Consider the following 244,535-nt stretch of genomic DNA (forward strand, 5'->3'; position numbering starts at 1 on the left):
TTTATTGTCATTTTCAACCAATTGGTGAAGGAATTTATTCACATATTTAATATATCAATTTATTTGCGTAATGTTAGATTGGCGGATGAGCATGTTAAGTGGTTGACTTTCGATCTCGCCACCGAATTTTTAGGATTCGAGCGCCGGCATCATCATCAATTATTTTCCCCATCATCAATTTCATCTAATTATCCATAGATAAAGAACTCATCATCATCGTCGCGATTAACTCAAAGTGAAGGAAAAGCTAGGTAAAATAACAAAACTACCAATGCAATAATTATGTATTAATTAAATTTTTAGAATGAATAGTCCAAAACTGTTTCCATAGCAGTAGGAGGATGGAAATATCTTGTATACAATTTGCAGATGACATGGCCCTGTTGGAAGAAAATGAAAGAACCATAAATGCCATGCTAGCTGAAATGAATACTCACTGTGAACATTTCGGGAGGAGAATAAATGTGAATAAGACGAAAGCCATGGTGATCGGAAGATAACCGAGAAAGGCAAAATTGAGTATCAGAGGTCAGAGAATGGAACAAGTAGATTGAAATATATTGGATGCATCATAAGCATTGATATGAAAAGCAGTCAAGAAATAAAAGTAAGAATAGCAATGATCAAGGAAGCCTTCAATAGAAAGAAAAATATTTTCTGTGGATCTATGGACAATGAACCGAGGAAGAGACTAATGAAATGCTTTGTATGGAGTGTAGCCCTATATGGTGCGAAAACATGGACACTGAGAACAAGTGAGAAAAAGCGACTGGAAGCTTTGGAAATGTGGTTATGCAGAGGAATGGAACGGGTGAAATGGGCAGAAAAAAAGTGAGAAATGAAGCAGTGCTAGAAAGAGTTAGGGAAAAGAGATCAATCATGAAGAGAAAAAGAAATTGAAATTAGTTGGGCCACAATATGAGAAGAAACTGTATCCTAAGGGATGCTATTGAAGGGATGGTCAATGGAAAGAAGATTCGGGGAAGAAGGAGATTCGAAATGATTGACGACATCAAAATAAATGAGTCCTACGATGCTACAAAGTGAAGAGCTGAGGATCGAGCAGCATGGAAGCTGCAAGGAAAGACCTGCACCTAGGCAGAAAACAATGAATGAATGAATATGTGTGTGTGTGTGTGTGTGTGTGTGTGTGTGCGAGTGGACTTCCCCTTCACCAATCTTTAATGATTTGGCACTCTCACCTGGAGTATTGGTTGTGCTCTTCACTGCATATCTAAAATAGCTGTAGGAATCCAACAGAAAGTAGGTTCTGCAGGCGAGTTAATAATGTCAAGTATCCATATCTCATTCAGTTTGCAAGTTGTCGAGGAGATAATGGCATATGGTGTTTCCGTGTTATGTGAGACAAGGCCACTCAAATACAAACAGAAATCGTCACATTTCCATGCGCTACGAATGAATGAGTGAACAACGGTAGTTGCTGAATGCAGTAATCTAGCTAGGTAAGATGTCTCTGTGTAAGAGATGAATATGAATTTAAAATGTCAGTGTTATGCATTTGGTTTAATTTGCATGTCAGGCCCTCGAGGCTAGGGGGGCTGAAGCATAGGACGCTATTCGAAGTTTTTTTTTAAATTAAAGTCAACAAAAAATAAGCAACAGAGGACACTTGGAATTTTTAACTTCGCAAAGTAGTAATAATACTATGCCTTAACGATGTTATTGGGACACTGACATAACTGCAATATTCCTAAATATGTTGAGCTATTTTTTAATCAGAAATGCAAACTATATGTGTTTTAAAATATAAACTATGTTATGAGTTTTTCTTTGTTTCCTCATTTCAAAATTTGTTGGATGTAAATACCACAAACCATGAAATAAGATGGAAATATCGATGTTTTGAGGGGGAGGGCGAAAAACCACAATGCTGCCTAGGGCGCCGAAATATTTAGCTACGGGGCTGTGTATTGTATTCTATCATATAGCATGTCCAGATATTATTCACCCCATAAATGTTGTCTATAAAATACTTTCTATGCAAGTGGAGTGGAGGTCGTTAGTATTAACATGAAGAACATCTAAAAACAAATATTCCGTGTACTTGGCAACACTTGAGGCAAAACAGTAGAACAGTGAAAATGGTGACGGTGCAGTAAAAGGCAATGTGTGTGTTGTGGGACTGCTACCATTCCAGCGGTGAGGGGCATGAAGAAGAAGAAGAAGAAGAAGAAGAAGAAGAAGTGTGTTGTGGTACAGCGCCTTGAATAACGTAGTGTGGAAAACGGCACAGTTCTGCGCACTCTGGCTGGTTCCACTCGAAAATGATCCGCTAGAGGCGCTGGTGTTGAACCCGGTGCTTGGTATTCGTCTGCTTATAATGGAAGTAAATGAAGTTTTCGCTGCAACGTCTGATTCTTTTACATGAAGCATTTCTATGAATGTGATAATTGCTATGATATTTGGTACAGTGGTCGCGAAGATATTAACAAACATTCTAGACAGTCGACCACGTCCTGTTATCGTCATACTTTCGTTAATAATACGGGAGAAAAAATACGCGTGGAATGCTCTTGGCAACTAAATTTTTGTGTATGAATTAGGTTCATTATTATCATCATCATAATTTCTTTTAAAGATATACACACTGAAGCATTTATATTTAGGATATTTACTGTCTCTTTTTTTCGCTTTAAACTAATCTCGGCGATGATGATAATGATGATTCCATGACACGACAAGGGGAACCCCACAAAACTTTCTTAGTGCGATCGACATGAGTGTAAGGAAACTTTCAAACCAATGGGACAAGCGACACGGGATGTTCACACTGTCACACTAGTGACACACACTTTCAGACTGTAAAATAGCATTCATTGCACATGAGGGTCCAAACAGCAAACGACACGTTCATATGGCGTATTCGAGTGCTACTTGTTACTTCGGTCGGAAAGCTCCTTAAAGGAAGAGTGCTCAGACCGAAGCGACGCGCTACAGGGGGAGTTCCCAACTAAGTGACAAGCGACATGGTGCCTTCAGTCTATTGGCAAGCGTTTGCTGCTAATTGTGCGAACAACAGATAGGCGACACGAAAAACCGCACATTACGACAACAGATCTAGGCAACACGATAAGTCACACGTGCCGCTTTGTCGCTTGTGCGTCGCTCAAACTGGGCCATTTCCTCAATAGCTTGCAATTTGGTGCCGTGGTTTGTTGTTCGCGCATGCACGATGCAATGAATGTGTTGCTTTAGGGAGTTTGTGGCACCAAAGCGACAAGCGGCACGCGACACTTGTCGCTTGAGGATTTCAGCAACCGAACGCTGGCCTGTGCTTCCCGTCATGCCCCTACGATGTGAAATGTTGCTCTTGATTGGCTCGTTTCCAAGCAACATGTGTCGCTTCGGTGTGAAAGTTGCCTTGGACCGAAGGACCCGTGTCGCTTTGGTGTGAAATCCTCGTATCGTTTGTCGCTTGTCGCTTTGGTGTAAAATCTCCTTGAGGAAACGGTGCAGTCAGAGCTTGTGTCCCTACGGTTCGAAAGGCTGCATTGATTACGGACTGCTCGCTTCCAAGCGACACTTGTGGTTTGTCGCCTCGGTATAAAATATCTCTCAGGATACTATTTATATTCTAATAACATAGAAAAATAAAACTCTAGTACACAATCCAACACCTGACGTCCGGAATCACTTTGCGATGTTTCTTCTTGTGTTACGCATGCTATTTATTTATTAATTTTATTTTACTTTTCTTTCCAAATTAATGTCATTTCGTGACTGCAAATCACTCCACAAATATAACTGTTTCCATCAATTCACGTACCGCCTTTCAAGACAAACAAATCTACATAATATATTCCAAAAACTAACAAAGCCGCATTACTTTCATAAGAAAATTAGCACCGACATTGATCGCACTGCCATCTATGATTGTCATCCGTCTGGGGAACCAGTTTCTTGGGTCGTTTTCGACACTACGTTATTCAAGGCGCTGTAATTGTGGTTGTGGGAAGCAAAATCTTCTGTCACTGTTCAGCGTTACATTTCTTTATGTGGGGTTACGTGAAGGACATCGTCTACAGAAAGAAAGTTACGGACATGGAGGAATTAAAGTCCAGGATCGAGGATGCTTTGGCATCAGTCACCGTGGACTTGATCCGCAACACGTGGAGTAAATTCATCAATAATGAGAAATATATTCACTAAAGATTATTTGAGTCAATGAATGTAATTCCATATCTGTTGTTTCCGAGAAACTTTTTACAGGTACATTCCTCCTATTTTCGTTTATGGTCGTTACTCCAGTGGGCTTATTACGGTTAAATACTTCTGATTTCACTTTATAGGGAACATAATACTGAGAATGGGAGAGAGTATGTTCTACGTCATCTTCTTATCGTCATCATTTGACTGCAATAAACATTTTGTAAAAATGTGTACACTAAATTTTAACAGAACCTTTGCTAACCTGGTGTGTGCGAGCAGTCTTAATTGAGAACAATGCCTAAATCGTCCTAACTGCGAACACACAAAAGTGAGAAATAATTCCATGTCCTAATTGCGAACACATGGAACTGAAAAGCCTGTTTTGAAAAACGAATAATGGTTGTGACTCAGATAGAAAGCTAGCTTGCTTTTTAAAGCCATCCAAGGTCATTTCACCCTTTCAGTCTGTCGACGCAATCACACTTTGATTCGTGTCTTAATGTCTCTAAAACCCTTGGTGCCATAAGAGATGTGGAACTGCTTCAACAGGAGGCACCGGACAAATAATGTGGTGGGGGGATGGAACTACAAAGAGCTACATAGGTGACATCCAAGAGTGGAAGACTTGATATAAAGCTTAAAGGATAAGTCAGAAAAGTTTAATTACATGATTCTGGCCTCCCCCATGGCGCAGTGGTAGCGTCATTGCCTTGTAATCAAGGGGTCCCGGGTTCGATACCCGGTGGAGGCACAAGTGGTTCGGATCCCACTTTAAACTGTAGGTCCAGTCCCGATTAGCCTTACTGTGCATAAAGTGGACTTAAAACACCAACTCAAACCAATTACATGATTCTTGGGATACGCGGCAACAGAACGCAACAGTATGAATACAGATTATGCAGTTGTATAATATGTAACCCTCTCCACTCACCTGTACTAATCCGTTTTAGGTCCAAATTCTATATGCATTTACCGTTCAAAATATTGGAGGATTTGTATTGTAGAAAACCAATATTTATATTGTGAAATTAAAGCAGTTAATATATTCCTGTTTTGTGAAAAAAACAAACTAGATGTGATGTGTACAAATGGATTTCATTTTTGGAATCATCATGCTACAATTATTCAGAGACAACAGTCATCTGAGAGTCATTCAAATCCATGCAGGCCGGTGCAGGGGCGGCGCCAGAAAATTTTGACCGGGTGGGCAGGACCCATATATTGATAAATTAGGGTGGGCAGATAGAAAGTATATGCGTTTCATAAACGCTAAACACAGGGGAGCACTTTACCTTTTTATCAACATTCATCTCTGGCCAGGTTTTGTGCGCAATTCGAGTTTGCCCATGCCAAAATTCGACATTTTCATTTGTGCAAGTTTCAACTGCTCTTCTTTATTATTAGATGTTCAAGAATGGAGACAGTGGTACAGTGAAGATTGATTTTGTTTTCTCCATAATTCAAATGAATGATGTTCAATATCCAGTTATAATATTGTGAGTTTGTAACTGGAAAGAGTGCTGCTTACTCGATAAGGGTTAATGAATGATCCTTTTATTTGGCTCATGGGGTTTGACAAATTGATAACTGCATAAGAATCTTTGCATTTATGTCTTATTGTGAAAGTTTTAAAACACACAAGGAACGCACAATTTTATATCATTCTGCACTAAACCTTCCAAGCATAAAAACGAGAATTTTCACGCAAGATATCACTGAAAAATAATAAAAATAAAGGATATTGCGCAAAATGAGTATTGAAAAATCTATGCAATTAAGGAAGCGATCGCTTCCTGAAGTAAGCCAATGCAGGGAAAACAGGTCGATAGGGTTCGATAGAAATATACATAGCACTTTCGAAAACAAATACTTTTAAATACTATATTGTGGAAAGTATCTTAGAGCAAAACAGAGAGAGAGAAAAGCTCTCTCTCTCTCTCTCTCTCTCTAGAGGAAGAGAGGAAGAGAGGAATATGCTTCTTCTTTTTTCTGGGAAGAGAGAGGATTTTCAACCATTCCGCCACCCATTTCCTCTTCTAGGGGTGGGGTGGGAAGGGGTGGAAGAAGAAAGAGAGCTCACTCCGTCAGCAAGCTTTCTTCCTCTCGACTCCTTTCTCTTTACTTTTCTTTCTTCCAAAGAGAGAGAAATGGCTCTTCTTCCTCCCGAGAGAGAACAGAGGACCGGGACATACTCACTTCTCTTTCACCTTTCGGGGGGGGGGGGGGGTTATGCGAGAGGAGAGGAGGAGACTGTAAAGATGAGAGGCTATTCCTCTTCTTTCCTCTCCCCCCCCCCTTCTCTCTCTCTCTCTTTATTCAGAACTACAGCGCCTTGAATAACAAGGTGAGGAAAACGACCCAAGAAACTGGTTCCCCATACGGATGAGAAACGTAGATGGCAGTGCGATCAATGTCGGTGCTAATTTTCTTATGAAAGTAATGCGGCTTTGTTAGTTTTTGGAATATATTATGTAGATTTGTTTGTCTTGAAAGGCGGTACGTGAATTGATGGAAACAGTTATATTTGTGGAGTGATTTGCAGTCACGAAATGACATTAATTTGGAAAGAAAAGTAAAATAAAATTAATAAGTAAATAGCATGCGTAACACAAGAAGAAACATCGCAAAGTGATTCCGGACGTCAGGTGTTGGATTGTGTACTAGAGTTTTATTTTTCTATGTTATTAGAATATAAATAGTATCCTGAGAGATATTTTATACCGAGGCGACAAACCACAAGTGTGGCTTGGAATCGAGCAGTCCGTAATCAATGCAGCCTTTCGAACCGTAGGGACAAAAGCTCTGACTGCACCGTTTCCTCAAGGAGATTTTACACCAAAGCGACACGCAACAAACGATACGAGGATTTCACACCAAAGCGACACGGGTCCTTCGGTCCAAGGTAACTTTCACACCGAAGCGACACATGTTGCTTGGAAACGAGCCAATCAAGAGCAACATTTCACATCGTAGGGGCATGACGGGAAGCACAGGCCAGCATTCGGTTGGTGAAATCCTCAAGCGACAAGTGTCGCGTCCCCCTTGTCGCTTTGGTGCGCAATCTCCCTAAAGCAAGACGCTCATTGCATCGTGCATGCGCGAACAACAAACCACGGCAACATGTTGCAAACTATTGAGGAAATGGCCCAGTTTGAGCGACGCACAAGCGACAAAGCGACACGTGTGACTTATCGTGTCGCCTAGATCTGTTGTTGTAATGTGCTGTTTGTCGTGTCGCCTATCTGTTGTTCGCACAATTAGCAGCGAACGCTTGCTAATAGACTGAAGGCACTATGTCACTTGTCACCCTGTAGCGCGTCGCTTCGGTCTGAGTACCCTTCCTTTAAGGAGCTTTCCGGCCGAAGTAACAAGTAGCACGTGAATACGCCATATGAACATGTCGTTTTCTGTTTGGATACTCATGTGCAATGAATGCTATTTTACAGTCTGGAAGTGTGTGTCACTAGTGTGACAGTGTGAACATCCCGTGTCGCTTGTCCCATTGGTTTGAAAGTTTCCTTACACTTATGTCGATGGCACTAAGAAAGTTTTGTGGGGTTCCCCTTGTCGTTTCATGGAATCATCATTATCATCATCGCCGCGATTAGTTTAAAGCGGAAGAAAAGAGACAGTAAATATCCAAAATACATATGCTTCAGTGTGTATATCTTTAAAAGAAATTATGATGATGATAATAATCATGAACTTAATGCATACAAAAAAATTTAGTTGCCAAGAGCATTCCACGCGTATTTTTTCTCCCGTATTATTAACAAAAGTATGACGAAAACAGGACGTGGTCGACTGTCTAGAATGTTTGTTAATATCTTCGCGAGCACTGTACCAAATATCATAGCAATTATCACATTCATAGAAATGCTTCATGTAAAAGAATCAGACGTTGCAGCGAAAACTCCATTTACTTCCATTATAAGCAGACGAATACCAAGCACCGGGTTCAACACCAGCGCCTCTAGCGGATCATTTTCGAGTAGAACCAGCCAGAGCGCGCAGAACTGTGCCGTTTTCCACACTACGTTATTCAAGGCGCTGTATTCAGAAAGAAGGAAATAAAGATAGAAAGGAAGAAGACCCGAAGAGAAAGGAGCCCGGAATGAAACAGAAGGGAGAAGAAGAAATCTCTCCCTTCCCTAGAAAGAAAGAGAGAGAGAGAGAGAAACAAAGAAAGGAAAAGAGGAGCATCTCTTTCTTCTCTGAAGAGAAAGCAGTTCCTTGGGGGGAAAAGAAAAAAAACAATTTTCTTTTTTATTCTCTCGCTCTCTCTCTCTCTCTCTCTCTCTCTCCGTGTTCTCTCTCCCGGGGAGGGAGAAGGGAACCCACCCCTTACACCCACCCTTCCTCCCCCTTTTTCTTCATCAAATTTGCAATTCTTCTCTTGTTCGTAGCGCTTTAAAACTCTTGGAAAAAGTTTCATTCACTTATTTACATTTATCACCACAGGCGTCAATTTTAGGGGGCACTGGCCTCGCCGATGGTATGGTATGGTATGGTATTGTCGTCGCCTTGTAATCAAAGGGTCCCGGGTTCGATACCCGGTGGAGGCTCATAGTGGCTCGGATCCCACTTTAAACTGTAGGTTCAGTCCCGATTAGCCTTACTGTGCATAAAGTGGACTTAAAACACCAATTCAATAAATCATTTAGGGGGCACTTTCTGCCCTCCAAATTTCTCAAGAAGTATATACATTATAAAAAAATATTGTTGTCAATCTTGCCCCCTCCCAAATGTTTGTATGAACTTGGCTCCCTCTGATTGTTATCATACTCTCGAAATATGTAAATACCCATTACCCATAACGCTAGGATAAGAAAGCCTTGTCATGGATCTGTTTCATACCATAATATGTTTTTAGTTACCTGTTAGGTAGTTTTAAGATATTTGTTCCATTCTGAATGATTTTGTACTTCCCACCTCGTAAAACATGCACTTTGGTTATAGCCAGATATTGCACTACTTCTAGCCACAAAAGTTTAAACTGGATCATGTTTCAAGTTTTAATTGAGAGATACACATGACAAGTATTATTCATCGCCATACTATCGACAACATTCATAAGAAAAATGTGTATGGCGTCAAGACAAGAATATACTTTTCTTATTGAAGCATTCATATTTTCCTAATCACTTACATCTTGAATTTGTTCAAGTGGGCAATCGGGTGGGCAGGCGAATTTTTGGGTAGGCGGTTGCCCACCCTCGCCCACCCCTTGCGCCGTCCCTGGGCCGGTGTTATATATACTTCCACAATGAGTTTAATCATTTCGAATTTCCTGTTTCAACTGTGATCCACAAGACACTGACCAGTCTCAAGTGTGGGACCGAATCCCTTTAAAAAAATCGTTAAAAAGGCACAGGAAGTGTGAAGTGTTATGGGTCTCAAGGCATAAAAATGAGTTCGCAATTAGGACACAGCCCTTCGATGTTATTCCTGTTCAGACAGCAAATGTTCGCAATTAGGACGCATCCCTTCGAGGTTATTCCTGTTCAGGCAGCAACTGTTCGCAATTAGGACACAGCTCTTCGAGGTTATTCCTGTTCAGGCAGCAAGTGTTCGCAATTAGGACTGTTCGGAATTAGAACGACACCATGCGAGGGATTCTTCTGTTATCAAAGCCTATATAGAAGATTGACATAACATGACTTTATAATCGATCCCCAATCGAAAGTCTTAACAATATTCTCGTTTCACTTTCCCGCAAAATTTGGCGGCGGACTGCAAAGGCTCTTATCGTTATACGCGATAATTGAGGTGTGTTGTACTTATTGAACTGTATGTACAACTGGAACTCTCGATGCAACGCTTATCAATAGAGCTCGGATTTGTATGCAGTTACATATTCTATTCATTTCTAGATACATACGTTGAACACGAAAATGTCAACGAATTATATAACTAACATGATTTTGCATAAATGTTATGTTACATATTGTTACATATTTGTCAGGATATTACATATTTGCTAATTTACTTTACATAAAACAACATATTTCGGTATTTTTTTTACTATCTTGATCCTATTTCCTATGTTTTCGATCTTTGAAACATGATGAAAATTTGTAGCTCATGTGATGTCATATTTTCTAATCAATGAGATGCTTAGTGCTCACGGTCACCTAAAATTGACCGCCAAGCAGAGGCGTCACGTGCGGTTCACATACGGGTGTTCACAATAATGTTTTTGTACTGAATGCAGATTTAGTCCTCTGCCTTGTAACTTCATCTTCAATTGAAAAAGTGAGAATAACAGAATTTTTCATAATTTCAGAATAAAATTATGATAATCGCCCATTTCAGTACATTTATTACATAACGTAACAAAAGAGACATTTCGGTTATTTCCTAATCAATAAGTGATTCTGGAAATATTTTCAATGCTGATCACAGAAATGACATCCATTTTTTTCCCATTACGTCAGGATTTTTCACATTTCACAATTCTCATCTTCGCCATTCCATTACAACGCAATAAAATAAATTTATACAAGGGAAATTTCGGTCGTTTTGCAAACCAATAGCTGATTAAGGAAGTAATTTAAATGCTGATCACGCAGAAGGCATCCATTTTTTACCATCACGTCAGAATTTTAATAAAATGGTTAATTCAATTTTTTCCTCAATAGATGGCTCTGTTTTGATGCTGGTAAAATATTGATTTTCTACAAATCAAATCCTCCAATTTTGAACCAATAATGCATGTAAAATTGTTTGCATTTACTCCAGCTCCCACCTTCATATGACACATTAGCATAAAAATTATAATGGCTTTGATTTCGTAGTTTTATTTTCGAAATCCCTCATAAAAATTTCCTTCACAAAGTGTCCAATACGAATACTCAATGTTATAATATGGTGGGTTGATTTAACTCAGTGACGTGCAGAAAAATCCTGACGTAATGGATAGAAATTGATGTCATTTCCGTGATCAGTATTCAAAATAGTTACAGAAACACCCATTGATTTGAAAACATCCAAACTTTTTTTCTCAAAATGCCCACCAGTGTATTTCAAGAAAATAGCTCGAAGACAAAAGTGCTAGTAAGTGCCAGATCACATTTAATTCTTCCGCCTCAAATTTGTGAACTCCTAGGGCCTGAGCGTACTGCACCCAGGTCTAAATATAACACTGCGGTCAACATTTACTATTGTGTTCATTTGTAATCGATGGTATGTAATAATTCTCTTACACGCGACGCCAAGGGTCCCGGGTTCGAATCCCGGTCGGGCTTGGTTGTTTGTGAATGTCCATTCATCAATTTCATCATTTCATCACTCATCCCCATCTACGCAAATTAGCCAAGAGGCACAAAACGCGAAGTAAAATAAACTAAATCAAATCAAATCAATTCTCTTACACAAAATTTCATTGATAAGGTGTATATTATAATTTCCATCAAATCGATTTTTATTAGGCCTGCTTTTAACAGATACCCATACCCTTATGCCGATTTCCACGGAACCGGAACCGATGCTTGAAAATTCTAAGGATTAAAAGTTGTTCAAATTATTTATTAATATTAGTGAATGAGTATTTCAATCCAATTAGAGACGCCAGTCCCCGTGGCGGAGAGGTTAGCACATCACCCTATGACGTCAGGGGTACCGGATTCGAATCCCGGCCTGGGTATGGATGATTGTGAGTGTCCATTGATCAATTTCATCACATCATCACTCATCCAAGTAAAATAAACCAAATCAATCAAACCAATTAGAAATTTGCGAGAGAGTTTTGCTCTAAAATATTGAAAAATTACATCAGAATATAAAAATGCCTATTATGCAATCACATAATACAGTTCCTCGGTTCGAATCCCAAAAACTGTATTCATCATCTACGTCAGTGACGTTCGGTGACGTCGGCACTTGGGGTAGCAAGTGATTATGGCTTTAAAGCATCGCGTATTACCTCCAGACACCCAAATGCATAGATAAATGCAATACAGACGAGAGAATTTAACAATTTCATGGAAGTGATAACTTAGCACGAAACCTAATTTTTATTTATCTGTATCGACGTGTGCAAATATCTGAATCCTCTATGAAGTTTCACTTCGAAAATTAAGCAGGATTTGCTTATAACGTTATAATAGATTAGTCCTCATTTTGCAATTAAACATGTAGAACAAGAGAGGATAAAAATAAATACAAACTGGAAAAGGCTGTTATGGTGGTCATAAATCCCCTTTCGGACTTAATTTTCTTGAAGAAATAAGTAATTTGAATTATTTTGACCACTTTTCTACATTCAAAATACTTTTTCAGCAGCCTGACCTCTGTTAGAAACTTTTTTGTTTGGGCGTTTGCACGCAAGCACACACACACACAGACAGAGAATTTTAAGAATGCGCTCTTTGAAAACAAAGCACGTGGAAGAAAGGTCTTGAGTTCAAATTCCGAGTATGAATGTTTATGACTTTCCTCGTCACTACCATGAGTTCGTTCCATTTTTATTGTCGCATCGCAATTAAAGTTAAGAAACCAGACGTGAAATGGCAAAAATGTAAATTAGCACAGCGAGAAAACAGATAAGAGGTTTTGTGTACGTAATGTGACCGTAGAGTTTTTCACTGTGCATTGTCTGATAATGTATAATACACCAACCACCAAAATTATCAAAATGTATTGATCAATTCTCATACTTGCGGGAAAGAGACTAGTGTATTTAAAGATAATATTACTAAAACAAGAAAGAGAGTGTTTTAATGTATTTACATGATTTCCTTTTTTATTGGAGAAAAAGGAGCTGTTTCCAGTAATTCGTCCGCATACAAAATACTCACATTCCCATTTCATAAACGAAGGACTTGGGTGTAAAACATGGTGAGTGACATATTTTGTGTTTACCAATTTCAGAAGGCTTCACTGAGTCCTATGCAAATTGTATGACATTGCAATTTCACTCGAAAATTGAAGGATGGCACATTTTACTTTGTTACTCAAAAATTACCAAATGTCACTTACCATGTTTCACACCCGAACCCTTCAAATACTAATAAGACTTGAAGCCATATGCTATTGTACATAAATATAATGCGGAAAATTTGTGATGTAAATAGAATTACTCCCTCGAGCTTATCGTGTGAAATGAAGGGGAATCGGGGGAAACCAATATAGGTGATAGACTGGGGTACCTGAACGCATGGGATTTCAACCATTGCACTGGACAGAGGGTTCGAGACGAGGAGGTAGGGGAAGTAAACAGAAACCTTCCCTTTCCGCGGCCCTGCAGTACCTTCTTCCAGCCTGCCTGGCGATCCTACTTAGGGGTGAGAAGCACGTGAAAGCGTGAGATCATTGATCTATTACTGATAGACTCACTACTCCTCAGTGCACGTCACTGATTCCTTGCAATTAACTTAAACAAGCAGAAAAGCGGCGTAAATTAAGAAAATGCAATTACAAGTGTTTTCTCAAATCCTTCCCTACTGGAAATTTGTCAAATACCGCACTACTGCTTGAAACGTATCGTTTGCGATACCTAAGATTTTCCCATTTCACTTCAAAATGTTATATCATAACATTTTCTCCTTAATACTGGCAACACTGTATCAGCATAAGGTGCAAGAACCCGGTTCGTCCCAAGGCAATAAAATTCCAATTCCAACATTTCTGCTTGTTTTTACACACTGAACACGAGTAACTTCTGTTCTAGATAAATTTAAAGATAGCTAAATATTAACATTTCCTTTGACTGTTTTATAAATCTTTTCCTCAAAGCTGCATAAACACACATTTACCAGTTCTCACTGTTTCGCTCCACGTGTCTCGTCCGTTTTTCCTGGTGATGCCACCTTAACTATTTATACCGCAGATGTGTACATAAGTAAAAACAAAGGCAGCAAATATTAAAACCTTGTCGTTGATTACTTCTCAGAATACACAGTAGCAGATAAGAACAGCACTTACAATTGTACCCATTAGCAGGAGATTCCCCCTCCTCTTTCCCATTATTTTCTGTACATGAACTACAAAATTACGACAGACTGCCTCAGGTTGCACAAATCCTGTTGATACAAGAGTCAAACATATAATCTAATCGTTTACGTCTCTGATTGGCTAGCTTATTCCTATAATACAATGTTGATTTGAACCAAGCCAGAGAAAAGGTTCTTCCTGGTTTCGTGCACAAATATATATATTCTACGGAGAATAAAAGAAAGAAATAAGCGAATAAGTTTACTGGTATCTGCTTAGACACTTGGTCGAACTTAAGAGCTCAGGTATGTACAGTCCTTGTGACGGGTTCTTTCAATTAAGTCTCAATGGGGAAGTATATTCAGCAGTTTAAAGATTGACTGAACATGACCAGTGGTGGCAGAGTCGATTTAGGTACTGGCAACTCGGGCACCGCCAGAGTTGCCAGATAAAAATAACACTGGTCAACAATGAAAATGCTTCGGAGATAAAAGTAACCAATACTTACTAATTTGAGGGTGCTAATAACGAATATATTAGTTTTTGAAGATTGGTTCGAGTTTCGAAGAAATACATTATCGCCTGATGTGCTCCGGCGTGCAAAATAAGGGTTCGTGACAACAGCGGCTGTTTGCGTATTTCAATAAACATCCATTGTTTGACGGTTAGCTTTATCACTATCCTTATCGCTAGTGGTGCCCACGAGACGGGACAAGCGTTTCAAAATTCGAGACGAGACGAGACGGCTCGTGAAAAGTCTCGTCTCGTCTCGAAATTCTCAGAAAAAATACAAACAAAATAATTAATCAGTTGCGAATATTTATTTATTCGGAGTAAAGGATATTCTTTGGAAACCCAAATCAGCGTCTATTACATAAAAAAGGCTATCTTATTTAGTTTTTATACTCTTCCAAAATCCAGTATTACATCCATTTTTCAATGTATTCAAGCTTAGTAATTTTAATCTGTAATAGTACTCCAGATAGAAGTACTTTGCTAAAATACCGATTCAGATATCTATCTGTATAAAAATATTGTGAGAGAGAAGTATTCTCGACAATTTCTTTGAATGGAAAATTTATGAAAAATATTGTAAACCTTACGAAAATTACGAAAATTGCGGGCTTTGTTTGCTTTTCCATAGTAACGAAATTTATTATTTGTTTATCCTTAAAACATCTTAAACATATTTAACGCCTTTAAAGTAAAAACTACTGCTATAACGCACATGACATTTCCCAGTCGAGGGAGAATCCCCTCCCTTCAAAATAATCGGCGAAACGAGAATTCCGCTTTCGCCGAAATTTTTACTTGGATGGGAAACATGATATAATGCGTCACTGGGTAATTGTGCGAAACGGGATTCGGCAAAAAGGGAAGACATGGAAACTAAAATTGGAGCAAGAAAACACCTGAATTCTGTGAGGAAATGTAATCAATTTGTGGCATAACTTCCCTGGGTGATCGTTATCCTCTCCTGCTTGTCGCGGCGCTTCGGCACGAAAAATTGCATTTATTACTGTTGGTTCGTTCGCAAGCGACACTTCTCGCTTTTCGCCTGTCCTGTGTTGTTTGTCCCATAGGTCAGACCGAAGTAATAAGTGACCAGACCACATAAGTAACAACCTATGTCAATTTCCGAACCTAAATAGCACGATCAGCTGCACGTGTCGCTGGGAAAATATATTTTTTATCACTGCCCATATCAACATCTCATTTCTAATTAATTTCTTGTGTCGGTTAAGCATTCTCTTATTTCTCCATATTTCTGGATGTTCCAAGATTTCTTCGATTCTTTAGCAAGATCTTTCGAGTTATTTTTGTAAGATTCCCCCTCGCAAAACGTAATTCGCCACACGATACCCGTAACGAATTTGCCCAGTTGAAAAATCCTGAAATTTCCTCAACAACTGATACCCCAAGGGCTTCCTTCCATTCATCATTGCGCCAAACGATGTGGAGGTAGCCACTGCCATTATTTAGTGTAGGTCCTCTTCCAGCCTTATTGGGGACAATCGTCATAAAATTCTCGCCAGCACAAACAGTTCATTCATTGCGATCCCTCTTCTCAAAATCAACAGCTCCATCCTCGGTACTGGTTGCAAACTCTAAAGATTTCTCACCAAAAACTGGTAATAGGCCAATATATTTTAGTTACATACTCTACGTTGACGTAAAGAATCTATATTGCCTGAAGTCAAAGAAGTAAAAAGCGACATGCAAGAGGCAAGAAGCGACGCCTGCCACTTGGAAACGAACCCTCAGTAATAAATATAACCTTCAGAACCGAAGCGACATGACGAGCGGGACTTGACCGTTTTCTAATGTAGTGCATTGTGTCGCCTCTATCCGATGGTAGCGCGTGCGTGGGGAAAGCCTGCTTAGAGACTAAAGGAGCTTGTGTCGCTTGTCACTTCGGTGCGAAAACCTTGTGTCGCTTGGAGATTCCACCAATCGAACGCAGGCTTGCACGGCGTCTCATGCCACCAAGGTGTGCAATACTGCTGTTGATGGGCTAATTCCCAAGCAGCATGTGTCGTGTCGCGTGTCGCTTCGGTTTGAACTCTCTCTTACATGAAACCTTGCAACTGAAGCGACGCAACAAACTGTTCGGGGTCGATTGTCGCTTGCGTGTTGAACGGATTAGACCGTTTTCTGAATACCGTGCGTCATGTTGCCTCGGACTGTGAATGCTTGCTAATAAACTGAAGTTGCCTGTGTCACGTGTGAACTACCATGTCGCTTGTCACTTCGTTCTGAACGCTCCCTCAAGGGAGCTTACAGACCAAAGCGACACGCGACAGGCGACAGTCGACAGGCGAGAAGTGACAAGCAACCGCTTGGAATCGAACACTCAGTAAATGTGACCTCCCGAACCGAAGTAACACGACAAGGTGTTCGTGTTCTTTATCGCTGAAACTTAATATCGTGCATAGTGTAGCCTCGGTCTGTTAGTTGGTATGCATACTATGGGGTGAATATTTGCCTATATAAGGAAGGGGCCCGTGTTGATCGTAACTTCGGTGCAAACTCCCCATGCGGCTTGTCGCCTGTCGCTTGTTGCTTCGGTCTGAAAGCTCCCTTAGTGTACGATGGATAAAAGAGTTGATTGAAGGCAGAAAAACAACAAAGTAGATTTCATTCTCTACCTATTGGTAAATAACAAACATTATATTAAATACTAGCTGATTGCCCGTCGTTGCTCGGGTATTTATTTATCCCAATCTTCTATTAAACAGGAAAACATTCAATTCTAACTATAGTGTAAAATGAACTTGGAGTTGAACGGCATTGGGAGTGTCACTATTCATCTTAGCGACCCCGAAAACTATTGATTCCACACTAATATCGGTCGTTTTACATTTCACCCCCTTCCCACCCCCTTCCCTAGGTGTGCCAGAGGTGTCTTGGAGTTGAACGGCATTAGGAGTGTCACTTTCATCTTAGCGACCCCGAAAACTATTGATTCCACACTAATATCGGTAGTTTTTTTTAATATTTACATGTCACCCCATTCCTACTCCACCCTTAGGGGTGCCAGGGGTGTCTTGGAGTTGAACGGCATTGGGAGTGTCCCTATTCATCTTATCGACCTCGGAAACTATGGATTCTACACTAATATCGGTCGTTTTCGATGATTATTTTTAAATATCACCCCTTTCTCACCCCCGACCCTAAGGGTGCCAGGGGTGTCTTACTCCCACAGTATTTCTTTCCATAGTGTAGTTCATATGTGTACTAAGTTTGGTCACCGTTAATGTCACCAATTAGCTTAGCAACTCCAAATACTATGGATTCGACACTAATCTTGGTAATTTTTGACATTTTAATTTTCACCCCCTCTCAACCCCCATCCCGATAGGTGATGAATTTGGAGTTGAACGGCATTAGGAGTATCGCTATTCATCTTAGAGACCCCGAAAACTATGGATAACACACTAATATAGGTCGTTTTTGCTTATTTTTATATGTCACCCCCTCCCCACCCCCACCTCCAGGGCTGTCTTACCCCCACAGTATTTCTTTCGAGATTTCAAGTGATACGCGTACCACGTTTGGTTGAAATCGCTCCAGGCGTGGAGAGTTATGCCGGAACAAACATACACACACACACACACACACACACACACACACACACACACACACACATACATACATTTTATATATTAGATTAATGTCCTTATGGTTAACGAACCTTATTTATTCTCACTATACAGTGAACAAAATATTTTAAGGTTTTACCCACTTTCGGGAATAATATTTTGTGATGTCTTCCAGTTTCAACTTTTGTTGGCATAATATCTTGCTTTACTTTTACGAGACGAGACGGGACGAGACAAGACGAGACACGAGACGAGACAAACTTATATTTTCGAGACGAGACGGGACGAGACAGACCAAAGTCTCGTCTCGTCTCGTGGGCAACACTACTTATCGCTAGCACGTGATCGCTGACCAAGAATCATCAACCACATCACTCTTCAGTTTGTATTGAAGATTTTGCCAGGGGAAACATGTTGTTACGTGTTCCAATTTGAACTCCTGGAAATGGTCGTGGCGAAATTTTGTGTGTGTTTGTGGTGTAATTTTTTATCGTTTTATGACTGTACTGACCAGAAACTTGTCGCGTAAGTGTGTTGTGGTGGTGAGATATTAGATGAGTGTGTGGTGTTATTTCTTTTTATCGTTATATGACTGTACTGTCCAGAAACATGTCGAGTAAATGTGTTAACAGTGCAGACAATTTTTGTTGTGTTTGCGGCGAAATACCAATCATAAAGAAAGCCTACCACTTGTACTTTGGTTGTAAAGGTGGAGATATGGACAAGAAGTGGGCACCACACATTTGTTGTAATACGTGTTCGACAAACTTGCGGGACTGGCTACATGGAAAAAGACCATGCATCCCGTTTGCAGTTCCAATGATATGGAGAGAACCGACAGATCATACTTCAAACTGCTATTTTTGCATGGTTCCTCCAATTAAAGGCCTATCCAAAAAGAAAAAGTGGACTATCACTTATCCCAATATTCATTCAGCTATTCGTCCTGTGCCACATGCTGAAGAACTACCTGTTCCACAACCTCCCGCATCGTACTCCAGTGATTCATCCAACGAAGATCAAGAGGCAGTCAAACTTGACGCAGGAATGCCAAATCCTGTTGCAGATTCCTCGTCATCCATCGATCCTGACTTCTCAGCCAACATATCATCATGTAATCGCCATCTGATCAGTCAACATGAATTAAATGACCTTGTGAGGGACCTGGGGTTGTCAAAAAGTGGCGCAGAACTACTGGCATCCAGACTCAAGCAGTGGAGAGCTCTTGCTGACGATGTTAAATTATCCGTGTTTCGGACACGTCAGAAACCCCCTGGAAGAGTATTTTTCAGTGGAAGGTGACATAGTGTGTTGTAAAAATGTGACTGGACTTATGAGTAAACTTAACATAGAACATAATCCCGATGAATGGCAACTGTTCATAGATGCATCAAAACTAAGTCTGAAAGCTGTGTTAGTGAACAATGGAAATGTGTTGCCATCAATCCCAATCGGTTATGCAGTGCACTTGAAGGAGACATATGCCAACATGCAAAAACTGCTGAAAGCCATAAATTATAACGAATACAATTGGAATGTTTGTGGCGGCTTCAAAGTTTTAGCCATACTTCTTGGCCTGCAGCTCGGCTACACAAAATACTGCTGTTTTACATGCGAGTGGGATAGCCGTGATAAGGCTTCCCACTACTCAAGGAAAGACTGGCCACTCTTTGGAGTCAGGAACAAAGAACGTTCAACATGTTCCTTTGATAGCTCCCAGCAGGGTTTTACTTTCTCCTTTACATATTAAACTAGGTTAAATCAAGAACTTCGTTAAAGGTATGAACCAAACCAGTGATGCATTCAAGTATATTCTGCGTAAATTTCCACGAATTAATGAAACTAAAATCAGGGAGGGAATATTTATTGTCCCTCAGACTCGAGAACTCCTCAATGATCCTAAATTTGACGCACTGTTAGAAGATAAGGAGAAGATTGCATGGGACTCTTTCCGAAACGTGGTGACAATTTTTTTGGTAAACGTGCAGGCTAAGAATTATAAGGAACTAGTGGAGCACCTAATATCTTCCTACCAAGCAATGGGGTGTCATATGTCACTAAAAATACATACGTTACACTCCCACATAAACTTCTTCCCAGGAAATTGCGGATCAGTCAGCGATTAACATGGGAATATTTTCACCAAGTTATATCTACAATGGAGAAACTATATCAGGGCAACTGGAGCAAGTCTATGCTTGCTGATTATTGCTCGACAATCGCCAGAGATGTTTCAGAACCACAATACAAGCGACAGGCAAAGAGGGGCCATGTGTAATATCCATGTAAGTAATGTTTTTATAACTTCCATTTTGTACACGTGTTAATTTCCTATTAACACCACATAACACATATTTCTTTCGATTACATTTAAACTCGAACCAATTCAGCATTTTTATTATTATTTCCGTATTCAGCACCCTCAATTCCATAAGTAAATGTACTTTTCATTTCCGAAGCATGAAAAAAGTTAAAATTTGTTGTCCAGTGCTGGGTTAGGTCATTTAAAAAATTGGACAGTTAAAATAATAACAATAACAATTACTGTTTTAGGAAAAAATATGCATTTTTGTATGGCCTTTATGCGTATCCTAAATGCAACTACCCCCAGGAAATATGTGAGTACCTCTGCTTTACCACATATTTATATTTTTCTCTGGTGCCCTGACATCAAGATTGCTCGCTGCCAGATATGTAGGTCTGGGGGCCTCATGCTTATTGGAAAATAAATATATTAATGCAAGGAAATGAAGTGCAAATTGAAGTTGTATAAGTTTGGCAATTATTCTTTTGAAAACCACTTCATGCACATGCAAGCCAGGGACGTCATTTAGAGGATACCGGGGCACTGGCCCCAGAAACGTCCACGTAGCGACTAATTTTTTTTTTTAGAAAACTTGTCAGTAGATCGCAATCCGTTTCTTCAATATGTGTGTGTGTGTGTGTATGTGTGTGTACTTAAATTTGGTCTCCTAAACACATTAGTTTAGTTACGTCCCTTATGTAAGTTAATCAGGATTTAATTTTAAAATAAGATTAGAAGCATATTTATAACCATGAGAGTAACCAAAAAGACACTGCAAGGGCAAAGTAAGAGTAATTCCCAAATAATTCGTCTGAAATAACTTTAATCTTATGTTCCTTTTCGACACTTCTGTTTCCCATTCACTAAAATTTACTCCACCTTCTACACTGAAAAAATCGAAAGTGGCTTGGCAAAGAAAAATACGCTCATGTTGTTCGTGACACATCATTTACTTCCATCAGTTTGTCTGGCTGAATGGAGCAAAGAAGTAGGTATAGATTTCCGTGAGAATGGAATCCCTGTGCAAAAGTGCCCTCCCCCACTATTTGGTTCAAATGTTCTTATTCTGCCAGTTTCACACTCGCTTATAGAATTCGCGCGCAAACAGCAACCCTCAGACCCTGAAAACACAATACTGATATTAGTACACCGGAAAACCCAGACGGATTGGATCTTATTCTTATTGTTCCTTTTTCTTATCGCAAGAGCTTCCAAGACTTGACTCAACGTGGAAGATAACAACATGAACATACTTATCTACGTAATTCACTTTTATTTTGATCGATGCATCTCTTATCGTGGACTTGAAAACTTTCAGTATTAGCTGTTAATTTGAAATACATTTCTATTCTTCTCAGAAATGAAATTAAATCTTTAAAAATAACTTGCATTATTCTCCATTTACTGTAAGAACGAAGTTAATGCACAAAAACAAAAACAAAAACAAAAACACGTGACTTCTGAGGAATAGTCCCTTTTGTAAATTCTGGTTTTGTTTTCAATGGTTTATTTTCCATGTTGCTGCGTTTACCAATGGTAAACCAACTTTTCTCACAGTGGTACCAGATGTGCGATTGAATCGGAACAAGATATTATCTTTCTCTTTCACAATGGCTGGCAACAGTGTGCTACACATTGCTTTAAATCCCTCGCTTTCTGTGCATTGTTCGCTTCATTCAATAGTAGCTAAGTGCTCTGTATGACGATTGTTTAACTTTAAACGTGCATTTATTTGCATATGTTTTACTGCTGAGATTTCCTTGTGAACAGTGTTGAATGCAGCCACTTTCCTCTAAGAGGACATCAAACTTCACGGAGCGGGTTATCATAGGCATCAAATTATAATGCTAATAAAACAATACTAATATTTTAAAATTGTCCCTTACTTCTAGCATTATCACATACTTCTAACAGTTGGGCTGAAAAGTTCGTAGGCTGACTCATAGATGGCGTTACTAGAATTAAATCCATGTGATTTTTACTTAGTACTAACCTTCAAAAGATACGTGTATACATTTCACAGCTGCCGGATAATTAGTTCGTGAGATATAGCATTGTGAGTGAAGCAGCTTTTGTTATTGTGAAAAAATGGATAAAAAATAATTTCGTGTGTTAATAAAGCATTGCTTTTCGGCGAAAAAAATACTGTTGAAGCCAAGGCTTGGCTTGATAAACATTATTCGGACTCTGCACCAGGAAAATGAACCGTTGAGAAGTGGTTTGCTAAATTTAAATGAGGCGAAATGAGCATCGAAGACGAAGCACGCAGTGGACGCCCCAAAGAGGCTGTTACCGACGAAAACATCAAAAAAGTCCACAAAATAATTTTAAATGATCGTAAAGTGAAGTTGATCGAGATAGCTGAGATTATTACATAGCGTTGTTGGAGCGTTTAAAGGATGAAATCACGAAAAAACGGCCCCATTTGAAGAAGAAAAAAGTGCTGTTTCATCAAGACAATGCACCGTGTCACAAATCAATGAAAACGATGGCAAAATTATATGAATTAGACTACGAATTGCTTCCCCATCCACCATATTCTCCAGATCTGGCCCCCAGTGACTTTTTCCTGTTTGCAGACCTTAAAAGAATGCTCGCTGGAAAGAAATTTAGCACTGATGAAGAGGTAATCGCCGAAACTGAGGCCTATTTTGAGGCTAAAGAGAAATCGTACTGTAAAAATGGCATCGAAAAATTGTATGACCGCTATAATCGTTGTATCGCCCTCAAAGGCAACTATATTGAATAATGAAATCGAATTTTGTCAAAAAAATATTTTTTACTATGTTAGCCTACGAACTTTTCAGCTCAACTGTTATAACACAAAGAGATATGGCTACTGAATGTTGTGTCAGTGTAGCAACTGTGAAGAGAATAATTCAGTGGCACAAACTGACTGGCACCCGAGAAAAATGCAAAATTGTGGCAAGAAAATCAAAACTGCGCCAACTGATGACCGTTTTCTCCCCAGAAAAGCAAATTAAGCCCCAGGTGCGCGTCAAGTATCTGAGCGCTCAGCGAGCATCGTGATCGCTCAGCTACTTGACAGCCAAGCGCTGCTCACTTGATCGCTGAGCGAACTTGAACCTTGCTCGCCACAGATTTGAGCCACAGAATATAGCGTTTTTGTGTCTCGATCTCGTGAGGCAAAGGGAAGAAGAGGAAATCTGTATGAGTGGCGGGCGACCAAAGAGGAAATATTTATGATAAACTGAAGGGCTTGCGATATAGTGCAATTAGAGAGGAAGTTCAAGTAACAGAAGGTGATGTAATATTCCAGTTTTTGTAATTGTATTAAAATTTAAGTGTTGCTTGTTTCAAATAATAAATACTAAATATAAACCGTAGTTTTGGAAAGTTGTGCAAGGGTGTGAAAATGAAAATTTCGACAGTTTTGTTCACATCAACTATTCTATTTCCATAATTAACAGCTTTTCAAACACCGAAGTCTTGTCCACTCGACGCAGCCACATTCATCACAGATTATTCAAAGGCACTGATATTTTGATCAATGAGCAAACTGCGTCAAGTAAATGATGTGTCTGCTCAACGAGCGAAAATCTTGTTCAGCGAGCGTCGCTCAGATACTTGACGGGCCACAGGTTAACCGCTCTGGACGTGACTCGCAAACTGGGGGAAAGGGGAGTAAATCTGCACATGTTTATGTTCATCTGAGATTTCTAGAGGCTGGAAGGAAAGCCTGCAAACATCCAAAGAAACGCTTCTAACAAAAGAATTGCGCAGGAGCCCTCTAATGTGGCAAGATCGTATCGGGATTCGGACTATAGAAATCTGGAAAAAGGGTTCAATATGTGCGAACAAAGAATGAGCCAACAACTTCTGCACATTTGCAACTGACCGCAAAACACCCCGTGAAGAAGATCTTTTCAAGGTGTTTGATCCACGAAGGACTGAGAACCTTAGTATAAGTCAATGTCAAGATTAGAAGCAACCAGCACACAAGGGTGGATTAAAGGTAGGGCGGAGGTGTGACCGCCCCCTCTGAAGCCCTTTAGGGGGCGTCATACAAGAGTGGAATAAAGGGGAACGGAGAGGGCGTACCACTCCAGAGGGGCGACAGACCCTTAAGGGCATTATTTTGTTTCTTCAATAATATGCACGGTTGAAATGTAATAAGGCAAATATTGTGGTATTTTACGAAGAACTACCGTTATGGAGGAACGTAAGCTTAATGGCGAGTGACTAAAATCGGGCGACTAGAGACAGGGGGCGAACAAAGATAGGAATGACGTAACGTAAGATAGGGCGACGAATGATAAGGGCGTGACAAGACACGGGGGGGGGACGAAAGATAGACGACGAGATACAGGGGCAAACAAAGGTAAAGATGACAATGGAAGGGGGAGGTAGACGACAAAAAAGAAAGGGGATGACCATATTTACTCTTCCTGAGTGAAATGTTATTTGTCTCAGGAGGGGTAATTGAAGGGGGAGGATAATCACATTTTTAAAATTAGCAATGCGGTTAAAGATTAATTGATTCTGTAGTAGTAGAAAATAAATTCTGACAAAGGATAAAATTTCATACTCGAACAGTTCCAACAATGCAAGAACAAGCTCGATTGTTGCGGAATAACGAAAGGGGGATGCGCCCAACATAGCTTAAACGTGTTGAAAAGAGTTGAATAAATTGATAATTTGAAGAAAAATAAATTCGGATAAAGGATAAAAAACCTTACTAGAACGGTTCCAACAATTCCAAAGGAGAAGTCTAAAATGCATTTGTATCTAATATATACATTCTATACCTATAACTCTCGAACGCCTGGAGCGATTTCAACCAAACTTCGTACACGTATCACTTGCAATCTGAAAAGAAATACTGTGGGGGTAAGACATCCCTGGCACCCCTAGGGGTGAGGGTGGGAAGGGCGTGACATGTAAAAATAATCGAAAACAACCGATATTAGTGTGAAATCCATAGTTTTCGGGGTCGCTAAAATGAATAGTGACACTCCCAATGCCCTTCAACTCCAAGTTCATCACCTATCGGGATGGGGGTGAGAGGGGGTGAAAAATAAAATGTAAAAAATCACCAGATTAGTGTCGAATCCATAGTTTTCGGGGTCGCTAAGCTAATTGGTGACATTCACGATGACCAAACTTGGTACACACATGACTTACAATCTGGAAAGAAATACTGGCACCCCTAGGGGTGGTGGTGGAAAGGGGGTGACATGTAAAACAAGCAATATTAGTGTGGAATCCATAGTTTTCGGGGTCGCTAAGATGAATAGTGACACTCCCAATGTCGTTCAACTCCAAGACACCCCTGGTACCCCTAGGAGTGGGAGTGGGAAGGGGGTGACATGTAAAACGACCGATATTAGAATGGAATCCATAGTTTTCGGGGTCGCTAAGATGAATAGTGACACTCGCAATGCCGTTCAACTCCAAGTTCATGTTACACTATAGTTAGAATTCACTTTTTTCCTGTCTAATAGAAGACTGGGATAAATAAATAACCGAGCAATGCCAGGTAATCAGCTAGTACATATATATATATATATATATATATATATATATATATATATATATACGAACAACAACAGGGTATTTTAATGCTCTCAACAAGACATAACCCAGCCTCCCTGATGGCATAATCTTAATATTATATATGGTGGAGGCAAATAGTGGTCCGTGCACCACTTCAAACTGCAAGTCTAATTCAGATTAGCCTATCTGTGCAAAACGTGGACTTAAAACAAATTTCAATGCATACTTCAACAAGATACAGCCTGAACAGGAAAGCATGGAGTTATAGGTCAATCTTTATGAAATGAAAACTTTTGTATTGACTATTCTTTTTAATACTTGCAAGAGCCACATTATTATCATATGCAACAATAGCAAAAAGAATAAACTCACTTGCAATTTACTTCAAAATTTTTGGAGGTTTCTTTTGTTACAGTAAATTTCCCTTTAAGCTACGGAATATTTCGAGGGAGGAGAGCACATAAAAGTTGTGTGAGGCCAGTGTCCCTCTGCACCCTAGTACAATAATAACAGTGATTAGTGCTCTTGTCTTCAGTGCATGTGATCTTGGGATCGATCTCTGGCGTAATGTGCACACTTTCGGTGAAAAAAGAAAACTAGAAGAAGGGTGGTTCAGGTCAAGTCAAGAATGGCTGTAGTCAGAAATCCAACCAAAGGGATCAGGGTGGATGCCGCCTTCTTTGGTCAGTCTGCCAACATTACTCCCCCCCCACCCCCTACCCACAGCAAAGAAGATAAACAACCAAGTAAATACTCGTTTATGATCTGTGACCTCCAACTACTCAGGCAACCCTTGGAATCTGATGACCTCGGCCTTAGAGAACTTAAGATTCGACCCCCTCCCCCACCCCTGCCTCTCACTAGTTGAAGCTGTAGCCTTACATGAACTCAATCTACAGATCATCAAATCATTATTTGCCTCAGTCTCCAGAGACATAAATCTAAGAAGTTTATTTAGGCATTGGCTTTGTCCTCTCGCGACTTCAGAATCCAAGATTTATTTTGACTAAAGCCTCTCTCTGACAAGCCTCAGCATACAACCTCCAATTAGACTTTGGCCTCTGACCTCAGATACCTCAAACCTCCAGTATAGTTGGGATTTGATTTTCCAACAACCCCATCCTTCTAAATTGACTATAGCTTCCAATGTCTTAAGCTACCATAGGTCCCTGCATCCAAATACTTCAGTTACTAAGACTGCATCACCCTCTGAACTCCAAGTTATGCCTGGCCTCACAGGCATCATTCTTCAAACTCCAGTTCTGTATTGACCTCTTCAGCCTCCAAATGCCTCATAAGCTTTAGCTTCTGACATTAGTTTCCACATGTCTCTCAGGCTGACCCAGAAAGCACAGCAAGTTTGCTTTATGCTTGAAACTAGCATTTCATGTAAAGTGAACAAGCTTGCTGCAAGTATCGTGCGTACTGAAAGTCGTGATCAACATGTTACAAGAAGGAAGTAAACTGTACAAAAAAGAATCTAATATATGCCTGTTAAAGTACATACCTTTATTAGTCTTCAACATAATCACATCTAAATCGACATATTTTTGCCAACGTTCTGGAAGTTTGAAAATTCCTCTGTTGTAGAACTCCGTTCGGGCACATCTGAGTATTCTCCTAACGGCAAGTTCCACTTCCTTGTTGGTGTCATATCTGTTTTCCCGCATGTGTTCTTTCAGAAAAGAAAACAAGTGAAAGTCAGAAGGAGCCAGATCTGGACTGTAGGGAGGATGTCGAAGGAGTTCCCACCCAAATCTGGCAACTTCATCCATCGTTAGCTGTGCTGTGTGCGGCTTGGCATTGTCGTGTTGGAGGATAACACTATCCCTGCCAGGACGTTTTTCACGAATAGCACTGTGCCCTACTCCAACAATGTGTGAAAGTTCCCTAACCAAAACACGCCTGTTCCCCTGGATGATTTCCTGGACGCGAGCCATGTTCCTGTTGTTCGAGGCAGTTCTCGGGCGGCCTGTGCGAGGGAGATTACTGATGTCTGTGTTTCCACCTCTAAAATGTTTTATCCATCGCCTGATGCTACTGGCAGCCATACACTGATCACCATACACTTCCTGCAATCAGCGGTGGATATCTGATGCCGATGCACCTTCCTTCAACAGAAATTCAATTACTGCACGCTGGCGAAACGACGTGTCAAACGGAGCCATTACTCGGTACTCGCTAATGCGCATACGTACTGCGCTGATCACCCCACTTTCAAGTGTATGTTGTCACAATAGATGGTTCTAACTGTCTTATACAGCGCATCGCTCTACATGAACATTTACGTCTGAAAGAAAAAGTTGATCACGACTTTCAGTATGCACCAAGTATATAATGATAAGTTTGCATCAGGCTTGATTCAAGCCACCTACAGTCCAGCAGAATTAACTTGAGAGAAATGGCCGCTCTGTGAGTGATGGAACTGCGGTTGAATTGGCTAGAGCAGGGGACTTCCCGCTGTAACGGGAAAACAGAAACTCTAGAGTAGAGTTTGTAGAGTTTCCGTTGGCCCGTTACAGCAGGAAGTCCCCCGCTCTAGCCAATTCGAGCGCAGTTCAATCACTCACAGAGCAGCCATTTCTCTCAAGTTAATTCTGCTGGACTGTAGTTACTACGTGTCAAAATTACAGCAAGCTTTACATGACACCAAACATGCACAAAAGCTTGTCAAAGTCAAATGTCAGCTAGATTCAAGCTTGCCAGATCCAACTAGCTTTGACAAGCTGCAAGCAAGCTACTGCAAATTTGCTACAAGCTTTTATGCTATCTATGGAAGGTAAAGCTGATGCCTGTGCACATTAAGTTGTACAGTGGGATCCATGAGTATTAGGATGCAAATTGTTCATCACCTCATCATCATGTTCGTGCACTTAATTTGACCCAATAAGAGCTTCAAGAATTAGGTCAATTTGCTGAGCAATACTAGTGGATCCTACTGTACCTCATACTGAAGTAGCTGGTCATTTTCTTAATTCCTAATGAAAACTTGAAATTCTGCACCACATTGCCATCTTAGATAATCAGCTGAGTTGATTCATTTGTCAGCGGCAGCTGGCAAGTCCAAATTTGGTGAAGGGCTAGTAGCAAAAAATGGGGTAATAGAAAAATTAGATCAATAGTTATCAATGAGATTTCTAATAAGTATGTGAAATTATTGATCTAATTGTCTGAGATCTATTACCCCATTTACTTCCTACTAGCCCTTCAACAAATTCAGACCCACCAGCTGTCACTGTCATTTGCACCCAATTATCAAAAGTTCAGTTTCTTTATAGACATGTCAGGTAAATCCATTTCTAAGGTGCTACTTTTCTCATTTCACTGAATATTTGAAATATTAGATTAATCAATCAATTATCTTATAAAATATATACTGGCACATACGTGAAGGCTACAAATGTTGGGTTAATATATACATTGCTGCAGCAAGAATGGCACTTTTGCATCGACATCTCAAATACACATGTCATTTGTTTTATATTCTTACATTTTGTTCAATACATTTTGTTGAGACACTAATTTTTCCGAAATAAAATATTGTAAGAAATGGTTTACTGCCTTCACTTAGAACAATCATATGAAAGATAAAGGAAAACTTAATGAAACTGTTTATTTATGAATGCATATCTTGCCCCTTTTCACACTCAGGGATGGATCAGCCAAATGAGATGCTGGAACTTAACGATTTTGTAAAACGGTTTGGATGGACAGACTATGTGATTTTTATTGGGATGTTGTCTATTTCTTCCATTATTGGAATTTTCTACGGCTTCTTCGGAGGAAGACCGAAAACTACAAGTGAACTCCTGATGTCCAACAGAGAGATGCAGACTTTTCCAATGGGGATGTCACTTATTGCAAGGTGAGTTTAAATTCAGTCCTGAACTCAGGCACTATTTGCTTGAACATGTGCATGTCATGTTATTTTGTTATTTTGCATCACTTTTCCACCACTTTTGGCTAATTGCAATGATGAGAATGAATGACGAATAGATGAAACTGATGAAGCAAGGGTGCCCGCAAAGAGGAGCTGTGGGAGGGGGGATTCTTGAGATATGGGGAAAACTTCATATAATTCAAATAGTGAAACTGTAGTGTGCAAACATGGATGAGGTGTGTCATGAAAGACAGCAGATTAACCCTTATCCAGGCAACCAGTGCCTATCAGATACTGTTGATTATATTTTTTGTCACATACTTCAAACGATACTTCTTGCGAACGTGATATTTTTGACATTGTTTCTCTCTTTTTCCTCATTTCACAATATTTGACTTTGTTTGATAAAGTAGGTCAGGCGTAAAAAAATATTTTGCATTTCACTTACGTAAATGGGCAAGCAGTGTTTGTCAGATACAGTGTACAAACAAAAGTTGTAATATTACTTGAATATGTATTAACAAATGTTTAATCAAAAATAAAGTATTTAATAAGACATCACTTAAAAATATTATTACCGATATAATATAAAAAATGAAAAATATATGAGCAAATAAAACAATTTCCTCACACTACTTTCCGGCCTAACATGTTTCATATATGCTGCAAAAATTACAACAACATGCAATTATGATGATGATGATGATGAATACAAGAATTATGGACATAACAATGATGATTAGGTTAAATATCATGTTACTCGGTTGTTTCCACATCAATGAAACATAAAAATCTTGCATTACAAGGGCAAGATCCATTTAAAACAATGCAGTGTCTGACAGACACTGCTTGCCCGGACGCGTTACAAGAATAGCTTGCCCGGATAAGGGTTAAGTGTGATATGTCCCATCGTGAAAAAGTACAAAAAGACAAAGAACTGTTCATCATCAAATTGATAAATGTTTATGGAAAGGAAGCAAGTCAAATCCAGTTCCTAGCGGAGTCAAGTCTGAAAGTGGCAACAACAGCATGGTATTTTCAATTCAATCTCAATTTTCATGATTTGTAATAATAATAATAATAAAATGTAATTCATTTTTGTGGAATAAAAGATGTGATTGTGTAATAAATATTTGTTTACTTGTATTTAATAAAAGGTAAATTTTTATTTGAATGTTTTTTTATGACTCAAGGGCAAGATATGTCCCCCAGTGCTCGAAGTGGAAATTCTTAGTTGGGGGAAAGATATGGGGATGCTTTTATGGATCAACATGGAGAAAATGCAATGGATGGGGGGATGCCTATACAAATTAGCATAGTAAGGGATGCTTTATGAGAATTTTCTTAACTAGTGGTAATAGAACCACTCCACACTTCCCCCACTTTGAGCACTGTTGCGGGGGGCAGAGAAAAAATCCTGGGTTTCATGACACACCCCATCTAAATTTTCACACTACAATTTCACTATTCAAATTATATTCAATTTTCTCAAATATCTCAGGGGGAGAAATCCTGGGTAGTCTTGTGATGAAGGGACACTAACAAAGAAGCGCATATAATCAAGAGACACGGAAAGAGTTACTCTTAGAACTTGCATATACATTATTTTAATAATCATAAAGATGCTGCATGACAATTACACCGTAACGACACACTCCTTCCTTTTTATGACTTTTCATGAATGTATGTGTTAGGGAGATTTCAGACTGAAGCGACAGGCGACATGTGACATGGGACAAGCAACATGGAGATTTCACACTGAAGCAGCAAGTGACAAGCAACACTGGCCCCTTCAGTCTAAAGGAAAACTTTCACTGCACACCCGAGAAACAGACCGAGATGACACAATATTGACTGTCTGAACATGCAAATGACAAGCGACATGTGTACTTGTTATGAAATATGACAAATAAGAAACTTCAAATGGAATTTTATTTTCAGTTTTATGTCTGCAATAACTCTTCTTGGAACGCCATCAGAGATATACAATTATGGAACACAGTATATGGTTATTATAATTTCATATATACTTTTGACACCAGTTACAATCTATGCATTTCTGCCAGTAATCTACAATCTGAAACTTACTTCAGCTTATGAGGTATGTAATTTTATAGCGTATTCTGAACAACTGAATTAATTTTGTTACCTGTGCCATAAATTTACAGAATAGGGTAAACGATCCTATTATTGGCACACATCCAATTATTGGCACTTTTTTATTCATGAGGCGACATTAAAATTTTGGAAGAAGTACCTGCAAGAAGTTGTATACAATGAAAAATGCATGATTCAGATAATGTGTCTTGACAGTTTTCCAGTTGATGATGACATTGATGATTTAATTGCTGCAGTCAGTTTTTGAACACTCAATAACTGTTCAAATTAAACAAATTTTGTGTTCTACAGTAGAAAGTTTGTAATTAATTAGGATTATTATTATTATTGTTACTGCTATAATGCTTATTTTTATTTATAACTGAAAATGTAAATATTGTTTAGCTTTGAGGACAGTTAAAGGATTCATATATATACTTAATTTTGTGATAATAATTGGACTTCATGATGCCAATAATTGGGGGAAAATGTGCCAATACCTGTTACTTACTTATGTTAATATTTCGATTCCCCACTATATGAAAAATATATTTCCCAAATGATAAACAAGGTGTGATTTTTTTGTATCATATTCAACAAGAATAAAGAAAGAAAATTGCATTTTTCGTAAACTGTGTGCTTAAAGTGGCAATAACTGGGTCGATTAATGGACAAAATTATTGAATTTATTATAGATTGTAATGGAATATATGTCTCATTAAAGAGGCAATAGTCTAAAATCAGTGGCGTATGCTGAGACCAAGATCAGGGCTATCTCCAAATATAGTAGTGTTTGAATTTTAAATGAAAATGTGTCCGGCAAAAAAGAGGGGGGGGGGGCTCTTCCTCATTAATTTTGGATTTTTTTGTTTACATCGATATCTTGCCATTAAAAACAACAATAGTAAGCAATGGACATAAACTATTTCATGCTTATTTATAAAGAGGAGCGGTCTATAACATGCAATATGTAGGACCTTCATGCGAGCATGAAATAATAATTAACTTTTTACCTTACTTGAAGGTAAACTCCATTCTTCTCTCCTTTTCCGTGAATTTTTTTGTCACTTTATCGAAGAATGTGTCCTCACATGAATTTCTGATGTTGATTAGAACCCCTTTCTCAATAGACATTATAGCTAAATTGCTAAGCCACGCTTGTCCCTGTGTTGCTCATTGTGGCCCCTAAATGCACATTCTTGCTTCCCCAGAAATGCTATTACATCAATTAATCTTCTTATAATAATTCTGTTTTCCTTCACTTTTTCATTATGCAAATTGTCAGCAATCTTCTCTTGCAAATTCAAGGAATGATCAATTCTTTGAGAACCGAATGTCTGTAAGTTACTGAACGGACGTATATGACTAAGTGATTTTTGGTGTTTATCGCAAGCAGTTACCAAATAGTTTAAATTACTAAATCCTGTTGTATTCTAAGGACTTTTGTCGGTAAAAAAAAGCAAACATGCCCAGCAATACGACTTATTAAGTGCACTCGACCCAGTCAACCAAAGATATTTTTGGTAGCTGGTCTCGTGAAAACGCCTAATATATACCTTGTTTTTGTCTTTCTGCACAACTGTAAGGTCCGGAAGAGGTGGAAGAGGCCTACCTGTCTCTATTATTTGTATCCTATCCTCGTAAGGAAGACGTGAGAATGGCGTCTTGGAGACAAGTTCGGTGATTAAATCCATTTTCACACGCTCACGGAACAAAAACACAGCACAACAAAAGGATTCCCATCCATGAACACGATACGCGGGCGACACAAAGAACTCGGATCTCGGACACAAGTTTGACCATATATCCCTTCCTTTTGCGGAAACCACCACCGACCCGCGTGGTTGAAAACACGTGCGTGAATGGTTGCTATGACAACATGGATTGTTTATGTTGCCAAACGTATTTCATTGGGATGACTCGGGCCAAAAACCCCACCGCGAGGGCGAAGGTTTTGACATTTTGACAGCGGGGGGAGGTGGGAGGGGGTTTGCTTGAAACAGAAGTAAACAGGATGGCAACATGGCTGACGTCATCAGAATGTCCCATATAGCTGCGACCGGCTGCGACCACAGTCGAATTTCATGGAGAAGCAGAGTGCCACCTTCAGGGGAAAATCACTAAATTTGGGGGATTTATAATGCTTGTATGTGACGAAATTCATGGAACTGGAAGAGAGACAGGCAATACTCGAAGGGATGAAGAGGGGGGGAGGTGATGTAATTTTCATGAGGCATCCCCCTAGCTTGAATAATTTGCATTGGCACCCCCGCCTATATATTTTTTTCCAGCGATTTAGCGAATTTCGTATTTCCATTGTTGGCAACACTACAAACATTGCCAGGATGCAGAGAAGTCTTCACTCTCCAGCGCTCGGGGTTGGAAGCCAGCACCAGGGACCACCCTGCCAGCACAAATACGTCATGGGTTGAAAGGACCGCCTGCTGGTTCAAAGACTTTATCCTCAGACGAAGAAGCCTGGCGATAAATAAAGACGACCTTACACTAGCGCTTTCCCCCGTGGTCGTTACGTGAGAGTGAAGCATCGGTTAAATTTGCTAGTCTATTATTTCCTGTATTTTAATATGGGCTTCGGCGATAGCCTAGGTAGCCTAGAATATACGTGCCTGTCTAAAATCTAAAATCTTATATTTACATAATTTTGGGAGAAAATTAATATGAATGAAAAACTTTAGCATGGAGCATAGGCACCGACTCCATGGGGCTTGAGGGGGCTCAAGCCCCCCCAATGTTAATGATGTGGGGACAGAGCCTCCCAAATAATTTGCTAAGAGGATCTAATGTATTACTTTGCTTCTCTAGTAAAGTTTACTCTGAATTGTGCCATATGAATTTAACTTTTAATACACATTTGAAATGTTCTAGACCATCAAGGCTGAGACCGCTACACCATCAACTTTGGGGGCGGGCTATGACCAGAGACAGCAAAACACATGAGGGAGGTTATCTAAGTGTCCCCCTCCGATTTCCATGAAACGTGGCAGGTGTATCGAGGAGCCCAAAGGAAGAAATACGTGTTTTTTTTTGTTTGTTTTGGCTAAGAAAAGGGTTTAGGGAGCAAATCCCCCTCAAATGTCAAGATAAGGACAAATTGAAGTGGGGATCTGAGCCCTGTGTACCCCTCCGATTCCCATGAAACTTGGAAGGTGTATAGAGGGCCCAAAGGAAGAAATACGTGTTTTCTTTGTTTCAGCTAACCACGCTCCGTTACCCTGCTCTGGTCCGTCTATTGTTATGCCCATGCCTATCCGGGAACAACGGTGTCGATGAATTCAGCATCTCTCTACAATTGTTCTTTGTTTGGTACCCACAATCCTACAGTTCTGTGCTGTGTGTGTTCCAATTATATGTGATTGTTCTTCCTATGCCAGATTTACGTGGTTTCGGGGTCAGATCCCCACTTAAATTTCTCCTCATCTTGACATTTGAGGTTTTTCCCCCCCTAAAATCGTTTTTGAGCTGAAACAAAAAAACATGTATTTCTTCCTTTGGGCCCCCCTATACACCTGTCAAGTTTCATGGAAGTCGGGGGGGACACAGGGGTCAGATCCCCACTTCAATTTGTCCTCATCTTGACATTTGAGGGGGGGTTGCCTCCTCAAACAGTTTTTTTTTTTTTAAATGAAACAAAAAAAACACGTATTTCTTCCTTTGGCGCCCTCTATACACCTGCCAAGTTTCATGGAAATTGGAGGGGGACACTTAGATAACCTCCCTTGTAAGTATATAATTATGAGTATTGTCAACAATTAACATTTTTATTAAAGAGTTTCAAAAGACAATGTGCATGAACTATGGGAGTGGATGGGACGTTCAGGCTACAAATGGCTCTCACATGACATTCAGAACGAGATCGTTCATATATTAGGGAGATCTGTTTTGCACTCCATGGTAGCAGATATTAAAAGTCGGGAATGTGAACAATTGACATTCTGCATTCTAATTGTGAATAAAAATTTTGATATTTTTGAGGAATTCATGGTCTTTTATGAGATTCCGAACACTGAGGCCAAAACTTAAAAAAGGGAGGGAGTGAGTCATTCATTAATTTATTTCAGTGATCAGAGCCCCTCCAATAATTTTGACAAGTCGGCGCCCCTGGCATGGAGTTCAGAATAAAGAAAAATGTGGACTTTATATAGGATAATGTCTAATAAAAGTGTCTGTTAGTAGTTAAGACAATACATCAGTAGTTATGTATGTGTATAGTACAAGCCAATTTTTGTGTATTTAATATTATAATTGTGAATGATTCCTTTATGTGCCAGATTGTTTATTAAATCTTATCAATTAAGATAACAACTGATTATGTTAGTTGTTTCAAATTTGGTATCAGTTATTTGCATTCTTTGCTCTTTGTCAGACAAATTAGATAAAATTGTTAGATTTTTCTGCCTTTATAATCATAAATATATAATTGTTGGGATTCCATGGGTTCCATGATATGGCTGCATTTTAGTATATATTTGTGTATGCATGTTTGAGTATTTTCACCTGTATTAATGTCAATATTTTAGTCTGATTATTGGTACAGTTATTTCATTAAAATCAATATCTTAAATAGAGCAATAGATTTGTAAGTTCTACACTAAAATAATCATAATTTTGGTCATGAAATTTGTAATTAAATAAATAATATCAAAGTATGTGTAATTGATTGTGCCTTTAATTTCTTTACAGTATCTCAATTTTCGATTTAACAATGCTGTAAGGCAGATAGGATGTATCTTGTTTGTTCTGCATATGGTGAGTGTTTAATATTGTTAACATGCATTTACAAATAAAATGTAACAGTTAACGGGAAGAAATACTACAGCTAAAAATCTCCCTCCCTCATTTTCTCTCCACACTGGGGATAAAGGTGGCTGGAGCATGGTGCCGATCACATCATCTCCACAAATTGCCAAGATTGTAAATATGTGGGCCCTAACTCTACATCTCCCAATACACTTTCATCTCATGTTGCAATGTTCTGGAGCGGAGGAGGGGTAGCTTCACTATCGCCTGTTGTTAACTAAGTAAAATGTAATATTAAAATGACTTGACTGACTACTGTAAAAAAATGTATGTTACCTATTGTTGTGATGAATATTAACTTGTCATTTATTCATTCAATTTTTTCCAAAATTATATGAATTACCTTCATGTGAAAGATTCTGTCTATAATATAAATCCCAACATAAGAGTGATATTTATTTTATTTCATTTTTAGGTCTTATATATGTCTGTGGTAGTATACACACCAGCACTTGCCTTAAGCCAAGGTAATGGATGACTCTTTGTATTTACTTGTTCTTTAAATGTTATGTGGAATACAAATATATAAAAATGTTTCATTACTGGCTATACCTGGAAAACATATCCCAAATATTACCCAACTCCCAAGAGCACTATACAATGGGTACACAACCTGCTTCAGGAGGAAAAGGCAAGGAGAACACCAAGAGACTGCCAATTAGGTCGGGGATCACGTCAAGGCACGAGAGCACAACAGCTGCCAGTCGAGGAGAATCCACTACAAGATCGTCAGAAGCCGTGGGGACCAAGCCAGGGCCTGACCAGACATGAGACTCCTCAGGCCAGCCAGTGAGACCAGCGACCAGCTGACCATTCCAGCGACCAGGCTTGATCCAGAGAAAATGGTGCTAATCCATTCACCATAAGCTTCTCTCCTTTATATTGGTCTAATTGATCGTGAACTAAATAAACACAATTAATTTGTAATTGTGTTACTTTAATTTACTGCTCTACCTCTGACTCATTGCCTGCTGGTCAATGGGTCCTACCCTCCAATACAAAGGGTGAAATCTGGTACAACTAAGGTTTAACGACCCCATTTAAGTCTCCAGGGACCCACCCTGATTAGCATGGTGGAGGCGCCGGGCAGGTTCCTGGAGAGTTTTCAATGTATTGAAGATGTACACCACACAGAAAGCACTAGTGAAAAGAAAACTTGTAAGAATTGAAAGAATTGCAGTTAGGGCTGAGCAAATACCATTTTGAATTGATACTGATGCCAATGTTGATAATGTTACTGATTCCCACAAATAGTGATTACCTCAAAATTGTAACAATTCGAAACAGTGCAGAGTATTTATAAATTTTAATCTAAATATTTGTAATTTCACATTTTTTTAGGTGGGTATGATGGATATATCTGTCACGCCCACTAGTTACCCACAGTGGGTATATCTGTCCTCGACATTCTCTGGCTCATATCTTCTGCGTATAGTGAGCTATTGGCCTGCTTCATTCACGATGGAGTTAATTCGCATATCTGACATGAGATGTCACTCTTCAGAATCTTCAGAGTATTTAACTTGGCAAAATAAAAGACCATGACTAAAAAATAACTCATCAAGGTGTTCCATGCCACCCAATTTAATCTTATTCATGTGAATTCCCCCACCACTTAAAAACATTTTAAATCTTGTTGTTGTTACTAAGTTTATGATAGTACAGCACTAATTGTTTAACAATGTTAGGTCTAAGCAGATTCAACCTTATATAGGTGTGTTTCATGTACATTACAAACTGTTGCATTGTGGCTTCGAGCAGCCATGATTAAGGTCCGTTCTTGTAAGCACGTGGAATTCAAACAGGTGTGCAAGATATACTAACACAGACATTCATGATTTAAAACAAATGTGGAATTGGTGCAGATGTGACAAAAACTACACGGTGGATATTTCCTTGCAAACGACAAATAAAATTGGCCACAAACATGGTGGCTGTGCACATCCTGGCATCACATGAAACTCACCTACAGTTCATCATGAATTTGTGTCCAGGAAAGATAAATCAATTTTCTGTACAACTGATGTAAATTGTATCTAGTTAGTACCTGGTGAGTGGAACTTTATCTATTGTAACTATGAAATTAAAATCTGATTATGGCTAGCATTTACAGTAGAGGACAAAATTTTTAAGTTAATAGAGTGTAGTGGAAATAATCAAAGGGGCTATATTTGCTAACAGTAAAAATTGTGTCAACTATTGTTTCTTTTTTATGCTCATTTATCTACTGCAATACATTGAAAAACGTTCAACTTTGATATAGGAATAAGAAGAAATTTCATAGAAATCTAGAAGATAGTACTCTTAATTTTTGGTAGGAATCCTAAAAAATAGATAATATTTAGAAAAAACTCATGGTGATATTTTGAACATAACATAATGTTATCAGTATATACAAGACACAATGACAGAGATACAACATTATCTAATAAGATGTTGATAAATAAACTTGAAAATATTGATAAATTCTTAATACTCATTGTACCTAGGTATACTCTTCACTTCATTCCTTGTTAAATAGTTCTTCAAATGTAATGTTTCTAAACTTTTACATAATATATTGTAATGCAATCCAATGTAATGTACATTAAACTATACAACTTTACAAAGCTAAAATACATACTTAATAATAGTTTTTCCTTACTAACTATAATAACAACATTTAATCTAATATGTATTCTCCCTTTAGTTACAGGTCTAAATACTTACATGATTGTAAGTGTTATTTTTCTAGTCTGCATATTTTATACCTCAGTGGTAAGTAGCATTTATTTCATTACATAAAATACTTTTTAAGAAATAAATAAATGTTTAATGTTTGTGAACTCATTTGAACATTCATGAATTCATCGTTTCATTGCTATATTGTGATAAAAATGACATAGATATTTAAAAATTAACACACAGTAATCAGGTTAATGAACTTGGATAAGCTATTTTCATTTTTTAAATTAAATTAAACTTTCCATTCAAGAGGGAGGGCTTAATACAATTTTGAACAAATATGTTTATACTATTCTTGTATTATGTTTTATATTTGTATGTTTATACTATTCTTGTATTATGTTTTACATTTGTACCAATGAGGATATTGCATTATTGTAATGCTTAATGATGAATAAACATATTGATATTGATATTGTGATGTGCTTCTTTCACTCGAAAAGATTGAAATGTCTTAACATTGTCCTTCTACAGATATGTTGGTTATTTCTGTATTTTCGTCTTGAAGTCTCTCTTCTCCCACCCCCCCCTCCCAACCAGCACTTGCACTTGTAATCATATGATTACTGATAAATCTGTAGAGAAGCATACAGTGCACTTGTGGTGGTTTTTACCCCACATATGTGAATAAACAAAATATTCAGGCAGAAATTTGACCAAGGTATAAAATATTGAAACATAATAAATGATGAATAAATCAAGGAAATAATTTTGTCCTTTGAACAAATTGTGGTGTAATTTTTCTTGCCTTTGAATATATATAAACTCCACACCCCCTATTTGCCTTAATGGCATGGTGTTAAGCACAGATGAGCCCTTTACTTTTTTATGTTTAATCCATTCAGAAGTTCTGAGCTAATTACGAGTAAAAAAGGATTACATAGCTTGCTTGGCAATTTAACAAAAATTGGTTTACTATATATTGATTATGGAAGGGTTGAGATGAAATTTTAACTACTGCTGATATAGTACCAATATAAAATTCACTAATACCAATAACTGGTGTTGTACTCATGCAATATTAAATGGTAAACATTACTTCAACGCTTTACTTAGTTGATTCATCACCAGTGACTTCAATAGATTTTGCTCTCTTGTAACAAATATTGATCAAGTATATAGTTTTCTTTCTACAAAGCCAAATGAAATTGTGATTTAAAACTACTATTTTTGCAGGGTGGAATAAGAGCTGTGATTTGGACTGACACATTTCAGATGATAATTATGTTTGCTGCCCTGATGGTTGTTGTTGTCAAAAGTTCCATTGACATTGGAGGACCTTCCCTTGTGTGGAATCGAAGTATGGCAACAGGAAGAATAGAATTCTTCAAGTAAGATTTGATTGTAATCTACAAATTCACAAATAAGATCAAGCTATTGTGCTTACTCACATATCATAGGTGTCAAAACAACATAGTAGTAGTAAATGTTTGGAAAAACGGAGGTAAGCTTGAGTACATCAACACATTATATTACAATGTTATGAAATTTCTACATAGATTATATTCATGAAAATTTCATATATGAAAGTCAATGAATAAACAAAGGATGAACCAATGTGACCGAACCGATAAAAAAACAAAGATTTTGAGACCTCTACAAATTCATGTCAATATGAAAATTATTTTAAAAATCATCCAAATTTAAAATTTTGCACTGTTATCACTAGGGAAAGGCCTTCAATGGTTTTGAATCTTACTTTTAAAAAGGTAGAAAGATTGCTGGGATATAAAGAAAATGTGTTTCATGAAATAATTGGTTAACCAAAGGCAATTTATGATGGATGCATTAAACGGTTTAAAATTACTCACGTGAAATTTTGAAATATCATTTTGGCAATGTGTAGACCATTTTGAGCATTTGAAATAGTTTTCTAGAATGCAATGCATCTTTTACAATTGAAATTTTATTTATTGTTGAATATTTCTTCTTATTAATGTTTGTTCAAACACAAACAAATATTTGCAGAAAACAAAGTAGCAATTGCTGCTAGCCTTGTTTCTCTTTCAAGTTTTTTGAGGTGAAAATATTTCTTTTGCTGACTCAACTAAATCTATGAAACAATGCTTGCTTTCAATATGCTCCTATTGTTTCATTGGAAATAGAAGTCCTTACTAGCAGATAAAAGCAATAATTTTAATTTGAGAATCCTCACCAAGTATTTATTGTTCATTTTAATTTAGATGTATTGTAAAAAACTCACTGTAATTTGTGTTTTCAATAACAGATATATATATTTTTTTAAATTGGTTTTAAATTGCATATATTTACCAGTTCTGCAATTGGTGTTTCTTATAGGGGTTTCATTCATGAGCTATAGGAAATTTAAAAATTTTGCACTATCATCCAATAATCCACTAAAACTGGCTCATTACCTGTTGAGGAACTTATAATAGAGAAACGTTTTAAAAATATATATTCGTCATTTATTTAAAATTTTGGGTCATTCTTTTACTTTTTTTAAGACATAAATGCATATTTGTTTGGCATTTTTCAAAGCAATATTTAGGTCATTAAATGCCTTGCTCTAGTTATAACAATACTTCATTTGCTATTGTAGTGATTAAGATTTATATATTTGAGGAATTGAAAATCACTCGAGAAAAAGTTTAATAATGATAAATTATATTCTCCCATAGCATGAACATGGACCCTACTATACGGCACACATTTTGGTCAGTAACAATTGGTGGATTCTTTCTTTGGTCCAGCATGTATTCAGCCAATCAAGCTCAGATTCAAAGATACTTAACTGTTCCCTCCATCAAACATGCCAGAAAGTAAGTATGTACTAACAATATTTATTAATTTCTGTTTGAAAAATCTTAATATAGTAGATGTTTCAAAACACCTATTGATCTACTGAAAACAGTAAACAGAATTTTCAGCACAGAATTTCTTAATAGCATAGCTACCCTATTGTAAATTCTGTGTACTGTTTTCAGTAGATCAATGGGTGTTTTGAAACATCTACTGTTTTCAGTAGATGAACTGGAATGCTACTGTCTTCTACTGTTTTTAGTAGGCTACTGTTTTCAGTAGCTGAATTGTACTGTTAATGTTTTCTACTGTTTTTGGTAGCCCAACTGTTTCTACTGTTTTCAGTAGATGAACTGTACTGCTAATGTTTTCTACTGTTTTTGGTAGTCCAACTGGTTCCTCTATCTTAATTAAGTAGTTGAACTGTATTCTTAACTTTTTCAGTAATATAATTGTACAACTAACATATTTTATTGTGTTCAGTATATTGCTGTCTGAAAACAGTACTCTTGTCAGTAATGAACATTTTCTTATCTATAGAACTGAAAATGCAATGGAAAAATCATATAAACAACTAAAATAATTGTATGGTAAACATGTGGAACTTGCTACTTAGGAATGTGTTCACACAACAAAGAAATCAAATAAAGTGAACACGTTTCTAAGTGCGTAGCTTCATTGTGGTTACCGCACTTGTAGAAAATTGAAAAACATACTCTGTTATACATAAGTTGACATACTGTTCTTCCTATATTCATGCGAAAACAGCAAAAAATTAGTTTAAATGAAGACCTGACCCTCAATGCTTGAAAAATCAAAACAAGCAAACACTGTTGACTACGTTGATCAAAAAATGGATCCTGTAATCAGGGGTGCCGACTTGTCAAAATTATTAGGGGGGGGGACTCTGATCACTGAAATAACTTAATGAATGACTTACTCCCTTCCTTTTTTAAGTTTTGGTCTCAGTGTTCGGAATCTTGAAAAAGCCCATGAATTCCTCAAAAATATTAAAATTGTCATTTACAGTTCGAATGCAAAATGTCAATTGTTCATGGATGGATATGTCACAAGTTTCGTCAACCATAATAGCAAAATATTCCCAACATTTAATATCTGCTACCACAGAGCGCAAAGCAGATCTCCCTATTATATCAATGATCTCATTCTGAATGTCATGTGAGAGCCATTTGTAGCCCGAACGTCCCATCCACTCTCCTAGTTCATGCACATCTTCTTTTAAAACTCTTTTTAGTAAAAATGTTAACAATACTTATAATTATATACTTAGTATATAGTAATGTCATATGTTTTGCTGCCTCTGGTCATAGCCCCCCTCCCCCCCCCGAAAGTTGATGGTTTAGCAGTCTCAGCCCCCAAAGTTGATGGTCCAGAACATTTCAAATGTGTATTTAAAGTTAAGTTTATGTGGCACAATTCAGAGTAAACTTTACAAGAGAAGCAAAATAATACATTAGATCTTCTTTAGCAAAATTATTTGGGGGGCTCTGCCCCACATCATTAACATTGGGGGCTCGAGGCCCCCCCCCCCCCCCCAAGCCCCAAGCCCCACGCCCCACCTATGCCTGCAATTGTATTACACAGATATAATAATAACCATGGAAATTTCATGCTGAAAAAGAAATCAACTGATATGATCATGTATTCAAACTGCTAGCTGATTTAAGGTTGAGTTATTTCTTAAGGAAGAATTGTAGTAACTTATTCATTAAGATATAACTGACTTCAGTAGTGTTCATTAGAAAAACAGTAGAAATTCAGTTCGTGTACTGTTTTTCCAATTCACTTCAAAATCACTGAAAATATGGTGTCAAGAATTAATTTGTCTATTCTTGGAGTCAATAAATGATTTTATAATATATTGTGCATTATTATTCACATTGTTTTTTCAGTACAGTAGCCCTACTGCACAGTACAGTAGTCCTACTGTAGAGTACAGTAGATCTACAATAGGATTTTGGTACAGTACACAGTAGAATACATTTGAAAACAGTAGAATTTGTCTCAGGCCCGTAGCTAGAGGGGGGCAGGGGGGGCAGTTGCCCCCCCCCCCCTGAGAGCCTGCTCTGCCCCCCCTGTGAAAAATACAGAACACATTCCTACCTGGAATTCTTACTACTCTTTACAATTATATCCTGTATTACTCTAGCAACATAATAAAGACATTTATTGATTTTGTGATTTATGAAGGTGTGTGGGATTCCGTATAATGTATCAGTATTGGGGAAAAAACTTACCTTTCAGATTCAGATTTCGGGAAATGATCTCGCAATTTTAAGTATCTAGAACAGTTGTGACATTTTGAGTAGTCTTGTATTAAAGGTGTCTAATGTATTTGGATGTTTTTCTTGGATGTGTTGCTATGAAGTTTGAACTGCATAATTTTTTGTTTCCTCAGTCTGTCTACCTTTTGGTAATAGCGATTCATGTGATAGAGAGAGAGGGGAGTGGACATTTAATTTTTTTTACTCAGTGTTGCTTTTCTGTGCACATCTAGCTAATCGTGACAATGAGTGATGACGTGAAATTGATGAAGAGACACAGGGGGCAGAGTCATTGTCCCCACCAATCTGGGATGGATGTCCAATCTAGGGGGGGGGGGGGGGCAAACATTGAAGTAAAGAAACATGACTAGCAGAATCTAAAGATAGCAGGACAAATGGATACTCAAGACGAAATTAGTTTTCAAGTGTTTCTTGGAATTTTTGTCCAGACGGTTAAGGGCACTTGCAGGAGGTACAGAGGGGCAATTGCCCCCACGATTTCAAATTTTATACAAATAAAAGTACATTTCGTAAAATTTTCTTGCTCGCTTCGCTCGCAAAATTCAAGCACACGCATTTGAGAGACAATTTGGCCGATGAATTGATCACATAATGTATTTAAATAATATATATATATATTAAAGAAACTATGAATAATTACGTGCACAATTTAGCGTTAACATGTTGCACATTCATTTTCTTATTTTACATCGCTCCATGTTGCATATGTGTAAAATATATGTTCTATATGAAAGTTATACGTGTCATATGTACAAAAAGAATAACGTTCGTCATGCATATTCTGTCTTTCAAAAATACAGTTTGTGTGCTTGTTTTCCATTATTAGCTAATATGAAATTGAACATTGTGTCTGTAGCATGGTGTCTGTTCAAGTACCTCAGGCACAACCTAATTTTTGGAAAAATAATTATGTCAACTCTTCTGCTATGGAGTGGATTCTCCTAATTTTATTCATATATCTTTCGCCATTCTGTGACTGGCGGAAATCAGTATCAGCATTAAAAAAAACTGATGTTTGGGGATTGCACGCTTCTGCTCAAAAAGTGGTGGCGATAAGCGGCCCAGAGACCTTGTGCCGCCGAAATGGGGTAAAGCAAAGGAGGTCCCTTATATTGTTCGTTTTCGTACCATAGTCATTAAGGAAGGTATTTTTCATAATGTAAAGAGGATACAACATTTCCCCCTATAAAACTTGGTATGAAATATTAATGCTGACACTGTAATCCAAGAGTCTTTCCTTTGAAGCAAATAGAATCCGTGGTGGAGTAACGGACCCTTGTTTTAATGTTTTAGCAAGTAGGCCTACAAAAAATGTATTACAAATTTTTACACAAATCATCAAAGTTTAGATAATATGTAACCATTATTATTTAATTAATTCGATTTTTCTTGCATAACACAACACAATGGTGTTGTTGGATTCTCGTTACATTCCATTGTGCGTAAAAATCTTTCATACTGGAAACTAGAGGGAAACATTATGAAGAACGATTTATAAAAGACTTCCATAATCAGTTCTGCAGAGAAGCTCTAAGCTGTTGGTACATATTAATGTCTATTAACATTATTGACCTGTAAATATAAAGTAGATGCAGTCCCGATTAGCCTATTTAAGTCAAACTTTATTTTTGTATTCTTTGGTAGTCCGATAGGTCATTATCGAAATATTGTTATTTGATGTTGCTCGAACTTTTTTTTGTTCGTTGGAGTTTCAAGATATCACTCCTTTCCTGTTACTTATCACTTTTGGAGGAGGTAGGTAAGTGCCCCTCTGTACTTTGTTATATCTGCCAATGCAACACTATATATTACAAATTTGCCCCCTCTAGGATTGACTTCGCCCCCCTACTAAGAATTTCTGGCTACGGGCCTGATTTGTCTACTGAAAATGGTAGAAATTTCCAGTCGGGTAATACCATACTCAACTGTAGTATTTCTGAAAATATCATAAAAATGGAACAATAAAATTTGCTGATTTATATATTCAAATATTAAAAAAGAAATAGTTTTAACAGTAGAATTTTCTCGCAAATGCATGCAACTAAAGAGTTTCTTACATGAGGACTATATTTGATATATGGCCCTCGACCTTCTCCCCAATAAAGGTTATGCCAGACCATAATTACATATTTCATAGATGTAGCGTCATTCATAGTAAATTCATGTGAAAAATCATTAAATTATTTATTATAGAGACCTGATAATTAATCATATAACTAGAGGAACATAACTCTAAAAATGCGGTTTTCAGTTTTGTTTCATGTATCTCCTCTGAATAGATCTATTTGTAGTCAAATCGATACATTTCTACTTCTAATCCTTAGCAGTAAGGTGGAGTCATGTATCTCCAATTTACTGATTTTTTTAGTGAGACACATTCCTGAAAATACATTATTTCCTTTCTCTTGTAAATTTAATAAATTGTAATTACATCCATCTGGTTCTCACATAACAAATTTCAATTAAGACTTGAACAGGTTTGTCACAGAAACAAGAATTTAAAATTGAAGTAGTGTTTAGGGAGAGAAGTACCCTTGATTCTTTGCTTGTTCCTCCCTGGAAAATACTTTTGCAAGAATGTATTGTATTTATAATGTTAATTATAAGAAAATGATACTGTATTGTTTACAAAAATGTTAGAAATGATGTAACATTGACAAAGACATGGATTATTGTAATCCCTAAAGATGAATCAATCAATATAATGGAATGAAGAATTGGGAGGGAAATTCGAGTAACTCCTTTTGAGGTGTTGGGATGATGATAATACCCCAATATAACATCCTCCCTCCCTTCTTGTTAAACTTCTGCGAACAGAAGACAATTCCAACAGCTTGAATGTAACTAAAATTGTATAGCAAGAATTATTCAAATATTACTCATTTAAATATCACACTGAAAATAAAATTCCATCTAAATCTGAATACTTTCTTTCAGTGCACTTTGGATCAACTGTGCGGGGCTGTCGCTTCTGATGGTCTTGTGTGGATATGTTGGTCTTGTGATTTATGCAAAATATTACGACTGTGATCCTCAGACAACAAAGGTAAACGAAAAACAACAAAACACAATAAGTGTTTGTTTCTGTTCCTTGGGTTGTATACATTTATTAGCTCAATGTTTCAGCCTCATCTTTCCCTGGAGCTACTTATGCAATAGTAATATGAACAATATAACTTTTAAAAAGTCTCCCACATAAACCATCAGCTAGCACTCTCTACTTGGTATGAGCACTCATGGGTATCCAAAAAAATTGTACTAAATGTGAAATTTGCAATAATTTTGTGACAATATTGTGTGGCAAAAGTTGATGTGATGCTTAAGTGATCACTATTTTAGTATTGTGACTATCACACACGCAATCATAGTGGTAAATCATTAGTACTCTCATGGTAAAGTTGCAATGGGAATACTTATATGTTATTATTCATAAATATTCTGAAAAACTTTAAATTGTTATAGTGTTTACTGATTTATATCACTACCAGTTTGAATCGATAAAATAGCAGCAAAGCTATTGCTGTCACTTCAAAGTATTTATCTACAATCAATGATTACACAAAAATCTCTTGTTGTATCTGATTGTATAATTCAATGACAATTACCTTCTATTTCATATTTAGGTCCTATCCAGTGGTATAATGGTAACACTGCTATCTTGTAATCAACCTATTGCACAGTGGTTCATATTCCACTTTAAAATATAAGTCCAATCCTCATTAGCATATATTAGAATGAAGTGGACTTCAAACAGACAAAAGTTTTTCATATTTGCAAATCTAGACATTAAAGATAGCATTGTGTGTAAACATATATCCAGAGGCGTCTCGTGAATGCATGCGGTGCATGCTGTGCATGCGTCAATTGTGGGGAAAAGGACAGCTTGCTCTACGATGACATTAATGAACATTTCTACATTCTAATTTCTTCATATAGGAGAAGTATTTTTACACGAGAGCACTCAACTAAGCTTATAATACATTTCTTGGATCTGAAGTGAAAGAAAGCAATAATTATTTTCCCACAATTGATGCATGCGTCACTTCAGATCCAAGAAATGTAATATAAGCTTAGTTCAGTGCTCTCGTGTAAAATAAATACTTCTCCTATATGAAGAAATTAGAATGTAGAAATGCTTATGAATGTCGTCGCAGAACAAGCTGTCCTTTTTCCACAATTGACACATGCACCGCATGCTTTCACGAGATGCCTCTGCATATATCATTTTTAGATAGTTCTCCATGGCTAGCATTCATAAAGAAAATCTTTATATACTAGATTTATAATGTAAACAGCTAAGACTCATAACTTTTCAATAGTAACAGCATAACTCAAATATCAAACATTTTTCTCAACAAAACCACAGATAACATTTTATCACTTTCATTCATAGTGTACTCAATATCCTTTGGTAATATATATTTTTTTTAAAGTTAGAGCCATGTGTTGATAAAAAAATGTACATCTGTGAGGAGACAGAAAGTGATAGGAACTCTCAAGAGGTGGCACACTTATCATTTCACTCCAGGGAAGGGAACAAAAGCTTTATTCTTTTTTATGTTCTACATGCAATGCCCTACATAATTGAATTGCAGTTGTATTTTATAGCACCGAAACACTGGCTTTCTAGATAAGAAATTTATAAATGCATTTTCAACAAAAGAATTGCCAAATTGTATTTTTGTTTTCTGTATAATAACATTGGAAAAATTGCTACATTCAGTGATATGCCCAGGAACATAAGCATAAATTGGCCTTACTATTCAGTGCTATATTACCATTTGTGGAATCTAAAGCTCCATCTTTTTTGTCTAAGTCCACTTTATGCACAGATAGGCTAATCGAAACTGGAGCTACAGTTTCAAGCAGGATCCAAACCACTGTGCTATGTGCCCGATGAACCTCGGTGTCTTGTCCCTGGAGAAATTCCCTCTCTCCAACCTCAGCTTCACTGACTGAAAATCTGCAAAACTGCTGCAGACAGAGTTCACTCCCACATGATCTCTCTTCCAGAGAGCCTTAATGCCAATTTAACGTTTCTAGTGCTTCTGCAAACAACGGCAGACTAGCATGGTCTTCTGACTGAAGACTTTACTATACCACTTCACTAGAAGAAAATGTCCACGGAGGTTTGCAAAACTCAACAGACAGAGCACTAACTTCAGCATTCATAACTGTATAGGCAGGAGAGAGTTAACACCTTAAGCTTATGGAAAAGGTTTTTTTTTTTTTTTTGCCCAAGCTCTGATTCTCAGGGCTCATGCATTGCATGTGTCTAGCAACTTTCATTACTTAAGAAGGTGAATGATAGATTCGGTTTCTTGGTGGAACATTTATATTTTAATTCAGATGCGCAATAACAATATTGTAAAATTTGGTAGGGCATCTGACTGCTAGGCACCAAGTTTCGATTTGCAGGGTGGGTGATCTAAAGTCAGATTTTTTCCTACCTTCCCCCTCATAAAGTGGCCCTGGGGCTCCCCCAGCCTCAATCAATTAGGGCACCTTTCCGTCAAAATCTCCGCACCAACTGCTGCAACTGCTCCACGCAAAAATCCACGAGCACTTACTTCCCTTTGTGTACTGGACTCAGTCTATTATATCAAAAAGGGATGTCTCGATTCCTTTTGCGATCAACATTACATTCAGGCTGCCTTTACCATCGTGCCTGGAGGGATTTCAACCAACTTGGTACACGTATCACTTGGTACACGTATCTTGAGCCTTATTGATGTGGGTACACGTTTTGTCTCCGCATATGCTTTACGGACTGCCAGCACCACAGAAATTATAAATACGCTTGAGAGAGGATATTTTGCTCACTATCCAAACGTTACGTTTACCCTGAGCGACAGAGGAGCTCAGTTTACCTCTAAGCAGTGGAAAGAATTTACCAAAAGCCGTGGTATCCATCATGTTTGCACAACAGCTTACAATCCAAAGGGGAACATGGTAGAACGAGCAAATCAAGAGATAGTAAGATTACTTCGTTTATTTTGTTATCGAGAACATCAGACTTGGTCGCGATACATATCAAAAGTTGTTTGGTTAATTAATTATTCTATTTCCGAAACTACTGGATATTCGCCTGCTGAACTATTCTTCAATCATCCTATACCCAGAGAGATCCTAACACATTTCAATTGGCCCGAACGGGAAGAAGCCCAACCTGATTGGAAGTCCAAATTGTTCTTAGCCCAAGTCAGGGAGAAAAAGAAGCTGTCGAAGGATTTAAAACAGAAGGGAAACGCCAAGACAGTGACAGTTGGAGACTTCGTGATGGTTAAAAACCATTCCTTAAGCTCCTCACTAGATAGGACCATTCAAAAGTTATTTATGTTGTGGATTGGACCTTATATAGTGGACAAAGTGGAAAATAATGTTGTGACATTGCTCATTCCAAGGACTAAAGAATTATATGATAAGGTTAACTTGGATAACCTAAAACTAGTGCGTTTTTCGGAGGATAAAAAGAAAGACTTTGTACTTTAAAACTAAGTTCCTCCAGGTAGATAACTTCCTTCCTGAAACTTAGTTTTCGAAAGGAAGGGGCAGATGATATGATCCATATTTTTATGTGACGTCATCAGTAGAAAATATGTCACTAATGTATTTATTTTTGTAAAAGAAAGAGTAATTTCTTTGTTATTATAGTTATTATATGTAATAACGCACCTGGTTTGTAATGTATACCTTTTGTTTAATGTTTATTGTATTTTATGCTTTGTTATAAGTAGTTTAATGTATCTTCATGTTTGCAAGAGTGCACTATACGAATTTGTATTTCTAAAGATGTATAGATGTCAGTTTTGTTGATAGTATCCTTTTGTAGATAGTGAATGATTCATCTGTACTTTAATCTGTGTTCTCGAAAATAGTATAAAAGCGAGGATATCGCGTAAGAATCATCACACTTTCGCCACGGATCGTCGAAGCTTTTAAACTTAAAAAGAACTCCTCGGTGTTGTGCATACATCCTGGTATGGTAGTTCGGGGCGCAAGCTAGGCCTATGTGAACATAGGTACGCCGATAGCCATGCATTGATGATATGCACAATACTGCAACCATTCTACGTCAAATAATAAAGTTAGCCTAAAGATTAATTTGGAAATAAAAGGCTAAAGAGCAAATATTGGCTCGGTTATCATTGCATATCTCTTGGTGTGGTAGTTCGGGGCGCAAGCTAGGTCTATGTTATCATAGGCTTGCCGATAGCCACGCATTGAGTTTTATGCGTTTTAATTGAGTCAATTCATCGACAAAGCGAAATCCTCGCCTTCGTCTCAAGTATAGTTGCTTTATAATTGCAATAAATAAAGAATAAAACTTCTCAGTTTATACATACGGCAGTAATGTGGTTTTATTTCTCTGTGCTGTGAATATTGTCTTTGCCTAACACTATCCCTGTACCTGAGAGGAGTCTGTGTACTTCACCGAGTCTCATCGTTCACCGCCGAGTATTATTAAGTTAATATTAATAGTATAATAATACGACGCGTACATACATAAGTTAGCTTAGAACGTGTCAAGTGGCAGCTCAACGTGTTGGCTCGATTTTGTAGTGTACAAGGGCAAGACAATTGTTTAAAGTTGAGATTCATTGTGCAAGAGCACTGAACTTTCATATTTATAGAAAAGCACAGAACTACTTCGTTCGAAATGGAAAGAAAACATTTGCGTAGCGCAAATAAAAATCTTGCTTCAAATTCAGAGCTTAATGTTCCCGATTGTTGTCGGAACATTGATAAAGATAAAACCACCTTTGTGTGCAAGAAATGTACAAAGCTTCTACATTATGAATGTTGTGGCTTAGATGTTCGATCTGAAAGCCACGAAGCTACCGATTTCGTTTGTAAAGACTGTGAATCATTGTCTACAACTATTACATCTGATCCATTAAATATGTTTGAAGCTTTAAAAACCATGATTGAAGGAATTAGCAAGCAGCAAGTTGAAAGTATGGAAACATTACAGGCTGATATTAGCAAACAGTCTGAAGCACTGAAAGCTGATATCTGTAAACAGTCTGAAGCACTGAAAGTTGATATCTGCAAACAGTCAGAAACCTTACAGGCTGATATTAAACAACAAGCTGATTCCATTACCAGCTTGAAAGCTGATATCTGTAGACAATCTGACATATTAAAGGAAGATATCCTCAGACAATGTGCGTTGCTAAAGGATGATATCGGTAAGCAGCACGATGAATCTATAAAAGTATTAAGAGCTGAAATAGGCGAGATGGCCTGTGAGATTCAACAACTGAAGTCTGAGAATGAGGAAACTAGGGCGCGATTCTCTGAAGAAATCCGGCAGGCTAGAGAGATAGACTTTGATGACTTCCGGCGTAGCTTGGCAGCCGATGTAAATAAAGCCACGGAAAGTGTTCGCATCGATGTAGAGGATATAAATTCGAGATTCACTGCGGAGTGCAATAAGATTATTGAAAAACAGCTGACAATGGAACAGATATTGACCGAGGCCGAGACTGACAAATTACGATTCCGATCTGAGGTTCAAGAAGATATTGGTCAGATTTCCGTTGTTGTATCTCAGAGAAGCAAGGATGTTGAGGAAATAAAGACTCAAGTGGAACAGCTTACGAATCAGTTAGAGACCATGCACGTCACCCGGCAAACAGAAACAGAAACTGGATCTCGAACAGCTGGTCATCCGTCTGCAGTTGCTGAGAGTGCAGCGTTGCCAACCATGAACATTGAACTAAATGAAGCGATGGACAGAGCCGGTGGAGAGAGAACTAGGGAAGACAAACAAGTTTGTCGCCCACGAGTTACTGCTGGTTCAAGAGCTAATGAAGTGGCGTCTGCTGTTCCACCTACCTTTAGTCTTTCGGGCGATGACCGAGGTTACAGAGAGCGTGAATCTCGCAGGGCACGGTATGGTCATTATGAAGAAGGGGCAAAGAGGAAACTTCTAGAAAGGAAGAAAGATCGCAGTTCCTCCTCTTCCAGCACCAGCTCTGACTCTCAGTATCAAGCAAAAATCAGGAAGCGAACACGAAGGCATGGAAATTCAAGGAGCGGGCCAGATGAGTCGCCGCCAACAACTCAGCGATCAGCAATGACTGGAACTCCAAGGATGGCAGACCTTAATTCCTTGTCGAAGTTCAAGGGAGACCTGGAAGCCCAAAATGCTGAGCAATACTTAAAAGAACTTAATATCAATTTTGATTTAATGCAGATTCCATACGAATACCGATTGGAAATTATTCCTCGGCTTTTCAAGGGCCAGGCTGAGCATTGGTTTCGAGCAAACCAGTTAGAGTTCAAGTCCTATTCTGATTTCTGCCGTCGTTTTCGCAAACAATATGCTTCAGAAGAGGCCAAAGAGAGGCAGCTGACAGCAGTGAGGTCTCGCCGATACTTAAAGCAGTCCGGTATGAGCATGGAGGAATATGCCTGGTCTATTTACTCAGCCTACCGCAATCTGTCTACCCGTTACATAGAACCTGAGATTGTGAATTTAATCATCTCCCAGCTTCCATATAGAGCTCGCAGTCTGAGTCTAGCTAATTCTCCTCAAACTGTACGCCAGCTAGCCGACTTTCTGAAAAGGTTCGAGGTGCTTGAGGAACAAGACAGTTGGAAACCTTCGTGGAATAGAGAAGGTGCTGGCCAGGGAAATGTTCCTAGACAAAATAGAATTGGAAACCAAAACCCCCAGGTCAGACAAGTTACGCAGAACCATAGAAATGGTTATTCCAATTACAACAGGCGGCGTAATCCTCCTAGAAGGGAAGGCAGGAACAACTACGCACGTGGACCGCGTCGTTCCAGATCTGATCCAGAAGATCATTCCCGTGACTCTTCACGTAACGTCTCTGAACCCAGTAACTTCAGAGCGACGGCGCCTCCGTTTGAACCTTCTGCTTCACGTTTGACGAACGAGCAACGTCAAAGTGTCGACATAACAAGAGACTTTTGTTGGGCACCCTCGACTAGTGCTAATCCGAGTGGTATGCAGTCGGATTTAGCCAGTCGCCCAACGTGAATTCTTCGTTCCCGATCACGGTTGGGCTAAAATCTTGGACTTCTCTGGGAACAGATGACAGCGTTATAAATAGTGAAGACAATCATCTTTTTGTTGTGCTGACTCTCAATGAAGGAGAACAAAGTTTAGATAGAGCACTACAACAGGCAGTTAGAAAGGAAAATTTACCCAGGGCTCCGTTAATTAAAGCAACTGTAACAGGCGTCGATTTTATCTGTGTTCTGGACACTGGCAGCGAATGTAATCTCATGAGCTACGCCATTTGGAAGAAGATTAAAGAGAAGCTGCCGTCATTGCAGTTACAACCATGTCCAGATGTTAGGCTGACTGATTTCACTGGGAGAAACAAAACTAGAGTTGTGGGATGTAGACAAGTATATCTAGAGATTGCTGGAAGAAATTTATTGGAGGACATGTTTGTCTTGAAAGGTCTCGAAGCTGACTTTATTTTGGGCTACCCATTCCTCAGGAAATATGAAGCAGGAATTGACCTACAGCGCGAGAAGTTATCCCTCACCGTAGACGGAGTTCCGGTAGAGCAGGACCTCGTGAATAATGGATCTTCGACAGGGACGTATGTAAGAAAAGTCCGTGAAGATTCCCATGTCGATGAGTGGACGGCTAGTCCTGACGACATTCTGCAGAAGGTCAATGCGAATGAGATTTTATGCGAATGGGGTAGAAAACAATTGAAAGAAGTCTTATTGAAGCATAGAGATGTATTTTCCGAGAGACCAGGTACTATTAAAAACTTCCAGTGTGAGATTGAACTCACCACCACAGAACCTGTGTATCGATCTCCATATCCCATACCTATAGCAAAAAGGAAACTCCTGGAGGAAGAATTAGAAAAGTGGAGACAATGGGGTGTTATAATGCCTTGTAATTCCCCTTACTTGAACCCTTTAATTGTAGTCGACAAGCCTGACGGTACAGTACGCCCATGCATTGACTTCAGAAATTTGAATAAAATTGTACGTGTTCCACGGAATTCAGTAGAGCCCATTTCGGATGCCTTACAAAAATTTAAAGGTGCTCGTTATTTTACAAATCTGGATCTGGCTTCTGGGTATTTGCAGATCCCTGTAAAAACTGACTGCCAACCATGTACTGCCTTCTCCTATAAAGGACGTCAGTGGATGTTTGCTCGAATGCCTTTTGGTATCTCTAGTGCTGTGTCAATTTTCATAGCTGCCATGCATGCTGTATTTGGTCCTGAAACCGAAGAGTATCTAACTCAATATATGGATGACTTGCTGATTTTCGACAAAGAACTCTCCAAGCATCTCGAACATCTGGACGAAGTGTTGCAGCGACTCCAAGAAGTGGGGATGACTGTAAAGCTGCGAAAGTGTGAATTTGTAAAAAAGGAAATCATCTACTTGGGTCACGTTGTTTCTGGAGATGCGATCAAAATCCAACCAGACAAAAATTCAGCCGTTAAGCTATTTCCTAAACCTAAAACTAGAAAGGATGTTCGGAAATTTCTTGGCCTCGCCAACTGGAGGCGGAAGTTCATTGAAAATTTTGCAGCAAAATCTGAACCGCTCACCAAGCTGTTAGGTAAAAATCAACGTTGGATTTGGGGAGACGAGGAAGAACAAAGTTTCCAGCTACTGAAGAATGAACTTGTAAGAGATGCTGAATTATCACAGCCTGATTTTGAACAGGAATTTTGTATCCAATGCGATGCTTCTGGGAAAGGATTGAGTAGTATTCTTTTCCAAATGGATGGTGAAGAGAGAAAGGTCATTCAGTATGCAAGCCGAAAACTGAAGGAGAACGAACGCCATTACTCCATCCATGAGTTAGAATGTTTGGCCATAATCTTTGGAGTTGAGAAGTATGCAGTTTATTTGAAAGGTAGGCCCTTCACTATCTACAGTGATCATAAAGGGTTGGTATGGTTACAAGACGCCCGTAACTGGAACAGTCGTTTGACTCGCTGGTCTCTAAAACTCCAACAGTACCAGTATAAAATAGTATACGTCTCTCGTCGCCAAAACGATCTGGCAGATATTTTATCTCGGTATCCTGCTGATGATATACCCCAGATTCATCCTGAAAATAGCCAGCAGACATTCAGAATAAACTACCTGTGGGCCGAAAGAGGAGAAATAGATGACATCGACAAGTGGAGAGAGGCACAATCTGAAGATGAATTCTGCAAAAATTTACTCCAATCTCTAAATTCTCAGGAACCTAACCTCAGATTGCATCGTTCTTATCGCATTCAGGAAGGGATTTTATTTAAGAAAGGATCGGATAATCAGTCCCTTTGGAAACTGTGTGTTCCGGTGGTAATGAAGCAACCTCTCTTGAAAGTAATTCATGATGAAGCTGGACATTTTGGAGTATCCAAGACATTGAAGCGACTTGCGGTACGATACTTCTGGAAAGGCATGAAGGATGACGTGATACAGTACATCCGAGATTGTGAAATTTGTGCCCAGAGTAAACCAGACAAATTGGGGATACTCAAGGAGACCCTTCATATCAGTCCCAAGCAACCTCATGAGATGCTTTCTCTGGACTTGATTGGGAAGCTTCCTCGGTCTAATGGATACCAGTACATCTTGAGCCTTATTGATGTGGGTACACGTTTTGTCTCCGCATATGCTTTACGGACTGCCAGCACCACAGAAATTATAAATACGCTTGAGAGAGGATATTTTGCTCACTATCCAAACGTTACGTTTACCCTGAGCGACAGAGGAGCTCAGTTTACCTCTAAGCAGTGGAAAGAATTTACCAAAAGCCGTGGTATCCATCATGTTTGCACAACAGCTTACAATCCAAAGGGGAACATGGTAGAACGAGCAAATCAAGAGATAGTAAGATTACTTCGTTTATTTTGTTATCGAGAACATCAGACTTGGTCGCGATACATATCAAAAGTTGTTTGGTTAATTAATTATTCTATTTCCGAAACTACTGGATATTCGCCTGCTGAACTATTCTTCAATCATCCTATACCCAGAGAGATCCTAACACATTTCAATTGGCCCGAACGGGAAGAAGCCCAACCTGATTGGAAGTCCAAATTGTTCTTAGCCCAAGTCAGGGAGAAAAAGAAGCTGTCGAAGGATTTAAAACAGAAGGGAAACGCCAAGACAGTGACAGTTGGAGACTTCGTGATGGTTAAAAACCATTCCTTAAGCTCCTCACTAGATAGGACCATTCAAAAGTTATTTATGTTGTGGATTGGACCTTATATAGTGGACAAAGTGGAAAATAATGTTGTGACATTGCTCATTCCAAGGACTAAAGAATTATATGATAAGGTTAACTTGGATAACCTAAAACTAGTGCGTTTTTCGGAGGATAAAAAGAAAGACTTTGTACTTTAAAACTAAGTTCCTCCAGGTAGATAACTTCCTTCCTGAAACTTAGTTTTCGAAAGGAAGGGGCAGATGATATGATCCATATTTTTATGTGACGTCATCAGTAGAAAATATGTCACTAATGTATTTATTTTTGTAAAAGAAAGAGTAATTTCTTTGTTATTATAGTTATTATATGTAATAACGCACCTGGTTTGTAATGTATACCTTTTGTTTAATGTTTATTGTATTTTATGCTTTGTTATAAGTAGTTTAATGTATCTTCATGTTTGCAAGAGTGCACTATACGAATTTGTATTTCTAAAGATGTATAGATGTCAGTTTTGTTGATAGTATCCTTTTGTAGATAGTGAATGATTCATCTGTACTTTAATCTGTGTTCTCGAAAATAGTATAAAAGCGAGGATATCGCGTAAGAATCATCACACTTTCGCCACGGATCGTCGAAGCTTTTAAACTTAAAAAGAACTCCTCGGTGTTGTGCATACATCCTGGTATGGTAGTTCGGGGCGCAAGCTAGGCCTATGTGAACATAGGTACGCCGATAGCCATGCATTGATGATATGCACAATACTGCAACCATTCTACGTCAAATAATAAAGTTAGCCTAAAGATTAATTTGGAAATAAAAGGCTAAAGAGCAAATATTGGCTCGGTTATCATTGCATATCTCTTGGTGTGGTAGTTCGGGGCGCAAGCTAGGTCTATGTTATCATAGGCTTGCCGATAGCCACGCATTGAGTTTTATGCGTTTTAATTGAGTCAATTCATCGACAAAGCGAAATCCTCGCCTTCGTCTCAAGTATAGTTGCTTTATAATTGCAATAAATAAAGAATAAAACTTCTCAGTTTATACATACGGCAGTAATGTGGTTTTATTTCTCTGTGCTGTGAATATTGTCTTTGCCTAACACTATCCCTGTACCTGAGAGGAGTCTGTGTACTTCACCGAGTCTCATCGTTCACCGCCGAGTATTATTAAGTTAATATTAATAGTATAATAATACGACGCGTACATACATAAGTTAGCTTAGAACGTGTCATTTCTGTCAGTTTTAACTGATCATGATGATACAATGAAATTGATGAATGGACACTCACAAGAAAGAACAACCATGCACATGCTGGGATTCGAACCCGGAACCCATGGTATCATATAGCATGCTGTGTTAACCACTTCACCATGGAGGTTGGTATGTAGATGAAGATGAATGGTGATAAGATGAGACGGATGAAAGGACAATCACAAACATATAGGGACAGCACACATGAACCCCACAAAGGATTATAGCTTATATTTATTTTTTGATGAAAACACGAAATGTGAAATAACACATTGTAATGTTAATTTTTCATGCTTCTGAAAGATGTGAGGTGCATTTTCCTACCGTGTTTTGTCACGAAATAATGCAAAATGAACTGCAAAATGCGAAATAGACCCTTAAACACGAAATTTAGAGTTTATTTACCAACGCAACATTTTCTGAAATCAGAATTATCCTGTGAGTTTTGGAATTCATGCAACATTAATTAATTCTGCTGTAAATATTTGTGAAGCAAAAATGGACCCCTTTGTACAGTAATAAACTTAATAGTATTCTGGTTATGACAAAAATGTGCTATTAGAAGGGATATGTTTATTTTGTGTAGTAAGTGCAGTTTTTAAATAAAATTTGGGTTATATTCACATTTTTAAAACCACAATGTCATTTTATATACTGCTTTTTCACTGCTATAACAGCAAAATTTTATTTTATTAACCGGTTTTGAACCAAAAATTCACTCGTTTTTTGTACCAAAATTTTGCTTTCTTATTTACCAAAAAATATGTGCCTCTAATTATACTGGCTGAGTGTACAGACACCAGAGCATTGCTAGCCTGCAAAATGCAGTCCAGGGTGCAATACATGAAAGGGAGGTTGTTGACATTTTGGTGTCTTCACAGAGGTATATTATGATAAAGTTCAAGTCTATATTATTGAAGAGCAACCAGATACCTAAAGCAATACTTTGAATTTCAAATAAAAAAAAAAGTTTGTACTCTTACATCGTGGGATTTAAGATTTCTTCACATCAGTGAAGCACTTTTGAGGTAAACTTTCAATCACTATGAAACAATTATATTTATTGGGAAATGTCAGATTACATGTAAGATAATCTGAGTATTTTAAGATATGTGTTTAAGTAGGTACTCAAAGTATTAGGTCTACAAAATTCAAGATGGGAAATCATTGAGAAATAATGGCTTAAATTAGTGCCTCAGTGATATCTTTTCAATTGCATGTTTTGCAAGAAGTGTACATGTGCAAACTTTTAAGAATGGGGAAACAGTTTTATCTTTCTGAGAGTACGCAATTGAGATACTGTTACCAAACATCTTGATTAGTTTTTAAGAGTGCACTCAACATGACAATAGATGTTAACAAAACCTAGTTAAAAGGATATGTTTTGTTATTATTTTAATTTACTATTTTTAAACTACTAGTTTCCTTTAAATATCTGTCAAGAACTTGTTTATGTGTAACAGAAAGCTCAATAACAATTTGAAACCTTTTGTGACAATTTTTGTTTGTTTCAAAATACCAACTGAATAGATAATCAAGTTACATAATGCATTCTTCAATTGACAAGATATTTAGATGAAATAAGTTTGACCTCTAATATAGCCTTAAAAGTTTATGACATGCATAATGCCACACATTATAATAATGAGCATGTTCATTTACTTCTTCTCCATAGCTAATCAAAGCACCTGATCAACTGTTTCCCCGTTTTGTAATGGACACAATGGGAGATTATCCAGGTTTTCCAGGATTATTTGTGGCAGGCGTCTTCAGTGGAGCCCTCAGGTATGTTACAGATAACTATTACTATCATAGCCTGGTAAATAAAGGGGGAAATTGGCCATTGTAAGAAAAAATTGCATGAAAGCTGATTTTTTACGTAGGATGTTAGACCATGAGAAGAGGTGTATTCTCATAAAAGTTCCTGCCTCTTCCCTCATTGCTTGTCCCTCCCGATCCCCTTCCCCTCAAAGACCAAAATGGTACCCAATTGCTTTCAATCTAATATGTAATGAATCATGGTAGGACCTCGGAATTTTTAAAAAACAATACTCATACTCTCAGTAAAAACTTTTACTCTGTAAATGTTTTCCATATCTAAAACAAATTTTTGCTAATGTCATGAATAATTGGAAACAATGTAAAATTGGAAAATAATTTTTGATAACTGTACCCCATATTTTTAAATATTGAAAATAATTGTCAAATACTTGAAATATGTTCGATTACCCCAGTGGTAATATTGTCACTTTTTAATCAAGGGATCCCAGGTTCGATACATTGAACAGTGGCTCAGATCTCACATTAAACTGTAGGTTCAGACCCGATTAGCCTGTCTGTGCATAAAATAGACTTAGAAAACAATTTCAAAAACTTAAATGTTTCAATAAAATAAGTTACTGATTATTAACTTGTATAAATTACATATACATATCTCTGTGAGAATTTTTTCAAATATGCACCTGAATAAAGAAGCTCTTGGGTTTCCCAGTCTCTAATGAAAAGGGGCAATCAGGTAAAAGTGGCAGGAACATGGTACTGACCACTTCATCTCTACAGTGGCTCACATCCTTTACCTATATCTTTTACATAGAATTATCCATTTGTTCTACTTTAACATCTTAGAACACTTAAAAATATAATTAGCAGTACAGTAAGTGAACTTGTATAAGAAAGACTACATTCCTCAGAGGTAAAATATAGAACTTAATTTAGAATGTCTTCAAATTCAGTAAGACCACTTAGAAATCTACAGTTAATACAATGAAAGAAATTCTTCACAGCTTTCTTTGTGGTAAATTAATGTACACTGTGTCAAGAAGCACAATACAAATGAGAATAAAGGAATAGCAAACAAATTGCTTGCTGTTAATTTCATTCTACTGTGATAGTAACTTTTTTTTTTTGTTATGTTTTCTTTTACCACTTCAGTTCAGTCTCCACTGGATTAAACGCATTAGCTGCTATAACACTGAAAGACTTTGTTTACGGCTGCTGTAAAAAATCTCTCTCTGACACCAGGCAGGCGATATTATCCAAATGGATTGCAGTGGGATATGGGGTGCTGAGTTTTGCCTTAGTCTTTGTTGTGGAACAACTTGGAGCAGTGTTGCAGGTAAGAATAGTAAATTATAGAAATTTCTTAAACTTCAATAAAGGTACGGTAAGGTATAGTTCTCTGTGCATATTGCACAGTACCATGAAGGCACATTAAGGGATGTGGAGGTAAGGCCCCACATTCTTGATCTTGGTTATCTTGGAGGTGATGTTGAGATGATCAGCACCATGCTCCAGTTGCCTTCACCCTAGGAATGCCTCCAGGTATAAATTTATTTATTTGAACTCCACAGCCCCTTTGTGCAGAGACAAGGCCACATTCATAAAATAACAATAACGTCTTTCCTGATAAACAGTATTGTACCAATTTTACAAAAAATAGCAAATTAGTAATGAGAAACCTGAATGATTTATTCAACTTCTTTCTCGTTTTTGTTTTTTTTGGCCTCCCCAATGGTGCAGTCTTCACCTTGTATTCAAGGGGTTCTGGGTTCGATACCCGGTGGAGGTACATAGTAGTTTGGATACCACTTTAAACTGTAGGTACAGTCCTGATTAGCCTTACTGAGCATAAAGTGGACTTAAAACACCAAATCAATCAATCAATTTTATTATTATTATTATTTTTTTTAGAAAAGCTGCATATTCTCAAATATATTTTACTAAAATTGGAAACATGAATTATGGATATACATTCATAAAAACACTATGAAATTTACAGAATTATGCAGCACGTTTTAGGCTATATATAGAAATTCATGAAACTGAATTTAATTTAATAGAGCAACAATCCTTTGAGGACCAAGGGCTGACAAAGTCACTTTTCATTAAGTATCCCATATCTTATTTTTTGTTCAAGGTGACCTCTCTTTGAGCCAGATAAAATTTTAAAAATTGAAAACACAACAGGATTTTAAGGTGAATTTTCCAAAGATTTGAAGCTAAAAATAATAACAATTTTTGTAAGAAAAAGTTTAATTTGTATTAACATTTTACATTAGACATTCATTAATAGTTATTATAGTTCCTTATACAGCTTAATAAGTATGTGAATATTTTATGAACCCCTTCTCTGGAGATGGGGAGTAAGTCCTTGACTATCAGGAAACAAGGTTGTTTGTGTACAAAAAAAACAAAAAAACATCAAGGAGAGCAGGGAAAAAATGTTTCTGGAAAATGTGCAATGTCCCCGATTTGGAAAACTGGTTGGATAAAATGGGGTACTCATATAAAACAATGTAAATTTGAGGTCAAATGCACAAATTTTGTTACAAAATCTAATTTGAAAGCACAAAAGTCAAATTAACCGTGAAAAATACAATAAAATTATAAGGCAGGAAGTATCTTTTGTCATTTTTATTTAAACATTGACAGAAGCAAACAATCCCTTATACTCAATTTGAACACTCAATAAACAACAAACAAACAAACAACCCTGTTTTGGACTAACATCAAAACATTAGCAGACAGTGACGGACACTAGAAAATATGGTGTCCCTTTACACAGCTGTAAGATAACCTATCATGCAGTATGTCAAAATTTTACTTAACCTCTTAACATACAGATTTTTTAAAAAAATTGTTTCGATTTTAATGAAATTTTTTTATTACTCGGTTGAAATAATCAATTAAGAACATGATAAATGGTTATAATAATGTTGATTGTTGACAACTCAACAATGAGATACATGCGTCTGAAAAACCTCTAAAATAAAATCCCAAGTATACTCGTGCTATCAATGAGTAAAATATTACAAATAAAACTTGTTAAAAAATCAAGATAGGTTATTTTAATAATCAAAATAAACACAAAATAGCACTGAAACACTAATTAGTGAACTTTAAAACAATTGTTTATATTATAGGGACTTTGTCATTAGTCCTAAAACGTGTATAAGTGTACCCACTAAACATGAAATACATTGTTTATATGTTATTGGCTGTGTGATAAGCCCTGAAACATGGATCAATGCACAAAGCTACACTGCATTCCTGACACATGTATCTGGATTCCCTTCTAGCCTTCTTCCCTCTAGCATCACGCACACTGCTGCACATTCTGCACATTCTTGTAGGATTTTGCTTCTTCTCTGTTGGAGGAATCACTGAAGGAAAATGGCGACCAACAAGTCGCATTGGTGTTGCAGTTGCTGAGGGGCGACCTAATGCTTTCGGCGAAAATTCTTCTCTTTGATGATGAGCAACCACTTTCTCAATGACAGCGACACGAAAGTCAAGGGCACCCTTCCGTCCTCCATGTTTTCTGTAGAGTACGAAGGCATTCCACACAGCTAGTTCTAAGAGGTGGAAAAATATTTTCTTATAATATTTTTTACCTCGATTTTGTGGCAATGGATTGTTTGCAATGTACTGATCTACCCTATCAACACCTCCCATTGTATCATTATATGCAAACACGACCACAGGCTTCACAACATCTTTGTTCCTTTGTCTGCGTGTTTCCATTTCCGCACTGTGGAAACTGAATAACATTGAGACATCTCTTTTGTCTTTCCACTTCAGTGCAAGAAGTTTACCTCGTCGGAAAGCTACAGTCTCTCCTTTCTTCAGTTTTATCCTTTGAAACGATGGAGGCATATTCTTTCTAGTGGGAAGCACAGTGCCATACACATCTGTTCTATTAGATATCAAAATGTCGGCAAGCTGGGGAGAACTGTAGTAGTTGTCTACAGTTAGGCAGTATCCCACATTCAGCAGGGGTTTCATGAGTGTCATGACAACTTGTGATGACATGGGTAAATCTTTATAGTCCTCATGAAATTTAGTGCCAGCGCCTGTGTATATTATTAGGGACCAGACATATCCAGTTGCCGATTCACACAGCATGATGACTTGATGCCAAATCTGGCTCGTTTCATAGGTATATATTGGACCCATCCCAACCATCCTTTGTATAACATCACACTTTCATCAATTGTCACATCTCGTTCTGGAGTACAAGCAGATTTAAATTTGGTAGATAAGTGATCCAAAATTGGCCATATTTTATTCAGTTTTGGTTGAGGATGACTCTCAGCACCATATGTACTATAATCAGAGAAATGCAGATTTTTCTTCAAATTCACAAATCTATGAAACGGCAAAATTTGTCGAAAAATTGGTGTAGCTAAAATTGGATTCTTAGTCCAGTACATTTGATAGGTAGGTTTCTTTACAATACTCTGTAACAGTATGAGTGAAATAAAAATATCTGTTAGTTTCAGTCACCAAAATTCCTACAAAATCATCATCAATAAAGTGACAAAAGTAGTGCATAACATCCTCAATATGTGGCTCGAAATTCACTTCGGGTTTACCTGTGAAAGTAAAGCATGGTCGGACAGTTGGGAGTTGTCCAGAAGTATCAATTTCACACCACTGTCTGGCACTTGCAAAGTCAGTTTCCGATGAATCTGACACATCACTTTCTTCTGAACTTTCTTCAGAGCTATCTGAACCATTAAACTCAAATCAAGCTCTTCTTCACTCTCCATTTTCACAAAAGAAGAAGAATACCGCCAAGAAACACAGAAGAAAACAAAGGCACCCTAACTGACTTTTTCACACCTACGCCGTAGATGAAAATAAACGTCAAAAGAAGGAGATTAGTGACATCTACCAGAAAGACAAAAAAAATAAAACTTCAACAGCACTATTAGTGACATCTACCGGAAAAACAAGTAAACAACAACTTCAACAGCACTATCTAGCGGAAACATGCAGAAACATAGAAAAACGAGTATAATCGTCCTTTTAAAATGTGTACGGATAAAAAGAAGTTACCCCAAAAATACTCGGGATATTATATTTTCATGGAAATTAAAAACCCGAGTATACTTGGGCTTTTATGTTAAAAGGTTAAAATTGGAAGAATCAATGTTGTGCTTACCCAAATTTAATGTTAAAAGGTGGCTTGATAAGATCCAACATGGTATAGAGGCAAAACTGAAAACCTTTTATTCACGAAAACTTGAAAACTTCATAGAAAAAAGGTCAGGCTGTCATGTCCCCGACTTGATTCAAATAGTAGACCAGCCAAAAAATAAAATTGTGACTTTTACCTGCATGGAATGTTAATGATTGATATTCCTGATAAATAAATCAATCATATGTCAAGACAGAAATACTGGGGAATGCCACAAACAAATTTTGACCTTGGAGATAGCTTCATTCAGTGAGAAACCATTTGTCCCCATTTGACCTGCCATTCCAGTTTTGGACAACTCTCCCCTAACTGTTCTCAAACCAAACCATGGCAACCATTTTTTCCCCTTACTATTATGCACACCAATTGAACTCTGCCAAGCAAAACGAGTTGACTTTTACACTAATATATTGAATTACTTCTTGTTAAATCTGAAAAGTTTCCTAGTGGAGATCGAACCTTCAATGAGGTAGCCATGTTTTTTTTTCCCATTGTCAGTTATCTTGCTGACTACCAGATAAAGCATGGGTTAAATTAACAGTTGAGGAGCTAACCACACTTGAAAAACTCAAAATTGCTTCTTTGCCAATTATCATCAATCGTCGTTTCCTACCTCTGGCTGGGTCGGCATAGAAGTCAAGCCTCTCCATTCTTTTCTGGTCTTCCCCACTCATCTCTTGCCATGGTGTTCGAATCTTGTCCTCTTCTTCTAACACTCTCCGCTATCTGCTCTTTCCACCAATATCCTGGTCTTTCTTTTGGCCTTATTCCTGCTCCTTGTGAATTGTAAGCTCTTACTGGCAGTCCTTCTGCATCCATCCTCTTCATGTGTCAGAACCATCTCATACATGCCTGATCTATTGTCCTGGAGCTTCACCACCACCACCACTGTCTGTCAGATCTCCTCATTTCTTATTCTATCCCTTCTAGTCTTTCGCAATATATTTCTTAAAAAATTCATCTCCACTGCCTGCATTTTTCTTTTGTCTCTCTCTCTGTCATTGTCCAAGTTCTCTGCTCCATACATAATTATTGGCGCATAGTATGTGTTGTACGTATATAACCACCTTGCATTTCATCTTCATAACATCCCTGTTCTTTATTAATTTTCAAATGCTTTGATACAGTCCACCACTCATTTGTCCTCTTCTGTTTACCTTCTCATTTATTCTTCCATTTTTCTCAATTATGCTTCCTACATATTTGAAACTCTCTAACTCTTCTCCTCAACTCTTCCATGTCCACCTTTATCCTTGGTACATTTCTGGTGCCGTTTCTGTACTTCATCTTCCCTGTTACCCATATTACTAAGTCGCCAGTGAACAACAGGGCCTTCATCTCTTCCTCTCCTATCTTCTTCCCCACCTCTTTGTTGATTACATCTATTGTAATTATTAAGAGCAATGGGGAAAGAGCACTTCCCTGTTTTAGTCTATTACTTATACTGAACTACTCCGTTCTTCCCAATGATGTCCTCACAGAGCTTTAGTTGGCCTTGTATGTGCTCTGCACTTTATACACTATCTCTTCTTTGACTCCTTTCTATCTTAGAGCCTTCCAAATATTTGTTCTGTCCATGCTATCATTTGCCTTTTCTAGAATGCCATAATCAAATCATTTCCATACTCTTAGTACCCTTCCTGCATATGTCTTATGGTGAATATAAGATCTACTGTTGATCTACCTCTTCTAAATCCATACTGTTCCTCTCTCATGTTCAGCTCTGTCACTTCCCTTATTCTTTTCCCTAATATTTTCTCATACATCTTTGCTGAGTGGTACATTAGTGTTTTTCCTCTGTAGTTTTTACATTCCTTTCTGTCACCCTTTTTGAATATGGGTACTGTTAGTCCCTTTGTCCAATATCTTGGCACTTCTCTCTCTTGCCACACTGTTTTCAACAATCTGTATAACCACTGCACACCAATCACTCCTGCTCCTAGTATCATTTGCACTGGCACTTCATCTATCCCAGGTGCTCTACCTCTCTTCATTCTCTTCAGTACTTCCTCCACTTCTTTCCATGTGAGATTAATTTTTTCTCCCTGTTTTCTTTTTTCTTCACTTCTTCATGTTCATTTCCTATTTTCAGGTTCAGCAATTTAAAATTATTTCCACATTCTTCTTACTTCTTCATCCTCTTCTACAATGTTTTCCCTTTCATCCCTTAGTTTACAGCTGCCTCCTCTTTCTCTTCTCCTTTCTCTCACTAATCCATATAATACTTTGTTTCCATCTACATCTTCTTCTAGCACTTTGGCCCATTCTTCCACTCACTTTCATATTACCTCCTTTACTACTGCTCTTGCCTCTTTCTTCTTTTCCAAGTACAGTAGAGCGTCGATTATCCGAACGTCGGTTAACCGAACGACCGCTTAACCGAACTGTGTACTCGCTCGCACCTGTTACTCTCCCACCCTACCGTCCATCATCCCCCTCACTCCCAAACCAAGTTTCCCACAGTAGTCGCCGCACTGAGCCACCGCTGGCGGAACATTGCTTCTAATGGGGCCTTCATAAGGCGCTGCTGACCGGCCAAGCCGCCAGTCTCTGTGTTTCAACAATCAGCACACTTCTGTGGGTGTATGTATTGTTCATGCAAAATGCATATGTAATATGTACATATTTTTGTTTAATAAACTGTACCACATACTATATATTCCTACTAAAGTTGCCTTTGTACGTTACTTTGTAATACTTAAAGTGATGCCTGTTTTTATGAATAAAATTACTGTACAGTACTTCTTTTTGGCAAATAAACATGTACAGTTCGATTATCCGAACAAACCAGTTTTCCGAACACCCATTCCTTTTCGTGACTTTCCTGATTTAAATTTAAACCATTTTCTAAATGCACCATTTTTGTTCTTCACTGCCTTTCTAGTTCTTTCATTTCACCATGGCGTTTCTTTCTACTTTCTTTTCTTGCTTGTCCTTCCACATATCTTTTCGGCTGCTTCTACTAATTCTGTTTTAAATTTTAACAATTCTGTCTGGGTTCATCTCTTAGCACTTTAGTTTGCAATATTTCTCTTTTGTCGTCTTATCCTTCAATTTCCACACTCTTATCCTTCTCTCTTGTTCATCCCTTCTATGTTTTACTTTTCATCTCTTCACATCTCCTACTAGTAGCCTGTGGTCACTGTCTAAGTTCTCACTGGGTATTACTTTAATGATGTTCATTTTCATCTTTACTTCCATGTTTAACAATATATAATCTATTTCAGACTTTTGTTCATTATTCCAACTGAATCTTATAATTTTATGGTTGTCATATTTCTTCTTAAACCAGCTATTACCTACTAACAGCTCATTTCTCTTACAAAAGTCCAGCAGCCTCCTTCCCTCCTCATTCCTCTGTTCCCATCCATCTGCTCCAAGTATTTCCATATACCCTTTCCTGTCTGTTCCCACTTGTGCATTAAAATCACCCATCACAATTTGCCATTCTTTCTCCTTCCTTGTACATCCTGTTTGTGGGCATACACTTGAATTATTTCTATTACTTTTCCTCTTACATTCATTTTTAGTTTTATTATTTCGTAATTTACCCTTTCTACTTCCTCAGTTATTCCACATCTGACTACAAATCCACCCCACTTCTCCTGCTCTCTTCGGTACCTGCCCAGTACAGTTTATAGTCTTTCCTCAATTTCATTTCTCCTCTTTCTTTCCATTTCATTTTGCTCATTCCAAAGATGTCGATCCTCTTTTCTCAATTAGATCTACAATTTCTTCAATCCTTCCTGTCAGTGTTCCAATATTAAATGTCCCTATTTGTAGCCCGCTTTGTTTCAAATTTCCAGTCTGGCTTGTTTCTTTCTTTTCTCGATTTTTTTATGTTTTTGGCTGTTGGCTAATCAGGACTGTCACAGCCTACACCTGGGTGGTGGGGCTGCCACCTGTGGCTTCTCAGATACACCCTTATTATTCTGTTGGGGTTCCAACTCCCTTAGCCTTTCTGGATCCCTCTAGGCCCATAAGGGCAACCACTTTTATGGCGGTGTTTATTCGCCATGACACACGGCTGTCAATGGGTATTGGTAGTAATTGCTGAGTATGTTCATGCCACTGAACACTCTCCCATACCCTGACAGCCTTACTGCCTTGGTCCGGGACTGCTTATTTGGGTTTCCCATTTTTGCAGTTCCCCCTCATATCTCAAGGGGGTTTCACTGTCCGCTACCTGTGGCCCATCCAGTAGCTGAGACTCACACATATTTGCCAATACACACTTTAACTGCACATTAAAAAACTGACCCTTGCGTAGTCATATTCTTCTCAACATGCCTAGGTATGCATATACAAAACATATTTCATATATTAAAATAAATAGAACACTTTGTCCCATATACTATAATTGTAAAAAAGTCAAAGTAAGTGTGTATTTAATTCTTCTTCTAGATTACTTTGAGCATTCATGGTCTTGTTGGTGGATGTGTTATTGGTTTATTCACCTTGGGAATGTTTTTCCCTTGGGCCAATTCACTTGTAAGTATGATAAATCTCTTTAATAATACTTATCATAAATATTTGCATTTAGGAAATTGGGAAAATGACTTGTTTTTATCTGAAATGTATGCATTTGATCTCATATTTTACGAATGATTATGCACTGAAGTTCTCCACTAAATGTTGATAATTTTATACTGGATTAGGAAATAATTAATTTGTAATACATTTTTATTCTTTTGTGTGTTTTATCTTATTTTTGTGACTTCATTGATATTTCAAAGAATAATTTAATTCCCTTTTGTTGTACACATTGCTGACTTGATTTTAAAATATTGTTATATGCTTACAGGGTGCATTTTGTGGCTCAGTCTTAAGCCTCATTTTCGTCTTCTGGATTGGAATTGGAGCTCAAGCTGCTTTTGCCTCAGGCCAGTTAATAAACCCTCGACTACCAGTTTCTACAGCAGGGTGTCTTTATAATGCAACAATCACACCAAATGCGCCCATGCCTCGGTAGGTAGAAAAAAATATTATTTACTAAATATCGGCTGTGATCTAATGAAATTTAAACTACTATGGACATTGATAATCACAAGACTGGTTCAGAGGGGTCTCTCAGACCCCTGTTTGGATTTTGAATTGTGAACTAGCTGTCAATTAACAATTTCTGATGCATTTCATGGTTATAGAAAACTGCTGTTTTAAAGAAATGTAACATAATTTATGGAAAGAGGAAGAAAATCAGTCAATAATTGCAACAATGGCTCCTTTATTTTTTTTTTGAAATTCCAAAAACATAAAGATTTGTTGGCCTTCTTAATTATAATAACAATAATAACCCTTGGTGTAACCGCTGCTGAGAACCAATGCCTGCCTACTGACTGCCAACCTCACTCTCACGAAAGGTAGATTATCTGACCAGTTATGGGGTGATGTGGTCAGCACGATGAACCCCCAGTCGCTGTTGTAGGTTTTTGTGAACTGGTTATGGTACTGATTCATAGCTCCCCAATATCCTAATGTTGGTGGGTTGTCAATGACTGGGGCAGTTCATTGTGTCCCGTAACTGGTTGTAGCTCCCTTTGCTGAGGCATGTGGCCCTCAAGCGCTGTTGTGCCATGGGTTATTATATATTATTAATGAATCACATTCTATTCTTCTTAAGATTTTAAACAACCTTTCTCTTTTTAAAATTAAGGTTAGGAATTACAACCTCTGACAATAAAGTTCGGTGAATGATCCTGAATATCGAAATTAGATGAATTCTTAATGAAACCTACCTTACTGTTCTTCGAAGTAGTCTCCTCCCATGGCTATGCAAAATTGAGAATGGCTGTACATGTCCTTGAAAGTTTTAGAAAAGTCTACTTTCGGGATGGTGTTCAAGACCCTTGTCATGTTCCGTTGGATGTCCGGAATATCCTCAAATCTCTGACCTTTCAAAGCGATTTTGAGGCGTGGGAAGATAAAGAAATCTGGAGGATTCAGATCCAAATTTCTTGCAATGCATTGCTACAGAGGATGAGAGCTGGTGTGTGAGGTACGACCCTGAAACGTAACGCCAAAGCATGGAATGGCGTTCTCCTGCATCACCCCGTCGGAAGAAGGCCAAGGCGGAAAAATTGTTGTTCCCTCCGGCAGGAATTCCTTGTGGATCATGCCATCACTGTCAAAGAAAGTGATAAGCATCGTCTTGATGCGTGATTTTTACGACTTGACCTTTTTCCGACGGGGTGATGCAGGAGAATGCCATTCCATGCTTTGGCGTTTCGTTTCAGGGTCGTACCTCACACACCAGCTCTTATCCTCTGTAGCAATGCATTGCAAGAAATTTGGATCTGAATCCTCCAGATTTCCTTCTCTTCCCATGCCTCTAAATCGCTTTGAATGGTCAGAGATTTGAGGATATTCCAGACATCCAACGGAACGTGACGAGGGTCTTGAACACCATCCCGAAAGAAAACTTTTCTAAAAGTTTCCAGGACATGTGCAGCTGTTCTCAATGGTGCATAGCCATGGGAGGGGACTACTTCGAAGGACAGTAAGGTAGGTTTCATTAAGAATTCCTCTACTTTCGATATTCAGGATCATTCACCGAACTTTATTGTCAGAGGTTGTATATCAAAGTTTGTTATTTATGATTTTCTCTGATTTGGATACATTACCTTGCCAGGGAAGATGCATTTCCACTTTACAAGTTGTCCTACATGTGGTATACACCAGTGGGCTTTATCCTTACCATTGTGATTGCGATGTCGATCAGTCTGCTCTCCGGAGTGCAAGATCCACAAAAATTAGATCCTCAACTCCTGTCGCCCGCTGCAAGATGGTTCTTCAAGAGGCTGCCTTCTCGTATTCGAAAAGTTTTACGTTGCAATTTTGATAGCAAACCTGTAAGTGTTCTGATTCTTTAACTGTGATTTCTTCTGCATACTATTTCAAATTAATCAAGTTTGGCAGTGGAAATTTATAAGACTAGGATGAACTAATTAGTCAATAGCAATACACAGCTAATATTAGCATACCAATAATGCCACAAATAATTTTATTAGGGATGGACAACATGAATTTTTTGTCAACGATATAGTACCAATACAAAATTTATCAATACTGATAATATGTTGATCTGATATAAAATTCATCCCAGAATGTAGGACATATCATTCCCAGTAAATTGTATATATACATATACAGGGTGAACAGAAACTATAGGGACAAACTTCACGAGGTGATTCCTGACAGGAAAAGGAACAAAAAAGTTCATATCAACATGTGTCCGGAAATGCATATTTGCCAAGGTAGATGGCACTGAAGAATGACATCATCCTGTCGTAACACCACTCACAGTGTGCTTTTTTGTGTTGTAGATTGTGTGATTAGAGCTACGTCAAAGCACCATGGTCAATTATTCATACTAGGAACAAGCCGAGATGGTTTTCGTATACGGTCAAGTAGATGGAAAAGGTCGAGAGGCTTCACGGATTTATCGAGCCATGTACCAGGACAGACAGCACCACTGGGGCCTTTCATGCAGGCGAACGTTGAGGGCAGCCACAGCATGTGCGTACACCAGATCTAGAGGAACATGTGCTACACGATATTTAGAACAACCCCAGTACAAGCTCCAGGCAAGTGGCCCACCAGTATGGTGTAAGCCAAGCGACGGTATTGTGTATCCTGCATGAAAACCGCTACTATCCCTATCACCTGCAAAGTGTGCAGGGATTATCACCAGCGGATTTTCCTCCAAGGGAACTGTTTTGTCACTGGTTTTTGCAAACAGGCCACCACCATATTGGGATTTCTCTCGTCAGTCCTCTTCACCGATGAAGCGACCTTTGGTAGAGATGGCATCGTCAACCTACACAATCGTCATCTGTGGGCTACAGCCAATCCTCGAGGAATGGTTGAATCGTCTCATCAGCAATGGTTCAGCATCAATGTTTGGGCAGGGATTATTGGCGACCACCTACTTGGACCATTTGTTCTTCCACAACGCCTTAACGGACAGATGTATCTGGAATTCCTGCAGAACACTCTGCCTCTTTTGCTTCACAATGTGCGTTTGGCAATACGACATGTAATGTGGCTGATGCATGATGGAGCACCAGCCCACTTTCGCATTATTCTTTGTCATCACCTCAACAACATCTACCCCAGAAGATGGATCGGATGAGTAGGCCTTGTGGCATGGCCCGCTTGATCACCGGACTTAAACCCCCTTGATTTTTCCTTTTGGGTCATCTGAAAAGTGTTGTGTATGCTGAACCAGTTCCTGATGTGCAGACCCTAGAAGAGCGTGTCCATGTAGCATGTGACGCTATTCAGGTATAGGCTGGAACATTCGAATGAGTGAGGCAATCCATGATACGGCATGTGGACACTTGCATTGCATCGCATGGAGGCGACTTTGAACACCTGTTGTAACATGGATGAAAGTCATGCCATGTAATGTGTACCGGTACTAATTGCTTTATTGCAGGCTCACCGTCCATTTCTGGACATATGTTGATATAAACTTTCTTGTTCCATCACCTGTCAGGAATCACCTCCTGAAGTTTGTCCCTATAGTTTCTGTTCACCCTGTATATACAATGCCTTTCACGGCCGAGGTGGCCATGGAGCAGAGATTAGTACACCGGGAATTAAGAGCGCATCTGCCGGCATTTAGACAGCTATTTAGACAGACACAGCTGTACGCTGACCATGTCACTGGATGCGTCAGTGCTTCAGTATCCAGATAGCTGGTGTCCAGTTTGCATGTTTTTGTGAAGTGTTAAGGTGTAACAAAGTGTTTTATATTGTTTTGTTTTCGTTTGCATATTACTTGTGTTTTTCTGCAGTCTAATAATGCCACATTGTCCATACAATTTAAAACCATTAACTTGCATGTATGACTCTTACGTCATTACGGATTCTTGTAGGGAAGTTAGAATATGTTTTGCAGCAGAATTCCCACATGTTCCTGCTTCACATAGAGACAGTGTTCGGATACTTGTGAATAAATTTAGGGATACCAGGTGTATTCTTGATAAGAAGCGAAGGGTAAAACGGTGTGTGCTTATTGAGGAGAAACTAGATGACGTTGGAGCACGATTGGAACATACTCTTCAAAATCCCTCTGGCGCCTTGCACAAGAAACAAACATTTTCATGACATCTGCATGTTGAGCTACCAAACTTTTAAACCTGAAGCCATACATTAGAATAAATTTCAAGGACATCTCTTGTAACAAGGTACATGCTCATTTTAATTGAAATTATCAATGTAATTGTATGAGCTTATTTCATTACATAGCTAGGGGTTCCAGTTACTGCGATGTTGCATCCAGGCTGGATGTTTCCCGGTGTGCTAGCCGCTACTTCACCTCGGCCGTGAAAGGCACTATATATGTGTGAACACACACACACATATATATACATATATTGCACTAGGAAATGTTAGAAATAATGTAGAATTGACATTTTACAAGTTCAAATGTAATGAGAGTTTTAATGAATTCTAAAGTAAAAAAGTAAAGTAAAGTGTTCCCCTGTGCTTAGCACCACGCCATGAAGGCATATAGGGGGTGTGGGGGTAACGCCCCACACTTTCTTGATCCGGTCGTGAGTGGGGGTGATGTGATCAGCATCATGCCCCTGACCACCTTTACCCCGCAGAGTTTCCCCCAGGTAGCCATGTTATTTGACGGAGGGTGTGCGCCGGGGCCGCTTCCATTGTTAGAAAAGTTCCCGGATTTGAACCGGCTGGGGATCGAACCCGGGACCTTTAGCATGGTTGTCAGACGCGTTACCGACTGAGCCACCGCGGCCAACGTTTTAATGAATTCTTGAATACATAATTCAATAACTGATAAATAACATTGCTTTGTGCTTTTTCTGATGGTATACAATGGTAGACCAAACAAGTACCTTTCTATAGGTGAACAGTGCTTTAGTCCAGAGGTTCCCAAACATTTTCGTTTCACGGTGCCCTTAGTGTTTCAAGATTTTTCCACGGCACCCAAGTCAGCATGTAGACCTATCTAACACTAGCAATGCTCAATTAGGGTGATTAGTTTGCTTGCCTTAAGTTAAAAAATAAACACCTATTTTATGTGTAAAAGTTACTATAAATAAGCACATGTTTGGAACAATCATATCATTTCAGTGAAAATATTGCAACATTTCACGACACCCATGTAAAGCCAGCCACGGTCACCCTAAGGCACCATCCCAAGTAACCAAATGTGGTTGGCCCAACGTTGGGCCAACTGTACTGAAAATGGTTTGCCAACGGTTGGCCCAATGCAAAAACATACCGTTGGCCGCCGGTAATTTTGGCCGTGGTTCCAACATTGGGCTAACGTGTGGTTTTTACGTTGGGCCAACGTATGGTTTTACTACGTTGGGCCAATGTATGGTTTTATGTTCGCCCAACATACTGAAAACTAAAGAATGGATAGGTTGTTTTCTGTGTACATAATTTATTGTGAGGCCAAATATAAACAATAGTTCAATTATTTATGAAAATAAAAAAATACACAGCAATTTCTCAGTCACACGGTATCATTGTTTTCAAGTGGTAGCACAAAAACCTTCTACAGTTTCCTTAGTTTTCCACCTTTCATGGAATTTAGTCTGCTTTCATGGAATTTAGTCTGCACATAACATTGCTTAACCACCTTCACAAGAATACCTGTACAAATGTTCTTGTTCTGCTATGGCTAAAGAGACAAACAATAAGCAATTCCCAACACATCTTTCATGCATGGCGGCTGACAAAGGAATGGTGAGTGACTGCAAGTTTAAAATAGCTTCTACTTTCATTAAAAATATATTATATTTCCAGTATGTGCTGCGACTGAAATATTCAAAAAGAAACACTGTTCCATGTCACTTATTTTACACTCTAGAATTTTCAGCATTCTCATGAAAGTTGTCTTAGCGTTAAAAAGTTGTTTATAAAACTGATTTTCACTCATGTTTCCATGGTTGGGCAAACGTTGGCCCAACATAAGACCAACGTCAATTTGCCAACCAACGTAAGCCAACCTTTCCCACGTAAAAACTGACATTCGCCCAACGATGGTGGTTACTTGGGATGGTGCACACTTTGGAAACCACTCCTTTAGTCCAAACATTTTCAGGGGGTAATATGCTGAGTTTTGTGAAGTGTTGAATGGAATTTTTCATGAAATATGTGTATGAAATCATTTTTCTAAAAAAATAAGAAAGCCATTGATGGTAGAATACTGATGATGAATACTCAAATTTGGCATAAATATGAAACATGTAATTTAACGTTTGCATTTAAATGTAAGGCCGCAGTAGTATTTTATAAGCTAGAGTACAGCATATTGTTGTATTTTATTTTCATGTTGATAATTACTTTGTGAATTGTCAGTTTGTATACTGTTAATAACTTTAATACCACTGCTAATAATAATAAAAATGAAAAAACTTGGTAGAAACTTAAAATACTCCAAAACTGAAGACTGTACTACTTACATGCAGCAATAAAGTCTTCTTAAGGAGCTTCTTTCTACCTGTCTACTCCAAAATACTCCAAATTGACCTATTGGTACACCAATCTTGTCACTAGAATGTTGTGCACAAACACTTGCAGCATGGTGGTTTTTCAGTAATATGTATTTTCATGTATATCTCAAGCATACACTGTTCAACTCGTGGGCTTTCTCATAAAGCCAAAAGTATATGACCAAATGAGCTCGCTGAAGTAATGGTAAAATTTTATAAATAATTAAGAATAAACAAAATGAAAGTACAAGTTTCACATTATAGGAGAAGGTACATTGTAAAGAGCAAGGTGCATGGTATATGGTATATACCACCATATACCCTTGGCTACAACCTGGGTGGGAATAGAACTAATATTTAAAAATAAATTAATGAAAGAAATGTATACGTGTGTGTGAATGGAAGCACAAGCATTTATGAACAAACCACAATATTTTGAGTATTTCTTATGATGACCACACTAACAATAACAAACCAACTTGAACCTTAATCCACAAAAAAAGCACTGGCAATATATATGATTTCAAGCATACTAAACTAAGAAGTCTGTTTTTCTCATTTCCCTGCGATTTTTTAACCAAATAAAACAATGTTTTTCTTCTTTTATTTCTTAATGAAAATTGTGTGATGAAAAAAATAAATGATATCTGGTAACAGGGCCTTCCCGATGGCACAGTGGCAGCATTGTCACCTTGTAACCAAGGGGTCCCAGGTTCGATACTCGATGGAGGCACATAGTGGTTAGGATCCTACTTTAAACTGTAGGTCCAGTCATGATTAGCCTTACTGTGCAAAAAGTGGACCTAAAACACCAACTCAATCAATCAATCAATCAATTTATATCTGGTAACTCTAGTAATAATGTTACAGGAAATGTTTACTGCATTTCTTGTGTATCGAAAGATGCAATTCTACATGAAGCATGTAGCATCACATTATAGCGTAAATACCTATATTCTTATTTCTTTTGTTATGTGGTCAAGATGCTGATGCAGCAGCTGACAGAATACAGCAATCATATGATACAAGTTACCTCAGTAGAACTATAACTATACACATTTTTGAGAGAATAATAAAATTGCTGAAATTTGTTTGCATTTATAGTTAACAATAAATTACATTTTATTTACTTTTTACAGGGTGTTAATGATGCAACACAAACCAAACTGAAACTTCTTGATCCAGAAGACTTAACAATTTCTGCAGTAATCAATAAAGAACAGGAAATAAAAAAATAAAACCATATGACTTTGTTCAAATTCTGTTTGTGTGTGTTGAAAGAAGACTTGCATATATGTAGGCCCGATATTTGTTTTCGATGACAAGTATCCACTCATCAAGGGTACTTAGTATATACTCCTCACATCCACATCTAGTTTGCTGTGAATAAGTGTTAATCTCAAAAGAGGATATAGGAGATATCATTTTATCTGCTCGAGGAGGAAGTCACGGATAAGGGAACCTTTTAGGTACAATAATATCCACTGATATAGTAGTGTGCTACCCCGAGACCCATGTAAGCTTTGCGTTAGGCCACAGGCCCATGAAAAGTAATTATTACACACTAGTAAGCAGTATATTGGTCCCACACGCAGGGATCAGGGCCCAGAGAACCATTTTCAAGCATGGTTCTCCCAGATTTAGCAGCATACAGAAAATAAGTTTGCTGCCTACAAACAACAAAGATGACACATGGACAAAAATCAGGTGCCCACCCCTCTCCCGAGTAAGGACAGTGTCCAATACCCATGGAACTGGAATAGTGGGGCATCAAGGCAGGAGAAGTCACTCAAAGCTTGTTTCATCCTCCAGGGATACTACAAGTAAATTCTTCGCCCTGAATTTGCGATTAAAATTATCCGATATGCCATCTGGTGAGATTTTCAGAACCACTCCATGTAGGACACTTCGCTGTGTTGAAGCCATTCAAAGCATGGGGAACACGCGAAAAAGTAACGTCTACTATTCAGTTTTTTGCCCTAAAACGTTTTGTGGGTCAGGACAAGTGAAAAGCTTACATGTGTCTTCCATCCCGTGGAATCAACAAAATTAAATTTGTAAATAAAGGGAAAACAGAACAGATTGGCAAGATTGGCATAACTGAAATGCAGCAAGGAAATTACGAAAAATGAACGAGTCTGTTCACTTTATTTTCCGAAAGATGATTTTATTACCATGAAAGTAAGTTTTAAATTGTTCTTTATGAATACAACATTTTTTTCTTTGAAAACGATGTAGTATGTATGTAATTTGGAACAGGTGCAAGTTGATTAAGTGCGAAGATGAAAATAGTTAGAGAATTAAATAATGTCTGTAATCATAAAGGTAAGTCAGAAAAAGGAAATAGACATGTTAATGTTGCTGTTCCATGCAGTAAGTTAATTTTCAGTGAAGACTGAAGATAGCCTCAATGAAATTGTTGTTGTTATTATTATTATTATTATCCTGTGTTGTTATTAAACCAGCCTGCCTCTTTGGAAAAAGAATTGCAAAGGCATGTTTACATCTTTCTCCTGCCAAGCTTTGCAATACAGGTGAATTGCTTTATTTTCTAATCATTTCTGAGAGCTCCAGTTACAACCAAGGTGCAGATGAAACAGCACTGCTTTGAAGAACCAGTGTGTATACATTAGTTTCGTCTGCATTTTCAGTGTTATTTTTGACTATCATAATTAAATGCTTCGCTCTCAGCACAGTTTCATCTTCATTATAGTTCCTGGAGTTCACATAGCATTTGCAATATTTAAAAATATCGCGTAATTTAAACGTTTCTTCCATCCCAGCAATGACAACACGCTGCTATTACGTACTACTGCTGAATGTAAACAAACATTTATCCTACATAGAGCAGCCATATTGGAGGCGACACTGGCTCTTAAGTGGTAATTTTAATCGCGAATTGGAATGAAAATTCTTTGACACCTGATTCGCCCGCCACCTACACTGTACTCTTCCCACATTAAATACATAAACACTTCCACTTCACGTAGGCTATTTTGCACCAGTCACTTTATACGGGGTCCAGCCCCTTACTAGAAATAAAATAGCATAACTGTAATGTCGTGTCGTAACCAAAATATTCTGACCGGCTAAAAGCTGAGGCTGTAAAGAGACACTCAGCACACATAAGGACAACATACAGAATTATACTGGCCATAGGGCCAGTCACCAGAATCTTAGTCTGCAAAATGCAGTCCAGTGTGTACTATGTGGAAGTGAGGTTGACAATTGGGTGTACTATGTGGAAGGTCACCCCTTACACCCCTTGAATCTCTGAAGATGAGAGTGACGTTAGCTCTCGAAAGCTCAGAAGCCTATCCAGAAATCACCTGGTTGATATTCCCGAGAAAACCTCTTCAAAATTCTTCTGTTTGGAAGACATTCATATATGGGCCACATTGTGACTGTGATTCAGTGTAAAGTGACCATAGCCCTATAAATAATAATAGTGTGTAATATTGTCAATCCAGGGTGCAGATTGCTGAAGACATGTGGGGAACAAACCATATAAACTATTTAATTTGAATCCATCTCCTGAATATGTGTGCGATTCTTATCAACATTTTGTGCTTACAAAGTACGAGGTTTGGCTAGAAAAAAAAACGGATTGATGTTGCTATTGGCAAACAACGAATGCGCGAAGGTTGAGCAATGCATGATTCTATACTACCATACCCTGCCTACAGAATGACTAATTGCCCTGGGTGCAGGCCTCTCAGTTTCGCTGTGGCATTTGGACAAAGCGGAAAGTGCATCTGTGCTCCGTCGGAAAAATGCTGAGTATTAAAATGGAACAGCGTGTCAATATGAAGTTCCTTTACAAACTGGGGAAATCCCCAACAGAAGCGTACGACATGTTAAAATCTGTGTACGGGGATGAGTGTTTATCACGCACACAAGTGTTTGAGTGGTTTAAACGGTTTAAAGAAGGACAGGAAATGATCCAAGACAACCCACGTTCAGGACGACCATGCACGTCGAAAATGGAAACAAACATTGGAACAGAAGGAAGCTCGAGTGAACATTTGTACGGACACTTTGAAGAACATTGAAACAGACCCTACATTTTTAGAGAGAGTGAAAACCTGTGATGAATCGTGGTTTTTCACGTACGACCCTGCCACAAAGCGCCAATCAATGCATTGGAAGACCCCCGAGTTCGCCACGTCACAAGAAAGCTCGCATGAGCAAGTCCAAATTCAAAGCCATGATGATTGTCTTTTTCGACATTCGAGGCATTGTGTACATTCATTGGGTACCCGAGGGTCAAACTGTAAACCAACATCATTACATTAATGTGCTGAAAACCCTTCGTGAGCGAGTAAGAAGACGACGACCTGATTTGTGGCAACGGAAGTCATGGATTCTGCACCAAGACAATGCTCCTGTCCATACGGCCCTGTCAGTGAAGACATTTTTGGCTAAATATGGCATCCCAGTGTTAGAACATCTGCTGTATTCACCGGACCTTGCTTCCTGTGACTTCTTTTTATTCCCCAGAGTGAAGTTCGCCCTAAAAGGAACCAGATTTGAGACAGTAGAAGCTGTGCAAAGAAAAGCGACGGATGTAATGAACATGATCTCCGAAAATGACTGGCAACACTGCTTCCAGCAAAGGAAAATTCGTATGGAGCGGTGTACAGATCGTGCAGGGGAGTACTTTGAAGGAGAGAAAGTTCCTGTTGTACAAAATGCCGAATAAAATATTTCATAGCATCAGTCCGGTTTTTTTCTAGCCAAACCTCGTATATCACAAATGAATGTGTCTTTCCTGGAGAATTTGTTCGAACATCCATTATTCTACTGGTGCAAATTTGCATTGGTAACACTAAGAAAATGTACAAGGCATTTGCCTCATTGTATAAATATTTCACTAGGCCAATCATTGGTCCCATCTCCATATCAATAAAATGTTTGGGACAATAATGAAAACAAATGAGCTGGAAGAAATCAATGAGTACAGAAATATATATTCATAAAAATGCTAACTGATTAATTCCAATAAGTATGTGTACACTGCACCCAGGGTTCGATCTTGCTAGAGAGATTGATTGATTTGCCTTATTTTACTTCGCTTTTTGTGCTACTTTTGGCTAATTTGTGAAGATGAGGATGAGTGATGATATGATGAAATTGGTGAATGGACACTCACAAACATCCATGCCCAGGCCAGGATTTGAATCCGGGACAACTAGTGTCATAGCATGGTATGCTAACCAATAAGAAACGGGGGCCGGCTGGCTAGAGAGAAGTAAGGGTTAGAAGAGTATAGATCGACCACAAGGAAAAAAACCTTGGGACGAAAAGTCCCCACGCAGCTTTCCCTTCTTCCCTCCACCTCGGGCCATAAGGAAGCATGGTCCACTCTCCCCCTTCCTACTCGCAGGGGTACGGTGCACAGGAGTCGCTGGTCTGCGCAGGTTGTTTTGTTCGTGGTTCCACTATAGCACATTTGTTCTTGAAATGGGAAAACCAACAAATTTTCACATATAAAACTATGAATAATTATGATTAACAGTATGATAAACTTTATCATGTTTGAACTAGCATTTTTTAGTGTATAGTGTGTATAAATTGCATCCTGTTTTGAGAAAGTTTCATTCTAATAAAATACTTCTCTTGGAGTTTCGCTAAGGACAGAAACGTGAGTATCGAGACATACATGTAAATTCCTAGGTCCCCACCCACCATGATAATCATTATTATCAGAACAGAACAAACAGGTTGAAGCACTGCTTAACATTACTTTCTCCAGTATTGTTTGGACTGGCTGGCCACTAATCAGTGAAACATGTGCATGCATCATCTAAATGCGAAGACTCAACTGAGAGTTATAGGATAGTAACAAGTCAAATCACAAATGTGTAATTAGTGCACAAAAGAAGACCTTGGATACCAGTAGCTTTTGCGAGGTATGTATTGCTAATGAAGAAAAAAATATTGAAGATTAGGCACACACAGGAGATGTACAGGGGTTGGACAAAAATATGGAAACACCACGACATCGGAACGGGTGATATCAATGCAAGTTTTCCACTTAAAATCGGACGTGGTGAGACATTCTTTTGTTTTGTGCTTTGAGATAGGACCCTCATGGACTGGTAGGAGTTGACAGTTGCGCTGTAAATAGCATGCAGTGCAGTCGACACTGAATCATGTCTGAGCTGACAGTGTTTCAAAAAGGGCAAATTGTTGGTGGCCCCTTGCAGCCGCCTCTGTTACCAAAGTAGCCATGTCATTTGGTATATCGAGAGGGACTCTATCCAATATCATGATGACATAATAGTGTGTGCGGAAAGACATCATCAGATACACACCTGCGTGGATGAAAATGTACACTGAGTGACAGAGCCAGAAGGACACTGAGGAGGATTGTGACCATGTTTTGCCTGAAGAATGGTGCAAAATCCCATTATCCACCATCCAGGACTTGTATTTGTCCATTCATCGGAGACTGCAGGCTGTTTGGAAGCTAAAGGCAGTCCAGCACCTTATCAGCTACAGCATTCCTGCTTTTCTTCGCAGGTGTTTCCATATTCTTGTCCAACCCCTGTACAGTGGGATCCATGAGTATTACCGTGAAAATTGTCCATCACCATGTTCGTGCACTTTATTTGACCCAATAAGTTTTTCAAGAATTGAAATAAAACCCAAAACAAGCTGTTGACAACTTCTGCACCAGCATGCTTAAAAATCCATTGCTTAAAACCATATAGGATGTAAGAGAAACATTAATGAAAAAGTGATGGACAATTTGAAAAGTAATACTCATGAATCCTACTGTACTACGTACAAATTTTCAGTAAAAAATGCAGGCTCGACCAGGACTCGAATCTTCAATAATTAACATCTCTACACTGGGAGGAATCAGGCAACGTCGAAGTCTATTGTGTTTCAAAGGCAACAGATACCATTGTGGTAGCACCACGCAGGTAAAACAACGACGACAGAAAATCAGGTGAGTCCAGGCCGGTTTGGTAGCACAGAGCAACGCCATGGTATACAAGAGACCCGGGTTCGAGTACTGGTCAAGCCTGCATTTTTCGCTGAACATTTCTACGGAGAAACTTAACTTGACTGTGAAATAGTAAACGGTTTTTAGAATTTTAAAGGTTTTTACGTTATTAAATTTATACAGAAGGACAAGTAAGTTTGTATAATAGGTTTTAACTTAACTTAAGCACGTAAATTGACAGTGTGTAGTCGATCTTCCTATACTTTTTAACCCCGCTCACATTTCACCTAACCTTTGACCCTGTTGACTATGGAATAAATATTTTGATGAAGCAATGACTTTATGAATTGCTTATAACACCGAGACCTGAAGAAGAGCGAAGTTATCTCTCGAAACGTCGTAATTGAAGAAAACATATCACACTCGCAAAAACATAAGTAAAATTGAATTTATATTGTTAATCTTGTGAGTAATTCGCACATAGTAAATAAGAACGTCTAGAATATGAATCAGTAATCTAGAATCCCACTCAAATAGACTTAAGTCATAGACTAGAACGTATCCATTCAAAGTTCCTTAGATACCTGAAATTCAAAATTGTGGAGAATATTCAATATTCGATTCATACAATAATCTAGTTTCAGAGAACAACTTCAGCAAACTAGCACTCCGGAGACAAGTAAATGACCTGCTCTTTTTGTATAAAGTAATAATAAACAGTATAATAGATGATTCCAACTTGTTATCAGCTGTATCATTCGATGTCCCAGTTTCCAAAAGGCGTCCCAAGCACAAAATCTTTCATTCCCAGAGAGCGAAAACGTCATTTCTTTCTACCTCTCCGGTCTGTAGAGCGTGTAACTTTTTCAACACAATTACAAGTGTAAATAACACAATCGATTTTTTTGCAACGAGTTTATACAATTTTAAAAATACTATTCCTGGAACACTGAAGTGAATCTATTGTAGTAATATTATGTAATTAGAGCACTATAATTGGGCTCGGCCTGTTGGGCCCTATTAATAAAATAAATACCTTCTACCTTCTAATTTAATTATGTGTAATACTTGAATTTTTATCCAAATGACAAGTCTAGATGGTTGACTCACATGATAGAAAAAGGTTACAGCATTTCATTTAATTCCAAAAATTAAGATTCAGGAGCACTTGGAATGCCCCACCTGCAATTGTACAGGACATCTCCTGCCTGGCACCTGTTTGTTTTGTCTACTGCCCTGCTGCAGGTTGCGACACCAGAGGTTTGTTGTTAAAAAAACAACACAATACGAAACACTTTAAAAGTTTGTCCAAGATATCAACTCCATCTCGGAGTCATCATAAGGGCTGGTCGAGAGAGAGCACAGAAATCACTGTCGAGGTTCCAATTAAGTTGCTTGCCGTGTCTTCCAGAATATGTCATTGTGATCTGACAGTATTGGTAATCTCTGATCGAGAGACAGCGAAGAAGACAAGGTCGAGGTTCCAATGATGCTACTTGCTGTGTCTGCTATTTGATTTGATTTATTTTACTTCGCTTTTTGTGCCACTTTTGGCTAATTTGCGAAGATGGGAATGAGTGATTATATGAAATTGATGGACATTCACAAACATCAATGTCCAGGCTGGGATTCGAACCCGGGACCCCTGGCATCATAGTGCGATGTGCTAACCACTCCTCCAAGGGAGCCAGCTGTGTCTGCTGTTCTGGCAATGCCATCTTCTGGCAGACACAACATTTTTCATTTAAAGAAAAAGGAAAACAGACAAGAGGAAGGGATTATCTACGAAGTGAAATGTAAAGAATGTCCGAGTGTGTACATAGGAGAAACAAAAAAGAGACTGAAAGATAGGTTGAAACAACATAGGGATGATGTACAACTTAAGAGAGAGAGAAATGCAATATTTAAACACACGAGAGAAACAGGACATGACATAGAGTGGGATGAGGCTAAGCAGATAGGAAGGGAGAAGAGAATGCTAGTGAGAAAATGGAAGGAGACCAATGAAAGAGAGAAGAAAGGTGAAGAAGACACAATGAACTGGAATGGGGGACTGAAGTTAAACAAAGAATGGAAGAAGGTGTTAGAAAGAGTGGAAAGGACAAGAGAGAAAGAGGAGAAGAAAAAAGAAGAATGAAGGAAAGAGAGCGTGAGATAAAGAGTCCAACCACATTCTAGATGGAAGAAAATATGTTTAGCCTTTTAGGTGAAAGTACAGTTGACAAGGGAAAGTCACCTGCTAGAATGTTCCAGAACAACTTTCTAATAGTCTGGAAGGGAGTAATGTTTGTGTATATATATCGTCCTGTTTTTCTATCTTGTTACATTTGTACTTGGTGCAGAGTCTGAAGAGGACCTTGCTAGAAGGTTGAAACGTTACATTTAGTTTATGTTTTTATAATAAAATAAATTACTGCCTTGGTCAGCATATTGAATTTTTCATATCATGGAAACAAGGCTTAATGGTGTTATAATTGAACGTATTAAGCGGGAAAACGAATAATGCACTTTCTTGTTATTCACCCTACCTTACATTTGAAGCAATGAACTTATGCTGACCATCTAATGACCAACGGAAGATGCAATGAAAATATGTAAGCGTTTTTCTTCATAATATTTAGACTTGATCAAAAAATCAATATAAAGAGGCTAGTTGTAAGACTTGATAAAAACATACAGTCAACTCTCGATTTAACGACCTTTCACAGTTCCCGGGAAAAGGGTCGTTATTTCGAAGGGGTCGTTATTGGAATTTGCCCCAGTTTTCTGCTTAAACGGAGCTCAAACGGACACAAAGATGCCTAGGAGATGGTAACACCATTTATCCTGGTAGTTATACAACCTGTTATGCACAGGACGCGTGTTGTGAGAAGAAAAATAGAACATGAAAACGTTTTCACAAAAAATAATTTAAAATAATGTTACTTTCTTTCAATTGTGCACAGTCGTTGCTTTTCCAGGAAATTCTTACAATTATAGTTCATGAGAAACCCGTTTGCACCGAGACCTATGGAAAGGAAAACAATCTTTCGTTTATTGCAAGCGAAACTCGAAGAAACTTGACACCAGTCACACTGGCGCCAGCAAAAGTCTGGAGATAATCGGGCAGAATGAATGTTGGATTTTATAGGGGTTTACTAGAGCATTGTCTGTTACAAGATTAACTGGTAAGATTAGATCTCTCTGGAGAAACAACACAACCTTTCTAGGCACCAGACAAAAAAAAAAAAAAAAAAGCAGGGATGTAATTTTCGTTCTGGTTCAGCTGTGTAAAGTACATCGCAAAAAAAAAACACGTTTTCTTTGCTTCAATCTACTTCATTCACCCTCCCCCCCCCTCCCCATTCAAGAGAGCAGTCCAACCTCCTTCCTTGACTTGCATTGTAATCCAGTGTGAAAAAGGAAACTCGCAACTTGCGATCTGTCTTCACCCAGTGTGTATTCTAGGACACGTCATTAAACAGCGTCCCAGTCGAAAGTCGTTTAGGTTTGGAATTGAATTTCACTTTAAACTGTATATTTAGTCCCGATTAGCCCATCAGCATAAAATGAACTGAAAACAAGCTTTATGAATCTGTGCATTTTTACATATCAGAATGGTAGATCGTTATTTACTCTCACGTTAATCGATGATTTAATGTTGGATTTAGGAGTATTCTCGATGTCAAACACCCACTCCTCCAAAAGTTTTCCCCTTGAATGTCTTTTTAATGGATCTCAGCGACCATTCAGCACTTTTTTTTTTTTCACATGAATGGTTCTGAAAAAAAGCGGATGCGAATTAAATTTACAGTTTTGCTTATCAGAAGGCGCAGAACATGAAGTTATTTTAACTCTTGTTTTCCTTTCTGGAGATCGAATTTCGTTATCGTCAAATCAAAACAGCTTTGCGAGATTCAAAACAATAACTTTTTCCTTCGTGCTGGATGAGTCATTGCTGTTACCGGCAAGCAAGAGCTTTGCAGCCGCTAGACAAAACACTGGCGCCAGCTGCATCGTAAAAACAAGAAGACCGGCTGGAAGTTCAAGCAACAGGTGGCGGAAGGGAAAAATCCCAGCATTTTAAAGATAATGCAACTGTCGAAGACTGAACTTTTAACAGCAGTGTAAAGAAGAAAGAAATGACCCTTGCTTTACGTTTTACCATGCAACAGACAATAATGCGGGTAATATTTCCTATGCAGACAACAGCATACAGAAAAAGACCTGAATTCTGCAATTATCAACATTGCCGTGTACACCAGTGGCGGAGAATAAGCTGGGAAAAAGGGAGGGGAATTTTTTTTTTTTTTTTTTTTTTTCAAAAATATATCCAGAACTGGTTGTCCCATTTTAGACGTCAAAGGAAAGGAAGAGGGGTGGGTCCACTTCCACCCTCGCCTGTAATCAGCCCATGTGCACACACGAGCAAGAAAATCGCCCCTCCCCCCCTTTGCTGACAGGAAAAAAAGGGAGAAGTCAGTCAGCCAACGGAACACTTTTTTGGCAGATATTACGACACAATTAGGAAAACGTATGAAGTGGGAAACGGGAGTTATGATGCACGTAAGATCGAAGTAAACTTTTGTGGAAACCTGGAAGACAACGCATTAAGCAGGTTGACGATCTTTAGTTTGCCTATGTGGCTTTGATCATCTCTAACAGTTTCGCTTTTTTATGAAGTGTTGCAGTTAACAAAGAACACGTTTTGAATGAAAGCGTTTACTGGAAGTTGTCGGTTACAAGGCCGAGAGTTGCTCACTCACGGGAACCTACTGAAATCTAGGTCAGAGCTGGACAGATGGGCCAGACTTCCAGGCGCCACGCATCTGTATTTTGGAACATTCCTGCGATCTTATCTCTGAAGGTGGTGTATTTATCGATGAAAGAGCTTGACCTGCCATACACATTGGCAAAGACTGCAAGTCCAGCAGCCATTTCGGGCTGCTTCCCCCCCCCCCCCCCCTCACCTACGAGATTTCAGCAGCTCTTAGGACAAGGAAACAAGTCAAGGTCAATTTAAAATAACATCCAAGCACATTTGATCTTCTCTTCTTGCGTATCAAAGAGAAAGCGTGGCAAAACAAGCCTGGCATGTTGGGTATCGGCCATCGGGTGCAGGGTAACATTGGTGCGCTTGAGGGAGGGGAGGGTAGAGGTCAAGTGCTATTGGTTTTCACTCAAGCATGGTGTGGTGGTGTCTATTTTTAGTTCAGACCCAATTGTGAGCGGTAGAGCGCTCGTGAAGGGAATGAATGGGGAAAAAAACAATGCATTTTTTGGCCGATTTCCTTCAATTTTTCAACTTTTTTCCAAATTTTTCAACTTTTTTCTAAATTTTTCACGGTTCCCGGGAAAAGGGTCGTTACTTCGAGGGGGTCGTTATACCCGGGGTCGTAGAATCCAGAGTTGACTGTATGTGTTTCAAATACCATACACATATCTTCTTTCTAATAAAATATATAAGAGCACAGGGTAAAAGAGATTCAATAAAAATATTTAAGAGTTTAGTGTTACATACAAATTTATGCTCGCAAGTAAATCCATTCACACTGCACACATTTAGTCATAGCTATTAACAATCACTGTTTTTGTTCATTATTCACTTGGTTCTAGTTGTTTGGTTCTTTTACATATAAGCAATTGTACAAATGCTCAAGGCACAGGTGTCGGTTGCTTAGTAACTCACTCCTGTGGCCCCAAAAGCTAATTTACTACACACGGCACTGTATTAAAAATATACACAGCAAATGCGTTGAATGTGTCAGGATGGATCTATATTACATGCTTCACCTTCATTGTAAAAAATAAGAAGTACAATAAAATAAAAATTGTATCGAATATATCTCTCCCAGAATTCAAAAGCGATTTCATTGATTACAAATAAAAATCACACAGTGACTTGCGTAAATGTAGAGACGCATGTTCTCTTTACAGAAGATAAAATGAAACGAATGAGGATGCCAGCAAAGTTCATGCAAATATTTCCACAGACTGGGGAACAAGACTGCATCCTTGTAAAAACACATACGTGAGCAGCAAAGGTTGGCAAATGTATACTTTTACCACTTGATGCATATCGTTCCATTTCTACGATAATCGCAAATAAAAGACAAGTGATCACATGTTAATTTGAGGCACGTAATGTAAACCTTCGATCACTTCATATTACTTACAAAGGTGCTTTAATTGCATTGTGTTTCTGTTCACAGGCTGCTTTGTAAGTTTTAGGTATAGCCTTTATTCATTCACGGACATGTTCTGGAAGTTGATTGCCAATCTTGATTTCCTCTTCTTCTCGATGACTGGCTGACCAGCTACCTGCGCTTCCGATGACGTCGACGCTGCCGGACTCTTGGCTTGGTCCTTCTTCACAGATTTATTTGACTCCTGCACACGAGAGCTCGACACTATGGCACTCGCTACAGATGCTTGCGGCGTTCCTGCACCGGCACCGCCAGCTCCACCATCAGTTCCTGAGGATTCTTTCTGCGGAGTCTTGCGTTGCACTTGCAGAGGAACAAATTGTAATCCCTGATGCTCTTGAGGCGAATTATGCAAATTCTGCTTGTGGCTTTGTGAATGCCAAATTTTCATTGGCTGGGAATCGCGTGGTCTTCCTTGGTTCGGTGATTGGTTATGATGTTTATATGAAGATTGGCGAGAAGCATTGTCATAGCTACTGTAGCTTTCTTGTGCACATGCTCTTCTCCAATCCATGATGTTATCAGCTGTGAAAAAAGAAAGGAGACATGCATTTTATTCCCAATATAAGAGAGAACTGCAATCTCAGTGCACTCTGCCAGATTCATATGAAGTAAAATTGTGACTCAGCTGGTACTACTTGCTGATGTTGATGGCTGAACACTAACAATTACACGTTGTGTTCAGAATATTTATATAAATACAGGGTGTCTGAAAAATCATGCAACAGAGACTTTGAATGTATGTACCTATGTACAAAAAGAGATAGACATAAACCTTTGTCAATTTGAATTTCCTTTAACATTAAACAAGAAAACAATTGTCTACATTAATGTTCAGCATGGGAATACAGCCACTAAGATGTAAAAAAAAGTTTTTGTATTAAGTACATAAAAATCATAGATAAACGACAGCTAGCTTGTAAAAAATGTTTAATATGTATGGATGGCCTCAGAGTATTTATTGAACTGATAATTGAAAAAAACCTGGATATTTCCTTGAAATAACAATGTGTACTGACAACATTGGTCATGCCAAAATGGAAAAATGGCTTCGTTATTCAATCAATGCTTAGATGAAAGAAAAGAGTGGAAATGTATTATAAGATACTTATGAGGTGTAGGTTAGTTAGTATTTTGTACAATATGTAAACACAGCAAAGATATACATTATTATTGTCAGGACAGGGACAGAGTGAAAGGGGAGACAAGGGAAAGAAAAAGATTGAATGAGTGAAGCAACGAAGGTAGTAATTTTATAGATGTGAATTTCCTTTTTCACTAGTTCTTTCCTCAAACCTTGAATTTTTGCTACTTCATTTCATCAGGATCAAATATTAGTTACTTCATAATGGACTCAATAAAGATATTTTGAAATTAACATAAGATTAAAAGAATTACAGACACACCGAGTACTTATGGATCCCGCAAAGCTCTTTTTAATTTTTCTATTACTTTCAGTGGCCTCTGCCATCATTCTCGTTGGAACTTGTTGCACTATTGCTTGGCATGTTTCTGTTGTTTTTTGTTCCTCAATTGACGCCACGTGCGCCATCGCCTGCCGTTCACCAGTGTTAACCCCTTCCGTGCGGTGACGTTGAAGGGAAGTGCATCCAAAAAGAAATCATCTATATATAGATGCAACCGCAAATTAGTTTAATGGTAAATAATGTAAAAAAAAATAACTATAAAAATACTTTCTGCAAAATGAAGCTAAGGAAAACAATCTATATATAGACTCTGCTACAAATAAACATTCCATATTAGATAAGGTAAAGTTGCCTCTGCATACATACAGCACCATAACATGAGGACACAATTAGGGGATTTGGGGGTAGGGCCCCACACATTCTCGATCTCAGCAAATTTGGAGGTGATGTGATCAGCTGCATGCTCCAGCTGTCTTTCCCTACCAGGGTTGCTCCCAGGTACCCATTTATTTGAAGCTGCGTGAGCCTCAGAGCTGCTTTATGCAGGGACCTAACAACGCCCACCCCAGGAATCGAACCTGGGTCTCCCATGTGGCAGTTAGACACCCTACCAACTAGACCACTGTGGCCCTAATTCCATATTGCAAGAAAATACTTTTCAGGAACTGGCAAAGCATGAACAATGGATTGTTGATTGTCAATAGCCTGCACAGACTATAAAAATCATAAAAAACTGATGTCTATAAAAATACACAAACCATTAATTTGAAACAGCCTCTACAATACAGACACCCTGCAATAAAGGGTTATTTTTAGAGTGTATATATAGCTGCGCTGCAGTTAATGGGCTTATTGATGTTCAGTTTAGATTCAGTTATGTTCAGTGAACGGTGGTATGCGTTTCCTTGATTTTAGTAGCTATGATTGTGCGTACTGACACCATGCATGGATTCCCTTACTGCAGCAATTAACACTGATGAAGGGCAGATGGCACGGATGCAGGCAGATAGGTGACAGCAGTGCACCTAGTGGCAATCGAGGAACAAAGAACAGAAATGCACCAAGCAGCAACACAAGAAATTGCAATGAGGATGGTGGCGGTGATCACCGAAGTTAATAAAACAAACCAAAAAACAGCTTTGTGGAAATCGTGAGTACTAAGTTTCTCTGTAGTTATTTAGTACTAGTATGTCGCTCATTTCCCACAAAAAAAAAAAAAAAAGAATAAGATTAAAGTTTTCTCACCCTTCTTCTGCTGTTGATACCCTGGTTGTTGGCCATGATACCGGTTCTGGTAACCTTGATTACCCCCAGAACGCCATGGCTGCTGGTGCTGGTACCACTGCTGAGGTGGTGTGGGGAGAGTGTTGGCGGCCATAGAAGACCCTGAAAGCTGGATAGGTTTTTCTTTAATTTCACTCAGTGCAACTTTAGCTGCATTCTCCGCTGCCTATAAGAAAGCCACATAGAATTCCAAAATTTTTTTCTTAGAAAACAAAGAGAAAACACTTGTCAACAAACCTTAAATTTATTGTTGCTCAAACTTAGAAAGTAACATGCAGCGTACATGGGTCCCAGGTTGGTATCCCAGCCTGGGCATGAATGTTCTTTGTGAACGTCCCTTCATGAATTTCATCGCATCATCACTCATCCTCATCTTATCTTATCTTCGTAATTAGTTAACCCTTTTGAGGCAGATGACGAAATATTCATCATGCATGGAAATTCCCCAAGGATGGGGCTCATTTTAAGAAAAATGTAACATGTTGGAAAATGTTTTTTTAAAAAAGTTGTAAGAACACGATAAATGCCAATGAGGGCTCGTTTTATTCAGAATTCCCAAGGTTTACGTTCAGTAAGAAAGAATGAATGGAAGTAACAAAAGCATAAGGCAAAGAATACTGACGTCAGCATCCACACAGTGGTGCCAGAAACAAGTGATAGAACATGGGCTTTACGAGCAGATCCTTTCACCAGTGTTTACTGCAGGGTGGATGGTGGGTGGATGCGGATCGGGAGGGAATGGAGAAATGCTTATTGGATGGCTAGGTTGAGTCTGGGGGGGGGGGGGGGTATGGTGGCGTGCATGCCTGATATGTAGGCCCTTTCCCATCGCCTGCGGGTGGAGGTGTCAGTGTGCTGGGGTAATAGATGTATGTTGAAGGTGGTGTTGTGGCTGTTGGTGTGAGTGGCGACAGTGAAGGCGGAGTTTTGGGTAGAGGCTCTGTGGTTATTGATGCGGAGGTATTAGAGGTTTCACCCAGGTAGAAGTAACCACAGATTTGACAGATGAGGGTGTATATGACATTGGAGCAGTGGCAGGTGCCCTTGGGGTGAAGGGTGAATTCACCAGCTGCGGTATGGATCAGTAAACACTGGTGAAAGGATCTGCTCGTAAAACCCATGTTCTATCACCTGTTTCTGGCACCACTGTGCGAACGTCAGTATTCTGTGCCTCTACGCTTTTGTTTACTTCCATTCTTTCTACCTACATGTGACAATGAGGCTATAGCTCATAGACTTTTCTTCTATCGTGGTAAGTGTTTACTGTCTCCTACACCATTTATGTTAATCTGCCCTTCTGGCACTTTCTCATTCTATCCCCTTGCATTTGGACAAGGCAGATTAAGCATATAATGAGGCCAGTCATAATTACATGTTGGTGATTGAAGCACATGCCCCAGATGCTGAAGTGAAAGTGCTCGGAACAGGCATAAATGGAGAAAAAAGTTGGAAACTGGTAAATGACTCGGTACCCTACTAAATTCAACTTTAGTGGATAAGACCTTTCTCCTTTGTAAACCAGACTTGTGGGAGGTTCGTGAGCTTTTGTGTCTACACACTGCACATCATCTTGGTAGTTCAAAAATCGAAGGGTTTTGTTCCATTCCACTTTCTCTCAATTAACCCTTTTGCCCACACCAGCTATATTTCTACTGGACACCAATCAACCAACAAATCAGAGGAATACACTAAGGATGGCCAAATCTGGAATTCAGATATCAGAAATTCTGATATTCAGATATCTGAATGTGCACATTACATTATCTTGATAGTTTTACATAGTTCATATGTTTTATCTACTCTCCACATATTCCTTTAAATGCCATGTCCTTATTTCTATCGAATAGATTCTCAACAATAGTGTGGTTGGAAAGCAAGAAAAAATGGAAGAATATTTCAGTTCCGGCGGAGAACATGCCCTTAGGGGGGCAGATACTACATTAATTCCCGAACCTAAAACACCCCAGACCCCAAGTCTTTAAGTCGTTTGTCTATAATGGCATCTTCAAAATGGCAGTCATGACGAAGATTCTATTCCTGAAACCTGTTAGTTCATTGCAGTAATTTATCATTCATGACATCTTATTTTCACCTAATTTGCAGTTTATAACTGTATTATGATAAGAAATTAAAATGACCCACTTTATCAAATAATATTAGATATGGCGGCCAATATGGACGCGAAAAGTCTAAAAGTAACCCTTTAAGCTATTTGATCATGTTTGGGATCAAACCTTATGACTTGGAGGTGCCAGAACTCAACAGTAGCATCCAAAAAGAGTGTCAGACTGTCAGGATGTTAGCGTTTAGTTGTGGCACCTCCAAGTCATAAGGTTTGATCCCAAACACGATCAAATACCTGAAAGGGTTATTTCTAGACTTTTGGCAGCCATATTGGCCGCCATATCTAGTATTATTTGATAAAGTGGGTCATTTTAATTTCTTATTATCATAATACAGTTATAAACTGCAAATTAGGTGAAAATAAGATGTCATGAATGATAAATTACTGCAATGAACCAACAGGTTTCAGGAATAAACAGATTTTCCGCACATTTTTTAAATGTTTCTCTTTTTTTCCGGGAGACTAAAACAGATCTCTGCATTGCTCAGTTCAACTTAATTGCATAAATTTTTCAGTTTAAAAAAAAAAGAAGGAAGTATAATATTTCAGTGTAGTGTAAAATATAACATTCTCAGTTTTGTCCCCTAGTGACCTGCTACCTGGGATATGGGGGGAAAAAATGCTGAAGGAACAGATCACAAATCTTATATCTTGTTGCACCTTCCACACCACTTCACTTCCTCTCTCAGTGTGCTGGAGAGACAGGACAGATCCTTGTGGTTTGGTGTGTGCAAAGGAGCAAGCTTAGGATTTTACAATAAGCATGCAAAAAAGAAAGTTTATGTGGATTTATCATGTGTGCTTTATTTTTCAATGCAGACCATTTGAACAAGGATATTCCAGAACCTTTATGTGGTAATTATTTCTTAATTTCAGAAACAATTCTTACCAGAATAACTTACTGAACTTGAAAAAGTAAATGTAGCCATTTGTGTACTACATGCATTATCAGATATCTGGATTATCGAAATATTCACATTTTTGTTGCCATACCTAGAATGCAACTATCATCTCTGTCAAGGACAAGCATCGAAGGACCAGCTGGTCATATATTTGCATTACAGAGCATATCATCATATTCATGCGCATGTACCCAGTTTCAGTTTGCGCTTGGCTTCGGGTTTCTGTCTTCAACATTTACCAATTGGATGTTTGCTTGCTCGAAAAAGTCTTGGTATCAAATAGATGCAGGTGATGCCATTCATCCATAGAAGTGCAATGCTGTGCAATAAATCTTCCTAATCTCAAACCTCCTACTATTACAGCAGCCCACATGTTCAATTGCATAATTCCCAAGTCATTCTCCAACAGGATATTTAGACGGGCTTTTCTTACAACTTTACACCTAAATATTTTGCCGATAGGATAGGTTTGCCATCACACTGGGAACAAACTATCATACCTTATGCTGCTTGACTTGTATTAAAGTTATGATCAATTTCCATCACTTTTCTAGTTCTCCCAGGATTGACAGAACAATGGACGCTTGGATTGTCTGTAAAGTTACTTTACGATAAAATCGAGTAAAGACAAACTTGTAAACCAAATTAACAGAAATGTAGGGATGGGACAGATTAATCGGTACTCTATAATTATCGACCGATATAGGCATATCAGTTCATCACAAAATTATACCATTTAGTTATTAATTTTATGAATAATCCCCATGTCATACTTTCTAAAAAAAGGAAATGTCTAAATATGCAACTTCTTTTGCACTGCATTCACCTCAAAACACACATTTATTAAGGAGGTCAATGAACCATTCGGGTGTTCAAGGAACATCTGGAATGTTATACTGGATAGGTAGAGTATCAGTTATCAGTATAGGAAAATTATGTATCGGTATTTGCCAAAAATTTCATATCGTCCCATCCATACAAAAATGTGAAACCTGTGCTTAAGAAGCAGAGAGGGGGCCCCAATTAACAGCAATACACATAAACCCATGTGTAAGTTTCACGTTGTCACGACATTTACAATTTTTCTAATCAAAACTAAACAAATTATTATTTTATAAGTTCATTTAAAACCATGGCATTCAAACTATACAAATGTTTCAAGTTGCAACTGAAAACCCACCTTGTCTTTGGATTTTTCTGGCTCCCCATAGAAAGCTCTTCTGTCTGGTAAAACAACTTGTGCCTTCACCATTTGGTCTTCATTCAGGTGAATGTAATTATATCGAGGCATGCCAAAACCTATAAATAAATACAAATTTAGCTATTTGTAGAAAATAATACAAAATATATGAGAAACATGATTTACATTTCTAATTGGGACAACAAAAGCTATCTAGTATTTGTATATCAAACAAAATGGGACCCTTATTTAAAGTGGGATCAGAATAGTTATGTACTTCCACCATGATCAAATCTGGGACCCATTGTGTATAAAAAGAGTGTAAACAACTTATGAAGTATCATAAACAAAATTTGAAACTATTTATAAACACACACTTTACAATTTAGAGTAGGGAACAGTCATTTTGTATCAGGTTGTCCATCAAGTACATCTTATAATATCTGATGAACTGATTTCAAATATGAAAATATTCCTGCTATAAGTCTGCATGTGTCATGACCATCAAAGCACGTATGCCCATTGTAATGAACCTGAGTGTTTAAGGTTTTATATTTGTAAAATGTTAAGATTTTTAAAGGTTTGTTATTTAAAAAAATGTTCAGAATATCACAGACAACTATGGTTAGACTAGTAAAGTTGTTGTTGACATCAGTTTTCCATCTCGGCAGAGGAAGTGAATGAACCTGCGTGAATGTTTTCCCCTGACAACGGACTGAGTTGGAAAAGAAGCGAAGGTAGGTGAATTAACAGGAACTTGGTAACGGAAAATGGAATGCCAGAATAGTGTTATTGGTTAGCATTAATTTCGTTTCTTAACTTTTGTGTATTTTAGTTTGTATTGTCCAACGTCAATACTATATGAAGTTGTGTGTTAGTGATTGTGATTTCAAATGCTGTAAGAATTGTTCTTTTCGCCTATTCATGCATCAAATGACAACGAAAAGAAACGTGAGTTAATCTGTACGTTGCTTGTAAGTCCACATACATTAGAAGATATAAGTGATTATAAAACTGTGCCTAACTTTGAAAACAGTGTTGTGTTTTAAACGCAGCAAGCCTAGAGAATTAAATAGTCTCTCATGTTCCTGATGCAAGGATTAGCGGACTAACTTTGTAACGACAAGTGTCCAACTGGAGGAAGTTGCACCATGCTAACCCATCCAGTGGCAGAATAAGGGTGATGGCTGCAAGTGGAGCTTAGATGAGGAAACATATTTCGTGAAAATTGTCTTTGTTCTATTTCAAAAGGTTTCCTTACGAGTTGTAATAACCTCACAAACACAAAAAACCTATCAATGGAATGCATACAAATTAAATGCTGATTTGAGACAGATCCAAGATTGGAAGCAACTCTTTTCTGTAATGCCAAGACTTAGCAAGCAAAAAAATAGTGGTGTTGGCTTGTAATAATTATATACCTCCTTTACAAAGCTTGATGAACTAAGCCATTTTATTATTTTCCTTAATTAAAACATAGAAAGTTGCAAATATCTTTTGATATATCAACTTTCAGAGAAACTAGTACATATTCATGTTCAGCAGATCAGAAGTATTCAAAAAATGCCAAAAAAGAAAAAAAATATTGTTGCCTAGCATTATTCAGGAACAGGCAGGGTAATTTCATAACAGAGTACATGATATTTCGGAGCACATACTGCTGAGAATTCAAATAAATTTACCTGTATTCTGTAAATGCGTCATAAGGTCTGCACAGTAGCTTTTGGATATATCAGATGCTTCCCTTGACCCAGCAGCTCTTGCTCGCTAAAAAAAAGAACATTAATAAGAACTATTGCATAACAGCACAGAAGTAAATATGAGGCGCAACCAGAAAGTAAGTTCCGAAAGTGCCCAAGATGGCACAAGTGGTCAGAGCGGGACGTGATTGCGCAGGAGTGGAAGAGGAACGCGTAGCCATAACCTGGCAGAACGCAGTTGTGTGGAGTCAGTGTTGAGAGAACTGTGGTACGGTAAACATGGCTGTGTGCACAGTCTGCCGCAGAGTGCGTGGTATGTGCGGTAATCATGTTTCTCCACACTAAGAAGCTGTCGGCGTGAGAAATCCACCGGCAGTTGTATGAAGTGTATGGACCGAATGTCATGAGTGAAGGAATGGTCAGAAGATAGTGTGTGTGTGGGGGGGGGGGGAGGGGAGAAACATGGATGTCCCTATGTGACGCAAGAAACCAAGCAACAGTCCATGCACTGGCGACATAGGGGTTCGCAAATCAAGATCAAATTCAAACAAACATTGTCTGCCCGAAAAATGTCGTGCATGATCTTCTGGGACCGACAGGGTGTCCTCCTCATCCAGTTCTTACTCCAGGGGCACACCATCACTGCTGAACGGTATTGTGACACTTTGCTGCAACTGCGAAGGTCGATCCAGAACAAAAGACGTGGAATGTTGAGCGCAGGAATAACGTTATTGCATGATAACGCACGCCCCCATACAGCAAGGCTCACGCAGGCTACTCTGCGCCAATATGGTTGGGATATATTTGACTATCCCCCCTACAGCCCCGACCTCGCACCCAGCGACTTCCACCTGTTCCTCTACATGAAACTTTTCTGGCCGGACAACGTTTCGACAGCACAGCTGAGTTGCAGATGGGTGTGACATCCTGGTTCCAGTTCTTGGCAGCAGAATTCTTTGACACAGGCATACAAAAGCTGGTGCCGCGTTATGACAAATGCCTCAACAAGGATGGTGCATATGGTGAAAAGTAGGTTATGTATCACTAGCTCCACAGTAATAAAATCATTGTCTTATGATGTTCGTCTTTCATTTTACAGTCCATCAGAACTTGCTTTCTGGATGCACCTCGTATATTAAAACTAAGAATCAGCTTTTGATATTAAAAAAAAAAATAATAATAATACAAAAACAACACATATGTAAGTGTCAAAGAGAAGGTACAAAATTCAATCACAGAATGATATATGAATTTTGAGTTGAAAGAGAGGACTGGTGGAAGACCAGGAAAAATGGAGAGGCTTGACTTCTATTACGATCCAACCAGAGGCAGGAAACGGCAAATGATGATTGATGGGTAAAATGCCTGTGGTTATGTGGCTGGTATTAAGTATGGAAATATACTATAATTATGATATTCACTGTGTTCATAAATTATTGGTCCATTTTGTAAGACTATTTTCACCACTAATGAACAGAACTGCATGATATTGGCACCATACATACCTTAAATGCATTCGATGTGCACCCAACTTGTGCCACAAGAAATGTTCAGATAGTACTTCCATTCTCGCTAAACCTTCCCAAGCATGTCTGGTGTGAAGTTTCCGATGGCAATATTTTGCGATTTCTTCCTATGGGGTTTTATCAAAGTCAATACTTATGTTCCTCCACTTCCACAAAAACTGCCGGAACTGCAAATATGCATCAACATTGCCATCAGAATCTTCACAAAAGATATGCTTGAGAAAGTGTGGCGAGAATGGAAGTACCACTTGGACATCTGTCATGAGACACATAGAGCACACACTGAATACATTTAAGGTATGGGTGAAACTTCAAATTTCAAATGGTGCTAATATCATGTATTTCTGTTAATTATTGGTGAAAATATAGTCTTACAAAATTGACCAATAATTTTTGGACACCCATTATAATAATCATGTTTATAAATGAATAAAATGGTAAAAAAAAGAGGTATGAATAAGACATTAAAACTGTGTCAGTGTTAAAGGTGTCATTTTATTCCAATGTGTCTATCATATGTAGTGGTCAAAACATATGAACAGTGAAACTGCCAATAATTTTGCCAATTTGATATCTGTATAAAGAGCCTACTATAATGGAGTGTATAACCACACTAATTGTGCACAAAGTACAAAATTAGCAACATAGATAACACCATGGAGGCTTGTCATGGATGCTACTTTTTACATTTTTAATATTTTTTTAACACTAATTAATGGAAGGCAATGTGCAACATAATTTCAGTGATTAGCGTAAGCCAAGCATGTTTCTCTTAAAATATACTGCTGGACAAAGAAAACCGGACACCTTAATATTTGACATCTGAATTGAAATGACAGCTCGCACGTATATTACAGAATGTTTGGCAGATCATGTAGTACCATATGCACCATTCATAGACTCGGAGTTTGTTTATGCATTCGTACTTAATTCAGTTTCTGCAACATTTAGTTAGCCTTCGAATCAGAGCTTTTATCGACCCATTGCGTTATCACAAAAAAAAATGCAAGTGTCCGGTTTATTTTGTCCAGCAGTGTATATTACACTAAAAATATCTGTAACATGTAACAAGCTACAGTAGTGTGCTGCCATGATATGGAGGGAAGTTGGATTTCATCTGCGAAGACTGAGATATCAAATCCACAATGGCCACCAGTTTACAGGGTTTAATGGACAAATTAATTTTATTTCGGAAAGAAATAACTGCAGAAAAACATTTACGGGGTTCTTCCCAACTAACTTAGAGATGGATGTTCATTCATTTGGTGAAACTTTTGAGATTGCCAGATCATAATCAATATTGACATTAAAAAGCAAAAATTAATAATACACTTGATTATCACTTTAAGAAGATGTTAACAATAAAGTTAACATCAAGGTCATATAGTATGCACAATTGTTGCGATTATCCACCTTTGCTATAGTTAACATGACACTTAATGGGGGGCAAACATCAAGCATCATACTGATCTGTGAATGATAATTACCACAAAACTTGCTCAGAAATATCCATATTGGTGGGGTTCAACAGCATGAAGCATGTACAAGACATGGATTCACCAAGTGCTGCATACCATAGCCTCATACAAGGAACTCCATTCATACTTTATGTCCCTCAAGATACATGCAGTGACAGAAAACAAAAGGCTAATTGACAAATCACTGGGAGGAAGTTCCAGGTTATAGGGTGGATGGTCAAACACCTCCCTGCAGAACTCCTGAAGAAGATCTGTTGTGCACTGAGCCGTATGTGGCCGAGCATTATCGTGCACCATGACAATGCCAGCAATGAGCATCCCACGGTGCTTGTTCTGAATGGCCAGTCACAACTTCCTTAGTGTTTCAGTACCCTTCAGCATTCACCGTCTCACCTCTGGTCAAGAACTCGATGAGAAGAATGCAGTGCACATCACTTTCCATGAAGACACAGTCTGCTTGAATTTTATCTTGCATGGCGATCCACTGTGATGCCAATGCATAGACTGCTACTTGGTAAAGTGTGAGGCCCACATTTCATTGCCTGTGATGATCCTGTCCAGAAACTCATCGCCGTCATCATGGCACTGCTGTAGAAATGTCAATGCTGCTCCCATGCACTTTGCTTTGTGTTTGGGTGTCGGTTGCTTTGGAACTCACTTGGCACACAATTTCCGGAACAACAGGTTCTTCAAGACGATGTCATACAAAGAGCGAGAAATCTGCGGAAAATGGCTGCTGAGTTCCACGGTTCTCCACAATGTGCTGCCGCACCTGCTCCACAAGCTGTAAAATGAAGGGCCGTCCACTGAACTTCTCATCATGCACATTTTGCCGACCTTCTGCAAATTGCCTGCACCAACGACGTACCATATACCTGACCCAGCTGACGATGGATTTCGATTGGCGATATGCCTTGTGTGTTCAAAAACTTTATCACCAACCTAACCTCACAGTCCGCGGGAACTAGAATAAGAGCCGCCATCTTCAATCGCTACTACAGAGCTACTGTGAGTTGTTGGGGAGTGCTGCTGTTGCATACGATTTCCCCGTCATGCATCTCTCACGCATGAACCTGCTATCTGTTGGCCATTCAGCAAACTTACTTTCTGTATCTGCCTCGTATGTCCACCAAAGACTGTTTACAACCGAGGTCGGGGCAACAATGACTGCAATCCTATTTCTGCCACAGCCAAAGCATGCACTTGATGCCCTTATTTTCTTCTGTACCCATCGAGAGTTGTCACAGGTATTTTAGTTACCACTTTCAGCCCTCCTGGTATCCAACACCAATCCTCAAAATAATTTTTTGTAACTACCGATTTTCTCACTGCCAGCTGTTTAGTACCAGGTTCTGTTACATTCCCTAGCGCAACAATCTAAAAAATATTGTTACAGTAGGGGGTTTGGTACACTTGCCAAAAAACAGTTTCTCAAATATGTTGATGGCACCAAACTTAACCCTCCTAACCAACATATGCATTATTTTCAGTTATAATTCTAATAATGCGTATGTTGTTAAGTTAGGAGGTTAGGTCTGTTAGCAACCCATTGTGCATGATTTTTTAGCAGCTGGATGTGCTCCACACTGAACTCTCCATAACCTTTAGTGGACTATCGTGCTGATTAAAAAGTTCATGTGCTTTTAGGATTTTCATACTTGTATGTGAGGTTGTAAACGCCGACAGATGTTGAGATAAAACTTTGAAATGTAATGTGGAAGAACCCTCCCCCCCCCCCCCCCCGACACCAAAGTTACATTTGGAAGTTCGCGCGAATTTGACAAAAAATGTTATAACTCATAGACCAATCTACTTCGGGTAACTTTTATTTTGCAGCTAAAACATCAGGGCATGCAACCGTGCAGAAATCAAAACACCAAAGCCAATAAGAGGGGATGGGTGGGCCTCGGCCTGCAACTTTGAATGAAAAAATCATAAAAATGGGGAGTTTGTCCCTCTTTCCTGCTATTTTGGGAACGGAAGTAAACTTTAGCATTATTTTCAAGGAATGGTCCTTCTCAACCGAATGAAAGTCATTTCATGTTCCTGGGTGCATTACATTATCGAATATGTGAAAAAACTCCCAATTTATATGATTTTTTTCATTGAAAGTTGGGGGCCGCGGCCCACCCAACCCGTCTTATTGGCTTTGGCATTTTGATTCCTGTACAGTTGCATGCTCTGATGTCCTAGCTGCAAAACAAAAGTTACCCGAAATAGATTGCTCAAATAATCTCTGGGATATAACATTTTTCTGAAATAAGTAAAAATTTAAAAATCGCACGCAAAGGCTGCGGCAAGTGAAGGGTTACTTTTGAAAACCCGCTCGGACTTCTAAAGGTTAATTCTGATAATGAGCACACTCAATATCAGCCCTTGGGAGGCACCAGTTCATTGATGCCTAGTTTGAACTCTAAAGAGGATATCAGTAATCATAAGCAACCAAATACCATAACAATTATTGCAAGATTGTAACAATACCTTTTTCTTCTTTTATTTCACACGAGAGGTAGAACAACAACATACACATGGTAATAAATGCTATTTTTGTACAATTGTATACACTCTTAATGAACATAAAATATATGAATGAGCCGAGTAGATTTATGAGAAAAAATAAGATTCATTTGAGAGCCATCTGTTGGTGAAATTATGAACTGAGTGAGACTAATACTACAAAAGGGCACTAAATGGCAAGTTGACTTTATGTAAGAAAAAGGTGTGTATTTTTTATATAGGCATTGTTAACATGTTGAGAATTACCTAGTAATTTACAAAATAAAAAAAATTAAGATTGTGTTTGAAAAGAAAAATCTTAGTGGGTGAAATAAGTTATTTGTTATTTAAGTAGACTGTCTTGATACAACGAAAAAAGAACACCAATGACCAGGGAACAAAAATAAAGGGTACCCAGTTGCCATGGAGCCTTAAAATTTTCACCTGGCACCTGAATTGAAATCTGAAATGGAATCATCACATTCAAAACCAGTAAACTATTTTCACGCAGAACTCGATAAAAAAAAATAGACATGTAACTGACTACACAATAACGATGGTCACTTTGTGAAAGTCAAGGAAGATCAAGAGCTACAAAATTATTTCTATTTTAGAGGTAAGTGTGGCAATTTTGATTAACTCATTTCTAAGATGCTGTGACTACATAATAGTGCAAAAATTTAAATTTTACATAAATATTCCTGTTGGGAGAACCCATGTGGCCCCACAATAAACCAAATTGAGAAGAAAAATTCTAAAATCCAGTACTGTTATGATCCAACTACAGTGCAAAGTTGTGTCAAGAGGCATGCATATGTCGTTCTTGACAAAAACACGAAATGTGAAATAACACATTGTATTGTTAATTTTTCATGTTTCTGAAAGGTGTGAGGTGCATTTTCCTACCCTGTCTTGTCATGAAATGATGCAAAATGAACTGCAAAATATGAAATAGACTCTTAAACATGAAATTTAGAGTTTATTTACCGACACGGCATTTTCTGAAGTCACAATTATCCTTAGAGTTATGCAATTCGCAAAAAATTGATTAATTCTGCTGTAAATATTTGAGAAGCGAAAATGGACCCCTTTGTACAGATATAAACTTAATATTCTGGTAATGACATAAAAAAAGTAAAGTGCTCCCCTGTGCTTTGCACCATGCCATGAAGGTGTATAGGGGGTGTGGGGTTAGGGCCCCCATACTTTCTTGATGTCAGCCGAGCTGGGAATGATGTGATCAGCACCACACCCCTGGCTGCCTTTACCCCCCAGAGTTTCCTCCAGGTACCCACTTTATACGATGCTGGGTGGGCACCGGAGCCACTTGAACAGGTTGAAAAAGTCCCAGCTCTCCCTCGCCGGGGATCGAACATAAATGTGCTATTAGAAGGGATATGTTTATTTGTAGTAAGTAATTTGGGTTATATTCACAATTTTTAAAACCAAAATGTCATTTTATATAACACTTTTTCACTGCTATAACAGCAAAATTTTATTTTATTTACCACTTTTGAACCCGAAATTGACTGTTTTTGTATCGAAATTTTGCTTTTTATTTACCAAAAATAAGTGCCTTTAACAATAGTTCATCGTAAAAAAAATGCATTATGGAATGCTAAAAACATCGGGTTTGCTGCTGATATTTAGCAGTCCTCTAGGTAAATATTGCTGGATTGTACATACTCTATGTACATAGATATGTCTTGCAGTTGTAAAGGATTATCCGCGCTATGTACTAAGTATGTGTCAAAGAGGGGAGATGGTTTTCTTAAAAGGGAATTTCAGTGTTTTTCCCCCAATATTTTACAGCATTTTGTGACAAAAAAAAATGGAACTGCACCAAAAACTTACTGCAGTATCCACATTAATTTCACAGGTGGAAACATCTTCAAATTCTTCTGCTTTCACGTCTTCTGAAAGATCCTTCAGGAGATGTTCAATTTTCTTTTACCTCTTCTACTGATGAAATTAATTATCTTAAGCATATTAGTTTCATAACAAGAAAATTAGCTCAGGGCATGTAAGGAGGGTGTTCAAGTACAGGGGGCAATTTTACTTGCCAAAAACTGGTGCATAGACAAGGCCCTCTCTGCCAATCCATTGTCGTGGTGCAAGATCCATCTATTCCTCCTTAAGTCTGACCATTTTTGCCAAACATTTTCGTGAAGCCTAGCCAAAACTTTGATGTAATATCTGATTAATGGTGTGTCAACTAGCAACACTGAATCTTCAGTAATTTCTGATTACTCACTGCAATTTATAATGTTTCTGCCTGCCACTGAGGTGCAAGGAAGGTTGTTACTGTCCACAATCCACGCCAAACAGCATGTGCCATTCAAACACACATTATCTGGACATACAAGCTTCCCATTAAGCATTGGTCAACATAAGAAAAGTCTCTTATTGCTGAAATTTAACTTTCGCCATAAATTTAATGTCGATTCATTGTGTACAGTTTTTAAATTAGTAATTTTCAGCACAACACTAGCACATATTCATAAAATGGTACCTCATTACCATCCAACTGAAGTCAGTCACTAATAAATCATGCTGCACAACACTGCAGCAAGCCAGTTGTTGTTATCACTTATTTCTTCAGTGTTACAGCTGCTTTTTTGAGTCAGTCCTCGTATAAAACAAAAATGGACACCGCACATTTTCATTTATAGCAATACCTGCAGATAATGGGAGACATACAGTTCGTCCAGTTCTTGCACCTTTTTGTCATAAGAAAAGAGTTAAGTCTGCCTTAGCTCAGATAGGCTAATTTGAGTCTAGCTTAAAATGGATCCAATATTAACATTTCTAGAATTTGTCATGTAAAATTATCCGTAAGGCTGCTGCATTTAGCTAGCTGGTCTTCAAGTGAAATGCACACTAACAGGCATAGCATCACATTCAATAACTGCTTTCACGTGATCCACCAATTATCACCTTCCACAGCCACATTCACTAAGGAGTGCTGGTAGAAAGCATACCATGTCAGCTTGGCATGCAACCATATCTCTGGACTTAACTCACTCATTTCCTTTCCATACCAATGACCCTCTTGTATTGTATTAACCCCTATACGTTGAGGCCCATTTTATGCAATGAAGCCTCAAAGCCGAGCAGGTTTTCAGATGGAAGTTTAAAATTACACAAAGTTTAAAATATAAATTTATACAAGGAAACTTCTTTCTTTTTTGAAAGAATGCACATGCAGGAGCAGGTATGCCTCATCAGGTGGAGTCTGGACATCTTGCATTTCACAGCAATGGCAATATCCTCACACACCGAAACCATCTTGCACATCGTTGTGGATGTTCTGGAGGACTACTTTGAGGGTTCATAGGGCACTTTATTTCGGCCTCTTTGGTTATGTACTGGCAATGTAGACTTGTGACCAATGCATGTATGTAAGACAAAACTTTTTGTAATGTTTTTTTTTTTTTTTTTTTTTTTTGGCACTTCCCTACTAACCCCTGGTAGACACAGCCTACCTTGTTTATACATTGTTCAATTTCATAAAAGTGTCCTCTTCCATTTGTATATTTTTCCCTTGTGCCGGTCCAACATTCTAGCAAAAAAAAAAAAAAAAAATAAAGTTGCCATAACAACTCACCCCCCAAAAAAAACCCTATCTTGGTAACTATGAATGCTAGAGTTACAAATTATACCTCATTTTCTTCAGTACAGACTCGGTTATACCCCATGGCTGACAAAAATCCATTTTTTACTTGAAGGGCTCGGGTGTGAGTGACATTTTGGTAATTTCTCAGTTCATTGAGAAAAAAGATTATTAGAAGCTGTACTGTAGACAAGTTGTTTTCATGTTGTGTTTACCAATTTCACAAGGCTTCACTCAGTCCAACGCAAATTGTATGACATGGCAATTTCACTTGAAAATTGAAGGATGGCACATTTTATTTTGTAACTAAAATAATATAAAAATGTCATCATGTTTTACACCCGAGCCCTTCATTTATCAAATAGAAGAAAAAGATCAAAGTAAAAAAAAAAATATTCTTTTAAATTATATTTGAACCTCATTGGGCCCCCACGTAGGGTAATGCCAGGATGCGACAGTTCAAAATGGTACCTTCGTATTGCCTGGTATTTATCCCATTCTCGTGACAAGAATTGTGTACTTGCTGTTCCTATTCTTGGAGCCACACTTTTTTTTTCCGGCAGAAAATCCCCCCAATATAGCCAGAATCAAATCAAACTTCACTAATTATTAACAGGATACTTCAAGGTTCATGTAACATTGAAAACGTGTATCTTGGAACATTACCTGAGTCACAGTATGTCCCAAAATTAAAAAAAACAAACAATGTAACATATATATGTCACATCCCAGCATTTAAGGGATAAAGATACAATTATAACAGTGTGTCCTCTATAATCAAGTTTAGAAAGTAAGAATTTACAAAATGTTATCAAACCTTCAGTCTCCATTCAAAGATCATAAATCAGCTTCACCACATTCCCATTTACAGGTATTTTTCCCAAGTAAGGGTGCTACCTCAACCATATACTTGAATTTGTTTTGGTTAGAAAGCTAAGCCGTCACCATGTTCAATATATGTGTTAGTATACTGCAAGCAAAAAGGGATCATGTACTTACTGGCCAAAAATGGGCAGAGGATTTCACCACTGGTTTCTGTAAAAATGTTGCTTTCATGCATTAAAAGTCTCTATTGAAAACATACATAAAAATTGATTGTAAAATTCACTCAAATGAAAGACAGGAAAATCATGCTTGAGGGTATGTTGTATAACATGATGCAATACAAAAGTGCAGTAAATAAAACGAAATGAAAAAAAATTGCATTATTTTTCATGCGAAATCAATGCTGCATCTATTTCATAACTGCTAGCAATTTCTTAAGGAGTTCATTGAAATATTCCGAATACTGTATATTTATGGGCAAAGTTAATCTTGTTATTATTAGTACATAATACACAATTATAAAAATGCCAGTTCCTATACAGTATTTTGTGTTGACTTCTTCCAATCACATGAAAGTAAGTAATGTTATTTCTTTAAATTGCATTGTACCACGAAGATGCATGGGAAGCATGGAAGTAGAACTTGATTTTGATAATAGTGCAAAGGCAATGCAATTAGCTTCCTTATTCTACTCTGAGGTCTAAACAGAAACAATTCTTGCCCAAGATAGCTCACCCTGTGAATTGAACCTAGGGCTTCCGAAATATAGTCAGGTACCTTAACATTGTTAAACAATGTGGTTTACGTGTCAAAATACATATATAATATTCCGACGACTATTCAAAAGTACCATTCCTTTCATTTTAACAAATTAACACCTAGCATGTGGAATTTCAGACAGCAGCACATGTATGATTTTGCATACACAAGCATTTGTCAATGAAATGAACATAGAACCCATTCACATGTTGCAGAATCAAAAACAGAATTTCTAGCTAACAATGAGCACAAGACCAAAATTAGATTTACCATATTTGCCAGCATATAAGAAACATCACTGAATTTATAATTAATTTACAGTATTTCAAAAATAAAGTAATGTGAAGGTCTACTTTTAACAAATAACTTGCCTAATCTAACTAGGAAATAATACAATTTCATCTTCTTTATCACACACCCTAAGGAATCAAGAAAGAAATCGTCTAAGTCAGAACAGAGAAAATTTCCAGAAATGAAGGTAACCAAAAACTGAGTATGGCGTATAAGACGCACCCTGTTTTTCAGACCTATTTTTAAGGGTAAAAGTACATCTTCTACACAGGCAAATACGATAGATTGTTTGAGACAGGGCTGATTCTGTGGAATATAATTCATGCTTTCCAGTTGAACCATTGTTACTGCTTCAGAAACTACAACTGCAAGAACTACAAGCATACCTCACTAATCTGACAGGTAGACTATAATTTCTACATTCAAGCCTCAAACCATTTTTCTCATAGCATTTACCTTACACTTAGTTTGATGAAACTTTGAACACATTTTTGTTAAAAACTACCAAATGCACAGACATAGTACAGCCTAGATTTATATTTTTCACGAAAATGTATAAATTGATTTTTTTTTAATACAAGGTAGGCTTATTCAGGAAGTAAGTTCCAAGTGGCTATAAAAAAACAAATGAAAAGTAATTATCAAACTACTGTATTGTCAATGCCTTCAATTACTTTTTGACATAGTGTCCAGGATTGTTAAGACACTTGTAATGAGGCATCAGGTTTTGTCTCCCCCTCAATGTAGCATGGAACCCCCCAGGTGCTTGCGGCTTCTGTTAGACCATACTGTTCAAGGAAACATCTCCCACCAAGAAACATTTTCAGATGCAGAAATGACAAGTCTAGGATGTGCAGGCAGGTGATTTAGGTGTTACGTTGAGCAGTAGCATGCAGGTTACTCAAATTTCTCAAACATTCACAACATGGCACATCACTAACAGGTGTTGGTGTCAGAGTGGCATCTCTGGCTTAACAAATGATGGCAGGACATATCACAATGTGCAGGTGGCAACATTGCATGATGAGATACAGAAACCAATGCTCCATTCAGTTTTGTGCTGCAATAATGGTGGAAAGTGCATACCAGAGCAGTTGAAAGTATGTAGAATCCATTGATAAAAAAAAATAATTTGACAATTACTTTTAGTTTCTTTCAGCCAATCGAAACAGTGACGTGCAAAAGTTTATCAACTTTCTTCCAACTTCATAGATTAGTTCATAATTGGGAAAAGAGAGACGCGGTAGTATATAAATACGAAGAAACTAGTACACACTTTTATCCGCGAAGCTCTTTTTTCTTTTTTTATTAATTTCAGTGGCTACTGTCACCATCTTCGTTGGAACTTGCTGTACTGTTGCTTGGCATGCGTCATTTGTTTGTAGTTCTCTGGCTGCCGCTAGGTGCGCAGTTGTTAACTGTGAGACATTAAAAACATAAACGATGCACAATAATCTGTCGACGGCACCCTTCTCCCATGGCATGTAATCAGCACGTTGCCCACTCTCGACCAATAGGTGAATCTCCTTAACACTTTCATTCTCCAGCTGTTCTACAAGCACGCCCTAGTGAAAAAGAAACATGTATCTTGACCCCCTTGTTCGAACTGGCAGCTTCGAAAGCTTCAGAATATTACAAAATCGTTGTAACCAAGAAGTCAGGAAAGTAAAGCGTTGATTTGCGAACGACCTTCTAAATTATGAGAAAAAGTCGGATGTTATTTGGAAAAAACTGAAAACTTTAGGGGTTGGTAAACAAAAAAGGAACAATAAATTAAACTTCTCCTTAGAAACGTTGAACGAATATTTCAGTGAAGATCAAACACTCGACAATAATGTAAAAGAAGAAACAATACGAACGATTTCCACCGCTGTCCACAGCACCGCACCAACATTTTTCTTTTCACAGATTCGGCCAGAACACGTTCAGTCAGCTCTGAATGAAATAAAATCAAATGCTGTGGGAATACACAAAATATCTGTTTTAATGATTAAAAAAAAATTCTCCCGAATGTTCTCGTTCCTACAACAAAAATTTTCTAACTTCTCCCTGTCCTTCGGTATATTCCAAACAATTTGGAAACTGGCTAAGGTTCGCCCTCTGCTGAAAACAAAGTTCCCAGCCTTGGCGACCACCGGCCCGTAAGTATTTTTCCGGCGCTGTCCAAAGCTCTAGAACACGTTGTCAGTAACCAAACGAGTAATTTCTTATCACAAAACAATCTAATGAATCCTCTCCAATCAGGATTCTGGCGCAACCATACCACCTGCACGTGCTCATCAAAGTGACGGAAGACATAAGACAAGCCATGGACATTAAAAAAGTAACTATTCTTGTACTTCTGGACTTTAGTAAAGCTTTTTCAGACTACTGACCATGACATTCTGCTTTCGAAGCTATCCTTCTTGTACAACTTCTCTGATCCAACCGTAGCTTTGTTCCGTTCGTATATTAATGAACGCCAACAATGCATCTTCAACTCGGGTGAGAAATCGTCATGGCAATCAATCAACACCGGTGTCTCCCAGGGAACCATCCTCGTTCCACTCCTCTTCTCTCTGTACATTAACGATATTCCCGACGCACTCGAAAACTGCAAATATCACATCTATGCAGATGATGTTCAGCTGTACTTGTCCTTTCCTCCAAAAACTATTGAAAATTCAATTCGAGATATAAATTATGATCTAAACAAAATCAGTACCTGGTCAGCTAAACATGGGCTACAAATTAATCCTTCGAAATCCCAAACTATTATTATAGGTTCACAAAAAATGCTTTCCGTGTTTGAAATTTAGACCCTCCTGCCCATAATGGTGTTAGGGAAAGATATTAAATTAAGTAAAAAAGCGAAACATCTGAGCGTAATAATTAATCACCACCTTTCATGGTTAGATCACATAAATTTAATGAGTAAAAGAGCTTTCGCTGCATTACACGCTCTTGTTCGGCTTAAATATTTTCTACCCATTAGCATTATAATCAAACTGATGCAAGCACTTGTTTTTCCACACTTCGATTAGTGCGATTCTGTCTATTCCGACCTACCAGATGATCTCACTCAACGTCTTCAACGAGTACAAAATGACTGCGTCCGCTTTATTTTTGATCTGAAATATAGGGATAATTTATCAGTTTTCTTTACAAAACTAAATTGGCTGAAATTAATTGCTCTGCGAAAGGTACACAACCTCACCCTTCTCTATAGGGAAATCAGTTCAAAAGAACCAGCTTCTCTCTCGAGCAGATTCTCAATGCTTTCCGCATCTCACAGCCTTGACACCAGATCACGAGGGAGAACTCAACTACTCATCCCCCTTCATAACTAAAGTGAAAAGTAAAGTGCTCCCCTGAGCATAGCACCATGCCATGAAGGCGTATAGGGGGTGTGGGGGTAATGCCTCACACTTTCTTGATCCGGTCTCAAATTTTTATTCAAAATCTTTCACCATTTCCACTTCTCGTCTTTGGAACTCACCGCCCCTTGAAATCCGGAACTCATCTTCAGCATATGTCTTTACAACACAATTAAAACGTATTTTATTGGGAACAAGTAATTAGCACCTTAGTGCAAGGCTAGTGAAAAATTGAATACAGTTACGTACAGAAACTGAAAACCCTTATTCACCTACTTATTTCAAATCCCTGACTACTGTCATGAATATGAGTGAGTGAGAGAGAGTGTGTGTGTTCTGTTGTATCCTCGTGAGTATAGGTTAGACTTTAATTCCTGTATGATTTTTTTTTCCTTTTTGTAATTTTTCTATCTTTGTTTTCAATATTTAACTTTTTATGTATGCATTATGTATTAATGTTTTCTAATTCTCATGTGTTAAAAATTCACTATAAACATGGTTAAGTGGTAGAAAAGACTACAAAGCCTTAACTTCGCCATGATAAACAAGATGCAATAAATAAATAAATAAATAAATAAATGGAATTAGTAGTTAACCTCCTTTAACATCTTTAAAAGCATAAGAATGAAATCTTTATTAGTTCCAATTATGTATAAAGAATGTTACATGATAACATGAATGGCCCTGATGATGTTTAACATGTGCAAAATCAACAAAGAATAAAAGTTTCCCCTCATGTAAATTATATTATGCCTCATTACAACAATAAATATGTAACACTAAAATGGAATATTAAATCTGAACATTTTGTGCATCAATCAAATGAAAACGTATGTTCAAAATAAACATATTAAATGCTGTATTGTCCAAAATTAACCAGAGTTTTAATTTGCTGGTATATTTTCATGGCTTTCTCATTATTTAAGAATTTCTTTGCACAGGAGTGCCAAGCTTCAATTATATAAATTTCGGTTTAGAAGATTACCTAAACCTTGGATGTGGACATACACTTTTCTCTTTGGAGACTGCTTTACTTTTCCACAAGATGCATGAGTATGCAGGTGTTTCTGCTAAACAAATTATTGTAATCAGAACATTATTATACTGACATTAAAAAAAACTACTTATGTCACGTGCTGGCAACATTCTTGTTAGAAACAACACAAAACACACAAACAGCACAATATGAGACACTTTAAAATATTGTCTGAGCTTTCGACTCAGTCTCGGAGGCATCATCAGGCTGGCTGAGAGACTGCGAAGAAGACATGGTCAAGGTTTCGAAGAAGTTGCTTGCTGTGTCTGCCGGAAGATGTCGTTGCGGTCTTGCAGTGCAGGTAAGTTCTTGCTTGTGGAGATTGATGGCTGAGGATCATGGGTTTTCTAGTTTGACTGTGTTATACCATGATAAATAAAGATTTTTACATAAATTGTCATTGAGATTTTTTTGTATTTTTATTCATGTGTACACCTTACTTAACGCCCCATTCAATTTTTCCTTTAGCATGTGCCAAAAAAGAAACACTATCCTGTAGTAACTTGTGGTTGGTTTATATACATAGTATATATATGTAGGAAAGAAAATTCTTCCAGGTTGGCCAAACACGTCATGCAAATCACGACTATTTCCCACAGGATTAAGTTTCCTTTTTAGGGACTTTAGGGAGGGTGTACACATTATTAAAAATACAAGTAATCTCAACACTGGATGTGGAAATCTTTATATATCATGGTATAACACAGTCAAACTAGAAAACCCATGATCCTCAGCCATCAATCGGAACTTACCAACACTGCAAGACTGCAACATCATCTTCTGGAAGACACAACAAGCAACGTCATTGGAACCTTGACTGTGTCTTCTTCGCAGTCTCTCGACCAGCCCTGACGATGACTCCGAGATGGAATTGAAAGCTGTCAAACTTTCAAAGTGTCTCGTATCGTGCTGTTTGTGTTGTTTATAACAATGATTATTATACTGCACATAAAGTACATTAGTAAATTGTAGGGATGGATTACCATGAAATTTTATACGATAACAATAAAACTAATACATGATATTCTACCAGTTCACTACTACATGGTCAACACTCCATGGAAAACTTGAAAAGGTCTTTTGACCTTTTTCATTAATGTAGCTAATATGTGACTGCAATAAGCTTTCACTTCAAAAACCAAATAGACATTACTTACAAAGCAGTATGAATTTTATCTTTATATTCAGATATTGTATTACATGACACCATCATCAAAGCTTTTGGGAATATGCATTATTGTACTGCATACTGAACAGTAGCCACATGGGTAAAAAAATTAGCTTCTCCTTCATGGTTGTATCATTTCAAATGAGTATGACCAAGTCACATTCCTGATCTCTGCATGTGCAGAACCAACAGATGGCCAGGAATCTCACCTTAGATCTCATATAACACGGTGACAATATTAGCCACTACACTATCATGTGCTAGTGAAACTCAGCCGCTATATACCACATAAATGACTGTGGCTATTGAAAATCTACTCAATATGAGAACAACAAATTACTACAGTGGAACCTCGATTTTACCTTTTTCAGGGGACCAAGCTGTAAAAACTTAAAATGTGGGAAAATGTAAAATCAAGAAAAATTTTAAAACATTTTGCTACGTTGAGACCATTAAGATTTAATATACAGGGTGAGGCAAACATCCAGCACCACCCTTTTAATTTGAAAATGGCTTGACGGAGGACGATGAAACTTTGGATATGGGTAATGGGGGCCAGTATGCATCATGGCGGCCATCTTGAAAGCTGCCATTTTGGAATTACCTCCAGATTTTCGAACGGGAAGGGGGTCATGTGGAACATCATTTAAGATGTGCATTTTCTCAGAAATAAGAATATGCAGTTATTTTTTCACTAACTTTATTTGGTGATTATATTTGAATATTTTGACAGTTGACTGGACCCATCTGGTGTGCCCCCACCCCCATTACCCATATCCGAGGTTTCATCGTCCTCCGTCAAGCCATTTATCAATTTAACACTTTAAGTGCTCAAGATGGATATATCCGTTTCATTCTTTTGCTGGGAGCATTAAGACGGATATATCAGTCCATTATTGTCTATGGCCTATACGTAATGGATACAACGAGTTAAACGCTTGAAACTTAAACTGTTGAGTTAGTTGCAGTTTTATCCACAAGAGGGACATTTTAAATGTTGGTTCATGCATTGTATTTGAGCACTGCTAAAGAAGCTCTTCGCGCTCCTCACTAGAAAGCTAACTGTGAAGCTTCGTTTGGGAGTTTTCTTCATTGCACTTTTTTGCAATGGCTGAAAGCAGCAAAAGAAGACATTTATCTGCTCATGAGGTAGAAGTGCTTTGTGAAAGTGATTCTAGTGACAGTACTGACAGTTGGTTCGACACAGATGTGGAAGAAAGTTAAGGGGAGTATTCGAGTTCCGACATTGAAAGCAGCACACCCCAAACAGTGCAACAATCTACATCGCAATTATTTGTATGCATCGCTACAGCTCGTAATCGGTTTCCATTTAATGGAAACAGTGGTGTAAACGTACCACTTACACAGAATGATGTAAGCAGTTATTCCCTGTGTTTCTTTGATGGTAATTTATGCCGCATGATTGCTGATCAAACTAACTTGTGTGCTCAAGAATATACAGGGTGTTCATCAAGTCCCGGTAACATTACAAAAAACACAGCTTGGAAACTACATGCAATACAACAATGTTGTTGATTTCAACATGAATAACAACTCTCCATGTTTATATGCTTTACACCTCAATGTGCGCTCCTCTAGTTGCTCTCAGCACATCCAAGGCGGTAATCCACTTCTGCCCAGCATATCACCAGTAACAGTTAGGATAATCTCCATTCTTCTTCGAAGAGTAGTAACATCTGGAACAGGAGTGCAATAAACACATATCCCCAAAGGAAGAAATCCAAGGGTGGTGGCCAGGGAAGTCTTTTTTTAATAGCACAGGAACTTTATGAACACCCTGTATTGCATCGCATCCTAATTTGAAGGAAAAATCTAGAGTTCACAAGTGGACTGATACAACATTGGAGGAAATAAAGACTTTGCTTGAGATTTTTACATTGTGAAGCAGCCTTGTGTGCAGCACCATGCTTCAAAATTTTCCAAACCAAAAGCAATTATTAGATACTATTATACAACCATGTGTGAGGTACACTGTAAACAAATTATTATGTATACCATTCAATAGATATAGAAACTACCCATTATTATGCATACCAATGTGCGTTATTAGTTGAATATAGTTAGAATACAGACTTTGAAACCTGTAATCCTTGCTGTTTCATTCCTATTTGTTTTCTAGCATAGACCATGTACATTTGAAACAATATCATGAAACAATTCCAAACGCTCGTGTCATCCGCTAGAAAATTAGCCACTGTGAATGAGGGTACATGGTCGGAAATTAGCCACTTAGAGGGTTAAAGGGTCGGGAAGTGCTGGACTTTTGCCTCACCCTGTACAATGAGGGAAAATATTAAATCCAGGAACTTAAAATTGTGGTCCCTCTGTATATTGCTTTCGTTTTATATAGCAATTTAAGAAACTTAGTAATACAAAAAGCTACATATTTCCATAGGTTAAATAGCTTTAACACTAAATAACCTGAAGGCTTGGTTACTCATTTCATGTAATCTTACAGCACCGGCATCATATGAATCCAATTTATTTTCGTGAAAATATGAAAAATATTTCCACAAAATCACAATTGACCTTTCTTAACAAATTTATATAAACAGGCTAAAACTGACAGTATAATGGCCCAAGAAATATCATCAGTTAAGTATACTAACCTGTAAGGAACACAACTCCTGTATTACAATACTCTCTTTGCAATAATATTACTTACATAGACTTAATTAAAAGTACTGTTATGCTATGACACAATCAAATAAAAAGGTGAAACAAACCTCAAACAGCTGTTCTACTGAGACCTGCTTCCCAGGTGCACTTGATGAGCTAGCTTGTGAGTTTTCAGGCTGTGCAGGACCTGCTGGGATCTTCAAAAGTTGTTTAAGCATTTCGGTTCCACTATCAGGTGCCTGACGGAGAATAAACAGTTGCAATTATACAGTGCTAGCATGAAACAGAACACTGTGCCAGCACCCTTTTCAATCGTAGAAATAACAAATATGAATCTACTGCAGTATTTTTCAGTATCTCCTATGAACATATGTGTATACATCAATATTTAGGACTCAGCTGATACCACTTGGAATTACACCAGAATGTAAAAATAGCTGTTAAGTATTCACAAAATACATTTTTTTGTGTTTTTTTTTTTTTTTTTACATTGGCACAAAAGCAATGGAAACTTGTTCTAAATTTTACATAACTTATAGGATAAATTAGACTCATCAAGAGTGTTGCGTGCCATTTTGGCAGACCGCATGAACAAGCATAATGCTGGTAAATAAAACCCAATTTGACTGACATCGGCTGATACCAGGGTGGTTGAGAAGTAACTAGTCATTGAAATTTCGCTGTGGTTTTTGTAATATTTAAGCACTCTCAATACAATTTTCTGTACACATACATTATGGAACAGGATTATATATGTGCCAACTCCGAATTCAATATAGGCAGCAGCAGCATCCACCAGCTTCCTCAAACTAATTCGAGTGGAATCCACGGTCTTCTGTAGGAATTCCTTCGGAACATCCTGAATCCGTGTCTCCAACTGTTCCACAGTGTGAGGTTTTGTATTCAGGGTGGCCACTCTAGGACCTTGATAAAAATCAAGTATAATTCCCGGTTTTCAAGGCAAACTTTCCAAAAATTCAAGGCTATACAATCAATGTTCTCTCTATTTCAACATTCGTATTACCGCCTCTCACCACCTTCACACAAATTTATTAACAGTATAAAAAAAGTCTGTGCGATTCTAATGTATCCAAATATTCTAAATCAATTCAATTGAACGGTATATACAGCATGTAACAAAAGTCCGGGAACACTTTAAAAAAATTATTGTAGCCAAACAAGTAGCATTACAAAATAACAGAGTACATCATTTCAAAGAGTAAAGTTGTAAGTTTTTTCTCATTGCAGGTATTACATGTAGTTCCATTTCTAGTCGCTAGGTGGTGTCATTATCAAGATGGCGCTTTCTGGAGCTGAGAAGGCTTTCTGCATGCTAGAATTTGACAAAACAAAGAGTGCAACTGATGATTTTTTTTATGAGGTTATATAAAGGACCAAGTATATGTCCCTCCTCTTCCATGTGATGTTGTGGAACTCAAAAGGAGAATTGAACAAGTAACAGCCACAGTCTCGGAAGACATGTTGGGCCGTGTGTGAGAAGAGTTTGATTATCGCGTCGACATTTGTCGGGTGACACATGGTTCGCACATAGTGTGTTTCTAAAGTGAGTGTTGTTGAAAAAAACTTACAACTTTACTCTTTGAAATGATGTACTTTGTTACTTTGTAATGCTACTCGTTTGGCTCCAATAATTTATTTAAAGTGTTCCCAGACTTTTGTTACATGCTGTATATTTAATTTAAGTTGTGGAGTTTACATTTGCCATTTCACAGAGACTAGAAATACATTTGCCATTTCACAGAGACTAGAAATACATCCACAAACACAAGTCAGAAATGTTACGGGATATAGTAGTCTACGAAAAATTGTTAATTGTATAAGAATTTCAAGAAATCAACTTCAAGATATCTTATCTTGCAAAAATCTTCCGTCTGTCAGATAGATTGTTCTGCAAAGGACAGTAAGAAAGTAAACGGATTGAGACAATTATTATTTATTTTCCACACAGCTTTTTCTTTTCCCTACTCGAAAAAAATAAAAGCAAAACTGTAAAAAACTTGCCTCAGGGCATTAATAAATATGTATAAATTCAATGGGATTTGGATTAATAAAATTTTTATTTTTCACATCTACGGATAAAAATTCAAGCAGAATTCCAGGAGCCAATAATTCATGCATAATTCCTGTAATTCAAGAAATTCCAGGTGAGTAGCCATCCTGGTCTTGTACACTTCTTCCTCTGCCCAGCCCCACAGGAAAATATCACAGGGCGTGAGGTCTGGACTTCTGGCAGGCCAATCGTGAGGTCGTCGTAATCGTCCCAGCCAACGTCCAGGAAAATTGTGGTCCAACCAGGCCCGTATGGTCAGTGCAAAGTGTGGCACTGTGCTGTCTTGCACGAAAGCAAGCTCACCAACGTTTCCCCAGACAGAGTTGCTACGATATTTTGATTATGAAATTCCCTGACATTTCCAGCTTTTCCAGTCCAAAATGAATTTTTTCCAGACATGTTTATCATCATGATTTTTACTTTTGAACCTTGTGTTTTTCAATTAAATATATTTGGTCTAGGAATTAATTTGTGCACCTGGACAAGAGATGGCGTAACGAGCCTATCATTCCACAGTTCCGTGTATCCACACATGCATTGAAAACTCCTGTCAGCACGCATCGTTCGTAGTATAGGGCAGTTGATTGGCACGTCAACAACAGTATTTTGTAGTCAACTGAACATGGCGCAGTTCGTGCCAGATAGTGTTTTTGCAGGGTGTTCTGCTTCATTACTTTAAAATGCAGAAAAGTGCTACCGAAAGTCATCGTGTTTTGGTGGAAGAGTATGGTGACCATGCGCTAGCTGAGCGAACTTGTCAGAAGTGGTTTGCACGGTTTAGAAGTGGTGATTTCGGCCTGGAAGACCAAGAGCGACCTGGACAGCCAAAAAAATTTGAAGACGAAGAATTGAGAGCATTGCTCGATCAGGATTCGTGTGAAACGCAGGAAGAACTTGCAGAAGCATTAGGCGTTGATCAAACAACAGATTCCAAACATCTCAAAGCCATGGGAATGATTCAAAAGATGTCACATTGGGTTCCACATGAATTGAAAAACAGAGACGTTGAAAGACGAAAAACCATTTGTGAATTGCTGCTTCAAAGACAGAAAAGAAAGGGGTTTTTGCATCGCATTGTTACTGGCGATGAGAAGTGGATCCATTATGAGAACCCGAAATGAAAAAAGGCCTGGGTGAAGCCAGGTGAACCAGGTCCATCACAACCGAAACGAGATATTCACTGTGCAAAGGTTATGCTGTGCATATGGTGGGATATAAAAGGTGTGGTGAACTATGAGCTGCTGCAACCGGGTGAAACTATTAATGGAGAACGTTATCGACGACAATTAATGCGTTTGAAGCAAGCTCTGGCCAGGAAACGACCAGAATGGGAGAATAGACAAGATAAACTTAGTTTTTAATAATGATAACGCTCGCCCACATGTTGCAAAACCGGTCAAAACCTATTTAGAAAATGTCGGATGGGAAGTTTTACCCCACCCGCCGTATTCACCAGACGTTGCTCCTTCAGACTACTACTTGTTCGATTGCATGAATAACAATTTGATTGGACAGCGGTTCACTTCTTCAGAAGATATCGAAAAATGGGTCTCTGACTGGATCGCTTCAAAGGACGAGGACTTCTTTCGCCACGGAATCCGTAACTTGCCTGACAGATGGGCGAAAGTGGTGGCTCGCGATGGACAATATTTTTCTTAAGGTATTTATGTATTTTGTGTTTGAACTACAGCTTCAATGTGTGTGTAACAACCGCACAAATTAATTCCTAGACCAAATATAATCAGTTGATTATTATGAATATTCACTTTCACAACTTTTTTTACCAAATTTCATTCTACACACAAGAGCACATGAAAATTCGAAGAGTAAAATGTAAATTACAATCAGCATTAAATGTATTGGGTGCTACAATCACATGCATCTAGCCTTCAGGCTAATGTAACAGAGGTACTTTATTTCACCATAAAAGATCTCCACAATATAAAAACAACAGAAAATGTTCATACACCATACACAAATTTTAATTTTCTGGTGGATTTGTAGTGTCTTAGAAAATGCTGCTTTCTTGCTTACAGCATCTGGAGAAATTGTTGTTGCATATAGGAATTCTATAGGAAATACCAACAAGACTAAGATCTATAAAATAATAGACGATAACCTCATCTTCACCAACCTTTCTGATAATTATGATCATATTGTCAAGTACTTTAGTTATCAAGCAGATATCTGGACTGCAAGTTTTACTTTGATATTATTTCTAATATCTATTATTATAAAAGTGAAACTATTACAGAAATTCGAAGGAAGCTTAATTTTGCACAAGACTGACAATCATAAGAACGAAAGAAACAAGTTTCTAAACTGAATCTCTTTTGGGAGTGGAATCACAAGAACCAAATCCAGAAGTGGAAGTGCAACTGCTTGTTCATTTTGCAACTTTTCTCTTGCAGACTGTAAAATGCACATAAATTCCAGACGATCTGCAAAATTCCGTGATTTTTCCCTGACAAGCCAAATTCCCTGACATTTCCCCATTTTCCAGGTTTTCCAGATGCGTAGCAAACCTGCCATAGATATGGTAGGCCAAACATACCATTGCAACATTGTCAGGTAGCATTCGCCATTCATGTTGTCATGCAGAAAATATGGACCTACGACCCTATCAGCTATCATATTGTGAAATTCGTATGCACATATGTAATTCCATTCCATAATGTATACGTACAGAAAATTTTATTGAGATTGCTTAAATATTACAAAACCTACAGCAAATTTTCAATCACTAGTTACTTCTCATCCACCCTGTACATTGGCATCAGTATCAGCTCAACCCTAAAGATAACAGTTAGCTTAATAGATGGTGATATGAAAGAGAATTCTGGAAGGAGAATAAAATTATTTTTGGCTTCAAGCACATGCAATTTGAATTACACATATTCATGCATGAACACACACAAACACACACGTGTGGTCACAAAGGAAAGGTTCACAAATAGTACATTAATTACTATATTAATTATTCTTCACAATAACAGTCAGCAAAAAAATAACCATGGTACTTATATTGGAATAAAAACTTTGCTAATGGCATTTACTAATATTACAAGCCTGCTTCTCATATCACACATTAAGTATGGCAAGATGGACAGAGAAGCACAATTGGCACTCAATTTATGTGCTGAAGAGCATTTGTTATTGCATCACAAACGAGCTTAGTATAAATCTCACCTCTGCTTTTGCAGGAACTTTGTTTTCTTTGGCAAATCCAGCTTTAATAGAAGCTCCACTTGAAGGGCCTGCACTATTGGACTTCTGGAAAATTGAAAGTGTCATGAAGTTTCTGAACCAGAAAGTAGCCTGGTACCAAACAACTGCAGAAAGACACTGAAAACTCTCTGCTTTTAGAAAGAGGGAAGAGGGTGGTTGGTTGAATTAAATAACATTGCTTATTTGTGTCGTCGGTGATACGGAAGTGAAAGGATGAGGCAAGGAAATGAACAAGAAGTGTTGGGAAATGTAAAAAGTAAAAAAAGTAAAGTGTTCCCCTGTGCTTAGCACCACGCCATGAAGGCATATAGGGGGTGTGGGGGTAACGCCCCATACTTTCTTGATCCGGTCGTGAGTGGGGGTGATGTGATCAGCACCACGCCCCTGACCACCTTTACCCCCCAGGTTTCCCCAGGTACCCATGTTATTCGACGCTGGGTGGGCGCCGGGGCCGCTTCCATCGTTAGAAAAGTTCCCGGATTTGAACTGGCCGGGGATCGAACCCGGGACCTTTAGCATGGTAGTCAGACGCGTTACCGACTGAGCCACCGCGGCCACTTGGGAAATGTCCATGACCAAATTTCGTTTGGAATGACCAAGGAAAACAATGGGGTATAACCAGATCAGGATGGTCGGCCATAGGCTTTGAAGAGTTAAAAACTTTGTCGGATACCTTCAACTTTAAAAAAAAAAAACATTCCTCATACAACATTAAAACAGAAAAGAAGAGAACACTCATAAAATCATGATTCATACGAACTGCTTTATGGTAGTAAAAATAGCATATTCAATAAGAATATTGTTAATAGACCTTCAGTTTGCTAGTTCATATAAGTCGATCAGAAGTGCGAAACAACTTGCAAATTATGTAAATATCCACTGTAACACTACTAATACTGATTTATATATGTATATATGAAGTACCACATTGAAAACTAAGTGATAAAATGTGATTTGATCAGGGTTTGTACCAGGGACTCGGGCATATTGTGCTGCATGCTAGTATAGTATTTACTTGATTACAGAAGTCATTCCCATTGAATTTCTTGCTTCATTTGGAAACTAGTAGTGTATAAAAACATGGAAATGTGCTGTATCTAAACACAATGTTAGAAAATGCAACTTAAATGAAAAAATATGGACAACATTCAATGAACATTGTATGGTAAATACGACAAAGATCATAACATTTATTTAGGAAAACCAAAAATGTCATAGTGGATCTGTAGTGCAATGGAAATGTAGTTAAATTTTGTGAACGGTACAGTGGGGTGCACAAGTATTACTCAGTAAATTGTGAATCATTTTTTTCTTGCTTCCTATACTCTATCCCCGGAATCTGTGGAGCAAGGCTGTGCATAACAGCAGAGAAGGGGAGGAAATCGAGTGGGCAGAGCGAAGCAGTATACGCTGCTGCGAAGGCTGGTAACTGCAGCCCCTCCTCCACACAATCCTGCTCCCTCTCACGTGTTCATTGGTGGAGCTGTCTCTACCGTCAATACTTGAGCAGACTTGTTTTCGTTTTCTTTCTCCAGAGACACACAGGACAGAGTATACATGTCTTTAAGGAATATATTTTTAAATACGGTGTTTCCTGCAGCTTATTTGTCATTTTGTTTCAATTCCTGAAACTCTCATTCCATAAAACAGAGAGAATAAACATGGTGATGGATGATTTTCTTGCTAATACTTATGCTTCCCACTGTACATGACATATGAACATGGTACAACATAGGAAGGTTTTACATATTTGCAAACAGCTTCTCATGCTGGCAAAGAAACAAAGTATGCTGTACTTTGGAAGATGATATTTTTCTCAACATTTAGGGCAGAACTAACCTTCAACTCATTCCACATTGCCTGGAACTCTTGTGATTCAGCCTTAGGAGAGCCTTCTTGATGCCTCAGCTTGCCACGGACTTGCTGCTGCACTGCCTTGTGGTCTTGTCCCCTAGGCCCGCCTCTTCTCCTATCATCGCTGTTGAAGAACATCCTTTGGTTTTTGTTGAAATTGTCAGGAGAATTAAGCTGTCCACCAAAATTTTGCATGTTACCCCTTCTTTGAAAAGGTGGTGGCGGAGGAGACTGATAGTCTGGATGTGGAAATTCTCCTAACAAGCTATGAGGTTGCATACTCTGAAACAACACAAGGGACACTTAGAACATCTTACCATTTTTGGATAATCGCGAAGATGGTAATCACTAATCAGTGATGATATGACGAAGGGACACTCAGAAAGAACACCCACGCCCAGGCTAGGATTCCAATCCAAGACCCCCAAAGTACAAAGTACTAACCACTCCACTATGGAGGCTGGCTGACTGGCCCGATGGCAATGTATCGACATCGGTAGAGCCACATACATGGTGAATAAAAGATCGAAATTTTGGTACTAAAACTGGCCACATTTTGGGATCAAGAGTAGTACATAAAATGGCATTTTGGTATTAAAATGGTGAATATAATTTGAGTGAGTGAGTCAGTTTGTGTTTTAAGTAAGGCTAATCGAGATTGGACTTACAGTTTAAAGTGAGATCCGAACCACTAAGTGTCTGCAACAGGTCAAGATTTTGGTCTTTCCAGTTCTGCAAATATGCCATGTGACCCTTTTGCGGAGTCTAACTATCCTAGAAATTATGCAAAATTTGAAGTTTCTCTTTATTTTCCACACGTTTTGTGTGGAAAACTGGATTTTGTGATTACATTAGATGTAATTCTTGAATACTTTGAAGCAAAACTCTTGATAAATTGATGCACATAACTGAAGTGGAATACTTGCGCACAAAAAAATAATAATTATTATTATTATTACAATTTGCTGGTCTCCGTGGCGGAGTGTTTAGAACATTGCACCATGATGCCAGAGGTCCCAGGTTCGAATCCCGGCCTGGGCATGGATGTTTGTAAGTGTCCATTCATCAATTTCATCATACTCATCCCCATTTTCGTAAATTAGCCAAAAGTGGCACAAAAAACGAAGTAAAATAAAGCAAATCAATCAATTACTACAATTTCCAAGCATCGGTATCTGTGTAAGTCTGGTTTGGTATGGGTATTGGTTTAAAGTGGTGTTAATTTTTTCCTAATTAATTCGCCTCTCTAGGCTAATATCAGTTTCGAGGATGAGCGATGGTAACACCCATGCCCAGACTAAGAATATGAGGTGAAATCATGTATCAATCACTCAATGCACACAGACAATAAGACAGTTCTCTTTTCTCCACTTCAGAAGTTTTCCTCTCTGTATTGCTTCCTACCCATCTCCATGTATCATCCAGGGTATCATGCCATTCTCCATCCCTCCCCTCACATAAATACCACCTCTTCCTGAATGTTCTACATCTTGTAGTACAGAGTAATTATAAATGATTCATCAGGTTTGAAAGGGCTGCATTAAAAAATATACAACAGGTGCTATAAAGAACGATACATGAAAATAAACAGAAACTGTCCAAGTTTCAGACATACTTTCAAAAAATGTTCAATGTGGCTTCCTTTCATCATACGATACACACATCTATGTGATAGTCTAGTTCGTCCCACACGTGCTCTAACATATCCCTACTAATGGTCGTAAATGAAGCAGTAATGTGATCCTGCAGCTCAATCAAAGTTGTTGGTAGTGGTGGCGCATACACTGTCTCTTCCACATGCCACAGAAGGAAAAAAATTCACAAACCGTTACGTCGGGAGATCTAGGAGGCCATGGGAACAGCACTAAGTCATCTTCAGCACATTGCCCAATACTATAATTTTACACAAGCAACCAGTTTCCTTCAACTGTTGATGCCATCGCACAATGCTTTGGTGACTTGGCGATGCAGTTGCAAACTGTCTCTGGAATGCACGTTGTACGGTAACAATGGAAAAACACTTCTCATATTCCAAAACACTGAATGCTTTCTGCTGCAAAGATGGCATTTTGGAAACTAGGTTTGTGCTGCCATTTGTCGGCAGGCACCAAGGTTACAAATATGAGAAATTAAACTTTCAGATGTGTTCTTTTGTTTCATGATTAACACCCACATACACTGCTTAAAAGATAAAAGTAGTCACATTTAGAACATTAGATTTGAAAACAATCACTGCGTGTACAAATGATCTAATATGGCTACAGCTAAATTCGAACCTCCTTCTCTACAGAAAAGATGGCACTATTGACACTGCATTGTTTGCCATTTGTTAAAGATATCTAAATGCTTCATATAACGCAAATCAAAGTGTTTTTGACGGTTGGTGAGTGTGAATCGTGGTGCTAAGGAGCCATGGCTGATCGTGAGGACCAAGGGAGGCAGCGAGGGCAACAATTGTCATCGAATGAAGCCACTCATGCAGTTATACTGCTTCAAGAAGGTATGGTGCAAGAATACTAGGAGTTGTTCAGGGTATAATATGGAAACTATGGGAAAGTTTTCAAAAGCAGGACATAGACATGGAAACGTTGTCAGGTCTTCAAAGAAAAACAACCCCAGCACAAGACAGTTTTGTTCGTTTACAAGCATAATGGAGCCACCACGTTAGTGCACGAAAACTGCAGGACCTTTTGCATACTTCAGGTGTGAGAATTAGTGACCAAACTGTGAGAAACAGACTGAGGGAGGCTGCTTTACGATCTTGATGTCCTGCCAAAACCCCTCAGTTGACAAGAAAACATCAAGCAATGCAAATGCCAAATCATCAGTATTTCTTGCACAAGAAATAATTCATTGATTGATTGATTTTACTTCGCTTTTCTACCACTTTTTGGCTAATTGCTAGAGAGACATAGTTTTGGTAAATAGAAAAGCAAAATTTTGGTACAAAAACAGTCAATTTCAGGTTCAAAAGCGATAAATAAAATAAAATTTTGCTGTTATAGCAGTGAAAAACAATATCTAAAATCACATTTTGGTTTTAAAATTGTGAATATAATCCCAAATTTGATTTAAAAACTGCACTTACTACACAAAATAACCATATACCTTCTAATAACACATTTATACCATTGCCAGAATATTAAGTTTATTCCTGTATAAAGGGGTTCATTGTTGCTTCTCAAATATTTACAGCGGAATTAATCAATTGTCCATGAATTTAATAGCTCATAAGATAATTATGACTTCAGAAAGTGTCACGTTGGTAAATAAACTGCAAATTTTAGTGTTTAAGAGTCTATTTTGCATTGTTTCGTTAATATGGTAGTAACATGCATCTCTCACCTTTCAGAAACATGAAAAATTAACATTACAATGTGTCATTTCACTTTCGTGTTTTTGTCAAAAATGAAATATGTATGCCTCTACAATTGCGAAGATGGGGATGAGTGATGATATGAAGAAATTTACGAATGGACACTAACAAACAACGATGCCTAGGCCATGATTTGAACCTGGGACCCCTGATGTTATAGCATGATGTGCTAACCAGTCCACCATGGGGGTTGGTTCACAAGAAATAATGGAAAATAACTAACACACTTAATAATGTCAATAGACTACTACCTGACTGAATGGCTGCAACCTCTCCATTGCTTGGGTACCAAGAGGCATCTTCATCTGTTTGGGATTATGCATGTAGGAGGGCTGAAGTGGCGCAAGAGGTTTATTTGTGAAAAACGGTGGAACCATGTGCATCTGGTTTGCCCCATTCCAGCTTGCAAAGGCAGAGTTTGGTCTGTGCTTAGGAGCGTAGTAGTTATCATTCCAGCGGTTGTTCTCTGGGGGAAAGGGTGTATCCTGAAGAACAGAATTTTCTGAAAGACATAAAAAAATTGAAGAAAAAATATTATGGATAGAAGCACTGTATTTATAGATAGTGAATGTTAACAAATGTTGATGAATTTACATGTTAAATTGGTATGATTTTACTGGCATGATGCAAATAAAAAAAATAAACCAAATACTTCATGAAATTATTGCTGATATAATACAGGGCATACACAAAAGAATGGCGTGGTTTCAAACATTATTAAAAAAAAATATTTTGCACCTTACATGGGTACAACATACATCGTCAGCATCAGTAACAAAGTTTCTCATGCACAACGGGAAGTTCACTCCTCATGCTTACTGTTAGGTCACGGAGACAGTTTCAAAAATGGCATCACAGCAGGAAAAGGCTTAATGTGTGTTCCGTTTTGAGGTGTCCAGATCTGTGATTACAGTGCAGCATGAATTTAGTGCATGGTTTAAAAAACACGTACCCCACGATAATAACAACATAACCAGGTGGTACAGACAGTTTGTGGAAACTAAATGCTTGTGTAAAGTAAAGTGCTGGGCGACCTCGTGTGTCTGATGACAGCATTGACAGAGTGCATGAGGTGTTTAAGTGTTAAGTGAAGCCCCCCACCCCCCCCAAGTCAGTGACTAGAGCAAGCATGATGCCTCCCCAACTGAATACCAATTATGATGGTTATATTCTAAAACTGGACGGAGTTCCTGCTCTTTTCAAAGCTCCCTGGTCACGCATTTTCCACCCATTCCCCTTTTGCATTAGCGATTATTCAGTATACAAAACCGACTTTTAAAGAAGCGTTTGAAGAGGCCATGCTATTGTGGCGTCAGCATTGTGGAAAATGTATACGTCTAGACAGTGATTATGTTTAGAAATGACGGCAGTTTCAGCTTTCAGCGGTGAATATATTTTTTTAAATAAATTAGGAGACCTTAAAACTTGAATGCACCTTGTACTAATCCACCTTTAGATTTAGAGAAAAGAAAACTCATCATTACGTCACTTTCCTTGGTTATTCAACAAATTTCATGGTCACTTCTTCATGAAATTGTACCTCGTACACTTCAGTTTGTGGAAACTGCAAGCAGTCGAAGATGCATATAGAAGAAAACAAAAGTGATGCAGCAGGCCAGTGCCATGGTACAGTGAAAAAGAAGAAGACTTCTTCTCTTGCATTCATGAAATGTGCAGTAAACATGGTCTTAATATTGCAAAAGTAATGTATTATGATTCTGCGTTGCAAATTGAATTGCTTTTTCAAATTAATTTGAAAGGACCACTGCCTTCATTAACTGAGGTTACAATTCATTTCCCAATGTGCAAACATGAAAAATTCTTATCCAATTCTTGTTTTGAGCCATGTATTTATAGCAGAATTGAAGAAGCAGTTCATAAAATGGAGGCACACTTCATTGCCTACAAAGATGGAGTGCAAACAGTCCACTTCAACTCCGAGTATCATCTGCAGTGTTTTGGGACAGAAAATGATTTCTGCTGTGGACTTCTTGCCTCAAAAGCTCCACAATAAATGTTTGTGTCTATTGCAGAAAGCTTAAAAATTGCATTGTATGCTCCAGAATAAGTGATATGGCATGCATGAATGGAGTGGTGTAATGGATCATGACAATGCCAATCCACACACTGCTTCCACAATGAAAGAGCTAATCATTACATTTGGTTGAGAACAATTTGATCATCGCCCATACATCCCAGACCTAGCACTGTTTTTTCATGTGTTCCTGCACAATAAATCTTTCCTAGTTGGGTGGCGGTTCAACAACATTAAAGTCGAGGAAGCTGTTACAATGTGCTTTCCATCACAACTGGTATCATTCTACGATGAAGTGATACACAAACAAGTGTGTCAACAATGATGGCAACCATGTTGAAAAGTGTATGTTATGTACATGAAATGATTATATAAATGGTTTGTAAATATATTTTTGTTTTTCTTTAACAGGTAATCAAAACTTACTTTCTAACTCTTGTACAAAATCATCTGAATGAAAACAGTTTGATTTCTTCTAGGCAGAATGATAAGGAATTTTACAGAAAGTAAAATTTTAATATCCTACTTTTATACAAATGTAATTAAGATTGGGCTGGATCACTAAATGAATATGAATTGTAAAATTTTCAATTTTCTTCTTCCAACTATGCTTGCTGGGAAGGAATGAAATATTTAAATTCCCACAAGTGTGTGTCTTAACCTGACAAACAAACAAAACAAACTTTAACTCTTAACGATAAGCAGTTTCCCTTTTACTATTTTTTATAATTACATTTACTGAGAACCGTGGAAGCAACAGAAAGCAAGGTTGGTAAAAATAATTTAACTCTCCTACATACCTGAAGGTTGTACTATAGCTGTTGGCTTCGATAAATTCTTTAATAATTCATGTCTTACACCATGGGAAATATTGATGAAGGATGAGCCATGCACCCTGTAGCCTCTGTTGGGGGAACAATTCAAAGCCAAGCCACCAGGAAATGGTTTATCGAACAGAATATCATAAAGTACGTCTTCTTGCTTTGGTGCCCTCTGAATGCCTAAAAGAAAAATCTTTAGTAAAATGTATGTGCGTGTACATATAGTCTTATTTCTATGCAGTATGCTCAGAGCAAGTACAAGTCTGATTTGCAAGGGCTGCTGACATACTATAACATACATGTTATGTCAAGTGTGGCCCCATCGACAAAATTTTGCAGATGGTTTGTGAAAATATTATTTAGTGATGCTGTTATTGTTACAATTAACATGAACAATTAAATAAGCATGGATCAAATGACATTAACTTCTTTTCTTTTAATTTTTGCCTTTCAATTTCACTTAAATCTGACAAGTAAACAAAAAACATTTTTCCCTCATGAACAGTTTTCATGCTTTTCTGATTGTGTATTTGGTCTTGAATTTTTGCTGGCAAGGTCCTCCAACGATATTGATACAATAGTATACAGCAGTGTCATGTTATAAATAATGAAAGACTGAATGTTCAGAAAAAAACAATAACAATGCTTAGAAAAATAAACAATAACAATGGTCAGAAAAAAACAATAACACTGTTTGAAAAAACAATAAATATGCTTGCGAGCCAATTATAACTCTTGTGGTGTGCAGCGTAATATATCGTAGCATGGTATGAGTTACATATGACTCGCACACACAAAATAATTAAAAATAGCAATTTTTCATGTAATCATCAAGAAACATATTTCTTTCAACATTTTTATTATATTATCGTAATAAAACTTCACGGCCCCAAGGAATTTTTTTCTCTACTGTGGCAGTCAGTGTGTTAAGGATGTTCGCTTGCTTTCCTATCCTATACCTGGTACACATGATTTGCATTGTTCATACATTCCACAATACCGTACACTGCCTCCTTCCATTGGTATATTTTGTTTTTCATGTTGGTCACGCATTCTCGCGAAAAAAAAAAAATAGTTGCCATGACGACTAAATAGAACATGAAGATTCCACCAAAATGATCTAGTACCTCAAGTACACATTTCCTTAAAATAAATGGTTATTCTCTAACAATAATAAACAATTATATGATTTTTGGACGGGTCCTTAAATAAAAATTTTAAAAAAATAAATAAATAAAAAAAATGTGGGGTTGGGCTCCACACATTCTCGATCTCAGACATTTTGTAGGTGATGTGATCAGCACCATGCTCCAGCCACCTTTAGCCCCAAGGTACCAACTGGTTTGAGGCTGGGTGAGCCCAAGAGCCGCTTTATGCATGGACAAGGCTGGAAAAATTCCAACCTTAGATCATTCACCCCTAGGAATCAAACCAGGTTATCCCGCGTGGCAGTCAAGACACCCTACCTACTAAACCACCGTAATTCACTGTAATGAAGAAAAAATCTAGTTTCGAAGCACACATTTTAGAAATCAACATGTACATTTATTCATACTATGGGAATGAGATACGCGGTAATAGATAATATAGCATACTCACGTTTTCCGCGAATCTGTTTTAAGGCGAAGAGGGACAATTACGCATCAGGCATGCATTTATTCCAATATCGTCGGAATGAGCAATGCTACTAAAAAGATCTCCGCCAGATATGAAGAGTATGAATTTCTCCCCATGTGGCAAATGGAAGCGGTTTCCTAAGTTGATTATTAAGCTTTGTACGATTTTTGAAAAATATGATGAATTAGTATTTACCGAATTCCATGCAATCCTTATGGGACATCAACTTCAACTTCAAGTTACGGCTCATCAAATGGGAGTGTCGACTTTTCCTACTACTATGACATAGTTCAACGTGTCCTTTTTCCGTCCATGTACTTTTCTACGTCATCGGATGTTTGATATTTCCGAGAGAACTAATAAAATAATGGTCCCATAAGCCTAGTGCATTTCTCCTTGCCTCCTACGGCCATCCTGGCAGTGTTGCCAAACCTGATGAGCTAAATTTCACCATTAATATAGCTAAAGAGGACTTTCAAGGAGCTAGATTAACGAAGGCTGCATAAAGTGCCTACTAGGGTAATTTTAGTTGTCAGAGGGGTGGGGGTGCTGCTATTACCGTTAGCTTTAAAGTGATGGCAATTTATTCTTAGTTTTCATCGCCTAGATTTGGTGGCATCACCCATCTCAATAATCCAATGATGTTAATATAAAATCGAAAATAAAGGGTTCCCGGATAACAAAATTGTCATCTTCATCTTAGACACAGTGCTATATATAAAAATACATGGGGAGGAATGAAGAGGTGGGTGACGCAGCCTATAGCTATACGAATATTACGTCACGTGCAAACTGTACACTCATGGCAAAAGTTGGTATTTATGGGCTGGAGCCAGTGGTGGCATCATAGTGGGGCAGAGTGCGGGTGCCACAGTTCACAGTCAAACGAGTGTACGAAAGAGCCAGATCTGGCTCCAAAAGAGCGAAGTTGGCAACAGTGATCAGCAGCTGCCCCAGCGAGAAAGACCTAGGGGAAATTGTCCCTCCTCGCCTTAAGTAATTTTCTATTAATTTTAGTAGCCACTGTCACCATCCTCGTTGGAATTCCGAAATTAATAGAACATTACTTAAAACAGCTTCGTGGAAAACGTGAGTACCTATATTATGTACATTTAGTTCAGACAAATACAACTGCCATTAGTAAATATGTACCTATTACTGTTCCCTTCAATCCACATGGCACAGCATAATCTTCCTTCACATTCACAACCCTGTCAAAGAGTCTGGTTTCCGTGTTAGGGTCGGGCGGAAGATGTCCTATGTGAAGTTCATTCTGGAAAATATAAAATTAAACAATTTTCAGGAGAGGATGAGACAACAGTATATGTAGTATATATATATCTACATCATTACTAAAGTCCAGATTTCGAGACACTAAAACTTCAAAATCGAGAAGACAAAAAAAGCACAAAATCATGAAGAAAAAGCCATAAAAACAAAATCAAAATACATCCCAACAGGTATCATTTTAGAATACTGTTGATAATGAAAAACTTTCAAAAAAAAACAACATCCAAAAACTTTATAATTCTACAACATTTTGTTTAAATATCATCCTGAGATGGTTGTAACAAGTAAAGGTGCAATTTCTTCAACATGGGAGAAAGTTTAACATGTATGTACATATATGTATGCACGTTTGTACATGAGTATGCGATACATTTTCAAAATAGGTATATACGAGGGTGATTCAATAATTATTGTCCCCGGCATACTTAAAGGATATGAATTGCAATGAATGATGGGGATATTGTAGCCTAATGTCTTAGATGCCTATATGCAAAATTTCAGAACCGTAGGTGCTATAGTAAATTTTTTTTTCTCGTTTTAAGTGTGAGAGGTGGCACTTAGTTTGAAAAATGGAGAAAACCTAACAACGAGCTGTCATCAAGTACCTCCAGAAAAAGGGGCTAAGCCCAAAGGAGATTCATGAGGACATGGTCAGTGTGTTGGGTGATGGGGCTCCTACCTACCAGGTGGTAAAAAACTGGTGCCGCGATTTCCGTTGCGGCAGGGAAAGCTGTCAACAGGCCCCTTGGTGCTGGTCCTCCAACAACAGCATCCACCCCAGAAAACATTGATGCTGTGCATGACATGATTATGGCTGACAGAAGAATCACGGTGCAACAGTTAGCAGACATCATGCACATCTCTGTAGGCTCAGTGGAAACCATTGTGCATGAACACTTGGGATTCAGAAAGGTGTCAGCGCGATGGGTCCCCAAAATGTTATCCCGCGAACAACAGAAAGACAGAGTTCAATGTTCAAGGGCTGGTTTGGAGCTGATGGGGGCAGACCTGAAGCAGTTTGGTGATAGATTTGTGACAGTGGATGAGACATGGCTCCACCACTATGATCCCGAGTCCAAACGACAGAGTATGGACTGGCGGCAAAGCAATTCACCTCCCCCCCGCAAATTCAGGGTGCAAGCATCAGCACGCAAGGTTATGGCCACAATTTTTTGGGATGCAAAGGGTGTGCTCCTTATTGACTACCTGGTGGGACACACTGTTACTGGGGACTATTATGCAGCCCTAATCCCTAAGTTACGCGAAGCAATCAAGGAGAAACGGCGTGGGATGTTGCGGCGAAAAGTGCTGTTTCACCACGATAATGCTCCAGCACACAGAAGCCATGTTACTGGTTCCGCAATCCATGCTGCTGGTTTCCATGTGTTGGAACACCCTCCCTACTCACCCGACCTCGCCCCTAGTGACTTTGATTTGTTCCCGAAGTTGAAGGAGCACCTCAAGGGGACACATTTTCCCTCAAATGCTGCTGTTATGGACGCTGCGGAAGAATGGCTCACGGCTCAGCCACAGACATTCTTTGAAGCTGGCATAGTGGCTTTACAGCGTAGGTGGAAGAAGTGCATTACTGTGAAGGGGGACTTTGTGGAAAAATAATACTGCTTATATGTCAGGGACAATAATTATTGAACCACCCTCGTATTAAAATATGGATATTTCAAAGTTAGCACTTTCTGATCCTTTGATCCCTTAAACCTCATGTCAAGAAAGTTTTGATTGCAGGGGTGGAAACTAGTAATGTGGTCAAAATTACTGATTTAACGGATTAAAATAAAAACTGACCAAATGCTGACAATTTTTTTATTGACGATAAAATGTTTTCACTGTACTACAATATTATGTAAGGCAATAAAATAATTCTTTTTTCAAAAATTATGTCTAGCAGATATGCAAAACATGTTGTCTTTACTTTAAGTTTGTCATGTTTGGGGAATAAAAAATGCGGTTAGTATTGAACATCGCCAGTGGCCAGGCGGATCACATTTTACTCCCGCTACTCCAACAACTTAATAACATGACGTGCACCAGATGAACTGGCTTCACTATTGCTCCTAGTGGCATGCACAGAAACGAGAGGAACCGGAAGCCAGTCCAGCAGTGAAGCAACGAGTTCTCAAGCGGTAGTAACTTGCTTACGTCTAAGTTTCTCCTTGGTTCTTGCTGAAAATGTTTTATTAATAAACACTTGCTTCTTTATAGTTTTCTGCACTTCATTGGCATGCATTGTTCTTCTATTGTTTTCTCCATATAAATAACATTGTAGGAATGTGTTCACAACTTGCCAATGAGCCCCCCCCCATTCTTTCTATATTTACAATTCGACTAAAAGTAAGGCACATTTTATACCATTTCTCACACCAGTGACCAAGGCAATTCTTTAGTATTAAATTTCTTCCATTACCGTAGAGCTACAAGGCAACTTTTTTTAAAAAAGATCACATATTGCACTTGTATGTAAAAAATAGAGACTTTACTGACAATTTTTTTCAAATAGTGACAAATTACAGACTATGATGAAGAAACTGATTTTACTGACCATTTTCCACCCCTGTGATGTGGTACAAACCATCAAAAACTGTATTTAACATTACACACAGATTTTTTTATTTTTTTTTAAATCTCACAAATTCTCTAGGGAAGCGTTTTTGGTCTATCCCATAACATAACGATAACAAAGAAGAAGAATGGATTAACTTGTTTACCTTATACAACAGATGTGGCTTCACTTGCATAATGACAGTCTTTAATGTAATATTGGTTTCCTGGAACACATCTAGTTCCTTTTCCATTTCCTTAATAACCTCGGCTTCCAATATTTCAGCTCCACACGTTTGTTTTTCAATTTTTGTATATTCTTGATTTTTCAGCCATTCTTTTACCTTGGTTAATTTATCTGGCCTTCTGAAAGAGTTAAAAACATGGCATGTCAGTAGAGACATGCATATTTAGTGTTGACAAACCTGAAATATGAAATATCACACTGTAATATCAATTTTTCATGTTTTCGAGAGGTTTGAGTTATATTTCTGAACCATATTTTGTCATGAAATGATGCAAAATGAACTGTAAAATGTGAAATATACTCTTAAACATGAAATTTAGAGTTTATTTACAGACATACAATTTTTGAAGTATGAATTATCTTGCGAGTTATGAAAATCATGGAAAATTGATTAATTCTGCTGTAAATATTTGAGATGCAAAAATTGACATCATATAGGAATAAACATAACACACTGACAACTACATAAATGTCCTATTAAAAGGGAAATGTTAATTTTGTAGTAATAAGTAGTTTATAAATCAAAGTCAGGGTCTTATTCACCCTTTTAACACCAAAATGCCATTTTATATACAACTTTTGATACAAAAATGTGCCCAGTTTTTGTACCGAAATCTTGGTCTTTTATTCATCATAAATACGTGGCTCTAGATATAAAGAAATGAGATAAATATGAAACAACCATCTGTTCCCAGATTTCACATTTTCCTACTTTATTTGTTGTTTTCTGCCACTTTTCACTAATTTGCATGAAGAATGATTATTCATGATTGGGAAAAGAGAGACGCGGTAGTATATAAATACGGAGAAACTAGTACTCACTTTTATCCGCGAAGCTGTTTTTTCTTCTTTTTCGATTAATTTCAGTGGCCACTGCCACCATCCTCGTTGGAACTTGCTGCGCTGTTGCTTGGCGTGCGTCTTTTGTTCGTAGTTCTCTGGCTGCCGTTAGGTGCGCTGCTAGGTGCGCTGTGCGTCTTGGTGCGTCGTCTGCTATTTCCGGGCGATAACTGCTGCAGTAGTGGAATCCAAGTATGGTGCGCTTGCCCGCTATCGATGTTTAGTTCGTGCGGGAAGTGCATTATGGCGTGCGTTTCCTTGATTTTGGTGTCTATGAGCGTGTGGGCAGTGTGTTTGACTCGAACTTTTTGAATTTTATGGCTATTGTATTTGATATGTCTAGCAAGACCAGTAGTGGGTTGGGCTTTTTTCGCATCTGCTAGGTGCTGTTGGATTCTTTCATTGACAGATCTGATGGACCTGCCGATGTAATGGGCTTTGCATTCACACTCTGCATCATATACACCTGGGTTGTCAAGGGGGGAGAGGAAGTACCGTTTGTGCTTGTTCAGTTTATCAGTTATTTTGGAGTTGGGTTTGTGCGCTACTTTGATGCCAAATGGGAGAAGGGCTTTGGCTATGCGGTTGGAAGTGGTGGGATGGTAGGGGAAGGCAAACCATTTATATTGGTCGCTGGGGGTTGGTTGTGGCTGGGTTGCTTGTGGATGGGTTGATTGTGGTAGGTTAGGGTGTCTGACCTGTATTTCCGCCTTACTGCACCAAGTGGAAAGTTGTGATTCAGTGTAGCCATGTTTCAGGGCTATTTCTGTGATGGTGGCTATCTCCTCTCGTAGATCCTCTTCTTTGCAAAGCCCATTACATCGGCAGGTCCATCAGATCTGTCAATGAAAGAATCCAACAGCACCTAGCAGATGCGAAAAAAGCCCAACCCACTACTGGTCTTGCTAGACATATCAAATACAATAGCCATAAAATTCAAAAAGTTCGAGTCAAACACACTGCCCACACGCTCATAGACACCAAAATCAAGGAAACGCACGCCATAATGCACTTCCCGCACGAACTAAACATCGATAGCGGGCAAGCGCACCATACTTGGATTCCACTACTGCAGCAGTTATCGCCCGGAAATAGCAGACGACGCACCAAGACGCACAGCGCACCTAGCAGCGCACCTAACGGCAGCCAGAGAACTACGAACAAAAGACGCACGCCAAGCAACAGCGCAGCAAGTTCCAACGAGGATGGTGGCAGTGGCCACTGAAATTAATCGAAAAAGAAGAAAAAACAGCTTCGCGGATAAAAGTGAGTACTAGTTTCTCCGTATTTATTAAGAATGATTAGATGAAACTGGTGAAAAGGTGCTGATAAAGAACACCCATGCTGAGAAATGTCCATGTATGCATGTTGATAGCATAGGCATGCACAGACTCTTCTTGATCACAGTTCAGTCGGGAAAGAAAAACCTCATTTCATCTTACTGTTTTAATTTAATTGAATTGATGGGTGTAATGCAGCAACATAGAGGCACCATAACGAATAAATAAATTGTCTCTGAAATGAGCTGTACTCCTTTTCTTCTAAACAATTGTGTTCATGCATTTAAGACAAAACTGTGTAGCAGCAAGAGTCTGAAGTACTTATAGTTATAACTTCTCTATCTCTGGTATTTTACAATGCATTACAGAAAACATGAAAATTGTGAGTGAAGTGAGCAAGAAAATTTTTAGATCCAAATGGTACAAATTTTTAGATCCAAAATTTTGCGAACAATAGTATTGATTTAATGTGGCACAAAAAAATCTCATGGGCTGTGTTGCTGCAGCCATGAACCTTCGGGTTTAAGAAGGCTAGGGAATTAGTTAGTTCGTTAGTTAGTTATGTAAACACCACAATTTTCGCACTTTGAATGTTGTGAAGTTTATGTAATTTATTTGACTAGTTTGTATTGGGGAATATATTTCAAAACCATACGAGAAGGGTTTCATTAGAAAATGCAACTTTATGCTAATATGCCCGTAAAGTGGTATATCAACTTGAAATAGCATATGTTATATACTCACATTCATTGCCACGGGTTACATGTGCTCCATTTTTCAACAGTGCCAATGTTATTCTCTTATTCTTGTAAGAGGAAACATTATTTTCCCAAATCTCCAGCAGTTATTACCATCTAACTTGCGAAGTGATATACCGTGTTTGTGCAGTCGCCATTTTTAAAGATTTTAAGGATCGTGGGAGAACCCTTTTGCTGCCTTTGTGAACTGAAGACGTAAAAAATCTTATCGCAGTTTCTAGTTGGAGGTGGGTCGGGAAGTGAGGACCTACTTAACCACCATGTGAGACTGGCTTAACACTAATCCACTAATATTAATCAATATTTTGAACATATTTTAATTGTTACAATTTTCAAGTATCGCTATCGGTGGGAATCAATAAGAGTATCAGTACAGGTACCAGTTCAAAGTGGTATCAGCACAGCTCTAATTGATACAGTTATTGAAAAGTTAATTAAAAATGCCATCTTTCAATGATCGGACTACATCTAAAATGACAAAAACAACTGCAATTATTATGTACTCAACAACAATAAGTTCATAATATTCCATCAACTTGCATTGTAATCTTAAACTTTAGCAGATTAGTACCTACTTACTCTTCATCAATTGGAAACACGTCACTTTCAAAGAATACATCGTTTCCTGTGTGTCTCCCAATATACTCAATAACTTCAGGAAAGTTCTGCATGTAATCCCTCACAAGTTCGACAGCTTTTTGCGAATAATACCATACTCCAAATTCTTTCCTTGTGTATCCTGGGATCTGCATTAGTGATTGAATATAAAAATAAAACCATTACATGAGGAAAAGTATTAGTTAGATAACAATAACACATTTAAAATATTTTTAAACAAATGAACCACTTTTCTGCCACTTTTGATTTTTTTTATTATTTTATTTTACTTCGCGTTTTGTGACTCTTGGCTAATTTGTGAAGATGGGGATGTGATGAAATGGATTAATGTACATTCACAAACAACCATGCCCGAGTGGAATTCGAACCCAGAACCCTTGGCATCGCAGCACGATGTGCTACCCACTCAGCCACAGGGCCCGGCTTCTGCCACTTTTGGCTGATCACGACGATGACGATGAGTGAAGATATAATGAAATTGATGAAGTAACACTCATAAAGAACCATGTTCTTTATGAACCAGAAACACACATGTTTATATCAACCTCCCTCCTCTAGTTTGCAGGGTTTTTTATAGATGTAAGTTTATAATAATAATAATAATAATAATAACAAAAACCCATTACGTAATAGCCCATGAGGGACAGTGTCCACCTACCAACTGCTGGCCTTACTCGCACATGCCTCAGCAGCAGTGGGCGATCATCCAAACAGTTACGGAGTGACGTGTGGTTAGCATGATGCACCCCCAGTCATTTTTGTAGGTTTCTGTGACCAGGTTACGATACTCATTTGTAACTCCCCAATTTTCTCATGATGGTGGTTGGCCATGGTCCCATATACTAGCCGAAATCTCAAGAAAAAGTTTCTACGCTTAACCAGGTAGAGTCTAACCTGTGCATGTCACGTAGCCGGAACCCACAGACTGCACCTTAAGCTGCATGGCCACTTAATTGGTACTGGGGCTACAATTTAACCTTCAATGGGTGGGTGGTCGATATATTGTCCACCACGTGTATTGAACTGTGAATGGGTGCCACTACTATGTGACAGCAATTAACTCATCATTTCTACAAAACTACACATGACATTTCAGTTCTGTGCTTTTCGTTAATTTGCATACGTATGAGGGAACAACATATTTGAAGATATTAATTCTATTTTTAATAAAAAATTTTGGAAAAGTAGTTTCTTTTCCAGAAAAAATAAATTTAAAACTAATGAAAATGTGGTATTATGATTGGATTTTTACTTTCCAACCCCTTATTATTTCTGATATATTTTACTGTGGCCGCGGTGGCTCAGTGAGTAACGCGTCTGACTAGCATGCTAAAGGTCCCGGATTTGATTCCCGGCTGGTTCAAATCCGGTAACTTTTCTGGCCTCGGCTCCCACCCAGCGTCGAATGACATGGGTACCTTGGGGAAGCCCTGGGGGTAAAGGTGGTCAGGGGCATGATGCTGATCACATCACCCCCACTCACGATCGGATCAAGAAAGTCTGGGGCATTACCCCCACACCCCCTATATGCCTTCATGGCGTGGTGCTAAGCACAGGGGAGCACTTCACCTTTTCTTTTTTTTACTGCGAAAATGACAAAAATGGTTACTAAGCCATTCACAAGTCCTACTTGGGTAGTTGTAAAAAATGTGTGAATGCAAATACTAAAATTGTGTAACTGATACATGGATGATTGTTTTTGTGTGTGTACTCGGCATAAAACTGGGTTAAATTGAAAATGTGAATTTTGACAAAGACAAAAGTAAGCTTAAAAATAACAGCAACCTGCATAGAAGGGAAAGGGAAATTTCAAAAAATCAAGTTGTAAACTCAGTTAAATTAAATTTTATATGTGCACTCTCTCTCTTGTATTGGAAAAATTACTTTATAATAACAAAAATACTTAAATATACATGCAAAAAATATTTACAGTTCCAGAAAAAAATACTTTTACTTACCTCTTCATTTTTCTTGTTGAATTTCAGATTCAGGCCAACATTTAATTTCAATGACGACTCATTCAAATCATTATTTGACAAATAAATTGATCCTGTTAACCGAGACAATAAATGTGATGTTATACCTAGTTTCTGTGCAGCAATATTTCCTGAAAATATAAATGAAAAAATATGTACTTTACAACTTATATTCTTCATCTGCTACTAGCTTCCAATATTAATTTAAAAACCTTTGAACAGAAAATGCAGGATAGGAAACTTAGAAAGAGATGGAAGGTATGACAATTGTGTATTTTAAGTCTGCCAGTGTTTTTTTTTTATTTTTTATATTTTATTGGTGAAATTAACAATAACTTTACCAATCTGCTATATCTATACATATACAGGGTGATTCTTATAGAACTGGCCTGACAAAATGAGTTGAAATATGAAATATACCATACAGATATTAACGTAATTTATTCGTGATGTACCTTGGATAGTGTGGTGTTGATTGTTCATTGTGATCAGAGCACGTTTTGAAAGTGTCTGCTGTTTTCAAGAAGACAAGCCTCCACCCGCGTTTGAATATACGCCATGACTCGCAGCAGTGTTTCTCTGGTGATGTTCCTGATTTCAGCTGAAATGTTGTCCTTTAAAGCTTGTAACGTATGTGGTTTGTTTGCATACACCCTGTCCTTCAGTAAGTCCCACAAGGAAAATCCAGGCTGGTAGGGTGGGGGTGGGGGACTGATGCCTGGACACTGCAAACACGTTCATACATGCACATGTGTCCTTTAACCTTGCAGCATAAGTGCACACCATTCGACTCAGCATGGCCCACAGATTATTATATCATAACTGTAAGCTGTTACATGCATCAGCTGCAGTATTATTAGCAAATTCATCAAGCCTGTTCTATAAGAATCACCCTGTATTATAATTCAGAGCAAAATCCTGTTATTTTCTTATAATTTTTATGGATAATCTCTATGCCGCAAATTTTTATAAAAATAAATGTTTAAATATACATTTATTTTTTTTACCTTGTAGTCACCTTGAAACATACATTTATTAAGGTCAATGGACTATCCAGGTTAATCAAGGACAAATCGGAATATTATATCTGATTGGTAGAATATCGATTATTATCAGTATCGGTAAATTTTATATAGGTACTTTATCTGTATCGGACAAAATTTCATATCAGTCCATCTCTAATTCATACTTTGCTACTTGTGAGTATGGACTTGAAATTGTAACTGATTTTAACAAATATAAATTTAAAATGAAGAAGTACTCAAAATGTGCAAGAAGTATTGTTTAATCCTAACAGAATCAACTGGTCCTTTAGCTGATGCTAGTGAGCAGTTTTGGAAATTTCTTCTCCTTTTGAAAACCGGCATGGTATCTTAAAATCTTAAAAATTATATCTGTCTAGAATTATTTCTAGAGTATTCATTTAAATCTTCCTGTGCTTTGTTTTCACTGTTGTCTAGATATTCATTTTTGTCTAGATATTCACAATAGTTTACTAGGTCCTTGTAGCCAGATGACTATTGTCAATATTTAGACAACCGCGAAAGCAAACCACAAGAAGATTCAAGTGAGTGTTCTTGAAGGAATTTTAAGCAGTTGAATTTTTTTTTCAGACTTTGGAATATTAATGCATTAAAAAAAATGAAATTTTGAAAACAGCTTCGGTGGTGTTAGCTGAAGGTTCTGCCAAGCCTTAAGTAACTGGGTACCGCCTGGAAATGATTTCTAGATATGTCAACTACATAAGTTCCAGAAAGGTATGTAATTTTCAACAGCTACATTAAATGTCAGATCTTGTGGCATCTGACTTTGGGTGCTCCATCTGCCAATCGTCTTCAAAGGAGTGTGCATTGTACGTGTGGCAATAGCAGTTGCAATGTGATCATACCCATCCCTAGTTTTTAGTTTTGCACAATAAAAACTAAGGATGGGACAGATTAATGGGTACTCTATTGGTATCGGCCGATATAGGCATATCGGTGTATAAGTAGAATTACCGATTATTTTACCAATCCGATATACATATCTATAAATATCTTAAAATTTAGTGCAATATTATGCCATTTTCAGGGTGGCTACAAACAAGCTGAAATGAAATTCCCTGACTTTTCCAGGTTTTCCAGGACAAAATTTACATTTTTCCCTGACAATTACAAATAAACTAAATCGATGTTTTTGCAAATGGAAATAATAAACTCATACAGATCCACGTATGGTTTTGTTAAGTACCAATATTATCTTTTATTAAATTTACTTAACTTCTCTATTCTCTATGATTTGAATTCAAACTGCAAAATAGTGAATTTGGAAAATTATTACAATTCACAAGCTAAGGGAGGATTATGGAATTTTGTCATATGCAGTAAGTTTAAAATAAAATACTTGATTATTTTTAAAGTTAAGACTAAATGAGAAAGAGTGAAGAGTGATTGATTAAGAAATACAATTTGTAATTTATCAGTCCTTATACATTTTCGGTATTATATGTTGATATTTCCACTGAGGTTTGGAACCCTCTGCTTGCAAGAACCATGAGTGCGGACTCATTTTTCAATGCATAAAGCTACTTCTCTCTTCTCTATAAAGCAAACAACTTAACTCTTGCATGTAAGTGAAACAATTGAATCGAACAAAATAAAGTGTCATATTTCCTTACATTATCAATGGGATTTCTGCTTCAGTACAGTATATCCAAGTGAAGTACTGTGAAACTGATAACATGCAGTTATACCATTAATGCTGACGAAAAGGGTATGTAGGTATTAGAAATTTAACGCAAGGAATTTATAGAATTGCATTGTATAGGTACCTGATTTACTTAAACCAACACATTAAAACAGGAACACTCTAATAATAAAAGCTTCTGAAAGTTCATATACGAGGGGCATCCTGAAAAAGCTCCAATGGTGCCTGTATGCAGCACTAGTGGCCGGAGAGCGACACACACATGCACGCAGGAAGAAGTGGCATGTAGCTGTAATCTAGTACAGTTGCAATGCAGCCGGTTTAGGACAATTCTAGTCTTTGCTGTCAGACACATATACCATGGGCATACAAAATTTAGTGCCATGCTACGACACATGCCAGAACAACGGTGGTTATTATGCCGAAAATTAGGTTAGGACTCACTGTTACTAATGCAATAAATTACAACTGATATTCTTGTTTTATTTATGCCTAATCGGTAGGGACCTTGATATTTTAATTTTTTTTTAAATTGGTGTATTTTTTTTATTTTTTACTATACGGTGTTATTTTCCCCAAAATTCACATTTTCATTTTAGCGCATTTTCTGGCAAATATCTGAAATTATTCCTTCATGGTGTTTTTAAACTACTGTTTCAAATTGTAAGTCACATGGCTTACGCGTCTTCGCGAGAGTTTGATATCTTGAAAGTTATTTTGGGAAAGTTATTTTCCATACCCCTTTATTAATTTTAATGTAAGGATTTTAGATAATGGAATTTTGGTGTGGAGTTAGGGCCCCACACTTTCTTGATCACGACTGAAGGTGGGGGTGATGTGATCAGCACCACACTCCTGGCTACCTTTATCCCTCAAAGTTTTCTCAAGGTACCAGCTTCATATGATGCTGGGTGGGCGCCGGAGCAGTTTGAATAGGTGGAAAACATCCCGGTTCTCCCCTGCAGGGGATCGACCCCGGGTCTCTCGCATAGTAGTCAGATGCCCTAACTACTGAGGTCCATTATTACTCGCCAATAGTGCGCTCTTAGCTTGGTAATTCAAAACATATCTCAAATACTGAAGATGTGGCTCCCGTGTGACGGTAGATACGCACTCGATCTCCTGTTAGAACCCTGCCACTTTGCTCTGTGATGCAAATGGTTTTGATAGAAGTTGAAAAAATTGTGGGAAATAAATTATTTAATGTGGTTGTCGGAATTATTCCACGTACGTATAACACTATAGTGGCCGCGGTGGCTCAGTCGGTAACGCGTCTGACTACCATGCTCAAGGTCCCGGGTTCGATCCCCGGCCGGTTCAAATCCGGGAACTTTTCTAAGGTTGGAAGCGGCCCCGGCGCCCACCCAGCGTCGAATAACATTGGGTACCTGGGGGAAACCCTGGGGGGTAAAGGCGGTCAGGGGCGTGATGCTGATCACATCACCCCCACTCATGACCGGATCAAGAAAGTGTGGGGCGTTACCCCCACACCCCCTATACGCCTTCATGGCGTGGTGCTATGCACAGGGGAGCACTTTACTTTTTTTTTTTTTTTTTTACGTATAACACTATAGTTTACTCTTGAGTAAAATGTTGGATAATTTGCATGTTCTATGTACACAAACATGGCCTAGAAAAGACAAGGATGTTGGATCTCATGACATTTTTCGTTCTTTTAGGACATTTCTTTAAAAAAAATCGCTAAAAACGCCAACAATTAGCATTTTTTGCCAAATTCGTATTATTTCGATATTTCGAACGGGCGAAAATGTGTCCGGACATCACTGCACATTCCTAAACATAATTTCGCAGCAATTATCATTTTTCACAGTTTTGGCGTTTGCGAAAAATTGGAAATTACTTTCTGGCCACCCCTCGTATAAATCAGTAGATGGAAAGTGAAAATTTAGCAGAGCTGGCAAAGAAGAGTCAATTCTTGAAGGAAGTGATCTGCTGTTATGAATGAATGATTCGAGTAAATATGATATTAAAATATTTACGTATTTATTATTAGTATTTTATTTCATAATATTGGACATTAACTTCACTCAGTGAGAGATTTAAGACCATCTCTCACGAGATTAAACAGACAGGACAGAGAGTGGCGTTAATTTCATTGCAATACTAGTGTTGCAGTAAATTTAAGGTTCGGAGCATGCACTTGCCAATTTTTATAACTTTCACCAATGCAGTTGTTGTTTTGTACTTTATCGTGATAGTATTCAATATATATCCCCCGTTTTGTTGGATTCTTCTTGATATCTAAGAATATTGCAATGTCATTGTAAACGTATGTTAACTTGTGCGAAACCCGTAATACGTCAGGATGATGAACGAAAACCTTCGTAAGCACTGCTACATTCAATAAGGTGAAGTGAGCCAGAAGAGTAATAAAATTCCAGCAGCATATTTGCAGTCTAAAGCTCTTCTTGTTTATGCATGCGATTTTTGTTGGATGTTGCAGTCCATGCAATTTCTGTCGCATATTGTAGTGAGATACTTTGTAGGGTGGCAATATTCGACAAAATGTATCAATGGAACATATTTGTTTCCATGTTCCTTCAGTTTGCCCAACAAAATGCCTTACTACGACGTCCGACAACTATCGGACGGCGCCACCTGCTCTTATCCCCTCCATCTGTTGACAAGTCCCCTTACTACTCCCATACGGACAAGAGAAAAATGATAATTCAATGCATTTTCCATGTAATATTTAGAGGCTTAACCTTTACTCCTCCGATGATACCAACCATATGGTATCATCAGAGTAAGGTCGTACTGGCCCGATGATACCATATGGTATCATGGTGCTGATTACGAAATGAATGTGCTTTTTGGACCTTCATACGCTTATGTTTGGGTGGAAACTCTGACACAGGTCTGGAGCAAGACTGGGAAATTCATATTGATGACCAACCTCTCCCCTCTACCCCCTCTCCGCAACATATCCATGCCACATTTCCGAACAGAGTTTCACATTTTGGCTCATTATTCAACTTGTATGGCACCCAAGAACATGAAATATGTTTCAATCTCTTTGGAAACGTCCATTCTTTGAAGAGAATACTAAGGTTTGCGCCTTTTTTCATTGAAATTCGGTAGTCGCTCCCCCAAACCCCCTTTCCTCGGTTCGGCGTTCTGAATTGTACACGGTTGCATGTTCTGATGTTTTAGATAAAAAAAAAAAACTTATCCGAAGTAGATTGCTCCCATAGTGCCCAAGTTATAACAATTTTCCTCCAAAAATGCAAATTACCTATTTTTCGTAAAAAACAGTTTCACATTTTGGCTTATTATTCAACTTGTATGGCACCCAAGAACATGAAACATGTTTCATTCTCTTGAGAAGTGTCCATTCTTTGAAAAGAATGTAGCAAACTCCAGATTTTTTTTTTCCATTGAAATTTGGGGGTCGCACCCCACCAAACCCCCCTTCCTCGGTTCGGCGTTCTGAATTGTACACGGTTGCATGCTATGATGTTTTATCTGCAAAACAAAACATATCCGAAGTAGATTGCTCCCTTAGTGCCCGAGTTATAACAATTTTCCTCCAAAATTGCAAATTACCTATTTTTCGTTAAAAAAATCACATTTTGGCTTATTATTCAACTTGTATGGCACCCAATAACATAAAACATGTTTCATTCTCTTGAGAAATGTCCATTCTTTGAAAATAATACTAAAGTTCGCACCTTCTCCCCAAAATAGCGGGAGAAGAGGGGGCAAACTAAAGATTTTTGTTTTTTCCATTGAAATTCGGGGGACGTGCCCCCAAGCCCTCCTTCTTCGATCCGGTGTTCTAAATTGTACACCGTTGCATGCGCTGATGTTTTAGCTGCAAAACAAAAGTTATCCGAAGTAGATTGCTCCCATAGTGCCCGAGTTATAACAATTTTCGTCAAAAGAGTGTTCGAAGTCAATGAAGACAAAATTCCCTGACATTTCCCTGATTTTTTTTGACACCTCAAATTCCCTGACTTTTCCCGGTTTTCCAGGTTTTCCAGGTCTGTCGCCACCCTGATTTTGTTATACTTTTTATGGATATAAACATATCTGTATTCCATGCAGCTTCTTTTCCATCGCAAAAGTTTGGTTTATCCAATAACATACATTAATTAAGATCAGTGAACCATTTCGATTTTCATATCAGTACTTTATCGGTATTGGCCAAAAATTCATAGGCCCATTCCTATTAGAAACAAATTACAATAAGCAAAGGTCCATAGACTGCTATTTCATTCCACACTCATTGGGGCCTACTTATAAAAGAGCTCTTTAGCAACCCTCACATTTACAACTCAAGGGGAGGAAAATGCTCAGAATAAATCTAGCAACACGGGGTCTCCAACTTGAGTTTGTTTCATACCAAGAGTAATGATTCACACATTGGGACATGTCGGTAAACCATGACAGAAAGGAGGAAACAAAAAACATAAGAGAACACAAACACGTTTAATACTAAAAATGAAGATTACCTATATCTCAAAAAGCTATTATACATATTCACCACCCACCTGGCATGTAATGTGTTCTATATTCATGCTGTTTCCTTTTCACACCTTCCAAGTTGGGTTCCTTTACGCTAGACACACTGATCTTCACTCTACCATTCTTAATGGGACCTTCAACGACCTGGAATTACATATTTTCTATAGCATCAAAATCAATAATAAAATATTCGAATGATGACCAAGGCAAAATTTATTGTAAAAAAATATACTGAAAATGTAACGTTTCCACACTAACAGGATCTTCTTCACACAAAGATTCACAATAAATTTTGAGGGTGGAAACATTACGTTTTTAGTGTATATTTTGTATACAATAAATTTTGCCTTGATTAGCATTTGAATGTTTTATTAACATGGAAACAATGCTTAACAGTGTTACCAATATCAGTAAGTTCTTAAACTGTCTAGTCAATACCTGCATATTATTATCATCATTTTCGTTATTATTAATTAAATGTGAGTTCTACAGGGACATTTAAATATATACGCATATATATTTACATTAATACGAGGGTCACTATTTATATTTTGAGCCTTGGCAACACTGATTGAAGTTAGGCGCGATTTGACGTTTGCACGAAATCGTCTGGCATCATTGACCATAACGTACTTCAAATGTTTTGTCAATAGCTTCATTTGTGTTGTTTATGTTGCCTTGGAGATTGCGCGACAACAATAAAATGGAATTAACTCGTGAACATATTCGTGCGATGATTTTTTATGATTTTCGACGTGGATTATCAAGACAAGAGTGCATCGATCAACTTACTTTCACATTTGGCGATGAAGCCCCATCCTTTGCCACTGTGAAACGCTGGTATAACGAATTTAATCGTGGCCGCCATTCGCTCACCGACGAGATTCGCGAAGGTCGTCCAAAATCATCAGTTGTTGTTCAAGAAAACATTGATGCTGTGCAAAACCTAATACTGCAAGATCGTCATGTGACATACTGTGAGATTGAGGCAACCATAGGCATTAGTTCCACCAGCATATATAAAATATTACATGATCATTTAGCTGTGAGAAAGCTATGTTCTCGTTGGATCCCACACAATTTGACAAAAACTCAAAAAGACGCTCGCGTCAATTGGTGCAAACAAATGCTCAATAAATACAATCGTGGTGCTTCGAAAGACGTATATAAGATTGTAACAGGTGACGAATCATGGATATATGCATATGAGCCGGAACGTAAACAGCAGTCGACTGTATGGGTGTTTCAAGATGAACCCAATCCAACAAAAGTTGTTCACGCTCGAAGCACATCGAAACAAATGGTTGCCTGTTTTTTTTCGGGAAAACTGGTCATGTGGCAACTGTGCCTTTAGAGGAACATAGAACGGTCAACTCTGAATGGTACACAACAATTTGTTTGCCAGAGGTCTTCGGTCAAATACGGAAAACAAACTAACGCCGTCGGATCATTCTTCATCAAGACAATGCCAGCTGTCACACATCTCGTCTAACAACCGACTTTATGAACAGTCAAAAAATCGAATTGATGGGTCATCCGCCGTACAGTCCTGATTTGGCACCAAATGACTTCTTGTTCCCGAATGTCAAGAATAAATTGCGTGGACAACGATTTTCGTCGGCGGAAGACACCGTTGATGCGTTCAAAAACCATATTATGGAGGTGTCTCAAGAAGATTGGAAAAACTGCTTTGACAAATGGTTCAAACGAATGCAAAAGTGTATTGACCATAAAGGAGAATACTTCGAAAAACCATAAAGCAGTTTTCAATGCCAAATTCCTGTTTTTTCATTGTTAGGCTCAAAATATAAATAGTGACCCTCGTATACACTCCTCACAAAAGTTTGGAATATTGTTACGTTAGACAATAGGTGATCGACACGGCCTTGGAATGCAACAACACACGGTATCTGTATGGTGGATATTCTAGTCTATTCGCTGACATATGAAACTGTGCCTATCACCTATTGCCTAATATAATAACATTCCAAACTTGTTGTGCCTAATATAACAATAGTCCAAACTTCTTGTGAGGAATGAAGAAACTAGTCTGTGTACTGCATGATCAAAACTATGATTTCTCAGTTTCTGAATGAAAACTTGAGAAATATTCTAAATGCGGTTAATGCTCAGTTACTGTCATTATACAGGAATAAGTGTCATGATTTTTTAATCTTGTCATGCAATTTCAAAAGAAATAAAGAAAGGTAAGGATTACAAGTGTGAAAAACATTGTAGCAAAGAAAAGGAAGAAAGTATGGATTCTTTTTTATTTTTGTTATTTAGCATCACTTTATGCAACTTCAGGCTAATCGCAACGATGAGGAAGAGTGATGATGTGATGAAACTGATGAAGAGACACTCAAATAGGACACTCATGCCTAGGCTGCGATTGTGTAAACCACTCTGTCACAGAGGTCAGTGGAAGAAATTGTGAAAACTGCAGTGATCTACAGGATGTCTGAAAAGTGCTGTACCATAAGTAGCATTATAATATACAGTGCAACCATGATTTTATGTTCCCAGCTTTACAATTTATCAGCTTGGCCCTTAGTGTAAGCATGTTGCATATCAACTTTCTTATTTCATGTTGCTCCATGTTGCATATGTGTAAAACACACCTTGTACAAGAAAATCATACATGTTATATGTACAAAAATAACTATCTTCGAAATGCATTTATCATTCATTTCCTGACATTAAAAAATATAACACCATTAAGCCTTGTTTCCATGATTATGAAAAACTAAGTATGCTGACCAAGGCAGTAATTTATTTTAATTAAAAACATAAACTAAACGTAATGTTTCAACCTTTTAGCAAGGTCTTCATCAGACACTGTATCCAGTACAAAAGTACTGTCTTGGTCAGCATGCTTAGTTTTTCATTAAAAAATAGTTTGTGTGCTTGTTTTCCATTATTAGCTAGTATGAAATTGAACATGAAAAATTATTTCAAATTGTTAGTTCCAAACAATTGCTTTAGCACCGACTTCTACCCCATTTTTGAGTAATTTATGAGGATAATAACGTCTTTGATACTACTACTACCACCAATAGTAATAATAATAATGTCATTATTTTTGTTGTTATTATTATTGGTACATTTATCCTGGTACTTGCCGCACCTCCCCCCCCTCCCCCCCCCACACACAAAAATTTGTGGTTGCGCCTCTGTTATATACCACTTGTGATCATTAAATGTGTACAGCAATCTTGATCTTTCATTCACCATAAATATGTGGCTATAGGTATGCATAATTGACTGTGGAACATGTGACATGGAATACTTCGGTGGAACCAGTAGGGCTGACAACAAACTGCAAGGGTTACCAAGATAACATCAGGGAGGAAGACTAGCAACAGTCTACAGTGAACATATTGGGTAACTGGTCACACACGAGGTCAAATAAAAGTAGCAGTACACAGTACTGTCCGATAGATGGTTGCATCTAGTAAAGGTTCATTCCACCATGTGAAATTGCCACAACCTGGTAGATGCATAATTGGAGACTAACATTAAGATTTATGAGCTTGCAATTCTACATAAATCTGTAAATGAAATCAACAATGATGAATTATCATAAAGTCTAAATAAGCCTCTTACCTCACCCAAACAGCCATAGTGTGGATGCCCAAGCATAAAACACATGGATTTAGGAGCGAAAAGTTCCTGCACTGAACGATACTGTACAAATGATGGTACATATACAGCAATGTCCTTCACTGTAGTTTGTAGAGCATATGCTGTTGGCACGTTTGACCACTGAAAATAGAGAAATAAAAATTTACATTAGAATGCAATTATGTTCCATGTTCACAGAAAATATACTGTATATTATACATGTACATCTTACACAAAGTGTTAACAAAACGGTCAACAAGGTAAACAAACCCATAATATGTATTCAAGTTTAGTTGCCTTGAATGTTTGGTTGTTAGTAGGACTAAGCAGATACCAGTGATGATGTATAGATATTGGCAAATGCCAGTGGGATCAGTATCGGAAGGAATTTATTTATTGATACCAGATGATACTTCTTACGGCATGTTGGTCTTTCACGGAGTCCCCAAAAATGCCATGTGGTACTTTCGCAGAGCCTTATTATCCTGGAAGTTGCGCAAAATTCGAAGTTTCTTCTTACTTTGCACCATTTTTGTGTTGTACCATGATAAATAAAGATTTCCACATAAATTGTCATTAAGATTATTTGTGTTTTTGAGCATGTGTACACCTTGCATGACATTCCGTTAATTAGTACAATCTTCAAGTATTGGTGGGAATCTGTAAGAGTATCGGTATTGGTTCCATGTGGTATCGGCACAGACCTATTATTATGTTAATAACCATGTATTGACAACTTCTGTATTCTTCATTCTAGGATGGCATGAGGTAGTGTGAAAAAAATCAATATGTAGATTTTCTTTATTTTCTTGATAATAGTCTATATACTTTCATTAAAATACCACACACAATATCGCTTACATGTAGCAATAAATTTTTAATGAGGACAATCCTGTAGTCAGCTATTATTGACTTGCAAGTGCTATTGAAGCTTAATGCAAGATGTTAACACTTATGTAATAATAATCCGTGGCTCTACAACCCTCGAAGAGCCTTGGCTTATCTCCTGACTGCCAGTCTCCCACAATCCTACCTAGAGGTGTGGAGATCTTCAACCGGTAATGGGGTGACGTGGGGTGAGCACGTCAAACCCCCAGCCATTACAGGAGATTTCAGTGACTGGATTACGCTACTCACTCGTAGCTCCCCAATTTCCTCACAATGACGAGTTGCCACCGGTCCTAGGCCGAGAACCCAGAGACTGAACGCAGGCAGACCTGAACACATGCCGTCCCGCAGTCTAGAGTCCAAAGCACAGCACCTTAGACTGCACGGCCACGGAGGAGGACTATAACACTATGTAAAAGTTATAATTTTATACTTTCAAATCTCAAAATGCAACTAGATTTTCTTTATTTTACACCTAGGTTAATTTTTTATGTTGACAGCAGCCGTGCTTAATGGACAGATCTGTTTTCAACCCACTTTCTTGCTGGAAATATGTTCTTTTGTCTGTGGTCATACCTAAAGCTGGACTTCTATGTAACTTAAAGTTTTGAAATATGTTCATGCATATGTAACTAAACTAAGTATGGTAAAATATGTAAAAATGGCTCAAATTTGTAACTTCCAAAGAGGGCAATATATGTTGCAAAATCCTACTAAAATTAATTTACACAATTTTTTAACATTGCAATGACATTTTACGGCTAACTTTTACACAAATACCAAAAAAAGAAGAATTTGAGACCAATTTTATGAGAAAATGTTTGAGAAAGTGCTCACTTTGTAATAAAATGCAAATCACATAAATTTTACTTTTTCTACATCTTTCATACATTGGTATTTTCTTCCATTTTTTTAAAAAAATGAGGTATAATTGGTGACCAAGTTGTCAGTTTGGAAACTTCCAAGTCAAATGGCACCTAAGTGTGAAGCTCCAGCTTCAAAATATGCTCATTAGCGACCTCCCCGTCGCTTTGTAATCAAGGAGTCCTGGGTTCAATACCCTGTAAAGGCACATTGTGGTTTGGATCCCACTTTAAACTATAGGTTCAGTACAAAATAGCCTTTCCATGCATGAAGTGGGCTTGATGGACTTGACAATTAACTCACACACACAAACCCTGGTTTGAAAGTGAACACAATTTCAACCTAAAAGAGCAATAACAATACAATCCAAAGGCCTACCTGCTTTTCCAAAGTAATTTTTGATGAAACACTGAATGTGTACTTCCTCCCCGTCATTGCCACTGCAAACACAATGATGGTTGTTTCACCAATATTGACTCCCAAGCGCTCCATGTAACTAAATTATAACAAAGGATATGCACAATATGAATCAACACAGAGAAAATAATGAATGCATACACTTTTCTTTTTAATAATAAATATTAGGTTTACTGAGATCTCAACTTAGGACTTTAAGCACTTGTAATAAAGCAGTTACAACTTACCAAAACACACTTTGATCAGGTTTTCCAGAAGAGCTATTAGGCTCCAAAATTTTAAAAAAGCAGAGTTAGCACTGCTCACAAGATGATCCCCAATGGAAGTGAACAGACATATTGACAGGCGACTCTTCTATTAGGGATGGAGGAGTGCACCCTGAGTGAGAAACACATGTGGGCTCCCTGTAACTGGTGCAGCGACACAAGACATTTAGGGTTACCAGACGTCTTCTTTTACCAGGACAAATCGTGTTTTTCGGGTCCTAAAAATGTTATGGGCAGGTTTTTGGGAAAATTTGGAAATATCCTCTTTTCTGGGATAAAGACAACTGCTTAACTTCAAGAATAGTAACAAAATGTTATTTGTAAGTAATTGTTAATATTGTTTCCACTTTCAATTTCAAAGTAAAGAATTACAACACTCAGTTGCAAGCGCAAAGAAAATAAATTTTTCTTCAAACAAAGAAAAATTGTTGAACTTTTCGTCTCTTCTGTTGTCGCCGCTCGCAGTGTGAGGAGTTGATTTCAAAGCATTTGCGACATCTACCGCAGCTTGTGGCGAGCAAGCTAAAAGTTTCTAAAAATAGGTAAGAATATGTGATACACCGCAGCTTACTTTGATTTGCGTTTCATGACAGAATTCAGAAATAAACAGTAATTTCTAACTGTTGTACTTTTAGTTGTTACATGGTAGTGGAGAAGTGTAGTTCTGTCGATCAGCGATCTGAACTATTCTCAAATGCAAATATGTTTTTAGTGATGACTTCCTGACTACAGGTCTGGAAGAAACAACTCCGAGGCAAACTGACAATTTATGTTATTCTTTTAAACTAAGAGACAAAGTTTCACAACCGTATAATATCACAGGCATAGTGAATAAATATTAGAATATTCAGACATGTGCCTATAATGAGGCCTATTATTAGTTATACGGAAATGGTGTAAAATTGTTTTACAGAGGTGTGTGATCTATAAGCTCACCAAAATACCAGTAGCACAAAATGTGTGTTCGAAGTGTTGCATCTATGTCGAAAGTTAACTTTCTCCAATCTAAAAATGTCCTTTTTCTTAAAGTTTGTCATCTGGTAACCCTAAAGTCATTGCTGTATATTATTCTTCAAAATCTTTGAAATACAGTCTATATAATGCACAAAATAAGCAATACAAAAGTATTTTGGACACTGAAAGAAAAAGAGCAGCAACCCGTTGCCGCAGACACACACTCTGTACGATTGACGCAAATCAACTCCTACACACTTCCAAAATCACACTAGACTGCAGCGGAAGACTTTCTGCTACCCCTAAAATCTGCAAATAGACTGGGCCTTCCCTTTACCCCCGCAACCCATCTTCCCTCATTTGGGGATATTCTCGTGAGCTGACTGTTGTACAGGACACACCTATTATCAGGTCTGTAGCTTTTACTCATTCGTGTCTCTCCAAAAGCCAAATTGCATAATTGTAACTCACCCTCAGAAAATTTTTTCTTCAAACCAAAACTCAACAAAAAATATTCAATCCGAAATGATACTGAAATTTCACCATTAAGGATGACACTGCGATTACTTCTATAGTACTCAAGTTGCAGTGAGTAAGGTAAAGGTAAATTTCCCTTGCGCTTTACGCCATGCCACATATAGAGGGATATGGGGGTAGGGCCCACACATTCTTCGAACCTGGACATTTTTGGAGGTGATGTGATCAGCACCACACTCCAGCTGCATTTACCCCCCCCCCCCCCCAGGGTTTCCCCAGGTACCCCACTTACTTGTGGCTGCATGAGACCCAGAGCTGCATTATATAGGAACAAGGAGGGAAACATTGCTTAGAAAACCCACTCTAGGAATCAAACCTGCATGGCAGTCAAGATGCCCTACCGACAAGAACACCGTAGCTCCTTGAAGTTGCAGTGAGTACTTTATAGAAAAAGGTGGTTTTTAGCACAAGACTTTTGAGGAACAGAAGATGAGATAATTCCGAAAAAGCTCTGAAATAAAAATTGACATGGGTAATAGAAAAAGTGACTGCCACTCATTAAAAATATAAGGAATAAAGGTAAAATTGTGTCAAATATCAGGTTAACAACATACAAAAAAATTACAATTTTTAAAAATGGTTGAACTCTCATTGTTGGCATGCAATGTTAATTGGACATTATCTATAGCCTAGTGTTTAAACTATTGTTCACATGAAGACAAGAGAAGAGGTGCTTCCTCGAAATATAGTGTTAAAATAAGTATAGTTTAAAACACTAGACAGTGGATATGTCCAATTAACATTGCATGCTAATGTAGAACTATTGTCACAATTAGCCAAAAGTAGTAGAAAAGCGAAGTAAAATACACCAAATCTCATGAAAATTTTCTGTGCAGTTTTTATTTGGAAAGCAACTAGAGAAAATTTCAACACTAGATATGGCAATGTTATTAATCCTGCATTAGGTATGTCATTTTGTGTAACATGCATAGGCACGTTGTGTACACCTGACCCCCAACCCTTTAACTATCTTTAAGGTAAGAAATGCATCGTGGATTATAGTGCATATGCATGCTGAACATTCTATCATTGCGTAACGTACTCTGAGTACGTGGGATCGAACCAAGAACCTTCACCATTGAGGGGGGTGATGTAGCTCGCTTAATCATTCATCCTCCTCATTTGAGCACTCGCCCTTCAAGGTAAGCCTAATGGTAATGGGCGAGAGGTACTAACTACACACTTGGAAATGGCAAAACACAAGCTTTCGGATTTATACCTTCAAGTCTAGATCAACATGGTTGGAAGTAACAATACCTGTCTGTCTCTGATGATACAATTCCCCGCTGATAGCTGTTCATATCGAAACGTGTTCGATCGCTCAATCTCCTCAGTTCCTTCTTGTTCGGCGATTCCAGGCAAAAGACCCCACACCACACGTTGCTCTCTGTTTTGTTCTCTTTCCTCCTTCCCTGGTCGTTGCCCTGAAATACCAGCTGATCAGCACCTTAACTCCAATAGACCAGGAAGGATTTGTAAATTACTGATGTGACATTCTTTGAATGCCTGAGAGAGCAACGGCTGGCGACAGGGGTTATGAATTCAGGCTAGCTATAAATCTCAATTTAGAAGAGATTGATACGATTACCCCCTCTGGAAAAAATTTCCAGAATTGAAATTTATATTTAAGGTATCCATGTTGATCTATCCTTATAAATCGAAGTTTTTATTAAAAACATAGAAAAAATAAAAATGAAATAAAACCATAGTTTCCGCCAAAACCGAAAAGAAAAAAAATAATCATAACAAAATAGTAATTGAGTAAATACTTGGCGATACTTCAGACGCGAGAACTGGCCATAGGCATAAATGTACTGTCTGGTGTAACTGGCCGTAAGAAAAACAAATAACAAGCTCGCATCTTTGCTTAGTAAAAAAAAAATAGCAAAGTGCTTAACTTGCGCTTTGATACTCGCTCACATAATCATGCATGGAATGAGCGTACCGTCAATTTTGTAATAGATGCGGAAGATTGACATGTGATGATCACTGACATAACTGATGTAACATGTTAAAGGTGTGGCCAAGCAACAATGATGACTGCTTATGACCTGAGGTCGCCAAAAGGGGGCGTGAACACACGTGTGCGTTAGTAGTCAACACAAGTGGACTCACACGACACATATTTTCACTTGAGTTAAAAAGTACCGTAAATTCGCGGATACACTACGTAGTGTTTGTATGTGTGTATAATAAATATATTTCCACTTGGGTTCTTCTTGTTTTATATTGCGATGCACACGCATTCACTGGAAGTGTTTGGAGTTGTCACGATAGTTCAGTGGATTGTTATCACTCTCGGCACTACTGGAATTACGGATGTAAGTATGAATTAATATTTGGAATCCATGAAGCACACATGTACGCTTGTGGGTAAACATGCCGTCGAGTTACTGTGAGACTTCCCTTTGGAGGTTGATGCACTTAGCAATTTTGCTTCGATGTTTTCTTTAAAGCTGGTAAGAAAATGATCGACAAGGGCATGTGTTAAAAGCACTGTTGATTAGTATTGTTCGGTGTACTTAATGATGAATAAACGACTTTTAAATATTTTCACATGGTACACTCCCGTGCAAAAGTTGCACAACTGGTTGCACACAGATTTTCATTTCAACGTTTCTTTCAAGGAACTAAGTGAGAAACGGTCGACAAAATTGTAGACACTGGCGAAACACGATTTTGTCATGCAGCATATTCACTTAAACCATGTAAAATTGCACCGTTGATAAGCATAGTTTGTGCATTTATGGAAAAGTGAATGAGACATGGGACGTTGAAACTCACTGAGTACACTCCTGTGCATGACGTTAAAAGACAGGTTGCACACACTGGAAGGTTCTTCTTTGTGGGTGTAAAACTGCTTTACATGAAAGTTGTAGAGTTGAATGTGACGCATTACATGTCACATAAAAATACACTTTCGTAAACACTGCGGAATGACTTTTTAGGAGGGGTCATGTACATTCTGTAATACAAGTGTACAGAGGTGAGAAGTGTAAACACTAGGATACGTCCTTGATGAATTTCTGCTTCTTCATTGGGTGAAATTTATAAAGACTGGCAGATTTTGGGGAACGTTTACACACAGTGATGACTAGGGAAAGGAACTTTAGGTAAATAAATGTTTTTTCTGCCATAAGATACAGACCCTCATTTTTGCCAAAATTCTGATCATAGCCTTATATGTCAACACAGCAAATTTTATTTTACATAAAAACACATATTTTCCAGTTTTCCGAATGTAAATACATATTTTGCGAATTTTAATTTTAAATACATAAAATCGCTCATTGACTTCATCTACCTCGAAATCCTCGAAGGAAAAATGTTTATACTCTGCACCTCTTTCATATCGAGAGTGCTAGGTTTGTTTTATCTTTGAACACCCTCGCTGGCAGACTTCTGGCACCTCGCCTACGATCCTATTGGGAGAAAATAGCTGTAAGTAGATGGGGCTGGCTACACGTAACGATAGCAAGGCTTTTTAATGAAGCAATGCAGCTATTGTGGCCGGAAGGCATAAAATTTGACAATGTTCTTCTCCTCGTGACAGATGCTGCAGCTTACATGCAGTAGGCCTTGCCGTTAGCTACCCCAAAATGGTGCACGTTAAATGTGTGTCTCATGCGTTGCATAGAATATGTGAAAAGATAAGAGCTCTTTATCCCAATGTCGATAAACTGGTTTCAAATGGGAAGAAAGTTTTTATCAAGTCGCCTAGAAGAATATACATTTTTAAACAAAAATGACCTGAGGTTCCCCTTCCCCCTACACCTGTAGTTACGCGATGGGGCACTTGGTTGGATGCAGATGTTATGCCCAGAACTTTGAAAAAATTGTATCTGTTGTAAATGATCTCGACAAAGAAGAATTCTGCAAGAACTGTTGATGGAGCCCTCCTTAAAAGTCGAATTGGCATACATCTCAACAAACCTGTCCATTCTCTCTAATTCTATACGAAAGCTTGAATCGTCCGCGAACACTTTGGCAGCTTCCATTGGTAAAGTCCGTATAGTAGAAACGAAACTGCAAGAACTCACTGGATCTAAATGTCTAAATGTACAGAATTTTTTGGGAAAACCAAGGTTTTCAAACTTTGTGCCAAATTTCATGTGTTTTGGAAAGTGAAGTAGAGGAAGAGGAAGCTTTGGAAAACTTAAGCGTTAATGACATTCCGTGCTTCAAATTTGCAAGAATTGATTCTTGTGACGTGGAGCGATCTTTCTCACAATATGAGATGCTTTTTAGAGATAATCGTCACAGATTTACAATCGAGAATTTGGAACGAAAACTATGGTGATCCACTGCAACTCTTCCAAGAAATAGCTCACTAAGAGGTAAGCATTTAGAAACTGATTTCAGGTGTTTAAAATGCATGTTATAGTTTGTTTTTGTTACCAAATGTTTTTATTTTTGTCACATATGTTCCTGTTTTTATCACATATTTTCAACATTTATGACACATAAAAAATAAATATTTCTGAGTTTTTTAGCACATAAAGTTCCGTTCCCTAGTGATGACTTGGATTATGTAAGCTGCACTTTTGATTGAAGTACCGTGATATTTGTGGAAAGCGATGCACTTTCGGAACAGGAGCATATTGTGTGTAGTTTGTGGGGACAAAACTACGGTGTTCATTCTTCTCTCTGGTATTCTGCTCTCTTCCCTGCTCCCTCTTCATGTCTTCTGTTCTTCTTTTCTGCATCTCTTCTGTTCTTCTTTTGTGGGAGCATTGATGGGGAAAGGGACTGAAGAATTTTGTCCGGTTTGGGAGTTTCTTCTTATAAAAAGGGTGGAAAGTGTTTGTTCCATGTACTAAAATATTGGCAGGCTGGCTGGCTCACATGGCTGTTGCATGCTGTTGTCCTGGGAAGCTAAACCGTCGGGATGCGTGCAGATTCGGGTTCGAATCCCGTTCTCCTCGCTGGTGATTGGCCAAACTGCTGCATGTTGATTCCCAATAGATACGCTGGGAAAATCCTTCTCCTGTTGATAGCTCTTGACTGGTGTGATGAATAGACAGACTTAGGTAAAGGATAAAGTATAATTTCGTAAACGGGAAATGAGGAAAGGGGTGTTGATCTAGACTTATTAACACAAATACAGAAATTCAACTGCTTTGCCATTCCTCGTATGAACATTTATAAGTTACCACGATAATACAATATAAAGAAAGCTAATAACCATAAAATAATAAGGTATGTAATTAGATTGATACTAAATAAGGTTAGTTATATTTATGTGAGAATTCATAACGAAACCAATGAAATATTTGTTAAAATTATCGAAATTATTTCTTTAATTTCCCTTGTGCTATGAGAAATGTCCTGTTTCCGTTTGATTCAACTTAAATTACTACTACTCTTTTGAATGGAAAATTGCTTGCTATAAACATTGAAAACTCTACTTTGCCTATTATTATACTATTGTTAACGAACATTCTAGACAGTCGACCAAGTCCTGTTATCGTTAAAAATTGAACGTGTACTGGCTCATTGTGGTGAGAGAGGTTTAAAATATACATACTTTTACTGGGAAATAAAACGTTAAGATATATAATCGCTTAAATTTATTCTAATAGTTTGCTTCGCTTGAAGCAAATTCTGTTCGTAAAAGCGTTTCTGGGAATTATAACGCCGGAGTGGCAACATTGTATCAAACAAAGAATTTGCTATCATTGAAGTTTTCCTTCCCATGGTTGTCCTGTTAAAGGAATACATGTCTTTCGCGGCCGAAGTGGCTGCTTCTTGCTGCGTAACTCGATACAAGAGGGAAAGGGGGGTGATTTTCTTACGTTGCAAATTCTTCATTCCGACGGCTTCAAGACTGGAGACTAAATTCAACGTTCGGAAAAAAAAAATGTGTCGTGACAAGCCGACTGGGTCCAAAGATGACCGACGGAGGATTGCGGGATGGCAAGGGGTTTGAGGAGTGAGAGGGGTTTGCTTCTCCGCTGCCGAGCTGGACTTTGGTCGCTCCCATACAAAAATGCACGTGTTTAAAACTGTACTGTTTACTCTCTCTAATGTTTATAACGTCGGGCTGGACTCGCGGTGATTGGTTGCTTGGTTATCGCGGAGGATTCGCCCGCAGCGGTGTTAACACTTTTGGAGCTGCTCCCGTTTTTCAGCTTGTGAGGTTTAAACTTTGATTCCAACGACGTTGCTGCTGGCGATCGCACTGACGCGACTCGAACCATGTCCCAATATTATTTCAAATTACCAGGCAAGCAGTTTAGTTATTCTGAAGAACATGACTAATAAATTACTTTGGTTTCTTGTTAAGATGACACGATTTATGTAATGCTTCTGCTCTTGACTGTACAAGTTCCTGTGCATATTTAGTCTCAACCGCAGTTACTCTTTCTTACAACTAACGTTATTTCCTACCTGAAGTTTTACTTTTCTTGATGGGGGCTTTTCTGGTTTAAATTTGTTCAAACTTTACTATTTAAAAGATAATTATTATTTTAGTCTCGTTAGTTTACTTTTCGTCTGCTAACAATCGTTTATTTTGTAAGTTATTCTGAAGAACATGACTAATAAATTACTTTGGTTTCTTGTTAAGATGACACGATTTATGTAATGCTTCTGCTCTTGACTGTACAAGTTCCTGTGCATATTTAGTCTCAACCGCAGTTACTCTTTCTTACAACTAACGTTATTTCCTACCTGAAGTTTTACTTTTCTTGATGGGGGCTTTTCTGGTTTAAATTTGTTCAAACTTTACTATTTAAAAGATAATTATTATTTTAGTCTCGTTAGTTTACTTTTCGTCTGCTAACAATCGTTTATTTTGAAATCGACCATAAAAAATAAGATAAAGTACTCTCTAAACATGCGATAATTAACTTTATATTATGCTAACATCACTAAAAATGAAGAATCTATAATTCCCTCTACTCATTCTAAAATATGCTTAGCATATTATTGTGGCAAAGTTAGAAACTAAAACTGTTGTGGTTTACTCATAATCATTCTGCGATGGCAGAATGGATTTCCAGGATTATCGGTAGCTATCCAATATCCGAAGGAAAATACTTGTTAGTGGAGCGCAATAAAATCTTGACGTCGACGTCTACCTATTCATATAATATAAATATTCTCATAACTGGCGCTTAAAAATAAACTTTGCTAATATAATCATATACCTTCTTCTGAAGAGTAACTATAAAATTCTAGTGATGTATTCGCTGAGCGAGTATTATTACATACTGCAAAAAAAAACTTTTGTGCCTAAAGCACATTATTAAATAATAAGTCTGCTTTTAATCTTTAATATTATTAGTGCTATTCTATAATAAATTATTATTATGTCACGCGAGTGGATTTAAAATATTAGACCTGTTTCACTTTAATAAATACCGTAACTTGGAGCAGAATATTAATATTTATATTTTAAAATTTAAAACAAACTACATTTTAAAGTTTTTAACATTCGAAGCTACAACGTGCTAAGGATAAATATTCAACTGTCAAACGAAACATTGTTTCGGACAGGGAAAAAAATATATAAATATATACTAACAAAAAAAATCTCGTTAATATGTGAGAAACGTCCACGCCGTGTAATGCTCTCCTAATTCTCTTCTAGTTATTCAAAATAAGTTGGCTGTGCCTAACTTTGCTTAAAGCATATAAGTATATGTATATCTGTGTACGGATTCATTCTCGTCACAACTGCTTACCTGTGAACGGACATCTCTCGTCACTGCAGCCTATTTATACATCTATTACTTCTCAACTAGAACTTTTAATTAATCGGGCGGTTTATACCCTAAATCACGGTACGAACCTTGTACATGCGTGTCGAGGAATATAATTAGCGTTTCGTCTCTTTACATATTAACATGGATTAAAATTTTCAGGCAATGTATGCGTAAGTTAAGGTAACGTAAGGCAAGTGACTATCTCGTATAAACTTGACTATCTCCTTAATCTAAGCACCCTTCATGAGGTGCTAGGAGACTTCAGTCATTAAGAATATAAATGAGTGGTCCTCGGGGCCTTATTCGTTCCCAAAACTATATATATATAAAAATGTAATATCCTCGTTGCAAAAGTCTTAGCAGTCATAGTTCAAGCATTCTAAATCCTTTACAAGTTACGGTCAGTTTTTAAAACAAATTTAAATTAAACTTTTAAGAAATTTCAATTAATAATAATATATTGACTTAAACAAGCATACTCTCTGCTATGACTCGTTAAAATGCACCATAGTGCCGATTGACTCTGACTCGGTGGCACTAATTTATTTTCCTCATTCATAAATAACTTTAAAATCCACTTTTAATTCAAGTTATTAATTAATTAAAATATTAAGGGTAAAATCGTTTACTGTTCACTGTAGCTTACTGCATCCTCATAACCAACGTTGTAATAATTTTCGTATTCAAGATTATGTAAAAAATATTCTAAAATCACTGTCAATGCAAGAAATCATAAAATCTAAATGCCTATTCCTTATTCCTTATTTAAAATTCTGGATGGTAAAAATCTCCCAGGTGGGAATTTGTCGTAGCCATGGTACCGGGTTTGTGAGTGAACCACAGAGCTACCAGGAGCAGATTGATAGGGAATCGTCCACGGACGTCCCTGGGCCGGCCACATTTTTGATGAAATGGGCCTCCCTAAAATCCGACATCGAACCTTCCGCCACGCGGAATGCCGGATGCTCCTGATACCAAATTGCCAGCCCGACGCGGATAACCGCGACGGAGCTGGGGCGCAGGTTCCTCCGCAATTTACATTTTGCGGGTGACCGACTCTGACTTGAGGTCTATAGGTTTCATCTGATTCATCCTCAAGTTAGAACTCGACATCTATCATAGCTTAATGGTTCTCCCCAGCTGATATTAGCATTAAAACACGTGTAACTCTATAAATTCTCTACTTTTAAATACGTACGCAGCCTGTTATTCATTTAATGTTTTCATTATAACTTTCATTCATCCTTTCTTTTCTCTGCCTAGAAATGAGAAAACCTATCTGGAGGGTGAGGAAGCCTAATTTAAAATAAAATCTTATTTTTCTTTGCGTTTCCGCCTGAGATGAACGAAATCGGGCACAAAAATGGCATGACGGTTCTATGTTCTTAGTTTTCATTTATTTCAAACTGAAATGAATGAAAATTCCAGCACCTCCACCACATAACGTACTCTGAGTACGTGGGATCGAACCAAGAACCTTCACCATTGAGGGGGGTGATGTAGCTCGCTTAATCATTCATCCTCCTCATTTGAGCACTCGCCCTTCAAGGTAAGCCTAATGGTAATGGGCGAGAGGTACTAACTACACACTTGGAAATGGCAAAACACAAGCTTTCGGATTTATACCTTCAAGTCTAGATCAACATGGTTGGAAGTAACAATACCTGTCTGTCTCTGATGATACAATTCCCCGCTGATAGCTGTTCATATCGAAACGTGTTCGATCGCTCAATCTCCTCAGTTCCTTCTTGTTCGGCGATTCCAGGCAAAAGACCCCACACCACACGTTGCTCTCTGTTTTGTTCTCTTTCCTCCTTCCCTGGTCGTTGCCCTGAAATACCAGCTGATCAGCACCTTAACTCCAATAGACCAGGAAGGATTTGTAAATTACTGATGTGACATTCTTTGAATGCCTGAGAGAGCAACGGCTGGCGACAGGGGTTATGAATTCAGGCTAGCTATAAATCTCAATTTAGAAGAGATTGATACGATTGTCTTTCTTCTGAGATCTGCTGCACTTTCTAAATGACGTAATGTTACAAAGTTAATATCACTCACATGCTTGAGACAGATACGTAACAACCAAAGCAGTGTCATGTTCAGTTTCAGTCACATGGTCACTTTCGTCACTAACACATATCTACTTGTCCTCCCCTTTCTAAATAACCCACTTCCGTATAACATCTGAATCTGATGTGTGCTGTCTTTCTCGCTTTGAATTTTTTCCTGCTATGTATTTAGAACCCCGAAATGTGACTCACGTTAACATTCTAATATTACGTGGCTTAGAAGTGCAACACAACACCACAGCTGAGTTTATAACAAAGATAAACAAAGGATGTCTAGTTACACAAAAGCATCCATGTGCAGTTCAGTGTAGCAATCTAGCAATCATATCGTGGGGGACATCTGTACCCCAAGTGCCTAATGGGGAATTTGATTTGGTATTACCAAAAATTAATACAACACAAAAGTACTTACTGATCTTGAATTGATTTTCTTTGCAATATCAATTTACTTTGAAGGTCGCCTTTGACTTCTTCTATACTGATCACAGGTTGGCAGTCATTTTCGGTTTTCTTCTCATTATAATTATACTTTAATTCTTTATTTGCTACTGCAACAACTCTGCAATAAATATACACTCATAATTATATATCCTTCACAAATATAACTTATTTATACATAAAATGCTGAAATAACCTTCTATAATTAACAATTTAAGACCCTTTGGTATTTAGATCAAATTAATAATAGTTCTAACTACAAACTGATTACATCTAGTATATACTTTCAAATTTTAAACAGTACACAAAGAAATGTATGTTACATTTCTATAAACATTTAATTCCTATCTTTGCAAATGGAGAGGTTGAAAGGAACATTGTCAATTGTATTAGTTACTTGTACATTGTGCATTATGTATTTTAATAAAATATATTTCGAAGTACCAGATGTAAAGATGAGTGCACCTTGCAAACAATGACAAACTGCAAAGATTGCCAAGTAAAAAATTCCAAGTCTTAGTATGACACACAAACAACAAAGGCAAATATAAAAACTTACCAACTATACAGAGGCTGATACGCTTCCACATAGACGATATTGCTGTGAATCCCATAGTGTGACGATATGCAGCACAACCGCCCCTGGACTGTGTTTCACCAATGAAGGTGAAGCAATTTCGTTCATCAGTGCACCGAAAGTTATCCACGCGGTAGTATAGTTGTGGCTGGCTTTTGTTACAGGAGAAAATTTAGGCTATGTCGTGTTACCAACAATGTGAAAATCAATGCTTATCAGGAACATGTTTTGACTGATATTTACAACAATGAAATTCCCACAATGTATGGCATGGATACAAACTGTGTGGAGCTGCATCAGGACAAGGCATCGAGTGACACAACCAAATCATCACTGGCATTCTACAGACGAATGGAAGCTAGTGTCGGGATTCCCTTCTCTGATAACCCCCGTGAACAGTCCCGATGCCAGCCTCACGGACTACTGTGCATTTGGGCTTCTGAAACGCCGCCTATCTTCTCGTAAGGTGCGCACGATTTCCAGCCTCTGGAAAGCAGCCCAACAAGAGTGGAATGATATACCCCTTGTACACCTGCAGCGAGGTCTTCTCCAGTGGAAAGTGTGCTGTCGGACAATCGTCAAGAGTGCTGGTCGTCACATCGAATACAACCGGTGGTCTGTCATAGGTGCGTAAACACTTCAAAGTCGTCTATATGGAAGCATATCAGCCTCTATAGAAAATTTAAATTACATACCAGGATTTTTTCGAACATAGGATAATATAACTTAATAATTAATGGAAAAAAGCAGATGATTTAAACTGAGCATAAAATATAAAATATATACATATAAAGTTATCATCAATGAACACCAGTACATATGGAAATTCACAACCTTTCCAGATTAAAATGATTAGGATAAAAAGGACAAAAGTTAAATACAAAGAAAATACAATATTTTTGCATACTCAAGGTGTCTACATTTTTTACTTTTCCAGACCAAATCATTAGGGCAATTGGTGTACATGAACATGTTTGGTAAGAGGTCACTAAATTTTAGCTAAACGTTCACACATAAAATCCCACTTAATGAAGATTTAGAATATTAACTTCACACTTAAAGGTAATAATATGAAGAGAAACTGAACAGTAATAGAGAGAATAGAGAATCTTGTGTCAAATTATAATTCATGTTTACAAAAATGACTTACTTTGCTTCATACATATGAGGCCAGGCCACATAAATGCTTTTCCCAAGAAGCTCTTGCGCAACCTCCTTGATATCAGGCTTCCCCTGGTTTCGAATGTTCAAGATCATGCTCTCGCCTCTGGAAGCCATTTCAAACACCTTCACTTTGGCTTTGCATAAAGAAGCCTGTAATTAAAAATAGGTTCAAACTGTACACAAACTACATGAACAAATTAACATGGAAGGAACAAATTATTGTACTCCATTCATACTGGTTGACACAAACACAGTGGTGGATGGGTTTACTGATGATATTGCAGATCATTTTGCTGACCTGATATTTCTATAGTGGAACCACAAGCAAAAAAACCTGCACAGACCCGTGACTCCTGTGCACCCTACTCCCATGTGAAGGGGAGGGGCTGAGTGGAGCATGTTTTCTTATGGCCTGAGCTGAATGGAGGAAGGGAAAGGTGCACGCAGACTTTTTGTCAAAGGTTATTTTCCTTGTGGTTGCTCTATATAAGTAGCCAGCAATTGAATACAAAATTCTAAAGTGTTATTAAAGTTTTTATTAGGGCTGAGCCGATAACACTTTGAACCGATACCGATACTCGTACAGATTCCCACCAATACAGATACTTAAAAATTGTAACGATTAAAATTTGTTCAAAATATTGATCAATATCAATGTGTAAATATTCATCTCCAATTATATGCATCAATTTACCAAGAAATTTGCTTTAGAATATGAAATAATTACGTCAGAATATTAAAACAGATGTGATGTAATCACAAAATACAATTTTTTGTGCAAAATTGGTGCAAAATAAAAAGACAGTTTCAATTTTGCATACTTTCGAGGATAATTAGACTCTGCAAAAGTGCCGCAGGGCATTGAGGACCCCGTGAAAGACCAATATGCTGGAAAAATATCGGCTGGTTTCAGTAGATGAATTTCAACAGATACTTTTTGATCCTGATACCACTGGTATCAGCAGACACCAATACATCTGCAAAGGCTCAGCTCTAGTTGTTATGAATATCAGGATACATAGGTTTTCAAATAAACAGTGTGGTTTTTCAAGGTTATTGTGAGGACACACCAACTTGCATGATCTACAAAACTGATAATTAAGAAACTGGAACACCTACACAATTAACATCTAATTAACTGCTCCTGAAATTAAATGTATTGTGTCAAAAATTTGCCAAACATTTGTAAATAATACATTGCAGATAGATTCTGTTTTAAGTCTACTTTATGCACAGAAAGGTTAATCGGGACTGTACCCACAGTTTAAAGTGGTAACCAAAGCACTGTGTACCTCCATAGGCTATCGAACCCAGGACCCCTTCATTACAATGCAACAAAGTTACCACTGCACCATCAGGGAGGCACTAAAGAGCAGTTTTTGAATAGTGGCAAAAAAATAATTGAAACTGATATTATTTTATACAAGAAATGCCTTTTGACCATGTACATGCCATGAATACAAATTAATTTTTGAATTTCACTCTATAAATTTAATGCTTGTCACAATAGCATTACTTATGTACAATTTTTTCTAGGTTGGTGATAAAAGACAAATATAAATTTAATATATCTAATAATTGGTTCGAGATGATGTTCAATGGATTCGGTAGCCTATGTAATAATCAACATTGTATGAGTGAGAGTCTGGGAGTTGCAGTGTGGAAAGTTTCCTTGCTCCGTGTTTTATGTCTAGGCACTCTGAGGAAGAGTTCGTGGAGTGGAATGCTACATCATAGGTTTCCATTAATGATCTTATGTAGTACCTTCATATCTGCAATGTATCCATGAGTTTCTGGAGTATTAATGTGTAAGTTTACAAGCAGATCACTTTTAGGCAGGTGCCTCATTGTCAAGGCCGGCACTCTATAACGAACAATGGAGAGAAAAAAGCTGAGAACACTGTCGATCTTGGAGGTATGAAAAGGGGCAGACATGTTCCAGATGAGTGAACAGTATTCTAGAATGGGGACACAGATGTTTTGAAGTAAATGGAAAGTGCTTTCAGGTTATATATTTCGGTGAATCTGTACAGTTGGCCTACCATATGCATTGCCTTTTTTGTGATGGTTGAGGTGTGATTTTCGAAAGTGAGTTTTGTGCTTCTTTTGTTTGAGGGAGGTCTGCGAGTGTGTGATTACCTTCAAGAATGTTCTGTTTCAATGAATTTGTTACGTGAGCATTTAGAAGGGTTTATGGACAGTTTCTATCGCTTACACCATTCAGAGATTCTATTTACGTCATTTTGGAAAAGTTGTATGTCTGATGGCCATTTTATTTCTCCAATAATCTTGTAATCATTGGCAAACATTAGAATTATGCTTGAGGTGGGGGAATTAAACAGGTCTGTGAGATCATCCAGATACAATACACACAACAGAGGGCCAAGAATGCTTCCTTGCAGCATGCCAGATATACCAGGAAGCCAGTTAGAATGAGTTCCAGGAAGTATAACATGTTGTTTGTTTCTTAGATAGTCTTCCACTATTTGTAACGTGTTTCCAGTTATGTTAAATCTGTTAGCTAATTTGTGCAGTAAATAATGGTGATCCACTGAATCAAAGTACACAACATCCAACTGATTACAATTTGTAATGGCGTTTATGGCATAGGATTGCACAGAAGACAGATTGGTATGGTATGAAGAATTTGGAAGAAAGTCATGTTTTGCTGGGTTAATGTAAGGGAATGTGAATTTCAGAAATCTATTTTTCAGATTTTTTTCACAGACAATAGCAAGTGTGGATAAGAGAGAAATGGGCCTGTAATGTGTAGTATCGTTCACATTACCATATTTAAAAATAGGAATGATATTTGCTTTCTTCCATTGAGTGGGAAAGCAGACTTTAGAGAAGCACCGATTGTATAACATTGCAAGAGTAGCAGCTAGTGAGTGAGCTGTTTTTTGAAGGAAAATAGTAGGAATATTGCCTGGTCCAGATGCTCGGTGAGAAGAAAAGGAGGTAAGAAATTGCAAGACTTCACCTGGTTCTGTAAAGACTGTAGCGAGAGAGCGAGAGAGAGAGAGAGAAGATAGATTTGATAGGTGGGTGATCTAAAACATCACTCCAAACATTTTTTTTTAAATGTTTGATTGAATCGTTCAGCTCTATCATTCCCAACAGCTGAAATGCCATTGTGAGTTACTTCCAACGGAATGTGTTTGGTTTGTCTCTGTGAATTTCTCAATGACGAGAATCTCTTCAGATTAGTAAGGAGTTAATTTGTGACTGTGTTTACATATTCGATGTATTTCTGTTTCATGATGTCTTTACTATGCTTACGAAGTGCCTTGAAAATGTTGTGTATGTGTGGGGATTGGGTAAACTTTCCCACAGTTGCCATGCTTTCTTTTTTGTTGTGTAACAGATGCTGCAACTCCTTATCCAACCACGGGGGAAACCTTTTACATTTTATTGTTTTTTGTTGCACATAGTTTTGAATTAGGGCATGAATCACGTCCGTAAACAGTCGATAGCCTCGGTCACGGTCCCTTCCAAAAGCAGGTTTCAGTTGAAAAGGCCAATGGCTCGACGGACAGCGTCCCACGGTGTTTTCTTCCACAGCGGAATCTTATGCCTGGGAGGTGCAGAAGGGGAGCCTCCCGCTTTCACCGGGATTTTGAAGATAGCGCACAGTGACTCGTGGTCAGACTGAAGCAGATTCGACGAGGGTGTGACGTCACAGGTTTCAAATGAGGACAATATGAAATCCAAGATTTTTATCTTTTCTCATGTTGTACATGTTGTGTTGAAAAAGACCTAGTCCATATTTTAAAAACAAAACTTCAGGTTGAAGTTCATTGATAGCTACTGCTACTCGAAGGTTTACAGACACAGATCTCGAGAACTAATTCGCAACAGAATGTTCTTCCAGCAGTTCTATCCAGTTGCTTTTTTCAACTGGGAGTATCATTGAATCCTTAGAGGATGTCTGGGACTACAGTAATACTAGCAGCTGTAAATACTTGGGATTAGATGGGATTGCCTTATCCCAGTACCACCAGACTGCAATTAATATGTTATTTCTCTGAAACTAGAGATGATATTTCAGATCTGCCTCTCTTGTTCATTTATACACAAATGATGGTATGACATACCCGAAGTATAATGCATTGTGAATACTGGAATTTTGTCAAATACTGTTTTTTACATTATAGTTGATATGGTATGAATTTTAAAGTGTGGGCTTTTCAAATGCATGGAATTTTTTTTAATTTTTTTTTTTAAAAAATCCATAGAATGAGAACTATAAATTGTATATTTGAAATTTGTTTCATATTGGATGCAAAAGCTATAGCTATTACAGGAGGTACAGTGTTGTCATTTCTTTTCAATACAGGTGTAATTAGAAAAAGGGTAAGAAATCATTTTTCAGGGACACCTGCGACCACCACATTGATACTGAAGCAAGTTGGGTGGCCCGTTTCAATACAAAGTGAATAGAAAATATTTCAAATGTAGTATTGCTACATACCTACAATCCAACTAACTATGGATGAAAATTGCCCCATAGCTTATCATAAAAAATAATTTAAATGTATTATGCAATAGCAAAAAAGTAGTGCTGCCAGCAATTGCTAAGTTTAAGTCTACTCTATTGGTTCTAGCAAAGGCTATGTTCCCTAGTTACTTGAAATTGTGCTTTTGTATCATAAAATACCACTCTTGGAGAAACTATTACATTCTTGGATAAAAAAATATAAGAAACCCAAATTTCCTCCTCCTTTTGTCTGTCACTGTTTGACCCCCATTTAGGGAACAGTGAGGAAAACTGATTTGAGACAGTAGGCTATATACAGGGTGACTGGTAATTAGATGTATTCCCTGAAAGAGGTTAAAGTAGAGACAATTTGCAATAAATTTGACCATACAATACCCCGTCCGAAAATTAGTAGTTTTCGAGATAATCAAATTTCTTTTGTTTCTTTAAAAAATGACAATTTTCCACATAAAAAGATGAATTGAGAAAAAACTGCTCACTGTATGGAACATATTTAAGTAATTTTCTGATAGCTAATAAATAAGTGGTTCGTTGAAAAAAAAGTTTTTCCCAAATAACAATCCCATGTAAGTACCAGGTGGGTCTAAACTTACAAGTGATGATAAAAAAATGCACTCTTAGTTTACTTGGCAACGTATTAATAACAAAAATGGTATGGAACGAAGCGTACAAATTACTTTAATTACTTCCTTGTGTCATCTGCTATCCAACAAGGTAAAAATGTTGCTAACATTCACATTTGTGTATAAGAAATAGTACTTCATTCATCTTAATGTGAATGGAATCAATGAACAAAACAATTAAAGAACATTACACGTGTTGCTCAAAGTGGGCACCTCCGTTACGAATGCAGGTACGCAGGTTTTTACGGACATTTGGTCTCGTAACTCGTGATGTGATGGTGTCCTTGATGTTTTGACCAGCTGTTAAGATCCTCTCTCTGAGTTCTTCTTGCGAGTTTACCGGTGTCTTGTAAACTAATTCTTTCATGTGGCTCCAAATGTAGAAGTCGCAAGGCGTCAAATCGATCGGGGGATCGAGCTGGACAATCATCATGCTGATAAATCATGTCACGTCTTGTAGCTAGAGGCACATCCTCCAACAACATTGGCATCCCATTCCTCAAAAAATGTTCATAAGTAATGCCATTTAAGATTTGGGGCAGGAAAAATGGCTCGATCAAATGATTGTTGATGACACCCATCCATACTTCTGCCTGGGCGTGCGACAGTGTCTGGATGAAAATTACCCAAAGCAATGGATTGGCCGAGGCAGCCCGATTCCCTGGCCGGCTCGATCCCCCGAATTGGCACCTTGCGACTTTTACATTTGGAACCACATGACACTTAGTTTACAAGACACCAGTAAACTCGCAAGAAGAACTCAGGGAGAGGATCTTAACAGTTGGTAAACACGTCAAAGACACCATCACATCACGAGTTACGAGACCAAATGTTCGTAAAAACCTGCGTACCTGCATTCGTAACGGAGGTGCCCACTTTGAGCAACACGTGTAATGTTTTTTAATTGTTTTGTTCATTGATTCCATTCACATGAAGTATTATTTCTTGTACACAAATGTGAATGTTAGCAACATTTGTACCTTGTTGGATAGCAGATGACACAAGGAAGTAATTAAAGTAATTTGTACGCTTCATGCCATACCATTTTTGTTATTAATACGTTGCCAAGTAAACTAAGAGTGCATTTTTTTATCATCACTTGTAAGTTTAGACCCACCTGGTACTTACATGTGATTGTTATTTGGAAAAAACTTTTTTTTTCAACGAGCCACTTATTTGTTAGCTATCAGAAAATGCTGAAATAAGTTCCATACAATGAGCAGTTTTTTCCTCAATTCATCTTTTTATGAGGAAAATTGTCATTTTTTAAAGAAACAAAAGAAATTTGATTATCTCGAAAACTACTAATTTTCGGACGGGATATCATATGGTCAAATTTATTGCAAATTGTCTATACTTTAACCCCTTTCAGGGAATACATCTAATTACCAGTCACCCTGTATAGATCTATGAACAGTACCTAGCATGTTTTCTTTCTAATATTGCACAATCCAACTATGTTTTTTCTTTCTTTGTGATGAACTAGTACCGCAAAACTTTCCACTGTTGTAGGACCCGAAGCATATTATAAACTGCTCACAAAAAGTTTTGCATCACCCAAGAAATGATAGAAAGAACAATCGCAACATGTCCCACTGGGCCAGCTGTGAGAAAGCACACTGTGCTGTGCAAGATACCCATTCAACCCCGCATAACTCGCTCTTCAGACGACAGCCACGACCAGCTGAGCATATTTGTGTGTTCGAACATCTCAGTATTGTGGGTGGTAATGGTCAAGGCTATATCTCCCACTTACGTAGAGAGACTCAAGTAGTGAAGGTGCGTTGTAGACATGCCCAGGCGTACAATATTGCAGTTCGATCGGGCAAGGGTTATCGCCTTCATGCAGAGTGGGATGTCACAACGGGCGGTAGCCGCGACGATGGGAATCGCACAGAGCGATGTCAGCAGAACATGGAGAAGGTACACAGACAGTAGGACAGTAGCAGATCGCCACTGTTCAGGTCGACCACGGGTAACAACACCAGCCCAGGACCGTTTGCTAGGAATCACAGCCCTTCGGCACAACACCAGGACCACAAATGAGTTGCGAAATGACCTCCAACAAGCCTCAGGCGTACGTGTTTCGACCCAGACTGTTCGCAATAGACTGCGAGCAAGAGGCTTACGTTGCCGAAGACCCATGCGTCGGCAACCTCTAAGTGCAAACCAACAGCGTTATCGTTTGGTGTGGGCACACGGACATGTGCATTGGGGACCTGCAGATTGGTCGTGTGTACTCTTTACAGATGAATGTAGGCTTTGTCTGAGGCCTGTGAGAGAGTGGAGAGGCGTAGGACCGCGGGAGAGACTTCGTCATGTGCAACCTGTTCATCCATTCCAAGGAGGTGGCATTATGTTTTGGACAGGGATTATGCACGGCCGCCGAACGCCCCTAATTGCAATTCAAGGGACACTGACAGGACCGCGTTACATCAGAGACATCCTACAAACAACTGTGGAACCATACCGTCGGAACATTGGTCCAACTCTTGTGTTCATGGATGATAATGCCCAGCCACATCGTGCAGGGGTGGTGCAAGATTATCTGCAGCAGACCCAAATTAACAGAATGCCCTGGCCGCCAGGAAGCCCAGACATGAATTGTATCGAGCATGCTTGGGCCATGTTGAGGAATGCAATGGCACACCGTCCTGTGCTCCCAGACTCTCCACGTGAGCTTCTTTTGGCAGCACAGGAGGAATGGGATCGTTTACCACAGGATGACCTTGATCATCTCATTGCGAGCATGCCCCGGCTTGTTGAAGACCTCATTGCAGCTCGAGGGGGACATACCAGGTGGTAAACATCCTGTCTGACATAACAAATAGGCAGATAGCATTGTTGTGCCATTTGTTTCCCTTTGCTACTTCAGCAGTGTGTCATTTTTTCTTTTTTTTGGATTAGTGTGAACGTTCTTTTTCATGCCATTCCCATGTTTTCCACGTTTTCTTCTTTCTTGTACTGATTGAGCAATTGTATGTTTATTTTCTTCCCAGGAATACGGTTTTTGTTGGTGATGCAAAACTTTTTGTGAGCAGTTTATTTCACATGTTTTTATTTACAACAGTTTATTGTTCTAAAAGACTCTTCAAATTTGATATTTTTTGTTGAATGTTATTCTCTTCTACAGTGCTTGCATGCCAGGCAGTGAGAGAGCATCTACTGGCATTAGACCCACAGCTTTATGCTAATCTTGGCACTGGATGCATCAGTATTCACATAAGTTTGCATTTGTTTGTGAAGCATTAAGGTGTTAACAAGTGTTTAGTTTTAGTTTAAGTATTATTGGTGCTTTTCTGCAGTCTAATAATGCCATGCTATACCTACAATTTAAAACAACACATCATTATGTACGACTCTTATGTCATTACGAATACTTGTAGGGAAGTTAGAAGGAGTTTTGCAACAGAATTCCTAGATGTTCCTGTTCCCCGTAGAGACAGTATTCAAAAACTTGTGAACAAATTTATGGAAACAGGTCTGTTCTTGATAAGAACCAAAGGGTGAAATGACATGTGCTTACAGAGGAGAAACTAGACTAAGTTGGAGCATGATTGGAACCTACTCCTCAAAAATCCCTCCAGTGCTTCGCACAAGAAACAGACATTTACATGATGTCTGCATGGAGAGCTACCAAGCTTTTAAAAGAAGAATTGAAAGAAAATATCAAGAGAGAAATTGAAGCAATTTTGGAAGAGGAACTGAATTTAGTGAAAATTTCCTAATAAGATGCCTAAATGTGTGAATCCAGGAGGACATTTCTAACACCTCTTGTAACAAGATATGTGCTCACTTTAATTGTAACAGTCAATGTAATTGTATGAGCTTATTTCATCCATTACATAGACAGCGGTTCCAGCTACACAAATGTTGCATCCAGTTTGCCAGTTGACGCGCTCTCACTGCATGACACGCTAGCTGCTGCTCTATGGGCGACTTGATCGTATTTTTAAAAAGGGGGGGGGGAGACCATATATCAAAATTTCCCTTCCGGCAAGAGGAGAATACTGAAAAACTAACAGAACCTGTGTACAGTAAACAGTAAAAAGCTAGAAACATCTACCTGGCACTATCTTACTGCAATATAAATAACCTAAATTTATATGCTCGCCTATCTGCAGGAACCAAACAAAAAAAATATCAACAATTGGTTATCTAGTCAATATTTGGATTCTAACACATGACTATAGCTTCAAACGTACAATTCAAGGTTAAAGATCTATTAATTACTAGATTCACGCATTATCAATATTTTTGAAAAGCTTTCCCATTTGTGCATACAAATCAGAACTGATAGAATCAACACCTTGATTATTTCAGAAAATATTGGTGATACAAAGACAACATTTGATACTATGACAGATTTATACTAGTTTACTGCAGTACAAACTAACCTGATTGGTCAGTTTGTTTAAGAATCTCTAAGCAAAAAATTATTCATTTCCAAGTTTCTGGTCAGTACCCATGGAATGGATTGCAGTTGCGCACTAAACACAGCTTATTAATTTTTTCATCAAATGTCTTCCTAAAACTTCCAATTTGCAGAGTCAAATTTTAATATATTTAAATTGTATGTGCAAAAAATGTCTGACATAAATTCATTTTGCCGTACACCGATTCCATGATCGCATTCTCAGTCTCTTAAGGCAAATTTTACTTTATTTCTCTTCTCGCTTCTGTCTGCTTTGCTAAGAAAAAAAGAAAGGGAACATTAGAAAGATGAGAAGATTATGTAAAGTTAACTACTACAGTCTGTGGAGCAACAGCACTTTGAGGCTCTTCATTGGGTGATGTGCGTTCAGTGTGTCAAATTCCATGAGTGTTACTCTTTGGCTTTTGAGATACAAGAGCATGCTATTACTGCTCTTGTAGTCTTTCCACTAATTTCTATTTATTTATGTAATATAACAACTGTGGCTCGACAGCCCTTGAAGGGGGGCTTGGTATCTATCCCGAATGCCAGTCTCCCTCCAACAATCCTACCTACAGGTGTGGAGATCTTCAATGGGGTGACGTGGGGTCAGCATGTCAAACCCAAAGCCATTGTAGGAGATTTCCAAGACCGGGTTAGGCTACTCACTCGTAGCTCCCCAATTTCCTCATGATGGTGGGTAGCCACCAGCCCTATACACAGGCTGAGAACCCAGAGACTGAACCCAGGCTGACTCGAACCCATGAAGTCCCGTAGTCAGAGCCCAAAGCACAGCACCTTAGAACACACGGCCACGGAGGAGGATGACTCTTAACGATGGTCACCGATATTGATACAAATGATTCAAAAATGTACTAATTAAAAGTTGTTCAAAATACTGATTAATATTAGTAAATATTCCACTCCAATTACATGCATCACTTTACCAAGCATTTTGCTTTAAAATATTGAAGAATTACACATTACATTTTTGCAAACCCTACGACCAATATGCTGGTATTAGTAAATAAATTCCAACCCATAACCACTAAAAATGTAATAAAACATATTACTCCATATTTACCATATTTACTCCTGTATAATGTGCACTTTTCCCCCAAATATGGAATAATTCAGACAGCCAACATTAATACCACACATGTTTTCACTATGTCACTGTATATAACATGTATATATCAACAGTTGCAAATACAAATTACCAGGTTGGATTTCTCTAGTAATAATATTTTTTTAAAAAAAACACTATAAAGTGAAATGGCCATTTCCCATGATTTTTTACTTTGTGACGGAATGTTTTGTGACACCAAGAAAAGTGGCGCTGTGCCTTTCTGGCAGAATTCGAGCATGTACCTCCTGTCACATGAGAGGTGCATCAATGGTATTTGTCAAGTGAGAAATAATAGAAAATTACTTCCTAAGTGCTGAAAAACCATAACGTAATTCTGATCTCGCTTTGTTCCACTACAGAAGAGACAAGGTGGTTACAGAAGTGAAAGCGTTGAGATGCTAAACACAGTGGAGGGAGAGGGGAAGGTGGCCTGAGTTGGTGGCTTATTGTATACACAAGACAATATTTTCCTTCCTGGCCCACATAGCAACAGGTGACTCACTGAATAGGTGTGATGTCATTCATTCTTGATCTGCACAGAAACAGCTTTACGACCTACAACTAAGAAAGCCATTTCTTGAACCTGAATTGTACTGCACATTATATAAAAGATATAATTGTTTGTCGCTTTTCCTCATAAAAATCCAGGGTACGCATCATACATGCATGTGCATTATACATGCGTAAATATTAGGGATGGGCCGATATGAAATTTTGGCCGATACAGTACCGATATAAAATTTACCGATACCGATAACCGATATTCTACCGATCCGATATAAAATTAGAAATGGTCCTTGAAGACCCCGAAATTTTCATTGATCTCCGTAATAAATGTGTGTTTCGAGCTGATTGCAATGCAAAAGAAGTTGATTATTTAGACATTTACTTTTTCAGAAAGTAGGGCATGGAGATTATCCATAAAAATTACAAAAAAATGGCAGAATTTTGCACTAAATTATAAGATATTTATCGATATATCGGATTGTTAAAATAATGGGTAATTTTACCGATAAACCAATACAGCGATATGCCTATATCGGCAGATACCGATAGAGTACCAATTAATCAATCCCATCCCTAGTAAATATGGTATCCATACCTTACATAGGCTTTGAAACTGGGACCTATGATTTAGTGGCATGATATGCTGACCATTCCACCATGGAGGCTGATAATGTTAAATGTTGAAGGAAAGGGAAAAACTTAATTTATTTTGCAGACAGTGTGTAACTATCAAATATTTTTGGCACAATATTGTGTTTTTAGGGATGGGCCAATATGAAATTTTGACTGATACCGATAAAGTTCCAATATAAAATTTACCGATATCGATAACCAATATTCTACCGATCCAATATAAAATTCCAAATGGTCCTTGAACAACCTGAATTGACCTTCTTAATAAATGTGTCTATGAAGGTGACTGCAGTGCAAAAGAAGTTGCATATTTAGACATTTACCGGTAGCTCAGCCGGTAACGCGTCTGACTACCATGCTCAAGGTCCCGGGTTCGATCCCCGGCCGGTTCAAATCCGGGAACTTTTCTAACGGTGGAAGCGGCCCCGGCGCCTACCCAGCGTCGAATAACATGGGTACCTGGGGGAAACCCTGGGGGGTAAAGGCGGTCAGGGGCGTGATGCTGATCACATCACCCCCACTCAAGACCGGATCAAGAAAGTGTGGGGCGTTACCCCCACACCCCCTATACGCCTACATGGCGTGGTACTATGCACAGGGGAACACTTTACTTTTTACTTTTACTTTTATAAAAAGTAGGTCATGGGAGATTATCCATAAAAATTATGACGAAATGGCATAATTTTGCACTAAATTATAAGTAGAGCCCGGAAGTTCAGGCATTTATTTTCGTTAAAATAGGCAGGCAAAAAGGCATTTATAATGTGGAAAATAGGCACTAAAAATGAAAAAAAAGGCAAAATATCCGAAAAAAGGCACATTTGGAAGTCACTTACTTTTATCTTTAATTTTTGGTAAAATGTTAAAATCTACATTGGGAAGAGCAGCTCAGTTTTCTCCGTCTTGATTGCACATAACTACATAAAACAAGCTAATGTAGCTGGACTCATTTCGGTAACAGCATTTTCACCTTTTAGAATATCACAAATTATTTTCAATTGTTTCAAGTTCTCATTTGCACTCACTACCCGTTTGCACTTTTCCGCAACAGCTGACCCCTTTTCTCCTGGCACATCCATCATCTGCTGCATAGATTCCTTGAAGATTTTCATAGATGCTATAAGAGTCTCACCTCTTTTTTCTAGCTTTGTAATTGTCTCTGGCAATGCACCATAATATGCAAAAATAAACGACAGTTCATTCTTCAGTTCTGAATAGCACAGGGGTTTTTCACTTCACGAATTGAAGCAGTTTCCTTTTCTGGTAGAGCATCGATCATCTCACTGATTTTTTCAAGGTTGTTAGCATAATATATAGCTGCTGATATCCAGGTTCCCCATCTCGTCAAGACTGGTTGCGGAGGTAAACTAAGTTCAGGCGCAACTTCCTGAAATTTTCGGGTTCGAGAGGGAGATTTCAGAAATATCTTCTTTGTGTTCGAAATCAACCTGTCCATTTCTGGGTGCAACACTCTAACTTCTTCGGCGATTCTGTGCATTGCGTGGGCTACACATGTGATATGAAGCATGTTCGGGAAGAGAATTTTCAATGCTATGGCAGCCTTCTTCATATAGGGAGCTGCATCACTGATAAAAAGTAACATGTCATCATGATGTACACCATCTGGCCAGAGCAGAAGTAGGGAATTTGAGAATAACTGAGCTATTGACGAACCATTGGCTCTCTCTAGTTGTTCTGACGTGAGAAGAAATGACGAGGATTCTCCGCATGTTGGTTCCATAGTTCCTAAGATGACGTTGTCTATGTAGCGTCCCATAGCGTCAGTACTTTCATCTATTGATATCCAGATCTTCTTTCCAACAACTTCAGCACCAGTTCTTTGCAGAGCTTCTTCGTAGCAGACGCTTAAATATGTTTTCCGCAGCATAGATTCCGACGGCACCGTTTCTTTAGTGTATTTCTCCAGGAATTTCCTCAGTGACTTGTTTTTCACTTTCTAGAAAGGTATTCATTCCTGCTTCCATGAAGGCTTTACACAGTTCAAGAGAAAACTGAAATTGCCTGTTGGATGAAGTGCCCACTGTTGAAATTAGGGATATCTTCTTCTGCCCGATCATTTTAGTAGCTGCAGATTTATGTTTTGCTGTTGACACATGCTGAGATATAAAGTATTTTTCCTCATGGTTGATTGTTTTTTCACATATCTTGCAGAGAAGAATTGTACCGTCTGTTGAAAATGTGCTTTCACCAAATTCATGCACGTAACCATGTAACTTACCACTTAATGGCACACTAAATTTCGGCATGATGACAACAACACGATCCTTTCCCTCCAAAGTGTAGAACTAAACTAAAGATAGAGAACTTGATTTTGGAATCCATGCAAAGGCCCTTGGGCATTAGTGCTGTTTCTTGTCAATAGCCTCCTGACACGGACGCTGGATGTGATGACGTAATTGTGCAGGTCTTCTGCAACAGGTTTTCAGCAGTCAATCATGCACAAGGAAATGTTAACTGAAAGGCAATAGCCTAACTCAGCATGAAATACTTTTTCCTCACACTTTTCTTATTCAGCAATGTTGAAACATGCGTGACTTCAATATTACTTAAATAAGGCGAAAATTATTCACATAATAAACGGAAGAAAAATAAATGCCAACAACGTTTTTTGGGAGAAAAATAATTTATATACACATTTTTTTAAAAAAAAAAATGGTCAAATTTCATTGAAAAAGGCAAAAAAGGCATTATAATTAAAAATAGGCAGTGAGGTCCCAAATAGGCAAAATGAAAAGGCTTCTAAAACATTCGAAACAACATGATAAACGTATATCCGGAAAAATTTTATCAATATATGCAGTAGATAAAAAGAGGCATTTTGCCAAACTTCCGGGCTCTAATTATAAGATATTTATAGATATATCAGATCGGTAAAATAATCTATAATATTACCGATAAACTGATATGCCTATTGGGCTAATACCGATAAACTACCGATTAATCTGTCCTATTCATAGTTTTTAAGGTGGAACTGTTCTGCAAGACTGGAAAAAAAATAAAAAAGGTTCCTAAGGTTTTTTTTGTTTTGCTTGTGCAAGAGAGAGGCTACTTCCTTACAAACATATCATCAGGTTCACTGCAATTGAATAATTTTTGTTGCTTTTATGGGATGGTCGGTCATACTTACTTTCAACAACATGACTTCTCATAAATTATTGCTTCTAATTTTGCCTGTTCATGGTAACCACTAAAAAATTACAATAACAAGTAAAAAAAAATAAGAAAATCTGAACAACAATTATGTCCAATGGAAATAATAGTATCAAACTGGCAAATAAATAAAGAAGTTTTGTGTTAAATGAACACTTAACATGCATTTTTTGGAGTTGGTCAACACACATCTTTATGCTACTTACATCATGCGGGATATGTTTCAAAGTTGGAAATCCTGGGAAATACACATCTAATTTGACATCAGGACAAAGGCCTTTCACTAAATCTTGTGGGTCAACATATATATCATCTCGGGTAACAGGCTGTGCTTTTGCATGATTATGTTCCACAACAGGAAAATGCTCTGGTGCTTCATATGTACCTGGGGGAGTAAAGAACATGTAGGTAACATCTAGATAGCATTATTAAAGGGTTATGGCACACAAAAAAAATATACAAAAATTTAAACTCAATAAATAATACAAATTCCTTGTATCAGAATTGCTCATAATTAAAGCCACATATTAACTTTCAGCATCAGAATGGCTGATTTTGGAACCAAACTTGTATTTCCGTTGAGGTTAAATGGTCGATATTTCGAACAATAGCACACACCAGAAATTAACATGCAATTTCTGGAAAACTACACACAATATTTCAGTTGTGTCTTTCTTGCTCATTTGTATACCTGTAAATGAATTACATACTCTAATTACAAAACAATATATCCATTGTTACTATTATTAACAAGCGAAGTTTGAAAAAGTCCTTTGTTTCCCTTTGTTATGCAAGCAAATTTATGAGTTAATTTTAAAAATTGCTATAACTCCTCAATCACTTCATTTTTTTAAAAAATAAATTACAGTGTACATGTAAGAGTACAAAGCAACATTTGACAATTAAGGGTCCACGGGGGATGCAGGGGCAAAGGCCCAATGTTTGAAATTTGCCCAGACCACATGGCGAAATTACGATGCCATTTCTTGGAAACTATGCACTATAACGGCATATAGTTATACACTGTGGAAATTGATAAAGTGGCACTCGCAAGGAACACCTGGCTCGGATTCGAACCCAGGGCCCATCATGTCATAGCATGCTGTGCTAACCACTCCGCCACGAAGGTCACCTCCCAGTAGAATGTACTGAATCCTGTGTTCTGCAAATACTTGGCTGTGAAAGTGGTACTGTGAAGCACATAGTAGCACTCTGTCTAAGGGGCAGTGGACTTTATCACGCTCTTATGGTGAAAATGGATTCAGAAGTTGAACACTGAGTTAGGGAAGACTCATGTGAAATTATGAACATTTTGAAGTAAATTTGTGGTGGAATGGTATAGTGTCCAATGGTAAAATAACATGTTAAAATGTATAAACATTCTGAAACAATATGAATTATTAGAATTTATAGGTATTTGTATTAGTGGGAATCTAGAGCATCAGCAGGATTTTTTTACTTGGGGGGGGGGGGGCACCAGTGCTCAAAGTGGGGTGAATGTGTGGAATGTTGTACCCTGAGTTAAGAAAATTTTCATAAAGCATCCATCACTATGACAATTTGCAAAGGTATCCCCCAACCTTTCTCCAAACTGGTCAAAGCATCCTCCTGCACTGAGGAAGAGTAACGTTTTATATCTTGCCCTTCACTTATAAAAAACTCGCATTTTATCTTTATTTTTTTTTTTTACAAATAATAAAATTTAAATTATTTACCTGTAGTTTAAGGTTATTACAAGCATAAGAAAACAGTTTTTCGTTGTGACGTTTCAGGAGAACACATGCTCCCTTCATCAGACATTTATTTTCATTTTGACTAAAAAATAATTTATCTGAAATAAAAATAACAGACTGCTTCTTTTAAGTTGCTAGATTACAACAATGTAACATTGACAACATTCATTATATAAGGGATTCTTTTTGTTTAAAAAATTGCTAACCATTGTTATAACTGTATCTTTAGTCAAAATAAAAATAAATGTCTGATGAAGGGAGCATGTATTCTGCTGAAACGTCACAACGAAAAACTGTTTTCTTATGCTTGTAATAACCGTAAACTACAGGAAAATAATTCTACAATGCAAGCAATGCGTACATACAAGAAAAACTAAAACTAAAAAAAAATTTAATTGAAAATACAGTGGAACTTCGATTTTATGTCGTTCAGGGGAACAAGCTGAAAGAACTTAAAATGTCGGTAAATGTAAAATCCGAGTTCCACTGTACCTTGGCATGGTTGTCAGGTACACACTTCAGTCTACTTAGAAAATGAATTCGACTTGCTTCCTTCCCATAAACAACTATCACTTTGTGGTGAACAGTTTTTTGTCTTTTCGTACTTTTTACAATGCAGAGATGCCAAACGGAGAACACTTAATCTGCTATCTTTCATGGGACCCTTCATCCATAATTTCATGCTACAATTTCACCATTCCAATTCAGGGAGGCAGGTGCACCCCTCTGCGGTACCTTTGCTGGGAATCGGTATCTGCACTGTATCAGAATCAGTTCAAAGTGGTATCTGCTCAACCTAATTATTCAAAATTTAATCCAACAAGTTACTTACTTACTCTCTAGCCTTCTCAAACCCGAAGGTTTAAGGCTGCAGCAACACAAGCCTTCCATTTGTCCCTATCCTGAGCAAGATCTATCCACTCTTTTCCATCCTTACAGACTTCCTTTAGGTTCATTTCAACGTTATCCCTCCATCTTCGTCTTGGCCCTCCACTGATCTCTTACCATCAGGTTTCTCCACAAGAATCCTATAAACTCTTCTTTCCTCTCCCATTCGTGCCACATGCACTGCCCACCTAAGTCTTAGGTGGGCAGTGCATGATTTAATTATTCTAATAATATATGGACAGGAATACAAATTGTGCAGTTCTAAATTATATAACCTTCTCCAGACTCACCTGTCTCCTCACCCCTTTAGGTCCAAATATTTTCCTAAGTTTAATCCAACAAGTTGCATAATACTTTTTGAATGTACTCGTACATCTTTGTATTATGTCAACAGAACTGTTTAAAACACTTACCCAAATCTTCTTCTGTGTGTGTGTATATTAACATGGGGCCATGAGAATTCCGCTTTTTTTCATCTTCACTCAACTGGTTGTTCAAAGGCTCCATTGCACTCAACAGACAATCCTTCAAAAGACAAGAACATCCCGTTACCATCTCAATATGGTCTGAAACAAATTATTTCTAACAATTTTATCACTATTTAACTATCTTACATTAAAGAGTACTTGCACAAACAACGTTGAAAGTTAAGTGGAAGTATGTTTATTTTTTTGACCGAGTGATCACTGAATTGCGACCACTCCTCCAAACAAGGAACGGCCCAGCAGCTGCTCTGATCACATGACCACCCTGACTGGAAGTATCTTGGTGAATGTATACACAGAATGCTACATGTTAGTCAAACAGCAGACATTAAAATGGGAGGTGGTCAGGATTTAACATCATTCCAAAAGGGCATGATTGTAGGTGCCCAAGCATCAGGTGCGTCAATAATCCAGACAGCGACACTGGTTGCATTCGCCAATTCCAGTGTAGTGAAGGTGTACAGATTGGCATGAAAATGGGGCAACGAGGCAGAATTGCTAGGGCATACGGAAGGTGACAGCTGAATGCACCATCAGCATCCAGGAATTATGGGACCAATACAATAGTGGATGCACAACACCTATATCCCATGCAACTGTAGGTGCACACTGGCATGCATAAAGTTCCACAGCAGACAATCCACTCGTCACCCACTCCTCACAAAGTGTCACTGCCGACTTGTCTCAATTGGGCCCAAAAGCAAGCTCATTAGACTATGGACGATTGGAAAAGGGTGTGTTGGTCCGATGAATCATGGCTTTTGCTACACCACTCTGAAGGGTGCGTGTATGTGTGTGTGGTGCCAACAGCACGAGTCTATGGACCCTTCATGGTGAGTGCTGTACAGGTGGGTGGCAGCAGTTGTATGGTGTGGGGTTGCTGACTGTACTTGCTTGGCTGGAGGAACATTCCACATAGATGCAGCATATGAATTGGCCCCCAAACTCCCCCCATCCTAATCCCATAGAGCATCTGTGGGATGTTGTGGAACTAGCTCTTCAAGTCATGCATCCTGCACAGACATCAGTTGGCTCGTTGTGGGATGCCATCAGAAATATATGGTGTCAGATCCCCGTGGAGACATATGAGCACCTCGTGGAAGCCATGCCACGTCATGACCAGGTTGTCTGCAGAGGCAAAGTGGGCCAAAAAAGTATTAGGTAGGTGGTCACAATTCAGTGAGCACTCAGTGTATAATATTACAAATGTTTCATGAAGAAATTGTTTACCTCCTTTAATGCGACTAGAATGGGTTTTGCTTTAGATAAACACTACATATTTAGACATTTATTGAGAAAACTATGGTATTTAACTATACAAAAATTTGTTCTGTTACAGGCTATTATAGAAATAACAAATCAGTAGAGGCATGCAAATTTCGATTTTGACAGAAACACAATTTGTGAAACAACATGCTGTAATTGCTCATTTTCCATGTTTTTGAAAGCTGAGAGGTGCATTTTTCTGTCATGTTTTGTAACAAAATGATGCAAAACTTGAAATACCGATGCTTTACTTTCTGAAGTCCGAATTATCTTGAGAGTTATGTAAATCATGGAAAATTGCTTAATTCTGTTGTAAATATTTGAAAAGCAAAAATGGCCTCCTTTACACAGGCATAAAAACTTAATACTGTACTATTAGAAGGATTTTTTTATTTTTATTTTGTATAAGTGTAGTTTTCCCTTCAAATTTAGTTATATTCACTATTTTAACACCAAATTTCCATTTTATATACCACTTTTGATCCCGAAATGTGACTTATTTTTGTACCGAAATCTTGATCTTTTATTCACCATAAATATGTAACCTACAGATTAGTAAAATTATCGATGATTTTACATACACACACCCAATTAACCTATACTGACTGATACTGGTTATTTTGACCCCATCCCTTATTTTATTAATATTATCAGTTCTGCATTGCAGCAAATTTTAAACATTAGGACTTCAATACTGATATGTACTGTATTTGTAATTCTGTTACTTAATGTCGCTTTTCTGCCACTTTTACCTAATCACTATGACAAGGATGAGTGATGATTAGATGAAAGGACAGCCACAAGTAACTTCCATGCCCAGGTTCACAGTATTAACATATACAGGAAAACCTTGTTAATACGATATTGGCTAATACGAAGTAACCTTTAATATGATTTTTTCTTGTATGTACGCATTGCTTGCATTGTAGAATTATTTTCCTGTAGTTTACGGTTATTACAAGCATAAGACAACAGTTTTTCGTTGTGACGTTTCAGGAGAACACACGCTCCCTTCATCAGACATTATTTTTTTATTTTGACTAAAGATACAGTTATAACAATGGTTAGCAATTTTTTAAACAAAAAGAATCCCTTATATAATGGATGTTGTCAATGTTACATTGTTGTAATATAGCAACCTAACTGTGAAAAGAAGCAGTCGGTTTTATTTTTATTTCAGATAAAAGAAATTTCTGATCACATTATTTTTTTATTTAAAATCATGAATTCCAAATATCATCAGGCAATTCAAATTCATCATTGTTTTCACAAAGTCTCTTCATGTTTTCTGTTACATTAAATTTTAAAGATGGTGGCTTACTCCATTTGTGAAAAAGAAAACTCCATACTGGATCTATGTTACGATTGTCATTATTTCATTTATTCCAGTGTTCTTCTGCAATGAACCAAGCTTCCCAGACATTCAACGCTGTTTCCCGTCAATTTTTTTATAACCCTTCTCTTTTTAATCAAATGCTTCTCTTCGATGATGTGAGCTGACAAACCTGTTCTTGGGTTTAGATTTATAATGTCCAAATCGTGTTCTTGCCATCTTATTGCCATTTTCCTTGCTGTTTGTCCTACATAATCCTTTGAACATGAACAACTTATATTATATATTCCTGTGGTTTCCACATCTGGTAGAGAGTTTCTCATTTTCAATTCATTAAATGTACATTCCAAACTTCTTGGTGATCTAAAAACAATTTTGAAATTAAATCTTCTAAAATTTTTCCAATTTTATGTGAGAATCCCTTGTGGAATGGAATGCACACAAATTTATTTCCAACAGATTTTTCATCTTTGTCTGTATTTCTCTTTTCCTTTAGTTTTCTTTCGGCTTGTTTTTTGATTTGATTTATTCTGTTAGTGTGAAAACCATTTTCTTTTGCTATATTAAAAAGCCTTTCTTCTTCATTTTTGATATCCTTATTATTAGAACATAGTCTTTGTGACCTCAGAAAAAAATTTAAAAATATATTATCCATTGTTAAACGTGAATGTTCCGAATTGGCATGGATGTATTTTTTCCCCTGCTAATTTTTTCCTATGGATTGATGTTTGAATTGTTGTGTCAGTTGTCTTAATTTTCAGATCAAGGAAAGAATATGAAGTTCTTCACATTCCCCAGCCGATAAGATTTATAATGTATTTTAGTTCGGATAAATCGAAATACGGATAATTTTTAATACGAACTTGTTTACAAGACCCTTTCATAAAACTGGTTTCTCTTAATTCGAAGCAGACACCTGCGTAAGTCGAGAAGACATGATTGAATGTGGAGATAGCTTGGATGTTATTTTAACTTGACCTTGACATGTTTCCTTGTCCTATGAGCTGCTGACAACCCGAGAGAAGCAGCCCGAAATGCTTGCTGGACTTGCATTCTTTGTCAATGTGCATGGCAGGTCAAGCTCTTTCACCAAATGCACCACCTTGGAAATATTCACTAGTGCCAGATGAGAAATGCAAGATAAGATCGCAGGAATGTTAAATGCAAGATAAAATCGCAGGAATGTTCCAAAATACAAGACGCGTGGCGCCTGGAAGTCTCGCCCATCTGTCTAGCTCAGAGCTCGAAATTAAGCAGTTTTCAGTGAGCAAGCAACTCTTGGCCGATAATTTCTGGTAACCACTTTCATTAAAAATGTGTTCTTTGTGCCCTGTAGAATTTCATAAAAAAGGGCAAACTGTTACAGATAAACAAAGCCACATAGGCCAACTAAAGATCGTCAACCCACTTAATGCATTGTCATCTAGGTTTCCGCAAAAGTTTACCTCGATCTTACGTATGTTGCAACTGCTGTTTCACACTTCAAAAGTTTCCCAACTGTGCTGGTCATATAATTTGTCAAACCCCCCCAAAGTTTTCTGTTGGCTGAGTGTCTTCCCCCTCTTTCCCTATCAGCAAACTGGGGGGGGGGGGGGGGGGGGGGTGATGCTAATTGTTTCAGCCACAATTTTCTTGCTCGTGTGCGCACACGGGCTGATTCCGGGTGAGGTTGGATTCCTCCTCCTTTCCTTTGGTGTCTAAAATGAAGCAACCAGTTCTGAATAAGTTCTTCAAAACAAACAAAAGCCGTAGGATAAGAAAAGAAAGTGACCTCCCTCCTTTCTCCTACAACAGCTCATTCTCAGTCACTGGTCTGCATGGCAATGCTATAATTGCAGAATTCAGGTCCCTCTTTCTTGTTTGAATGCAGCTGTCTGGATAGGAAATTTTGTCCGTATTATTGTCTGTTTCATGGTAAAATGTAAAGCAAGCATAATTTCTTTCTTTTTCACACTGCTGATAAAAGTTTGGTCTTCGAGAATTGAGTTATCTTTAAAATACAGAAGATTTTCCTTCTGCCACCAGCTGGTCCAATTTCCAGCCAGTCTCACTGAGTTTACACTGCAGCTGGCTCCAGTGTTTCAGTGTTTCGTCTAGCATCTCCAAAGCTGTCAGCCTATAATGGCAATGACTCATCCAGCGTGAAGGAAAAAGTGTCATTGTTTTGAATCTCGCAAAGCTGTTTTGATTTGACAATAAGGACATCCGATCTCCAGAAAGAAAAACAAGAGGTAAAACAACTTCATGATGCACATGAAGTTTGTACTGTAAATAAAATAATAATAATAATAATCCCTGGACTGCTCCCTGGAAATGGGGACGGGGTGAATATGAAGTTGACTGAAGCAAAGAAAATGTGACTTCTTTTACGATGTGTTTTAGACAGGCAAACCAGAATGAAATTTACAGCCCAGTTTTTTTTTTTCTCGTGCCAAGAAAGGTTCTGTTGTTCTCCAAGGGAAACTTATCTTTCCGATCTAATCCTGTAATGGACAATGTTCTAGTGAACCCACATAAAATCCAATATTTATTGACTGATTATCTCCCGTCTTTTGCTCGTGCCAGTGTGGTTGCTGTAAAGATTCTTCAGAGTTTCGCTTCTTGCAATAAATGCGAGATTGTTTTCCTATCCATAGGTCTCCGTGCAAACGGGTTTCGTATGAAGTAGAATTGCAAGAATTTCGTGCGAGAGCAACAAATGTGCACAATTGAAAGAAAATACCATTTTTTAAAAATACTTTTGGTGAAAACTATTTCATGTTCCATTTTCCTTCCCACAACATGCATCCTGTGCATAACAGGTTGTATAACTATGTAGGATAAATGGTATTACCATCTCCTTGGAATCTTTGAGTCCGCATAAGCTCCATGTCCTCATTTTGTGTAACATTTTCTAAGCTTTCTTTAAAACTTGCAATATTATTATGTAGTACATATAAAGCATATTTTCTGAGCTACTACCAAGTATAAAACATCCGTTGTGGGGGTAATTTACACCTGAAAAACAGGAGCCATTTTGAAAAATTTGGATAACTTGAAGTCGTTTAATTCGAAGTTGACATTTTTTGGTCCCTTGACCTTCGTATTAACGAGGTCTTCCTGAACTAAGTTTAGCATACAATACTACTGATTAACATTTTCACATACCTCGTCAATGAAAGGTATCAAGACAACAGCCTCCCAGTCTTGCTTCTTGCCATTCAGATCTGTCTTGAAGTCAGTTGGATAATAGCTGAGAATAGGGGACTCCTGGTTAACCATTAAGTCCTGGTATGATTTTGGTAAAAGCTTCTTGCTGGAAAAAAGAAGCATTGGTTTTATTTACTTTGTAAAACAAGATGTTTAAGTTCAATTTATATTGTATTAACCTTTAGGAACAGAATTCCTTAAGGCTAGGCTGGACTTTTGTCCGATGCCAGAGCAGCTTTTCTCGAATTTTCCTCTCATTTCTAAAAACCACTTTGATATTAAAATATCTGAAAAATTACATCTGCGTAGAATTCCTTCTAGAGCATTCACGGGAATCTTTGTGTGGTTTGCTTTCGCAGTTCTCTAGATATTATCAATAGTTAATAGGATTGCATAGCCATGAAATAATTGCAAATATCTAAACAGAGAAAGCAAAGCACACGAAGTTCCACGTGAATGCTCTAGAAGGAATTCTACGCAGATGTAAATTTTCACATTTTTGAATATCAAAGCGGTCTTTCGAAAGGGGAGAAAATTTTGAAAAAATATGTTCTGGTGTCGGCCACAGGTCCAGCTAAGCCTTAACTTACATCATTTCATATACAGTGTAACCCTGTTATTATGTTCCCGGATTTTACATCTTCTTTCTTGATGGACCCAACATAGTGAAATGTTAACAATAGATAACATGCATAACAGGTCCAATTTGCATAGAGAAGTTGGAATGTGCAGAACAAACTGTGTAAAGAATGGATTGCAACAAGATGATGCTCTGTTACATTTGTAATTTAATACAGAATTAGAAAAAGTTATAAGAGAAGCTGAAATACAAGCTACAGTATGATTTATTTATTTTATTTATTTATTTTATTGATAGAGCCCAACAGGCCGAACCTAATTACAGTGCTCTAATTACATAATTACATAATTACATAATATTACTAGAATAGATTCACTTCAGTGTTCCAGGAATAGTATTTTTAAAATTGTATAAAGTTATTGCAAAACAGTTACACTTGAAATGGTTTTGAAAGAGTTGCATACTCTCCACACAAGGAGAGGTAGAAAGAATTGACGTTTTCGCTCTCTGGCAATGAAAGATTTTGTGCTTGGGACGCATTTTGGAAAAGGGAACATAGAATGCTACGACTGATAATAAGTAGTTGTCTATTATACTGTTATTACTTTATACAAAAAGAGCAGGTCATTTACTTGTTGCCGGAGTGCTAGTTTGCTGAAGTTGCTCTCTGAAACTATATTATAGTATGAATCGAAATATGTTAAAAAATGTATATTATATTTTGTTGTTATTAGTTTAATAAATAGAATCTAAGTCATGCAATTCGATATATTTTGATGGGGGTTCAATTACTGTTTAGTCTTGTTTTAAGTTTGAGTATGTATAAGAAAAGGAATTTTGTTGGATATTCTCCACAGGTTTTGAATTTCAGGTATCTAAGGAATTTTGACGGAATACATTCTAGTCAATGAATTAAGTCTATTTGAGTGGGATTCCAGATTACTGACGCATATTCTAATTAGTTTTGACCGTAAAAGGGAATAGTAAAGTACTTTCACTGGTTCTATTTTCGTGAAGTCGTGGCTTGACCGGATTATAAAACCTAAGTTTCTGAAAGCATCATTAGTAACAACTTCAATATGCTTATGAAATTTGAGCTTGGGAGACGAAGGTCACTCCGAGCTCTTTCATTTCATTTTTGCGTGTGATTTGTATATTTTCAATATGGTATGGAAAAACATAAGGTGTTTTGCATTTTGAGTAAGTGACTACGCTGTATTTTGTTGGGTTTAGATCTAACTTATTTTTACACCAATAGATCACTCTGTCTACATTTTCCTGCAGTTTCAAACAGCTTTCAGAGGTTGTTATTTCGTGGAAAAGCTTAAGATCGTCGGTGAAAAGCAACTTTTGGGATTGATTTATTGATTTGGTGTTTTAAGGGTACTTTATGCACAGTAAGGCTAATTGGGACTGGACCTACAGTTTCAAGTGGGATCCGAACCACTATGTGCCTCCACCGGGTATCGGACCTGGGACCCCTTGATTACAAGGCAGTGAAGCTACCACTCCGCCATCGGGAAGGCCCTGCAACTTTTGAGAATTCTGAATACAATTAGGTAACTCGTTGATAAGTAATAAAAACAAAAGCAGTCCAAGATTGGACCCTTGTGGAACACCAGAACATGGTGTGAAGATAATTAATCACATGTAATTAAAGAAATGTTGCTGATAACAGAAAAAGTATGGAAAGAAAATGGAATTAACAGTAAATGAGGGGGGTAAAGCCTGTAGAACAAACAGGCCAGCATATACAAGGCTATTCAAAAAGAAGAAACATATTTCAAATCTTTACTGTGGGCACATGGCACAAGATAAATGCTTGCGTCTCCAGAGAGAGCAAGAATCAAAATTGGATGTGCTCAATATGAGCACCATGTGTGATGCGACAACATCGAAACAATAATCCATTTCGTTACACATGAACTTCACTGGTCTGCAGTTATGGACTCCACAGATGCAACAATTCGATGCTTCAGCAAGTTGAGATTTGCATGAATAGGTGGCATGTTAGTCTTTTTTCTAACCCCACGTATAATCGCAGGGGTAATATTGGGAGACCTGGGCAGCCACCAATGATGCACAAGGTCATGATGCGCACCTCTACCAATCCAGCATCCCAGAATGCAGAACAGCTTCTCTTGAGGAGTCACAATGTTGTTATCATCTTGAGTGCTTCCAATGCAGGATCCAATGGAAATTCTGCATGAGTGATTAAAACTTACATCCTTACTTTCTCCGGTGATGCACAGCACATGTTTGTACCTCTTACTGTGTGCTGAAAGCAAAGATTTGCAATCTGCACCTTCTTTCTGAATAACCCTGCATATCAATAGCTAAATATACTTTTGAAAACATTCCGTGTTTACTCATGTATAATGTTCACTTTATTCCAAAACTGTGGTGCATATTATGCCCGGAATAATTCAGACAGTCAAACAAGAAACCATGCATGTTTTCACTATGTCACTACAAATTACCAGGTTGGGTTTCATTAGTAAGAATAATATTTAAACAAACACATATAAAAGTGAAATAGTAATTTCCCATGATTCTTAACTTTGTATTGGAGCATTTTGAGACAGAGTAAAACGGAACTGTTGTCATTTTCTTGCATATACCGGAGAACTTGCAATTTGAAAACAGAAGTATAACTCGCCCTCTTTCACACAAAATAAACAAGGTGGTTACAGAAGTGAAAGCATAGGGATGCAAAGTGGAGGGAGAGGAAGGGGAGGGGGTGGGGTATGAGTTGGTCACAAAATACGATATTGTTGTCTTGCTCCAGATAGCAGCAGGGGACTCACTGAATAGGTATGATGTCATTCCCCCTTTATCGTCATAGCAATAGCTTTAAGACTTACAACTAAGAAATAGAGGCACATATTTTTGGCAAATAAAAAAAGCAACATTTCGGTATAAAAACAGAGTCAATTTCGGGTTCAAAAGTGGTAAATAAAATGAAATTTCGCTGTTGTAGCGGTGAAAAAGCGGCACATAAAATGACATTTTGGTTTTAAAAATGTGAATATAATACAAAATTTGATTTAAAAACTGCACTATTACACAAATTAAACATATGCCTTCTAATAGCACATTAAATCATTACCAGAATTCTTAAGTTTATTCCTGTATAAAGGAGTCCATTTTTGCTTCTCAAATATTTACAGCAGAATTAATCAATTTTCTGTGAATTGCATAACTCACAGGATACTTCAGACTTCAGAAAGTGTCTGTATATAAACAGTAAATTACGTGTTTAAGAGTCTATTTCGCATTTTGCAGTTCATTTCGCATCATTTCGTGACAAAACAGGGTAGGAAAATGCACCTCACACTTTTCAGAAACATGAAAAATTAACATTAGAATGTGTTATTTCACATTTAGTGTTTTCGTCAAAAACGAAATATGCATGCCTCTACTAAGAAAGCTATTTCTTGAACCTGAATTGTGCTGCGCATTATACAAGAGATGAATTATTTTGTCCCTTTTCCCAAACAACAACCAGGTTGTGCATTATACACACGTAAATACAGAAATTCTTTTAAAGGTTGAACCAAAATCAATTCAGATACTCCTACCAATTTCCAAGGTGTCTAGCATAAAAAGGTGTTATTGATTTATTTTACTTCGCCTTTCTGCTTTTTTTTGGCTAATAGTGAAGATGAAGATGAGGGATGATATGATGAAATTGATGAAGGGCATTCACAATGAACACTCATGCTCAGGCCATGATTTGATTGATTGAGTTGGTGTTTAAATTCCACTTTATGCACAGTAAGGCTAATTGGAACTGGACCTACAGTTTAAAGTGGGATCCGAAACACTATGTGCCTCCACCGGGCATCAAACCCGGGAACCCTTGATTACGAGGCGACGACGCAACCACTGCGCCATCAGGGAGGCCACATGATTTGAACTCAGGATCCCTGGGATTATAGTGTGATGTACTTATCGCTCTGTCAAGGAGGCCGGCGACTAAATAATAAATTATGATTATTATTCACATAAGCTCACTATGAAATGGCCCTTCCTTACATTAATGGTGCAAATACAATAGGCTTTATGAAACAACATGGCATCAAAAGACTAAATGTTAAATTTCTAATATTAAATGATTCTAAATTTGCCTGTTGATATTTGCTGCAAAGTAATAAAATGATAGCTACTAATACAAAAACTTACCTTGCTGCTGGTAAAACAGCCAAAAGCTGTTCAAATGGGTGGAATGGTTTGCCCATATCAAACTCCAACTTCAAGTTGGCAAATTCCTTGATGTCTGATATATAAGGTGCATAGTGATGTGGATAAAACCAGGACCATGAACAAACCCCATTATAGTAGTAATGGAGGTTCCACTGAATAGCTCGGACGTAGCCTTCTGCCTGAGATCTCAACACTTCCCTGCAAAGCAATGAATACATTAAACCTTCAGTACTACAGTGTGTTTCAAAAGTAGCGGAACCCAAACTTCGAAAATTTATATCATGAAAACTGTAAGAGATATTTACACCAGGTTTTCTGCATTACTGTATAAAGCCTCATCCTTAGAGATATTTTTCAATGTTTAACATTATGACTTTACTCCATACAGAAAATCAGATAAATTAATAACAGCGTTAAAATTTTTCCAGAAATGCACTTTTGAGTGAGAAATGGATATAAGAAATTATCAAAGGGCCATAATTAGACGTCTGATGACTGATGCCAGCATTTGATGGATATATGAGTGGCGATTTTATGGGTTGAGTGAAAAAGTGCCTTTTTGGGACATATCCCTGTAGCTGGCAACACTAGCAGATTGAAATTTTATCAACAGACGCATGCAGCATGTGCTTAAATATTGGCCATACATTTATGTGAAAAATCATAAATCGTGATTTTGTACCGATATTGGACTCTTGAGAGAATCGTAGGCTGCTCCTGGCTACCCTGAATTCTCTTCCCTCCACATTTATGAATCACCCTTAATATTTTGTAACAAGCTACGTCAACTAAGTTGGAATGACAGGGTTGCCACATGCATAGAAATTTACACTTAAAAGTCAAAATTTCTGTGCAAAATTATGTTATTTTCATGATATAAATTTTCAAAGTTTGGGTTGCCCAACTGTTGAAACACACTGTATTATTAATCTGAAATTGGGTAAACAATTAAGGACTCCCTGCCATAATAGCAGCACATTAAAGGATTAAGGATGTTCACATTAAAGGACTAAGGATATTCAGTGTCTTGAACTTCTTGTTGAATAGAATACACTCTAGTATACCCATCCTATGATCTTATAAGGCACATTATTATATAGTTTGTAATTCTACTAATAAAACAATACATTGATATGCTTACATAGGTATATCAGCTGAACTGATAAGAGGATCAATTATTGTTGTATCCATAATATAAAATTATATTATTGGTATTATTAAGGCAAATAAATTTGATACAAAAACTGCACATTTTTGGAAGAAAAAAATATTACTAAGCACATTCAAGCAGTTACCAGCATCTCACCTGTATAAAATTCATGGAAATTCAAATTTTGACCTGAATGTTTGGTTTTCTAGGGTAAAAAACAGAAATATATACATAAAAAATGGATCCTTAAAGTCGATAATAGACACAGGACTACAGATAGGAGTCACAGGAGAAAATGTGGATAGATACAGTGAGTGAAACCATGATTTTTATGTTCCTGGATTTTATGTTTCCCTGCATTATACTTTCAATCTTGATGGTCGAAACATAGCAAAATGTTATAAAATTTTTCTCAACTTTACATTTTTCTGCATTTTAAGTTTTTTTCAGTTTGGTTCCCTAAAAAATGTAAAATTAAAGGTTTCACTGTATTGGGCTTCTCTGCAAGAATCGCAAAAAAACAATAATGGTAGTTGCATCACTAAAGAATTAACAATACACATTCGAAAAATGAATTTCTTAAAATTAGAAAGAAAAATTATGATTCACTTATACTTACTCAGTCACATCTTTGTACTCTAATTTGTCTTGGTAATAATTCCTCTTATGCTGGTAAAATTCCATGAACATTGTTGCTTCATTTTCACTTTCATCATCCTCATCATCAGACGACAAATCATCACTTTCACTCGACTGCTCACCAAACTGAAGTAAAAATAAAAGAAATACAGGGTTATTTAAAATGATTGTCACAGTTTCAATATTTTCTTTCGGTGCAGGTCAGGAAACATATGGCATTTATAACCATGCCAATTGATGGAAGACACTCTCAAAGTTTCCTTTCATAATAGGCAATGTCCTGCAGTTGTGCATTTGGCCGCTAGGAGGCAGGCTTCAAAAGATGGCGGATAACTGTTCTGAGGAGGCATTTTTTTTACACGAGTTTCATCACAATCAGTTGCTGCTGTGCAATGACAAATTCCATTCACCAGTCATATGTGCAGTTTTATGCACGGTGAAGCCATATTGGCTACGCTGCTTATAGTTTTAACACCTGAGGATTACGATCAAAAGAAGACTTTCAGAGAAATGTGTTGGTCAATGGTAACCAACTAACTTTGATGGAAGCCAAGGGCAAAAAATGCCTTCTCAGAGCCGTGATCTGCCATCTTGCAAAACCTGCTTCTAGTGGCCAAATCCTTATCTGCAGGACACTGCCCATTACGAAAGAAAACTTTGAGTGTTTCCATCAATTGACATGGTTCTAAATGACAAAATAAATTTCAACTCTCTTCTTTCATCTGGGTATTGACTGAATAAGATAGCCAGATGTCGGGCACACATGTTATTGTCTTCTGACATGACCAATGTTGCCAGTACACCTTGTAATTTGAAAAAACATACTTTTTTAATGAATATTCCATAATTAACTCCATAAATCGTCTGTATCGCATAAAATTTATTGTTCTTACATCAGTTTGATACACATCGACCATCGATACACATCGAAAATTTTTGCAAGCGACTGCATAGCTGTCTTTTATCTAGGTTTGTTTTTACCTCGCACAATTTTTTTTTAACACTTATTAACTTTTTCCGCATGTAGATCATTATTTTCTTGTTCATATTAAAATATCCAAATAGACAAAGTTAATACCCAGTGTAAGTCTCATGCCTCTATCACTTTTTGCACAAAATTTATGTACATTCAGTATCAGTTGCATGCTTTTTGGACACCCTGTCTTATGAGCAGTATTTCCTATAAATATACCAGTCTCGGTTGTGTGCTTTTTGGACACACTGCATTATGAGCAGTATTTCCTATAAATATACGAAAGTCATTACTTGATCTGTTCATGGTTCCAAAAATACTGGATTTTGACTATGACGTTTTTTAAGAACTCTAGGCGTAATACACAAAGAATACACGTCACTTTGCTTCGGTAAAACACAACCTGGGATAAAGAAATAAGATACTTACAATTTTTTGATTTCAGCTTCAACCATCTTTCTTTTAGTAGTGCTCATGATAATTTTTACCTCATTCTTTATTGATATATTTCCTTTCCAGAATCGAAAACAAATTGACATAATTTGTACAAAGTTTTATATTAACAAATTTGAATAGTTTTTTACAATATTTTCTGATAATAACTTATTATTGAATAATTTGAAATAAAATAGGTTTTAAAAAAAATCCCTACTATGTTGGGATATGGATTGCAATGGTGAACAATAGATGGCTCTGGACTTATGAGTATTTTCTAACATTTTTCTTTATTGTTTCTGAATGTTTTACTGTGGTGGAAATGAGTTAATATCTTGATCTTTTTTACAGAATTTAGAATTTTATTTGAAATTAAGAAGATAAACCACATGTAGGAAGATAACAAAGTTTAATTTCTAATTGTCATAAAGAAAAATGAATGTAATTTCCTTTTATACAAGTAATAAGAGAGCTAAATTTTTCATGCCAAACGGCTTTCATATCAATATCATGATGATATTGATATATGACGAAAGGATTTTTTATCCTGTGGGCACATCTTAAAGCAGTAGTATACTGCAATAACACTTGCACAATCATTACTGCAGTAACACTCACACAATAATCCTGAAAACTAACATTACATCAGAATATGTCAGTTCTGATCTAAACGAAAGTGAAAGGAGTACAAGCATGTTTATCAGGTGGCCATTTCGAACATATGATGTGAGCATTATCTTCAACATATTGCTGGCATAAGAACATTGTAATTCAACATTATGACAACATATACCATTACTATCAATTAGAGATGGGACAGATTAATTGGTACTCTATCGGTATCGGCCAATATAGGCATATCGGTTTATCAGTAAAATTATCGATTATTTTACCGATCCAATATATCTATAAATATCTTATAATTTAGTGCAAATTCTGCCATATTGTTACAATTTTTATGGATAATCTCCATGGCTTACTTAAAAAAAGAGGGAATGTCCAAATACGCAACTTATTTTGCACTGCAGTTTTTTGATGCAATTTGGTAACACATGGTGCAATTACTACATACGTGAAATTTTGAAATTTCATATTCCGCGTTGCACAATTTAATGGTTAAATCCTATTAATTTCAAAGACTCCCTGTCTTCATTCACTAAGGGTACGGCATCTGGAGTGGAGATGCTAGCGCGTCACTACTTTGTTGTGCAACGCAGAAATACAAAATTTCACGTATGTAATTTTAAACCACGTTTACTGCATCCATCATGAACATGGTGCAAGTTTTATAATTGTATTGGTTTTGTTTTACAGAAGTACACTATGACTTACCAATTCATTAGAACTTTTTATAAGTTCTTCCAAATCTGGATTTTTACTTGTAAACTTCTCAGAACTATCGGTTGACTGGTCGTGACTTTCTATAGCATCTAAGAAATCTTGAGGATTGGAACTTATCTGCAAAATTTAGGAAAGGAAATCTATTTGAACACTGCATTCAAACATATTCCAAGAAAAGTATTTTACAATATTAATCTCACTTTAAAGTCTGATGCAGAAGTAATCAGTCTCCCGCCGTTTTGCATGACGAACAGAAAATCAAGAATATTATTGTATCTCAAGATATCAGTTTGGCGGTTAAGCGGAGATCGGTAATTAACTCTGATAAGCTTACTATTCATTTTTCCGCATAAATTTTCTCGCAATCGATTTAGCCATTTGTCTGGTGGCTTCGTCAGGTGTCAGGCATGTACGAGGCGCATCCAGAAAGTAAGTTTCCCTATTTTTTTAAAAAAAAAGCCAACACAGTTTCAGAAAACCATTTATTGGCAACAGGTACAGCAAAGGTTCAGCTATTTTTCAACATAGCAACCACCAGAATTGAGACACTTGTCGTATCGTGGTATCAACTTTTGGATCCCACTGTCGTAGAACTCTGCCGCCTGTGAATGGAACCAGCGTGTGACAGACGTCTTCAGCTCTTCGTCGTTGCCAAAACGCTCACCGGAGGACAGGAATTTCTTGAGGTGCAAGAAAACGTGAAAATCGCTGGGAGCCAGATCAGGACTGTAAGGTGGATGATCAAACAACTCCCAGCCAAATTCCGTCAAAACAGCTGCTGTGCGCCGAGCCGTATGTGAACGAGCATTGTCATGGAGGAGCAAAACACCTGCAGTAAGCATGCCACGCCTCTTGTTTTGAATGGCATGTCGCAATTTCCTTAGTGTTTCACAGTAATGGTCAGCATTCACCGTTTCACCTCTGGGGAGGAAGTCAATGAGCAAAATGCCCTTCCTGTCTCAAAACACGGTGCACATCACTTTCTGTACCGACAGCGTCTGTTTGAATTTCTTCTTGACCGGAGATCCAATATGCCGCCAATGCATTGACTGCTGCTTGGTTTCCGGGGTGAAATGCGAAATCCACGTCTCATCGCCCGTGATGATCCTGTCGAGGAAATCATCGCCGTCATCATGGTACCATTGCAGGAATGTCAGTGCTGCTCCTGAATGTTTCATTTTGTGTTCAGGTGTCAGGTTTTTCGGCACCCACCTGGCACACAATTTTTTGAACAGCAGGTGCTGCGACAATCTCATGCAACACGGATCACGATATCTGCGGAAAAAGGCTACTCAACTCCGTAATCGTGAAGCGACGGTTCTCTACGATGCGCTGCCGCACCAGCTCAACCAGATCATCAGTGATGAGGGACGGATGCCCACTGCGCTCTTCATCATGGACACTTTGACGACCTTCCGAAAACTGCCGACACCAGCGACGCACCATCTGCTTACTCATATGTTCGGCCCATAGACCTCACAGAGCTGACGATGAATGTCAATTGGCGCAACACTTTGTGCATTCAGGAAATTTATCACCGACCGAACCTCGCATGCGGCGGGAGAAGGAATACGAGCTTCCATTTCGGACCACTGCTGCCTCGCTACTGGCATGCGACGGGAGAAGGAATACGAGCTTCCACTTCGGACCACTGGTGCCTCGCTACTGGTGCCGGGCGGGATCTGTCCGCCTGGCATATAATTGATACGTCTTAGCTCTGCTACGCATGCGCAATTTACACGGCTCATTATGTTTACTTTCACGGGAAAAAAATAGGGACACTTACTTTCTGGATGCGCCTCGTATTATGGTGAAATAAGTCTGTTTTAATACACAGTTGTAAGTTTGTTCAGTATATTTTTGTAATCTCTCTAGCAAGCACTCCAAAATGGATCTACAGACAGCTGCAATAATCAATCACCAACAGCAATCATCACCAGTGACTTTCCCCGGTTTTCATTCAGTTTTTGTCGAACATTTTCAACATTACCGACAGTTAGACTGATGGAGGGACGACCCTCACTGGGATCATCCGCCACATCTTCTTGACCATCACGATGTCAAATGAAAACATTGGATTGATAAAAGGTGCCATTGCCGTAAGCAATTTTAGCATTTCAACAGTTTCTGAAGGGGTTTGTTTTACTAAGTTTTGCACAAAACTTAATCGCCACTCGTTGTTCTGTTTCAAATGCACGACGAGGTTACGAAACACTGCACTAGTATAAAAGCTGTAACTCACTCAATATTGCACCGAATCAGACACAAATTTCACTACACACTTACTGCATGTGACACTACGAAATACATGTACCAAATGTCACATTGCAGCATTTGTCTTGTTACAATGTTGCCAGTCTTAAAACTTTGTAGACACACTGTTATATGGCACACTGGAGGGTTCAGCCCTTGCAGCAAAGGATTTCAGAGGTTTTCCAAGTTTTTTCTTACAGGTGCTTATTTTTTTTTTTTTTAACTGATCCCATGAAATTGAAGACATGCACATGATGGAAGCATGCAAAGATATCACTAATGTGGTAATACTTAAATATATATTCAACTAAACTCACCCGTGGCCTTTCTTTAGCTCCCAATTTTCTGCCTGTCTTGCCTTCAAAGTACTTCAAATCAGTATAAAGGTCCCTGAAAGTGTTTATATCAAATTGGGCAAGTTTCTTCATGTACTTTTCAAAACGTGGTAAATTCAGTGTTCCACCTTCATTAATGTATCCTGTGGAAAACATACAAAAAAAACAACAAAAAAATAGTTTCAAAATAAAAACATAACAATGATGACAAATAACATAACATAACCTTTGGTGCAATAGCCCATGAGCGCCACGGCCTACTTACCAACTGCTGGCCTCACTCCCACATGCCTCAGCAGAGGTGGGCGGGCAATCATCCATTCAGTCACAGGGTGACGTGTGGTCAGCACAAGAACCACAAGTCGTGAACTGATGATAATACTGATGAAAGCACCAATGATCTTTCCAATTTCCAATGATTCCGATACTGATACTTAGATACTTTAATAACTCAAAACAGTTCAGAGTATTTGTAATTTTTCTTGGATTATAAGATTTCCATTGGAAGTACATCACATCTACCTGGTTTTACTTTAAAAGTATTCATAATTTCTAGGGGCATGCATATTTCGTTTTTGACGAAAAAACGAAATTTGAAAAAAACACATTGTAGTGTTAATTTTTCATGTTTTTGAAAGGTGTGAGGTGCATTTTGTGACCATATTTTGTCACGAAATAATGTGAAATGAACTGCAAAAAGGGAAATTAACTCTTAAACACGAAATTCAGGGTTTATTCACTGACGCGACACCTTCCGAGGTCTGAATTATCCTGAGAGTTATGCAATTCCCGGAAAATTGATTAATTCTGCTGTTAATATTGGAGAAGCAAAAATGGACTCCTTTACACAGAAATAAACTTAATACTCTGATAACTACATAAATGTGCTATTAGAAGTGAAATGTTAATTCTGTGGAATAAGTGTAGTTTTTAAATCAAATTTAGGATTATTTTCACAATTTTAAAACCAGTATGTCTTTTTATATACCACTTTTCATCCATTTTTTCACCGCTATAACACCGATATTTTATTTTATTTACCGCTTTTGAACCCGAAATTGACTCAGTTTTTGTACCGAAATTTTGCCTTTTTATTTACCAAAAATATGTGCCTCTAATAATTTCACATGTGATATTCATTTAATCGCAAAATCCTTCTCTTCACAATTTTGTTTTGAAAATTCATGAAAATTATCCATTGTGTATAATTTCCAGGATATTTAGAGTCCACAAAAAGTGTTGCTTTTTCCCCGTGAAACACGTGGATATCGGAAAGTATCAGCCAGGGCTGAAGCAATCAACGGGGGAGGGGGGAAGGATTATTGTTTCACCCACTTGCGGCAATGAAGGCTTTGTTGAAAAAGCATGTTTACTGTTCCGTGCAAAGGAAGGGAAGAAATGGACAGACCAACATTTGGCTCCTGGTTTAGTGTAGTGATTCATAAATTAAAAACAAACAGAGTAATAGCAGCAGACAATTCACTACATTCTTATATCACCAATAACAAATCATGCTTTTTTGGTAGTATAAACTTGAAAGGTGTGTATCTTACAGTAACGTATGTATTGCAAACGAAGCAATCAAGATTTTCATAAATTTATTTCTTTCTAAAGAGAAACAATAACGTGGCATTAAATTCAAGAGGAGCATGTCGTTTACTTTTCTTTTGTGCGTGCTCGACATATACACACATGCCCTCATGTTTCAAACATATTTCGCGATTTATATTAAGTAAGGACACATTTATTACATAATCTATGCGCAGAAAGTACTTTAAAAATTGTATGGTTGAGCTGACAAAAAGAAGCAAAATTGCATTCCGCTTGACATGCATGTACGGATTTTGATGTGTCTGAGTTACCATACGATGTGTCTCATTGTCTGAGATACGAAGAGCTCGCCGGTTCAGACAAAAGACTGGCACGGATGATTCTGAGCTCCGTTCTCACGTGAATTAATACATAAAACCTGCTGCAAACTTAGCTTAGTCTCCTTCCTCACAAGGTGAGAACTTAAGATAATTTACATGAAAAGGTACTTTTACTTTAAAGGTAACGATACTTTACAAAGCATTTAATGAAGAATACGTCATTAACATGCCAAGTAAAAACTGAACACATATCGCATCAAGTTCTTACTACTAAGGCAAAATTAATTACATAATTCTTACCGTCCAAAGTTGGAAGAACATCTTTGTATGCTTTGTACAATATAGGCAGTGCTCCACTTGAAATATGCATTGCAGGAAGATGAGGTATGAAATCATTTCCAACCAAAAAACCCATCAGAACCTGAAAAAAAAAATGGTGGTGAATCTACCTTAGAACACACTAAAGGTTTTTGAATAATATTATTTAGCATATAAAGAAATTATATCTAACAAGCATGTACTTTGTTTTTGCAAAAATTAGATTTGGCTTTAAATGAATCAACATATTTTTTTAAAATAAATTTGCTAGTTACTTTGTTACCTTGTTAAATATGAGGGCTGCTGGAAAAGTTTCTGCAATCAATATGAAGAAAGACATGTGAAATTCTGGGAATGGCTTTATTGTTTTTCAAAGTATTCACCCTTAAAATCGATACACTTTTGCATACGCTAAAATCAATTTTGAAAGCATTTTTTTCCCGTCTGAAGCTGATACCTCAGAAACCGCTGTTCGGAATGGGCTGCTTCAGGTGACACAAATCACTCACCACGCATCTTTTTTTTCATGTGTGAGAACAAAAAGACGTCATTAGGTGATAAATCAGGTGAGTACGGACAATGAGTCATTAATTTGACATTTTTACTGGACAAAAAATAAAATCAACAGTTTGGTGTGCTGAGTGGGAACTGACGTTGTCGTGGTGAAAAATAATGTGACGATTTGGGTTTGTGTTATGCAAGTCATTGATGACCTCTGGCAAACAAATTGTTGTATACCACTCAGCATTTACAGTCCTTCGATCTAAATCTATTGTTGCCACATGTCCGATATAACCGAAGAAACAAGCAACCATTTGCTTGGCAGCACTAATCAAACAAACAACTTTTGTTGGTTTCAGCTCACTTTGAAATGCCCAAACAGTGGATTGCTGTTTAGTTTCGGGTTTAAATGAATAGATCCAAGTTTCGTCCCCTGTAGCGATGTAGTACACCAAATTTGACTTGACTCGGTTGAATTTCTTGAGCATTTCTTTACACCAATTTACAAGAGCCTGTTTTTGAGCTTCGGTCAAGTTGTGTGGGATCCAACGGCTTGAAAGTTTCCATATGTTCAGATGACCATGCAAAATCGTATGTATTGCTTTCATGTCAATGTTCAAGGATGCCTGAATCTCACGGTACGTCACATGCCGATCTCTCTCAATCATTTCACGCACAGCATCAACATTACTGGCAACAACAGACGTGGATGGATGACCTTCACAAAATTCATTACTGAGAAATGTGCGACCACGCTGGAATTCAGAAAACCAATTTTACACAGTCCTATTAGATGGTGCTTCATCCCCAAAAGCCAAATGAAGTCACTCAATGCATTGTGTCGGTGTTAAACTATATTTGAAATCATAAAAAATCATTGCCTGAAAGTGTTCACGAGAAATTTCCATTTCTTACATGAAACTACTTCTTCAAACTACTGTGAAAAATTAACGAATAGGATTAAACAAACAATCAAAGATAATTTAAACATAAAAAAAGATATATTCTTCCGATCTTTATAATAGCGGAACACTACCGCCACTCTTAGTGGTAGTTTGAAGAAACGTTTCCAGCAGCCCTCGTACTGTACATACACTATTGCATATTTTGTATTTTGTCGGAAACACAAACTGTGAACTAACATGCTGTAATGTTCTTTTATCATGTCTTTGAAAGGCGTGATATAAGTTTGCCTACCATATTTTGTCATAAACTTATGCGTAAAGAACTGCAAAATTTGAAATAAAGTTGTAAAGAAAGAAGTTAGTATATTTACCGGCAACACTTCAAGATATCCAAATTATCCAGTAAATTATGCAACATCACTGAAAATTACTTTATTAATGCACAAATTTGAGAAGCAAAAAATGTAATCCTTTACACAGAGATCAACTTCATATTCTGATAACTACACACATGTGATATTATTTTCTGTGTTTATTTTCTGTACTAGGTATAGCTTTAAATATGACCACTTTTCTACCAAAATCTTGATTTTTTTTATTCACCACAAATATGTAGCCCTAACTACTGGGATATTCTTTATTATTCAACATACACAATATTGTGTATTTTCTCAAGCATACCTTATGAAATAAACATTAACAAAACACAATTTTCCAAAGATTAATACAGGAAAACCTCATTATTACGATATTGGTTAATACGAAGTACCTTATAATCCGAAGTTCTTCCCATTACCCAGCCAATACGATAAGATTTTTACTGTATTTGGTATGGATAAATTGAAATACCGATAATTTATAATACGAAGTTGTTTACAAGACCCTTAGGAAAACTGGTTTCGCTTAATTCGAAGTAGACACCTGCATAAGTCGGCAAGAGAAGATCGAATGTGGAGAGAGCTTGGGAGTTATTTTAACTTGACCTTGACCTGTTTCTTTGTCCTATGAGATGCTGACAACTCGGGGGAAGCAGTCCAAAATGACCACTGAACTTGCATTCTTTGTCAATGTGCCTGGCAGGTCAAGCTCTTTCACACCATGCGCCACCTTGGAAATATTCCCCCGTGTCAGATGAGAAATGTAAGATAAGATCGCAGGAATGTGGCACCTGGAAGTCTCACCCGTCTGTCTTAACTCTGAGCTTGAGATACATCAGTTTCCCGTGAGCGATCAACTCTTGGCCTGGTAGCAGAAAACTTCCGGTAACCACTTTCATTCAAAGCGTGTTGTTAGTGCCCTGGAGCACTTCATAAGCGAAACTGTTACAGATAATCAAAGCCACATAGGTTAAGTAAAGATCGTCAACCCGCTTAACAAGTTGTTATCTAGGTTTATGTAACATTTTGCCTCGATCTTACGTATGTCGTAACTCCCATTTCCCAGTTCACACATTTCCCAACTGTGCAGATGTCATAAAATTTTCCAAAAAAGTATTCCCTTTTTCTGTCAGAAAACGGGGGGAACAGGGGAGGGGGTTCATGATATTGAATATGTGGATAACAGCAATGACTCATCCAGAGCAAAGGAAAAAGTGTCATTGTTTTGAATCTTGCAAAGATGTTCTGATTTAACGATAACAAAATTTGATCTTCAGAAAGAAAAACAAGGGTTAAAAAAACTTCATGATGCACACAAAGTTCGATATAATACCTTATAATCGCCACTTTTCTTAGGAAACATTCACGTGCTATAAAAAAATAAATCCCACAGTGCTGAATGTATGAATGGATGCTGAAACAGATAAAAAAAAGTGTTCCAAGAGGTAAAGTGTTGGCAGAGCGAGTGTTTGACCTCCAGAATACTCCTAAATCCAACAATAAATCGTCGATTAACGTGAGAGTAAACCACAATTCCCCATTTTCATAACTGAAAATGCGCAAGTTACATAATGATTGTCTTGAGTTCATTTTATGCTGATGAACTAATCGGGATTAAATATAAAGTTTAAAGTGGAATCCAAACCTGGGTGATTATTGAGTGCAGCGCTCTTTAATGATCCACATTCGGTGTAAGCAGATCGCGAGTTGTGCGTTCTTTTTTCAGGGCGAATTACTGGACAGCTCACTAAAAAAGGGGGATGGGGGAGGATGAATATAAAGTTGGCTGAAGCAAAGAAAAATTGACATTTTTTACAGAGTATTTTTAGATAGCCGAACCAGATCAATTTTTTTTATTTTCTTTTTTTGTCTGGTGCCTAGAAAGGTTGTGTTCTCTCTTCCAAGAGATCTTATCTTACCAGTTAATCCTGTAATGGACAATGCTCTAGTAAACCCACATAAAATCCAACATTCATTCCGTCAGATTATCTTCCGACTTTTGCTGGTGCCCGAGTGACTGCTCTCAAGATTCTTCCAGTTTCCCTTGCAATAAACGAGATTGTTTTCCTTTCCGTAAACCTCGGTGCAAACGGGTTTCTCATGAACTAGAATTGTAATCATTTCATGAAAGATCAACGACGGTGCACAATTGAAAGAAAATACAGTTCTTTTAAAAATACTTTTTGGTGAAAACGTTATCATGTTCTATTTTCCTTCCCACAACATGCATCCTGTGCATAAGAGGTTGTATAACTATAAAGGATAAATTGTGTTATTGCCTCCTAAGAATCTTTGTGTCCATGTAAGATCCATTCCCTCATTTTGTGTAACATTTTTTACAGTTTCTTTAAAACGTACAATATTATTATGTAGTACATATAAAGCATATTTTGTGAGAAAACATCCATTATGGGAATAATTTATACTTTAATTAATTTACATCTAAAAACAGGTGCCATCTTGAAAAGTTTGGATAACTCAAAAGTCGTTTAATTTGAAGTTGACATTTTTTGGTCAATGAACTTCGTATTAACAAGATTTTCCTGTAATGATTCTGCATTGGCACTGTGCAAGAAGTTGTTTGCCATAACTTACCCAGTCATCAATTATTTTCTCCATGTCATATGTGAATGGAACGACAGACTTCAGGCACTGAAACTCCCAATCTAAATATTCCCTCATAAGAGACAAATGCAACAGAAAAAATTTTGTTTCTTCTGGCGTTGGTATCCTCCTTTTCTGATTTTTCTTCACATTATATTTCACCTGTCAAATAAACAATACAAAAGACATTATTTTACACGACAGGAAAATTGGATATTATTGTGCATTATGCCAATAGTATGTTGTTACATTTCTCTCTAAATTATGTTTGAAAATACAGGGTATTCAAAAGTCTCCTGATATTTTCCTTATATAGGTAATGACTGGTGTTCAGGATGGGATAAAAGACACTGTTGTTTTCCAGCAAAATGGTGCACCACAGCATTTTGCCAGAATTGACCAGGACACCTTTCCCGATAGGTGGATTGGCCGTGGCTCACCAAGACTTTGGGCAGATTGCTCTCCAGACCTGACTCCCCTAGACTTCTTTGTCTGGGGTTTCATTAAGTCTAGAGTGTGCCAAGCAAAGACCAACACCATACAGCAACTGACACAGCGAATAGCTGCAGCACGCCAGCCATGTTGGAGCATATGTTCTGTTCTACGAAAGAGAGGTGGGTGCTATGCCTAGACTTAACAGGGGCACCACATTGAAATGTACTGTTTGTCTTCTATTGTAGAGTACTTTTCAGTCATAATGTCAATAAAATGTTTTTTGATGAAAATATCAAGATACTTTTGAATTACCCTGTAGATGAACAAGTGTTCAATTTGTATTTTGTTGCATTTTATTAAAGCAGAGCCAATACACATTGAACTGATACCAATACCATTGCCGATACTCTTAACAATTCCTGGGACTTCAATGCCAACCTCTGTGGTGAAGTGGTTAGCACAGCATAGTCGAAGCCAGGGGTCCCAGGTTTGAATCCTGGCCTGGGCATGGGTGTACTGTTTGAGTGTCCTTCAAGTTCATCATTCATCCTCCTCTTCACAATTAGCTAAAAGTGTCAGAAAAGCATCGTAAAAAAACAAATCAATCAATCCTAGGGCCTCCCGATGGTATACATCACCACCAGGGCCTGGCAGTTGAGGAAATGTCTTCTTTTCTTTGTGATGTAATAGACGTACAAGGGTGAATCAAATATGAACGAGCCTTGTGCGGAAAAACAAAATTTATTGAAGGAAACAGAGACATTGCCACATCCCATTTTTCTACATAGTCTCAGCCCTTAGTGATACATTTTTCCCAACGTTGTGGTAGGTTCTTGATGCCGTTCTCATAGAATGAAGCTGGGCGGGTAGCCAACCAGTTGCGCACAAAGGTTTCCACCTGATCGTTGGTCGCAAATCGCTCGCACCCCAAGTGCTTCTTTGAGGGGTCCGAACAGGTGAAAATCACATGGTGAAAGGTCTGGGCTGTACGGTGGATGCGGAAGCGGTTAGCAGGGAGACAGTTCTACGAGGCCACTTGTTTCGGTGCTTTTCAAGATGCCTAAGGTTAAACCATCGAAGTCATGTTTATTACGACAACATGTATCCAATTTCGGAGACGATGTGTTTTCAACTGATGGGACAATTCTATTCTGTAAACTGTGAAACAAAAGTTTGTGCAGATAAACAATTCCAAGTGCAGCAGCACATAGGGCATGAAAAACAGACCTTGGTGGTATACTGCAATGCGGCGAAAGGTATGTAACTTTCATTAAAATTAAACAGCGTGTTTTCGAAAACTTTCTTCATGTAAGTCTTAAGAGAGAAAAAAAGTTTAAAGTTTTTTACATTTTTGATTAATGTTGGTCAATGTATGTGTTTCGGAAGCATGTGATGGCCGGGTAACAGACCAGAACATGTGGAAAAATAATGTAAATTGTATTAATACATGACAAGGAAACAACATATTTTGTAGGTCTTTTTTCTTATTTTTTCGGTCCTCAACTTCCGGGCCCTGGTCATCACTTTGTAATCAAGGGGTCCCAGGTTCGATACCCATTGGGGGCATATTGTACCAGTGATCCGGACCGCACTTTAAACTGTAGGTCTAGTACAAATTAGCCTATCTGTGCATAAAGTGGGCTCATAACAACAATTCAAATAACCAAATTCTTGCCCCTTAGAGGAGGGGAGAAAGCGAGGTACTCTGTACCATCAGAGATTTTTTTTCATGGTGATACACAATGGTATGCCGAATCGGCACTTTTCTATAGGTGAACATTTATGAACATACCAGAATGTTTTCAGTAGTTTTTATGATGAACACAAGAACGAACCAACTTGAAGAGTACAAGAACCTTTTTTCTCAGAATAAATGCAATGTGTACTTTATGATATAATCTACAAGTACAGGAACTTCTTGGACACACTGTATATCTACCATGCATAATCCTTGTAGAAAATGGCAATTCTACACATGCTCATGCTTCCATGGGTAAACTAACTATCTTTATGATAAATGCGGTTTAAAATTACTCTACTTAAGTGAAATTTAGGAATTATGCAATGCGGAAATGTGAAATTCCTAAATTTCACGTAAGCACGTAACTTTCTTTTACTATTTAATTTTCGATGAATATTCCACATAGTTGCAACACCATTATTTTATGTCCACCAAAGTAGGTTAAGGCTTGTAATTAGGCTAAGGAGCTACATATTCAACTTACCTCTTCTCTTAGCAAAGAAAAATGAGGCTCATGAGTGCACAATCCCAACATAATGAGATCAGCATCTAAACCATACAGGCAGTGTCTTGTATTAGGATCATACTCAGGTTGTGACTTCAGGTAACGAATATAGTCCATTATTTTATGTTCTCCTTCCCCTGGAGTCTGTTAAAAAATAAAATAAATATTTCAGAAAACTATGACAGAAAACTGGTAGCTCTATTTTCACATATTGTTATCAATAGGGTGCGGATTTATAGGCACTATAAGCCTTTAAAACAGACACCAAAAATGATGAAAATAGGCACTTAAAAGGCACCTAAAAATAAAAAAGACTAAAATATGCATTAAACATGAATTTGCTTACTCTGATTAAGCGACATTCGTTATGTCCAAAGATCTGACATCCCTTGAGACCCTTGGCAAATACCAGATTTCAGTCAGTTGAACATCAACAAAGGCTTACCTTCTTCAATGTAGAGGCAAAGGCACATAAGTAAACGAAGTTAAGCAAAAATTGCAGAATAGGCATTTTAGGCACGGTTTGCCACGAAGCAAACTTAAAACATTAACCCCTTCCCTGCGGCGACCTTGAAGAGAAGTGCCATCAAAAAGCAATCTTCTATATACATATATATATAAAATGGATAAAACCAAGGAGGGACAAAAGGGCTAAGTAAAAATCAAAATAGGTAAAAGGAAACACTCACCGAACAGTAGAAAATATATATATATACTAGGATGTATCAAAAAGTAAGGTGAATTTATCTGTAAAACCCAGAGTTTTTTGTATGTGTCAGATGTCAAGGTGATGCAAGTCTGATGGCAATTACAGCCTTCTACGTCAACCCAATTGGTACCTAGAGCAATTCAAAGATGGCGCAACGACTTGAACATTACTCCAAGGAGGAGGCACGTGGTGTTATTAGTTTTTTATTGGTCAAGGGAAAGAAACCATCTGAAATTCATCGAGAATTGTTTGGAGGTCTATGGAGAGAGTGTTATGTTGCAGAAACAAGTGTAAGTGTGGTGTAACTCATTTGCAAGTGGTAGGAGTAGTGTGACAGATGATGACAGAAGTGGCAGACCAGCAACGTCCATCACCTACAGGAATGTGTGTGACGTGGATACGATGATTCGTGAAGACAGAAGAGTCAGGTTGCATGACATTGCTGATGCATTGAACATCTCATATGGTTCAGTGAGGAGTATCGTCCATGACCAACTTGGCTTCAGGAAAGTGTGCACGTGCTGGGTGTCCAAAAATCTGAGTGAGGACCAAAACCACCACCGAATGGGCATTTCCCTGACCCACCTAACACAATATGCCCAGCATGCCCTAGTATATTTGCAACCGCAAATTTGTGTCATCACAAAAAAAAAAATCTTGCCGCAAAATTAAGCTACAGAAAACAATCTATATAGGCTCTGCCTTAAATAAACATCCCATATTAGGTAAGGTCAAAGGTAAAGTGCACCATACAGCACCATGCCAGGAAGGCACATTTATATATATATGCATGCACAGTGAATGTTTTGCTTTATACTGAAGCAGACTGTGTTGCTTGTCATCTGTGACTTCAGTCTGAAAGCTCCTTCAGTGGCACGCATCATGTCGCCTCGGTCTTGTTTGCACATGCATGTTGGATGCTTGCTTACAGACTAAAGGGGCCCAAGTCATCATAAAAATCTATTTTTATATTTGACATTAAGTCTATACATAATTGAACTATGATTATACCATAGTTGATGTATTAATATTAATTAAGGCTGCATATTAATTTCCATATAAACTTTAAAGGTAAGAAATGTATTTATGAATGAAATTGTTGTCACTTCATTCAATGCAACACCCCCCACACTGTCATGTGTTGCTTCAGTCTGAGTGTTCTCTATGCTTAACAAGATTGATTGCTACTTCACCAGAGATTAAGATTTAATTCTAACTGTAAATCACAGAACAAATTGCAAGTACTGTTGGTGGGAAAAGGTTGGCTTTTGGATAGAAGATTCCTTTTATAATCATGAATGGGCATCTGGATTGGAATAAAGTAATACTGTTGCCTTGTAATAAGAGGAGGTCTGAGGTTCAATTCTCCGTGGAGGCAGAGTGCTTTGGATCTCATTTCAAACTGTAGGTCCAGTCCAGATTTCTGAAATAGATTTTTTTCCCATTTTCGGCCAGTCTAATTTGCTACTGCTTCAGTTTTAGTTACAGTGATTTTCAACCACCAGCTGCAAAAGGTCCATTGCACCCAGGGGTTGACGACTAATTTAAATCTATTTTTATATTTGACATTAAGTCTATACATAATTGAACTATGATTATACCATAGTTGATGTATTAATATTAATTAAGGCTGCATATTAATTTCCATATAAACTTTAAAGATAAGAAATGTATTTATGAATGAAATTGTTGGGATCAGGGCATAGACTTGTAAGAAATAAATTTACTGGGCTGTGGATTCACAAAGGTTTGAGAACCATTGCAACAAGCAGCCAAAATACATCACAAGTACAAAATGTACTGGAAAGCCAGAATACAAATGTATTTTACTGAACACAAAAGTTAATGTAGAGAGATTTGATACTAGATTTTCAAGATGTAGTGCAGTATTTTCTTTCTTGCTTTATGTATGTGTTCGTATAACAAATTCAAACATTGAAAATCATATAATACTATTAGGTTCTATTAAAAACATACAAAACTACTCTAGTTATGTGAATATGTTTATACTATTTAATCTATTTAATAAGCCTACTGAAATATGAAGATAATACTCGGAAATAACCCCCATTAAAAAAAGCCCACTTTTTTTGAAAACACTATTTATGTCTAGCTACAAATTTCATAGTAGGGAGATAAACAAAAACCATGGAACAGGGAAAATACTGGACACTCCTGTATTTTCATTGATTTGAGACACTTTGGTGCAAAAAGAAGAAAAAAAGACCAATTAAAAAAGCCATGGAAAAAACTGTTTTTTCTCCCAAAAATCTCATTTTTTTTCCGACCACTTCTAACTCCAGATACTCATTTTTGAATTCACAATACAAGAACGGATCCTAATCAAGTGGAATAGTCTGTTCAGCAATGAACTGACCTATTTCTGATTTTCAGGTAGGTTGATTCTCTGAATGAGAGTTAGTAATAATTGTATCTCAAAAACTCCACAGTGATTAGAGGCCAGCATAGCCTGCCTTTTACCTACCCACTGCCCGCTTGCACGCGATAACAGGTTTACCTGCTCGCCTGCCCACGGCAACGAGTCGACTTGCGTCTTTACCCGGGTTCTTGGTCTTCAAGGCGCTCTGTGCTTACAAGGTACCTGGGCATTCAACAAGACCCGGGCACCTGCAAAACCTGCTGGAAGGAAACAGCCCTCCGGCAGCGTGTCGCTCCAGGTGTTTCATCACCACGTGGACGGCTGCAGCCAGTGTTGCCTACTTACGTAGCTACTAAATCCTACGAAGTCCTAGGAGGAGCTTCTTCTCCAAGGAGAATTTATACACTTAGCGATTTCAGTTCAGCGTAAGCAGTTTTTATCTTATTGCCAGGAAATGCACGCAATATTACAGTTTCATTTATCTAAATGAATGATCGAGCAAACAAAAATCTCCTCACTGAAAACTAATTGTTTTTCATTGCGTGGTGCCTTAACCAAGCACGCAGTGGCGCAACCAGAGGGGGCAGGGTGCATTGCTCACAACCTTGGATGGAAATTGTCTAGAGGAGGGGTCAGGGTGGGGGTCAAACATTAAAGTACAAGTCTCATCAAGTTCAATGCCGTAGCAAAGGGGTAGCGGGAGTCGGCCCTGAGCGCCGAACGATCTAAGTGAGAAAAGTTTTAAAACAGAGAATGCTATGGCGGCCCGTGATATTATTTGCTATTAATGTTGGTTTGTTACGAGTTGGATGAATTAATTATGTAATACGTCGCTCCATGTGAAAAGAAAATATTGTAGATGGAAATTTTACATGCCATATGTATGTACATTCGGAATGCATTTATCATGCACTTTCTTTCTTTCAAAAATAGTTTGTGTGCTTGTTTTCCATTATTAGCTAATGTGAAATTGACGTGTTGAAAAAAAATATTTCAAATCCTCTGTTTCAACACAAATGCGTGAGAACTGACTTCTACCCCCTTTTTGCGTGATTTATGAGGATAATAATGCCTTTCATGCTACTTTATTACTATTATTGTGATTGTTGTTGTTGGCACGTTTATCCAAGTACTTGCCCCCCCCCCCAAACGAGGGTAACGGCAATGCCCCTGGCTGGCTACGGCCCTGGTGTTCGCAGTAGAACAGTGTGTTGTTTGACTCGCGACCTCAGCGTCGAACGTGACATGTTTCAGTCCTGCCCTATATCACTATATATACGTATACTTATGGATCCTGTGCCACGGAAAACCTATTTCAATGTGTGTGTGTGGGGGGGGGGGGGGGGTAGCAACATTCGTAAATCTAATTTCATTGGTGATGTGGCTTACGAAGCTTTCAGTTCCCTTTTTTAAGTAGTGAAAATCTAGTGCAGTTGGCAACACTGCAGAACGGTGTGGGTCCGGCGCCGTTTCTACTCGAAGCAACTACGTCATGCAGAGGGAGGGGTCTGCAGTTGATGGAAAGAACGAACTGAGACCTACTAGGTATCGTAAGACTGCGGGTACCCGGCGGGTCTACAATGCCTGCCAGGAACGATCTGGGCAGGTGGACATACAAGCTGCTCAAGCGAGGATGTTGCGCAGGTTGCATGGCATTTCAGGAGCGATGTCTCGCGAACGGGTCTGCTCCAGGTCTTGTGCAGGCCTTTGACAGTGATGAAGATCCTTTTTCAATACATCTTACAAAATTAAAATATAAAAGTCATTAGAAGGTAGAACTCTAGTCTTATTGGTACTGATTTAAATATCGGATTTTTGCCGATGCCAATGTCAAATTCTGCTGATTTACACACATCAGTAATCGGATTAGGAACATCCCTAGATCATGCCAAAATTTCTATTCCTTGATAATTTCACAGCATTGGAATATTTCTTACAAGGAAGGGTGTAATTTTGAGGACCTCTCTCTCATATATGCACAGCCATAACTATGATCTACTTAACATTTTACAAAAGTGGATACAAACAATATACAAAATTAAACATTACCTCTTGACCAGACAGGATAACTTTAACTTTCTTCCATAGCTTATCCGTTGACACTTTATAGGTAACGAAGTACTTGAGCTGCTCGTGAAGCCTGTGCATGAATTCAGTGCCTGGTGTGATGCAGTTGGAGTCAAAGCGTTCTTCTGATGGCAGTGTTTCTCCCAGCTCACGAGCTTTCTTCTCCAACACCTCTGCTTCCTTTGCTGACCTGAATCTACAATACAGAAAAGTAATTTAGTTGTTTGTTTAGTACATAACATGCAATTGTTTACCACTAGATATAGCTTACAGAAGGATTTGATAGTAAAGATCAAATGGTACGTCTGCACACAAAAAGTAATTGTAAAGCTATTTTATTGTCAACAGATCTACATACTTCCAACTAGTAATGAAAGCCAAGTGTTGACAATTTCTGTGAAACTGTCGTTCAAGAAAACACCTACCTACCATCAACGAATGATAAGATTCAGGAACACATGAAAATCACTTGTCACTTGGAGCTAAAGCCTCACTGCCACAGAATAAACTTCAGGAAACACAGAAACCCAGTTCTGGGAGTTTCAAGGTTGAAAAGCCCTGTTGTTACACACCTGATTTTTGTCGTCGTACACTCTTCTCAACTTGCACCATTCACTTGCATTTCAGAGAGTGGCAGGGAATCAGAGACCATTTGCTTGCTACGGGGCGGAAACGAATAAGTTTTGCTGTGCTTTGCCTTGTTGAGAGTGTCACCTGTTTCGAAAAAGACTTGAAACGAAAAATTTGGCAACATAGAATACCACGAGAATTTACCCTCACCACGGCAAATGTACAAAGTCAATTTACAAAGTCAATTGGTTCAATGGTTCATGTGCCCTTCACTGGCTTTTGACAGAAAAGACAAAAATAGAATTTTGCAGTTTGTTCTTTCGCCGAACAGGCTTAAATTCTGGAAGGTGTTATCAAATTGTTTCCAGATCTTGTGTTGGGGCTACACTGTTGGCATACAGCAACACAACACCACATGTAACACCACCAAGTCTCTTGTTCTGGAACATACGATGCAGTTTCAGTACTGTTGAACAGTAAACATATCTGCTGAGTCAACAAATCAACACATTGTGATCGGATTCAATCCCTGGCAGGTAAAGGTGGCCAGGGGCATGGTGCTGATCACATCACCCCCATCTTCAGCCATGATGAAGTAAGTGTGGAGTGTTAGCTCCACACTCCCTATACGCCTTCATGGCATAGTGCAAAGCACAGGGGAGCACTTTATTTTTTTCTTATAGTCAATTGGAAATTACTTTGTGGATACATCTCCTAGTCCAAATTTTTATTCTCTTTATTTCTTATCCAAAGAGAAAAAAACAATTATTAGTGTTTGCATATCTGGTCAGATTGCTCTTCTTTGCACTTTAATGTACACTGCCTCAAGACTACCAACATGGAGTGTGACTACCTCGAACAGACAAACAGGCACAACATGTGGCCTCCAAGCTCTGGATCAGATTGGTAATCAACGCTGGAGAGATACAAGGCCACTCCTGTAAGAGGGTTATGCTGTGCAAGTCATCGTCCAAGAGCACCACAAGCATGCTCGATAGGATTGAGTATGCAGGTCACTGAATACGGGTGATGTCTTGTTTCCAGGAATTCAGACACAACACGTGTGGGTTGCAGGCAAGCATTGTCATCCATGAACAGGAACTCTGGACCAAACAGTTGCTGAGGTTTTGTGTTTCTTTCCTTCTGTAGTGGAGTAGTGTGTGACAAAAGAAAACTAGCCAGAGATTCCGCCAATCGAAAAAAGACAAAAGCAAGCAGATATTTCAAAGAAAATTATAAAATTAACAAAGCTTTAACAGAAAAAAAAACTGAACTTCATTAGAATATATTTTAGTCAAATATGAAATAAGAAAAACTACCTCCTCCCTCTTTGTTGGTTCATTTTTGCACGCGGTGCAACACCATCTACAGCCATAAAAAACACCTTCTGTGGCTTGATCATGCGGAAAAGGAACTGAAATATGAAGAAATGAAATCAAGTTACAAAATGACATAGTCACAGCATAGACTCAAGAACCACTCTCTCAAACATGTTTAGATATGCTACGTTGGTTGACAAAAATCTACACTATAAGTATACTTAATATAGTAGCCTTTCAAATTATATTCAGTGGTAAATAAAGGGTGTCCCAAAAGTAATGCAGCATTTAAATTGTGCGCTATTTTTTTTTTTTACAGAATTGGCAGCGTTCTGCAAGGTCACATGTTGTAGTAAAAATGTTGAAGTTAGTCAATATGGAGCGCTACACGACAAAGGAGCAAGTGACGATCGTTAAATTTCATTACAAGTGCGGAGACTGTGGGTAAATTACATGACATTTTCGGCAGCAGAGGCACCCCAAATGAAACAATTATGCGACCTCACACCGTGCGGTTTTCCCCCCTGGGATTCACCAAGTCCGAAGTTCATGCTGCGAAAATAGGAACGATTCCTGAATTGAAAGCAGAAATTCAAAGATATATCGACAGCATTGAGCCGCAGTTATGCGAATAAGTGATTCAGAATTTTGTCAAAAGAATTTGGGTGTGTAAAATGCGTCGTGGAGGACATTTGTCAGATATAAGATTCCGCATTTAATGGCAATGTTTACCCTTTGAAATAATGTAATGACTTTACCAACTAATAAACATATAAAATGCTTTTTTTTTTAATTAAATCCTGAGTCTTTTTTGGAACACCCTTTATCAGTTTTAAAAAAATCTTCTGGATTTTGCACTCATGTGGATATGGGAACACCCAAAGTCAAAGGTGACTTCTAGCAGTAGTGTCTAACTCCTTTTGCCTACCACTTTTACGACAGAGCTCACACTACAGGGAGGGGGATCTCTATCTCAATCATGGAATTCATCAATCCATGATCTCCAAATAGCCCAAGGCTCACTCATAAAGGGACACCCACAACCATGCGGATGCTTAAACATAAGAACTTTGGTGGCAAGGTCAAAAGTCAACTATTTAACACACTTATCCACTGAGCCCCTGAACACAGTTATTTTTTACATATCAAATATGAACATTTAAAATAATACAGGGTGTCTCCCAAGATAACAAATCCAAAATTCTTGACTTTCTTGACCATTCTTTCCTTTTTCTTAAAATTTATTTAATTGCTTTCCTACTTAGATGTAGTTAGAAATAAAGAAAAAAGGATATTTCTATTCAATAAAAAAACACTACCACAAGGCTGGTTAAGATGAAAACTGAAGCTGTACATTAACAACAGATATTGATTTGCTTTAATTATTAATGTATGTAAAAATTAATGCTTCAGACTTAATCCTGGATGGGGAATAGCCACATTACATTATATAATATTTTTGCTGAACTTCACATATAGAAGAGTGTAATTCTTCAGAAAGAAAGTGAACAAATCATAACCACAACTCAATACAATTTTAGATTTCCAAATTATCAATTTTATCAAATCCCAGTACATGTATCTAACAATGTACATTGACTATACTGTGAAAAATAGATAAAATTCTTGATCACAAGCATAATGTCTTAACATTTTTTTGAGCTGCATGTTGATTTCTTGACTTTCTTCACTGGTACACATCCTGTTATATTATTAAATATTGATGTCTGTCTAGTCAATAAAAAATTATGCAGAAAGTATTACTATTTTTTCATTGTAAATCAATTTCCATAATTGTACTAGAATCTACATTAATTTAACATATTCACAAAAGGAACTACAAACTGTGTCAAAAAACAGAACTCACCTCAATGTAGTGAAAAATATCCCGAAATATTTTTTCTTCTGAAATTCTGAAGTGTGGATCAAAATCATTTGGATGTGAGCACATATGAATTATTCCATTCATGTCTAAGTATAAATTATCAAAATCTGGAATCTGGAAGGAAAGGAAATAAAATAATTACGATCCACTAGATTTTATCATAAAAAGGATTACACTGTAACACAATATACTCCCATAAATGAATGAATATTCTGATGTTGCACCTTATTAAAATTAATGCAATCAGAAACATAAAAAAATAGTACAAATATACAAAAAAATGTCTCCATCAAAGTCACCTAAATTTGTTCACTAACCAAGTTAACTGTTTGTGTTATCGTAACACACAAGATTGAAATTCAAGATGAAAGTCGTATGCACTTTAAAATAAGCAGTTGCAAAGATTAGGTGCCCTCTAGCGGCAACCCAAAAATAATAAATACTACATGGGCCCCTCTCTTGTGATGTTCCCCAGTCAGACATTCGTCCTGACTATCAGTAAGAATCCAAGACATGTCACCTTTCTGACCATAGACAATCTTTCCTTCATTGTATAAATGTTACTTCTGAATTTCAAAAAATGTCTTTGTATTTTCACATACTATCCATTATTGGGAAGTCTTATATGGGTGCTGGGGTATAGTTTTCAACACCCACATCTGTTATTGAGAAGCAATCTCTCCATATTTCACCATGTAGAGTCATGGAAAGAAAGACTTTACCCACAAGACTACTGGCATTAAGGTTCTATGGGAAGTATTTTTTTTTCATGGCTGTACTTCTGCCATAAAGAGTTAAATAACTGTCCCTTATTTAGTGGAATCCTAGTTGCATACATGCATGGAAAGTGAAGGCAAAATACACGTCTCTAAAATGTTGAGGGCCATTTTGTGGAATAAAGCCTGAACACTGAGTGTGTTTACAGTGGGAAGTTTAAAATTCCACAAGCTTTTACGAAAAATTCATATCTCAGTAACTACGAATGGTAGAGTAACAAGTTTTAGCTAGTATTTTTCAGTACAATCTAGGGTACAAACATGTGATCGGGAGGGAAAAAATAATTTACCCAACAGAAGCAGACAAAAGTAAAAAATCTTATTTTTTATGAAATTTGAACTTCTTCAAATTCTTTCATATATTGTACAACATTTCTGATTTATTATTCTTAATCATGTACACTTGTTCAATAAAGATAACGTAAGCACTCATTTGTTAGGGCAGCACAATTGCTTCATATTTGAAAGTAGCATAATTTGCAGGCCTCTCTGATGGCATAATCGTCTTGTAATAAAGAGATCCTGGGCTCTCTATACTTGTTAGTGGTTCACATCCACTTTAACCTGTAGGTCTAGTCCCAATAACCTTTCTGTGCATACAATGGACTTAGAAACAAACTCAAAATATTAAAGAGGGATACAAAGTTATTATCCACGAAAACTTTTACCAGGTGTGAGAATAGCAGAAAATGCTGAAGACCATAGATCACATGGTTGAAAGTATTTACGGAGTTAATTTAATGTTAAGAGCTCTAACCTAACAACGAAAGCATTTAGGAATGTAACACCCCTTTACACCTATGCCACGTGACATTTTAGCAACAGCAGTCAATATTGGACACCTCATGGTATATTTGCAACTCCATGGTGTGCAGGAAACAAAAGAAGTCACCCGCACAAAATAAATGCACACCGACATAGGCATGATACACACCAACAAAAAAATACATGCATCCATGTAAGAGGCCAGAGCAGGTCATAGATGATGCGCATTAGTTTAAAACCTGGTGAAAATAGCTACCTAGCATTACCACACTCTGCACTACCTCCCATTGGTGGTGCTGCACAACGATCAGGTAAGACTCTACTTCACGTCCTTTTCCTAAGGAATATGTGTCATTTATCATTGGAAAGATTATTGTATAAGGAATTCAACAACGTAAATCCCAAACAGAGGAAAAATTACCTGGAGGAGGAAATTGATAAAAACCGATGATGTCCGGATATACGTAATTGAACGTACTGAGAAATCATGAAGCACATATTTAGGGGTGAAATGAGTGCTAATGGAACCTAACCTAACAGGCCTAACCTAATCTCGTAGGCATACCTCTTGGGGCTACCTGCTCATGGTTTTTGGAGCTAACATGAATGGTTTGTGGGGCTATCGTGACCCGAAGAGATGCCGGCTGTCTGCAAGCACGGTTTTGAACGATGCACTAAATTATTAGGTAAAAATCTGATATTCCCCGGACACCTATAATTTGTTCGTTTTGTCAATTTTTGGCATTTGTACTTACCTATCTGCTTCGCGGAGCATTCTTTAACGTGTATTCACGTTTTTTTGATCAAAGTAATTGCAATTTATTTAAAAAAAAGTGTTTTTGAAACTGAAGAATGTACGTTTCCGCAAATGGTTTGTGGGGCTATGCGAGAATGGTGTGTGGGGCTACGCATATTTTTTTCGAAACCAATTTTTAACTATTGTAACCTATACGTGACCCTACCTAACCTTACTGGAAATGGTTCGTGGGGCTATGCGTCAATGGTTGAATTTTCGCTATGAAACATTTCCACATTACACAAAACATCTTTCAGATGTTAGACAATGCTACAACTTATTACCGTAACTAGTTTCTTCTGTAAAAATTAAGAAATCTGTCCAGGGAATATCACATTAGTACCAATTATTACTGGGGATAAACGTATTTTACACTATCTACATGTTTTTGGAACCTGTTCTTTCACGCACCATACACACGCACAACACACCGAGAACGCAAAGAAGCAATCACCACGCAGAACTCAACCGAGCAAAGCACACTCATTCACAACGCGGACACAAAGACGAGCCTGTAGTGTTGTTAACTCCCATCGGTTACCACCAAAAGGCAATAAGGACGTAAAGTAGAGTCTAACCAACACGGTAATTGCCAGTTTGCTACTATAAAGTGGTTGAACTCGTTGCAAAATACAAAATATAACGTACGTACTTTACTACAAAACAATGTAAAATCGAACTGGAATACACATAAACGAACAACAGCTCCTAGAATACGCACTTCCGCGCACTAAAACCTTTGATATGGCCTTTAAAATACCGTATGTTAATACGAAAAAACATCCCAAAATTTGAGGGAGTACTCTCGCATACTGCATGCAAAACGAATTGATTTGTACAGCAGAATGGTCCGTGTTGCGCATCAACTCCGAATAAGTTGGACTTTACTTAATGAGGTATGAACGTTTAAATTAACTTTATAATAAATAGTACCTTATTTTTATAAGGTTCAATAAATCTCTCCATGTAATTCAGAGAGTATTGTACAAATCTTTCTCGTAAACACTACATTCTAATAGTGGAAAACAACAGACGATCATGAATCGCGAATCCTTACTGTGTTCAAAAACCTTCCTTTAAAATTATCAAATCTACACATTATTATAAGGTACATTCCAATAAACTTTCGAACGATATAAACATATGAAAAATATGCCATTATTTATACTTACTTGATAGTCTTTCACCAATTCGCTAAGACAAGGATAACGCTCACTTATCCACCTAAAAAATTTTGGTACTCCCATTTTGCCTGGTTATTTGTAGTTAACTAGGCATTACACAATTTAGGTATGTTTGGATCAAAAATAATAAATGTCTTCTATTCTCCTTAGTTTGGATGCCTGCATTGCCTTTCACAAGTTAATGCTGACAAGCCAACACTTTACACCGCAACCCACCAAATTACTCCATTGCCATTCGTTCTAGTGATGAGCATAATCGATTAAAATAATCGATTATTTGAAAAATTCGATCTTGTTTATCAATCCTCGATTAGTTAGAACATTTCAACCAAACTGTCCAGTATCGGCGGTTAGGGGGGGCAGTTGCCCCCCAGTTTTCGCCATTTTTGCGCCCGCAATATGCTAAATTTTATCTACGAAGGGAAATGTCCTTGCCCACCAGTTTTGGCACCTGCTTCCCCCCGGGTTTGGGACCCAATCGCCGCAATTCGGTTGACCTTAATTGGCTAGAGCAAAGAAAGAAGAACCGATTCATTCAGTTGTTGAATCGAGTGATATCAATGAGTGCGTGGTGGAATCGTATAGTCCAAATCTATTAGCCATAGTATAGAAGAATTTGAAGAGACAATTAATATAAGATAAAGTCCCTATCAAACGGAACTGAATTTCTAGTAGGAATGCCCTAGTTGGTACTGAACTGACTTACTAGGCACAAATCATGACCGCCTGGCTGAGTGCTTTGGAGGAATAGGACATGTTCTATTTGTTACTATAGCTCGACCACAAGGGGAAAAAACCTTCCGTCAAAAGCGTTCGCGCATCTTCCCTGCCGTTATCGGTGCTCGGGGCAATGTTGCCAGGTCAGACTTGAAAAATCGGGAGATTTTCCCTTGGGAAACCAGAAGATCTGTTACAAGATCCCATGATCTATATTAGTAGCGGATGAATGACTTTCTCGGGGGCGGGGGAGAGCTTGGGCGTGCCCACTGGGGGCAAGGGGACGTCCACATTTTTTTTCAGTGAGGGGGGAAACAATGTATTTTTATCAGGCGGGTAAACGAAGCATATTACCCCGTAATAATGTTGCCCTCTCAGAAAACGCCACTTGAGTTTGAAATTATCGCGTTCCGACATCCCTATTATAATAATGGTTGTAAATTACTGTGACTGAAATCAACTCGTACATCTGAAATAATTGGTACTTTTATGTCAACATTCATTTTCCAGAAAGGGTGGCGACCATCCTTGCACTACCTTCTGGAAGGCCATGCCGCTATATAATTTTGTAGAAAATTAAGTATTTAAGAATAGTATATTATGCATAGAAAATTAAGTATTTTCAAGCCGATGAAAATTTCTCTAGCAAATTTCTTGTTATTAACACTCACGTGCTTTATTTGTGAGTTATGCTTAGGGTTACCAGATCGCTGTAAGGAAAATGTAGGACATGCTGTCCCAAAATGTAGGACATTAAGTCAAAAGGTAGGACATTAAGTCAAAATGTAGGACACAAAACATTCTCAATAAATAATACATATTTCTATAGAGCACATTAGAAAGTAGTTGAAAAATTAAACTTTTCAGTTTTAAAAAAATGAATTCTTAATGAATTCTTAAATGCAAAATTTCAAGACTTGCAATCATACTAATCAATGCACCTCTTACTATATCATTTAAGTGGTACTTCTCTGAGGAGACAATTTTTATCAAAATTTCAGGTTTAGTCAAACTATATTTATGTTAGAGTGGACAGTCAAACTCTTTGAAATTATGGGACCAGTAACAGACATTTTACAGACTTTATGAAAAAATGATTTCTCTCGTTACCCTGTTGGGTTGATGGTAATAAAAGTACATTTGAATTATGACCTGTAATGTTAAGCAAATATTCAGCAATTACCGTAATTTCAAATTCGAGAAGTTCAAAGTTCGAGGAGTTTCATCTTGCGTAGTCTTTAGTTCAATAACAGGGTGTCTACCAAAATAACACATCCAGAATTCTTGACTTTTTCTGGACTTTCTAGTAGACCTTTTTCCCGTCTTTCTTAACGTTTATTTATCCGACCCTACTTAGGTAAAATATTTATTTATTGAAAACCCCTACCAATAGGTCAGTTAAGATGAAAACTGAAGCTGAATTTAAGAAGAGAATTATATCTGCTTTCTCTTATTAATGCATCCTGAACTGTGTTTGGCAGACGAGCAAGGCGTCTGGACTCAAGCCAGTATAATCTTATGTGGGGCTTGTGTCGGTTGTCCCTATATGTTTGTGACTGTCCCTTCATCCATCTTACCTTACCGCCATTCATTATCATTTTCGCGATTAACCAAAGGGACAGAAAAAAGTTAAGTCAAATAAACTAAATCAACCAGTCATTATGATAGCCAAAATTCTTGACCACTAGAATAATGTATTGCCTTTGTATTTACTTCTTGACCTATTTGTTGATTTCTTTACTTTTTCTTGTCTACCACGACTTTCTTGACTGGTAGACACCCTGAATAACTTTGTTATCTATACCCCTGCTTTACAATCAAATTATATTGAATAAGAATGGCAACGCCTTGTTCCATCAGTATGCAAGAAATTCTGCTCAGACATTGAACAGTGTCGTTATCAGAAAGTTGTTCCAAAACTTTGTTCATTAAGTGCTTCCGTTATTCCGTATTTTTAATAGCAGGACAAACTTTTTTATTTTTGGGCAATGACTAAATCAAAATAAATTTCAACATTGAGTTTGGAAGCGCAGTCCATAGACTTGTAACTTGCATGATTTTTTTCTGTTACCTACTTTCCTAATTAATATTATGTGACACTCAAAATGTAGGACATTTATGATATTTTCCAAATTCCTCCCGGACGCCGGACATAAGGTTGAAATGTAGGACATGTCCGGCAAAATACGGACGTCTGGTAACCCTAGTTATGCTGCCTCTATGTTGCTCTATTCAATATATATATAAATATATATATATATATATATATAAATTGTGTGTGTGTGCGTGTGTGTTATACTCACACACACATACATACACAAACACACACCTGTATAAAATAATTTGCCCATGCTACGAATTCAGTGTTCTACCTATTCTACCTAGTAAGGCAAGCAGAGTTGGCATGTTTAAAACAATCGTGTTTAAAACACTTTGATTTAAACGTTTAAAACACACGGCTTTGTTTTTTTTAAATATTTTAAACGTTTAAAACAAGGCCGAGTCTGCTGCCACGCACGTGTCAGCAGTAAGAATAAGCGTCAAATTTGCTCCTGCCACGTAATTCGTCTGCTATAAGGATGTTTTCGAACTGCACTTCGACTGCAGCGCCAAAAACGATCAGTAGATATAACCGAGGACACGTTGGTTTTCCACGTTTTAAACACTTGTTTTTCACCACAGAAATCACATAGCATTTGTAAATACTCTAATACATACATTTCCACACATTTGAGGAACTGTAACAAACAACTTGCTGGCTTTCTACCTCAGCTATTTAAAACAAATGAACAACAAGTCGACTTGTCACGTGACCGACTCTCCAACTTAGTGTACTCTGCCCTGTGGTCTCGATTGTTCTTGAATTTGACGCTTTCGAACTGTACTAAGTGACGTCACTTCCGTCAAGACCATACTTCAAGTATGTACTTTGTACCTTTCGGACAGAGCCTGAGAATTTTCACCGTCCCGAATGTCGGGATTTGAAGAATTTTGGGCCCGGCCCGACCCGACCCAAAAAATTCTGTGCCACACACCCCTACCCTGCAGTATGGTAAACGTGATCTCCAAAGGGAAATAAACTGTCCTTGCCGCCACTGTACTCATAACAATGAGTATTTTTTTTAACGAATTTAACTATAATTTACTGGGAAAAGGTTGACTTTCTTTTATTTAAAACATGTTTTTGTTTTACCTCATGTTTAAAACTATGTTTAAAACAAAAAAAACATGTTTTAAACAGAAAAAGTTTGTTTTGTTCATCTTTTTTAAAAAAAACACACAAATTTTGCCAACCCTGAAGGCAAGGACGTTTCACTGTGTTTGCGTCACTTCATCCATTTCATCAGTTTTTCATTCATCCATATTGTCCTACTTACCCGTAGAAACACGAGAGTATTGGCAATAGTGTGCGAGCGACGTCTGCTGTTAGCCTGCGAAACGCTCTTTCTAAGGCCTCCTGCACTATAGTAATGTAGTAATAGTAATAAAATAATAATAATGTCCTAGCACAATTAAGTATCGGTTGGTATAATTTCACAGTTCAAACAGCACTTTTCATGGCTGAGTGGAGTCCCACTCTATCTCTTCCCTCCATGTTCAAGTAAGATGAGCAGGAAACGTGTTTTTGACCAGGCCGTTGGATATGCTATAGCAATAGTTTATTATGGAATTCTTCCGCTCAAGGCTCCTTCCCCCTGTCCATTTCCCCACCCGCAAGCGCGATGAGGTTCTGCCAAAGTTTCTTTCCTTCTTGAATTTTGTGGAAGAACCAATCAGAGAAAGTTTGGCCATGTGAATAACACCCTGTAACACGATTTTTGTTCCTGTGTAGTGAGTTTTATTTTCTAAAGGCTTCTGACTGGAAACCATAGAAAATGCCTATTATTCCTCTCAAACTTTGTTTTTGTGACCAGGACAGTGTTATTTTTTAATTTTACCTGTTTTCAATGAGAAAATATACGACTTCGTGTTTTTCATTTACATAAAGAAAAAGACAAACACATATACATCAAAAGTGACATATATTTGCACTCTAGTTGTGAACAAAATTATTGCAAAAGATTTGAAAATGAGTAGTTTTTCGGGATTTACGATTATACTGTACATTACTTTTACAAATCAGCCCCCACATATAGTCTCCCATCATGTTCTCGTTATACTGGCCTTGGTAGCGACGTTCGAAGTCCAATATATCTTGATGGAAATGCTCGCCATGCTCCTCCGAGTACGCTCCCATTTATCCTTAAATGTATGAAGGTGAGCATCGAGGACATGAATTTTCAGGGACATCCTGCAGCCCATTTTGTCGTAGTTCTTCACCAGAGTGTCAACCACTTCCACATAGCTCTCGGACTTATGATTGCCCAAAAAGCCCTTAACCACTAAGACAAAGCTGTTCCAAGCAGCTCTTTCATTCTCACTGAGCTTCTTGGGAAATTCTTCGCACGCCAAAAGCTTCTTTATCTGTGGGCCGATGAAGACACCGGCTTTTATCTTTGCATCAGACAGGTTATGAAAGAAGTCTTGAAGGTACTTGAAGGCTGCTGACTCCTTATCTAAAGCATTGACAAATTGTTTGATCAGGCCCAATTTAATATGGAGTGGAGGCATTAGCACCTTGTGGGGGTCTACGAGTGGCTCCCACTTGACGTTGTTTTTTCCCACAGAGAACTCGGTCCTCTGTGGCCAGTACCTCATGTTGTAGTGCGCTTTGGTGCCTCTGCTGTCCCATAGGCAAAGATAACAAGGAAACTTGGTAAAACCGCCTTGGAGAGACATTAGAAATCCTATGATTTTGGAGTCTCCGATGACCTCCCATCCATACTCATCATATTTCAAGGTATCTAGCAATTGCTTTATGCTGTTGTAATCCTCTTTGAGGTGGACTGAGTGAGCTAGTGGAAGAGATGGGTATGCATTTCCATTATGAAGAAGCACGGCTTTAAGACTTCTGGACGAACTTTCAATAAAGAGGCGCCACTCATTTGGACTAAAGTCAATTCCAATTGCTTGAAACAGACCGGTGACATTGTGGCAGAAGCAGAGTCCATCTTGACTTATGAAAGAGCTAATAAATTCCATTGCTTAAGCCTGGACGTCAAGAGTTCTGCATTGGACTTGGTGAGACCAAGATCTCTTATTAAGTTGTTAAGATCTTTTTTGACTAGGGTAGTACGGGTTTCTCTCCTCGGCTCGAAAATTGTAAGTATCAAGATCAATGTCTTCCTCGCTCTCTGACTTACTACTCTCGTCTGAAGAGGGCAGCTTTTTCTCCGGAGGAGTGGACACGGGAAACTCAGGGCAATGTGGTACAGGGGCGATGGACGAAGGTATATCCGGATATATAATAGCTTGTGCATTCTTTCCAGCCCGACGTTTGGAAGGATCCACCATGCAAAAGTAGCAATTACTTGAGTGGTCAGTGGGTTCTCGCCAAATGCTTGTGATAGCGAACTTCATGGCTCTCTTTTCTCCTTTGTACCATCCTGCAAAAGACAAAAATAAACTAATGTGTATTAACACAACATATTTCACCTATGAGATATGTAGATATATATTTAATATGCACAAAATTATATACTTCTATTAACTTTGTCAATCAGGTGCACAACTGCACCCAAACCTTGCGACTTAGGTGCACTACTTTTGGTTAGGTGCACAAGCAACTTACAAAACAGGATGTACAATTCAACGTTAATTTGGGTAAAAATAAAGAATATAGCAGTTCATTAAATGTTAAACATGTAAGCTGTGAGTAAAAGTAATTTTTCAAAATACATTTGAACTAAACAAAAATTTCTAGGCCTCAAGAAAACCCTAAATATTTAATATATAATTAAAATTATTAAAATTTTACATTTTAATTTTCCGTCTTACCTTCCAGAGTTTTTTTTGCAGTTCTCGCACGTGAAATGAGGTGCACAGGTTTTGTCTTTTTCCCCTACACACATGCCGAAATATGATCTGTATGCTTCACACATTTTAGCAGTTGCTTTCACAGAGAACTTATTTCCTCTTTTCTTGATAAAATGGCCACAGACATAACAAAATTCGTCTGCCATATACTTGCAGCCTTTTGATGCCATTGTAAACGTGTATCTAATTAGGCAGCTAGGACGGCAATGAACTGCTTCAAACTTCACGATTTGCCCTATTGTTGCTGAAAGAATGCCAAGACCTGTCCATTTCAGTTATAGGGGAGACCAGTATATTGCTACAGCGCGCAATATGACACGTTATGTATCTTCTTTATTCGTAATGAGAAAGAACGTGTAGTGGAAAAGGGTAAATCTCAAATCATCGTTGTCCTGGCTATAAAAACAAAGTTTATAAGGAATAATAGCCATTTTCTATACTTTTGGAACACAAGGAATTAGGAAATAACAATTATTACCCAGGAACAGAAAAAAAATATTTTTTTGTTACATTGTGTAATCTATGAGTTTGCAAAGGAACGTTTTTTGCCAGTGGTTTCCGAGTGCTGACTGTTTATGTTATAGTTTCTCCATTTCTCGATAAAAAAAAAAGTAAAGAGATCACGTGCAGTGAATTCCTGTTCAGTTCATTAATATTTAGTTATTTATGCAAAGCGATGAGATGGGTACATGACAAATATGAAGAGCTGAAAATCAAAATCCTTATTGTTACAAGTGTATAAACAAATGTTTGACTTTTTTGTGAGTGAATCCTGCGAATCTCATGTATGAATAATACAAACGCGAGTTAAAAAGCTTGTTCGGTACGCATTGATTACCATTTTTTTTCGAGCCAATATCTAGTTCATACTTTTCCTTTTTTAATAAAAGCACAAAGCAGTAATTCTCCTTTAAGCCGGCTTTAGACGAAAGCATAAATGCTACGTAAATGCTTCCAAAAATCTTATAACAGATAGTACTTTACAGTTTTACACTTAAGCATTTCATGAATCATTTCGGTTAGCAGTAGGGGTGTGCGGGATCCCAAAACGTCGGGACCGGAATCGGAAAATAAAGTCCCGCCCCGATCGCGCCTTCGGGAAATGACTTCCCGACTTTTCGGGATCCCGAGCAGTGTGGAAATACCGAATGCACATTTTAAAAAGGTGGAAATCCTCGACGTTTTCTACATTGCAAGTGTCTGGAACTTATCAGAGATTGTTTGCTTTTAATCTAGAAATGCAAAAACAATCACTTAAGTTGAAAATGACGTGTAGAATTCGAGATTTTCAGAGCTTCGTGAAATTTCGAAAGGGCATAATTATCCGTAGACAAATGACTGATTCTCCGAGAATATAGTGGCGGAATAGTTATTACTATTTGATGTAAGTCTATCGTATACGCGACCTAAATGCACGCTTGGGCTAAATAATTAAACTTGCAGGTAGCAGGTATATGCGTTGTATTCCACGCATCTGCACGTGATCTTCGTTCCTCCGCCCGTCTTGCAACTAGCAAACGACCTGTGCAGTCGACTATGTTGCCCGCAGGTAGCGCGTGAAGTAGCAATTGCTACCTCCCAACACCCAGGTAGCAAGTGGCTCAAGGGGGCTTGCTACCCAGTTGTGCTCAACGTTGAGCGTTTCTGGATGAGCTCATTCTATTCTGTTCTCCGGTGACTTCAGAACACAAGGTTGCTCAAGTGTTGTGCGATAAGAGATACCCCATAGTTTAAAAAGTTTTTTTTATCACTTTTCATTCTAAAAACCGCTAAAAACGGCTTGTAAATGCACACATTTCGGGCTGCTCGTTCGGCTGCGCAGATCATATGCACATTTGTCCGTTGATGAATTACGTCATCGTCGAAATGCTCGGCACAGAAATAGCACGTTGTTTATGCAAATAATGAGCTATTTGACAACAAATATCTTCTAAATTATAGTAGCAGGGGAAAAGTTACAACTTTTACTGTTAAGATTCATTCTTTGTAATCAATTTATCACAAAGTTGATTCAAATGCGTAAAATGGTTTTCGAGAAATCGTGTTAGGAAGAAACCCCTGATTTGGTCTCTCACGCTTCCCATGTAAGGGAGTCTTAAATTAAGAGCGTTGAATTTCTTTTTGCTGTATGTTTTGAAATAAGATTATTTTGTTCTTGTCAACTGAAATCATGCCTAAATGCTATTGAAAGCTGTGAAAACTATTATCAGGAATCTAACGGAAGAAATCTAAAATATCACAGCTCAGGGGCGCCGACTTGTCAAAATTATTGGAGGGGCTCTGATCCCAGAAATAAATGAATGAATGACTCCCTCCCTCCCTTTTTTAAAAACAAAAATTACGTCTTCGTATAGTTGTGTTTAAGCAGCCATTATATTATATTCCTCATGCAAATGAAATGTAACATGCAAAACGTTTAGAAAATGTTTCAAAAACCTCCTTATGTCTTTTGTGTCTGCTCATTTGTTTTTTAGATAACAATTAACATTTTTATTTAAAAGTAGGCTATGTATTTACATTAATAGGCCAACAGAACAGTTTTATGCCGGCCTCGGTAGCCGTGTTGGGTGGTCGACTTAACTCGCTTTGATCCGGAGGTCTCGGGTTCGAGTCCCGGCGAAAGGCATGGGTGTGTTTTAATGTCCGCAACAGACTTGTAGAGAAACATGTGACGGGTGCAAATAACTTTAGTGTTAACGTACCCATAAAAATAACGAATATTTACAATATTTAACAGTTTTATTTAATTATTTACATAAATGCTAACACAAATCGCAGTAAAATTAGTTCTACTTTTTTGTTCTTGCTACAATATTCTACTTTCTAAATTTAATTTTGAAGTAATAAAAAACACACAGCACGCCGTGCTTTAGCAATAATGCCTTTGATCATAGCCGTTTCCGCTTTCACAATACAGACTTTTCATAAGCTTTCCTTGCGTACTTTACTGCAAGCCAGTGTTAAATAAACTCAAAGACTTTAGAATTATTTTCCCCTTATTATTTGGACTAGAGGAAGAGATTTCGAGGATAACTTAATATCGTACATATCAATATTGCCTGAAAGTCGTGTTTACGACCTTAAATTGTTCAGAATTCACTAAACAACATACTGGTATAATTGTCATATCACTTCGTTATTTTGAAACAATTCAGACATGGGCGTCCGGAAGGGGGGGCAAGGGGGGCCGTGGCCCCCCCCTGGAAAACGAAAGTCAAACAAAAATTACATATTTCACACATATAATTTAATTTCAGCCACAATTTTGTGTGTTACTTATTGCACGAACATGATAAATTCAAATTTAAGCAATGTTTTTTGAAGGATGAACACTATTATTGGGGAAAATGTGCCATGTTGGCCCCCGCCTGGAAAAAAATACCTTCCTTGCCCCTCCCTGGAAAAAATCCTGCGGACGCCCATGAATTCAGAGCAAACTTTACAAGAGAAACAAAATAATACATTAGATTCTCTTAAGCAAATTTATTTAAGGGGCTCTGCCCACACATCATTAACATTAGGGGGGCTCGAGCCCCCCAAGCTCCATGGAGTCGGCGCAGCTTTCCAGTCGGTAATTGCGTAAGTAAACGAAAAGGCAAGATTCATACAAAAGAAAAGAGGGATTGCCCATACTTGTGAAAAAGGCATTGTGCGAGATCTAAAAGCAGAAGATTTGTATATTTTATGTAAATATAAGGATATACTAAACGTGACTACTTCCCGTAATATATCAATGCACTCTTCGCGTTTCTCCTCTGTATTTTCTTTGGCGCCGTCAATAGCTCCAACACGTTTTTTTTATATATATTTGTCACATATTTGTTTTAATTAGTATTTTGCATTGTCATCTGTTGTCATTGTTACCTCAGGTACGCTCGAAGTCAGGTCCGTGCTAACAAATTCGTGAGCTCCCTTACCCAGGGTGGGAAAGGTAATTTACTAGTTACGTTTTTTACGTAAATTACGCGTAATTTGTTACTAATTTACTTCGCGTAGAAAACCAGGCTTTTACGCAGATGTAAAATAAGACTAATTTTCCTTCGTAAATTTTTAATATGAAACTACTTTAACTATATTACATTTTAAACTTTAATTTTCTTATATATTTTAGCACTAAATCATTATTTTCTGAAGATACTTTACGAAGACACCTCACGTGCTCGCCTTCACTAACACTTTCTTAATATAGAATTGTCCTTTCACATATTTTTAAAATTGAGGAACCTGTTGATGTATACGTCTTGCACAGTACTTGTATTAAAACAAGACAACGATTAACGACAAATTATTTGGATTGAATTTCGAAGTTTTAGTAACAGTTTCAGATTCCTTTTTCATGCGTATTATACACTTGGATATGCTAATTTATGACTGATCCATGGGCTTGCGCAGGGGGGGTTGTCGAGAGAGGGTAGTTGTCTCCAATAATACTCTCACTTAGAATTTAGTGTAGAGGAATCTTGTCATATTTATTAAATAATATTACGTTCTTTAAAAATATGTAATTTTCAAGCAGGACAATATTCCAAGCAACTACGGAGAGAAGGAATCCTATGAAATTGAACTATCCCACTTCGTTCTTTAGCTTATTTCTTGTTATTAACATTCCGCACTATTCGCTCAGTAGCGGCGATTGGTTGGGAAAAGTGGGGAGGGGGCAAGGACAATTTACTATGAATTTGTAGACATGGCTTATCATTAAGAAGCCATAGTTCGGCGGGCAAAAAGTGTGGGGCCATCTGCTCCACAAGCTCCGCTAATTGCAGCCACGGTCAGAAAATAATAAATTATGTGTAGTTGTTTTGAATCTGCTTTACGAAACCATGTTTATATGTAAAATTAGGAGGCAGCAAAGAACATTGGTGCCACAAAGTTTGAATTCTTGTAATAGTCCTACATTGATTTTCGGAGGGTTCGGACACTATATACACCTCTATTCCATACCCATCAATGCAATAAAACAGTGAGATGAAATGGGGATTTTCTTTCTCCGATTGAACTTTATCAGGGCATTTGCCCCTCCCCTAATCAGAGAGTCTGCACACGCCTATGGACTGATCACATCACCCCCATCCTTGGCTGTGATCAAGAAAGTGTGGAGACCTAACTCCACACCCCTTATACGCCCTTATGGCGTGGTGCAAAGCACAGGAGAGCAATTTACTTTTTTTACTTTACAAATTCGGATGGAAAGTTTTTTAAAGACTTTTTTGTTTTATGCCACTGCCAACTTCCATACATAACAATACCCATCTCAAGAAAAACATGTTTTCTTTTAATTTTTGTTTGGTTGTAGTTTCTTAAGTACTTTACGTTTTATATGTATTTTACGCGTTTAAAGCGTAATTTACGTGTTATGTAGAAAACCTTTTTCACTCGTAATTGCAGAACCCTGTCCCTCCCACGCCATATATGATTTCAGCTATGTGAGATGGCCAGCTACATTTTTATAATCTTGCCGCATTTTTTTAAAAAAAATAATAATTTCCACTATTTTCTGAAGCATCAAGCAATATTTTTCCCGTGGAAGCCCCTTTGCATATCGCGGTCCGGGGATATGGTCTTTCAAGTTCCCCAACCAAGCAAACTCGGGCCTGACCTCATCAAAGAAAATTATACATTGAGAGATTGGTTTTACGTCGCAGTCCATTTTTCGAACAGGGATAAGATTTAAATTTTAATAGCTTATTAATTTTCACTGGGCTCTTGCGTTGCCCAATAGTTAACGCTCTCCCCTTTGGCAAGAGGGGCCTCGGGTTCGATTCTTGGTGGTGACTCGCAGAGTCGGGAGGACAGTTCGGGAGTTATATGAAAATAGTTAGCGGGCTCCGGTCTGGACAGCCAGAAAACAGGCGATGGAATTCGATGCGCTGACCACGCGTCACCCAATGAAAAGCCGCTCTGGCAGGACCTGCGTCAATTCATTTAGAATAACGATTTTCAGCAAAGCTATGCGTACCCCTACAAGTACTGTACATTTAGAGACTGCAAGGGGTAAGACTCGTTTAGAAATATTATTATTGTTTTTATTAAAATTTATTTTAAAATTAAGGTGTAAGGGGTGACCTTCCACGTAGTACACCCAATTGTCAACGTCACTTCCACGTAGTACACCCTGGACTGCAGACTAACGAGGCTCTGCCGACTGACCTTATGGTCAGTATAATTCTGTGTGTTGTCCTGTATTCTGTCGTTATATGTGCTGAGTGCCCCTTTACAGCCTCAGCTTTTAACCAGTCAGAAAATTTTAAGATTTTAGTTATGGTAAGGGGCTGGACCCCGTAAAGTGTGACGGGTAATTCAAATCATTGTAAAATTATTTGTTACATTAATTGCCACTCGTAAATGCTTCTCGCATTAAAGAAAGAACATTGCACATGATTGTCACTGTTTATTTCCTTATAATGCTGACCTCCATGGCACTGGCGTACGCAGGAATAATTTTCGGGAGGGGCCGGAATTGTAAAGGTTGATAATGCATAGGTGCTTCAAGCAAGGAGGATGATATACACAAGACGATATTCAAGCCCGTAGCTAGAATTGATCTCCAGCGGGGGGGGGGGGGGCTTATCAGCGGGGCTTTGTAAACCAAGTCCATTTTTTAAAAAAATAGTAAATGAAGGTAAATTGTGTGTGTGTGGGGGGGGGGGCGCAATTCATTTATTAATATCATATACTACACAAATACTACATTTTTCTACATCTTTTAAAACATCTCTTGACGTGTTAATTGAATGATACTGAAATTATCCCTTACACACCACATACTATTTTAAATGATACAGATATGTATATCACACACAAGAAACGCACAATATTTAATCACAGTGCCTATACTATATTCCACCCCCGGCCGAAGCAATTAAACTACCCTTCCTTCCCAAAGTTGACCTTTGACGCAGATGTGGAGAGAACTTGCATGATGACATCAAAGTCACAGATTTCTGTTTAAACGGGAGATTGCAACAGGGACGGTGAAGGCACAGATAAAGAAGCTCCCCTATGAAAGAACTTTCTGAAGTCTAGAGAATATTCTAAATACTTGCAGCTACTTCTGCTCATAAACAAAATGAGCGAATGTAGCTAATAGATACTGTCCATATTCTGTGGATTTATCCTTAAAGTTGTGAGTTGTCTACATTTTCACTCCTCACTGCAAACAAATTATGCAAAATAGTTTACCTAATGTAAAGGGGGCTGATGGCAGTGCCAGGGGGTAGACAGCAGTTCCAGGGGGGGCTGAGCCCCCCTGGCCCCTGCCTGGCTACGGGCCAGACGATATTTCGTATATGCTCAAAATTGCAATCGGAGTCATTTTAAAGTGGTGTTGTATTTACCATTTTGTTCTTTCCAAGTTCATCACTGCTTTTATTTCAAAATTGTTCAACTTCTCAAAATTTCGGAGGGGGCTGTAGTCCCATTAGCCCCCTTCTGGGTACGCCAGTGCTCCATGGTGAAGTGGTTAACACAACGCGTGACGATGCCAGGGTACCCAGGTTCGAATCCCTTCCTGGGCATGCGTGTTCTTTGTGAGTATCATTTCATCATATCATCATTCGTCTTCATCTTCGCGATTAACCAAATACAGCAGATAAGCAAAGTAAAATAAACTCAATCTATCAATCAATTATTTATTTTTAACTCTTTCATTTATTATGTAATTCTTTTTAGCATGCGACGTTTTGGTTAAAATTATAATACGATTTATAAAATCATGAAATGCTAAATGAGAACACTGCAACTTTCTTTGTAAAGCATCGATAAGAAAGTTTCAAACATGGATTTTCAAAATACATTTGCACGTGTACTTTGCCCCCTTTTAAAAGTAGCACGTTTTAAATTATGTTACTAATCATTAAAAGGATGCCTCAATACCATCTTGGATGATAACAATTCATATTTTCCCCCTCCTCAAAGCCAAAAAATCACTTTCGCTCTCTGAATCCCCCGTATAAATGTTACGGCCCTTCTACTTCAGCAGAGCTCAGTGCCTCTATGGTGACGTCACGCGTTCGAAAAAATCGGCAATCTTCGGATGGCTCTACCTATTCTCTATATACCACAGACCAGCGAAGCCAAAAGCAGGGAGATTTCCCTCGGCACAGGAAAATTTGAGTGTGGAAAGGGAAAAGTGAAATTTAATGAAAAATAGCTAAAAAAACAGAGAAATTTAAACTCACATTTTCGTTTTATTCTTTTAAAAAGTTCGAAAATATTTTCTTTCACCTTGTACTTTTTACAAATGAATAGTTAGGAACGGTGACACTTTTCAGTAAGCTTTCATTATCCCTGTTATAGATGACCTTGACCGGTCAGTCTTATATTTGTCGCGTTTCCTACGGATAGAAATGCCTCAAGGCACGAGCCGCTCTGCACCTGGAAGGAATTTGGGAAGCGATTTTCAACTTCATCCATCATTTCAGAACGTGGCTGTACCTATGTGTGACTTTGTGTGTCCTGTCTCGTTGCAAGGAAAATGGAAGAGGTGACTGATAAGAAGCTACCTGTAACTCCCAAAAGGGTTAGACAAAACGTGTGTTACATAAATGCTTTTTAGTTATGAAAATTAAATTAGCAACATAAATCTAACATTGTTTCGTGAAATTGTGATTGTCTCAGAAATATTTGCACTGTGAGCGAAGAGAGCATTTTTTCCCTTTGAAAACTAGCAACATATTGGGTAATAATAATTGTTTACTAAATCCTTGAATATCATAGAAATGTTTGTATCCCAAGTCTATGTCCCAAGTGAGGCGAGTGTGAAAATTTTCTTTCTTTTTCCCCAGGAAAATTTGAAAACGTAGACTACCCGATCCCACTTCGGTGCTCCCCTGTTATCTTCTCTTGTTCGAGAATATCTGCCCATTACTTCACACATTTATGATTTTCATAAATAAATAATAATTATAATAATAATAAAGTTTGTTCCTCAGGCAAAACAGGAGTCAAAAGAAAAATATTAACAGCAGGCCCCTAGCTAAGCTTTGACAATGGGTGGGTTTCAAAGTCCGACAATCATTGACCCGCAGACGAAAATATTTTTTGCTTTGAGGATTTTTCAATACATTAGTGTTTTATTCAAATTTATTTCAAATGTTTAGTTGAGGATAATTATATTATGAAACTATGATCAGTTTCTAGTAATTTATTCAATGTGGGGTTTGAACCCACTAAACCCCCTTATATAGGCGGCGTCCGAATCGGCAGCAGATGTCACCTAGAGCACCGTTCCATCTGGGTACTCAGCGAACCTGCGTTGTCCGAATTCGCGGCAGACGTGGAGTCGGAGGGGAGAGCAGAGAGGCGCGACAGATGCACGCTTGAACTCTCAGTGACCCTGCGCTTGGCAGCCATATTCTAACTTTCACTTTGTACAGACAACATTTACTGATTAGACCAGTGATCAGAACGCTACATTTTATAAGTAGCTTCGCTACAACTACAGCTACTCTTCCAAAATGTAGCTTCGCTACAGCTACAACTACATTTACCAAAAAGTAGCTCGCTACGCTACTCTTGTTCGCTACTCGCTACTTCGCTACTTTTGCGCTACTTCTGTATTAAAAACTTAAACAACTATATGGCTATTCAAAAGAAGCCCTAGTATGATAGTTGTACGTACTGAAAAATAGATTCTGTTATTTATTACCATGATTCCTTTCATTCTATAATTTTTATAGCATTGTTACTTCAGTTATATAATTTTAATAAAGTACCTTTGTAAGTGGCATATCAATTAAAAAAACTACGTCTTACACGTATCCGTGATGTTCTGATTGTCATTTGAAAAATATTTATGTGACAGACTTCTTTTTAAAATTAATTGGAAGAATATCACATGTATCGAAATTAACTAGAACGTTAATGGGAATAAGATAAAACTGTGATATTTAGCAATTTAATCTTCTTAACTTAAACAGAATGTTATTTGGGGGATGGCGGATATTTGCTCGAACCTTGAGGATAGCTGGGGGATGCTTCTAATGGTATAAATGAGAAACAGGTAAAACAATGCTTTACGTAAGTCTTTCTGTTGAAAATGCTTCCCCGAAGACACAGTAGAAATTGTAATTGTCACCTTGTATTCAAATTGCCCCAGGTTCGATACCTGGCGGAGGGCACATGGTGGTTCGTATCAGTCTCGATCAGCTGATTTGTGCATAAAGTGGACTCAAAACAAACACTAGGAAAGAGTCCTAGTTGGAAAGATGGGATCCTCCTGCTCCTCCATTCCCCACTCATCATTCTTCCCCATTCTCACAATTAGCCAAAAGTGGCAGAAAACGGCCTTAGATAAGAAAATAACTAAATAAACAATCCATCCTCATTGCCATGATTAGAAAAAGTTACAGGAAAGGGACGCAAAAATAGGAAAAATACATAAATTTGAAAACTGTGTATTTTAACAAAAAATGTCATTTCTGCAGGAAAGTCAATAACTTGTACGTTTTTTTTACAATATGATAAAATATATTGAGGAAACTGATGTGTAAACTCGAGTGTTCTAAACATATTGTAATTTTCAAATTTGCGAACAAATATCATGACCTAAATAATTGTAATTCCAGAAATAATCGTTCTTGTAACAATAATTTCCTGCCGGTGTGATCCTATACACTGACAATGATCAGTGCTGTTAACGTACTGAACCATTGATTGCTGGCACTATTCGCGATTAAAATTAACCGATATGCCTGGTCATGAAATCGTGAATATTATTATTAAACC

At 37.9% G+C, this 244,535-nt stretch overlaps 2 protein-coding genes across 6 annotated transcripts; one reads left to right on the forward strand and one right to left on the reverse strand.

Annotated features, from left to right (window-relative positions):
• The first annotated feature begins 14,299 nt into the window (after positions 1-14,299).
• LOC146005270 (sodium-coupled monocarboxylate transporter 1-like) lies at positions 14,300-78,732 on the forward strand. 2 transcript variants are annotated; one of them, XM_083144383.1, is made up of 15 exons: positions 14,300-14,408; positions 29,680-29,893; positions 31,850-32,009; positions 36,707-36,772; positions 37,239-37,290; positions 39,513-39,580; positions 40,724-40,878; positions 42,187-42,327; positions 47,551-47,659; positions 60,709-60,818; positions 61,965-62,148; positions 70,420-70,506; positions 70,820-70,983; positions 72,644-72,863; positions 78,629-78,732. In XM_083144383.1, the coding sequence occupies exons 2-15, from the start codon at positions 29,682-29,684 to the stop codon at positions 78,725-78,727; spliced, it is 1,827 nt and encodes a 608-aa protein (XP_083000509.1). In that variant the 5' UTR covers positions 14,300-14,408; positions 29,680-29,681; the 3' UTR covers positions 78,728-78,732. The 2 variants fall into 2 exon arrangements, with proteins under 2 accessions (XP_083000509.1, XP_083000510.1); XM_083144384.1 differs by having other exon boundaries at positions 29,816-29,893.
• Positions 78,733-89,935: 11,203 nt separating this feature from the next.
• On the reverse strand, positions 89,936-227,406 carry pcm (5'-3' exoribonuclease pacman). Of its 4 annotated transcripts, none has more exons than XM_083109974.1 (33): positions 227,163-227,406; positions 223,636-223,767; positions 221,769-221,863; positions 219,862-220,075; positions 214,703-214,867; positions 212,034-212,204; positions 207,638-207,758; positions 205,449-205,609; positions 202,870-202,995; positions 200,110-200,255; positions 198,320-198,538; positions 193,513-193,660; positions 187,695-187,806; positions 184,867-185,045; positions 169,669-169,832; positions 167,916-168,062; positions 155,930-156,047; positions 153,782-153,940; positions 150,202-150,319; positions 142,985-143,133; positions 140,988-141,154; positions 137,451-137,649; positions 134,590-134,710; positions 131,800-132,000; positions 129,216-129,466; positions 125,574-125,870; positions 123,696-123,779; positions 118,543-118,674; positions 109,360-109,395; positions 99,230-99,314; positions 97,548-97,666; positions 93,302-93,449; positions 89,936-91,154 (listed from the first exon to the last, which is right to left on the reverse strand). In XM_083109974.1, the coding sequence occupies exons 1-33, from the start codon at positions 227,235-227,237 to the stop codon at positions 90,664-90,666; spliced, it is 5,250 nt and encodes a 1,749-aa protein (XP_082966100.1). In that variant the 5' UTR covers positions 227,238-227,406; the 3' UTR covers positions 89,936-90,663. The 4 variants fall into 4 exon arrangements, with proteins under 4 accessions (XP_082966100.1, XP_082966097.1, XP_082966101.1 ...); XM_083109971.1 differs by having other exon boundaries at positions 93,302-93,506; XM_083109975.1 differs by lacking the exon at positions 123,696-123,779 and having other exon boundaries at positions 93,302-93,506.
• Between the last annotated feature and the right edge of the window lie 17,129 nt (positions 227,407-244,535).

The sequence above is a fragment of the Lepisma saccharinum genome, chromosome 23, assembly GCF_977018435.1.
Source record: "Lepisma saccharinum chromosome 23, izLepSacc3.1, whole genome shotgun sequence".
Classification (NCBI taxonomy): domain Eukaryota; kingdom Metazoa; phylum Arthropoda; class Insecta; order Zygentoma; family Lepismatidae; genus Lepisma; species Lepisma saccharinum.

What these genes read in the sequence shown, in the direction of transcription:
- LOC146005270 (XM_083144383.1), top strand. Translation starts at nt 29,682, where the DNA reads ATGGATCAGCCAAATGAGATGCTGGAACTTAACGATTTTGTAAAACGG. An exon ending in GTCTTCAGTGGAGCCCTCAG is followed by an intron (nt 60,819 to 61,964) that starts GTATGTTACAGA and finishes TTACCACTTCAG; the next exon opens with TTCAGTCTCCACTGGATTAA. An exon ending in TCCCTTGGGCCAATTCACTT is followed by an intron (nt 70,507 to 70,819) that starts GTAAGTATGATA and finishes ATATGCTTACAG; the next exon opens with GGTGCATTTTGTGGCTCAGT.
- pcm (XM_083109971.1), bottom strand. Translation starts at nt 227,237, where the DNA reads ATGGGAGTACCAAAATTTTTTAGGTGGATAAGTGAGCGTTATCCTTGT. An exon ending in GTGTTTCCAATTGATGAAGA is followed by an intron (nt 137,650 to 140,987) that starts GTAAGTAGGTAC and finishes TAACTCTTTCAG; the next exon opens with AAGGCCAGATAAATTAACCA. An exon ending in AAGTTCCTGCAAAAGCAGAG is followed by an intron (nt 118,675 to 123,695) that starts GTGAGATTTATA and finishes ATTCTCCGTCAG; the next exon opens with GCACCTGATAGTGGAACCGA.